Source organism: Pelmatolapia mariae, linkage group LG23 (genome assembly GCF_036321145.2).
Source record: "Pelmatolapia mariae isolate MD_Pm_ZW linkage group LG23, Pm_UMD_F_2, whole genome shotgun sequence".
In the NCBI taxonomy this organism is placed as follows: Eukaryota; Metazoa; Chordata; class Actinopteri; order Cichliformes; family Cichlidae; genus Pelmatolapia; species Pelmatolapia mariae.
The window spans coordinates 16,767,998-17,025,842 of NC_086246.1; the positions used below are offsets into that span (position 1 = coordinate 16,767,998).

The 257,845-nt window shown below is 42.2% G+C and overlaps 1 protein-coding gene across 2 annotated transcripts; it reads left to right on the forward strand.

The window, feature by feature from the left end:
* The first annotated feature begins 32,950 nt into the window (after positions 1-32,950).
* Positions 32,951-222,437, forward strand: pard3ba (par-3 family cell polarity regulator beta a). Of its 2 annotated transcripts, XM_063467318.1 has the most exons (24): positions 32,951-33,353; positions 42,550-42,651; positions 70,300-70,477; positions 81,732-81,838; positions 90,334-90,413; positions 95,651-95,734; positions 95,913-96,038; positions 97,962-98,449; positions 101,400-101,539; positions 102,705-102,833; positions 111,599-111,784; positions 115,119-115,280; positions 116,401-116,475; positions 122,607-122,739; positions 123,917-124,058; positions 126,111-126,208; positions 130,670-130,714; positions 147,428-147,643; positions 148,317-148,524; positions 169,843-169,953; positions 170,279-170,569; positions 183,899-184,010; positions 204,228-204,304; positions 221,126-222,437. In XM_063467318.1, exons 1-24 carry the CDS (start codon positions 33,237-33,239, stop codon positions 221,541-221,543), a joined length of 3,825 nt encoding a protein of 1,274 aa, XP_063323388.1. In that variant the 5' UTR covers positions 32,951-33,236; the 3' UTR covers positions 221,544-222,437. The 2 variants fall into 2 exon arrangements, with proteins under 2 accessions (XP_063323388.1, XP_063323389.1); XM_063467319.1 differs by lacking the exons at positions 32,951-33,353; positions 42,550-42,651; positions 70,300-70,477; positions 81,732-81,838 and adding an exon at positions 90,164-90,258.
* Positions 222,438-257,845: the final 35,408 nt, after the last annotated feature.

Below are 257,845 nucleotides of genomic sequence, written 5' to 3' on the forward strand. Positions count from 1 at the left end.
AGACAGCACTGCTGTGCTTGTCTCTTCACCAGAAATCAGGTATAGGAACTTGGCACTGGCTCCACCTACTCCTAATGACTTGATTGGATTCCAGCCTGGAGTATTTCAGTATTGATTGCTGCGCTCTCCATTATACCAAATCACAACAGCAGCACCTCAAGGTGCTTTACTGTAAGATAAAGATCCTACAATAAAACAAAGAACACGCCAACAATCAGATAACTCTCTATGAACAAGCAGTTGGTGAAAGTGGGAAGAAAAAACTCCCTATTAACAGGAAGTAACCTCTGGCAAAACCATCTGCCATGACAGGTTGGGATGAGGGGAGGGGGGGGGACAGCACAATAATCACAAAAACTGCTTCTTTAAAAATAATTATGTGTATATTTGTATTGTGGGAAAAAAGGCGGGGTTTGTGTTCATCTTTTTGCTTTTCTACTTCTGCTGCGCTACACAAAATTGGTTAAACGTCAGCACCAGTGACACTTTCAGCCAAATCCCAAAAGGGCAAATGCTGCCATCTGCTAAATGTCCAGCAATCACGTTGGTAATGAACAAAGACTTTTATAAACAGAAACAAGCCTGACCCCCTAACAGTAAGTGGCTTTCACGGCCCTCGTGAGGCAAATCAATCTACGCTCTCAGGGAGTTTGAGCCCCCCCCGCCATCCCTTGTGTTTTGATGCTGCATGATTTTGAATGTCAAGGCGATGCGGTCAGCAGTTAGCAGAGTTCAGCAGAGACGCTCATAAAACTGAGATTTATGATCATCCACTGAGAGATTTCACAAATGTCACCACCGCCGCTACCAAATGTATGAGTGTGTGTGCGGGTCAGCGGCGTGTATGACGCGTAACAGGAAGCAGGGGGTGTGTCTTGAGGCTGTGCCAGCAGGCATGTCAGTCTTGCAGATGCTCTGGTTTCTTCTTCACCTGTTTTCATTCGACCTGTCATAAATATCATCAATGGTTTATGGTCTGTTTAAGATCTAAAGTATGATAGATAGATAGATAGATAGATAGATAGATAGATAGATAGATAGATAGATAGATAGATAGATAGATAGATAGATAGATAGATAGATAGATAGATAGATAGGCAAGTGGATGCCTCACATCACTCACAATATTATTTGCCTTGCTCCATATCATATATGGTCCCTTTAAAATCTTTCTAAACTTGGTAATGCAATGCAAACCCAACAACTTGTTACTGTCTTTCTAATTGCCTTTTCTGTGCCTCAGAGGCATTTCCAAACCAACAAATAATATAAAGTCAAAACATTTTCAATAACAACACAACAGAAAATGTGAAGTATTTTGGAATACACCTTGAAGGATAAAATCTTCCTCAGAAAAATATGTTTTTTGCTGTGCCTGGCTGCACAGGCAGTCAGTCCATGAGTGTATTTCAGTCTATACACACCTCCAAGATGCTTGTATTTGTTCACAGAGTGGATCAGTTCTCTGGTAATGAAAGTGGGCTGGGTTGATGGTTTCCTCCTAAAATCAACTGACATTTCCTTTGTCTTTGCGGTGTTGAGGATGAGATTTGCACTCTCACACCATTTAATAAAATGTTCAGTGGCGCATGTCCTTCCTCTCCATCATATAAGAGGCTCGCTAAAGCTGGATCATCTGCATGCTTAATAAATGTCTGTTAGGAAAAGTACTTTTACAAGAGTTGGTATACAAAATAAACAAAAACGGAGATAAAACACAATCCTGAGGGCAATCAGCAGCAGCTCCTTGGAGTAGTGGTTTCAACATTCGCCTTACGTATGTGAGATCTCTGGGTCAAGAGTGGGCAGAGAGACACAAACCCAGCCTCAGGGAGTCACAAGCTAGTGTACTGCTAGTGCTGATCCCACGCACTGGGCAGTACACTATCCAGGTCCTAAGCCTAGATAAATGGGAGCGTTGAGTCATGAACTGCACCTGGTGTAAAAAGCTGTGCCAAATCAAGCATGTGGATCTGCTGTGGTGACTACCTTTAGTGGGGTTACATAGTGGTGCAGTGGCTGGCACTATCAAGAAAGTTCTAAGGGAAACTAGGAGCTATCACCTTGATGTTCTAGCATAGCCTATTCCAGATTGGGATGTTGGGAATTTTCTGCCTTTGAGTAAATGCATGGATGGAATTTAATGCTACTAAATTCCAATACCATCCCATAAGTTGGACAGATAATGTGAATGCATACAGTACATTTTAAATGTACTGTATGTACTATTAAATCGGTATTTTACTTCAAAAAATGTTGGCTAACTTCATGTATTGGGTACTAATGTTAGTGGTAGATTAACATGTACATGTAATATATCCTGGCCCCCAAACTTGCACAGGGTATCTACCCCAGTGCTAAAAGTAAGCTAGGTGCTCTTTTCATCCAAGGTGTTCCTTTTTCAGTCCAAATACAATTTCACTTGTTTCCAAAAACAAGTCTGTTTTAACCAGATGTTTTTTGCCCACTAAACCTTTCCGCAGCTTTTTTGCCGTCGTATGGGTTTTGTTTTGGGTTTTTTTTGCTTTGCCCTTCTGGCCAACAGATGTGCAGCTCTTTCAGATCATGTTTTGAGTTCCAGCGTTCTCCATAACTGACCTTTCCTAATGTAGTTTCAGACAGAAGCAAGCTGAAGACAGTGAAATATGTTGTCTGTTGGCACGGATTTCATTTTCAGATCCTCACTCGGTTTGAGGAAGGGGTTGGGATTGTCACTGTGTGACCAAAACACTAATATTTAACCTTTCGAATTATTTCAGGGTAAAGAAGTCAGTAAACGTCTTCTACAGAGTGCTGTAGGAGAGAGTGCACATGTCACATTAGTTGGGTTTTTTTTGGCTTTTTAAAGCGTATGGCATAAAAAGCAACCACCGGCACCTGTAATTTCGATATATCTGAGGAAATAAACTCTATTTATGCAAAACTATAACATTACCTCAAACAAAAACCATAATAAGATCTTCTTGGGGGAAAAATCCTGATTTAAAAGCTAAATGAGTTTAAATAGCTTCCCCTTGATACAGACACACTAATCCTTGCTGACCTACAGGAATACATTATAGCTCTTTTTCTCTCTCAGGATCTCCCTGCAGACTACCCAACAGAGAGGCTGCTATTGTCAGGAACTGGCTTTTATCTTTTGCTGATCACTGGCAAAACAAAGAGAGGTGTGTGTATGTGTGTGCTAGTTTGGGGGGGGGAGTGAAATCAGTCCATCCCTGCCAGTCAGACCCCCTCTGCCGCCGATCTCTAACTTGGTTAGCTCCCTCTAATTTGGCCCCCGGAGGGCCCTAATGTGGTTCCCTGTGGGGGTTTGTGAAAGGGCCTGGCAGCTTCTACCCCTAAACACACACACACACACACATCCACAGCTGCCACTCCCATCAGCTTCTGTTTCCAATATTCCTGATGCATTTTTGAAACAACAAGGACAGGATGATGCAGGTAAAACAGGCCGATCCTCTGCTAAGACAATAAACACACACGCGCGCGTTCTCCCACTCACTTCTACCAGATGGAAAATCGTCAAACGCGATGGCACACCGACAACACAGATGCTCAGAGAGAGCAACACGCGCACGCACACACACACACACACACACACACACACACATGCAGGAAAACACACGTGTCCCCTGTCACATTTTGCTGACAGCATAAAGTCATGGAAACAGCTCGATTTGGCCCTCGCTGCACTGCGCCATACGGATTACGGTTATGGAGGCTCATTAAAAACATGTAGTGGGAGATGGATTAGTTATAGCCTGCTGTTGTGGTGGGCGAACAGCGCTTCAAGATCAGCGGATTTCTGCGCGTTTTGTCAGCGCTCATGTGGCGGTGAATAGGTTTTGCGTGGGATAGGGGAGATATTTCTGAGGGATATTTTGCCTTCCAACATGTACTGCCATGTGCTTTTAAGACGCTGGCATCATTTATGGGGCCACTGCTTCAAACTATCTTGATAGATTGTCAGACTTTTATATATATATATATGTATATATATATATATATATATATATATATATATATATATATTTAGAAGGAAGCTAATTTGTGGATTCCTTGAGAGGTTGAAAAGGTTGAAACTGAAGGGGAAAAGAACCAAGGAAGTAAGTGTGAGAGTAAGAAGAGAAAGTGAGAAAGGCCTGGGAGTAGAAAGACCGGGGGAAGGGAGGGAGAAAGTCAAAACAAAGGAGGGAGAGGAGAAAAATGTGGCTGGGGTCAGTGAAGCTTGGGGTTAGGGATAACAGACAAGGAGCTCTGTGGGTCCCGGTGGGCGCAACATGAAATAACAGCACGCCGGGCTCTGATTCACGGCCCATCAGCGGCCATATCCAACACATCTCCACACAAGGATGCACATTCTGCTTTCACACAGTCTCGGATACAAACACGCACATAGGGTTCGTGCACAGGCACACACACACAGACATGCACGCATGCAGGGAGCTAATGGACTGTTATTAAAGACATGCATCACACTGCGTCACCTACTGACCACACGCAAAGCCCTCCACACATCTGCACATTGCTGCAATGCACACACACACACTAGTGGGATAACAATCTCCCAGCACAGCAATAACAGCTGATGTATCATTTAGCAGAGAGCTGGAAGTGACACGGTGAGGTGACAGTGACACAGACACACTCCTAACTCTGACAGCAGACACCGCTGCCCGCGCTCCACACAACCTAACCTCGTATTTTAAACACAACATCCGTGACATTTCTCATGAAGCCGGCAGCGTCTCCCTCAATGGCCTGCGAGCGGCCTTTGTCACGCTGTAAAGGTCTTCGGCGCTGGCTGATTGACAGGTGTCATCACCCCCATGCAGAGGAACAATGCGCTGACCTTAAGCCTCCACTCGGTCCTACATCACGAGTGCTGGAGTTACTCTCAGAAACTTTCCTGTTTTACGATCTGATTTGTGCACAAATGCCTTCATTAACTTTATCCAGTCTCTAATTTCACACTTTCTAATTTCACAGTTCACACTTTGAGGTGGAACACTAACCCTAATCCTGTCTACAGAAACTAGAGGAATATGAAAACTAACTTTGTTTCTTCATTTTTTACAATTAAAAACCGAATCACTAAAAGCAGCCACTTTGCGTTGTAGGGTCTTTGCCCTCCAATAAAATAGAGAATGCCCCAACAATTAAACGACTCCCTGTGAGCAAGCACTTGGAGACAGTGGGAAGGAAAAACTGCCTTTGAACAGGAAGAAACCTCCAGCAGAACCAGGCTCAGGGCAGGGTGAGCAATCTAAGGTGACTAGCCGTGTTTGAGTGGATGGAGACAGGAGAAAAGACACACTGTGGAAGAGAGCCAGAGATTAATAATAACTAATGATTAAATGCAATCACAGTGCATCGTGGGAAGTCCCTGCCACCCTAGGGTTTTTGCAGCATAACTAAAGGAGGGTTCAGGGTCACCTGATCTAACCCCAACTATAAGATTTCTTAAATATTAACGATAGATGAAGATTACCCGTCTACGTGACCTGTAAGGTTTCCTCACTTTTAAAAACAGGAGACGACAGGAAACAAATGATCTGAACATATTAACAAAACACGTGAGAAGGCTTTTAACCAAAGTGCCGTAAGAACGTGGGTGGCCCCACTGGGAATCAAACGTCGAAAGTGTTAAGAGCCCGCGGACCGTGCCGCACTCATGACCTCACCGACACCGTTTATATTCCAGTGTTTGCGCTCGCAGAACGGCTCGCAACGATCGCCGCGGCTTCTGTTGTGGAAAGGGACTTAAATGGTGCGTTTTTGAGAGAAGAAAGGGAACCTAAAAACCTGCCTTCCTTACATGGGCATATTTGTGGCGCGCACACGCTCACATAAAAGTCTCGCAGGCCCCCCCACTGCCCCCACCCCTAACTCCACTACTGTCTCCTGAATCTCTCTCTCTCTCAGCTATGCTGCAATTCAAGCCTTTTGTTTAATAAACAATTTGTCAGTGATGTATCGAACTCCGGCTCTAATTTGATTGTCTGTGAAATGTGTATGGAGGTGGCTGCCTGCTCTCTTTCTCCTCTCTCTCTCTCTCTGTCTGCAGAACCAGCCCTGATATTCTAACCCCCCCCCCCCAGCTTACAGGTCCGTGCACGTGGTGCATTTTCAGCCTGTGTCTCTTTGCGCGCAGGGATGAGGATGGAAGAGCAATCCTTAAGGGTTTGCAATTACATCTAAACGGCATAATCAGACATGATGGATGGCTGTTGCCTCTTCCACAATGTCTAGACCTCAGCTCTAGCGGTGCAACAAGGTTATAAGAGAGTGGTAGATGATGAAAGATTTAATAGTTTTGTTCTGCTTTCCTCAAACTCTGCTACCTGTTTTTTAGTTTTTATTTAACCGTTTATGTCCCCCTCTCTGGTGACCTCGCCGACATTTGAATGATTTAAGCACCGACAAATCGGTTTGTGTTTTTTTGTTAGGGGTTTTTGGGGGGGGGGGGGGGGGGGGGGACAAAATGGGCTGAATAACTTAATTCTGATATTTTGCAGTAAAATGGGACATTTAGGAAGGACATTCTTTTTGTATGGTTTAATCCTAATTAAACCTCAATTCTAACGCTTTTTTTCTTTCTTCTAAAGGAGAAATCATGGAAGGATTTAGTTATAATATTATTCAAATGCTTAAAAAATAAGCAATTCCAGCTTAAAACAACCCATTGCGCCGCTTCCTGTATGATTGCTGACCTTGTGTTGGCCAATAGGTGGCACTGTGGGACCAAAAGTTCATTTCTAAGCACCTGGTCGAGGCAGCACCGGCTCAGAGAGGAGCTGAGCACAAGCACAACCCGGTAAGTGCTGGGTGGTAGGTAAAATGGTGTTAAGGTTCTTAAAGTTGGATTCATCCTAGATCCTTACAGTCAGAATTATATGGTTCATTCCAGCCATCAGGCTTGCAAATAAATGCCTTGGAGATGCCACAATGATCAATTTAGGATCTGAGGTAAGATGTTAAATGGACAGAATAATTGGGAGACTTCACTCTGGCACTTTCTTGCAAGGTTCTTGCAATTATCTTGGACAATTGCATCCTTTGACTCGCCAGGTGCTTTAATTGAAACGAGAGCAGTTACAATATAAGACAGTGATTATGCACGAGGGAAGAAAAAAAACGCATTCATCTGCGAGAGTGTAGGTGCTAAAAGCTCGTGACTGCTCGCAGACTCGCGGACGGGACTTGTCAGTGCTGTCAACAAGCTGACTGGTAAATAAAAAGAGAGAGGTAGCTTTGTCAGCTGTAATTATCCAGATGGGCCACGTGTGTGCGTGCATGTGTGTGTGTGTGTGTGTGTGTGTGTGTGTGTGTGTGTGTGTGTGTGTGTGTGTGTGTGCAAGGAGTGAAAAGCAGCTGGTAAAGACAAGGGATTGTCATTTCCAGAAAACAGACATCTTCCTCTCAGAGAATGGTCAGGAGCTGCTGTCACTCGCATTGTTACCAAAGAAGAAGAAAAAGAAGAAGGCAAGGGGGGGAGAGAGATGTGAGAAGCGGCCTCGCTTCCTGTAAAATGAATCTTTGATTGTGCTTGTTCATTCTGTGACATCACTGGGGCGGAGGCGCCCGGCTTTCCCACGAGAGCCTCATTACCCACAATCCCAGAGGTTTCACGACGATGTTGTCATTACCTCAGTCGCTACCATCTCTCTGTCTCTCTCCCTCCGTCTCTCCCTCCATCTTCCTCCTTCTCCACCCTGCATGTCTTTCTGCTTCGATGATCAGGCTGTCGCTCGGGACCATCACACAGATGTTGGTACAAAAAAAAAACTAAACTAAACAAACAACTCAAAAATAGACATGATCCCTGTCAGAAACACACAATTCACGTCCCAGGCTGAGGCTGTTTTTGTGGCTGCTGAGAAGAGGAGAGAAGAGAAGGTGGAGGCATGTCTTGCCACAGTCCAACTCTTAATCTCCTCTGATCAACAGGCTTGTGGTGCAGCTGAGCCCACCTCACAAGACTTGAAATGAGCTCTTACCCAGCCTCTGAACCCACCACCGTATGAGTGCTTCCTACCTGCATGCTGGCCATGTTGATCACAGTCCTTTGATCAGATCTACAGCTTTCCAGACACGACTTGATTTACCCACCGTGTAGATGAGAAAGCCTCGTGCGCAGATGGGGAGAAATGCGGCCTCGCTGTCTCGTCTGTTTGTCGGTGCGTTTGTGCCTCTGCAAAGGCGCTGCAAGGAGGAACTTGTCCTCGGGCATTTGTGGCCATGTGCACCCAGATACGCTTGTTGTTACCCAGAGCTGGCCCTGATATTTGCTGCTGCGTTTTATCTTAAGGGTTCCTTTAGCATCAAAACGTGGCGGCTCCTCCTTTGCAGCGAGCTATTAAAACACCCACGCCAATTTGATCATTGGAAACGTGGCAGAAACAAACGACTTTGTAGGAATAGCCGCCGGCGGAGAAATCATTCTCGCCCTAATGTTGGCTGCTCGCAGTTCTGACAATGAAAAACAGAGCGGCGAAGGGAAGTACTTTCACCCCCACACCCTCGACTCTCCCTGTGACATTCGGGGAGATATTTACCTTGTAAAGATCTTGACATTTTGCTGTGCGCTCTAATAACACTCTGAAATATGAATAAGAGTGCAGAGAGTGGATAGGAGCCCTGCAGAGCTTTTGTTAACAGGTATTGATTGATACCGAGGGGGAAGGAAGGAAGGAGCTGAGCCATGGGAGGACCATGGGGAGCCACTTTTTACTGATCATCTGTTAACCTTGTCAAAAGACCTCGCCCGCTGCCTCACGCTGGCCAGGGGCATCCTTGGTGGTCATCACAGCCTCTGTGATTTTCTTATCAAAGCAAAAATCCAGCCTAAAGCGTAATTCTCAGCTCAGGCCGACGATATCAGAAGCCCGGTCGATGGGCGGATGTCGGTATTGCTGTGAGACGGGGAACTAGGTGACTCAAATCTTTTCAAAGAAATTTGCAGTAGTGCCCTCGTCTGCACGCGTCATCCACTCTAAAGGCCATTTGAGCCAAACAACACACGTTTTATTATTGCAGTAAGAAAAATGATTTCTTATGCTTACAGAAGTTATTGACATATACCTCCTGTGTGGTCGTTTTATGTTGCAGTTAGCGGACCAAAGCAAATATCTGCAGATCAAAATTTTTTATAGGAAATTATCTCAACAGGATTTGTTTCTGAAATGAGTTTAACTGAGATCCGGTGTATTTGTACGTTTTATGATGAAGCCTAGAAAAGAACAAATATAGTAATACCTTGAAAATACTTTTGTCATATAATATAGTGAAGACTGCAATCTTACAACAAATATGACAATAACAACAAAAAATTTTGAAATCTGTGTGGGTTTGTTAGTTTTCTACGCAATCATCAAGTGTTGTGCAACCAAACTTGGCACTTTGGTTCATCTTAGGCCTCTGAAGGTTCTTATCTATATCAGCTATTGTGATGTCATAAAGTTGTATGGTAACCGCCCAGCAACGGTCTAAAATTACCCGTTATATAGCACAATAGTTTATGAAAGGATACTATTATTTTAATTTCACGACAATAACATCCAAAGTTAAATGATATATGCTTAGCAACCACTGAAAGCAAGCTAAAATATCCCTGCAGCCCCTGTTTTGTTGTTGTTGTTGTTGTTTTTAGCTTTTCTTAACGTCCTTGCATATACCGGTTTGCTAACAGCACAAACAGATCAGATAGTGCTGTTGCAGTGGCATGTACAAATCTGTTGTAAGTCATCAGATTGCAGGCAGGCTCAAACAGCTCTGCCTGAATGTGTAACAATCAAGTAAAAAAAATTTACCAAATCCCATTAAATGTAACATTTTATATTGTACTTACAACATTACATGGACAATTTACATGTAATTAAATAATTTAAAGTCAGCAGTTTGTGCAGAATTTTATTTTTATCAGCTCACTCGACCTATAACCTCGTTGCTTTAATTGCTGGTTTCTCATTGGATTCAACATAAAGATAAAGTGAAGTGATAGCTGATAAAGTGAAGTACCCTGTTACTGTTAAGCCACTAGCACGTGAGCATGCAGATGCACGAGCATGCATCCAGTCACATTTATCCCATTCTTGTCACATCTGATTTCATAGCACCAAGATGGCAGCAGTCTTCAACACAGGACTTCACTTACCAGTGGATGAAGTCACAGTGACTGCATTCATCTTTTAGATACAGTCTATGCTCTATGTACCATGCACACAGGGCCCAGTTTTGCATTTGTGCTAAAGCACTTAACACAAAGTGCAGCTGAGTGATGTGCTAATGCAATTTTCATGATTCCCTGAGGTATCTTTTTTTTCTTCTTCTTCTTCTGTCTGTGTTTGTCTGTCACTGTTATCATTTTTAATGTCAGTCTCCATGTGTTTAGTGTTGTTATGATTCACTGCTAGTTATACTTTTTGGTTACTTCCTGTTTTACTCTGAAGGTTAGTTCTCGTGTGTCTGGTTTTGGTTTATATTACTTCCTACTTTTGTTGTTTTCCTTCCTTGTCTGTCTGACCTGCTTTCATTAGCTCTACCTGTGCTAGATTTTTCCCGCTTTAAGTGTGTCCCATCTCCAGTCTCTTTAGAGCTTGTGCCACCCAGAACAAGAAAGCTTGGACAAGTTTGCATAAAAAGTTAACTCGCCAGAAGTTTGCCCTTTGACAAAATCCATCCAACAACTTTTAAGATATTTTTGTCTGTAAACCAACAGACTGCCGTTGTCAGACCTAGAGCGATGCGGTCATTTTACCTGGTTCTGTGGAACTATTATTTTTGACAGCTTGTCTAACAAAGACATGAGTGATTGTGCAAACTTGCAAAACAGGCTGGAAGATAACTGTTCACACTGTCAAGCCTGCAAGCACAGACCTGAACATGCAAACTTTTTAAAAACAGACTTTTCCGATAAAAAGTGAAATCCTTCTGAATTTCACGGGGGTAGAGGGGAAACTATATTTTTGAGAACCTGGTGGCATAAAAAACTCAAAGAGGCCGTACTCCTGCTGATGTTTGAAGTGAGAACCACTGCTGTAAGTGCTAATCTTTATGATTGCTGCGATCAAGAAGAACCTCGGGGAATTCAGAACGAGCGCATACATTACTCGGTTTTATTCAAAACCTCCAGGAGTTCACGATGAGTGCATGCATTAATATATTTTATTTTAATGACATGTAATTTGTTGCACACAGTAGCTCTGGATAATTTCTCCTTCCATGATACTAAAAACCAGTTTAAGGTAATTAGAAGAGATTGTTTTTAATGGAAGATAAATGGCTTACTGCAGGCTGCAGCTGAATCAATACTTTACTACAGTTTGAAACAGTGCTGCATCATTTGCTGAAATTATCACCATTGATTGGTTGCTATCAGTCATTTTAATTTAATTCTGAATGACTGTAAGGATGAAAATCTGACGGGGACATTTCTTTGTTTGACAGCTTATTGCTTTTCTACCGAAGGATGTTAAGCATGTGCTATGGAAAACCGAGTAAATTTCCCCCCTGAAGCAATACTGAATAAACCCCAGTAATGAGTGAGCTTCAGCTTTGGTTTATTCACTGTAATGTAATGACCGTGGGGTTTATATTCCTGTTTTCTCTGAGATATTGCCAAGTTTGATTTGCTGCAGCGCGTGTAAAGGTGTCAAAAAGTGCCTTAATTAACAGATGAGCCTGCTCAACTGAACAATTTCTCCACAGCTCATTATCAGTCAAAAGTTCCACAATCCAGGCTAAAATCTGTGAGAGTGGGATGATCGGGTATAAGGTCAAACACTCAAGTCAAACGCTGTGCTAATGAGCTTGAATCATGCCATTGACCACCCACGCGCTGTTGACTCTCAAGCACTTATTGATTTTTTGGCTCAGACAAGCTGTTCCTCCTCTGCCCACTCAACGACCTTCCATACTCATCTTTTTCTTGATCTTTCTCTTATCTTTTAATGTTTTCACTGACCTTTTCTTTCTCTGTTTCAGCTCGAAACTTTTTCAAACATGACGGCTCTTTGATTTCTTGAATTCTACTCTCGCTGAGGACGTGACTCCCCGGAGTTAGAGAGGATATCAGATAACAAAAAAAAAAAAAAAAAGCTGCTGATTCAGTCCTTGGCAACAACGCTGCGTTCAGTCTGGGATCACCTGGAGGGCGGCCGGTCTTACCGCAGTGCTGCAGAAGTAATCAGGCATAGCACTGACTGTTCCACTCTCTGAACTCTGACCTCCAGCGAAATGTGGGAATTATGTGTCCCTTAGAGCTGTTCAGTGGACAACACTTTGCAGTTCTAAAAAGCCTGCAAAGGGCAGGATAGCTCCCTCTTTGTTGTATATGGTTACATTTTGCAGCTACGTCTCTTTAACTTCATCACTGGCACTTATATATAGCAGCTGATCACTCAGTTGAGCACTTTCAACTAAAAGTCTTGCTGAGATGGCAAAAGTAGAAGTACAGATACTTTTGTTAAAAATGAGAGGTGTGTGGATCGATCCAAATATAGATAGTGTCGATACCAACTCTGGTATTGGTATCTAATCGATACTAGCGCGACAGGATCGATACTTTGTTTCTATCCTCTAAGTTCAGCATTATCCTGAATTGTGTGAGATAAATTGTACCTCATGCATGCACAATGAAAAAACTTTTTTGTGTTGACTGTCTCATCTACTTTATTTATAGCTTATAGCACATTAACCCAACGTGCTTTAGATACCGGCACAATTACTTTCCAAGAATTGTGAAACCCAGTTTAAAAAATACACGAGAAGCTTAAAGGTGTGTTTTGTTGTGTTTAATTAATTACTGTGGAAATCATGACACACTGCTCTCTTCTGAGCTGCCTTCATAAGTTAAAAATTATTGGTATCAGTATTGGTACTGGCAATACTTGCATTGACTTGGTATCGGATCAATACCAAAACTTGCAGTATCGCACAGCACGTTTAAAAATACTCCGGTAAAAGGTGAATTTCTGATTCAGCTTCTAAAGTGAAAAAGTGCGAGCTTTGAAATGTATTTTGAGTAAGAAAGTTAAAAGTTGCTCTTTGAAGGACATTTCAAGCAGCTCTTTTGGTGCAAAGCTAAGAGAACCTCATGCTATATTAATATAATGATAAATTATTAGTATGTCAGAATACACACTTTTTTTGACTTTGCATCCACAGGTAAACAGAAGCATGAGTACAGTTAGGGGTGGAAGTAGGATTCAGCGGGTGGGGGAACCCTACGATCAGCTGTAGTGGCTCAGCTGCAGGACTCAGATCTCAGCCAGTGACGTGAAAAACGAGGTCCTCAGAAACCAGTGGTAAGGATGGGTGGACCTCAGAGGTCAGGACCTGAAAGCAGCATAGTAAAAAACAAATAGTTTATTGTAAATTTATCTCAGTATGGCAGGCTAACTTGTTTAACCTGCAAAGTGCCGAGTATTTTCATGCAACCCGCGAATAACACGAAGTTAGTATTTCTCACTTTCTTCTGCAGAGCCTTTCACAAAATGAAAAAAAAGCATGGCTTAAATGATCACACAGATGATGAATTTGTTATTCTTACAGCCTTATCCATCTCTGAGTGAAGTTATCACACTTTCTATTCTCTCTGGGAAATGCAGCAGCTGTGCCTTTAGCTAGCAGACATGCTGTGTGGCAAACTGCACGGAAACAGTTTATGTGTGTTTTACTTATGCTCATATTTGTTGAGCTGATAAAAACTTTGTATATGATATTAGCAGCCACTTAAAGAAAGAAAAGTACTGCAACCACAACTTACGCACATCTACACCCATTCTAGCCCACTTGAACCCCTGAGTATAGCTCAATTAACAATGGATACATTATATGTATTTATGTGCAATAAGTATCAATGATGCATACATCAATAGAACTTTCTTATATGCTATTGTTCCTTCCATTTAGGCTCAAATCGATTTGATGTTTAAGGGAGCGCAGTGATGAGAAACAAAAACCACAAATGCGATAAAGCTAAAGTTTGTTACTTTAGCTTTAATGCTAAGCCAGTTTTGAAAATGTAAAGAGTATAAATTATAGTAATTTGTGTAAAAATGTGGGGAAAAGTAAATACTCAAGTAAAGTACAGATACTTGAAAGCTCTACTTAATAATAGTAACAAAGTATTTGTACTTCACTACTTCTAGCTCTGCCACGTGAGCGTTCAAATTTTATGAGTGAAATTTGCTTTAAAATGGTTCTTCGATAACTAATTGAAAATTAATTGATTTAAAGTTGCACTGTTTAACCAAAAGTGTTGCTTTTGTTAATTGAAATTCTATGTGCTGTCTGAAGCTTTTAAAGAAATGTGAATGTGTGCTAATATTTGCTAACCTGGTTGTAGCAGCTAACCTCTGGGGCTAAAAAATAAAGCCATTAGGGGCAACAAAAGCAAGTCAATCTCATAAAAAATGCATACAGCAGAAGTGAGGATGTTTACAGCCTGGAACCAAAAACAGGGTGTGTGTATAGCTCAGTTCCTCCTTTGTGACAGCTATATGGGTGTGAATTCTTATATAGCTCATCCATTTATATTCGGGTTTAATTCAGGACATGCCTGCTTTGAGTGACAGGTAGGTGCGTCTCATATTCAGGCACTCCAAAGAGCCAGCTGTTCAGTTCGTCTGGTTAGCTGGAAAATATTTCAAACCTGTTCCCACAAGTAGCATTGCAGTTGTTTAAGATACACCTTGATAACCAAGTTAGCTAATGCTAATCTTAGCAGCGAACCCCCCACATCCATCTGTTCCTTTACAAGCAAATCATTTTATTATGATTTTATACTTTTAGGTGGCTTTTGTTGTACCGAAATTATCACAGTACAATTCAACTTTTTGTTAAAACACTCACACTGATTTTAGTGATTCTGAATGTGACGTGGTTGTTGGTGTCAGACAGGCTGCTTGGATCCCCACACGACCATGTCAAGGGTTTATGGTTTGAAAAAGATTATGTAGTGATCTGACAGGAAGCAGCAATAACTCAAATAACCACTCTTTACAACAACATTATGCAGAAGAGCATCTCTGAACCCATAAAACCTTGAAATTGGTAGTAGTAGAAGAGCACACCTGATGCAGGATAATCAGGCAACTACTCACACAGGTTTGCCAAAAGTGGACCATTGCCTGGTCCGATGAGTCTCACTTTCTGCTGTTACATTGAGATGAGAGGGTCAAATTGGCTGTAAACAACATGAAAGCATAGATCCATCCTTCCTTGGATCCACTATTCAGGTTGCTACTAGCATTAGCATAACGGTGTGGAGGTTATTGTCTTGGTACAATTTGCCCGCTTAGTACTCAAATGTCCTCCACAGTCACCAGTCCAATAGAGCAGCTTTGGGATGTGGTGGAACAGGGATTCACATTGTGGATGTGCTGTGTGACACTGTCATGTCAATATGAACCAAAATCTGTGAGGGATGTTTCTAGCACCTTGTTGAAACTATGTGATGAAGAATTAAGGCGGTGTTGAAGATAAAAGGAGCTCCAGCACAGAACTAGAACGGTACCAAATGTATATCAAAATAGTATCTGTTAACCTTGTGGTGTGTGTGTGTGTTTATGTGCATGTGTAGGACGAGTGTAGCTATGACAGCCCAATTTACAGCCCACTGGTGTGTTTAATGGAGCTGATGAAGCAATGATCGCTCATCCAATCCTTTCTCTCCTTATACCCTCTTCGCCTGGGCCTGATATTACCCACAATCTCTCAACACACACACACACACACACACACACACACACACACACACACACACACACACACACAACATCTATGTGATGCAAGATGGTGGTCACACACATACCCCAAAGTTTACCTACGCACACGCACGCACAAATCCCGCTTTATAGGGGATAATCCAATGACAGCCAATTTGCTGGAGGGATATACTTTTTTATTTCATTCTTTATTTATCCATTGCTTCTGCTTTTACAAGGCAATTTGTTAGGTGGCCAGCTGGAGGAGGCAAGTATTAACCTAGACTTCCATTACCATGCCCCCTCCCTCCCTCCCCAACAACCACTTCCTCTCTTACTCTCCCCCAGCCCCTGCATCCCCTTGCCCGCTCATCCTTTTAAGATTAAACCGCCCCCTTAAAAAAAAAAAAGGAAAGGGTGGGGGTCTAGTGTAATCATGAAAGTGTCACATTTCAGCTGACAGAAGAGGAAACGGTGGCTTCGGGGTCAACTCTGAAATTCTCCACTCTTCACTCTCACTTCTATTCTTTTTTTTTTCTCCCCAGTCGCTTCCACCCACCTGTGCTCTTTCCATCTCTTTATTGCCCTCCCTCTTACTCGTTTGCTTCTGTTTTCCTTATTTATTTATTTCTCTCTGCAGCCATCGTCTTTGCACTCTCTACCCCTTTCTCTCTCTTTTTGATTTTGTCCTCACTTTTTCTCTCCCCGTCTTCCTCTCCAGTCTTGTTATGCCTCCGTCTCCCCTCTCTCCCTTTCTCCTCTCTCTGACAGTGGTTCAATAAGCAGTGCCTCCAGAGTGGTCTTGCTCAGTCAGTGGCCAATTACCCAGTCACACTGCCTGTCCTCTGGGACGGACAGGATTAGCAGGATCTGTCGTCCAACCAGACACACATGCTCACTCTCGCTCGCGCGCACACTCAGCCTTGGACACCTGTCACTTAGACATGGACAGACAACCTGTGGGTTCTTTTTTGTCTGTGGAAAAAATAAATAAATCTCAGGCTCCACCATCTTTTTCTCCAACGGGCAATTTGACAGGCCAGTGAAGAGAGGCGCGGGGATGCTGTGGAGAGGAGGGAATATATGCCGTATCAAATGCATAAAAGCACAAGTACAAGCTCCAGTGGTGCAGGTAGTCAGTGTGTGGTTTGGTAGCCAGTCAAGCTGCACTGAGGGATGAGACCTCACCTGGAGCAGATTTTTTGCTTAAGGGCAGCTAGCTCAGGGCAACTCGGATTTGCAACCTGATGACCACAGCGGTGCAGCTAGTGAAAGCAGCAAGAGAAACCTAATGTCACTCACCACTTCTCCCTACGGCCCGACTTCTTCTTTGTTGTAAGCATTTCACTTCTGCAGCGCACTGCTCTCAGGGCTGAGGTGTCAGATATAGACTCTTGCAGTATTTTTTGATAAGTTGCTACAATATGACACAAAATCCATTTTTACATCATTCAGGCTAAGTTGATGATTCAACTCAGCCTGTCTCTACTAAATGACAACACCAGGTTGTGAAAATGCACATCATCTGGTGCACCCTGCACATAACTGCACTAATAAACATAACTGACCAACAAATGTATTTAAAAAACACTCTTAAAAGTATGAAAGATCATTGAGTTGGTGACAGAATTTGCCCGTGCCTTCCAAACTCACATTAGCATCATCAGATCTAGGAAAATATCATCAGGAGTTAACATAAGTGATGATCATTTATTGTCATAGTTACTATAATGAAGTGATTATTGTCTAGCATGGAGAACTTGGAAAGTGATCTTGTTAATTTCTTTAACAGGTAATGTTTTTTTAATGCTGTAAGCACTTTGAACCAATGGTACATGGGAGGATGGATCCATGCTTATATTTGTTTACACCAAATTCTGACCCTGCAACTCTGAATGTTTCGGTTCAAATTGAGACTCATCAGACCTGGCAACATTTTTACAATCTTCTGTCTGTGTGAAATGTACCATCTGTTTTTTAACTACTATTAGGGGCTCCTGGTGTGGTCTTCTGCTGGTGTTGCTCATCTGCTTTATTTCACATTCAGAGACGGTTTTCTGCATACACTGATTGTAACAAATGGTTTCCAAGTTAGCTAGTGCTAATCTTAACAGCGAACTCCCCACAAATGGTTTTTGATCCCAACAGATTCAGCAGTTTCTGAGGCTACTCAGACCAGTCCACCAGGCAGCAGCAACAATAACATGTTCAAAGTTGCTTAAATGATCTTTTTTCTCTATTCTGATGCAGAGTTTGAACGTGTTAACAAGCAGTCGAACAGCTGTATCTAATACTGTCCAGACCGTTCTGACTCCCGAGGCGTAATATACCGACGATTTGCCACGTCCCGAGGCGTTCCACAGGAACACGAAAGGTGACCTTCCGCGTTCCTATGCTACACGCCGGGTTGTGGATGAAATCCAGTAGAACGTTCCAGCCATGTATTCCAGCCCTAACCATAACCTTATCCCTAACCTTAACCACCACTTTAATGACGTTAGTGTTTTCCAAAGCGATTTAAGTAAAATAAACGTACATGTGTAGATTCATTCCAAATGGAATTTTTCTGATCTCATAATATAGGGATGTATTGGATGCCCGGAAGCATAACATACCGACGATTTGTCACCTAGCGTAAAATGTTATGCTGGGAGTGAGAACGTGTTGCAATGTTAGAATATATATTGAATACTTATTGTCCTTTGGTGGATCTGACTTTAGGCATGCTTGAGTATCAAGGGTGGTCATATTTATATACAGTTAAAGAATGATAAGTATCAGCTCCTCTTGTTCTGTAGAAAGTGCTGTATCTCTGTTTTATTGGAAGGTTGCTTCTTTGAGTAATAGTCCATGCTCCTGTGAGTGAGACAGTACCTGAACAGTTTAGCAGCAGCCCATTCTTCATCGCAGATACGATCACCGTCCTGTCTTCGGTTTGAAGCAGCGCCTTAGCCCGGTCTCACGCATTATTCATGTGCTTAAACCTTTCCCAAAAATAACTTATGTGATCATTGTAATGTTTTTGTTTCCAGCAGAGAAAATCTGCCAGCCTGGCTGTGGCTTAACCTCTTCAGCCCACACAGTTTCACCAGTGGGTGTCTTGATCAAACATATGGTGCACAGCCAAGCTTTGTTTAAACTTGCTGACCTTCATTTTGAATTCTGGTCAAGATTCTGAAGTTTCCAAAGATACCAAACACATCAGGCTGAATTACTTTGAAATGTGGGTTCAGTGATCCCCAAGGAAAGTTTTGTTTTCTCTTTTGGCGGGCATGTGTGCATTGGCCTCCAGGGTTTTGATGTTTCACTAACTTTCTTGTGATATTCAGCACATACACAATCTGTTTTTTCAAACTTTGAAAGGAGTATTTTTAATCCAAAATCAAAAACCTGTTAAGCATATCCAGACCCTGGCAAGCCTGTTTGCCGCTGGAAGCACAGCTCAGCATGGTGACTTCTTGGCTCCCGGAGGTCACGGTCAGAGTCAGATTTGTCCTTTTTGGTCTTGGCAGCCTCAGACCTGTGGGAGAACTGCTTTGGTTCCACTGGTTCTTCGACTGTCAGCACTTTCTGCTGTTACTGAGGGAGATAAATGATGACAGAGGCATGATTTGGCTTGCAGCAAGCAGAGGGGCATGATATGGGAAGAAATAAGCACTGCCTAAAATAAAATGTCTTTGTTTTAGCCAATCTGCAGCGTCTTGGGCTGAAAAATTAAGCTACCATGAAAGTGCCATAAACTGCAGTTCCTCGGCTGGCCATTTGAGGCTGTTTCAAAAGAGGGTGAGTCCCTATAGACTCTCATGTTAAAATGCACAACTTTGTAGCCAAAAACCTAAGGTCCCTTTTGGTGATTTATTCTTTTTATATCACGGATTTAAATAGCGTCAAGGACTGAAGTTATACATTCTTAGCGGTGTGGCTGCTTTGAATGTGCAGACCGCTTGACTGTGTTTGAAGTGTCGGTTCCTTTTTGAGCAATTTTAATGCAATCATCTTACAAGTAGTATGATTTTCTGTGCAGTTTATTATACCAACAGTCTGTCCAAGAAGTTTCAGTGTGTGAAATGTTAGTATTTTATTTGTATGTTACCTATAGTAATTAGCAGGTTTTAGCTAATTTCTCCTACTAGCATTAGCTGATAACCTAGCACTGTACCCACAAATATTTCTCATTTCTGCCAGAAAAAGTTCAGGGAGCATTTTGAAGACTGTTCCTGGTGTTTGCCAGCAATTCCCAGTGGTTCAAGGTTGTCAGCAAAGAACAACTAACACCCATGGACTACCAGCTAAGCTTGGGATAGGTGCTAAGCTAAAGGGTTTATATATTGTTTACCTTCTGGAAAAAATGTTAAATATTTCAAGTGTTTTCTCTGTTAATTAGCTAATGATAATTGTATGCTTAGATAAAAATACTTGGTCCTGAACTAACATTTTTAGTATAATGTAGGAACATCACACAGATCATGCATAACATGGGCGTGGCCTCAGCAAAAAAATCAAAACAAGTCCCCCCGCCCCCCCAAATTATTAATGGCAGATCCATCTTTCATACACAGTCCATGGTTTTTGCCATATTGGTGCTTAAATGTTCAGCAGATAAAAATATTAAATAAAATAGTACCAAATTAACAAGGTACATTAGCACAAAATATTGTATGATATTCATGAGTTCAGTAGTGATGTGTACCTGCTAGACTAATATGATTTTTATCACCCGCCGCTGTTCATTTTTTCTTTTTTTTCTTTTTAGCAAATGTCGCTAAGCTAAATCAAAGCTGTAAACATTCAGTTTTCCTCAATCAAGGAAACACAACGATCCAAATTTTGAAAAAAAAAACTCCTTCGCTTATCTTTCTGGCGTGCCCTCCTAGAAAGAAGAGACCGACACTTCTGAGCCACTTTCCCACAAACCTTCGAGGATTCCCCACCCACGCCACCCGATCTCAGACGGTTCACTGACACGGTGGGAAATGAGGCTGGATTCTTCCTCTGTTTTGAAAATCCCTCAATGGGTCTTTTTGAACTTGTCTGCGTCCAAGGCCGGCTTATCAAGCCACTTCAAAGACACTGCAGACTGCACATTACATCAGGGCTGTGGTGGCCATTGACGCGTTCGCTCACACGAGTGGAAACAGAGAAGAATGTCCTCTAATCTCAGTCCTGCAGAGAGGGGCTTTTAAGGTAGGCCTGGAGTTTTCCTCCTCTGGTTAGTGGTAAAAATAATACTTTTCAGCAGGTAAGTGGCACCCTGCCTGTTGTCGCCTCAAGGATCCTATCAAGTCCCTGAAGTTCACTTAAGCGCGGCGATGCTTTATATATAATTTTATCACTGCAAGGTTGCATCGAATTAACTTCCATCTTGAGCTTGTTTTCTTTAGAAATCAGGAACCTGATGTATTTTTTCTGCAAAAGCATTACCATATTCCAGGTGTAAGAGTGCGTAAATCTGTGTCGCTTTAGTTTGAATTTCATTTCCAGTGTAGCTTTTAAAACCAAATGGATGTAAAGTGAAATTGCATCCATCTTAGGTCTACACAATGGCTGAGAGATGTTGGACAGGCAGCAAGATGGGATCAATATTAGCTATTTCTGCTATTAAGGGATTTAAACTATACTTTTAGCGAAGTCCTCACTTTTAAATTACTCTTTCAGTCGGTGAAAAAGGCACAACAGACATATCTGACAACCTCTCATCCATAATGAGTTTATTGCTCACGGAGGGGGGGGGGGGGGAGCAGTGCTCCTTACAGCAGCGAATGGAAACCAAACAGCTTCAAAATTACTATCATTCCCTACCTCTCTTCCAGAAAAGCTCTTTTTGATATTGACTGAATCAAAGAGGCGTCTCTGAGTAATTAAGTAAATTATGGCTCAGCAGAATTGTAGACTTGGTTGAGAAACTACGCTCTATGGATTCCTCTCTAATTACAAAGGAGAGCCGGGCAGAAATAGCTTTTCCTTTCATCCCCAACCTTGGAGTAGTCTAGATGAAGCAGCTGTAAGCCTGGACTTAACCCAGCGATCGACCTGGAAGACGAGAGAAAGGGCCAAAAGTTTATTTCCTGACTGCGCTGCTCCATCCATATTTATAGTCTTCCTTGGGAAAGTGTAGTTGGGATTTACAGAGATGAAAAAAGCAGATACAAGACAGAATATGATTGAATTAATGGGGATACATGGGGTTGAGATTAGAGATAAATTGATAGTCGCAAGGCAAGACGTGGCCTTGGCTTTACACGAGGCGGGGCTGCACTCGGGACTTCAGGAATACTTGAAACCGGCTTTAAGCTTTGTCCAGACTGCTTGTTAAATAGTCGGATAGCTTTGGAAAACCCATGTATCAGTTTCTTTTAGATCTCAAATCGGGGGTTTGAGTGGATGACATCCTCATTCTTTTTAAATTATTTGGATTTCTCACAATTTATTAATTTATTTTTCTACTGCAATTTTATTTTCTACCAGGAATGAAACACAGTTGCAGCTTTAAATATGAGAGCCTTTACTATATTGCCAAAAGTATTCACTCACTCATCCAAATCAATGAATTCAGGTGTCCCAATCACTTTCATGGCCACAGGTGTATAAAATCAAACACCTAGGTACGCAGACTGCTTCTACATGTATTTGTGAAAGAATGGGTCGCTCTTGGGAGCTCAGTGAATTCCATCATGATACCTTGATAGGATGCTACCTGCGCAACATGTTAAGTTGTTAAATTTCCTTTATATTAAATATTCCACAGTCATTTATTAGTTGTCTGATTACAAAGTGGAAGAAGATCAGGAGCAACAGCACAACAGCCACAAGTTGGAAAGCAGATGTGTACAGATGTGGTCAACTTTCTCCAGACTAGTACAGACCTCCAAACTTTAAGTAGCTTTCAGATTATCTAATGCACAGTGTATAGAGGCTGTATCTGCATACAAGCCTTGCACCACCAAGTGCAATGCAAAGGGTTAAATGCAGTGGTTTAAAGCATGTCACCACTGGACTCTAGAGCAGTGGAGATGATTATGGTGTGGGTTGTTTTTCAGGCATTGAGCTCAGCTCCTTGGTCCCAGAGAAAGGAACTCTTAATGATTTCTGAATACCAAGATATTTTGTAGCAATTTAATACTTCCAACTTTTGTGGCAACAGTTTGGGGATGGCCCCTTCGTGTTCCAACATGACACAAAACAAGGTACACAAAGACATGGATGAGCAATTTTGGTGTGAAAGAACTTGACTGGCCTGCACAGAGTCCTGACCCCAACTCTGTTTTAGCACTCAGAGCGTCATTCACCCACTCACGCAAACAGTCTGATGGATGTATCGGGGGGAAACTCAGGGTTCAATAACTTGAGGATCTGGGGATTGATCCACCGATCTTTGAGTTAGTAGCAGTAGAGGACTATGTTCTACCCCCTGAGCCACAGCTGCCCTGCTTCTGCTTCTGCTTCTGCATGTGCATCTGCTCCTGCGTTGACAGGCTAGGTATATATTTTCAGATTTTGCAAAATCCTTCTAAACATAACAAAGAATATAAGGGGCCTCCACTTTGCCTGCACATGACATGATCCCAGAGATTTCCATATTTCTATGACTGTTTCTTATCTGTCTATGATATAGCTGACTTTTACAGAAATACACCTGTAAATTGAAATTTCTTGTGTGTATTGTGTGCAGGCTTCTTTTTGGGTTAAATAATAATTTGCCTAAAATGCTGTATGTAAGTCACCTCGCCCCCAAAAGCTTGGCGCCAATCAAATAGTGCTGTCTCCATAGAAACGGTTCTCTCAAATCAAACAGTGGAGCAGCTAGCTATGTAGCTGCTGCTGGGTGGTGTCTGTCAAACCACACAGTCATTACCTGTACCCCCATCCCTTTGTATCACAGGCAATCACAGTCTATTCACAGTCTGCAGAAAGCAGGGTGCCTTTTCTCTCCCAGAAAGTGATCGAGGCTCGATTTTGAAAGAAACCCAGCGTGGCGCTTTCCCTGTGACAAGTTCAGACCACTTTCTCCTCTTTCCACCTCCTCCTTGTCATTGATCAGGGCTCCTTTCAACCACACCGAGCGCCTCCTCCCTGCAGAATCAGGTCCAGGCTGGTCAAGTGAATAACAACCTCCAGACGCGCAATCATGCGCCGCGGAGAGTCTGCTCTGTAATGACAGAAGAGACACCCTCATCACCAAAATCTTCACTTACGGAGGAAGATTCAAATTGGGGGCATTTAGGTTAAAAGAGCTTCATCACTCCGTACTGTGCTAGCTGAAGGGATACAAAAGTAATTTCGGCACTCCCTGATCCTCCGTCCTCTTCTGAGGAACGAGCCTGTGCTAAAGTTCCAATAACCTGTGTAACAGGGTGATTGAACTCGAGTTTTCGGCCAAGACATTTTTCTCACTGCGTCATTTTTGCCTTGTTGAACTGCTCGTCTCCCCGGCTCCTTCTGTACACCCATTTCTCAGTTGCCAGCCTGACTCTCAGCCGGCATAATAGGAACATCTTGTTGATACTTAAACCCAGGGTTTTCTCCGACCCAATTCTGCATGCAAATCAAAGTTGGATCAATCTGGGATTGTCTGATGAACTAATTATGCAGTAATTGTTCTGGTCTAGACCAGTGATCCATTGTATGAGAGGGACTCTTTGTGTCTTTCCCGTGCTGATTGAGAATGATAATTAGGTTTTTTGATTGGCAGGGGGGCAATTTTGATCTCCCTCTTTTTTTCCCCTTTGGCCCGCCACACACACCCACACAAACACGCACACACACACACACACACTCTCTTTCTCTCCTCTCTTCTAACCCACCCTCTATTCATCCTCTATTGAATCCCAGAGACAAATCCATCTTGCAAGCTAAACTGTAAGATAGGGAGCCTTTAAACAGGTTGCTGAGGGTTAAGTGGTGAGGCCGGACTGTCATGCATTTGCAATTAGTGCATTTGCATAACTTAATTGAGAGTGTTTGCTGGATGTTTTGTCATTAGTTCTCCCATCACACGCAGGAGAGCTGGGTTGACGGCCACTTCGCAAACCTTTATGCCCGCAAGAAAGAACTCCACGTGCACAAACACGAGACAGCGGCTCCATGTTTCTTTTTCTCTCTCTCTGTTGCTCTGCTCCTCTGACCTAACCTCATTGTGTTCTTCTCTATATGAGCCCAGTCATAATCACCCTCGTGCAGAATTCCCACAAATTGACCAGGATCATATAACGGCAACAAAACCCAGTCACGTCCCTTTGAAGTCATGTCAGTCAAAACAAACATCTGACCTGCTGGAAAGGTAATGAAACCCCATAATGAGGCAGTGTTATTACAGTAAAGCCTCTCTCAACTTTCTGCCTTTCTGGCCTTTGACCTCAGGGGCCACAGCCAATTAGATGACCCTTCCAGCCTGTAATAGGATCCGGCTTGTTTGCATGCAGTGACTGAAGCTTGATGGGAAACGAAGGAGAGTTTGGAAAATCAGAAAAATAGACATTTTCTTTGCCTCTTGCAATATGAAGGCTTCTCTAATTACAAATCAACCAAACTGAATTCAATTTCGGGGACTTCAAGTAATTCAGCTACTCTTAAGCAAAAATACATTTAAAAAAAGTGCAGCGTAAACCCACAAAAGTAAATGCAACCCAAAAAGTAAATTAATTAATTAACCAATTGACGAAATAAATAAATAAATCAAAATTCAGCTATTTTTGATTAAAGGTTATTTTAAGTGTTCATTACCTCGTAGCCTCTTAAAAAATCTAAAAGGACAAATACTGAGGTTTTTGATTACTTCTTCAAAAATTCCATTTATTAAGTGCAAGCACACAGTCCAATCATTCATGTTTCCATTTCACAGGCACAGTGTAGGTGCAGGTAATGTCCATATATTGCTCCATTGCTATAAGAAATGGAATAAACCTTAATAAGGTAGCAAATGAAAGCATTCATCATCAGGCGTCCTAACAACACTCTGAGATTATACACTATAAACTAACAACATGTATTACATACATTTGAATTAGACAGGCCAGGAGTAGCTAGTAGGTAAGTAAAACTTTGTGATCAATATCTTGAAATGGCTATATCAATAAAGTGCTGTGCAAAAGAAAACAAAAAACATTAGACATCAGCACTTTGAAATAGTTCATTAAAAGCAATTTTAAAAAGATGAGTTTTTAGAAAATATCCCAAAACTATATTTCAGTTTCTTCAACTTCTTAAAACTTTTTAACCATCTGTTTAATTAACTTGAGCGTTTGTGGTGACACTATTTTGGTAAAGAGCCCTGGGTTTCATTTTTGATTGGATCTTTGATGCCACTCCCCTCCTATTTCTCATATTTTCTGCTCAGCCCATCTATCTCAATGAAGGCATAAAGAAAATGCCCAAAAAATGGTCCTCTAAACCAGCTTTATTCAAACCATGTGCTGTATTGTACATGTAGCAATTTGCAGTTTGAATACAGTGCAGGAATTATTGCTCTGAGGGTAGAAATTATTTATAGTAATGCATGTACATAAATTAGCTTTGCATAGATCATTTATGCATATAGATTTATGGAAATGTGCTTATCCAAAGGCTATGCAACTTAACTAGACCACATACTGCAGTCAATCCAACTGCATTTTTTCTCGTCTTTCAGTGGATGCATGTTTTACATTATGTATAGTTACATTTAATGGCAGTCGTGAGGAACAAGCAATGGTACTCTTTGGGCCAAGCTTTGGTTCACATCAATGAACAGCAGACCCAGCAAAGCTGTACTTTTGCCACGTTTAATCAGTGGAGGATTCATAAAAACTCTAAGAAATAAAGCAGAAACTGATTTTATGGCATTTTAAAAACTTTGCGTTTAATATCACAAACACATGAACTTGATACGGGTGAACGTGGAAATAACCGATGTGTGCAGGTGCTTGCTATGAGGGTTAGGGTCAAATCACCAGGCCGATCGAGCACAGGAGAAAAACCATCGTGCATGAGCCGCTCGGTGTAAGGATGACATCACCGGAACCTTTCTAAACTGCAGACGGAAAAAAACTGTGCCCTTTCAGAGCCATTAAACTATTTAAATATGTGGCCCCATCGTGCCCCCCCCCCCCCCCCCACCTTAAGCACTTAAGTCACCAGCCCCCACCCCCAGCCACATCACCCAACCTCCAACCTCACCTTTCCCTAGCACTGCTTTTGCCTTGTTTGCTTTTGTTGCCAACGTGTGCCCCCATAATTGCCCAAATCAATGCTCAACAGTCTCTCTCGCTGTGATTAGGCGGAAAATGAGGTTATGTGGCAGTTGCCATGGTTTCGAGGCAGCAAATTTCTAAAAAAGATCTCCCGCGAATCCAGAGACTGGCACGGTATAATGAACTTATATTAAAGCTACTTTTGTCTCAGTGTAGATTTTAATTACCCGGCGACTGTCTCTGACAGAAGAAACGAGGAAGGAAATGAGAAGAAAACGGCGAGAGAACAAGAGAGCGGGTGAAAGAACGGGTGAAAAACAGGGTTTATGTGCCAAAGCACTAATTCGATCCATTAAGGGATGTGTGTTTGCGGGAGAGAGTGAGCGAGAGAGAGAGAGAGTGTGTGATGTGCTACCTGCCTGGTGAATATAAAGTCCCATTCTCACCCATCAATGAGCACGGTGCAAAGGGCGAGAGTCGTGTCTTGTTAAACTCCAGGCTTCAGCTGAGAAAATTCTAATTAGCCTAATTAGGTGTGTGCAACAGTCAAAGATGGAATGACTACTCCTGTGTGGCTTCCTTGCAGAGAAAAGTGAGAAAATATGTTTCCTCTTCAGAAATTGTGTGAAAATACGCGCAGATGCGTCGGTGTAATCGACAAATCCACATCCTACCTCCGGCTGTGATCACCTGCAGCCTTGTTTCTTCCTTATACACCTGCTCTAAGGAGTTTTTGTGAGTGTGTGGGTGCGTGTTTTATGATGGAATAACTCCTGGCTTCTTGCCAATGGAGATGCTTCAAAAGTTAATGATTAACAAAAAGCCTTGCTTGACTGCTTGCATAACACCTTACAGTGAGTCAGTCACTGGCAACAGCCTCCCCGGAGTGCACTTCTTCAGATGTGTTTTACACTCGGATCACACGTTTCTGGTGTCAGCCACAAGTGCAACGTACGCTCAACCACATTTTGGGAAGTTAGCTCAGGCTAGGACTTCCTGGTTTGGTTCCACTGAAGAACAAAACAAAGCTTGAGCTACAATGACCATTCAAATCATTTCACTTGGGATGTGATTGTGTCCAACTGTACTCCACAAATGTGCGAGTTCATCTCTGGGGAGTATTTATAGAGCGGAAAACTATGAGGAAAAGTTTTCTAAGAAATCCAGCAGTCCTGCTTACAAGAAGTCTGACAGGATAAGCTTGAATGTCGATTAGCATAGTGCAACTAATACAAGAAACTGAAAACAAATGGAAGGTTTTTTTATTTATGTTTTTTAACTGGAGCTATCCACATTATCTCAGGAATTAGGAAGTACAGATGAGCCCTGTTTCCTGAAGCTTACTGAACGTAATACTTTTCTCAGTGTTTACTGTAAATAAACACAAAGAAAGCAGATTTTTTAAACAAAGTTTTAATAGTAAACAATAAAATTTGATGCGTGGTTAAAAAAAATACATATAAACGTATATATGTATTTTTTTTATATATAGCACGCTTTGAGTGCTATATATAAAAGTTAATATTAAAAAATTCCTGAACTTTTTGGACTTTCTTTATTACTGACTTTTTTTTTCCAGTGTTTGTAGTATGAATAAAGTGTTATTCGTTTCATAAATGACAGATTGTGTGAGATTATTTAATTATAATATGCTTTCCCACACACGGGTAAAACAATGCAAAATGTCATTATCTATCTCTGTTTTTAACAGTTATCATTATTTTTTCATCAGCAGTTAATATCAAATACATTTCTCCTGCAATCTGTTCATTACTACTTGTATTATTATTGTAAACTAACCATATGTCTCTGAGTATGATATCAGCGTGGAACTACTCATGCAGTGTTTGGATTGCTGGGAGGCGTGTCTCCGGACCATTTAGGCTTCTGTCTCTTTTTAATGTGCGTTTGTATCCTTTTCTTTTGCTGCGTAATATTAATATAGATCAAGAGATAAAGACTTGGACGTTTCTTCATGTTTATACCCTGTGTTTAACATGGTGGGTGACGCATGGCCCCAGACGCTCAGCTCAAATGATAGCTCGCCTGAAATCATGTTGTCTGGGTCACTTGTCCAATATGAAAGAGGTTAAAGAGATCACATCCGGCTCGCATTGGGAAAATTCCCCTGACGGTGATGAGACGTGAGAGGCTGTGACAGAAAGAACAAATACTTTTTTCTTCAATTTCCCCTCATTTGTACTTCAACGCCGTGAATACCCAAGCTGGAAGTATGGTATGTTATATATTAACTATGCCGCTTCAGGACTGAAGAATATCAAAGCCTCCAACTTCCTCTCAGATTTAAAATTCTGCAAACGTCTCATCCGGCACCTTCAGTACACACCGTACACTACACACTGTACCTGGCGGGAAGTCGGCCGCCAGCAGTGCTCCACAAAGATCCTCCCAAATTGTAAGCATATAAGCGCCAAAGTACAATATACATCTCTGTGTGTCCACAGATCACAGTGAATGGTGATAGCTTTTTTTTTTTGCTTTGAATAACTGTGATTACTCTAGACAACAATCCTGTAACACTTGTAATTCACAGGCGTGCACCTTTAGCTATTGGGCTGGAGCCTTTCAGCAGCGGCACACAAAAGAAATGCAATTTTGCATCATGAATATTATACCTGCGGTCTGAAATGAAATCCTCATCCTGAATGAAAGTCATATTTTGTGATTGCGAACACTATCTCTCATGCCCTACTTGTGCAGCTACGGCACACACACATACGCACACAATCAGAGAGCCAGAGCAGGTTTTTATGAGTAATCCTCACCAATGATTCAGGGCCTGTAATTGTAAGCAGCGCAGCAGGAAGTGAAGCAAGTCTCAACTATTGACCGGCTCCAGTCTCACACTGAGCTAAAACACAGGGGTGGTGGCACTGCCGCTGAGAACATGTCAATTTTGCTCTTTAGAAAAGGGGCACTGCTTGAAGACTGAAAGCAAATCAACACGTGTATCGACCCGAACAACCCAACCCTGTAAATTGCACTCAGAGAAACGAACAAAACAACAAAAACCATCACTTGGCTTTTATTGATGACCAGCACTCTGGCTAAGCAAGCCTTACTTCCAGATGAGGAAAAGATTGAAAAGACTAAAAAAAGAAAAAGAAAAAAAGAAAAAGGTTTGATAGAACATTCAGAGATGCTCGATATGAGCTTGTAACAGACTTTCAGCTCTTTTAAATTACTGCCTGCTTTTGGCATCTTGCTCAAAACCACTACAGGTGAGGGCGTGCTCAGAAGCTACTACTCTATTTATAGAGGAAGTGACATCACAGAGCAGAGAACTGACAGCGCTGATGCTGTGCAAACACTCCAGCGTGACATTGCTGTCAAACTCGTCTTCCTCTCAGGTCACGCTTCAGATCCTATCGTCCTCACGTGGGAATAGATCAAATTTTTTTGCAGGTTCTCACCGTCTGCTTGTTGTATTACGACACTGCATTTCTGACAATGGCATCTTGTCATCCGGTTTTTTCACATATTAGAGTGTGAGAAGGTATTTGAGGCCTCTGTAGCGTGTACACCATTTTCTTCTTCTTTATAAATATAAAGGAAGTGTGCAGAAAACAGGAACCAGTTGAACAAAGAGGGAAGCTTTTCTACGCCGTCTGTTTATAATAAGTGGGTTATGGTGGGGTTTTTTAATTTTCATTGCAGTGTCACGGTCATCCACTGTTTTTGGAACATTTTAGGGAAGAAGAACTATATTATGGTCATGTTCAAGTTCAGTTCAAGTTCAGTTGACTGGCATATGGAGCTACAAGTGTGTCTTTGTCGTCTTCGATTAGGGAAAGCGCAATAAAGCGCACTAATTAAACAATATGTGATTGTGCCTTCTTAGTAGATTTCATAGCACAGTCTCTCATTGCCACCTACAAATGCTCCATTGCACGCAGCAGTGGCCTGATATTAACTGACAGTCTAACTATAGGAAAGTCATTGTGTCACCGTGAAGTTATGTGTCTTCCTTGAACAAACTGAGAACCGTGTGAGTTGAAACAGGCCACAAAGTCAAGCTTAGCCACAATCCTGGGATAACATCTAAATGCCAGCCCATATCAGCTTTGGATCAGGTTATGCACTGCTAAACATCCAGCTCACACATATTATGTATCACACATCATCTAGGCTGCTTTAAGTCTACCTAGACTTGTAGTCAAGACCGCCTAAACCAAGACCAAGACAATACCAAGACCAGAGGGTATCGAGACCAAGACAAGACCAAGGCCAAGACAAAGTTTCTATGACACATTTCTAAGGAAAATGCATTTGTGGGTTGAGCAGCAGAGTTATGTATGCCGTTTGCGCCTATTAAAGACTTCAAAATCTTCCCTGCCAATGTCAGACGGTTTAATCTGCTACTGATTCCCGTCTGGTGTTGTTTATTAGATTGGATGTTTAGAATTAACAACCGTCTTTTTATGATAGTGGGCCAGACTGAAATGAGGATTTAAAGACAGCTAAAGCACTTACACCATACAGTTTAATCTCTCTCCGCTCTCAGTTTTTATCATTGCTGTATGGAAACACCCCTGGCCTGGATGAGGATGACTGCAGTTAGCAGTGGAACATGTGTTTTCAAGTTTCTCTGACTGGTGAGTCAGCAGCTGGGGGAACATAACCAGCATCATATACTCTCAGTACCTGTGAAAACAGAGTGTTAAACCAGGCGTGAAATTATGCTCAGCCTTGAAAATCAGAGCCCAGGGATTACGGACATGTGCAGCTATTGTGGGATTTGCTAATTGGAGATTCTCTCTTTCTTCCTGTTTTTTTTTCCAGTCTGCCTTCTATCCTTGGGCTCTCATTCTCTGGACTCCCCCTCCAAATTCACCTTGTTTACCATGGACTGAGATGAAACAAGAAGCAAAAAAAGGCTGTCACCCCTTCATTGTTCCGTTCCGTACATTTCGGATGAATTACACTGGCAGTGGAAATAATTGCTTGTCCCAATTATGAATTCATCTGCTGCCGTGGCTTTCAGACTTGATGTGGAGAAAATTCCCCAGAGCAGAACCAAACAATGCGGGGGGAATAAGGCACAGGAGCGTGTCAGTGGCCATTAATATCCATAAAGGCAATTTCACAGCACACCTAATGACATAAAATGACAGACAATAACGGTTAGGGAAAAAGTGTGTGAGTAGAGGTGAGGTGGTGTATGGGGGCTAGAGTAGGGAAGGAGCTAATGTAGTTCTCAGCAAACACACACAGAGAGTTTATGTCATAGTTTTTCTGTCTAAGCTACGTGCCAGAAAATCTGACAGGTAGGAAATAAATGTTAATGGGGTGGGCATAATATTAGGAACACTTCCTAATACAATGAAGGCCAGTACAACACCACCGCCTACAATAATCTTAATAATGATTATATTAATAATAAGGAAAAATGATCATTTGGAAATGTAAGTGTAAATGAAAGTAAGTGCAGTAAAACAATACTGAAAAAAACAAAGGTACAGATCTGCTGTGATCATTCACGACTGGATCTTTCCACCCGAGTTCTATCAGATTTTCTACTTTCTTCGAGGTATATTTGTTGTTTAGTTGCTGCTTTTAAGATGTCTGGATAAAAAAAATGTCTCTGTGACTTCACAGAGTCTGTGCTGCCACATTTTCTTTGTGCTTGCATTTCTTTTTCTGCTTCCTTTTACAGCCCAGCTGAGGTTTTAATCAGGTAATAATATATGAAGATTGATGTAAATTTACATTTACATCAATGTTACAGTTGACTCCACCCTGATGCTTTTGTTTTTGACTCTTTATTCATAATCTTTATGCAACAGCCCATGAAAAAAATGTGTGTGATTCACATTTACATACAGGTACTTCTTTTTGTGCCTGTATTAGCGTTATATGAGACATAATAACCTGTTTAACTATTGTCATGCGCATTAATGAAGCCTGTAGAAATAACCTATAAAGTGTGGGTGGTGTATGTCAGTGGGAATGTAATTCCCTGGAGTGCCAGAGTCACCGTGATTTCTTCCGGGTTCCTGTCTCGGTTTGTTTTGTTTGGGTGTATCGGCGGACAGCGCAACATGACAGAAAGTCACTCTCGGCGACTGTGATAACCGCTTTTTCTTCCACTTTTCCCACAAAATAAGATGTCTTCTGGAGTTTTACACGTCGCTGTATTTCTGTAACCTCTGATTAGTGATTTTAAGGTGATTTCATCCAGACCTGAGACACCTGTTGCGCCAGTTTCGACAGACAGGTGCCACTTTGTCCGTCTCCAACACCGGGAGAAGCTCCGGGTCGAGAGATTACCGAAACTTGGATTACTTCCTTAACTATTTTAAACTAATTATTATTTTTTTCTGAACTTGTTGCTATAATGAAAGTTACGGTAACTTTCGGGGACACCTCTGTGGTGGTTCCCTGCAAAGCTGGGTGGACAGTCCGGGATTTAATCGAACAAGCTACGCGGAGGTACCGCAGGATTTTGGAGCAGGTAAGCGCCGTCTTTGCGCTACTTCACGCTATTCTCCATGAACACAGAGCCAACATGACACAACGTTTCATTCCAGTCATTCTTCACATTTAGTGAGGGGTAGCGCTCATAACTTGGGCTGGGGTGTGGATCACGTGACACGGCTAATTTACAGGTTATGACGTCTTCACTATCGGAGCTAACGTTAGCAGCTAGCTTAAATAACACGGAGAAAAAAGCTATTTATTGCTTACAGACAATTAATTTTGCAGCTAAAATTGAGCCGAATTCACTTTATGGCACTTATTTATGCCAAGCAAGTCAAAGTGTTGTTGAAAGTTAAAAAGTTTTAAATCTATTCGAGTTTTTTTTTTAATTAAGAGAGTTTCTGTCCTGTTAATGAGTTTTACTGAAAGAATCACGCACTGTGGGATTAGTACATAATTTATTTATTTAAAAAAAAAAAGTTTTTAAGTGCACCTCTCAGCCACCACATTACATCTGGGTATCAGGTGAAGAGAGTAACAACAATGCAGTGTTTTGCTGAGACACTGTGGATGCTGGCATTCTTGTGGATGTTACTTTGACACATAGCACCCACATAAACATTGCTGCACACCATCAGAGAGAAAAGAACAGCCTGCTCCCCTATAATTAATAAATAAATATAATCACAAGAGTACATCCTCCATTAAAGCAGTTTCAAGGAAGGTATAATATAATGGCTTTTGCCCCCTTTTTTTCCAGTCTTCACCACTCTGGTCTTCAGTTTCATGAAGTTTGTGTTTTGTATTCTCATTGGCTAATAACACTGATTATGTGCCTCCTTGGCAGAGGAATATATAAAAATAAAATTTCCCTCATCACTATCCAACAGGGGTTCGCAAGCTGCTGCCAGCCCTCAGTTCTCTGTCTCAGTTGTTTCAATTTAAAGTATGTCCTCCACCCAGGAGTTTGTGGAAAGGTGGGGTTGTCTTCTTCCATTTCAGCATGATCAGCTGTAGTGAAAAGGCCTGGCCTAGTAAAGCATCCTGCAGGGCCACTCAGATTATTGCTGTCATAGGGTTCAGGGAGTCCACTGTGCTAGGCATCTCTGAAACTTTATCTAGCGATCTGCCAGTTCAGGTGGGTCAAAAATAGTCCAACCAATTTAATGCTGCTCTGTTAAAGTTTATGCACTTTTATATAATACATATAATGCTCTACTGACCCCATCACTAGGTAGCTAATGGCTAAGAATGTATTGTTTTTTTGTGACTGGAGTTTTTCTTTCCAGTGTTCACGTACACACAGCAGCGTTCTGCTCCCTGCTGCAATCACTTGAGCATTAATCATTCTGCCGAACTGACCTTTTTATTAATCAGCAGCGTGCGAGCGTGCTGTCCTTGCGTGATAGCGCACCTTATGTGTGTTTCATCTCAGCGAGGATGGGTGTGAGTGGTGCCTGCTGCAGCCGTGGCTGTCTACCTGTACAATAGCGCCCTGTTTAAGCTCTGGTATCTCAGTGGGCAGGTGGAAGTTTACTGCTTTATGTCCTCAATGTGGCCGCAGTTGGGGAGGTGCGTGGTGGACAGGAGGCTTTGTCCTGTGAGTGATTGGGGATTAGGATTGGTGACAGGCCCTGCTCTTATCGGTTCCCCCTCCTTCAGCCTTCTGCCCAGGCACCCTCCCTCCCTCTCCCCTCCTCAAGGCGAGGCAAGAGGCTGCCATGTGGGGATTCGAGGAGCCGTGGTGGCAGGGATGGAAGGACAGATTAGGTGTCTTGGATGGCTCGATGGATTGCTTCCTCTTAGTGAAGAGGTGCACACAAACATCTCCACAGCCACACGAACAGGCGGGGGAGCCCATCTCACTCAGTGTCCCCTGAGCTGTCTGCTTCACTGACAGCCACAGCCGCGCCCGCTCTGCCCAGCAGTCACGGCCGATTCTCCCAGCGGCGTGCCGCGGGTGCACAAGCTGCACCGGGTTAAAATGTGAGCCTGCTATTAAAAACATGCCTGGGCCTTGATTGCTTTTCACAAAGCATGTTAATTAGGAGCCGTTACGAGACGCTGACTTAGCGCTCTGTGGCCTTCCTCTTAATAGAGGCAGCTCATCGTGAGGACAGTCCAGCTCTGGAGCTGCCAGAGAGGGCCGAGCAGATCTGACCAGATGAGGCGGTTGCTCCTGCCAGCAGAATCCACTTAGCACCCACATTAACCGCACATTTCTCCACTCAACCGCACATTTCTCCACTTGTCCCTGCTGTCAGCGGTGTGGCCGCTGACAGCAGGGACAGTGTCAAAAACCTGAGTTTAATCACTGTTTGTGTGTTCGTGTGTGTGTGTGTGTGTGTGTGTGTGTGTTTGTTTATGACCATGTGCAGGGTAAACTGTGGAGTCTGCACAGGCCCTCTGTGCATTGCCATAATGGCATGTAGACCTCACCAATTAGCAGTTTCCAGCTGCTTTTATCTCTTACCGTGGCGAAAACGGCTAAGTCTCCTGACAAAATGTGTCTTTATAGAGAAGATTTCTGCTCATTATGCAGTGTGATCTCTAAAATTGGAGCGTGCAAAGTACCAGTATACTGATGAAACATGAAAAGTAAAGCACACAATAGTTTTCTGACTTGAATCTCAGCTATGGTGTGACTAAAACGCATGATTTGTGGGGGGGTGTTATGTAAAGATTGCAAAAATTTGATTAGATGGTTAGATGGCGTGCATCTGCACACAACAATTTTTCCATTAGGACATCTCAAGTAACATATTTTTGCATGATTGGCAGTACAAATTCAAAAAGTGGCTCGCTGGGCCGGTCACTGTCTGGGCAGTCCTCGTTATCATACAGCTCCTTCCCCAGATAAGATCTTATTCCACTGTGGGATTTTCCTCCAACTTTCCCTTTTTGAGCTCCGGCTGGCGACGGTATATCTTCCCCCTTACGATCCGTTGCGAGCTGGAGAGGTTGATTCAGTGCAGACTAAGGGCTACGGTCAAGGTGGTGAAGTTGGAGACTCACGTGAGAAGCAACTGGTTGTAATCACGAGTTATTTGTCACAAAGTATTTGGCAAATAAAATAATTTGCAGAGAAGAAATGTATAAATGGTGTGATTTAGTAGTTCAGATTGTATGTGTGTCTCCTAACGCAGCATGTGCCACACCTATGTGTCCACATACCCCAATTCACAGGCCTGACAGCCTCTAATAGAATCTGAATCTGTGGGAAATCCTGTGATCATTTATTAAAGTCATTCCTGTAAACTGTGATGATGTAAAACCCCCATAGTTGCAGGGCTGAGTAGTGTATGTGCTTTAGCCTGGGGGACCTGCATGTAGACTCCGCGTCTTGCGAATTCTCAGGGGAAAGAGCCAGGTACTGTAGCTGTCTCTCTCTGTCTCAAGCCCTGTCTGTGCAGCTTCAGTTCTGATTACAGCCCGTATACCTCGTATGTGCTGACAGCTCTCTAAGCAAGCTGAAAGCGCTCTGTCCTCCTTGTGTAAGTAAGCAGGAGGGAGAGGACTTGTCCAGTGTGGGTTGGTGTGTGCGTCAAGGCTCTGCCCTGTGTAAAATGCATTTCTTTTAAAAAGTTGCAAGCAGCTCAGGTCATTTGTGACATTGGATTTAAGCACACGCAGACTGTCAGATGCATTCATCAGACTGCTGCAATTGCGTTTTAGGGGAAATCATTCGGCGCAGCTGATCCCTGAAGGAAAACCATCCCGCCCTAGAGATGACGCTGTATTTCTCCCTTTAGGGCACTGAAGCAGGACAGGTGCAGGCTGATGCATGAGACTTTAAACTCAGATACCCCAGCCATTAAAAAGGCATTAAAAAGCAGATGTGATCCCATGACACTTGCCACTTACCGAAAGATGAAAGTGTTAAAAAAACAAAACAAGGATCAAAATGTCACAAAAAAATGAGCATTTATAAGCAATATCTAAACAAGCAAACCCAAAATTCGTTAAAAGTGGTGGTAATTTGGATGAATTTGAATGCAAGTGCCTCAGTTTTAGAAAACATGCAGGATTGAAATGGCAGAACCATTTTTTGGTAAATGGCTTGACAAAAACAAACAAGGTTTAATCTCACCGTTGTTCAGAGGTATTAAAAATAACGAAATAAAATGTGAAATCATTTAAAAAGCATCAGCTCTTCTGTAATAACCGAATTTAATGCATAATCCTTAAAAAGCCACAGACGCAGTGTTTTGTCGGTTTTGCTCCTGGATCTTCAAAACTAATGCTGGTCCAGGTTCACCTTCCCAAGTGAGCAATCACATTGTTGTGATGTCATAGTTTTGCAAGGTGGAAAGGCATCACACCCCCTGACTATAACTCCCTCCAGCTTTTCTCTCTACTCTCATGCCTTGGCGGATGCTCCTCATCGACGTGTTCATTAAAACATTTTTTTTTGGTCATGGCTAAATCCACGCCTTGCTCCTGCAGCTTTGTAATTGCACATTCTTCTGAGGATCAAAGTGTGAAATAGCCTCCCCTTCGCTCCCCCTCCACCACCGCCGCCGCCGCCTCCTCGCCGAGTTTAGCTTCACTAATCGGCCCAGTGCTTCAGCGCTCTCGAGTGGTGCCGTATTTGCTCACCAGAGTGAAGGTGGAGAAGGGGGGGAGGAGGTATCTCTTTAAATGATGGGGGGACTTAATGGTGTAATTTGCAGGGAATTTACTCTTCTAACTGTCACGGTAATTCCCCTCTGCCGTTGACTGACTGACTCCCGATTCCTTTTGTTGTTTATTTCTTGGGAAGAGTGAGTGGAATTACCAGGGATTGACAATGAGGGACTTCAGAAGAACTTCTCTTTACTGCCCTCTTTCCTCCCTAAAGATTACTTTCCCTGTGAAGTGTCATCCGTTCATCCCTTTTCATCACTGGGTAGAGAGGAAAAAGCTTCTCGGGGCCTCCCGCGTGTGCCAGGTGTGCTTAAGCTCCGCTCACTGCGATGCTCATTAACACTTGGACGTTCCCGCGCACTAATCCAGTGATTTGAATGAGTCCTTTTCCCTTAAAAACCACGCTCGCGCCTCTGATTTCACTAAGGTGTGTGCAGATGTTATGTCATCGCAAAAGCACCAATGACCGCCCTTCCCATCCTTTGCTGTTGCTGGCCTGTGCACAAACACACACACACACACAGCAGTAGAAGAATGCCGTCAGTTTTTCAGGTTCGACCGGTTTTTCTGGTGTGGCATCCTCGGTCCATACTGACGTCTTTTCTTTTTTTGTTTTGTTTTTTTGCTCGGGCTTGTGCTACCCTGTAGTAAACATTTTTTTTAAAATGATCAGATTCGTGCTTTGTATGGCGCGGTACACTTTGAGGAGTCGTCAGTTAACAGCTTGTAACCCAAGCTCACTGCTTGTTTTAACGTGTCGTGTGTATTTGCCTCTTATCTGAAAGCAATCTGACTGTGTGGGAAACCTGCGCTCACAGCTACGGACATCTCTCATGTCTGCTTGTTCTTTGTTGTGTGACTTTCCTGTCTGCTTGTAGTCACATTCCATTCATGAGCAGGTGTTCCTGAAAGCACGTTCTTCTTATTCCCTGTGAACTTCTTTTCAGATGACTCCATTTTGATTTCCCAGAGCACGTGTTCGCCGTGTCTCTGCTGTACAGTGGCACAAACGCCTGCATTCAGCTTTGTGTGCAGCCTCTGCTCCACAGCAGACCTTTACATATTGTGTAACACGTGGTACGACCATCTTTGAGAACATGTAGCTAAATAGGGAAAGTTCAGGCACTATTTAGGATCCAGTTCACTGTGTGCCAAACCACTAACTCGGGACAGACCTAAGTAAAGGCTGTGCAGCTTTTTATTTAAATCTTAGCATGTAGACGTCACCAATCTCACCAACAAACTTCTACCGGAGGTTTTTTCCTGTTAAATTGTTTTTTTTCTTTCCCACTGTCACCAAGTGCTTCCTCAACAATCAATCATTTGATTTTTGCAGTTCCCTCGTTATTATTGTAGGGTCTCTACCTTATAATATAAAGCCTTTTAAGGCGACTGTTGTTGTGATTTGGTGCCATATAAGTAAAATTGAGTTGAACTTTTAAAAACGACATAATGATAAAGATTTTGATTTTGAAAAACCGTGTGCTTGTCGTAGTTATTTTCTGCGCTTGCTTTATCTCTCAGAAGTGACACTTACTTTAATGACACTTCTGAGTAGAGAGAGGTTCTGGCGTTTATTGCTGTGATTGATATCCCAGGCTCTCCCTGCCATTTGTTTAAGAGAATAGTCTTGGCCCACTGTGAAAGGAAGACGCTCTCGTTTTGTTTTTTTTTTCTTTTTCCCCTGCGCTCCGTAATTCACATTCGAGTGCAGCCGAGCAAGAAGGAGCTCATTCACAACAGGCCACGGTGATACAGTGGAAGCCGCTCACTGGGTCTCAGCCAAACTCATTCCAGCCTCCGAGGCTTCTCGCTTATAGTCGATACTTTTGCTGGTAATGCAGTCTTGTGTTGTTTAGGACAGATTGCTTATTGGTATGGGCGCTTACTAATAAGCCATTTCCTACTCCGTGCATTGTTAGGAACGATAAGGCTCGTCAAAGACTTCTTTTCTTAGTCTACAAATTTCTTCTAATAGAAATTGTGCAAACCGAACTCCAAATATGAGCTAAATTTAACCCATCAACAAGGATGGAATTGTATAGTTTTTTAAATGTGTCCAATTTACCATCTTCCTACAGGAAAAAACAAAACAAAAACTTGGTCCAAAGCAGAACAAGACCACAGCAGGCTGTGTGCGTGTATGCAGGGTCGCAAAAAGGGGAAGATGTCATTGTTCGTGTACTTCTCCATTGATTATGTTGTGTAAATAGCAGATTGCAGATTGTGGCTTTGTGCATGCAGTTTCCTGTCTGAGGGTGTGTTCAATCTAACTTGCTCATCGGGATCGTAAAACTGGCCCGGAATGTGCCCACCGCTCCCCACGGAGCAGCAAAACTGGAAAAATGTCTTGCCCTCATCGGGCTCTCACATTCTTCTGCACAAACTGTACTGATAACACGGTGACACGTATGTACAATCATATACTTACCCAACAAACAGGAAAACCCACTGTGGAGTAGGGCTGTTCGATATAACGATATATATCGGATGACGATATAAAAACGTCTATCGTTGCATTTTACGCTATCGTTTGTTTCGTGGTGTCGCAAAATAAACTGTTTACGGCAATATTTTTTCATTATTTTGATGGTCACCGTAGTGGCTATATTAATTTCTTAAAGTTCTCTCTTTCTCTTATATTTAATATAACCACACTACAGACAGTCAAGTGCTTGTTTTACCATCGTTGTCGTTAGCAACAACGATGGTAAAACCACCGCGTGTCCGCTTGTTTATGTTCCACATAAACCTTTCACAATAAAGCTCAAGATCCTGTTGAGACTTTTCAAAATAAACTGAATCACGTGAAAGATGCAAAGTATTTACGGATGAGAAGCAAAAAAGAGCCGTCAGGTGCTAAAAAATAAACCTTAGACTCAAACGTTAGAACAGGCTTTTCCCCGCAGCACGATGTGTAATAAATACTCACAAAGAAAACGGCGGCCCTTACAACCTATGTCTAAAAATGTATAGTTTCATGCATCAGTTAAAACACTCGACTCCAGGTACGCGACGCCCAGCTGGAAACACTTCACGCAAGTCGAGCTGCCCGAGATTCACAGAATTTACAGAAAATGTTACATTTTTGTGATTTATATCGTTATCGGACGATAGATGTCTTAATATCGGGATATGAGATTTTGGTCATATCGCACAGCCCTACTGTGGAGTCCAGATTTTTGGCTACTATGTTACATTAGTTGCTAAAAACATAGCACTTATAGTAAGTTGGCCAAAACGGAGCTACAACTAACATTTTTAAAGCTAGAACTTTCAACTGAATAAAGCATGAACACATGTTTTATGAAGACAGACTGAAGGTAGTAGAGCCACGAGGGCTACATAAAGTTTAAAGGCTTGTTACAGTTTTGTAGCATAATGCAAACATTCTTACTTACAGGTATCTTGTTCTGTCTTAGCTGTGGAACTTTTTCACATGCTGCCTAAAAATACATATATATATGTGTGTGTGTGTGACAGCGTCAGAAGCACCTGACTGATACTATGTAGGTCAGTCTGATACTGCCAAAGCAGCCCTGAATTGTTGAGACATCGCCTCGGCACTGTGGACAGGTTCACTGTTAGCAGAGCGCCATGTTCTTTGCAAAGAAACAGCAACGGATCATGCTAGAAAAATCCAAAGAGCTAAAGTTAAAAGTCACACTGCTGTAGCTAAAGCAGAGGGATGAATGCCATGTGAGCTACATCATGATCATAATATTAAATAAAGAATTGTATGAATTTTGGTGTGATCTACATGTTTTGAGTGGAAAAGTAGACTAATCTATTGAAAGCTAATATACCAGCTCTCTAAGTGTTAATAGACTTCAGCATCACACCACTATTATTAAGATATTTATTAGTTTTGACCTCCTGAGCCGCAGCTGCGGTTCTGGGGGTAGAGCCAGTTGTCCTGAAGGTCAGTAGTTCGGCGTTACCGTTTAAGTATGTACTGGTTTGAAACATAGTTCAGATGGGTGGTACACGTCAAAACAACTTTCACTCGAACGCCAGGGCCCATCGTTGTTAGTCACTGCTGCTGATATTCACCTGTCATTGTTTTAAATGTTGTGGTTGATTGGGGTGTTTCTCCATCACTTTGGCGGGGAATGTTTGTTATGACTCTTCTGTAATACCGTAAATGCCAGTTTCTCATGCTTCTCATAGGCTATATAAATGGCAAATATGCTGTGGTAGTGGTAAAGCTGTTGCATAACAGTGACTATTAATTGCCTTTTAGGGTTTCCTGGCATCAGTCAGTGTAATTTGTTTGGATTTAAGACTTTGATCAGTTTTGTTGCTAATAATTAAAGTATGAGCAACGGAAAGTAAGAACTGGATTGTGAGCTAATTGGTTCTTTGTCGATGTCTGATTGGATCGGTGTTGTCTGCTTTTGGCTTAACTATGAAAGACGAAGGTGATGGATTGCAGTATGGGCTCTGTCCTAGATCTATCCATCCATCCATCATTCCTCTTCTGCTTATCCAGTTCAGGATTGGGTTGCAATTGGGTGTTAAATGTAGATCAGTGAGGGGAGTTTAATGCTGATATCTTGATTGTCTAGTAGTAATGTTTTCCAACTTGTGTCTTTTGTTTCCAGCGTGGAGAGACTGCCATGCAGACCCACCACTTGGAGTATATGGAGGGAGGCATCCTGGACATGGATGACCTGCTGAGCGATCTAGTGGAAGACAGAGACAAGGTGAGAAAGAAGCGGACAGACTCGAACTCAAGCCCTGACACTCCAGCAAAAAGATTTCTTAGTTATGTTTTTGCATTGTGTTTATCTGTCTGCTGTTTTGTGCTATCCTTTTCATCCGCTCTTCGTGACATGTGATTGACAGCAGTTTCTCACAGTTGGACAGCGAAGCATGACAAAATGAGTCTTGGCACTAATATTAAGCTGTTTCTTGATTGTTCTTACCTGCCAGGAGAGACAGTATATTACAGCAGAGAATCTGTCATTCTGAGCGCCTTGCGGAGGATTTGTTTGGACTCCCTGCTAAAGTCTCCAGCCCGGCAGGATGACAGAATGCTCAATAAACAAAGTATTTGCGAATCCACTGGTTATGAGAGTCTAAACCAGCTAAAGAAGACGTGACAAAATGAGTTTTCTGCTCTGGAGTGGATTGCGTCGTAGTTTGCTTCTGCGTGGTGTGAAAGCGAACTTTATTTCTCCTCTTCCCTGTGGTTCTTTAGCACGCTGAACATTATAGGCGTCATCTTCATTTGTACTGAAAGGGCACCATTTCAGATTTAAAGAAATCAGCCTCATGCAGAGGGAAGTTCGCCCAAACAGAGCGCTGGTTGGCAGTTGTTCTGCATTCACACACACGCACCAAAAAAAGACACACGGTGGCCCAATTTCCAACAAAGAGAAAATTTTATTCCCTCTGCTAATTTCCCATAATGCATTCCTAAATTGTGCTAATAAACCACCCAAAATCCATATTCATAAGCCCTGGGTCCAGATGAATGATGAATTACCAACACTTAGTCAGCAAAAAAGGCCAAATGAAATGGAATTGGAATATTCAGCCGACCTTTTACAGTGCAATAAGAGTTGGTGTTTTAAGCTGCGTGAACAATAGTGTGTGTGTGTGTGTGTGTGTTGGACTGCACGTTTGGCAAAGTACTCTTTGTGAAAAAGGGGGACGGAGCTAAATAATAGATGTGTAAACTCAGTGAGAACCTTTAGTGGAGGGAGAAATATTTTTTAGCAATCAGAGAACAAAAACTTCATTTTCCGGGCAGATAGAATTCCAATCATAAGATTGGCGTCTTATTTGCGCATAAGGTGAGTCATAGATTTTAATGACTCATTTTCCAACCCCGAGCCTGCCTTTTGTCAGCGTCGTCAAAGCGGCGATGAAGTGTCATAATTGAAATCTGGCGTTTGATCAAACTCTCCCAACAACACGTTAACCCCGACATCGGCGCTCTTGTTTTCCGAGCAAATGCTTCACTCGAACCTGCACTGTGCAGGAACTGTCCTATTTACCTTTGTTACTTTACGCTCCCGGCTTTCACCCAATTCTCTAAACGCCCTTCCTCCTCTCATCTCACTTCTCATTTCATCCTTTTGTTTTTTCTGGTTTTTTTTGCTGCTGATGAAAAGATAGCAGCCGGAATAGGACGAGCGTGCGTGATCTTCACAACGTGTAGTCATCCGACTTATCTCCGGGCTCCCAAGCAGCGTCGGCTCTCACAGATTAATGAGCCGTGCCTGGCATTCTTGATTAGTCTGACTTCCTTTTGTTTGTCTACATTTTTATTACCTCGCTGCAGCCGGCAGATTCTATCTTTAGTGCTTTATTATTATTTTTTTGTTCTGTTATTGTGGCCGGTGCTGTTTCACCATCAATCATACATGAGTGGACCCATTGTGAGGGCCCTCCACCGCACAGCATGGGCCCTGTGTTAGCTGCGGATGCTAATGAGAGATAATGGTTTGCTATTTGTACGCCTAGTGGTTAGCTTAGCCGCGAGTCCAGACCTCTTTATCTGTTTGAGCGCCCCTGACTATTATTCATCCACACTTTCACACACATCTCCGACGTCCCCACCGCCTGGGCCGAACCACAGGCGAACATGTAACGTAGCATGTTAGCATTTATGGGAGGAGTGCCACCGGTGGTTGATGAGGGCGGAGACGAGGGGTCGGCTGTGATTTGATTACACTCCTGCTCCCCTGCATCTGCGACATGCCCGCGCACACAAACATACAAGCATGAGAACACTCTGTGTTCATTAGCCCCCCGACTCGAGATACCGGCCACCAGCCTCCTCATTAATATTAATACCAATCTAATGAATGTGGGGAAGGCCACGGGGTGTTTGCTTAGGTGTGACCACCTATACACAGTACACACTCGCCGAGACAAAAGACCACAGTATAAAGGGGTCACGGTTCAGTCAATTATACTCTCCTCTTCTTTGACCCTTTACTGTGGTGGTGTAAAATGAAGGGGGGGGATCTGTGCCATTCAGTTCTCAGATGACAGCTGGAAGCGTGGTGGGCGGGGTTAGTCACTGACCTGTCAAATGCCCCTCTGTTTTGTTAATGTTGAGGAGAAGCTGGCAGACACAAGTCATATCTGGTCAAGCTGTTTTGGCAAAATCACTGTTTAGAAACTAGTTTGTCCCCCTTTTAACGCGTAACAGTCCACTTTTGAGTGTTTTTCAGTCATGTAGTTAAACACACACGGAGTGAGCTTGCATGTGATGTACTGAAATATACAGCGTTGGATAATGCTACATTTAAAAGTACATTAGTGCCATTAAAGACTAATGTTAAAACTATGTTATTACAGCTTTGTCTACTGAGATAAAGAACTTCTCAGTAGCATTATTACAACCAACCCATTTGCAGTTAGCTGATAGTGTGCATGTCATAAACCTCTGACTTTATGGACTTTACCTTAGCAACTTCCTATTGGTACCATTTCCTCATCGTTAGTGCTACAGCGGTTGGAGACTATCACACTAAAAAAATTGTGTGTTGCCTTTTGAAATGGTTGCTTCACAGACAGGACCAGGTCTGGGACCCCACCCAGTCAGCTGCAGTTTTCAAACCGACCTCAGTGCATCGAAACTGCGATAAAATGGCAGTAAGATGTAGGTAGTGTATGAGATTGTGGTTGAATGGGGACATGTTGGCAATTAAATGCAATCTCTTTGTGATAATATGGCCATAAACTGTGATAAATCAGCAGAAAATCCACATAAGTTGCTGTCTTCATACACAGAAAGTTACATTAACTATTTACATTCAAAGTCCAGTCAGAACTTCATAGATCTGAAACTGAAATTTAGAAATTCCTCCACAAATACCGACACGGTTGCTGTAAGATGACAATTCAAATGCTGATAACACAGATACTTGGCAACTTGTTTTTAGGAGTATAACCAGAATACAACCAGCTGGCAACCAGTTGATCCGAGTCCCCTGGTGCAAAGAAACGAGTTGCTCTCATCGGTGCAGACTGACTCAGATTGATTGAAACGTGTTGCGTGCTACATTGTAACACTAGAAATATTTCAGCATTCATAATTATGTGTACATGCTGTACTATGATTTTTCATGTGCTGACTGTGTTAAAAGCATATTTTCTTTATGTGTTATTTGGTGTTTTAAACTCTTTAACAATCTGATTTTCAGAAGCTTTTTTGTGTGTCAAACGGGCAAATACAGAAAATCAAAACTCATAAAGGATAAGATACCAAAAGCTTTCATACACCACACGACAAAAAAAGGGTTCACTGAATAGTTTGATTAGTATGAGAATGATTTTAATCATACACTGTAGCTTTGACAGTCACCAGATCTCAACCCTTTAATTTGTCACCCTCTGATGGTGAACTATACCGTGCTGTGCAGCAGTGTTGGGCACTAAAAATGGGAATCAGAATACTTCAGTCAGATGATGACTGTGCATGCAGCTTAATCAGACGCTATCAGTCTGGCTTCTAGTTGCTGTTCCCTCGCTTGCTGCAGAAAGCCAACAGAGAGAAAGATGACCTCTTCTGCGAAACGCTACCATCCATGGATTTTTCACTGGGAAATTTTGGAAAATACATTTTTAAAGGGGAATGAAAATCTCTGAGTTTTGAATTGTGGCAGTGTCGTTAACAGTGAGGTGAACTGAAGCGTGATGATTGCTGCTGTGAGAGGAGAAGAGTGTCCGATACCCTCACTGAGAAGACCTATATTAAAAAAAAAAAAGAAGCAATAACATGTATAATATAAGCTTCCCACATAAACTAAAGTCAATGAGTCTGTGCTACCTTATTAGTTTTTTGCAACAGTTTATTATCCTCGAGCTATTGAAACCAAAAATTCCTCTGTGCATGAAAGACCAGTTTTCTTTGCCTTGACTTTCGAAGTTTGGCCCCATATTGTCCCTCTATCCTTTCAAAAAGAGTTATTTGTAGACAGAATGCTTGACGGTACTACACATTTGCCCATTCATCGCTCCTGGAACTGTCTTTTTTTCCCTATTCAGTCCTTTGAGGTCCTGCATTAGTTGTGACCATTAGCCCTATATGTCTCTGTGCTGCACAGGAGCTGTCAGGCAGGCGGTCCAGTGCCAGCATGCTATTAGAGTGCAAGCTATATACAAGCTCTCATGTGTATACATGCCATTATGTGTTCATTGGTGAGATTTGTTTTATTTATTTATTTTTTTGCTGCTATGATTAGAAAGCCATCTCCAATCATTCGTCTCCTTCACCCGCAAGCAGCTCAGATATGAATGTTCGACATGTATGAACATTCTTTCTTGTCACACCGATCTCCCACAGAGTGGGAATTAAACTCAGGGAGCATAACATTTTCTCATAAGTGGACTGTCACTCCTCATTCCATGTACACACACCGACACGTTAATCCACACATGCCTCGCTTTTGAGGGAAAAACACATTGAGAAAAAAAAAATCTCTTCTTCCATTTCATGCTAGCAAATAAAAAAAATCTAATTTCATGGGAAATTTAATAAAAGGAAAAAAAGAAAAAAAACTGGAACAATTTCCTCCATCTCTCTTTAATTAGCCCATTTTAATTACTGCGCCTACAAGGCATCAGTGAACCTTCAGTACCTCTCTCTGGTTGCCTGAATGTAAATGTAAGGGTGCACATCCCAGCTGATCTCGCACTGAAATGTCAACTGCTTGATTACGGGGCCGTTTCCCATCATCCATCTCTTCTGCTTGCATGTCATCATGGAGGATCCAGAGCTAGAAAAATGACTCAGTCACATGGAAATGTGTTATGATATTTAAAGTATGTCTGTGGTGATGAGCGATGTGCTTTAAAGACAAAATGACATGTTTGAATAATGAGCTTATTTAACTGGGGACCACGTAAGGAAAGATTTATACGTGTTATTTTGGAAGTTGAACAGATGTGCACTGAAGTCCGCCAATTATGGTTTCATCTTGCTATGATAAGTCTGATATTTTTTTTTCTATCAAAAGTGTACTGAGCAATGTTTTTATAGCTGAATGTTTTTGTTTTCTCTATTACTCGATTAATTTGTTTGGCATTTAATATGCACAGCAGCATGTGTTTAAAGCAGTATGTATTCCTTTTGAGTGCTGAATAACCTTATTTAGGTGTCTCTTACAGACATATACGCTTAAAAGTGCAGCACTTTGTCCTACTGTTTGTCATTGCAGATATCTAATCAGTGCTTTAAGGCATGTAGAAATGGTCAAAATGACCCGCTGAGAATTAAACCGAGCATCAGAATGGGGAAGAAAGGTGATTTTAAGTGACTTTGAACGCAGCAAGGTTGTTTGTGCCAGACAGTGAGTGGCACTTCTTTAGGTCAAAATGCCTTGTCCATGTCAGAGGAGAGTGCTTTAAGTTTATAGGGAAGACACAGTAGCTCAGAAACCACTCGTTACAGCTAACGTGTTGCAGGAGAGCATCTGCAAACATAAAGCATGTTGAACCTTGAAGCAGATGGACTACAGCAGCACAAGACCACGCTGAGTGGCAGTTTGGTGGAGTCAGAATTTGGTGTAAACATGAAAGCATGCATCGATCCTGTAGATGGATCCCATGATATCATTAGTGACCAAAATCTCAGAAGAGTTATCCCAACCACGGAGAATTGGGGCTGTTCTGAAGGCAGAAGGTTATTAGCAAAGTGTATTTGGCACGAATACAGCTGGTGGTCCTCGTTCTAATACTTGAGCTGGGCGTATTGATCAGCTCTCCATCTGCTGCAGGTACCTGTTTAAAACGGTCCTTCAGAATACCGTCATGAAATGTGTTTAACACGATTGACCTCAGAGACACAAAAAGAACCGACAAGCAAATGCTCCAAGATCCTAGATAGTTCTTTTTTTTTTTTTTTTTTTTAAGGCCTGCAGTATGCAAATTAAAGTCAATAAAGCATCAGCGTAAAGGCTAAATGAGGACATAGAGCTGTGACCTTTGAACTTTAAAACTCAAAACTCACAATGAAATTAAATAATGCCGCTGCAGATTTGATTTGCAGGAGACCTCTCCTTGTAAATGATGTCGGGAGATTTGCCTGAAGTCATTTATTACATGTCAGATGTCAGCCCCTCTGACAGGCGACAATGAGGCTTTACTTAAAACGCGCTAACGCGCCGGAGAAAAAGTTTTAGTGAATGGGACGTGATTGCGAGGTGCAGACGTACTGATTAGCCTTTGACGCTCTGTGACATCTCGCTCCCTCACCTCCATTCCCCTCATTCACCGCCGCGGCGAGGCGCGTTTGATTGGCATCTGAATAGTCACATAACTCTGCGCACTGTGTGAATGGCCGGTGATGAACAGGAGCATGAGGTTCAAGTGCACTGATTAGAAAATGTCACATGCGTGCCTGCCTAATCATAATCTATACCCCCTCCACTTTCTAATCATGATCCACACATCCTTACCTGTGAGGATGGAGTGTGTTCAACACCATGCCTGCCTCACGCATTTGAATATTAATTAGAAGTCATGCGTGTGTAGTTGGAGTTCTCTCGTAGCCATTGTGCTCCTTGTGTTGTCTGCTTAATTGATTTTGCCTATTTTTCCAAAAAAAGAACCTTCATTTCTTAGGGTTTCCATCATGGATGGAGCCTGGGGACTCCAAATATGTTGAGCATTTTAAATTTGATTGTCTTAAACTAAATTGCATACTGGGGGGGGAAATGGGGGAAAAACTAATCATGCATTCTTTCTAAATATTATCTATCCATTTCCTGAGAATAATCACCCCAATTCATTACTTCAAAGTCACGTAACGAACTCTGTCAGAGATGCCCCTTGGATATGATGACTTCTAACTCAATTTTGACTTTGTTAACTTGTGAGTTTAGACTTGAAGAATGAGTTCTCTTGAATCCAGTATCTATCTGTGACTATAGCTTGGATAAGCCAGCCCCGAACTATTAACCAGTGTCCCCAGACTAGCCAGTGGATTCCTAGATTATATGGAATGGGACTTTATGACATTACAGTGTTTGCTTTCAACAAGACAAGCCAGCTAAAATGATTTTTTTAAAGCTTTTCTTTGTGGCTTTTGACGCTCACTCAGAGCTGCAACATTTATGCATTACCAGAGAACGTGTGCAGGTGTTAGATTGTCATTGGATTAGATAGTTTCACCCTGCTGATGATGTTTGGTGGCAATAGCAATGTTTTTTTCATTTGAGACGAATCTCAGGATCAGACATTTGATGTGTGTGCTCTGCCGAGGAGACTGAACTAGAGTTCTGGCTTAGATGTGCCAGCGTCGTGACAACGGTGCAGGCCAAAGTTAAAGTTATGTAAGAGGCTACTTTAAGAATGTTAAGTAATCTTTTTAACCGATTTAACACAATAATCAGTTCTCAAACATGCTGAAATGTTGGCCTGTATTCAGAAGGTACCAATGCAGAACTAACTCTGCAACGATGCTACTGTTCTCAAGGAAAGAGGTGTTACTTGATGACTGTGTTAAGCTTTAAGTCTTTTATCCGAATTGTACCTGATATTTAAGTAAGAAGATACTTTTGGCTGCTCCTTTGCCACCACAGCATGTTCGATTTGGCAGTTTTACACCTCCTTCCTTGATACAAACCCAAAGTGGATTTGCTCCTCTGGCTGGAATTGAACCAACAAATGTGTTAACTACTATACTATGTGTGCATATGTCTAATACTTAAAGAAATCTAAGAAATTAAGATATTATTCTTTGTCAGTATTTCTTTGAGCTGTTGACCAAAAGGCCTGGACTGCTAACAACTTTTCCCCACCTTTGTTGCATTCACTTACTCAGTAATTACACTTTAAACAGGCAGGATGAGATGCTTTCTCACTATAAGCTTTGTGAAAATAGGATTTCCTGCAGAGCTAATGAGTTCCATGGAGGGAAGATGCTTTTTTTTTTGTTTCGTTTTTTTAACTTTATCGACTGTATACTTATTATGCATTCTTGTGAACTTCAGTGATGAATTTATTTATTCGATATTCTGTAAACATGCAAAATATTGAATGACATTAGATTATCTCTGCGACAGACTGTTGCCTGCAGATCAGATCAGACATTAGCCGGGTTGCCCGACGGGATTCGGTCACTTGAGCTGATTTGATCATATCTCATCAGCCGCGACCTTGATTCAACCCTCCCATGTGAGCGCCACAACAGCTCTTCATCTGATTATATTCAATTAACAATACCCCCTACACACACACACACACACACACACACACACACACACACACACACACACACACACACACACACACGCTTTTTTACCAAAGTTGGTTTGATTGCAATTAACCACGAGGGAACTCAATGAAGGCTTAAAGAGAAATAATTCTCGCTGTGCCTGTCTGCTTTTCATTTAACTGCACGCAAGTTGCACTTTGGAATTTTAATTTCTTTAGATGATCCATAGCTCTACCTTTCGACTTTGAATAATGGCACCTCTCCAAAGTGATTTGTCAGTTCACTGAAGCGAAGCGACTGGGATTCGGCTCGGATAAGGCCCATTTCTGTTTCTTTGCATAAGTTTGTGCGACCCATCAAGAATACGCTCGGTCATCAGGAGCGTCAGATCTTTTCGTCTTTGGCTCTCCTCCTGCTCTTAATCATAAGGCTTCTACGTTGCCCTCTTATGTCACCATCACACCACCCATTAGTTTCTAATGGAGCGAGGCGATCCGACTGTAATCTGACTATCCCGTACCTTCCTGTGGTCTGGCAGGAGGCGCCTGAGGGAGCGGACTGCTTGCTGGACTTCTTTTTTTTGTCCCTAATGACACATGCATGTAATCATTGTGATTGAGGAGGTGATCTGCGCCATGATCATGTCTTTCAAATGATGCGTGTAATCCAGACCTGATATTTAAATTTCAGCTGGTACAAAATAAACAGACATGTTCAAATTCAGTCGCAGCGATGTTGTTGTGAATCTGCAGCTTGCGCCATGTTTGCTGTCAGTTATTGGCTTCACCACTTAGCGATGATTTTGGCACAGCAGCCCGCAGAGCAGCTACTCATATCCAGCTAATGATCTATTATAGATCAACTTGTTTACAGCAAATCTGCTCTCTGACCTTACCAGCCTCTCGCCATCTGTTTTCCTAGATGGCACCGCCCCAGAGCAGTGTATATTATGTGTGTATGCTGTTTGAGGGTGTGTGGAAAACGCGCCGAGTGTTTTTCCCCTAGCTCTCTCCCAACTGCTAATAACTCAAATCAGCGCAAAGTCACACTCCCGGACGTGCGTTCGTATGTCTGAGGTTGAGTGTGTGTGTGTGTGTGTGTGTGTGTGTGTGTGTGTGTGTGTGTCTACTTCCGAAGCAACTAGAGGATAAATGCTTGCAAATACTCAAATCCGGCTCATTTAGGTTAAATATTTAATGATTCATGCTTCAATTACACAGCTAAAACCACATCTGCGTCCACTGTAATGCACACAAAATCACACTTTCCTGCAAGAAACACACACTCTTATTGTTATCATTCATTTTTCCTGCCTCTCAACCTCATCACCTCACTGATTGGCCTAATGAATGGAGCTCTGCGGACTGTAATGTGCCTGAATGGGCCACTCCAATTATTAGCCCGCCTACGTCTGAGACGGGAAGGACATATGGAATGAAGGCGAGATCATTTTATGAAGATTTTGCATGCAGAATGAATCTGCTGTTATGAAAACAAAATGCCTTATAGCACTTTCAGTGCACAGTAAAAACAAAGTACTTAAAACTGCAGTTTGTTTTTGTTGTTGCTGTTGATCTCACTGACATCATCCAGAGCCAAGGGTAGGAAAAAACTACCTGAAGTCTGAGCTTTTGGTTCATATAGGTTATTTGTATGAATTCCAACCTTATATTTGAAACTCTGAGCATGTTTGACATAAGCATCCAGCATCGATGCATGACAGAAACTAAGGAAAAGCTTAGTCGTTCCTCTTTAAGTAAAAATAGCTCACAAAAAAGCCATAATACAGCTTGTGTTTGTTGTTAATGTCCGCACTCAAATAATAATCTTTCAGGAGACGCAGATGTGAAATGTAAAATACAGCTACATTTATTATAGAAGCACGTTATCAAGGAGAAAAGAAACAAGCACAGGTTACAGTAGTTGTGGTCATCCACTTCTGAAGTATATCTTTCCACAGAGAGTCTTTTTATCTGCTCGTCTGTGTCTGCTCTCACTTCCAGATAAGCGAGCACAGTAAGTTTCTGTACTATCTCTCAAATTTGATAATGAGCACTGAGAATGTCCTTGAGGCCTGCAGATACAAAATAGAGGAAGATGACAAATAGAGGAACCAGTGTCAGGTCACTGTGCTTGAGAATCTCTCCACTAATGTTACCTTTTCAGTGGATATAAATGCCCCTTAATCAGAAGGATAAGAGTCAGGAAACATAATCTTATTACCCAGGGGAAGAGTGTGGTTTAGTTGCTGTGGATAAGAACAGGTTTGAGTTATTTGAAGTCAATATGTTTACAGGCGTGCAAAATAAAGGGGGGTGTCATGGGGGGTACTTAGTTTTCACAGGATTATACAAAGTGCTGTGGGAAAGCTTAAGTACACCCCATGATTCAGTAGCTTGTAGAACCACCTTTAACTTTTTAATTGTTTTCAGTCTCTCATAAGCTTGTGGAGACATTTTTGGGCAACTCTAGTACACAACGTCGCTTTACTGTTGCTTATACTGAGGTTTGCAGGCATTTATTTGGACATGGACTGGTCCATTGCAGCACCTTGAGTAGTATCATTGTCCTGTTGCACGAGCTAATTTTATACATGCGTTTAGCTGGAGGTGGCAAAAGTACAGACTTTCATGACCATGTCTACCAAAACAACCTGAAGGAAAATGTCCAGCCGTCTCTTCGTGACCTCAAGCTGAAGCACACTCTGATTCTGCAGCAGGACAATGATCAAAAACACACTAGCAAGTCCACCTCTGAATTGCCCTGTCAAGTCCTGATTGGGATGCTGTGACATGACCTTAAAAAGTTGATTCATCCTTGAAAACCCGCCAAAGTGGCTAAATTACAACAATTCTGCAAAGATGAGTTGGCGATGATCTGAAACATTTAAGTTTGACAAACATACAAAAACATTGGGAATCAGGAAGGAGGCAAATACTTTTTTACACCACTGTAGCCCTCGGGCTTTTTGCAGTTTCTCCGAGTGTTGCATACTCTGACCTTTCAGTGAATTTGTTGGGACACACTCTGTGTCCTTGTGCTAACACACAACTGAATGCTCCAGGCCTTTAAAAGGCCAAAACTACTAGTTTTATCGAGACGCTCACACCGGTGATTAGCCACTCCTGGCTGCTACTTGCCGTCTTAATTCCGGTTTTAACAATAAGGGTGTACTTAGTTTTCCACAGGACTGCACAGAGACCTGTAAAAAACATGACTGCAGCAGTTGAAATGGTTCGACATTAGTTTTTATAAATTGCTTTCAAACTTTTTCTTTTTTTCATTGGGGTTCTGTCTGCGGGGCCAAAAAATTCTGGCATTAACAGGCATCGATAGGCAGAGAGGCGGGCTTCAGCCTCTACAAAGATAGTTTTGTGTTAATGTTTGGCCGACAACACCGTTAACAGCTGTGTGAAGTGGATTTCAGGATTTTTCTCTTCACTCGGGATAACAATGTCGGATGGTGGTAAAATCATTTAAGCCTGAGTCTTACAGGTAAGATCTACCAGATTCAAATTTGGCAACTGTGGTTTGTATACAAGCCTTGAAAGCTGTGACTGAACACAGAAAAATCAGATTACTTTATGCTGCCCAAAACATCCCATTTGTTTATAATACAAATGTGGGTACATGCATATCATAAAGTATTGCATAAACAAAGTCCTATATTCCTATGATATGAAAAGGAAGAACTGATTAAAGATGATGTAAGATTTAAATGGATAATCGAGTCATTGTTTCAGCAGTCTGTTTTGCATGGACTGTTAATTAGCAGCTCATAGGAGAGAGAGAGAGAAGTGCTGGTTTAAACACATCATGATGTCTTTTTTTGCAGTCAGTCTTGGCCGTGTAGCACGAGCCTCCTTACAGCTATATGTGGTTTGATGGGGGCTGTCAGCTGGTGTGTTGCACTTGGGATGTAATGCAGCACAAATCTCACTTTTCCTCTCCAGGCTTTGATGTTGAGTTAATAACTATCTAATAAGACCTGATGGTAGGAACACGTATGCTGATGGGTGTATAGGAAAAAACTGCAGGTGAGGCTTTCTTTCTTTTTTTTTCTCCCCCCCTCCTACCACCTTCAGGCTGTGAGCAATGTTGGCTCTCCATGGAAACGGGGAAGTGCAAAGTGTCATTAATGTGTAGTTCATTATCTGTATAAGCAAGCTCTGTGGTGAAACAGCCCCTCAACAATCCAGGGGGCAGCGATACTTTTAGGCAAATGGAAACCAAAACGAAATCCGTTTTTTATGACGTGTGTTTACAAAGCAAAGAGTGCGGATTTTCCTTTGAATCATCCCGAGCGTTTCCAAAGCTGTGCTTGCACAAGGAGGAGGGTGACGGGCAGAAAGAAAGAGGTGACGTATTGGAGGAAAGCTCAGTGTCGAGGGAGGGCAGATGGAAACGGGGGGAGGAGCAGAGAGCCACAGGTGAGAGGGCGCCAGCCTCACAGCTCAGAGTTAATCACTCCTTCTATTTCTCTGTCAGATCCCGAGAGGAAGGAGGGAGGACGGATGGGGAAGAAGAAGGAGGGGAGTTGGAGGGAGCAGCTGGCCTTGCGATGGCCACGGGGAGAAGAAAGCTGATTATTAGACTCTGGCTCTGACTGTTGGGGAAGAAAGCTGGATGTGTGATTTTTCTTCCTGCGTTTGTGTGGGAATGTGTGTTTATGAACATTTATGAGGACGGGGGGGGGGGGAACAGGGGGGTTATGAGTTTGTGTGTGTGTGTGTGTGTGTGTGTGTGTGTGTGTGTGGTTTTTTTTTTTTTTTTTTTTTTTTTTTTTTTTTTTTTTGTCAGTGTGTCGTGTCCACACATGTGAAACAGCACCAGTGTAACCACCGCTGATGTGTTTCGTGCTGCGGGAATGATGAACGAGCCGGTGTGATATTGGTGTTGCCGACATAAGAAATACGAGGCCCGGAGCTCCCTCGTCACCCACCTCCCTCGCTCTTTTGCTCCCTCATCTCCTGCTGCCGCCTTCCTCCTCCTCCCCTTCCACATCTCTCCCTCTCTCAGCCTTTCTGGCATGTGTGACATATGAAGAGTTTGCCCTGTCCCTGTGAGTGTGCTTATATAATAATGTGGCCGGCACCTCAGCGCCTCAGCTGGTGTCTCGCTCTTGTGTACGTGTGTGTTTAGCAGCGATTGCGCTCCCAGTTGGACCACACGTGCTCCATCACTATGACTGCAACAGCTGCTAGGGGAGAGAGAAAAACACTGTGGCATTATGTTTTGGTTTTTTCTAACTTCAGACTGAACACAACACCAAAATCTTCCCGTTTGACCCTCGACACTTCGTCTCAAGTCCAATAAAGCACGCTCACTGTTGATGCTGCCACACTATCCTGGTGTGGTCGTGCGTTGGCACTTTGTAAGTGCTCCGCAGAGCTTTCTAGAGCCATGCAAATGGGCACCAATGCAAGATATTAAATCCGGCGTGCCTCAGTTTTACTCAAGCTTTTCGTCAGCAATGCTGTGTGCATGTGAGTCCATTAAAAGCGGCCAATCATAAGAGGACAAGTTTTTATCTGCGCTCACAAGATGTGGCGGCTGGTTTGTGCACTTGTCTCTTGTGAGTTGTGAGTCTTGTGCCATAAGATGGAAAATATACATTTGTGAAATCGCCTGCGATTAAAGAAGTTGTGAATAAGTTTCCTCACTTGTTCTTGCTAGCGCAACATTTGTTTTACAGCTCAAGTGTCCTGACTTTCTGCCTCATTGTGATCACACCGCTCTGAGTAATCTTATATTTTCTGAAAGAGCTCAGTCAAAGCTGTTTGAGCTCTGACTAAGAGCAGAGACATTAAAATGGACTGTCGCTCTCTGCGCTGGAAGTATTAACATCACGCCCTGGAGAGAAGAAAATGACTCCACCGGCAGAGAAATTAGTTCCATGCGACAGAGTATACCCTTCAACCTGTCTGTGTGACGTTTTTCAAACAGCTACCCTCTTCTGATGATTCCTCTCCACCTTGTGCGTAAGACTGAAGAGGGAGCGATGATATAAAGCAGGAAAAGGAAAATCCCCCGCCGCGACACATTTATCATGACTTTAACCTGTTCCTTTGTTATCCTCAAGCTTTTTTTTGTTTTGCTTTTGTAGAAGGAGTTGTGTGTTTATTTGAGACAGGAGAATGATTTTGTCTTTAAAATTATCATGATTTAAATGCAGTTGTTCTGCCTCTGGAAAAATGAGTGTTTCCAAAGTTCCATAAAGGAAACCATAAATTGAGTCCCCGTAAGACAAATTGCAACTCCATCTCTCCCGCCTCGGGTTCAGGCCCCTGTTTTGTGGCGTCCCTCTGAGAGCCCGAGAGGATGAGCAGTCAGCCTGAGCCCCACATCTTAACAATCAAAGCATTTCATGCTGCCTGTGCAGGCGTATCCCTTTCTGTGTTTCCCTGCAAAGGACACCTCCATCGTCTCTGATGGGCAGTTTAAAATCATAAACACCTGTCTCCTGAAAGACTAAACATGATTCAGTTTATTGTTCTTACAGCCCGAAAACACAAACCAAAAAGTGCTAGCTAGCTTTGTGAAGGGCTCCACCCTTTGTTCCAGCTCTTCATTGGAAACGATGGCACAGTGATCCTCCTTGAAGATCATTCTTTTTATGCTCCCGTAGTTAATTCTCAAATCTTTGCATTAAAATAAAATCGTCCCACCTCATTCAGCTAAATTCAGTTCATCTCTTAGAAGAAAAATATAAATGAAAACATGTACTGAAGCTCAGCTCAGAGTGAAAGCAGCCAGGTTCTGCTTTCACCTTTACATTGTGCTGCGTTCCTGTTTGTTCATCTTTGCAGACAAAGCAGGTGTTTATTAACCCGACTTCACTCGCTGTGTGCACCAGTGAGCCTTGGCCGATCATGACCCTGTCGCTGGTTCCATACTGTTCCTTCCTTGGACCATTTCTGATAGACACTGACCACTGCAGACTGGGAACACCCCACAAGAGCTGCCTTTTTGGACCCAGTCGTATAGCCATCACAGTTTTGGCCATGTCACTTGCTCCCCTGATATATCCCACCCACTAACAGGTGGCATGATGAAGCGATAATCAGTGTTATTGACTTTCCCTGTAAGTGGTCATAATGTCTTTCGTCCAGATTAAACTTCAGACTGCACAGTGCAGGGAACAGCTGTGATTGGCACATTTAGAGAACACTTGATTTGCTTTGGTTTTGAATTCTTCTGGTGGAGCACGCACTTTCAATATTTCTTGATCATGTTTAATTGTGTGAAGCCACATTGTGATTAAAATTCCACCATCTCCACCAACAAACAGGATCCTGCCAGACGCACGCCGACCACAAATACGATAAAACACATTAGAAGAAAATAAGAAGCTTGAGGGGTTTTTGCTTCATTTTTAAACTATTCTTGCAAAGAAGAGAAGGGTTGTTATAGGAAACACATTTAATTTAAATTCTAATCTAATAAATCTTTTTTTCCCCCTCATATTTAAAGTACAGCATTTTGAAGTAGTTGGGAAAGCCCACCTAACCTGAACAACACTTCTCTGCACATTTCCTGCTGTGTCTTATAAAGAGTCCCACAATTCTTTGTGTAATATCTGGGGAACGAGGGTGACTCCTTCCTGTAAGAAATGTGTTTAATTAGTAGTTTTTAACCTGAGTTGCTTTTTTTAAAAATTCAGGGCTCACACAAAGTATTCAAAAAAACCTTGTAACCAGTACTGGAGGTGAGTCGTGTCCTCTCTAACACTGTAACGGGTTCCTGATGCCTGTTGTTTTTTGTTTCGTTTTGTTTTTTTACATTGTGGAATTGCAGTGTCTGAAGTGTGGGAACTGGGTCAGCATTTGCTAAATTTGCATGAATGCAGATGCTTAGATCGCTGCACCAACAGACGGAGGGATTTACTTTGGTGCGTTAGTATTTAGATCAGTCTGTCAGAGGCATCAAAGAGACATTATGTTTAATGTGAAAGTACTAGCTGCCATTTGGAACTGCTGGCACCTCTTCAAACAGAAACATTTAGAGGGTCAAGTAGTGATGTCTCCGTATATGATTCATTATTTTGAAGCAGTCTTTTACCACAGGCCTGACACTTTCGATTAAGCGTTTGCTCGAGCGCTTTCGTTTGTGAGTGGGAGACTGGATGCGTCACTTTGGCCGCCTTTGTGGTTTCTTTTCTAATCTTACATGCTGCTTGTGTGCGCAGTCATTTCTCACTGTGTGTGTGTGTGTGTGTGTGTGTGTGTGTCTGCAGGCCCATAGCCAGGTGTGTGTATATCTGAGTGGTAATCCCCCACATCTGGTACATGTGCTGTATAGATTGAGGCTGGAATAGAAGCAGGATTAGCTCTGCTCTCACTGGTAATACAACCAATTTTCTACTTGTTTAAATAACACAGGCTAAACATTCCTGTGATGGCCCCTGCAGTGCCCTGAAAGTCTGTGGCTGTGTGCAGGTGAAGTGTGTACGATACTTAACAGTTGGGTTAGTCTTTGGTATATGCCTGAGTGACTATCTCTGTGAGACAAGTCTGAGTGTGTGATCCCTGCTTAATGTTAGGTGTTATTTTAAGGGAAAAGCTGCACTCCACACTCTGGAAACACAGATTTATCTTATATTTAATGCACATATCGTTTGTTGTCTCGGGGTTGGTAATTCAGTGCATTACATAAAAAGCCGGCTGCAAAAGTGTTTCATCACATACAGATATTTCCAAATGGTTTCATTGGAGTTTAAATGCAATCAGTTTCCATTAGTGCTGCACAATCAAAGTACAGCATGCGTTAAACAGTAAATCTGAGACTGTATTGTTTGGGGCTATAATACAGTGGTGCGAAAAGTGCTTGCCCCCTTCCTGATTTCCAATGTTTGTCACACTTAAATGTTTCAGATCATCAAACAAGTTAAATATTACAAAGAGACACAAATTAAGGGTAAAAAACACCAAACCCACATGGCCCTCTGTGAAAACTGATGTCTCGTCAGTCCACAGAGTATTTTCCCAAAAGTCTTGGGGATCATCAAGATGTTTTCTGGCAAATGTGAGACGAGCCTTTGTTTTCTTTTTGGCCAGCAGTGGTTTTCTCCTTGAACTCTCCCATGGACGTCATTTTTGCCTGCTCTCTTTCTTATTGTTGGATCATGAACTCTGACCTTGACTGAGACATGTGAGGCCTGCGGTTCTTTAATGTTGTTCTGGGGTCTTTTGTGACCTCCTGGATGAGTCGCTGATGTGATCTTGGAGTAATTTTGGTCGGCTGGTCACTGCTGAGAAGGTTCATCACTGTTCAAAGTTTTCTCCATTTGTGTATAATGACTCTCAGCGTGGTTTGTTGGAGTCCCAAAGGTTTAGAAACGACTTTGTAACCCTTTCCCGACTGGTAGATGTCAGTGTCTTTGTTTCTCAGGTGCTTCTTTACTTTCTGTCATGATCCTTCGAGATCTTTCTTGCTTCACTTTGTGTGTTTATTGAAACTGAACTCAACTTTTCAAAAAATCTGGTTAATCACTGTTAATTCATGATTTTACAATTACTTTTTCACACAGGACCAGGTAGGTTTGGATAACTTTTCTCCCTTAATCAGTGAAATCATCATTTAAAAAAACTGTGTTTTGTATTTACAAGTTATCTTTGTCTAATCTTTAAATTTGTTTGATGATCTAAAACATACAAGTGTGATAAATAAGCAAAAGACTAAATTCGGGGGAGGCACAAACACCTTGTCACTCCACTGTATGTTAGACGGTCATGATCAGTGCTGTGGATCACCTTTTTCTTTCTCTCTCAGTCTACACACACTGATATTTTGATGTGACCTTCTTGTTTCAGACTGTCAACAGTGGTTTGTATCTTGTTGTAAACCCTCTGTATTTCCCTTCATGAAGGCGGCTCTTAATTTTAGACTTGGATAATTATATACGGCTCCTTCTTCGAGAATGTCCTTGACTTGGTTAGATGTTGTGAATTTGTTTTTCTTAACCATGGAAATGGTTCTGTCATCATCCACTTTAGTTGTCTTCTGTGGTCTTTCAGGCCTCTGCGCTGGCCAGTCCAGTCCTTCAAAAGAATGAACCAAATTGTTGACGTGGCCACTTCTATAAAGTTTTTTTCTATGTCTCTGTTAGTTTAGTTTTTAATGATGCCTCCCTCACGTACATAACGTCTTTGAGCCTCATGTTTAAAAATAAACTCAAAAGCTATAAATTACAAATTCATCACTTTGAATCAACTTCTGATATTTTGTTTTCTTCATTTGTGCATGAAGTAACAAGGGAACAAGAATTTTCCCTCATTAAATTTGAGTCTCTGAAAATGGCTCTTATTCCTGCACAGTTAATGCAGATTTACTGTAAGACCCTTTGAACTGAATCTGAAAGTCTGCACACCAATCACATCTTGGATTGCGTTATTTAAAATCCAATGCGGTGGTGTACTGAGACAACACTGCAACAGCACTCTCTTTGTCCAACAAGTCATGGACCTAATTGTATGTATGTCCTGTGTAGTCTGTATAGACAGATGAGTAACAAGCTTTAAAAAGCAAAGGCAGGTCATCTTGTTATAATGTAATGTTCTCCATGGTTTTTATACTTATATCTGACACACATCAGTCATCTAAGCATTGCAGAAGACCAGTGACACCAGCAAAAGCCATGGCCACCTCATACAGGGGAAACTGGTAGAAAATGACAAAAAGCCGGTTTTCATCTGATCTCCAGGGTGCTGTTTAAGAATCTCTGGGCTCCACCAGAACAAGCCTGAACCATTTAATGCACAGGACCCAAAGGAGTCTATCCTGTGTCTGTGCCCTGAGAGACAGATTATATACCAACAATCCATAAAAAACAAGTTATAAGATTGGGATGAAATGGAGTGAAATACATATTTGATCCTCTACAACCCAGCCAGAGTTCTGGCTCCCACCGATGGGTATTTAGATTACAATCAATCAGTCAGTCAATTACAGATACTCCTGATCTCAACTCCTTATGTGTGCACCTGTCCGCAGAAGACCATCAGCAAGAAGATTGGTGATAAATGCAGGTGTGATTATTCAGAAATGGAAGAAATGTAAAATCAGTCACCCTCAGTCTTGTGCTCCATCCAAAATAATCATGAGAAAGGTGGTGGGTTAGCCCAAAACTACACAGAACTACAGTAATCAAATGATTGGTTCCCCTGTAGAGTTAGGAAGGTGATACTAGTGTTGTACCTTAACTTTGGAATCATATTTTGACCATTTTTGTATATGTAATATGCTTCGATATTAAATACGCAGCAAAAAAACAGCCAAATTATGAAGTTTCTTGAATTTAAATGAGAAAATATGACGATGTAATCAGTGTAAAGGGTGAAATGACTTTTAATTTGCAGTTTTTAATGCACAGCCCTGCAGACAGCCAGCCTCATAAACGACTCTGCATTATCCCCCATAATCCAGCATTTCTAATAATACATACAATGCTCTTTCCCTTAAAGCTGAAGCTAATAGCTCTGCGTGAGTTCTCTGTGTTTTATTAATATGCCTCCTGGAATCAGCTGAATATGACCGATTGATAATATCCACCGGTACAGTTTGTATATCCGATTATCCAGCAGCCGCTCCAGCTTGAGCATTACCGATCTTTATAGCTAAGACTGTTACTAATTACATTCACCTGCTAGCTGATTTGAAAAAAGGGCAAATGACTTTCCACGCTTTGCTCCTGATTGATTGCCATTTCTAACGTGATGTCATGGATATGGAGAGCCAAATTTGTGCTCATTCATCCCTCCGTACCTGTGCTCTGTCAATATTCATCAGGCTTTACAGCTGTGGAGAAACTCATTCTCCACACGTGCTCTTCCGCTCTTTGATGAGCAGCCTCTAATTCATACATGGAGGCAAGATGATGGTGTTGCAAACACTTTCACACAGGGATATTCACACCTCAGCTGCTTGAAATTCAGAAACCCGAAAAACAACAGCAGATGTACAAATGCACACTTACATGTAGGAGCCATATGGAGAAAGTGTTTGTTTTTGTTCCGCCGGCTGACCGAAAACTGCAGTTTGAATACTTTCAGCTACGGCGCGATCCCAAAATGTATACACAGAGTCAGATCGTCAGGTACTGCAGGCTTTCATTTTCTGCAGTCGAGTCAAGACACTGAGCGTGGGAGGCTTATACTCTTTGATTCAGATTTAAGTGTTTTTAAAAAAAAGGGATCTCTAAAATTGTCTGTACTTTAGAGAAGAAAGTGTGTGTGTGTGTGTGTGTGTGGGGGGGGGGGGGGGGGGGGGGGGGGTATATATGTGTGTGTGTGTGTGTGTGTGAGAGAGAGAGATGATTGGGTTACCATACTACTGTCAGGATGCTGTGCACTCCTTCTGAATTATGCATCTCTCGTTCAAAGAAAGAATGAAGAATAGCGTGAGAGAGAGAAAACGGAGAAGAGGGGGGCAATCGTAAGATAAATGACAACAGCACAAAAGCATCTCAATAGACTGGTACCACACACACACACACAAATGTACACACACGCACACACAGCAGTGCTAGACAGCGATGAGAGAGGAGAAGAAAAATGGGTTGATTAGTACCAGCGGATGGAAAAGGGAAGTGTGTATGTTTGTGAGGTTTTTGTGTGCATGTGTTGGTGACGCTTATGTAAAGGTTAGTGGTATCCACATGCAGTAGCCTTTGACTAAAACAAGGTGGCACTGTTTATCCTCTAACTGTGAAGTAGTGTGTGTTTCAGATTGTGTCTACACATAGTCTAAGCCAGTTATATATATGTATATGAAGTTTTTTCTGGTGTGTATTTTTAAATGATGGCATTATGAAGTGTGTGAGCTTCTCTGCGAGTGTGTCTCTGTACTTATCATACTATCCTCTTCCCTGTCTGTTCCATAAAGCACTTGCTGCATTTGGCTAATTAATTTTTAGCACGTACATAAATTATTTAAAACACCCAACTGGTCCATCTGTGAGTTGCAACATGTAAAAATATCAGCAGGATAATTTCATATCCCGGCTGTTTAAAAATTCAGCAGTGATAAATAGGATGCACGCAGTCGTCGGAGTTAACATACAGCTTGAGTAAAAGAAATGTCAGTCATAGTAATAGTCATGATTTTTAAGTGTATTGATTCCCAATGAAGAAATCCTGTTTGTTTTGATCTCACATGTCAGGGAGGCCAAAGGTTGGGCTTGGGCATTTTAGAAAAGCAAATGGAGTGATTGTCCAAGATCAGTACCCCAGAGGGTACCTCTGCAGAAGGAAGGTAGGTCAGCTAATCTGGACACAAAAATACAATTTAATTAAACAACTGAGAACATGTTAAAGTTAACTAAATGATGACCAATAGATATAGAAAGCCCAAAGTAGTATTTAAAAAAAAAAAAAAAAAAAAAAGTGTAAAAAAATAAAATAAAATCACAAACCAATAAAATCGATACGTCCATGTGAATCTGGTCTTTAGCAGGTCTTAAAATAGTGTAAGTGCAACCTCAGATAAACAGCAATACATGTCATTATTTATTTAATTAACTACACCCTTACTACTTCCTTATTCATTAAGAAGGTGAGTAGCTGGTGATCAAATGCACTAAACTAACTGATTATGAGCACGCCCCGTGTAAAAGCAGAAGATTTGACAGTTTGCTGTACAGAAATGTTTTCAGCATGCTTTAACACAATACCAACGAGAACTAAAAAATCAGTAATGATGTATAAGGTTATAAGGCCGTTTCTAATTTGAAGTCGTCATACTACAATGAGAAAGAGGGAAAACATTCAAGATGGCTGCCACTTTTGAAGTTAAAATGAGTGAAAATGTTAGAAGATAAACAAGTTTAGCCAACGTTAGCTAACAAATTAGCTAACGAATTGTTAGCTAAACAGTGGTTAAACAGTTTGCTATCCCCAATGTTTAGTGACATTAAATGGATATGTAGAAGTGGATACGTGCTTAAATTGTAGTCTGATAGTTATAGATGCATGGAAACGGTTAGCTAACCAAAACTGGTACATTTTTAAGCTAAATGTAATCGCAAATCTTAACTATTAGGCTGAAAGTAGTCCAGATCCGAACGTATCTGAACACCAGAGGTGCGGTTTTTGACAAGGTTCTTGAGTGGACTGAACTGCGGGACTACGTCATATTTTATCAAGGTGGTGTTGAACCGTGCCCTGCTCCTAGCAAACAGCCATTTTAATGAAAAAAACTGTCTTTGAGTTCTCATACAGGTAAAACCTGCTTTGCTATGAATGCGCTTCCTGCAACTACAGTATTTTGTTGTAGTGTAATAAACAATAGATAGACCTTACAAACATCAAAAGTATTTTAATACTGAAAAGTATACACACATACCTTTTTCAAACAGCTGAAAGCAGAAAAATCACAGGTGCCTTAGAATATGACAAAGTTGATTTGAAAGTTTTATGGAGAATCTTAACTTACAGTGTTAAAAACAAACACCTAGATGCCCTAAGGCAGCCTGAGACTATGTGTGGGATCACAAACCTTTGAATTCTTAGAAATGCAATTTCTATTTTGGCTTAGTCATTTAAATCTATTCAAACGCAGCAGAGTAAGAATAATAAAGATAAATAAGTATAATAAAGTAAAATAAATACATCTTAATGTAATGGAGGATGTGTGTGGGAGGATGTACGCTGCCTATCTTTTAATTTAAAAATCCGTGTGCTTTGTCTGCTGAAGGCTTCATATATTGCAACATCTTATAACTCTGTGCCCCAGGCAGTGTGTACATACACAGACACATTATTTATCTATATCCATGCTTCACACATGGTTTTATATATGGCTTTCATGTATTTCTTGGTAATCACTTTGGCTCTGCAACACACACACACACACACAAAGCCCGTCTGGTCACGCTGGATATATACACACAGTGTTGTGATTTACAGATGATCATAACATGGCAGTATAGAGGGCTTAGTTATTCGTATTTGTCGTGAGTATCTGTGTGTGTTTGTTATGGAAATGAGACCGAGGGGTCACATTATTCAGCAGTAGTTGACATGCAGCCTCCCCAGGTCCATATCAATATCCCCCCACGGACGCAGCAGAAAAAATAAGGCAATTTGTTTCCTAGAATATTAATGACAGTCAGGAAGGACCGAGAGAAACTGGTGTTAAGTAAACGCTCTCTGAACCATACAAGGTGTTGTTCTTCATCCTGGGGCAGAGAGGCCTCCAAGGGGAAGATGTTGGTATTGTAATTGAAGGACTGAATTTCAAATCGCTGTGCTTTGGAAAAGTGAGCTTTTCCCAGGTTTATTTAAGTAGCATCCTACAATATTCATCTTTTCTATTCTACACCGTTTAAGGCCTGGATTACCCAAACAAAAAAATCCCACGCACACACATCCCACTGTGCTGAAATCAGGTTTTGTGTCTTAGATGTTCACAGCTGTCCCAGTGCAGTGGTGGTAAATGCATTTAGTTTCTGAACATGTTTTAAAAATGCATCAGCAGTTTGCCCTCTTAGAAACATATTATTGTTCCATTAATAACAGATAATCCACCGATTTAACCAGTTTCTGTGAAACTGGGCAAAGACTGAAATATCTCTGACGATCCATTTGAAACACATTCGTTGTCCGAAGAGGATGAATCATGACTGGAATTTGACATGTTGTTACAATAAAGTGTTTGTAAACTGTTTAACACATGATACTAGTATGATTTATGAATGCTTTTTAACTCCCTAGTTTCTTATCTAGAAACATTGTCTGTCCAAAAATGTTAAAATCTATGAACCACCTTCAAATAGAAATGGTTTTATTTGTCACTCGTTGTGTAATAGGGGACAGTTGTTGCTATTGGATGATCCAGGCTTTGTGGCATATGTAACCCTCTTAAACATTTGCCACCCCATCTTACACTGATATTCACTTCATTTGGTGACAATGTGGTTTTAGTTGGCGCACTTCATTTTGTGTTGCTGATGGTTACTTTGTTACAGGGATGTCAGAAGAATTGACACTTTTAATGCCAATATTCTAAAAATGAGATGTTACTTGTTTCTTTTTTCCTTTTTTTTTTCCATTTAGTGCTGTAGGTACATACTGTAGGCAACTTATGTAATGAGACTGCAGTTGTTCCAGAGCTGACAGGGGCAACATACACCTACAAATGGCTATAAGCGCTACTGTACTTTTCACACAAAGGGAAGGAAAAACTTCCAATTTAGTGAAGCACCTAAAAGGCTAACATCCAGATCTGAATCAATTATCCTTCTGATGTTACCCTAAAATTTCAATGACCATTTTGTTTGGGACAGCTGGTCTAAAATCAGGTTTTTCACTTTAGCTAAAATGTTTTCTGTTATAGAAATGCTTAAGCTAAAGTCCCGTAACTAACGTTATACCCTGTAGTAGGCTACTCAGCAGCCATCCTAATATTCAATTCAGTTTTATTTAACTAGTTCCAAGGTGCTTTATATTGTAGGGTAAAACCCTACAATGACACAGAGAAAACAGAGAAAATCACAATAATCATATGACAGTCCCACTGAGCAAGTGCAGTGGCAACAGTGAGAAGGAAAAACTCCCTTTTAACAGGCAGGAACCTACGGCAGATCCAACCAGTTGGGAGCTAGGGGAAAATATTTCAGTTTCTGCCCTGTTGTTGCTTTTATTTGCCAAAATGACATTTTTATTAAAAGTTTAGAAGGTTCTTAATAATGGATCTTTAATTACAATGGATGATCATTTTGATTTTATGTTGACCTGGGTATCAAGAATCGTGTAATTCTTTTGGTCCTCGACTGCTAAATTTCTGGTATTAGCACATCCCTACAAGTAGCAGGACCCCACTGAGATTTCCTGGTCTCTGCACACTGTGTACTTGGATTGTAATCAGCATGATTGTATTCGCAATGTGAACCTGTTAGCATGCTACTGTTAGCTTTAAGCCTACTGAGGTGCACTGTATCTTTAAACACATCAAGCAAAGGTACATTTATCTTAATTTTACTTAGGTGGTAGGAAATGCTGCTGACCCAGGGTAACCAGAACAGGCTTGATGAAAAGGTGTAACTGGCTCTTTATTGTGTATCCCTAAAGTATTTGTATGCGTAGTGTTTTTAGGTCTTCTTGGGGTGGTCTGTTCTGCTCTGAATTCAAACTGTAGCTTGTCAGCAAATGACTTGACTTTTCAACATTCTGACACACTTCTCACCCCAGTTTCACCTTCGTCAGCACCCAACAACCGTCACCTATAATGGCACCATGTTGGGATATGGCACCCTTTATGGACCTGTTCTATTTATCTGTTAATTACATTTTTTATACATAGAACCAGTTTGTCTAGGAAATTTTTTTCTTTTATTTGTAAGAAGTTTTTTCTTAACTTAATAGGATTTTTCTTGAGTTTTCGTTAAGAATACTTAATCGCACATGTAAATGCAAAGGCATCTTGAGCAGATGCTACTTGATTGGATTGGGTCAAGTTAAAGGTTACGGCTTAGCGCTGAGCATCTCGTGATCAATGGAAAGTCATTGCAGAGACTCAAAAACAGTACTTCAAAAGGTCAGTTTTTCTACATTTGTTCCAGATGCGGGGATACATGATTCATTTTGTTGATACTTTGTGTTTGATTGAGTGATGAGCAGAAGCAGTGGGGCGGCCTTCATCAGCATCACTCCCCTGCCTGTGTCAGCCATAAAAAATTAACTCCTGAAAAGCAAATCATCATCATCATCCCTCCATACATTAAAAGAAGTTGTTCTTCAAAACAAATAAATCGTTCTCGAGGGGAGCTCATCATCACTGTGTATTTGCGCGTGGTAGTTTGTGTGTGTGCGCGCGCGTGTCACGTTATGCTCGGAGACTTCTTCTTTGATTGATGCTGTCAACGAGTTTGGAGAAAGAGACGGAGGCTCGGGAGAGTTGGAGATAAGCAGAGAAAGAGGAAAGAAGATAAAGAAGAGAGAAGGAGCTCGCGAAACATCCATCAGCCAGCGCAATCAGATTGTTTTCCTGGCGATCTGTCTTTTCTTTTCTCCCTTCTTTGCATCTGCCAGCCGCTCAATCCCTCATCTCGCAGCTCACGCCAACGCTCATACGTATGCGCGCATGAATACAGTTGACGAAATCTCCTTTGCATGGCGTTGGCCAGGTGTCATGAGGATATTGAATCACGGGAGGTTGAGGTGAGAGGCGGCGTCACAGTGTGATGGATGATGCATATCTCTCCGCCTACTCCGTGCTCATTGTTTACACACACACACACACACACACACACACACACACACACACACACACACACACAGAGTCTGTTTGGTTATTGTTGTTGTTGTTAATTGACGCCCTAAACTCGTCTGTTGTTTTATTTCCTTCCCTCGTTCCATCGCGGTTATTGCTTTTCATTAAGTGGTCATTTCCCTTCGCTGCCGCCATCTAATAAGAGCGTCACGCCACCACGCGCCCATTTATCAAACCAATCCGTGCAATAGCACGGATCGCAGCGGGCACACACACACAAACACGCACTCGCTCCCCTTTCCCCCTATCTGCCATCATGTCCCTGTCTCAATTAGGATTGTTTGTCATTCTCCTGCCCTCCATCCCCTGTTCATTTGGCCGCCCCCGCCTCTTCCCGTCGTCTCATTGTGTCAGCCGTGTCATTGTGTTTGACAGCTTCTCATTCTCACGTCAGATCTCATTTGAGCGCTAATTTCATACGTGCACACCTCGCCCCGGGCCTCGCCATGTGTCAGGTCCCCCGAACTGGACGAAATGGCCGGTCAGAGTTTTTCTCCTTTGTTCACGAAATACAAAAGTCATCGTGTCGCTGCGGAGGCACCAGCCGGTGTGTTATGCAATGTAAGGGGTTTGAGAGTGAATGAGCTGTGAATCCAGCTCTGTTTGCTTTCCTCAGACACACACACACACAGTCACACACGCATCTGCATACTTGGCAGAACGAAGCAGGTTGCATCCCCACTGCTGGCAAGATAAATCACATAAAAGCCTTCCTGTGATCACGGCACAGTGGAGATGCTATATAACCTGGCTGTGTGTTTCCAGCTTGTTCATATGCCAGGACTCATTGTTTATCCTGTCACGCTTGTCTCAAGAAAAGCTTGTTTGTTTCAGATTTGTGTACATATCATGTTTAATATTTTCGAACATTTAGGATGCAGTTTTAACTTTTGTGTTTGTCTTCCAGCTGGTGGCAGTGTTTAACAAACCCCAGCATGTGAGGACGGAGAGCCCCCGAGAGAGCATGTCTAACGGCTCGTCCAGTGCTGCCCCGAGTCCAGAGCCCTTCACCTACTACCCCCACCTGCAGTACCAGGATGGAGACAGAGGAGAGATCGAAGTGAACGAGGCCGTCCTCAAAGCCAGTACGTCCCTACCTGCTGTGTAACTTTTTCGTGTGCACGTGTTAATTATGCAAGTTGAGCCTCAACTCGTGAAAATACACTTTTCCTGACACAGATGTAAGAGAAGAGTCTGCAAAAATCTCTTAAACACCTGAAGAACCGAGGCTATACTCAATCAACACATTTTTTTGTGCATGTGAGAAGGGGTATCATGGTGATACAGCTGTGTATGTGTGTGTAGGTGTGTCACTGCATGTGTGTGAGAAAGAGAGAAAGTCAGAAAGTGCATTTCTAGAACAGATGCAAGCCGAACACAGAAACTTTTTGCCTGTAACTTGATGGCGTGTGAAAACAGATGCAGCGTTGACGCAACCTGCTCTCCTGGCGTCCTCACTTAGCGTTCTTTACTTAGTCTGAGCAAAGTGTAAAAACGAGAGCCAACTGAGAGCCACCGAGGCAACAATGCAGCATTCATTTAGAAAAACAAAAAACAACTGCTGAAGATTGAGTTGCATTTTAATTTAATAAAAAACCCTAATTGGAAAATGCCCATTTACACCTCAGCCCTGTTGTTTTTGACACTGAAATTACACGTTGGGATTGGGAGGTCTGTCAAGGTACTTGACTGATAAATGTATATCATTTTCCTATCGTCCCCTGTTGTTTTGGGAGCATTAAAGTGATGGAAATGATATTATTCTGCTTCTAAAATAAGTGAAGTGCTTTGAAAAAAAAATCCAGATCTCACATTTACAGTTTTGTAGTCTGACCAAGTGAACCTGTTGCTGTTATGAAGTTAGCCAAGTTATGGCAATGATACCAACTGACAAAGAAGACAACATGAAGGTAAAGTAAAGATGTCAAAGCTTGCGGTTCCTCTACTGGCCACTTGAGGCAGGCTCTAAAAGCAAGTCCATCTCTTCAGATTCATTACAAATGGGTTTAGCTTACCTAATTTTCCCTTTGTGACATCTACACAATGTTGGTTACTTACCTGATTAAACTTTATTAACTAGAGCATGCATAACAGAAGTTTTGCGTATATAAATGAGATGTTATTGTTGTGAAATAAAAATGATATGATGCCGTTATAAGGTGTCATAAGTACATAAATGGTAAAAACAAGTCATCTTAGCAACTGCCTAGGAATAGGGCTAGGAAACATAATAACAGCATATTATCTGATCTAGATAAGAACCTTCAGGGGCTTTCTGGGTGACAAGTAGTTTTAACTTTGTCTTAGTGCAACTAAACAGTGAACAAGACAATCCAATTTAGATTACACTTTGTGTTGAGCCTGTTTTTTTCCATTATTCATATTTAGTCCTATTTAATATCATATTTAATTATGGATCCACCATGCTGATCAAGCTAACTTGGCAGTGCTAGGTTTAGATGAGAATTCTCCAGCTGTACCCATGTGATCAAAGGTGGTCACATTTGGTTTAAAGAGGTAAAACATTAAGACAGTAGTCTACATACCAATGCACAACTTCAGTATTATCTTTATATCCAGTCTGTCTTTTATACTTTTAACAACAACAACACTGTTTAGCATGTATGTTGTTTGATACAAGCTGCCTTACCATGCCTTGTGTATATAAGTAAGTGATGACAAATATATGTTAAAAATGACCAAAGCTGATCAAAGATGACAGCTGATTTAATTTTTAAAATATTCAAATAATCAGAATGGTGCCAGTAGGAGGATGTGTGGTTAACATAGTGTGAATAAAGCTACTAGAGAATTTTAAATATGCATTGCAAATATGCATGCCAACCTGCTGCACAGCTTCATTAGTTTCCTCGACTTTTATATTTATTAGTCTCTGTTTTTGGTGTTTAGCTTTAGTTTTTAGGAAAGACCGGTTTAGCTCTGTGTGCGAGCAGAGAAGTTTAAATTCCTGTGGCCTTGAGTCACATGTAGGACTTTTGCTCTGATCTGTCCTGGTCTTGTTATGTACTCCTTCAGTAGGAAATCAGACGGTGGGAATGGCTATGAAAAATGAGTCTTACCAAGGCTGTTAGAAGCTCGGTGACTCGATCAAGGGGGATTGATGCTGTTTGGTGCCGCTCATTCCACAGTCAATCTGATGCACTCATCAGTTTAATATGGAGGATGACAGATTACTATGTTTGTGAAGTGGAGCTGATATAAAAAGTAAACGTCCTTGCAGTCAGAAAATAAAGTATAGAAGTCACTGGGTCTACAGAGGGGAAACGGCATAACAAGAGTATTCAGTCAGAAGCCTGAGGGAGCCTCTGGGGAAATATCTGCTCTGTCTGGGCTGTAGGCTGCTCCGGCTATAGATACATTTTACTGTAAATAATCAGAGCAGAATTTTTCCCTCATTCTTTTCCATTCCTGTGCCTTGGATTGATTAATTTTTGAATGACAAGTGACCAAGTAAAAGATGAAAAGCAAGATAAAAGAGCCTTGATGTGATTTAATAAGGGTCTGTCTAATCACTGGGTCACCCTGCAACCCCTTTCATTCTCCTCCCTCCATCTGTTAACCGTAGAGGAACAGTGTGACACCCCCACACATACAACTGGCCTTTGCTAGCCCTCTCTGTGTGCCCACTTTCACCCCATGCCCCATCATCTGCCTTCTCGCCTCTCGACCCACTCATTTTTTTCCCTTCTCTGCTATTCAGCTTCAACCACCTGCCATCTAGCTCCACAGCCGAGGCCCTAGACCTTGACCCCCCCCCCCCCCCCCCCCCACCCCCAGGAAATCTTTTCTCTCACCCTCCCATCCAACCCCGCTTTCCCTGCGTCTGCATGGCTTCCAGCTCTAACTAGATTAGCACTGTAGCCTGTTAGCATGCCCAGGGTCCAGCCAAGCATGAATGGACTAATTCCAGCCAACCCCCCCCCCAAACCCGATATGCCTGTTCCACCCTGTCTTTAACCCAGTGGGACCTCTTCCTGCTCCCACCCCGCAACCTGCTCTCCAGCCCTGCTGAACCTTGACTAACTTAGTTATGATGTGACCCTGTGACGCCCCTCATAGGGAGCCAGACGCAATAAAGGCCACTTTTGTCATCTGGACATGCACGCGCGCACACAATGACAAAAGAATCTGCATGCAAGTTAACCAACCAATCGCACCCAAAGCGCCCATATATCTACTGCCGGGAAAGTCTTACAGGAGTGTGTCTGTGTGTGTTTGCTGTCCTTCTTGCTGTAGCGAGTTTGGTTGTTAACCGGGTGTTACATCATATCTTGCTCTGGAGTAACATCATGTCTGGAGACAAGGACAAAGCGATGGGTTGTAAACAGTCAGACCTGATAGAGAGAGGTTTAATTCACAGGATCGCATAGGCTCAGGTTATGCAGCCTATGAAATGCATGCTTGCGCAGGTTGTTAAAATTAGCCCTAGGAATCGATTGACCCATTTCTCTTATTTAAACCAGAACACAGAGATATCACAGACATACTGCAGGAATCAATATGAAGAATACCGAATGAAGTGTCAAAAGTAATGTTGTTAATTGATTGTGCATCAGTGCTTAAAGTGCAAGCAAAGATTCAGGGTGGCTTTTAATGCTGCAGATTTATCAAAAGATAAAGAAATATAGGAGTAGGAAAGCGAGCATTGGTCTATACTAACCTCATAAAAAATATAGGAACAGTGATGGCAGAAAATCTTTTCTTCTTATATAAAAATAGTAGAAACAATAGGACTTACAAAGCCCATGAAAACCACTTTTCATACTTTGCAGCATTAATACATGTTATGACAGTACTAAAGTTCACCCCTGTCTATTCATCTTGAAATATCACGCAACTTTATACAATTTTAGCCACCTTATCTCTGATTGGCAGTATGTGCTATGGGCCGTTAAAGATGCACTTACACTCTGGTATTCTTAACTCCAACCTTTTGTTGTACATGCACAATGGCAATAAAAGGCTATTCTGTTCTATTCTATTCTACTTTATGAAATAAATATTTGCTATTCTAATTGGAGCCTGACAGATTGATGGGGCTGATATATTGGTTGATATTAGCTATTTGCCAATATTTTGGTGCTGGCATTTCTAATGGCCAATATATTAATATATTATAGTATAAAAATTGTATTGCATTGATTCAAGATGGTTCGGTCTGACATCCTGATCAGTGCAAAGTAAACAGAGTGAATTGACACAGGCTATAAAATTCATATGAGAAATAATGTTAATACCCTGAAATGAGAGGTGGGTGGCTGACTTCCCCCAGTTGTTGGGTGTGATTTGGGTAATTGGCATTCAGTCTCAGTGATTGAGACTGATCATTCAGTGAGTTTATGCTAGGCTTTTTCTAAGCCTTTACCCTCTTTTTTTTATTTTTTATTTTGGTAAAATAAATCGAGCGTAGAATCGTAGAAGAGCTTCATATGGTTCAGCAGTGGTTACAGATGGCAGGATGGTCCCTTGATGGCGGCACAGAGAAGGAGCGAGAGCAGTGGGTTCAGACATTACCAGCACTGGAACCAGCAGCTACGGTCTTCCATCGTGCTAATGTCTACTTCTGGAGGGGAAAGGCCCTCCACCTCGACAGTGCAAATGCGCTTTGAGAATTTGTTTTGCTCTCCATTTTTCTCTGGCTTGGGAACATTGAGCTGGTCCTGCCGTTCATGCCCTCTCCTCAGGCCCTCCCTGATGGCTGTAAATGGCTTTAATTCCTAAACAAGTAATGCAATACTTTTATTAAACCCCTTGAATTAAAGCTGCACATTCTGCTTTTCACTTCAGTCATTTGATTTAAATCCACTGTGGTGGTTTTTGTCTAAAGGCTTCGAGACCTCACTGTGTGTAAACACTTTAACTCGATTATCTTAGTCAAACTACAAGTGAGAACATTAGCTGATAGCGGTGTTCCTGTCTCATGTACGGACCTTTCATCTTTCTATTATCCAAAAATGTTCATAGTTAACTGATGTAGAGAGCCTCGCAGCTGTGGGATAATAACATGCATCATGCAGGCTACAACACATCCTAAAGCATTTACCAACAAGTCATTGAAACGAGAGTTAGTAGGAAAATTAAGTTACCCCAAACCATGTGAATGCTTTAATCACAGAGTTACTTAAATCTTATTATTCACAATAATCTGATTATAAGAAAGCGTGTAATCGCGCTGAATGCTGGTGGACAGAACAAGAAGTAATTCAGTAATCAGTCAGGCATCAAAGTGTTTGTGTGTCAGGTTGGGCCAGTTGTTTGAACAGGGTGATTGGACTTCACGCTGCCCCAGTGGGATGATTAGACCGGCATTGATCTGCTGCTACACTGACACACGCGCGCACACACTTCTAGGAAAAGAGTCCTTATCGCATCATCCCATGAGCAGCCTGAGCTGGGCTGCTCTATCGATTGCCAGCAAAACAAGACCACACAGGCCTGTGGCATGAAAACACACGCACTCACGGATATAAATGTGCACATGAGCAAAGCGCTGTCCATAATAATAAATGTCCGTATAGCAGACGCATGCTTGCACATACAAACACAACGGCAAACAAAGGCACACAGTCATAAACACAGTCAGTCAGAAACATGATGCATCCTTGTTTTCATCTTGCCCTGGAAGTGAACTAGCAGCATTGCAGAACTTTTAGAACTGAAAACAAGAGGAAATTCTTAAAATAAACCTCTGTGTTCCCAGAATTGCATAAGCAGCCTAGTTAGGCACAGAGCTGCAGATGGAGAGTCTGAGGCAGATAAACACAGAGCTGGCAGAGTTTACAAGTTTCTCTTCAGCTCTCTCCAGTTACACAAACCTCAATGGAAAGATAAAGGGAAGAACATAAGTTGGGTGCGTTTCAGCGCGCTACCATTTTCTGGCCTTGAAGTGGGAGCTGAGATGAGTTTCATGGGTGGGGTCTGTTTTGAAGTTGGAGGTTACCTTGTGGTTGTGGGTGCACGGTCCTGTCGAATTAGCGAAGCTAAAATAAAACGTTCTACGTTTTTAGTTCTGCCACCTGGCTTCTCGAAATAGACTCCATACTAAATTCAGAAAATGTGTGTGTTCTTAAAATACATAAAAAAAGTCTGTTCACTTTGCCAAAAGGGCAAGAATGATACTCACTTCCTGTCCTGAGGGCACCATATGTCAGGCTGCTGTATTTAGACGTATTTTTAGTCTGTTTCCAAAGCCTCCTCAGTTTGTTTAAATATTATTTTTATAGCATATGCCAGGCCTGGGGTGCTTTTGCTTCACTCATGTATGGCACAAACAGAGATCTATGGTTAATTTATCTTGTTATACTTATGTCTTATACTGCTGTATATCGTCAGCTGGCAAAAACTGGTTGTTTCTAAACACCTAAAAATGGAGCGACATGGACATGTAGCAATTATGTATACATTTTTAGATTTATTTGTATTCTTTGCAAGCTATATAGAAACCTGTTTGGTCTGAAATACAATATAAAGTGCTCTGTAAACCTACGGTTACCAGATGCCAACTATTAGCTGTAACGATAATGGCTTAAAAAGCTTTTCCTGCTTCAGTGCAGCTAGCTAACAATAAAGAACTGCTTACTGCTTAAGAAACAGAGTGAAAGTGAACTGTATATACTTGTTAAGTGTTGGAGCCAGGATTGGTACAAAAGTGATCCCCTTAGACTGTTTTTTAGTTTTAGTTTTCTTTATTTTCCCCTGAGCTAGTTCTGTCACGAGTTAGCTAACATAAGCTAATGTGAGTCTGCTAGCAACAACCAACCCAGTGACATTGCATTCTTTACTGGCACAAGAGGGCACTACACACGCTCTCAAACCTTTAACTTTAAACACTTATTTATTAAATCCATTTTCACCAACAGTTTTCAAATCTATGACAGTTTTATAGAGCACGGTGTAAATTCTGGTGTAAATTACCTTCTATACATTTGATGCGTCATGTCGACCTTAAGGACTTCATTTCCAATTCTTCACTCTGTATTTAGTGGTGACTCAAAGAAAATTCTGTAATTTACACAAATGTTGGTGACCGTTTAAGTTATGTGCCAAATCAAAATAATTTGGCTATAGAATCTTTATTTTAAAAGCACATAGATGTTAATAAATGGTCATCATAGATGTTAATAATCACTGTATATGTGACGATGTTCATACAAAACCCAGCCGCTAAGGAGGAGATGGGATATATACAGACATATATGCATACATGCACTATAATCATTAAAGATTTAATCAAAGTCCTGAAACAGTTTGGTCAGCTCCTACCTTTTGACTCGTTAATATGATCTTAATAAATTATTCCTCAATTTGTGTAACCTAAATTATTCTAATGACTCAGTTTAGTTGTGATTCTGATTTCAGGGTTTCTACTAATGTATTACAAGCCTGTCAGATCAAAGTTGGGCCTAAGGATTGGCGAATTTTCTTCTGTAACATACATTTTATAACATGTGTTTCTAGATATAAGCTTCAAGTTAACTAATGAATGTTCTTAATGCATGGCCAATATTTTGTTTAAAGCAGGGATTGTTCAACACTGGTTTGTTTACATGCAGACTGCAATTGGCAATAGGAGCTCCAGATGTGCCTGTTCAGTTAGTGGAAGTTGAATGTGGTCATTGCTGCTGCTTTTTGGCCATGTAAACAGCTAAGTTGGGTATTTTTCAGTGTACTAGCTCAATATTAAAGATCCTATTGGCAGAACAGCCAGCTTTGATTAACAACTCCTCTGAGAGAGTCTTGTTTATGACCGTTCAAATAGTGACTGACCCGAGAGAGTCACAATTGTCACTCTCATCAATATTCCCGCCCCTTAGTGACACCGCTTGACCGTCCAGGGGTCACTGCAGGTCAGAGTTCAATGCTAATGAGCCTCAGGTTCCTTCACATTGCTGTGCCAAGCTCTGGGACTCTAAGTGCTTGGAGGATTGATAGAGGCAGATTTGACTCCAATAGATAAACGGAGGAGGATTTATGGGGCTGACCACTGGGCAGTGGAGCCTGACTGTGACCATGGAGCAGCCTTGGTCACTTTACAAAGTCGCATCATTGACATTGAAGCAAAGTATGACTGTGTGTGGGAGGGGGAGGCTCTTGACTGAGGTTTCACAATGATGCACCTTACTTCTCAAGCTCATTTTAGAAAATCAATTATAGCCATTTGGAAAATGGGTTAATCACTCAGTGTGTCTAATCTCAGGATCCATCTGTTATGAACATGATGTCATGTATTTTGGCACTTAAAGAACCTGTCTGTCTGTGCAGTTTGTTCCAGCGTTTTGCAGTTCATCATTCAGTAGGACTACATGTGAGTCATTACCTGCATTCACTTTCCATAAATCTAATGACAGGTTTTTACTGCATTCGATAAATGGCCCCTCTGAGCTTGGAGACCTTTACAAATGCATATGCTGATCTGGAAATGTTTAAACAGTAAACATGCCTTCTGTGGTTAAATGGAAGGAACAGGGATGCACTAATCAATGCTCGTATAAAATGTAGCAAATAAATATAGCTGTATGCGTTTTTAGAATTTATATTAGTAAGATAATGTATACAAATGGAGCAAGATAAATAAAAATGCTTTGGTTGTTCATCCAATTTATTTGCATCTAATTTAGACCGAAATACCCCAAAGGTGGAACTGAAACTCAATATTTGAGGCTGTATCAGTTATAAGTGGGGTCTCTGTCTGCGAGTTAAATTAGCTCATATGTCAGTGAAAACATGGCACTTTCATGTTGTATTCACTTTCCTAAAAGCAATGTAGTACTAACTCTAAACTGACTTGGCAGACTTGTTGCTTTTTGATGTTAAGAACCGTAGGTCTCAGTCATACAGGCCTAGAGATGGATCAGTGGATCAGTTGGAGGAAGGGAATACTGTTGATTCTTCAACTTGTTGGCAAGTGGTTGCTTGAGATTTTTGGCTTTTGCAGTGTGAAATAAATTGCAAAGATAGTGCAGGACTGAAAACCTAATTGTGATTGGTTTGGTCGCGAACAGATTGCTGCAGTTGTCTGCAGTTTGCATGGAAGATGCCAACTTGTTTGCAAACACTTGCCAACTATTCACTAAACAGATTTTCTCTGCACCATCATATGCATCTTTGCCACCAACCGTGAGTGACTTCCAGAAACCATTTGCCAACTGGTCAGAGACTTGTGGTTGTCAGGGTATCGTTGACCAGTTTCTAGGCCACTGAACTGCTTTTGAGGTCATTGTATATTCATCCCACGCAGTGAATGTAACTGTAGCAGCCATTGCATTAGTGCTGTGTGCGTCATACTTGTCTCTGTGTCTTTACAGCTCAACCTCGACCTCTTAAGTTTACAAGGAACTTCCATTCATTTCTGATTTATTCCTCCTGACCCCTCTCCATGTTTTCTTATCTTCACAAAGCCTGTGCTGGTTTTTGGTTCCTGTTGAAACTTTTCAACCTGCACTATTGACATTTCTTCCCCTCATTACCTCCATCAGACAGATTTATGTCTGAGATGCACAGAGTTGCACGTTTGCAGAGAGTTGCTGTTTCTAAAATTCACTTTGTTTTCAGTTTGAATACACTTTCACTAAAGGAGTTTTTTTTTTTTTTTCTTAAATGATGAGAAGTTTGTGCAGATAGCGTGACCTAGTTTAGACGCACACAAAATTAACAAATAGCAAGAAACAGACAAATAAAGAGAAGCGTTGATGCCGTTTGATGCGAGCTCCGAGAGATAGTGTTTTTTTTCCTCTGGATGTTTCTCTGTTAAATCAAAGCACATTTCATTATCGCAAATCATTCGGTTTCCTGTGTAGTTTAAACATTTCTACACAAAGTCTGCTTTTTGAAATTGGACCACATACATTCTGCTTTTTCCTCAACAAAGCAGGAAAAAAAGAAACTGAATGTAAGAGGGAAAAACAGAGGAAAACTTGAGTCCTAATTAAAAGAAACCAACATTTTTGAAGCTTTTCCTACTTTTCGTTCGGAACACCTTGTTTAAATTCCAGCACGTCGGTGATAGCGAGTCAGCATTGAGTCTCTTTTGACATTCAGCGTTAGCAGAGGTAGAAGGAATGTGTCAAACAGAGAGTCAGCAGAGAATAGCTGATAGTTTAGGATAAGTAATAAAAATGAACACAAACTCAGATTACTGAACGTGTGGATGAGTGTGTTTGAGCCTGAAAGAATATTTGTTTGTGTGTCTGGGACAATTGGAGTGATCGTTTTTCATCCGTCTACAATCTCTAAACACACACACACACACACACCGACCTCTGCCAGTTCCTTCTTTCCTTCTCTATTCTGACCACGTTAGACCAAGACCCTGTCGTTGACCCTCCAAAGAGAGATTGATTACATGAAAGGAGAGAATTTTGTTTGCCTTCCCTCTACAGGTTTTCACCCTGCTCTTTCTCTGTCACCATCTCTTGGCTCTCTCCTCAGCTTTTTTTTTTCCTTCTTTCTGTTTACTTCACACTCTGCCTTTTTCTTTTCCCCTTGACTTTATTTTCTCCTCTGTCGAGTTACATTTGGAAACACTCCACCGTGGGTTTTACCTCCACAAATACCCGTCTGCTCCCTTTAGGGTGGATTTTAAATGCAAGAGGCAGCACAAAAGTCCAAATTAGTTTCTTTTGAATTGTTTTATTGTGGAATCAGACCCGCTGTTGTTCCCCTCTCCCTTTCTCTGGGTTGAGGGGTTGCGGCGAGTCTGCGCATGGGGGTGTTGAGGCAACAGCTGGTCATATGTAAATGCTCTCTGCGGGTGGGTGTGAGGCTTGGGCATCTTGCTGGGGTGGCTGCATGTCCACCCTCAGGGTCTATGAGTCATTCTAAAATAAATGGGAACCCTTGAAAAGAGATCAGTGTTTGTTGTCAGGTCGTGTTTTCCAAACACTTTGTCTTTCTCATCATTTCCCGTGTCGTTTCTCTTCGCATATACATTAGCCGTGCTCAATCAGGAGTCATTTTCTCTTTGTTTTCTTTCAAAATATCTTCTTTGGGTGTCACAAGATGCTTTCAAATGAATTTTTATTCATTTCGGTCGTGCCAGCGCCTCAGGGGTCTGTGTAACCATCACAGTTTTTCCGTCTAGAAACGATGGAGGCCAAATGTTTAGCGAGGAAGACAAAAGCCAAATTGGTTTCCATTTTCTTTTCCTCCTCTGCTCTTCTGATTTCATCTCTTCTCATCACCCACAGTGGGTTTGGAGTTGAGAGAGCTAATATAATATTGATTCTTTTCAACAGCGTGCAACACGAAAGACAAACACAGATATAGCCGACGGCATCCTCTCATTATCTTTGTCTCTAACGCCCATGTCTCTCATCACAGATACACCTCTATTGGTGAGGAGCAGCAGCGACTCTGTGTTGGCCCCGCCCCTTGAGACGACAGCCACACCTCCACCTGATAAGCAAAGCAACGGATCTCTTGAACCGGTGAGTTACACAGGAAATAACTTCAAAATTAGATTTTTTTTGTTTCTCAGTGAAACTGATGTCTGCTGTTACCTTTGGCCAACTAAACGTGATGAGAGAATAAGCTGTTAGGTATTCCGATTATTTATATTAGGTATTCTTGTCTTCCTCATTTCATTGCTTTCTAAAAGGAGCAATAAAAGAGCTCCATCAGAAATTCAATGTTCACTCTCCATTGATTAAACTCCTGCAGGGTAAAACTAGTTTTTCAGTGAAAGCAAGAGAACAGTAAATAAATATGAGAGATGAACATATTGTATTTCCAGTTGCATATTTGGTCTCTGCCTTTCACTCACTGAAGACAAATGGAGAAACCCAGTGAATATCCCTCTTGTGGTCCAGCTTTCTGCCCCAGGTATTACTTTGAAAGGATCGGCTTTTCAAGCGCTCGGCCTCTTTTCGAAACGGGCCGCCATTAAGGCCGACTTTTTTGTCCTCTGTGGGTTATTGAATGTGCGTGGAGGACTAGATGGAGGCTCTGTGAGGTCACACTTGTATGTGTGTGTCAGGAAAACTCAGGTAGAGAGAGGGAGGGAGGAGAAGGAGCCCTGCTGTTTACTCCTGCTGTGTTCAACTCAGCGGTGACTAAGCAGAACACGGGCATCAGTGGGCATCGTGTAAACACAATGACAGAGCCCGTATTTTTTGTCCAAGAAATGTCGGGCTTCGTGTGCTTCAAACAGCACGCCTGGACCAAAATGAACAGGCTCATTATAGATGATTTAAAGTGTCCTTAGAACTGTTTACATAAATCCACATCTCTTTGCTGCATGACAGATGAATCCCTGCTTTCGACTGCTGCAGTCTTATTTAAACCCAGACAAAAACAAGGCTTGTAAAGATGTTGCTGCAGCGGTTTTTAAAATGTGACTCTCTTTTTAAGAGTGTTTCTTTATGTTGCTTTGTCATTTAAAGCCACACCAGTGGCTTGGCACTATGGACAGCAATGGCTGTAGGCTCTTTTCCTACCAGGAAGTCACATTTTGCCTTTTTGTAAGAAGCTCCAACCTTACAGAGAGGGTCTTTTTTTGTTGGGTATGCAGTAATATCAGATACAGGAAGCAAACAGTCTGATCTGACAGAGCATATAAGTGTGCATGGAGTCCTGTGAGAATGAGTTTTTACTGTGTAGTCCTGTAAAACAGAAGTACACCCTTACCGCTACCATAGGAATTAATAGGTTACGTAATCAAATGATCATCAGCCAGTGTGAACACCTCTATAAAAGCAGAAGTTTTGGTAGTTAGTTGGTTGTGAGAATTCAGATGGGTGTTAACAGCAATTTCACACCAAGGTCAGACGGTGCAATGCTCAGAGCCATTACAAAAAACCTGAGACCAAACCACATGACTTCTGAAACAATGTCCTTTGTCCAGATGAGACCAAATTTGAGATGCTTGGGTATAATGAGCAAGGCCACGTTTGTCCAGAAGTAAAAAAACAAACAAACCACTACTTATCAGCACAAACGCTTGATACCAACTGTAAAGCACGGTGGTGGATGAGTCATGATTTGAGCTTGCTTTGTGGGCTTTGCAGCCACAGGACGTGGGCACCATGAACTCCTTTGTATACCAAAATATTCTAGAATGAATATTAAATGTGAGGCCATCTGTCTGACGGCTGAAGCTTTAATAAAACCAGGTCATGCAACAGGACGATGATCCCAGGCACAGCTGAAAAAGAAATGAATCAAGGTGTTGCAGTGGACCATTCAAAATCCAGACCTGAACTCATTTAAAATTCTTGGTTATGACCTTAAAGGAGCTGTGCGTTTACAAGTGACCGCAAACTTCAATGAACTGAAGCAACAATGTAGAGAAGAGTGGAGCAAAACTCCTCCATGACGATGTGAGAGACTGAGAAAGTCATATAGAAAAGGGATGTACTGGGTTTTTCCCAGGACTGTGCAGAGGCAGTAGATGTGCTGGTTCTTTTTGTTTCCACTCACTGTTTAGTTAGGTGTAGGCACCTAAACCTCTATGCTAGTTTTCGTAAAAGACATTATTTGTGTGTTAAAATATGCTCCTTCACAAGTTTTTGTACAGCGTCTCATGTTTGAAGAGAAGCTTTGACGCATACGCTGCACCCCTGAACTTTTTTGGCACTTCATATAGAGTCTTAGAACTTCTCCATACCCAGTATAAAGACTGTGCTACTGTATGTGCCATTATGCTTACCTCAGAACAGAGCAGGCAACTGTTCTAACTGGATGTCATGTATCCCTTTGTGCATTCTCCGCCCAGGAAGCACCCTCACCTCAGTATTTTCCATAGTGAGAACATGTCTGATGTGGAGTTTTGGTGCTATTGTGAGAAAGGGTGACTGCAAACAGTGTCCCCACATGAACTGCCCAACTTGTCTTTTGTTTATGTGTACAAATAAGACGCTTAAGAGTAGTTGTGCTCCTGACTTTGAGGATTTTCTGGCCTGTTTTTCCAGTGCCACCACAGATTTGAGTGATTCAGAGTGAGATGACCTTTTGAATGGATTGCTATGGGACCTGCTGCAGACAGTGATGCTGCTCCCTTATGAATGAGCTGTAATAAACTGTTATCTGACAGAATACCAGCAAAACTTTCACATTACCATTAGCTATACTTTGTGTTTAGCAATATTGGTCAAATACTCTCAACTAAGATGACAATTACAAGTCATTACAAGATAAACTTTTACTCAGTATCAGTGGATCTAAGAACAGTCTGACAGAGATGACCTCTAGCTCTTGAATTAATTTCCAACATAAACCACCTTTCTTGACTGATACTGAGTGAATTTGATTATTATAGGTATCCAGCTCCAGAGAAAGGTGTTGGAAAAGGCAGCTTTTATTGTTTTTGTTTTTTTTCTCACATTTAAGTAATCATCATCTGTATCATGTTTAAGCACTTGGCCTTGAGACTGTTGGTTTACTTTTTTGGCTTACTTTGTAGGATGTTTAAGAGTAGAGGCAGAGCCTTCAGCTTTCAGGCCTCTCTTCTGTGTAACTAGTTTCCAGTTTGGATTTGGGAGACAGACACTACTCTAGTCTCTACTTTAAAGATTTGTCTTAAAGTTTTTTTTCGCCTGGATCAAGTGACCCTGAATCCTCCCTTAGTTACGCTGCAACAGGCCTATGCTGCTGGCAGCTTCCCAGGATGCACCAAGTTCTTTCTTCTCACTAGCCTTTTTTTACTTGCCGTGTTTATAAATTGAATTGAAGTCAAATTGACTTGAGTTAAGCATTGAATGGTGCTCTCCCTTTCTGATCCACGTGAACTTACTAAGATCAGAAAACTGGTTTTTCAGCTGCTCACACCGCGGAGCTTCAAGATTTTCGTTTGTGCTCTTGAGTGAGTTACCGTGAACCTTAACTCCTGCTCATTCACTCATGTGTTTCTTTAGCCATTAAAAGATTTGCATGGTAAGAATCAGGGATTAATCTTAAAGTAATTAATGATTGCTGACGGCTGCAGTAAGCAGTAATCTGATCAAGACCTGCGATCCAGCCTGTGGAATTTATGTATGATGTAGGCGACGTGTGGAGCAGGAAAGGGAGCCTTAGTGTCGTGTGTGTGTTTGTGTGAAAGCTTGTGAGGCCGTCACAGCTCTTGGGCATATTGAGTCCTCAGCCTGATGGACTCCTTAGATCAATACGCTATCACTTCATCCTCCCTCATCCACTGTACCAACTCCTCTGGAAACCCCCTTACTCTCATCCACACACTCACTCACTCAAATCAACACACATACACACTTTTGTCCCTCTCTGTCTTGAAGTAGGTATTGAAAGCTAGATAAAGTCTAATTCAGCCTGATAAGGTGATAAATATGCATCCTGCCCCTTTAATCGATTTCACTGCTTGCTATGGTGAAAGCTAAGGTTGTTCCACTTCTCTCTCTTTGACTCACATGCAGCACACACCTCTCTTAGCCTTTCCCTTTATATCTGAAGAGCTAATGAAACTTGCAAAAGGCTGAGCAGTGCTAAACATGCAGTCGGCCCTTTAATTGATCCCGACTTCCTGCTATGTTCGTAGCTAATAAATGAGACATTTAATACTACCCCGCTAACTGCAGGAGCTGCTGCTTTTTCTCTTGCTCCTCTCACCTTTTGCACTCTCCCTTCTTATAATGCTTGGATAATATTTCTTCATTCACTTTTTCTCTCTCACGTTTTTGTCTCATTATTAATATGTCGAGGTGTAGCAGTGCAGTTGAACAGTCATTCACACTTTATCGTGTTCATCTGGTGTTGACGTTTCCAAAGCTTCAGCATTTAGCGGTGCATTTGTGTGTTTTTTTTTTAAAGACAATGTGTGGGAAAGCGCACAAGCAGCGGCAGTCAGTTGATGTGATGGATATGACGAGGGTCAGGGGGCACCGGCGAGCACATCGAAACTGTGATCCCGCGGTTACACATTCCCCTACACATGCACGCACGCTATTTCTCAAACTAGGCTGCTACAGGAAATACACGGAAGAGGCACACACACCTCATTACTCATCTGTCTGACAACAACAGCTCACACACACAAATATCTCATCTCTCATATGTCTGCGCACCGCCCTGTCACTCACAGCATCGACTCTGCCTCCAAACAGAAACGTGTTTGGCGGCGTGCGGCACAATAACAGAGAAGACAACCTGTTAGTCGTGCTTAGGCAGCTTTTCAGACAGGTTTCGCAAATTATTTGAGCGTTCATCCTGGCACCACAAAGCCTGCCACATTTTAATCACTCAGAGAAGAAACTAGATTACATAATGATTTCTTAAAGAAAAACAAGTGTCAAAACTGCATTTGAAGCATCTGAAACATTTAAAGTTTTGATTTTCATCAGGTTTTTAAAAAATATATATATTCATATGGGATACCCAGAAAATAGCAGCTGAAGAGACGGTGCCGAAAGGAGCTTAAGTGATAGCACAAAGAGTAAGCATAAGCTGAAGCGTTGGAAATATTACTTAAAGCATAAGTGATAAAAGGCGCTGTCCATTTTTAAGCTAAGGCAGAAGCTGAAGTGTCAATCGGATGTGTAAGCCCAGAGGGGGTTTAGATGTTATCAGAACCAGAGCTAATACAATACTTGAGTTTTAGTGCTCATTATCTTATGCTTGTGGAAAAGGACTGTGGCTTCATATAATATTCTTCTAAAAATAGTGAAAGAAGCTGAATATGAACTTTAATCAGTCAGAAGTAAACAAAGTGTCTGCTGATGGGACATTATTGTACACTGGTGTAAAAAAGGTAAAGATAAGTGTGTACAGTTGTGTACTGTATTTATTCTTATTTTATTTTATTCTAATTGTCCTTCATAACTTTTGCACTGTCCACTTCCTGCTGTGACAAAACAAATTTCCCACGTGTGGGACTAATAAAGGTCATCTTATCTTATCTTATCTTATCTTATCTTATCTTAAAATAATGAATAGTGCTGATCACACTAAAGTCATCAGCAGGGATGTAAGAGTGTGAGGTGCAATGAAAATCTTTTACAACTCAAAAACCTGATTTTAAAATGAGCTCCCCTTCATGGGTGTCTCCTAATGCGCCGCTGGATTTCTTCCGGTGCTGTTGCTTATGTTTCATTTGCATATTATAAGGATGAAAGTGGTGCACATGGTGAGGGAAGATTATGTTATGCTACAGTCACGCATGGGGAAAACAGTGGTTAGAGACAGCAACACAACCAAACTTACTGTGACTGTTTACAATGATTGCTTCACTGATGGGGACCAGGACTGCAACCACTCGCAGTTAGTTGCCGTCTTCAAAGTGACTTTGGTGTGTCAATATGACAGTAAAAGATGCAAAATGATGCAGTTGGTTTGCTATTAGTGATCATCAGTTTGAGCTGGGAATTGTATTCGTGTTGCCTTCTACATACAAACAAGTTCACCTAAAGCAGGAATCCAAATTAACTCATTTTATTCAGAATCCGGCAGAACTTCATAGATTTAAAAATTCAGAATATCCTCCACACATAGTGACATAATTACTGCAGGACAGAAATTTAACTGAAAAACGACATAGGTACTCAGCAACCTTGCTTTTATATAGGCATACAACCAAGTCAAGTCCCTTAATGCAAAGAGATGTGCTGCACACGGGTTATAGTCAACACCACAGACTGACTCAGATTGATTGCAACATGTGTCTGTCTGTCTGTGGTTATAAATGTGCAGACCTTTGCCAGTCTGTCTCCAGGTGATTGCAGAGCCAGATCACGGTCCCATGAGTCCCCTTGTTCAATCTTGGGATTGTGGTCACTTAGAATTTGAATGTTTCACATGCTCAAATTCAGGGCAACCAGTTAATCATTGCAACTATTTGCAGTTGGTTTCATTTAAAAAATAAAATCAGTCCAATAACTGAGCAACCATCACGTTATTCTTGTCGCAAGGAGGTTGTGCGTGCCCATGAACATAATGGCAGGCGCATGTACCACAGTTCAGATAGTTTCTGCCTAACGTCTTCCCTGAGATGCCTTGGTAATTTGGAGTAGGGCGGCTCAGGAGGTAGAGCGGGTCATTTTCCAATTGGCATTTTGGTGGTTTGATCCCCAGCTACTCCAATCTGCTTCTCAGAGTACCTTTGGGCAAGATACTGAACTCAGAGTTGGCCATTATTGCAACCATCAGAGTGTGAGTAAATGTCCCATTTAACTAATTCACAGTTCATATACTACAAACCTTAGCATACACCTCTCCTGATCTGATGCATCATCTTTGAACTCGGAAAAATCCAGTTTGTTCTGAGTCATACTGGGAGACCTAGCTGTCATAATGATCCTCCATGTGAAAACTAGATCGCTTTTGTCTCAGGACAAAACTGTAAGTTACAGAAAGTGCATACAGTCGGTCCGAAGGGGACTTTCAGGGAGCGATGTTAAAATGGCAACTGCACTGGGATCAGTCCAGAGATGCACAAGGAGACGACCTTATAGCCCAGTAGCACATGGGTTAGTATGGGTATCTGTTACATAAGTACACTAATATAACAAACATCTCATCTCTAAAGGTTTTACTATTGCAAACCCAAACACTGCAGCCTTTTCACTCTCCTTAGAGAGACTGGAATGACACTAATGTTCCTCTTAAGTGTGCTGAGATATAAACACTGAGAGGGGCAAGCTGATTGGCTGAGCACAGCAGGGATTCTGCTGTTTTTACAACCACTTAAACCTGAGTGCTCCCAATCAGAGGTTGGCGCGATCCCTTAATGTTAAAGCATTAAATATATGCAGGTTTATGTGTGTGTTTATGTATCCTTGCATCTCCTATCTTATATAACGTATGTAATTTTAGAAGAAGAGGATTTTATGCTACTGTACCTAATGTGTGCGTGGTGCTGCAGTTCCTTTTCATGGTACAGTTCCTTTAAAACAGGATGTACAGCTAGGCGCGCGTGTTCACGTTACACGTGTTCACCTGCGCTCCTGCCAGCCTCGCATTCCCAAGGGCTCCATTCCTCACTCTGTGATGAGGATGTACCAAAGATGGAGAAGCATGTGTTGCGTGTGCGTTAGCTAATGGCGTTGCGGGAAGATGCACAGCAACAATGGAGCCTCCAGCTCATCTTTTCTGCCCCCGCACACATGTGCTCCATTGTAGGTGGGGGGGTAATCTCACATTGCCCAGATAAGTGGGTCACTATTTGTGCAGGCAGCATATGTGTTTGTATTCATAAACACATCATGTTTTTTTTCCACGTTTGCAGCTCTGCAGAGACGGTATGTGTAGGTAATATCTGCAGGAAGTGCGTGTGTGTGTGTGTGTGTGTGTGTGTGTGTGAGATGTAAAGCATATATTTATTCTGTACTGTGACAGAGGGTCCATAGGGGAGTTGGGTGTGGTGGTGGGGTTGCTAAGTAGTGGGCTGGTGGGCGGGGAGCTTTTCAGCCATTAGTACTGGTGACACAATGAAAGTGACAAGGCAGAAGGACCTAATTGCTCCCCTCTTGTCTTTACCGATCTGGGGCGAATTCTCAGTCCCACCCCTCGAGTGTGTTTGAGCGTCTCGCAACAGTTTGACGCTGTCGCTTTCTTTCTTTGCTCCCACATTTCTCTCTCTCCCTCTTCCTTTTTATTCGTTTGCCCCAGGGTTGCTGATTTTTTTTTTGGTTTGTTTTTTTCTTCGTAGACTTAAAAATAGAGGCTTGCCCCGACAAACAGGGCAGGGATGGATAAAGGAGGGGGTGGGAGGGCAGGGAGAAGTAGATAGATAGAAATGTACACAGAGTGAAGGAAGGACAGCGGCGTGTGGTAAGAGCTCAGCGTCCGGTGGTCATTCTCTCTTCACTGTCTCCAAAGGTGATTGATGGCGGCGTGAGATTGTTTTACTAATTGGTGGCGGGCCTCCTCGTGTTCCCTGACCGGCTGCTGTTCAGCGTGCATACAGGTCAAAAACTGTTCATTTGTCATTGCAACTATCAACGACTTAATGTTTTTGTTTGTTTGTTCATGTCTAATACAGGTTATCGGCAATGTACTGAAAGGAGCTCTGGACCGACTTGCAGAAGACCCCCCTGCCAAGATGAGCAAGATTAACTTCAGGTAAGTGTGTGTGTGCGGGTGTGTGGCACAGGGATGGAGACTAGGATTACGACTCTTTCCTTTGTTTGACAGCCCGACACTCTGACAGGATTAAACAGTTGCGTGTGTGTGTGTGTGTGTGTGTGTGTGTGTGTGTGTGTGTGTGTGTGTGCAACCCATTATGAGGTTGTGGGTGGGACAGTTATTCATCTGTTTAGGCTGCAACAGAAGTGAGTGTGGGCCTGGATTATTGCATAAATGCAAATAACAGTTCAAATTTATACTAGCAGATACACTGGTACTAATAATATTGTAGAGGAATATGAAAAGCCAAGATTAAAAGCTCATTAAAGAGTCTTTTTCAGATTTCAGATCTGATTTTAGATCTAAAAATAGCCCCAAGCTCAGTTTACAGCAGTGTTGCACAGCTGTGCTTGGAGTCTAGATGAAAAGGAAGGCTGGGGATATTAATGTTACACCTAGGGCTACTAATAATGTTTTGAATTAATACTTAATATCTTTATTTTACTTTTGATTAATCAGACTGTCAGTGTTTAGCACATTATCTGTAGATAATGTGGCTAATGTCACTGTCAGCATACTCAGTATGATTAATTCAGTTAAGTTTGATTATAACTTCTTCCTGTGTGCCGTGTGCTCCAGTCACCCCAGCAATCTGCATATCTGGTTTAGTTATAACCAACTCCAAAACCTCCAAAAACCGAATTATTGCTAAACGCGTGTTACGTCTGAGGTAATCTGGTATATCCGGGTAGGATCGCTCCTTCGATTCCTGAGAGCAACCAAGCACCGAGGCACCATTTAGTATTAGAAACCAGCGTATCTGTTGTCTCAGGTGTGATGACAGGGTGTAGCATTTAGGCAATTGTTAAAAAAAGAAGATTTCTAAAGTTGTTTGGTTTCACGTGTTAGCAGTGAGATAGCAGACAGGGTTAATTAGGCTGAGTTCAGTGCTTTCACAATTAGGTTAATTAAGTCTGACTAGATGACACGCAACGATCTGGTAAGCACTGTGGACAGCAAAGGCCGTTTAAAGTTATTTGATACATTTAAGGGTGAGAGTTATATTGTCTCAAGAGCACACAGGGGGTCAGTCAGCACCAAGTTTCCAGGATCGGCACAAACATGTAAAAAACTCCCTGAAGACACAAAACAACCAGGAAGCGTACAGACATCATTTATGGTTATTTGTGTCTCCGTCTGTGTACCTTGCAGATGTTTTGTGTCACTCAGTGGTCAGGATGCATCACTTATTGTTGCTAGGGGTTTTTTTTGTTTTTGTTTTTGTAATGATGGTTGTTTTGTGTCTGTTTATGGAGGCGTGGCCTCCATGGTGTAATAATTCTGGGATAATCTGATCATGATTGGCCAAGCACTGCTGGCTGACCTGTAAAAGTCAAATGTGTGTGAGTGTGTGTACAGGTGAGTGAATGTACAGTATTCAGGCTTGAATAGACGTCTCACCGTGGCACCATTTTTTGTTTTTTGGAGTCATCACTTGCAGACGTCCGGCTCGACGGGAGTCATATGATCATTTTTCATCTTTCTCTGAGGCTGTCAGTCACAGTAACCATGGTAACAATTAAACCCTGCACCGCAGCCCCTTCACCTGTCTCATCCAGGAAGCCCGTGACAGGAAAGCCGATGGTTGTGTGACATTGCTGTGCAGCAGCAGACCGATCCCCCCCACACCATCACCCCGATTAGAAAATAGTTCTTTTCAGAGTCGCGGGCGCTCAGAAGGGAGGACTTGGCTGGAATGACAGATGGTGATTCTTCAGCGTTTTACAGTACAGTGGTGTCTTGACAGCCCCGTGATACAATGGAGGCACGGCTCTCACAGATAGTTTGCCATGGTAACAGATGGTTGGCAGTTGAAGACACCACGGTGAGCGAGCGAGGGCACATTTTCAGGAGTCCCGGCTGCGAGTGTGTTAGACACTCGGCCTCTGTCGACGTAGAGGAAGTCAACCAAGAGTGGGAGCTCCATCTGTCTCACTCCTCGTTGCTCTTTTCATCCATCCCACTGCTCCCCCCCCAGTCCCAGCCCTCGCACCCCTCCCCAGTGGAATGACTGTGTTTGTTTGTGTTTGTGTCAGTGGGATGCTAAAATGGGTGAGCGGAGCTATTCTGCATATTAGCGTGCAGCGCTAACAAGCTACTGTTGCCTCTGATGAGCTTGTTTGTGCCACCGTTTGTTTTTTATATGAATGTAAATGGGCTAAAGCTGTGTGTGTGTGTGTCTGTGTTTGTTTGTTTGTTAACCCCCCCCAACACCGCGTGAATACATTTAGATCATGCAGGACTAGCTTTGTACCTGTGTGTTTGTATGATGCTAAACAATCCTGGCCTCATTGTGTACCCTCTCTGAAAGTAAATTCTCACGCCGTGCGTGCGTGCGTTTGTGTAATTCATGGTTTGTGCACATCTGTAATTTAGATGTAACTGTGTTCTCTAATAGATGTAAATGCGATGCATGTGTGTATCTGAATTTTCAATTTGGAGGAATGTGACTGATGGTGTTTGCGAGCGAGGGAGCGATGTAGCAATAAGAATGCAAATTGGATGTGTGTGTACAGTATGTGTGTGACCCTGGCAGAGGTTAACGAGAGCAGGGTGACAGTGACGGAGGAGTGTGTTGTAATGATCCCAGCTAGTCCTTAGGCTTGTGTACGTGCGTGAAGCACATAAACCTTGAACTTCGGTGCTTTTGTTCTCAGACTCGTTCTTGTGTTTCCTTTCAAATCCCACACACACATAATTTTTTTTTTTTTTTAAAACTCGTGACTTTTTGCCTTGTAACTTTTTTGCTATGTGGGAAACTTTTAAAGAATGCAGCTTCTGTTGCAGTCTAAACGATGGAAGACAGAATTATTATCTTGGATAATATAAAGACAAGGAGACTTCTTCTACCTCTAGATCTCCTTGAGTTTTAACACTTTCCTGGGCTCCTGTTTCATCTCACATCTGGTTTCATACTCGCCGTTATGTTCCAGGCTGTGTTCTGATGACCAGATGGCCTCATCTCACTGAGCCTGACTCTGCCAGAGGTTTCTTCCTGTTAAAAGGGAGTTTATCCTCCACACTTTTGCCAAGTGCTTGCTCATAGGGGCTGATTGTTGGGGTTTCCTCTCCATTATTGTCTTTACCTTACAATATAAAGCACCTTGAGGTGGCTGTTGTAATTTGGTGTTATATAAATAAAATTGAATTGAAATGAAAATATCCCTTGAAGTAAGGACATGAAAGAGTCTCCCTTTACCCTGCTACAGGCTGAAAACATAGCCGTGCTTTCACACAGTGATGTCGGGTAAAAAGTACCTTTACTTTACAACTAAACGATGTTTATTTGCTCGTTCGTAAAGGTTGGACGACTTCTTTCTGTGGAGGCAGAATCCACAGACTCACAGTGGACAAATGGCACACGCCTAATGAATGTAATGTAATATATTAGGCTTTGCTTCATTCTCCAGATGCCTGAAGTCATGGTTTTACGTGTACACATAACTTTTAAGAGGTATGGGGTGTTTGTGGCTCACTGTATTATTCAGAGGGCTGGCGGTTCAATTCCTGTTTGCCAAAGTATCCTTGGGAAAATACTTTCATCTCAGGATGTGTTCATCAGAGTGTGAATGTGTGTGTGAGTGGGTGAATGAGACATGAAGCTCTTTGTGTGGAGCAGAAGAGTACTACATAAGTTAGTTACAATAAATTAAGAGACTTGGTTTATAGTTACACACATTAGTAGCAATTAAGGTTTCAGTGACTTGTCTAAGTACAGTTGAGTATGCAGTTAGGAGGAAATGGAGATTTGCACACTTAGATGAGCCACCATTAGGATAAAATATTCAAAACTTTCCATTAATTAGATCTCTGTGTTTAACTGCTATTTATTTTGTAATTTTTCACAAACGATCTGGTCATGTTTTTGTGAGAAGAAAGCACACCACATCCATCCTATGTGGAGATGAGGTCAGACAGGAGTCTCCCTGGACTGTGACGTTCACAGACGACATGGTTATCTGTAGCTATAGCAGGGAGCAGGTGGAAGAGAGCCTGGAGAGGTGGAGGTATGCTCTGGAGGGAAGAGGAATCAAACTCTGTAGACGTAAGAGAAAATACACGTGTGAATGAGAGGGAGATGGATAGAAAGGTGAAGGGAGATGAGTTTAAATGCCTGAAAGCAATGGAGAGTGCCCAAGAGAGGTGAGGAACGGAGCGCAGGCAGGGTGGAGTGGGTGGAGACGAGTGTCTGGGGCGATTTGTGACCGAAGGATAGGAGCAAAGAGTGAAAGGGAAGGTTTACAAGATGGTAGCGAGACTGCTGCGATGTGTGGTTTGCATCACATCACAATGCACAACAATGAAATGACAAAAATAACAGTAACTGTCACTTGTCATCCACATGTTAAAAATATCATTGTGGGTAACCTCCACTGTGTTTAGCCTTTGCTTTTTCAAACAAAAAGGTCAAAAGTTTAATTTCCACTCTAAACCCATCTAGATAACAACTTTTTTCCACATCAGCAACAAATCTGGTGCCCAGAAGCAAAATGTATACTCAAGATTTGTCCAAAGCATACAAATAAGTTTAAAAAAAAAAGCAGTTTTAAACTTAAAGAATGCTTTTAATGTGCACGCACTAGTATATTAATTACGTACTGTATTAATTTGGTGAAGACATGATCCATAATTGTGTTTGTAAGAACAAACCTGCAGACAGAGATGGAGTTCTCTGATCTTCTCGTAGCGTGCAGGTCCCCCTCTCTCCTCTAACCAATATCAAAAGCAGCCCTCTTCTTGTTTATCTTTAGTGGTATTGTCCTTGTTTATCTGCGGCTAAAAGCCACAGTTCAAGGCTCTGCAGAGATTATTAGAGAACCTCATTCTGTTTCATCTGTATCTGCTCCTCTATCTGTCTCTTTCTTTTATCTCCTGCTCTCTTCTTTTGTCCACCGGCTAGATTGGGTAGTTGAGAAGCAGGTAGATAAGGGGTGAAGTAGCCACCTGCGTCCTCAATCGCACACACCCCACACGCAAAAACACACACACATAATTCCGATGTTTGGCAGGGCTACCTGTAAGCTCATTTGTATCCCTATCTGTGTAGCCTGGAGGAAAATGCAAATGGAAAGGTTGAGTGTGTGTAGTTTTTTTGTTTTTTTGTTTTTTTTTTTAACTGTATCTGCGTTTTCAGGATTTCACGTCCCTGATTTGTGTATTTTTTTTGACGGTAGTCTGACGAGGACAGTCGAGTTCCCTGGTGACCGTGGGCCCCTGGGTATACACGTGGTCCCGTACTGCTCCTCTCTCAATGGACGGTAAGCTCACATAAACGCTCCTTCTCCACATCCTCTCATAATCAAGCAGGCCTGCGCAAGGAAAGGCAGATGGCAATGTTGACTCATAAAAATGCAGAAGTTACTCGAGTGTTGGCATTTAGTCATGTGTGTTTACCTCAGTGATTTCATATTGACTCCATACTGTATTTGTCGCAAGACCCCTTGGCCTCCACATTAAAGGCATCGAGGAAAACAGTCGGTCCAAGAAGGAGAATCTCTTCAAGGAGGATGAGTGCATCGTCCAAATCAATGATACACCACTGCAGGACAAGACCTTTGCACAGTAAGTAGGCCAGTGTGTGTGCGTATGTGTGTGTGTGTGGGAGTGCAGTTTTTCAACACAGAAACCAAAATCAAAGCTAATATTTGATCTGAAACATGTACAGTGTATTAGATTTACTTAATAGTTTCAGCATGCAGCCTATGTTTCATGCATGAGGATATGTTCTTAATAAAATAAACAGATTAACATCTTACAGGCAACACAGCTCAACGTGTAATGGCCTGCTCAGGTTGAGTGTCTGCGGGATGGGCCACAACACGTCCAAGTCCCCATGCATCCATTCACAGAACTCAATGAGATCCTGGTGCCAGACACTAAAAGACGACCCTAGCGGGCTCATATCCATCCCCCTCAGTGTGTCAGAACTGTTCTGGTCGCATGAGGATGTTTAATGTCATGGCTGAGCTTTGAACAGACATGGGAAATGGAGAGAAGCAAGGTTGAAATGGTTTGGACATGTGCAGAGGAGGGAGAATGAATATAGTGAGCAAAGGATGTTAAATATGGAGCTGGTTGGTAGGGAGAAAAGAGGAAGACCACAGAGGAGATTCATGGATGTAGTGAAGGAGGACACGTAGAGGGGTTGGTGTGACAGGAGGATGCTTGAGGTGAGCTAGAGGCAGATGTTCTGCTGTGGTAATGGGGGGGTCGTCAGATGTCGTCTTTTTGGAGGAAAGAGTTAAAGGATTTGCATCAGCTGCTCCAGAAATGTGTGTTTTTAGCCACCTTGAAGACGTTGGTTGCCACCAGGTGGGAATTGCATTACTTGCTTAGACGGTGACAATGGTTGCTCGCGTTTGTTGATGTTGCTTATCTTTAGCTCTCCTGAGAATATCCACAGGGCTAAAGGAGATGTAATTAAACCGTGGACCCAGACTGTGGAGGATCTTAAAAGCTTACTGAGCGAGCCCCCCTTTCCCATTTCTTTCCCCTCGTCTATGTTTCCCTTTCTTTCTCCATTCTTCTTCTTCCGGACCTGGCTCCTGTGAGTTTTTTTGTTTGCTGTTTGCTTAATCCGTCCTTATGCGCTTTGGTTTTGCTGATTGTATGATTATTTTTTGTTCAAATGGCAAAAATAAGTGTTCCAGGTGATTCCATTTGGCAGAAGATTGTAACCTTGTTGCTAGGAAAAGACGAAAAGATTTGAAAATTATTTGTTAACATCATCCAAATTGGATCTGAGGCGGATCGGCTTATCCTGACACAACCCAAGACATGTGGTGTATATGTGTGCGTGTCAGGGATGTGATGAGGAACTAAAAAAGTAAAAGCAAAAAAAGTGTGTGTGTGTACTCCCACTCATCCTGTCACCACTATAACGCTGTAGAAATACCCCACCTGTCACTCACTTTGCTTCCTTTATTAACCAGACAAATCCTTCACATTCTCTGCTCTATCCTATCTCACACCACATCTGCTCTACCGATGGCGTATTTTTTTGTCTCTGTATTATTCTATTTCTTAAGTTTTCAGCGCACACACTTCAAACTCCTGTCCGTGTCCTTTCTCTGTTTTTTTTCCCCGTCCTATATCTCTTTCTGAATGGGTCAATTTAACTGCATCTCACTCTGTTCTCTGTTTTGTGTGAATGTGGTGCTGATAGTGGTCTATTAAAGCTGGAATAGGATCCTGCTTCAAGGTCTCACCATCTGATAGGGACCACAGTGTCCCAAGCCAGCTGGAGGAGTCACTGTTGTTAATCCAAACTATAATACAGCCCCTTTAGTGAAGCACAAGCCTCAATCACCCTCTCCTTCTTTGCTTTCCAATTCTGTGTTCTCTTTCTTTCTGTTCAGCCTCACTTTTGAGTTCTCTTTTGTTGGTTTACAGGTTTGTAATGTTCCACAAAGCAAAGAGAGAGCAATTAAAGTCGTCATCTTGTTTTTTTTACTTTTCCTAAATTAGCCTTGTCTCCCTCCCTAGGTCTCAGGAAGTGTTCCGCCAAGCTATGGGCTCGCCTTCAGTGCATGTGGAGGTTCTATCTGTAGCCAACAAGTCACGCTATGAGAAAAGCTTCATAGGTCAGCTTTTCACCAGCGACAGCAAAGACTCGTCTACCAAAGGCAGTCCAGTGGTGACGCGCACTAGAGCCGACCCCAAGCCAGAACTCAAACCAGAACCCAAACCAGAACCCAAAATGAACACCAGGACAGATATGAGGCGCCCAGACGCACACACGAAGACCCCAGAGCCAACTCTGGTAAACTCACAACCAGTGGAGTCTGTTCAGTCTGTGTACGGCTCTTTAGAGAGAGCGTCTCCCACTTCCACAGCCAGGGCTGCGAGCTCGTCTCCGACAACTTGGCCCCGCAGTGAGAGCCCGCTGGCCAGTAAGAGTCCTGCTGCGGCCAACATGTCTAACCTCACAGGAAGGAAGGGTGGCAAGAAGATGAAAATTGACTTGAAGAAAGGTAAATTTCTGATATATGTGTTGTATTCACTGATGATCATCATGTAGCATCAAGTGATCAGTCATGGTTAGCGTGACAGAGAGCATGTGTATTAAGTTTTTTTTCTCTCTCTCCCCCATCACCCCCAACTGGTCGTGGCAGATGGCCGCCCCTCCCTGAGCCTGGTTCTGAGGTTTCTTCCTGTTAAAAGGGAGTTTTTCCTTCCCGCTGTCACCAAAGTGCAATTTTGTTGGGTTTTTTTTTCTTTACCTGACAATATAAAGCCCTTTGAGGTGACTGTTGTTGTCAATTAGTGCTGTATGCATTGAATTGAATTAAGCTAAGGGTGTTATGTTTCTCCAAATCCATGGTGTATAAGCAACTCATTGATTATTTGAATTAAGTCCTTATTGTAAATATCTGATTGTAGTGCAGACTTTCAGCTTTAATTCAAGAGGTTTTATAAATAATTTTGCAGTAACTGTGTATGAATTATATAATTTTTATACACAGCCCTCATTTTCAGAAGCTTCAAATTAGCTGGACATTTAATTGACAAATGAAGCACATGTGAATCTTAAGTTGAATTTGTAATTTATAGCTTTCACTCTAATTTTAAATATGAGGCTCAAAGAGATGTCTGTGTATGTGAGATAGGTCACTTAACACCTGTTATCTTTGGGCTGAAACACCAAAATAAACTAGACAACCGAATCTTAGTTGACAAAATCAACTATCTGGTTCATTCTTAGAAAGGACGAATACGTCAGTTCAGCAACACTGAAATGGTGGGGAAAAAAAATCATCATCTAACCAAGTCAAGACCAAGAACGTGTCATTGTCGAGGTCTACGCTCAACTGATGCCTTCATGAATGGGAATAAAGAGGTTTTACAACCAGATTAGACTTTGCCCCAAAATTGTGAGCTGTGTATAAAAAATGGAGCTGCGGGTGGTGTAAAGAGGCAAATTATGATCTCTGTCCAACAAATTATGGACCAGACTGTTAACTATGTATTTCTCAACAAAGTTTAATGAACAGAGCAGCAGTGTCTCAGACAGCTACAGCGATTCAGCAATCCCTCCATTTCTCTGCTCCTCAATGATGTTGAGCTGTTGCAGTTCATGCGACTTGAAGTTTTCTTATCTTAAAATGGCCTTTCCACAGCTCTGTTAGCAACCTAATGAGTCCATCAGCAGTAGCAGCAAAGTTGAGAGGTAACACCCCATGGGAAGATGGATCCTTGACTGAACCGCTTCTTTTGTATTGTGGATTCAGAGCCATTGGACCCCTGTGAAAGACTCTGACTCAGTGTTTTTGTTCAGGATTTCTCAGGCTCTGAGACATTGATACTATTCATTATTTGTGAGGCCTCCATCTTTACAAGTGCAGTACAAAAATACTGGAGTTTATCCATTTATTTTGCCATTGCATTCTCCTTTTAAGGACTCTTGACTGCTCGTGCTCTTTTTTTTTTCAAGCTTTTATTCTCCAGATTTGTTAATGTCAAAGCGGCTCACTTAGTCCTGGATGTTGTTCTCACCAGTGACACAATTGATTGATTTTTATCACATTCAGACTCCAATAAAATTGCCGTCCACTGTGGTTAGCTTTAATATTTCACTATGAAAATATTTTTCATTTTTCCAATTCCTCGATAATGACTCAGAGCTGTCTAGTTATTACGCCCTTAGGTTTAAACCTAGACTGACTCAGTCTGGCATCCCAGGCACCTCATCTCGTATCCTTCAGTGCTGAAGTGTTGATAGCATGGGAATGGGTTCTTATGACTGTGAATAGGGTCTGTTCTAGCAACCTGTAGTGTTACGGGCAGTGAAAAGATAGCTGTAATTGGGCTACATGCACACACACATGCGCGCGTGTGGTATCCAGAAAAAAAGGCAAGACATCCAGATGAAAGGATAGAAGAAATTGGGCCTCACACTTTCCAGCTCAAAGCCCATTCACGACTATTTTATTGTTAGTTTCTTCGTTTTTCCGTCACACTTTTCTTCCCCATTTCTCTTCACCCTCTTTTTGTTGGATTTTTTTTTCCTTCCCCGTCTATCCCTTTCACCTGATGCAAGATCAGAGCAGAGGATATTATGGGGTTTCTAACACCCTCTCCCTCGGCAACAGGCTCCTTCTCTCCATGATTGACAGGCGGTGAGGTTTAGGTGCGCTAATGTAGGGCAGGCAGAGGCTTAGCTCGGAGACCAGATAGCATCGCTCACCGCCTTTAGTATGCCACGGTGGCTTTGCTCGCCCTACACACACACACACACACAGACACACACAGAGTGTGGCACATTTCACTCATGGCTTGGGGCTTGTGAGGCCGTGAAAAAGGGAGAGGGCGGAGGCTCTGGGGGATGATGGTTCATGCATGTGTGTGTGGGCTCAGAAAACACACACACACACACACACACACTTGTAAATGAATACACACAAAGTAAATGTAGGCTCAAAAGCACAAGGAAAATCTTTGTGGAAATCACATCGCAACCCCTGGGGAGAAAGCTAGAGAAGGGAATAATATCTCTCTGGTTTTTCCCTCCTCGTCACTCCTTTTTTTTCCTCCACCTTCGTTCCATCTTCTCCCTCTACCTCCCTTCATCAGCCACCATTCGGCCTGCTCACACGTGAAATTAAAGACAGAGTCTGTCTAATCCGGCTAGGAGAGAAGCCTGCTCCCGGGGGCTCGGAGGCTGAGCCAGGCAACTAACCCCCATAGGGAAAAAGGCACTTAAACAGTAGTTAATGGGGAGAAGATGCAGACTGCAGACAGAGTTCAGGAGAGGAAGAGAGGGGGGAAAACTTGGAGAAGGAGAAAAGTGAAAGACTGGGATGATGAGAGGAAAATTCAATTAAAATGAAATTAAAAAGTCATAAAATTTGTAATTAAGTCTCATTTTCAGGAGCAGAGACATCCCCCGTGCACAGTGTGACTCATGTTGCCTTGTTCCCACAGGCTCTGAGGGTCTGGGTTTCACCGTGGTAACAAGGGATTCATCTGTCCAAGGGCCGGGGCCCATCTTGGTGAAGAGCATTTTGTCGCGGGGTGCAGCAGTGAAGGATGGACGCCTACAGCCAGGAGACCGCATCCTGGAGGTAAAACACTGGTTTTTATGAAGATCATCCAATGTGTGCGAAGTAGAGCCGAGATCGTTATTAGCAGGAAGTTTAACTCTCGCTGGATCACACGGTGTGCGACGTGTACTCAGGGTGAGCCTGCTCTCACCTGTGGAAAACACAGGCCGCCAGTGGTGGACCTGCCAATTCTGGTATCTTATAGCAAATGCCAATTGCTGGGCAGTGAGCGCAGGGCCCATTAGGATATTTTGGTCCCTGATACTGATTGTTTGGTCAGAGACATTCACACCAGCATCCCATCCGAGGTCATTTTGTAGCTCTAGCAGTGCTCATCCTGTTCCTCCTTACACAAAGGAGCAGACACTGGTCCTGATGATGGGTTAAAGGTCTTCTACGGCCCTGTCTAGCTTTCCTAGAGTAACTGTTTGTCTCCTGGAATCTCTGTCTCCTGTGCTGGGAGAAACAGCAAGCCTTCAGGCAATGGCACATATTGATGCACCATCCTGGAGGAGTTGGTATACCTGTGTAACCTCTGCCAAATGCAAAACTAGGTTTAAAAAAAAAACAGTCAGAAAAAATGAAGAAGGAAAAAAGTCAGTGACCTCTAACTGTAAAAACCATTCCTGTTTTAGTGGTCATGCCATTGTTGTCCCTTTAGTGCACCTGCTGTTAGTTTCATTAACACCAAAGCACCTGAAACTGATGAGCAAACCCCACCTGCTACTTAACTGACCAGATCAATATCCCACAAGTTTAACTGACTTGATGCTTTTAATGTTTTTGAGCAGTGTTTACTTTTAATTAGAGCATATTTTTTTTAAAATTTCACTTGTATTTAATCCTGCTTTTCTGATAACCAAACACTTGTTTTATCGTGCAGCTAGTTTTTATGATTTATAGCAAATTATTTTGTGGACCCCATGGCTGTGTGTCACAGATGCCATTTTGAGAACCCCTAAGCTAGACCGATATAGCCAAGCTATCGCAGAGAAACACAAGAACATATGTTTTATTTTCATTTTGGAGAACCAGCCCACACACAGAAGCATCTCCATCTGATCCTCTGTTACTTTCATTCGATACGTGTTAGTGGAGCACTGCCAGTGGATAATACACTAAGCTTTAATCTACTCCTGTTTGTGTGTTTGCTTTTTTTCCCCGTCTCATGTGTGTTTGTGTGTAGGTAAATGGAGTAGACATGACAGGCCGTAGCCAGGAGGAGCTGGTGGCCATGCTGCGCAGCACCAAGCAGGGAGAGAGTGTGTTTCTGGTGGTGGCTCGGCAGGAGGACATGTTCCTGCCTAGGGAGCTGGTAAGAGAGCGTGAATACGCAAAAACACAGCATCCACACAACGTCCCTTCACTCTTCTTTATTGATCACTTGCTTTCTCTGGTGGTCCCTGCTTCATCCCTACATTGTGACATTTTCCCTTTCTTTTCCTTTCAAAGGAGCAAATCCTCTTCATCTTTATTTGCACCACAGACACACAAACGCACCCGGAGCACGAGCTCTGGCCTTCCTGTACGTCTCTGGTTTGTTGACACAGTGATGCCAGAGGAAGTCACACACACGTTCAGACACACACGCCACAGCGGGGCCCCAGAGGAAACGCGCGAGTGTGTCCATGCTTGTCGGCACGCCCCGGGTGTTAAGTGACCGTTTACCTGTTGCGGCCGGCGGGGTCAGAAGCCGGCACAATGTGACCGAGCCTCACAAGGGACATCTTATCAATAAACACACACAGAAAGCCAGCTGGCCCCTTGAAAGTCACTCGCTCTGTGTAAATGATGTTTTCGCCTGTTCTCTCCTTTCTGTCCTCTGGTTATTCTGATTATTCCCTTCCCATAACTTCAAAGCACTGTGAGAAAGACACGCGGGGGCTTTGTAGTGACTGATGCATATTCACACCTAGGCGAGCTGCGCACACATACACTCCCGAACACCTAGACCTTGATATAAAACTCGCGCTCTGTCACGCGCACACACACGCGCGCCGAACACATCACACATCCTTAAACAGCTAAGTTGCTGCTTCCGAAAATAGTTTGCCCTCATTAATGGCCCAGCAGTCTTGGCATAACAAGTGCACTTTGAAGAGACTCTACAGTCTTCATCTAACACTTGCTTGTATTTGTGCATTAGAGAGAGACTTAAAGAGTTGGGGGGGGGGAGAGGGAGAGCTCTCACTCCTGTATCTGTCGAAGCTGTTGAAGTTGCTGGTGCCCCGTGAGATCTGGCCCTTATCTCCAGCACAGTCCTCCACCTCAAAGACATTTTGATGTCCCCTAAGCACGCGCGCACACACACACACACACACACACACACACACACACACACACACTTAGAGATAGACTCACAAAGACACTACACACACCCTCTCTCTAGTGGTTCTATTGATTGACTTTAGATGTGCAGACACCTCCCCACTAAAAACAAAAAACATAAATACGCAGATGCGGAAAGAACTGCAGAGAAAAAGTTTGCAGTTAAAAGCATGCAAATGAGCAAACACACACTTAAACACACAATGCTACAGGACACACCTCCCACCTTCCTGCGCTCTCCTTAATGATACTGGATGTTTCCAAATGCTTGTACTGAATTATTGTGGAATTTCGTGCCGGTGGTCGGATATCAAGAAGATGCAGACACATTAAATGTGCCCGTCTGCCTCTTCCATCCTAAGGATGTGTTTGAGTGCCTGCCTGACTAGTGATTATTTTTCCATGCTTTAGAGGCTCTAACGTCTTGTAGAAAGCGTTCTTATGCATCCACACAGCATACATCGGTGTCTGTAGTTCAGTACAGTGGTTTTACATCCAGCAGCTGCTGAAGTTAATTAGCCGAGTCCATCGACCAGCATCATATTGCTGCTGCAGGTAATTCGTCTGCATTATGAGCTTTTGTATCTATCAAAGCCCATTTTGCTCTTGAGCAGAAACATTTTTGTTCAGCTGAAAATGCCCATCTCTACATTTATCTGTCTGTCTGCTCGGTTCAAGGATCACTTAAGGAAACCGTGTTTTCGTGCGCTTGGTCGATGATGCGATGTTATGTGAAACCTGAAAACAGGTTAAGGACTTTGTGTTGTTTGTGCTGGATTTTGCATAGATGCGGAATGGCAAACACTCGAGTATCCCTGTCAGAGCTCTACAGTGAGTTGAAAGGATAGATTAGTGCACAGATAGTGTGTCCTTGTATCCAGAGTCTGACTGAAACTGACACTGAAACAAAAGGTTCAAGGAAGCCATTTTACACTACTTGTAAAGCTCAGATATGTTTATAGTGTAAGAAAAACTGCGTGGCTCCCCTTATGACCCTGTTCTCTCTCAGTGCTTTTATGAAAAGAACCTCTTTGGAGTATGAAAGTATCTTATATCACTATTACACCCAGTCTGTGCCGTGTTTTTCTCCCGGTAGCCCGATTTCTTCGGAGCTCCCAGAGTTAGTGTCAAATGTCTGGCGTTTGAGCTCAAACTGAGTCTGAAGGAATTTGTATTACAGTATTTCTTTGTGACCTTCAGCATTCCATTCATTTCATTCACATTAGAAATCGAAAGCATTTGGAGGCCTTACAAAATGTTCATGTTGCACATTTTCAGATTTCTCTTCTCGGATTAGATTTCAGGCAGTTATTTTCTCTTGCGTGGTACGAAGACCGCTTCTAGGGGATGAAATCGACGTAAGAGAAGCTCACTGTATTTACTGTAAACGTAGAGGAGTCTGAGCATTGAGCAACTTAAAACAGGTGAAGTGTTTGCTTCTTTATCATTCTAGAAGTACATCGTAAACAGTGTATTCCCCTCCAGCTGTAATACTTGCTGCTTTTCATGCATTTTAGCACTAAAACTAATCCTAACAATATATAGCCACTGGATTGTTTAGGTTTGCTGGTTTGTGTTTACACCTATAGTGGTGCCTGATGGAATATCCAAGGTGTCAGGGTGTAAGTAGTGGAGTAGTGCACAAATCCAGATTTTGAGGTGAAGTGATTATCAGTATAGTGGAAAGGTGGTTGTTGTTTCCATCTGCAGCTAATTTATATTTGGTTTTATGGCTCAGAGTGTCAGTGACAGGTCTAATCAGAAATAGCCTGTAAAAGAGGAGCTGGGGTGGAGGTGGGTTGCAAATTGGCTTGCATGTCACAGCAGGCCTGACCAACTTAGGCCATGTCCACACTAATACGTTTTCCTTTGAAAACGCATCTTTTTCTCTCCGTTTTGGCCTTTCGTCCACACTGAAGCGGCATTTTTGGTTAAGGAAAACTGAGCTTTTTGAGAACGCTCTCCAAAGTGGATAAATTTGAAATTTAGACAGCGAAAACGGAGGCTTTTGAAAACAATGACGCATTTTAGTCATATGATGCAGTCATGTGACCAATTTAACTAAGGAGGCAGACGACATTGTACAGCAGTTGTTCTGTTTGCTCTCAATTTTTACAGCCCTGTTAAAGATTAATAACAGTACATGCTCCAGATGCTCCAGATAAACCTCGATGTTCCTCCTCGACGTTTTGCCTCGACGTGTCAAAGAGCCGGAAAGTAAACAAACGGCAGACGGAAATGACGCAGGTCGAATAGTCTTACGTTTCACGCATACGCAGTACAGGAATGTAGCGTTTTCAGTCTGGATGAAAACGATAGTGTGGACGCGGAGCGTTTTTAGACGAAAACGCCGTTTTCAAATTTATCCTGATTAGTGTAGATGTAGCCTTAAAGATTGCATCCTACATGCAGTTAGTCAGTAGAATGCTTTCAGCTGATCCATCAGTTGATGTGGGCTGACATTGAGATCAGCTGATCTATTGGTCTATCAGGCCTCACTGACCTAATGCGGTGCTCACTTTGTGCCAGAACTTCAATGTCTTAGTGAAATTTGGTAGAAAAACTATTCATTACTTTCAGGAGGCTGCATGTATGCATGCATAAAAATTAATTAAATTTAATTGAAACTAAACAAGTAAGGCCTTGACTGAGGTCAAACCAGCTGTGGAGCAGCTGATCAGGGTCCAGTGTTTTGCCAAGGGGCACTTCAGCAGAGCAGGCACTTGGTGGCACAGCAAGTTGAACCAAAGCCAACACTGCAAGTCTAGTTTTTATATTCCCCGTGCAACTGCTGCCAACCCATAAGATTCTCTCCTCCGGTGCTCATATAGTCCGTTTTATCTCCCTTGTACAAGTAAAGTAGACTTTTAGAGGAACTGGCTGAATTGCTGATTGATTAGTTTCAATGGAGGGAGGGGAGTTACTGATGTTTCATGAGCAGCGTGCGGTTCTGTGAAAGCGCTCAGCAGTGCTGGGAGGCATGCTGGTCTCTTTTAGTCAAAAGAATAACAATAAAGCGTGTGAATTAGCCTCCTTATTAGGATACAAAAAAGCTGTCGATTTTCTACCCCATCTCCTGCACCAGCGCACACTCTCTGAGTAATTAAAAAGTGATAACTTCTAATCACAGTTTCATTCCTGTCAGCATTTCTGCATCTCCTCCGCTCGGCGCGCTCATTATTTCACGGGGCCTCGTTTTGTTTCGGGGCGGAGATTAGAGAGTTGCTTTGTAATGTTTTTTCTGTTTTAAGCGGGTTTTTGTCAAGAGCGTGATATATATGTGTGCGTGAGTGAAAGTGTGTGTTTGTCATGCCAAGGACAGGATGGAGGGGTCACTCTGCACATGGCTGACCCACTCCTGCAAGCAAGCCCAGGGCCAGCTCACAGGAAAAAGGAGGTTGTGAGGAGAAAAATAACTTTGCTGTGTTGCTGTTGTCTTTTTCATCAACTTGGCCTCTTTGGCTGTCTTCTTTTTATTTGTACACATCCCGTCATTCTTCCTTCTCTTTGTATTTTCTCCGTCTGGAGCTCTTCACGCCGTTCCAGAATTATCCCCCAATCAGTCATTTTTTATTTTCCTTTCTCTTCATTGTGAGGTAAAGGTGTAAAGCGGCAAGGAGGCAAGACATTAAGGCGATTAATTGGCAGCTCCATCGTCGGCGTCAAGCGCGGCGAGATCGCATCTTAATTGAATGTCGCTCTCACCGCTAATCCCCCCGCTTTGAAACCCCCCATTTAGAAATCCTCAGCGACAAAAGGCTCTGTGTGTAATCGCCGTGTGTCACCCCTCCTCCTCCCCTCATCTCCTCTTTGCCTCCCACCCTGGGGTAAGAAAAAGCTCCTTTTTGTCTCCTCATTTGGGTGTTGAAGAGGGTGGCCTCACTCCTGACTAAAAGCTTGTTAAAGATCCATTGCTGAGGGCTAACAGCGGAGGGAAGAGGCAAGGGGCCCCACTCGCCTGGAGGACGCAATTTGCCCCCAAGAAACGGGCATTAGTGGGGATATTAGCGATGTGTGGGAGTGGGTTTGCGTGTTTGGACCACTGCTGAGAATCACTTGGTTGTGTAAATAAATATAAATAAGCAGTGAGTTAGAATAAATCAACATCGTGTTTTAATAACTTTTCAGTGTCTTTTTCTTTCTTTCTATGTCTTCGAGAGCCTGCTGTGCTCTGATGTGTCCACCTTCACCTCGTGTGTTATTGCAGTTAGATCACAGAGGTATTTAAAACCTCCCAGGTTGCCACCTGAGTCTTCTCAAGTGTCTCTCAAGCAGGAAGAAGCAGATTGTCTTTGTAATGCCTCTGGTTTTGAGTAGCAGCACTCTGAAATGCCTTGTTGATAAAAATAAGCCCCGACTGAAAATCTCAAATTATACTCGAGCAGAAAATAGATTCTGTGACTTTTGAAGGTTGGGTTTTGCTCGTTATTCGTATCGTGGAACTGATTATGAGAACCGAGTTAAAGATGTGTAACGATAAAGCTATCGTTTCATTTTTGAATGTTTTGTGCAGATTGGGGTACCTCTGTAGGCCAGAATGTAAAATGAAAACGCAGAAATGACCCTATTTCTGATTTGAAGTCTCCTCTTAACTCAAACACATTTTTACGTACTGTCATTTGAGTGCAGCCTGATTTATGTGCAGAGTTTGACACCAGCGAGCTGTTGGCCCATCAGAATGAGAAATGTTTCTAACTCACCTTAAAGTTTACTTCATGCAAGAAAATGATGTGACAAGAGTAATGCAGAAACTGGACATTTTCAGTGCACGTGCACTGAAAACAGAATTTTCCGTGAGGTAGGAGAAGGAGAGCTCTCGGCCTCACCAGGGAGATGAGGGCAATACTGGGGGAATCCATATTACTCTGAGGAGGGTCTTTAACATTTTTGAACTGAGGTTTCTTTAACCTCTGTTTTCGAGACTGGAAAATGAGGTGTGAGAGACCTGACCTGAATTAGGGACATTGCAGTTTGATAATAAGAAGTAAGTCCTTATTACTGGGGTTTGCTAATAGTTGTAGTGAGAGCACTAACAGGGACTGGAAAGACGGAGCTGTCTCATTCGTTGGCTCCCTGTAAAATCCAGAGTGGAATTTCAAATCCTTCAAATCCTTTTCCTCACATACAAAGTCCTGGATGATCGGGCCTCATTATATCTTATCATCTGGATCAGGTTATAGGCTCAGGCTGCTAAACTACCTCCACTTTCCTCTCCTGTGCATGTGCTGCTATTGTCTTCAACTTTGTCATCTCTCTGCCAAAGTTTGTGCTTTGTCTTGTTTGTTAGTCACCTCTCTGTGCTCTTCTCTCTACTCCCACTCCAGCTGGTTGCAGCAGTGAGCTGGTTCTTTATTTCCACCTACTGTTGCAGATCTCTTGCTCATACTGGATTGTTGGGTTCCTAATGTCTATATTGTTGTGGGGTTTTTGGCCTCGAGATGACTGCTGTTGTAACTTGGTGACGTACAATGAAAATGAGCTGAATAAATCCCAGTCAGCTTGCCCACCTGGTCCTCTGCAGGGGTGGGCAGTATTTACTTCATCAAGTCAAGAGTCAAGTCAGCTTCCCCCCACCATCCAAACACATGCGTGTCAAGTTAACTGGTGATTTAAGGCTGTAAGTCTGAATGTGAGTGCATCCAGAGCATACCTTTCATCCTGTGACAGTTGGGATAGACTCCAGCCCCTCTGAACTGGATAACTGGAAGAAGATGAGAAACAAATAAGGATGAAATCAAAGGCAGCCATCGTATATTCACATGGAAAAAAAATGCTGACCATTCCTTTTTCCAAAGACGACACAGGATGCAAATGCTTATTAATTCCCACCTCTGTCTAATTCTTCTTTATATATCTATTGTGATGAAACTATAAATGCTCTAGGTTTGCTGTGCTGTACAGTGCATGCCACTTTGAAACCCTCCTGTTTCTGATTTAATCAAGGGCACATCTGATGACAGGGATGCCTGCTGTATTTGGTACAGGTGTTTCTCTCAGGTTGTCCCAGAGCTATAACACTTTTAATTAAAAAAGAAGAATAACTTGATTACACCTCTTTGTAAAGCAGCCTACAAGTGAGCTGAATTTGAGCACCTGAAAATAGGTGACTGTTTTTACAGAACTGACCAAGCACAGTGTATCGGATCAGTGCTGACCCCTTTGCTACCATGCAGACGGCCTTCTAGGTTTCCCTCATTTCCCATCACTTAGTCGAGAGGTTTGACTCTCTCTCTTTGGAGCTGACTATCCCTCCAGGCCTGAAGGCTTTAACAGGCTGTTGTTTTAATTAAGCACCCAGACAAAGCAGCGCTGACAAGGGGGGAGACGGGGTTGCAGGTCTGGAGGATCACAGCGAGTCAGGAAGAGTGAATTTTTCTTTTTCTCTCACTAAAATTATACTTGAGGACATATTTGACTCCCACATCCTTCAGCACTGTGCCACGATGAGAGGGGAATGCGAACATGGATTCCTGCTTCACTGAAGAGTGAGGTGTGTGATGTAAGGCTCCCGCAATCCTGCCGTGGGTACTCAGATCTTTAAAGCTGTGACAACTGGCGTGGTGGTGATAATGTATATGCATATTCCTAACAAAATTCAATCTGACATTTACTTATCTTATGAGTCAGAGCTGACTTTAAAGCGCCTGTTGTCTCTGCCGTATTTTTTTGAAACCTCTCGCATACTTTCTGCCTCAACCCGAGCAAGAATAAAAAAAGAGAGAGAGATGTGTAGCACAAGCATATACACACAACCCCTCTTAACCTTCCATCTCTTTCTCCAAAAAAATAAAGCTCGAGAGTGAAGTGGTGTTGAGGTGACTCCCCTCCGCAGGCTCTCTTTCTTTCTTTTTTTCCCCTGGGTGTCTGAACCTGGCATTTTCTCTTTTGCTTGCTCTCCATTTTGCCGTTCTCTAATGACAGACATTTTCCTTTTCTCTCTCTTTCCATCGCCTCTTTCTCCCTTGCTTTCTCTCTCCCCCTCGTCTCATTTTCGGAGCAGTGCTGCTGTTGGTCATTTTCCTCACATCAAATGGCAGCGGACGGGTAGGGTGGGGGCGTGGGGTGGGCGGTTGTGAAAAGGTGTAGGAAAAAAAGAGCGGCAGAAAGTAGAGGAAAGAAACCGCAGGTGGAGAAGGGAGGGACGTATAGTGAGATTGAGAGATTAGGACGAAATGTAACGAGGCGGGGGGGAGGGGGGGGGATGAGAGAAGAAGTGGATATACCTCAGGGACGGGTTATTACTTTTAAATGCTCCTCTGCGCCACCATCCTCTCCCCTCTCCTTCCCCTTCCTCCCCCACAGGGCTCCAGGAGGAGGTATGAAAAGGTTATTATGTTTCCTTTAGAAATGGCTTGCTCTCCGTCTACGCCTTTCATCTCCAAATGGAATAACCTCCCTACAGTAGCGTGCTTATTTTTCTCGCTACACCTTCATCTGTCTTTCCAGTACACAACACACACTCCTGTCGTCTCCTTTTCTTTTCTCTCAGTCTTTTTTTCATTCCCCACAGCTGCCTTCCATCTCTTTAATCCATCTCTCACTCCTTTTTTTTCGTGGTGTTGAGTATAGTCGGTGCACTGTGCTGTAGGTACACGCCTTATCAGTCAGTTCAGTTGGGTATGGTGCTCCTGCCTCACTCATCAGCTATCACACTCAGCAGTTATCATGTAAAGTATGCTCTAGGTGTATGTGTGAACAGATTATAGTGTTTTACATAACATCTGAGCCTCTGTTCTTTACTCTGTTTTTCAGAAAGGGGAGGACTTGAGCAGTCGGGTGATGGAGGATGGCAGGGAGCAGCTGATGTACGAGATCCCGCTCAATGAAACGGGCTCGGCCGGCCTGGGGGTCAGCCTAAAGGGGAACAAGTCCAGGGAGACCGGAGAGGACCTGGGAATCTTCATCAAGTCAATCATTCATGGAGGGGCTGCTTATAAGGTATGAAATAGACGCATCCATGTTTTCAGGCCTTTAGATCCCACTTTTATGTAACATCCATCCATCCATCCATCTTCTTATCCAGTTCAGGGTTGCTGGGGGGGGCTAACAGACAGCTTTGTGAGCTCAGTGTAATTGTTAACAAATGGTTCCCAGCCTGTTTCAGCTGACATAACCCTCACAAACTCTTCCAACACCTTTTATATTCAGGTGACTGTATTTTAAACTGGATCTGGATAACTTTCAGTATTTCAGCCATCTATAACTATTAACTTAGTATTTCAAATATTCAACCAACCCTCTGACCTATTACTCATTTTAAAAGGCTATTCATTTTATTAGTAATTTCATTATGGAAGCCCTTGCTAACCCTAATTGAATAAGTATGGCTTGTTTGGAAGGGTTCCCAGGAGAAAGCCTCTTCTCTCTAAAAATGGCTTAGGTTTGCAAAGTTGCATCTGAGCAAACCACAAGACTCAAAGTACTGATGGAAAAAAGGAGGCAGAGAAGATCGACTGCTAATTGGAAGGTTGGTGGTTCGATCCCTGGCTCTTTCACTCTGCGTGCCGCAGTATCCTTGGGCAAAATAGTGAACCCAGCATATGTTATACCACCTGTAAGGCACGGTGGTGGAGGGGTGATGATTTGGGCTTGCAGCACTGGGCACCTTGCAGTCATTAAACTCATAACAAATTATTCTAGAAGTTGAATATGAGGCCACCTGACTGATAACTGAAGCTCAGTCATATAACAGGACAATGACCCCAAGCAGAAAAACCTACAATGAAGTGGTCTAACTCAGACCTGATTAAAGTGCTTTGGTGTGACCTTAAGAGAGCTGTGCATAAATAAATTCCCCCAAACCTCAGTGAATTGAACCAACGCTGTAAAGGAGAGCAGGCCAAAATTCACAGTGATGTGAGAGACGGAGAAAACCATCACTTCAACTTATTGCTGCTAAAGGTAGTTCTGCAAGTCACTGAATCGTGGAGTGTACTTAGTTTTTCACAGGACTCTAAGCAGTCCTGTGAAAAACTATATTTTCACGGGACAGTAACTCCATGAAGAAGACCTGTATGTTGACATGTTTCTTTAAAAAACAAAACCCATCTCACCAGAACAAAAAAGGCATTTTAATTGTCATTTGAAGCAGTGAAATGAGCTAATATTTCCCCTGTTCTAAGCAGAAACAGCTCCTGAGGGATTTACAGGTTAGGAATCGATCTGCGATTTTTTTTAAAAATCTCAGGCTTAAACTGTTCAGGCTTCTTTGATTGATCATTTTATTCAGTTTTTGTTTCTCCTAGGTACAGAGAAGAAATGTCATGGGGATTGTTCTTATTGTCTTTCTTTTTGTTTCATCTAGTTGTATTTAGTCGCTCTATTTCCCCTGTTTTCTGATGTGTTTCTCTGTCATTTCCTGTCATCTCCTCTCTCCCATTTCCTGTCATTCTCTGCTTCCAACCCCCCCCCCCCCCCCCCCCCCCCCGTTTCCCTTAACCTTTGACACCCATTGACCCCAAGTGGCCTTGTCACATAAGCACTGCAGCAGTCTTATCTATATCACTCAGTGCTCACTTCAAGTTGTGAGTGCATCAGGAAAAAAAACATCCTATTTCAGCACTTTGGAGACTCCTCTGCTTGGCCTCAATCTGTGGCCGCCAGCAAATGTCACAAGTCTTTGCGCCTCTCGTCGCTGCCCCCAGATCTGTTCTGCACAACAAGGAGGCGCAAAGACGAGTGTGCCGTTGTAGATAAATAGCTGTTCTGGGATCAGGCAGGCCAGACAGCGGCTCCCAAAAGTGCCTTCAGAAGTAGTTTTCAGACATCTGCCGATGCGGATAGCGCTCCGACAGAATGTCGTCGTAAGATCTGCGGCTGGCTGCGAAACTGGTCTCTGGGACAGAGTAGCGAGGCAGGAGAGACAGACAGCAGCGAGGAACTGAGGGAAGGAGCCTAATGAAAGAAGACAGCGGGTGAACGAGTGCAAGAAGGGAGGGAATCTGAGAAGGAAGAGATGAGCTGTATCGAACAAGAGAGCGACGCAAAGAGGCGGAATAAGAGGAGAAAAAGAAAATTGAAAAGTGTAGACACTCAGCAGGAACGCAGCGCGTAAGAGTAGATACTGTATGTGTGCGTGTGTCTCCTCCTCGACGTCGATTCATGCTAATGAAAAGCAGCTAAGGGGCCTGATGAGAGTTTGCAGCGGCAGGCCGGTGCAGAGGAGGGAACCCGGGCGTCCCCTGAGCCTGACTGACACACACACATCATCACACAGCAGGCACAGAAAAGGAGGAGATGAGGAAGAGACGTGGCGAGATCTAACCTATTTCCATTAAATAGTTTTAGGGTGGGAGGAGGGGTGTCAGGCCGGGGGCCTCAATTATATATATATACAGTATATATATATAAAAAAAGAAAGTTCTTTGACTTTACCCCTAATCCTGTCACACGATCATTTCAAAGAGTATGCTGAGAAAACAAATTAAATTTACATGTAGCGTGCTGCAGCTGCTTACATGGAGAATGAAGGAATTAATGGGGAATATCACAGACGTCTGCCGTATTTGGGATAAGCATCAATTTTTGATGACATCCTTGAATTTGATGCCAGGCCTTAAACTCTGTGTGTGCTTCTGGGTGTGCGCGTACGTGTGTGTGGTGTCATTTTTGAGGTCAGCCCAAATGGTGCCTTGTTAATGCGGTGGGGTCAAAGGGCAGCACTGACCATAATGGGATCTTCAGACTTTCTCACACACACTCCAGGAGTCTCTCCCTGTGTCATCTTGCACTTTCTTTCATTTATTGCCTTTTTGCATCACTCTCTTCATTTGATCCCCTCTCTCTCCTTCTCCCTCGCTGGATCGTTCATTGCCCTCCCTCCCTCGCTCCCTCGCTCTCCCTCCAGGGCACTATTCTGTGTTGCCTCTCTACAAGAGGCTGCTATTTAAAACACTTAGAAGTGATTTAGTGCCCACGGAGGCTATTCCATTAGCTGCTCTATGTATTTATCATGGCTCTCTCGCTCTCAGTAGATTGCTAACTCTACAATTTTCTTGCCTACCCCCTTCTTCCATTTTCTTCTTTCCCACTCGGCCTCTCTCTCACACACCCACACACACTTTATACCTCTCCAAATTTCTCTTCCGTTCCTCTCTCCCTTACTTTTTAAACTTTATCAGTACCCATTCTAGTGCGTTTTAATCTTTTTACGTTCTGCTCACTTTGATCTCATTTTATTATTTTACTTAAATTGAGTAAATAAAGTGTGACCGCAAAGGACACGTTCAGGTTTTCTCTTAAAGCACACCTAATGGTCGTCTTCTCCCAACAGGATGGCCGTTTGTGTATAAACGATCAGATGATAGCGGTGAACGGCGAATCGCTGCTCGGGCGCTCCAACAACGCCGCCATGGAGGCCCTGAGGCGGTCCATGTCGTCGGAAGGAAACACCAGAGGCACCATCCAGGTGGTTGTTCTCCGAGCGCCCAAGCAGGTACAGCAAGCTTCGTTTTTCTCATCCCAGAGCCAACTTCTGTGGCATCGTGGGATTTTATTTGAGAGCTGTATTTCAGAAAGCGAGGGCTTCATCGCCAACTAAGATGTTGCTATTAATAAAAAAAAAAACTTAACCGATGGAAAGCAGTGACGTTTTTAGGCCATGGAAGTGCTCAGGCTTAATTTTGGAGGTCTTTGGAGTCTGAAGCCTTGGAAAGAGCAGAGAGGTTCACATCAGTGGCTTGGAAGGAGCCATGATGGCTCTATCTTGATACAGTCCTGCAGAAATCAGAGTCTTTTTCGACTCTTTAATCCAGAAAATATCCAAGGCGATGAGTACGCCCGTTTATTCCAAAACTTTTGCATGTTTTTTCATGTTTCCTTATGAGCTAAATAAAAGTTTTAGATTCCCAGAGTCGGGCTGGATGAATTTGGGTACATTAGGGAATGCCTGCTGCATTATGAAATCCTCTGCACACCCTTATACGTTCAAAGATTATTCACATCATAAGCAGCTGCCACAGTTTTGACAGCAGAATCAATTAAACATATAATTCGCTTTAGGATGATTTTTTCTCTCATGTTGTCATCATTCGAGGCTTACACCAAAAAAAAGTGCTGCTTATACAGTAAACAGTAAGTGGGTTGGCAATGTGAAATCAGGCTGAAGTACTAAATCTTTTTACAAAACCCAGTTAAATTGATTGTGGAGTGACACAGATGGTGTTCTTTCTTTCTTTCCTTTTTTTTCTGTGACAAACAAAACCTTTTCCAGTATTCAGAAAGCCCCTCAGCTCAGTCATCGTAGAGAAGTGCTTCTCATAAACACATTTGGATAGAAATAATGAAAATAAAGGCTCCCCGTGCGACTGTCATGCTGTGTGATTTGTTTGGCTGTTAAGACTGCATAAGCTACATTCTCGTGACAGTTTTTTTTCCACGCAAAATAAAAAATCAACCCAGAGAAAAGGTAGCTGATTTTTACAGCTTTAAGTTTAAGTTGACACCCAAACAAGAAGCAGCAGATAACAGTGTTGTTTATTTAGGAGGCCTTTGATAAGCTTTGTGCCACTTCAGTCGCTATAAATGCGTCAAGATGAATTTATTTTGCTTTGCAGATGGGGAATGCCAACTCCACTTCAAATATCTCCACCAACCATCAACCCAACATTCAAGGCGGCTCCAGCAATCAGGTACGAACGGGTGACGGCCACCACCAATCGCAGCCATCTCCGCCTCGCCGCTCCTCGTCCTTTTTCCTCCCCTCGCTGAGGCGGCGGGCGACCGAGCCGCTGCCTCCGAGCCACAGGCAGCGTTACGCACAGAGGCCGGGGGAGACGCACACCAGATACACCTATGGATTTAGCCGCGCTCACGGGCGTAGCGGTTACACATTTGGGTTCAGACAAAGGGATAATGAGTGCAGCGATGATGACGGCGAGTATGCACAGCACCGCCAAACAGTGCGCAGCTCAAACAAGCCGACAGAGGGAAATCTAAACAGGGAAAGGTATGATTGCAGCCAAACGCTCACGGGCGCACACGCCCACGGCACGCTCGATAACGCATGCGGTCACAGCGTGGCCGACTCTCAGGGCAACACGCAGCGTCACGTGGACACACGCGGCCACGAGGGCAGGCGCACGCGTAGCCGCACGCTGGATGATCTCCACGACCACGAGAGTAACAGTTACACCGAAAACATCCGAGCGATGGCAGAGCAGATGTACGGGGACTCGCCTACGCACAGCAAGATACCCACTCGCGGTCAGAGTAACAGAAACACACACAGATCTGCAGACAGCTATGTGGACGCACACTCGCATAATTGCATTCACAATCAGTCTCTGACCAGACAATACTTTCAGCTCTGACTGAGTCTTAAGTGTGTGGATGATCTCATGCACGTGGTTAAAAAAATAATTAGATTTAACTGAAAATTAAGGAATTGAAATGAAACCAAAGCACTTTGGGAAAATATTCATTTTTATCTGTGTAACGTTATGAGCATTACCACCAATGAAATTATGGGGAGAACATTTTTTCTCTTTGTGTGACTACAGTACAGCTTTTTTAGCGATCAGTGGTTTGGAAGCAGATTCATCTATCTGAGAGCTTTCCCTTTGCCAGCACCGCTAACTGCCACACCATTTTGTTCCCCTTTTAAAAAGTGACTCATAGCTCGATGCAGTACTAAATTCATCACTGCGTCTGACTCTCCTCTCTGTCACATTGGTTTAAATCACTAAACTTAGCTCTCTTTTTCTGTTAAACCCGCTACTTTGTCTGTGTGAAGTTTTCCTTTTTTATTTTCCATGTTTTTAAGAGGATGTACTCTTGCCTTCCTGTCTCACCTGCGTGTTTCTCCTCTGTTTAAATAAAGCTAGTGTGAAGCCTCCTGCATGCCTGTTTTTCCTGTTGGGTTTTCAGCAGGTTTCTTCTTTTTGGCTCTGCTCTTATTTATTAAATTTATTGCTTCCCTCTTCCCCCTGTTTTGGGCTTGGTGTCTCTTTTCTGTCTGGGTTTTAGTCCTTGTTCCTTCATGCATAAACGAAGGTGTTTCCTCAGAATTGAGCAACTTAAAATTCCCAATATTAACATAAATTACACGACTCAACACTTTGTTTTATTACGTTTATTTATTAAAATATATGAAATATTTGATTATAAATAAAATAAATATATTTATAATAATTTTTTTAAGACATATTTTAATATACATTTTGTTTAAAGCTGTAACAATCTATATCATACAGCATATATATCATGTATATTATCAATTATTATTAAATGTTTTCCAATGTGCGCTTTATAATTTTAACTTTTAATTTCATTTTTAAAAATAAATTGACAAATTTAATCCCAGAAGACACAAATCACGTCAAGAATTAAATCTGGTGTTAAAATAAATAAATACATAAAAATCTGCCAAATCAACCATTCAGACGTGCACATACTGTATAATGATATAAATATTTCCATTTGATTTTAATTCAGTCATGTTTTTTCTGGTTTTTTTGTTTTTTTAAATATACAGTATGGCATCGCCTACTGCGATGAACCAGCAGGTCATGTTCATAGTCACTAACAAGTCATTTAATTAAATATGCAACGAAAAGATCGTTACAGTGCAACGCTTTTTAATACCAAATGGTTTTCTGTGCAGAAGAGTTTAGAGGACTTGTTTGTTGATGCAAACTAAAAGGTTCTTGAATCACACAGGATGCAAAAAGGTTATGTTCATCTTAAAAAGCAGCTCAAGTTCCTGGATCAAAAAAGCTGAACTTGACACAAATGGTTACTCCAAAAGCTTCAAAACACATTTCACAGCAGCTTGGTGAGACTGTGTGGCACAGAGGGAGACTTCATGGGTTCATTGCCATTGACCTGCACATTGTGGCATTTACATCTCATCTATGCCTTGCTCCCAGTGTGCGTGTGTGCATCTTTGTTATCAATCCAAGCCTTTGGATAAAAGCTATCAAACACAGTTCAAAGTTCAGTATTTATCTGCATAGTCCTTCTCGTCTCACCGCTTAACAGCCAGTCTGGTCTTTTGATTAAACAAACGGCTCCTAAAACGAAACGCCCTGACCCCCGTCAGCATCCCCGCCTCTGTCTGGAGCTGGCTTTGCGTGAGCACTGGATTATAGGGCCTAAACATGATAAACTGCCACATTTACCTTCTTACATCTAAGAATGGCTTTTTTGCTTTAAATACACCCAGATGTTGTATTTCATTGTTTAGGTTTAAATAATGAATAACTGGACTTCACTAGGTTCTGATTTAGTCAAACTTGTAGTCAGATGTAATTGGATGTTGTAGGTATTCTCAGCATAGATATATAGGGTTTTACATGTTTTTGACAGATGTAAGTAAACATACACAGAAGGAGATCTATAAAGCTAGTGATTTTTCTCTCTAATGCAAGCATGAGTTTGACATTTGGGGTTTTTTCTGATGTAACTTTGCATCATATTTGAGGAAGCATGTGACGACCTACCGTAACGATAGACGTATAAATCATGTGGAATGGTTTCTGTTCCTCCATTGCTCTCCATGTCTAGCCGATTGATAAGAGGTTTGGGTGGGTGACGCGGTAGGCTGAGGCAGGGCTAAGCCTCTCTGAAGCCTTTTCTATGCAGCTGTAGGTTAAGACTGTCTGCAAAGACAGATCCCCCACACCCCTGTTTACTTATTGTTGTGGGATTAAGATATCTGACTGCCTGTCTGCCAGGCAGCTTCAAAAGCCTGAGGCAAACCGCAGGCCAAGGGATGGATGGATAGACGGACGGACGGGCAGACGGGCAGCAATGATGGGATTTATGTTAGTGACAGATGCTGAAAAACTGTCACAACTTTGTGTGCACATTCATACGGCACCCATATACGAGCTCAGTGTGATTGACAGCTGTGATGTTGTGACATATTAAGATGTACGGTAGCTACTAATGATACCCCAGGGACTGCGTGACATTGTGAATGCACCCCACCCAACACTTTGATATCAGAAAGCTGCTGGAACACCTTTCATTATTGTACGCCGAGTCTTAAGCCTGTTTTTTTATTTTGCTTAAATACATGTGTGTCGGTGTCTGCTTTTGCTTGCTATGTGTGTGTGTTTGACAGCTGTAGCGCCCATCTCTTTGACCAAAGCAGGCTTCTTTCATCCGCCAGCAGCACTGATTCCCATCACCGTTGCTAGTCCCTGTCTCCAGCTGCGGGGTGAGGGTCCTTTGTAGTTCTGGATGGCTGTTCGATAATGTGCCTGTCAGCACTTTCAGGATTATCTTAATTATTGTGTTTTCAGTGTACCCATGAATGGTATCACGTGATATTCCACTGCAGTTACTCATTTTTCTAATAAGGACTCCCAGAAGTGTATCTAAATGTGTATGTTTGCTAATTTTGTTAGCAAAGCTACCATCTTCTGTATCAAAGTTAGGAAATACTTCAGCTGGAAAACATTAGCTGATAAGTGACCTGGTCACAGCTGAGTCTCCATCAGTGACATATTTCTTCCTCACTTTTGATCAGCCAGAATTCTTTTTTTTGTTTTTTAAACTCCACTGCACATCTGATCCTCAGAGGATTGTTTTAGTCTATTCACATTTCCTCCGAGCCCTGATCTAGTATTACCATCTGAGCTGAATTGTAATCCATTAGTTGCAAGAAGTGAGTGAACTGCAAGAAGATTATTGCAGATCCGCCCTTTTTGCTGTTGACTTGGACTTGACTGCAATTGCTCTTGGCTCGGGAAAATTCACATTTGATTTTTCATTTGTAGGATTTCCTTCATAAAAATTATCCCAGGCGATGTTTCCTTGCTGCTTTAGTTTTGTGCAGTTTGAAGCCACTCTTTTTTCCTATTAGTTTGTCATTTTGCTTGGAGACAGTAGCAAAACTTCAATGAAATCCCTGCTCCATTGGCAAACTGTCAAGAGATTGCATTCATGATAGATGTGTGTGTGTGTGTATGTGTGTGTGTGTGTGTGTATATGTATGTGTGTGTGTATGTGTATATATATATATATATATATATATATATATATATATATATATATATATATATATATATATATATATATATATATATATATATATATATATATATATATATATATATATATATATATACACACACACACACTAGATAGAAAAAGACAAGTTATTCAGGGGAGTGTATTTTTCTTATTCAAACAGGAGTCAAAGAAAGAGTAACTACGGTGTAATATTACAGGGTATTTAGGACATCTGAGTTTCCACATCTCTTAATGGTCACAGTATCCATTTCTTTGTGTGGATTTCGCATCAAGTTGAGAAGATTAGAAATTTAAATCGGACCAGCCGGTTTGGTCAAAAACAACGTGATGTGAGTCACTGAGCAGCCGTATTCTGAACAGCCTGCAAATGTTCCACTGAGTGTTTGCTTAGATAAGTGAACAATTAACTGCAATAATCCAGATGTGATGAAAAATGCATGAATAACAATTTCAGTTCAGAGTGTAACTCGATATGAGTTAACATGGCAATATTTCATAACTGATTAAAAGCAAGAGCAAACCTGAGATATGAACTTCCAAAGTAAAAGTGGGAAAAGATAAAGGTAAAACATTTGGCAAATATGGCAAAGCGATCGAGAGTTTCCATTACCTTAGACATAAATCTGTCAGGGGCACAAACGAGGACTTCTTCTGTTTTTTCTTTATTAAGTTGGAAAATAATGCCACCCATCCTTTTAATAGAGTCAAAGCAAGATCTCTGCAAGATCTGTAGCTTAGAAACACCTTGGGAGTTAATGGAGATATATAACTAAATGTGTAGCTGCGTATCTGTGATAACAAATGTCCTGAAAAGTTCTCAAAAAGTGCTGCAGATGGAGCAGATATAACAGAATCACTAAGGGCTTCAAAACAGAGCCTTGTGGCACACCATAGGTAAGAGAAGTGGAAAAGGACCTGTACTTATAAGCAGCCACAGAAAAGGGTTGTTCAGACAAATATGATGTAAAGCACTTAGGAGAAGACCTGAGACGCCGTACTGTCCTCACAAGACATGCCGAGGTTGAGGGTGTTGAACTCTCAACCGCGGGGTGACCAGTTGGTCACAACAGCTGTTTGCAGTTGTTAAATAAATAAATGTTTGTTGACAGTCTAGTGCTAGATTTCTCTAGCAAATATATTGACTCTGTTTCGACTTGCAGAAGGATGCAGGACAAGCTAAGGACCGCACATCAAGCACTGGTTACATATTTTCCTGGTACATACTCGTTGCACATCGGTTCTTGTTAACACCACAGAAGATTGGTGGTTACGTTCATATCAGGAAGTGGTTGGAGGGATCAGATCATTGTGCATTTTGCTGGTCGTTTGCACTTTTGTTTCACAACTGCCCCTTACGATGTGCTGAAGCTGATAAATCTGTCCTGGAGCCTGCTGTGCACCTTCCCCACATTGTGGTGACATTTAAGATTAAAGATCGACAATTTATTATTGTCCTTTTGACCGAACGAACCAGACTGCTTTACTGGTTTGACACCAGTAGACAAAAACATGTACGTCTTCAAGAGCATGCCTCCAGCATGCCAAAACACAAAGATAGTATACCTTTGAAAGCAGGATTCAGTTAACAGGCTATAAATTTGATGCATGTGTACTTTGGAATCTGGTGCTAGTATTATGTAGCAGTGATATCTAAAAATGTGGTAAAAGTGAAATAAAAGAGACTCATTCATTACTGCATAATAAAAGAAACACATTTTCTTGCATCTGAAACCTGATAACCATTTTCAGAGTTTCTCTTCTTCTCCCTCTTTGCTGACAGGACGTTCGAAGCCACGATTCATACCAGAGACCTTCAGGACCCACCAGAGCTCCGAACACCGAGTCCACCACGAATGGTGCGAGTCACACTCCAGCTACGCCGAACAACTACACACACAGCAAATCTGGAAGTGGTGAGCACACAACTGCACGCTGTTTGTCCATTTGAACTGTCAGATAGTCAACATTAGGCTTAGAGTGTTTGTGTACTCCCCTTATCTGCAGCTGAGTATGTACACACAGTATGTTTGTTTGTGTGTGTGTGTGTGTGTGTGTGTGTATTCGCGTTAGCTTATTTACGTGTGTGTGTATTTGCCATCACTGCACAGCGTGACATCCAGCCAAGGCTCCTGATACCATAGTGTTTTTTAGGTCACTGTAGCAGCCACCCTGAGCATTTTATAGCACCGCATTACAAATTTGTCACATCTTTCCCCGGCTCTGTCTTTGGATCTCTCCTCACTCTCGCCCCTGCATATTTTTAGCAGGAGAAAGGGAAGTCATTAACTGTGTTTTTCTGAACGCGCCGCTTGCTTTTCATGTGCAAAAGATCTGACCTTGGAATCATTACGCTGATGAAAAAGCTCCTGAGTGGGCCAGATTTGCATACGGGGTATTGTGCGGCATGCGTGCTGTTGTGTTAAAGAAAAGGGGAAAAAAAGGACTAACAAACTGTTTTAAATTCATTCTTTATCTCTTTCTCCCTCGTCTCCCACTCCCTCACCCCCATGGGAAGCCCGGGATGTTTTTTCTCACTGTCGGCCCTCCGTCACAGCGGAACAGTAGTGGAGTTTTACGACGAGGGTGGATTTCAACACAAAAGAGTTTACAGTGCGATAAACTCTTGGGGGTTTACAGTTTATGGAAATGCGGCAGGAAGTGTTTCAAATAAGTTACAAACGATTGTTGTGTCTGTATTTTAGTTTGCATCTATTTTTGACGTAAAGCTGAGCTCTTCATCGTCAGTATCGATCCTCAATTGAAGGACGCGCTATTTTTCATCGCGCCTGTAATTAAATATGTGACGCGCCTTGTCACCACTGATTGATAATATTTAGAAGTATACAGCTTCTAAAATTAGATCTCGGGATTGTGTGCTGCTGCTCATCGTTTATTAAGCTTTTGTTGCATTCAGGATTGATGCTGGAGTTAATTCAGGCAGGGTTATTTTTGATATTGTCGCCAGCAAAAATCAAAGTGAAAGCTATGAACAAACAACCCGAGAAAAGCTTTGATTCATCCTGATAAACAAAATCTGTGTTGTTGTTGTTGTTTTTAAAAAAATTTTTGACTTTTTTTGTTTCTGCTCAGCTCCATCTCCTGCTGCGATCGCCAATGACAGCTATGGTCACTACAGCAACGACGACGAGCAGCAAGACTTCCCCCCGCCGCCCTCCCCTGGCACTGTGGAGGAAATGAACAGAGAGTTTCTGCTAAACCCTTCATCCAACAGGTACCCCACCCCATTAAAACACACACACACTGCATAGAATACTTTATAATCAACCCTCTATTAAACTCCACACATAGGCTTACAGAGTTATTATGTTCTAATGGCACTCTTAATATGGCCCTCTGTGTTATGAGATAAAGTAGAGCCATTACATTAAATATTACATTGTGAATATGCATTATTTAGACTATACTGTCTAATTGCAGTAGCCTATTTGCATCACGCAAAACCAATTATATGCTGATAGCATAATGGAATAAATTCTGTAGGAGTTCATGGGCTCAGAAAGAGCTGTGATATTTCTGTTAGTATCCTGCTGTACACTCGGCTGACACACTGAGAACAGAAACACAGGAAATTTATGTGAAACGCCAATTTCCTACCTGCTTCATTAGGATTACCTGCTAAGGAGATGTTCTGTCAGCAGGCTGTCAGGGCCTTTGAAAAACAAAAAAGGGATTTTTCCCCCCATGCTTTTCTATATTCGGTGTTTTGATTTGACGCTCTAGACAAAGCACTCGATTGCATCTGTAGATCGCCCCTTTGTTTTGGGGCAGTGTTGAGCCTCAAATCAAATACTGATTTTTGTGTTTTGGATTAAAAAGACGTGGTCTGATCATCATATAAAAATTCCATCCAACTAAACTAAAATGAAAACCCAATGTAAAGTCGTCCAGTAGGATTTCCCCTCTCTGTAAACAGCGATCTAGAAAGTCCTACCCAGATTGCTACAGGACTTTAGCATAGCATCAGGAAGATATATGAAGCTAGACAAAGCAATGAAAGCATGGTAATGGTAATTTAAGACTCGGGTTACTCAGAGTGGATATCCTGCAAAAATCACACCGAGGTGAAGAAGAACACACACATAACAGTAAAGTACCTGCAAAAATGTACCCAACTTCCTAAAATCTTATAGTATGTAAACAATATAAGAATAACACTTAATAAAATTGAATGTAAATTGAAGGCAGTCACAATTCTCCAAAGATATTTTGTAGCCTGGATGCTTCACAGTTTTCACCATTCTTTGGACAAATGTGACAAAAAATGTCCCTGCACACTAAAAACACTAAAACGTCATGCCTACTTGAAAGCATGGATGGTGAAGGGAGCATCATGATTTGTGGAAAGAAGAATAAGAGCACAGCAAGTTTAGCTGTGTTCTGCTGACAAACAAGAATACAACCCAGGGAACGGATGTCAATGAAGAAAATGTCACGTTTTGGAGTTACCAAGTCTGAACTTAGCCCAAATAAGATGTTACAGGAACCGAGCAGTGATTACTCAATAAAAGTTTACTTATTATTAAAATTGTGTTTTTCCATAATGATCATATAATAATTTGGGCATAGTTATCAAACTATCAAACTTAGCCAGTGCTAACATTTGTTAGCACTGGCTAACAATGTGCTAACATTTGTTAGCACTGGCACATCACAGGAAAAGGTTGCTGGGTTCAAATCTAAAGCTGGCTGGCTAGCTGGGGCCTTTCTGTAATGATGATGATAATAATTATAACTTTATATGTAGAGCACTTGGCGACACACACACTGTCGCCAAGTGTTTGGTCATAGGACATCTGATTGTTGGTGTTTTCTCTTACTTACAATGTAAAGCGCCTAGAGGCAACTGTTGTGATTAGGCGCTATATAAATAGAACTGAATATAATGCACATATAAGCGTGGGAACACTGTGAATCATCACTCTCAGTGCTGCTTCATCATATGAAAGGTCAAATAAATCGAACAAATCTGTCAATCCAAGTAAATCTGGTCAGCGTGATTGTGATTCGTTGGCTCTAAAAGGTTACAGTGCATGTTTACGTTATCCCACTGAAGTGTCTGGCATCAATATAGTAATTTCCCTTTAAGTTGAATGGAGACGGGGCGTGCTGGTGTTTTATTGAATCATGCCATCTGGACTGCAGGAAATTGAATCGTCTGTTTGAGTTTGTGATTCTCAAATTTTGTTTACTACGACTCGTTGTTTTTGTGCCAGGGCACAAGCTCGAACTTGACTCGATTAATCGATTGATTGTTGTTTTGCAGTGAGATTCAGAAGGTGTCCCGCGCCGCTCAAGCTTTCTACGCAGAAAACGCCAAGGACAACGTACCTCGCAACAGAGCGTCCAAGAGCATGGACATGGGTAAGCTTTACTCCCTCACCTCCTCATCAGTGAGAAAATCTCTCGTGTTTGTACATTTTCTGAGGCAAAAACGCTGCACGAACCACATTGTTGTCCCAACCATCACAAACAGCCCAAAATCCTCTTCTAATCATGGACTCAGCCTAGAAACAGACACACGCACAATCACGGCGGCGATCACACGCGTCTTATCAGTGCATTTCTTTGTTGTGATATGTAGCCCTCTACTATTATCCTCCGCCTAAGGGGATTTGACCCCGTGAACTTATAAACCCCAGGGGCTTTCCAGCAAGCTCCATGAACACAGCTTCTGGTGTGTGCGTGTCTTTCCGTGCGTCCTTTGTATTTGTGTGTGAACGAAAGGGCCGAGGTTTCCAATCTCATAGCTTGCTGTGTGTGGAAGGCGAGAACGCAGAGGCTGATTTCCTCATATTAACCCGAGTTGACCCCTCATTCTCTCCCCTCTCTTTTCTCCATCTCTGTTTTTTTTATATTTTTCTTTACTTTTCTTGTTGTGCTTGCATCTTCTTGGATAAGATCATCTTGTTTTTTCCCCTTCCATTCCCTTCATCTTTGTTTATCTCCTTTTTCTTTTCAACACTTTGTTTCCTTACTGCAAGGCGATGAGTTCATTGCTCTCGCTCTCCTCCATGCCTCTCTCCTTTCTTCTCTGCCTCTCTCTGATTTCCAATCCCGGTTCATTAGGTTCAGTGGATTGGCTTTCTTCCTGCAGCACACGCCTCTGCCACCCAAGCTGATTGGCTTTCATTACGGACAAGGGTGGTCTGCACACACGGCCGCGCGCACTCAGACACACACGCATACACATGCACACACACGCACACTGTGCTCTATCCCACTGAGGACCCACTCCAATACCCACCTCTATCTGTCTCCGCTCTCTGGCTTCTATCTCCATCTCTGGCCATCCTCCATTTCAATCTGTTTTTTTTTCTTTTTCTGTGTTATCATTCCACGTCTATTCATCCCTTCCCTCTCCAAAGTGCTCAGGGCTGAAATAAGGTAGTTAGCAGAGCTTTGTGTGCCTCTGAGTGTGCGGCAGACCTCAGATGCCGGCCCTGTCTGTACAATTTGTTGTTAAAGAGACATTTTTCCCCCCCAGGAGAGTTTCCCACATGTCAGTCTGTATAGTCACGCGTACCTGAGCTTCAGCAGCACCTTAGAGCAGGTTAGCTTTTATTAAACACCACTTGACAGAAAGAGGTGAGCTGCTTTTATTGACCCTTGATGCCTTAGCAAATACTCTGTTGACTCAGAGCTTTCACTCACACACAGAAATCCTCAGCCTGCAAATGCTGAGATGAATTGTGGGATCGCTAACTCTATAGCTGCGCCAAACTTTGAATTTTCTGACAAGTGGTGTGGGTTTGTTCCAGTGGATCACAGAATCATGAATCAGTCTTTTTCTACTGTTCCACAAATGCCCAAAAATGCCAGAAAGAATCATTTTTGCTTTCAGCTATAAAAGGTAAAATATGTTTTTTTTTGTTTTGTTTTTTTGAGGCAAATCTGACAGTAAGTCTCTTCCAGTCAGTTTTTTTTTCTCCCACTAATGCCTTTATCAGCCTGAAAAGCTCTAGTCTGCTTTGGAAAGTAGTCTGTATGGATTGGCTTTAAGATGCTTAAAGTGCATGGAAACATCAGACCTTTTAGGACTACACCGTCTATACCGCCATTTGCAGTCTAAGTGATATCATGTGCAATGACTCTGTAAAATGTTTAAAGAAGTGTGAGTGATTTAACCAAAAGTTATCTTTCGTTAAGAGTAATCTTCCAGACCGCACCTGGGCATTGTGGGAGTATCCTGCTGAGTATCTAACCCTTTAAACCGCCCATAGCAGAAACACTGCATCGCCTACAGTATGTCTTATTGATTATGAGCACTAGCAAAAGTTGGACCTTTATCCTTAATCAATTGGTCTTTTTTTAAAGAGCTGGCAGTGTCACAGAAATTAAAGCAATGAAATAATTAGCAGGGTTTTTAATGGAAGACCATATGCATAAATGAGAAAAGGTTAAAATCAAACAAGGCACACAGAATTTTTAACTATCAGAGGCAAAAACCAAAATGAAGCTCATGCAGGAGAGCCTTTAACCCGCATTCGTCCTAATTCACAGCAAAGGTTGACTCCTCTACTTGTAAAACCAAGTCAGATTATATAGAAGTCTATGTGGAGATTACCCCAACTTTCATTAATGATCTCAGTAGATGCTTTCCTGATGTGTTAATAGTCTTAATTGCTGTTTTCAACTCTGATTTAATACAGTATGGTGGTGTTTTTGTAAATTCTGAACATATTTAGAGCCATAAATAAGAAATAAATAGAGATGCACTGTCATCCTTAGAACTGGCAGCATATACAAACAAAAAACCCACTTTTTGTAAAATGCTGTTTTATTTTTATAATAAAATTTTAAACCTTGCAATTGTCCTCAAGCTACAGTACGTCTTCCCTCCCTTAAACAATAAAGAAGTGCTGTGCTACTGGGAAGAAGTGCAAATCATTAACTGATGATGAGTTATTATCCACGCACCTTTACCTGACATATTTTACCTGACCAAGCAGATGCAGCTAGTTTATTGAATGAAATAAATGTCAGGCATTTCAGAAATTTTCTAGCATGTTTATAATTTCACCAGATAACAGAACATCAACCCTTTTCTCTTTTTTACTCATCTTCATAATTTTCCTCATAACCGCTTTGATCCTTTGCTCATACCAAGGCTGCTAGCTTGTGGCTAGCCCTGGACAGCGTTAGCTTTAGCTGCTTTGTCTTTGTTAGCTTCTTTAAAATATCCATGTAAAAGTGGGTGAGGGTCATTTGAGTGCATGATTGGATTTGTTGTTACAAATATTTTTGTAGTAGTCCCCACAGTTTACAGTTGTGCTCTTCCATGCTTAATGGTCAGTCACCGGTCCAGACTGAGATCGCTGAAAATCTGCTGATTGTGGATGATGATTGATTATTGATTGACAAACTGTCTAAAGTTTGTCAGTCAGATCCATCACTCACGTTATAAAAGCTGAGATGCTGAACTTCAGGCTTTAAAACCAGAGTCTATAAACCAATGAGTTATGGTGCATATGCTACGTCCATCATTTATATACAGCTTTTGGTTTCATCATGTCTCTCAAGTTCATTTTCTTTGTGAATCTTCTTTCCTCATTTATACATGTTTTCTTCTACACTGCTTGTTTACTTTCTCTGTTTATTTGTCCTACCGTCTGCCCCTCGCGCGCTCTTTCCTGTAATTCCTGGTTTTGCTTTCTCTTTTTCCATCTTATACTCAATCCTTCATTTACTCTCTTTCAGTCACTTTTGTCCTTTGGCTCTGCTACTCCTTTTTACATTTTCCACTGACCTACTGCACTGTCTATATCCTCAAAGTATTATTCAGTGTCAGTGTACTTTACAAGAACTACCCTTACTTTGTCTAGTAATGTTTGAGTAATAAAGTAACACAATAAGTTAGCAGAGTTGGGGTTAAATGTGAGATTTTTACGTTTTTAGCCTTCCTCTGTGGCAGTAGAGACCAACTTGGCTGCTGGCCACGCAGACTTTTATCTTTCCGGCACAGTGAAAGGGAAGCTTTTCATTATCTGCCAGGGTCATGAGGCCTGGAATATTTTTTCCCGAAACTTTGAAAGTATTTAAGTTTTATTTTATCTGGCACATGTGGACAAGAAAGGTATTTTTGCTTCTTTGTCTTGGTAGCTACAGATGTCACTTTTTTTCAATTTCCGCTTTACTTTGACTGATTGTGTGTTTGTTTGTTTTTTCTTAAGTTTTTTTTACTATTATATTTTCCCGGCACACCCAGTCTCTGCATCTGTCTTCCTCGCTCCCTGCTGTTCACTCTCCTATGTTATCCCTTGCTCTCACTCTTGCTCCCTCCCTCACCCTCATCTGTCCATTGGGAAAATTGACCTCATAAAAAATGAAAAGGATTATTTAAGAGAAATGGCAGGATAATGAAAACCTATTATTGTATCCCACGGTGCACCGGCTGCGGTGGCGACCGCCGGCCGACCGCAATCCTAGTTAGATTAGGTGTTGGTGGGCGGGGGTGGGGTGTTGGTGGGAGGGCTGCTTTTTTTGGTCTTCTTTGTCCCTTTATTATTTCTCATATTGTCTCATCTCTCTGTTCTCATTTTCTCTCACAATCACAATATCTCTCTTTCTTCTGGTTTTCTTATATTTCTGCTGCCTTTTCATTTCCTCCTTCAGTCTGTGTCATTTTGCCTCTCGCTTGTCCTCTTCCATCTTACGCCGGGAGTCATTTACAACATATGCCAGCACCAGTAGGCTCCAGTATAACCATTTATGAAGCAGCACGGGGCACTGGAATGACCTGCATGCTGTTTTGTGTTGTACTAGATATTGCTTGCATAATGTGTGATATTTACTGTGTCCCTCTGGCTCTTTCTTTTTTCCTAGTGGCTGATGAAAGCAACATGGGATCACTGGTCGGGCAGAAGAACAGTGAGTGTTTGATATATTTTTCTTTGACCCACCAATCTGCCACACTTCTCTCCCTTGTTGTGTCTTTTGGCTTAACGATTCAACAAGTCCACACAGGAAAAAAATGAACCGTATGTGTGAAGATTCTTGTTATTCTCAAATATTCTTCTTTATTCTTTATTCCCTCCGCCTCCCTTTTTTTCTTTTTTTTCTCCCCTGGCTGACAGAGTTGAGTTGTGCAGCACTTAGCGTCTGAGCTCGTGCTGCTTTATTGCCGCCCAGGTCAGCAGGCCCGCAGTGTTCAATCCTCACCCAGCTGACAGCAGCCCCTACTCCATCACAATGAATTCTGCTCCAGTTATTTGTTCGCACTCAGTTCTGCTTTGTTTTATTTGAGAAGAGTCTGGTTAAATGTAAAAGAGAAGACTTTTTTTTTCTGCTTACAGACGACACGGCGCAGTGGTGGTTCAAAGTGATGTATGTGAAGTATTCAGTGTTTGGTTTTTCTTTGGTTTTGTTTTTCTGAGAAGGAGAAGAGGATATATAATTTAGCATGTATGCTAAAACATCAATGAACTCAAAGTCACTTTGTGTCCAACTTCCAATCATTTTCACTGTCCAAGCCTTTATCAGGAAGTCAAACAGTCTGGGTGTTTGATGGCCTGCAGTTTGGTGAACAGTCTCTCGTCTGTCAGCTCTTCATATAGAAAGAGGGCGTGGTCAATTCCAAATACTGGGGTTACTAAACATGGACGTTCAGGTGGTGTCTAGTCATGGGTGGGTAATCGGTATTGCCAGTGCATGTGGCATATTTGTGTTCTCACAATATCTTTTTTTTCTTCCAATATGAGAAAGCACCCTATAGAGGACAAATAATGTGTTACAATTAATAGTGGACTCATTTTTAGAAGAGAAATCAACAAATGTGTTGGTCTGTGCCATATTTGTGCAAATCATTGTAGCAGTTGCACTTGTAGGACTTAGCCATGTTTGTAGAGTGTCTGGTTGGAGATGTCTGTGTAGCAGTTTATGCTGCAGAGTGGGAGGCCTCTTAAAACTGATTGCTCATTACATACGAGAGATCTTAGAGTAAAAAGAGACTCCTTTGGAGCTCTTTGATACTAAATGTGAAGTGTTGGTCGTAGTGAACTCCTTGTATCAGGTTTTATGTTCATCATAGATTCACCGTGGTGGTCTAGCCGGCTATAATGAGAGCTTCCTTTGTGATGGTGAAATTCCTGACTTGCTCTACATACCTTGCAGACTCATTGATCTCCTGTCTTAGTGCGGCCCTCAGGACTCCAGTTTCTAGAAGGCTTTTCTTTTGATAGTTTATGGTTTTTTATATTTCTGTCTGCAAAAGCAACAGCTTGTGCTTTTGCAATACATACCTGCAATACACTGATTGACATGCTCAATTGAATATAACGTGCAGATATAGATGTGGCACGGCAAGAGGAGCAAAATTGATATTTGAGATGCAATCAAAAGTTCATCCACAAAAATGCAAAAAGCTGCACGTGATTTTAAAAACACTTTTTTGTAGTAGTTCAGATCTTTTCAGCAAACCTGTCTGATGGCTCGCGACATTACAGTAAAACTTGGCGCTGACAGTCTGACCCCGGAGGATAAATCCAGGGTGTCCAAATGCCGTCGATGTCAAAGAAAATGATGAGGTTGCTTCCGCTCATGCTTGTTACCTAAACGCGCCTTCTTCAGCCATGGAGACCGCTGTCTGCTCTCTGGCTTGTAGCCAGAGATATTTGCTTTCTGTGCGAGTTTGAGGTCCGTGGTGAATTTGGTAAAGCACGTGAGCCAGAACATGTGGGGATCCAGAGCAGAGGCGACTGGAAATTGAAGCATGGATGACGACATCAGAGGTCTCCATTAGTGCGCCATTAAAGCACTACGTTAACACCCACAGCATGAGCCTCGAGTGGTGTTTTATTTTGAACATGGGATTTTTTTACTTCCTGGGAGTCTGTGGCATTGACAAATATAACCAAACATTCTAACATTAATGACAGTAAAGACTAGGTGTAGTATTACTGGAGCTTTTTCTGATCACTAGTGGTAAATTTCTGCTTTGTTAGATCTAACAGCTTCAGCATTTCTTCTCAGTGGCCGACTGGCAGACCCTCTGTGGTTGATCTGCACAGCTGAAGGATGAACAGAAATCAAATGTTGCTCACAGAGTGTCGTGACTCCAGCTCTGCTGCAGACGTCAGGATTTTAATTGTAGAGCTCAGCAGTGATTTGTATCTCATTTAGATTTAATGTCTTTTAATATGACAGCAAGGCCCCGTATAAGAAAATCAGCATTTAAGTTATGATGTTGGGAGACATATCTGGCCTCGTTGCTCCTTCTGTTCCTGCTCTCTCATACACGCACACACCGATCTCTAAAATCCACCTGCAACAGCCAGCTAAGCCTGTTGCCTGGCAGAATACAAATGGCCCGAGCATCGTTGCTGACCTCAAATCCCCCACACTCAGCATTCCCACAAGTGGCTTCACCTCCGCCCTCCTCTTCTTCTGTCTGATACCCACCCTACCCTGCCACCCGCTCCCCCCACCCTGTCCTCTCCTGCTCACATTTTCCAGGCATTTCTAAGCACACATGATAGATAAAGCGATCCATTTCTTCTCTGCTGCATTCCTTTCTTCTTGTGGTTTTTTTCTTCATCCCCCCTCCAGTTGACGTCTTAGCTAATGCGTATTGACAGGGCTTTTGCGTGTTTTTCATTTTTGCTGATGCAGAGTATTTTGCCCAGCTTCCTGCTCCATATCCCAACCCACCCCTCCTTCCTAAATGGCCTCGGTGTTTCTTTATGAGCTTTGACATATTTCATTAGGCGGATGGTCTTAAGAGGCCTGCCTGGCTTCTTTAATCTGGCTAAAACCCTCTTTCTCTCTGGCTGAAGCTGCCGCGAGGTGCGTGTCACTCCTCTAACTCTTTCTTTCTTCTCCCTCCGTCTTTCTCTCTGTCACTTACTCAAGCTGTCCCCTCTCTCTCTCTCTCTCTGTCTTGATTCTCCAGTCGTTCGAGTCTCAATCTTCAATAGAGCTTTAAGTCTCATTTCTTTTTTTTTTTTCCCCGCTTTCATCTTTGCAACCACTCGTCCTTTCCTACTTCTTCCCAATCGCCTTTTTCTCGCTCTTTGTCGCCAGACTCATCCCCATTTTTAGTCTGCTCTCAATCCCAAAACTTCATCTCCTTCTCTCTCTCTCTCTCTCCGCCTTTCTTTCCCTCTTTCTCTCTTCACGATCAATTTCATTCCCTTTCTCTCAACAGGCTGATCCTTTTTTTAGTAACTCGCCTTCTGTAATCTGCGGTTCTCCCTCTCCCGCTGTCTCTTTCCTCGCTCAGCTGCAGCTGTATCTGTTCCAGCTTCATGTGATTATGCTGAACATGCTTCAGTCTTGGAGTTTCCTCTACCGACTGAGACCCAGTCGTCTCAGTGTGTGTTGTGTTTGCATGTACGTGCATGTGAACACCCCACCAAGACACTCCCAGCAGTGCTGGACAGATATCGCTCCATTCATCCCTTTATTTCTCTTCCTTAGAGTGTCTCCCTGGCAGCAGGCTACTTTACCCCTTACAACACACCTGGGATCTCATCCAGCCCAGCAGCACTGCACCTCCGCTCACTTTTGCAGTAATTTTGTATGTTTTTCCTGCCTTTTCCAAGCTTCTCTAAGTGTGTATTGTTTTTGTTTTGCTTTAAACGATCACCTTGAAAACCCTCATTCAGACTCATTCGTTGTTTGGATGTTTAGAGCTAAATGGCTAACAGCTAACCCTGCAGCAGTGCCACCAGTGAGATCACTCTGTGTGCCCATTAGTCCCTGTTGTTTCTTTCCTGCACAATAAGGCATCAGAAAGCTAGCCAGCATCCTGCCAGTGCTGAAGCCTTTGCTTTTTTTCCCCCCCTGACAGTATTTGTTTGGGCGTTGTGTAATTCAGCTTTTTTTCTGCTGTTTGTGCTCTCTTTCCTTCTTTTACTTACTATATCATAAGGACTGTTTGTATGCGCTCCCGCAACTCTGCCTTTGGGGAAAAAACCAAAAACAAAACAAACTTTTCTTTCTTTTAAACTTGGCCACTATCCTCTTCAAGTTGGTCTTCATCTTCTGCACCTCAGGCCTCAGTCCATTGATCCTATTTGATTTGGATGAATTCCTGAAAGGCCGGCACATCGGTGACATGTGCTGGACGTTTTTTGGTGTAGTAAAAGGGCTACTTTTCAACTTTATTTTTGAAGACAAAAAGATCGCCAGGAGGTAAATCTAGTCAGTAGGTCAGGGCTCAGATAGTGTTTGTGTGGCCAAAAAAGGAAGGTTTAATGGTTTGTGCTGTCCTCACTTAAAGACTCCACTGGTTCAACTGAGCTGTTGCACAACCTTCAACACTTCCACAGAGCGAGCTACAGATTGGAGCCACACTGGTAGCCTTCAGGTCTAATGTGTGTCTGGTGGCCATCAAGGGCGGGGGCACTGGCGGTTTGATCCCCGGCTGGTGAGGCTGTCTATGCGGATATGGAATGTCACGTGAACTAGCGTGAGAGTATATTCGGGCTCTGGAACCAGTCTCCTGGAGACAGGATGGACTCTGTTCCAGTCTGGAGTTTCCCTCTGTGAGAGGCGGCAGGCAGGGGTGGGTGTTTTGTATCCCCTGGACTTTCTGCCTATATGTTGGGGCTTTTCCCAGTGGACGAGGGGGTTGTTTCTCTGTGTCTTTGAGTTCCGGGAAAGGGTCCGAGCTCTCCAGAGTTGTACAAAGAGCTGACCTTGAGATTGATAATGGCTCAGTTTAAATCAGGTTTGGGTTGCAGCAGCGCTGTGTTTATGTTCAATCTTGTGTCAGACTGTAAGAAATTGACATTTAAATAGAACAATATACACAAGCCCCTCCCACCCCAACACCCATGCCTTTTCCTTGATTTATTGAAGCACTTTTTGTAGCAGTTTAGCCCTTTTTTTTAAAAACTGTTTTTACAAAGTAATAGAAAAAGGCTAATAGGTACTTCCAGCTAGACTTAAATCATGGACACTGCGTTTTCTTGGTGAAGCTATTATGTCTCTTGACAACCAGGTGTGATCTGTGAAGCGTAGAAAATATTATGTTTATTGCATCCCTGTTTTCTCTGGCTGCACAAAAGGGCAACCTCCTGGCAACCTCCTGAAAACCTCCTGGAAAAAGAAGCCAGTGTTCAAGAGTCAAAAACAACAGTTCCTCTAAGCGCTAGTTAAGGCTTGCTTCCTTAGATGTTCATGTTAAAACATCCACCTTCACGAGATTAAAAAGCATATTTACACTGTGGTAGAAAATACTCTTTTGGCCTCTATAGATACTTTCCCCATAAAAATTAACTAAATAAAAGTGTTAGGGGTGTGGCCAAGTTGAGTGACGGGTGTCCCAACACAGGCAGCTAGAACCAGTTGGGATCTGCTAGACCTTTCTCCCACCCTTTAACTCCAATCTGTTGTGGCAGATGGCTGCCTGGTTCTGCCAGAGGTTTCTTCCTGTTAAAAGGGAGTTCTTCCTTCCCGCTCTCACCAAGTGTTTGCTCATAAGGGGTCGTGTGGGTTTTCTCTGTATTACTTAGTCTATTTCCCTTACAATATAAAATATGTCATTTGGCGCTTTATAAATTAAAATGAATTGAAATGAAACCACTACTTGAAATCATAAAACTGGCACTTACACTATCTGTGTTATTTTGGTGCATTTGAAGCATTTTTAGTGGATTATTACAGCTTGCTGTCCCTGAGGTTTGTGCTTCAGTTTTTAAGGTCACTTCCTGGTACTAAAAATCAACATGGGAGCAGCCAAAATGCTAACATTAAGTCCAAAACCTATGGGTGGAATCACAGTGGATATATCAATCTTTTACACCGTTTAGGGGCCCGCTGGCATAAGGCTGCCAGTGCTGGAGTTCTGTTTGTTTGTGTGTGTGTGGGTTGACTGTGTTTTGGATCTGGGTCATACACTTTACGTAGGTGTTTCATTGTTTTCAATTTAATGCCAAATTCAAGTTTTTCCACAATAATTTAAGACACTTTACAAAAAATCTTTTTGTCTTGATGATGTGTACAACATGCTCAGCGAGCTTTGTGAAAATGTAATAAAGTTTTCTGTGATTCTGAATGGTTGCAGGCTGTGATTGGTTGTCATTCGGCTTATTTAATGTGTCTCAGCTAATTCACTCAGGATCATAGTGACTGTCTTGAAGTCTGACTCCTGCATTAAGGTTAAGTGAATAGTTTGGCTGTCTGTAAAGGTCTTTATAAATCTAGCATGCTGGGTGTGTATGTTTGTGTGCATCTCAATGTATGCACCCTCTCAGTTCTGCCTCATTGCCTCAAGTATTTTAACTGGCTGCGCGTTTACAAATGGCACATGTCCCACTCCGCAGAGTTCTCCCCAGCCCTCATCCATACTCTGCCACCCCCGCTGCGTCGCAGTAATCCAGTAGAGGTAGGCAGTAATTATGAAATGGCCTTTTAAGTCCTCTCCAGTTATTAAAGCCATTCGTCTAGGTGGAGGCTAAATACAAACAGCCCATATGTCCCCTTTCCCTCATACATCTAAACAACTAAACACAATTACTGCCAGAGCAATGTTTCCATCCAGCTTCATTTTCTGCCTCTGACATAGCTGAATGCATTCAGATAGTGATGGATGGATGCTTAATGATTGAACAGGTCTTTAATTGGAGTGAGTTTTGATAGGCCATACCATGAATTGGATTTTACTTTTACTGGCTGTACAGTCGTATGAAGTCATTTGGTGGGCAGTCAGGTTTGTCAGGTGATATGAAAGTAGTTGCTGTGTCACAGTGCCATTCATTTTTAAAGGATGCAGCTGGGGATGTTTTGTATTTATCTTTCTGTCAACAAATCCCATGAAAAAAGTAGCAGGATCAGTTGATTCAAACATGTGGAAAGTTACTGTTGTTTGAATAGTGTTCTGTTATAATTGTATGTAAGTCCTGGGTTTTTGTTGGCTGAATGTCACAGATAGAGGAAAGAAAAGAGAAAAGCTAACACACTGGTATCTACTCTTCAGACCCAAGTGGCAACTTCCAGGGCCAACACAGAAGTGCTTAAACTGTAGTTCCTCGAATGGCCACTGGGGACTACCTACAAAAGCGCAAAAATCCCCAACACCGCAGCAGTAATTTCCTCACAGTTGTGTTTGTGATGGTGATTCTTTTTTTTTTTTTTAAATTTATTATTCAAGTATGTGACAAATTATATGTTTGCTATCGGGTTAATTGTACCATCAGACATCCCAAAAACTATCAGCACCAGCTTGGTGATTTTTCCAGTATTTTATTTGTTTGCACAAGACACCTGCAAGCTGCAAACAAGCTTGCTAGCCTTAGTTGAAAGCTTGGCACTCCAGTCTCATCTGAATTTGATTTTAACAAACAACAAAAGAAAAACCATGGCTGACCAAAATGCTAGCATATCACTGGGCGATGTCATTGCCATTTTTTATATACAGTTTGTATTCATACCTCTGACGTGTCATTGTGGTTTCACGCCAAAAAAGCTTTTAAAGCTCCACGTTCAGTATATCTAATCCAGTGTGAAGCGCTTCTTTCATGAGAGACTTTTGTGTGTTACTTTGTGTAGTTTAAACAGCTTAAATCTAAAAACATTCACAGAGATGAGATCGTTAAATATCTGTGGTAATTTAAGAACTTGTTGAATTTAATTGCTTTTACTAAAACTCTAAGAGTGGAAGTAATCTTTCTATGTCTTGTGACCCTGTTTTGAGTGTTTTTGTGGAATTAAATTCAAGAACCTTCACTGAACAGGGCAACATTGAGATCAGGCTTTCTTTTGCAGGTGTGTGGAGTGTATGTGTGGCGGTGAGTGCCATGTGTTTTTATAGCAGAGTGCAGGTCAGGGCTTGTTTTACTGGTCTCCAGAACAACAGCTTCAGGTTTTATTGGCTGATCCTGAGATTGGATACTAGATTGAAATGTGTGTGTGTGTGTGTGTGTGTGTGTGTGTGTGTGTGTGTGTGTGTGTGTGTGTAGCTGTGCTCTACATGTGTGTGTCTTGAAGCGTGTGTTCCCTGTACCCAATTTAAAGAACTACAGTATGGCCAGGAGCAGCAAGCCCCTTTCTTACTAAAGTGTCTCCTTGGCAACTCAGCATCACCCATCTCTCTCTCTCTCTAGTACACACACATGCATACAGATACACACACACACACACACACACAGACCATACAGCCACTGCCACCCCCAGCTGTTTTGATGGAGGGGGCGCTTTCTTGTAACCGTGGCAACCTCTTTGCCAGTCTGCTACAAAGCTGCTTGCTGTAGAGCACATTGTAGTCCAGTTGATAGGTAAGTGTTAAGATTCTGGTGAGACGCTGTGGGGGGTGTTCAGAAGTGTTCCATTGGTGTGTGTGTGTGTGTGTGTGTGTGTGTGTGTGTGTCTGTGTTGGCTCGTTTGTATGGAGTTACTAGAACAATATCTGCTTTAAGCCCCTTTCAGACATGCAGTAGTTTCCCTTAATCTGGCCAGACTGGTTCAGGCATACAGTTGTAGTATTTATGCATAACTTTAAGCACATGATTCTGTGTATTAAAAAACATGATTATTCTAGAGAATAACCAAAGTGGAAATAACATGGTAAGATGCTCAGGGTTCCTATCTCTTTTAGTCTGGGCCCAAACTACTCCAACACCTTTACACCTCTGTAAAAAGTCGTGACTTTGGGATATAAAGTCTGAGGCTACGTCCACACGTACACAGGAATTTTTAAAAACGGAGATTTTCTGTTTTCATTTTTTTTTAAAAATCCCATCCATACGTGCAGTTTTTAAAATAACATCTCCGTCCACATGTAAAAAGCAAACGCTGTCAGGGACATACCAAATTCAAACTGTGTCGAAATGTTAGCCAGTCAGAAGTCTAGAAGCCTGGGAGGGAAAGAGTAAACAGGGTTTTGTGCCCTCACAAAACCTCAAGTACTTCTGAAATGTTTTGGTGTTTTTCTGGAAAGGCAGCTAATTTTGTGTTACTTTTCAAGTGCCATTTTCAAGTACCTTCATCATTTCATATGTTAATAACTAAAGACAGTATTTTGGATTTTGTCTCACTGGCTCTCTTGGCCAGAGTTTATTCAATAAAGAAAGAAACTGAAAATTTTACATTAGTCTGAGTGATTCATAATTGTAAGTCACAGTGCTGTGAAATATGGCTGGTGTAGACCCACAACTCAGGAATGGACAAAATGCATACAGCATACTTAAATTAAATTAAACATTTTTTTTTTAATTTACTCAAAACCAACGACAACGTTGGTGTCGGGATTTGAACTTCTGTGTATAATGTAGAAGCCACGTTCGAAGTTCACTCTGACGCCTCTGTCTTTGTAAATGGAGGGACAGTAACTGCGTGTAAAAACTGCAGATAGTAAGATTAACAGCAACAGTATTTTGTCTGTATCCACCATTGTCGAAATTCATCTCATGTAAACAGTAAGGTCTTCTGTCTTCCTTCTCCCACCCCAAACAGTTGTGGCAGATGGCCCCGCCCCTCCCTGAGCTTGGTTCTGCCAGAGGTTTCTTCCTGTTAAAAGGGAGTTTTTCCTTCCCACTTTTGCCAAAATGCTTGCTCATTAGAGAGCATGTTTTTCTCTGTATGCATTATTGTAGGGGCTACCTTACAATATAAAGCGCCTTGAGGTGACTGTTGTTGTGATTTGGCGCTGTATAAATAAAACTGAATTGAATTGAATTAAGGTGGCGCACAGCATGACGTCTAAAAAGGCACACACCTTTGACGTTGCTTGACTAAATCTCAGCTTTCTTCATCCATGTGTAAACGCAAAAACTGAGTTTTCCTAAATCTCCACCCTGGCAGGAGTTTTTAAAAATCTCCGTTTTCAGTGATCCAAAACGCTGTTTACCTGTGGACGAATGGCCCAAACGCATAGAAAAAACTACGTTTTCAAAAATACCTGTGAACGTGCGGACGTGCCTGAATAGCTTATCAGCTATGTCTTCCCCATTTTAACTTTAACACCTCTCCCATACGCACAGAGCATACAAGACAAAAAAAATAGAACTTTTTGGTAAGTAGTAATGTCTGTAAAGTCGTTGTTATTTCTGTATAATGTGTATAATGTCTCAGACATTTGCAGCCTTTCAAAAGCCAGGAAGTTGCCACAACACAGTAACTTTGTTAATTAACACAAATTATCCTAGATTATTCTAGACAATGCAACACATGTGATCAGCATATAATTGTAGGTGAGTTGTCATAAAGTCGAGCAGCAGATTATCCAGTTCAGTGAGCTTTTGTACAAATCTGCATACATGCATTCCCACAACCACATATAGGATATGGTTTCTCTAATATACATATTTGTCACAATATAGCTGCTGATATGTAGCAAATACTTAAGTAAAATTACACAAATAATGCATAATGTCATCCTGGAGCTGTGGCTCGTTGTGCAGAAAAGAACATTAAAATGAAAGTAACTTTCTGTCTCAATTACTGACAGTTGTTACTTTATCACTCTGATGAAGCCAGCAGTCAACATCCACTATAATGATTTGGTGTTAGTCCTAAGAGAGTGGATTTTATAATACAGTACAGTGAAAAAGATGCCCTTCATTTCTTTATACTCATTTCTAACGAATTGGCTGCTTTTTCACTCATTTTCATTCCAGTCCTTGTACCTGACCATTTTTAGAAGATATTTTTTGTTTGCTTTTTAAGCCACTAAACACTAGCCTAACCAGTGTTGTGTCTATACATAACAGACAACAGAGCAAACAACACATTTTAAATTGTATGTTTAGACGTTTTGTTACTAGCAGCCTGTTGCAAAACGACAAAATTTGGTCCCATTTCCTCAATCTACAAAAGATAACACTGTTAGAACGGCAAAAAAGAGTATTTTTTAACCAATAAGGCAATTCCTGGATGGCTATTAACTAAAGAGCTGACACATCTTGAATGGTGTGCAATATGTCATTAAAAAATTTGAGGAAACTAGACAAAAGGAGGACAAAACAAGTGGCATGCCTTAAAAATGATCTACAGCAGATAAACAGGATCTGAAAGTCATGGAGGGATGAATCTAAATTTGATATTTTTGGGTCAAATTGTTGTCAGTATGTACAAAGGAGGTCAGGAGAGAGGTACAACAGTGAGTGTCTACAGCCTGTAAAACACAGTGGAGGCTGTGTCCTGGTTTCAGCCAGTGGTGCTGGAGATCTTGTCAAAACTGTTGGAACTCTCAGTGGAAAAAAAGTGCCATCAGATTTTGATCCACCATGTAGTACCATCTGGAAGCCATCAGATTGGTAACATCTTCATTTTCATCATGACAGTGATCCTAAACACACCCGGACATCGAAATTATTGAAGCAGTGAGGGATCATCTTGACAGAGAACAGAACAAAAGGCAGAAACATCTAAAGAAAAGCTTTGAATGTCCTTACTTTAAGAAATGAGAAGAAAGCTGCCTCACAGAGTTCAGACTGTGATGAAGAATAAAGGTGGTCACACCAAATATTGACTTTAAAGCTTGTTAGAACTGTACAAACTCTGTTTTTGCATCATATACGGCATTTCCATGTGTGTTTGCACATGATTCATTAAATCACTGCACTTATTTCCCATTTTCCTAACAAAAAATAAAGAAATGAGGGGTTTGGCACAGTGCTGTAGGTAAGACAGGGCGACAGGCTTTAGCATTGTGTGTGGAATATTCACTGCACAGCCTGTCATTTAGAAATTTTCGAGTTCATTTATTCTTGTATTCATTGAGCGAATAATTAAGAGTTTTGTGCCGACCACCTTTATTCCGAACTGATAGATTTTACCCAACTGTGTGAAAAAGCACACATTTACCTGTGTTAGGCTGCAATTAACATTTTGTATTTATTCGTACAAAACAAAAAAACTCCAAAAACCTACCTTTACTAATAATGATTTGACCTCCATGACATCAAATTTTTGAACAAACTGTATCAATATGTAATGATGGTTGCAGGTGTGTCACGCTCACTTTTAAAATACTTTTTTTTAAAGTACAAAGCAGCGTCATGGAGCAGTGTTAGTCCTTTCAGGGCCTGTCAGCACAGCGGGACCCTGAGGCTAGGTTCCAGGCAAAGTCTTCACTGCTGTCTGTTCAATACAGACACAACAGCAGTCAGCCTCTGCAGAGTCACAATATACACATCGCATTTGGATGAGTGCGGGTTAGAAATGCGCGCAGGTGGATATTTGCATGCGTGTGTTGGTGTGTAAGCACCTACAGCTTGCATGCAGGCGTGGGCTTTATGAGTGGATATTGTTTGTGGACACTTTAGAGTGTTTATGCGTTTAGGGGGGAATGCAAGCACCATTACGCAGAGGTAATTGGCAGGTTCTTTGTTTCAGCTCCTTTTTTTGTTTACTTTTTTCTTCTTTAAGGATGTTCTCGTACTGCCTTTCAAAGGAGTCACTCGTTAATCCCGAGATGAATAAGTAATGTTTACAGCAAACATTGTTGCCGCCGTAAATGACTGTTTAAAGGCTTCTTTTATAACAGTGTAATTGACATTCTTCCCCTGAAAAACATCCTGGATAATTTAATCACACTGTAGATTAGGTTTATGTTATGGTCATCAGTTTTAATGATATCAGCTTTGTTTTTCAGAAATTAGATACATTTTTTTCAACTGTTAGTTTTGTGGTTCATTTAACTGCGGTAGGCAGAAATCGTGACACATCAAATGTCAGAAATCCAACGCGAAATCATTAAAACAAACCTTTAAAAAAACAAGAAAACTTGCTGACACATCCTCTGAACCTCAAGGACTTGCAAATCGCCAGTGCCGCAAAGTGATGGGAATCGTGTGAGAGGTTCAAATTGATTCAAATGTCCTCCAGCAACAACAGCAACAGCTCGTGTTTGATTGTTGAAAGCAAAAGCACACCATTGTTTTGTTTTTTGGGCTTTTAAAAAAAAAAATCCAGTCAACTAAGTAAAGGATACGGGCTGAAATAAAAGGGAAGTGGATTGTTGTAGGCAGCGAGTTCCCAGTTCCCGCTGATCAAAGTTAAATGACTTGAATAAGAAAAGCAGCGCGCACACGTTTCTGGGAAAATTAACTGCTTTGCACACAGGCATTGGGAGGAACGATGCAAACTTTGTTGAGGCAAATTACGAAGGCCGTCGGGTTGCTTCTAGAGATGGCGGCCAGAGATTCAGACCACTTTGTTGTTCCAAAACTGTTTAAAGTCCTTTTTTTTAAGATTTGGTTCTGTTCTATTGAAGTGCAAGTTGTAAATTGCCCCCCCTCCTTTTTTTTTCTTTTTTACTGTTTTTTTTTTTTTTTTAACTTGAGTTTGTTTCTGAATAATCTAATGATGATTACTCATCCTCTGCACTGATGATCCCACCCAGGCTTTTGCTTCGCCTTCATTAAACATCATCTCTGCTGAGAAAGTTCATCGTGAAGAAAAACCAGAAGTTTGCTGCTCGCTGACAAAGTGAGCGAAAAGTGATGCCAAGCGAAGACGTGACATTACCTCTTGATCTTGGGCGGAGGGGTGCTGCAGCTGTGAAGGGCATTGACTGTCATCCTGGCCCTCTTTTTTTTTTTTTTCTCCTTTTTTTTGGCTGTTAGGCTGTTTGTCAAATGTGTGCACCAGCTTGAATCAGTGGCAATCAGGCTGACATGATGCGAACGGATCCGTGAGAGCATCTGCTGGCACAGCGGGCAGCGATATGTGATAAACGCTGATTTCACCCTCCATTGGATCGAGCTGGCGATGATAGCCACCTCTCCCCCGCTCATCCATCCTATTAAACCCTCATTATTCATTTACCTCCAGCCTCAACAGCCTGACATGCATGGAATGAGTGCAACTCGCAGCCCCACGCATGCACATATAAAAAGAAATTGTGCTCATTTCATCTGTGGCGGTCAAGGACACGCTCGCCGCTATCTCACGTAGTCAGTATCATGACTTTCTTCTTCTTCTTTTTTTTTTAAGGGTTGGAACAAAATTCTCTCATTTAGTGGTAAATACACACCCGCCCACGCGCTCAGACACACACAGTTTCCCTGCATAGTGCGGCAGTGCACTGGCAAGGAGCTTAATTCTATCAGGCTGCAAGCTGGACAGCCGTAATTACATTTGTGACACAAATCCTGCCTCTCAAATTGAGCGTTTTATTCCTGAGCGCCCCCCCACCCCCCCACCTCTCTATTTATAACCCCTTATTCCCCATAAATCCCACTTCCTCTCAGAAAGTCAATTTAGGACTTAAAAGGCAGCAACGCTCTGCTTACTTTTTTCCTCCTCCTTCGACTCCATTGCCGCTTCAGTTTCACTCCCAACACCCCCCACCCTCCCACCCCCTCCCGCTCTGCTTGGAAGCTTTGAAGCCTCTGAAATGACAAAAAATATGTCTTAAGCAGTGAGTGCCATGATGCGAGAAAGTCATCCCTACAGAAGAGTTTCAGAAAGTGAAAACGCTGCTTGCAACCTGCCTGTAACTTCTTTGAAGAGTCACTGTTCTATTGTGATACATCACCTGGGTGGGTTAGTTGCTTTTAGGGGTTGGAAGCAGGCGTCTTTTCAGCCTTCTTCTCGGTCATCTGTCCCGCAGTTTCCTGCCAGAGCCTGAATGTCACAAGCGTCTTTGACTTTATTCTCAGTGACATTTTACTCTTTTCTTCTTTTCCTTACAGCTCTGTGTTTCCTCAAATCTTCAGCATTTCCCCGCTACCACCTCCTCCTCCTCCCCCGCCTGCTCTCCGATCCCCTTGCTGAATCAGCTGTGGCCTTCATTGCACTCCTGCTCCTCCATCTAGCCCTTTCTTCCTCTCGAGTTGGAGGCCATACCCCGAGTACAGTATGATGGCAGTTCATTTATTCCCCCCTGTCTCTTGCTTATGCATGAGCCTGTCAGTTCCCATAGTACCGCTCCTCACCTGCGCCTGTACCGTTTCACCTCATTCATCGTTTCTTTTCCCCTTCTTTTATGTCGCTCATATGGGACTCCGACTTTCTCCCCATTTCTGTCAAGCCTGTTTTTCACGCTCTCCTCTCCTCTTCCTTTACCTTTCACTCTACATTTCATATACAAGACTTCATATTTCTCTCTTTAACCGTTCTCAGCTTCATTCCAAAAAGCTCTTATACGTCAACAGAAAAATGTGTGAGAGCTGATGCTGATTGATCCACGTGTATATGTGAGACTTTTACATTTTCAGGCCTTGAGCTAGGCATAGTTTCTAGACAAGAGTATGCATGTGTATGTACGGTTATGCATAATAATGTGAGAAAGTTTTAGGAGGATGATCTTTAAGGTGATGCAATTTGGACTTTAAACTGTTTGTAAGAGCAGGATTTTTTCCTTCCATAAATAATGACTTTAATGCCATGAATGAACATTTTAGTCCACATTTTCCATCTTTCATTTGATGTATTCTGGGTTTTATTCTATCAGTCGCCATTGCTGCCGTGTCATTCCTTCAATCAATCTGTTTTCCCAACTAATTTTCTTATTTAGTCGCGCTGGGCTGGAGTCTATCCCAGCTGACATTGAGTAGGCGGCAGGGTACACCCTGCACAGTCAATCTATTATATATTCCGACTTTCGTTCTCATTTTTATGCTATAAATTAAGACTTTTATTCCAGCTATTAAAATTTAATTCCGCAAATTACCATTCCTAGCATTCCTTCGATCCATCCATTTTTCTTAAACGCTTATTCAGTTCATACTTGTGGAGGGTTAGAGCCTATCTCAGCTGACATAAGGGTACACCCTAGACAGGTAGCCAGTCTGTGACACAATCAGATTTTCACTTCATAAATGATGAATTTTATTTCGAGTAGATTCAGACTCTATGGCTTTTCATGAAAAATATTATTTCTTTCTATGTATTGTTAGTTTAAGTCTATACATTCTGAGTTTCATTACATATTTACCAACTTTCATGCCATACAATGAAGTTTTATTATGTGTTAGTTGATTTGAATGTTCTCCAGGATTTACATTTAGTCTCTGATATACATAAAAAGCCTGAAGCATACCCCAAAAAGGCATTTTGTTAAGTAATGTTAAGTAGTAAGTAGTTACTGTACTGTATATGGAGGAACCATAAGGTTACTGTGGTTGTTAGTTCAATAATCTGTGATTTTAGTATAATAATAGCAAACTTAGCTTGATTATGTTTCCTGGTGATTCATAGATAATGAGCTAATTAAGTGTCAACCATTTACAAAAAACCCATTACTGTATTACCTAAATTATAACTCTGCCTGTAGAAGCAACAACACTAATGGATAAATTACAGTCTAAATCCTGGAATTTGCAGTCCCAGCCCCCGCACCAATTCTTACATAAACTGAAGTCAAATTAAATTGTAGCCAGCTCTGAGAGTTTAAAAAGTTTAATGCAGATGCTCTTTAAATAAGGAAATATTATTTGAGGAGATGGGTTCAAGTTTAATGTTTTACAAGCGGTGGGTTAGCTTATCCTAAAAGCTTGTGATCTCAATAAAGTCTTTGTGTCAATTTAGCAGTGGCTGCGTCTCTAAATTTAAGCAAAACTCCATCCATCAGCCAGGCTTCTTTTATACTCTTCATTGAATTTCCTCCTCTGTTTTATGTGCTGGAATAGTGGAAAATGGTGAAGTTAGCTTTGGGATGAATTAGTCATGGCGGAGTGTCTTTCTGTCTCGCAGAGCCTTCAGATGGAGGAGCACTTGGCCCCACCCTGGGCCTCATGAAGTCCAGCTCCCTGGAGAGCCTGCAGACGGCCATGTCTGAGGCGAAGCAGAGTCACATCCAAGACCACGTGCCCTTTCATCGCCCACGGCCGCACATGGTCCGGGGGCGGGGATGCAACCAGAGTTTCCGCATCGCCATTGACAAGTCGTATGACGGACCTTCTGAAGACGGTAAGACTCCAGGAGAAAAGCAAACATGTTGAACTGCTACTATCAAAAAAAATTTCAAAAACAAGAAGCAGACACAACAAAACTGCCCACTGTAAGGAATGTTCCCTTTTAATGCACGACTGGGATTCCTTCCTAGACACTGTACCCATTTAAATGAGAGGCTACGCTGCCAGTGCACATCCTTTAAGCTTTATAACACACTGGCACTCAAAAAAGAGCCAGAGGCCTGCCAAGGTACAGTGCTTAGCCTAAGTACCTTAATGAAATGCTACATGATTTTATCCACTCAGCAATTTGGAAAGAACAACTTTATGTCTTACAGCAGCATATTTTTAATGCTCTAAATTGTGACCACACATACGTGTGGGATGAGGGATGTGTGCGATTAACATATGAGGAAATTAAATCCTGGAGTGTGGACAAAAGTTACGATTTGAGGGTTTTTTTTAGGCACACAGTCAATGCTGCAAAAGATAAAACTAAAAAAAACCCAAAATCCTCAAATCTGTGTTCCTGGTATCTTGCTACACCTGAGGGGCTTGCATAAGAACAAAGGCTGCCTGTAATGCTCGGAGCTATATCTATGAGTACATATTCCAGTGTTGTCTGTGCATCTACTCTGACCTCTGCCCTCCAACCTATCCTGTCCGTGGGAATTGTTTTCCCTCATCAGACGACGACATGTCAGAGCACAGCTCCGGTCACGAAACGCCCGCCAGCAGCTCGTCTCGCCAGGATTTGGATGCAGACGATGGAAAGAAGAAGAAGAAGAAGGACGAAAGGAGGAAGAAGGAGAAGAAGACCAAAGGGAGGAAGAAGTCACTGGATTCTGTGGAGGACACAGAGAAGAAGACCAAAAAGAAAGGATTTGGCCTCTTAAGGTAAAGGTCCTAATTCAGGTCCTAATACTTAACATCCCGAATTGATGTTTAGCTAGTTTGTAACTTGTTGGCTTCCCCAGTTGAAAGCTCCCGTCATCAACAAAAATGACTTGACATGGACTTTCTGACAAATAGAACCTAATGAAGATGTAAACATTAGTTAAATATGTACATGAGCCCTGTTGCTGGTCACTGGCTGACTGTGTGGCTAATTAGCTTTTCGGATAACTTAGCTGTGATAGCTGACTGCAGATGGATTGAATAGCACTCACAAATTAACTTCTTTCCACTTGAGGCAATAGCTGACACTTTTAAACGAAACATTTTGTATTTCCACAATTACAGTTCCAGAGTCAAATAAGGTGCTGACATTAGCGTTATCTCTTCATGCGTGTCCTGGCAGGAGTGAAGCATGTTAATTGGCACGGTGGTAATAAGTGTCCTATAAACGACTGATGGGAACATTAATGGATCCTAGAAGCACAAACCGAGCCAGTGTAATATGCTTTTATTCTGGTTTTCCAATTTTAATTACATTTCTAAGTAATTAAACAGAGATATATTAATTTTTAATTTTTTCATTTTTATTTTATTAACCCATTGCAATCAAATTGGGGAAAGTGCTGCCTTTTGTATATTCACTGTTCAAAAAATTAAAGGAACACTTTGAAAACATATCAGATCTCAATGGAAACAAAGTCATGCTGGGTATCTGCACTGATGGATTGGGTAATGTGTCAGGAATGAAAGGATGCCACATTGTTTGATGGCAATGAAAACTATCAACCTACAGACGCCTGAATTCAAAGACACGGCAAAACTCAAAGTGAAAAGATGATGCAGCAGGCTAAGTTTCATTGCAATTTCTTTGCAGCAACTCAAAATGGTGCTCAGTAGTTTGTATGGCCTCCGCGTGCTTGTATGCGTGCCTGACAAGGGGCATGGTCCTAATGACACGGCAGATAGTGTACTGGGGGATCTCAGAGCTCCTGGACAGTCTGAGGTCGACTCTAATGGTGTCGGATGGACACAAACATGTCCCAGAGATGACTTGTGCCATGCTGGGGGAGTTGGACTATCTGTGCAACCTCTGTAGGGTCCTGTGCATCAGCTCATGGTACCAGGAGTGACACTGACCCTAGCAAAATGCAAAACTACTGAAAAAAAAATAGTCAGAAAAGATGAGGAGGGAAAATGGTCAGTGATCACCAGTTAGCATTAGCCTAACTCTATAATAATAGTATTATCATTACAGCTTTAGCTGAAACAAAGCCATTTAAAAGGCTTCGCTTTGATTTTTTAAAATTAAATATTTTCTCATTTAAAAGAAAATTGATAGCTAGAACAAACCAGATAACTACTCCTAAACCTCAAGCTATAGCATTGTCTGAAAGCATCATTACTTATATTGTTCTCTTTAAATTGAGCTGATTTTCATCTGTATTATTTTCTACTAGTCTTTTATTTTTAGGTTTGCCTGCTGGTTAAAACCAGATGTGCATTTTGTAGCTGTGAGGGAAACAGACATCAGGTGCATCCCTCCTGTAAACAGAAGAATCAATGGACAGAAGCAGCACTATGTCCTACTTTTCCTTGGTTAAGTTTCAACAAATTACCTCTGCGAGCACAGCGGGATTACGGGATCTTGGATATTGGATATGAACACAACCTTCTCAGTAATGGAGGGTATCCATTATTTCTCAATCCAAGCAAAGTCGCACAGTAGCGACCCAAACCGCTCGTCACCCCCCTTATCAACATGTCCCCATCGTGATTTGCGGTGGTCCAATCCCCCAGCTGCAATCCTTATCTATTGGCAGTGACACGGCGTGGTCAGTGTATCACTACACTTCCAACACTTGAGATTCAATTAGGCTGTGACGAGAGATAGCGCGAGCTGAGCGTTGGCCTACAGATGGCAGATAAGAATCCAATCGGCCACAGTGTCAAGGGCAGTAATGGAGGAGATGTTCACACGTTGAGCCCGGTAGGGGAGAGTCGAGCCGGGGCTGGGAAGGGCAAGATGAAGGACACACATGGAGGAGGTACATGCAAGAGCACATGTCAGCTTGTAGTTGAGTGTAAAGCTGAAATCCACTTCGCCTAGAGCTGGATTTACCCAGGGAAAGACAGTTTTGTTACCTATTCTGTGCCACACACATTGTGTTTATATGAAGCTCTACACATGTGCTGCACAAGGACTCCTCATTTTTCTGTCTGTACTTCTGCATTTGGATCCTCGCTTCTCTCTTCCTGCCTTGTGTATACTCTCCTTGTCTCTTTGCCTTTACTTGCCAATTTTCACTCTGATTATGAATGGCTTATTTTTATTTCTCACAGTTCAAGTTCAGGTGTATCAGTAAAATGCATCTGTCATTGGGCTCACACATCTCACTATATCCACGCTCTTTTTTTTCCCCCTCTTAATTTAACACAGTAGTCAGAAACAATCAAAACCAGCCTGCTGCTCGTCTCTTGCACAGACTTGGACTCTTCTACCTCAACAATAGCCTGACTATTGTAAAAGCTTCCAGATTGTCGCGCCGCACACTCGCCCCTCTCTCTCGCGCTCTCCCTGGCCTTTATCCGTCCAGCTTGATTGTTATTGAACTTGAAATATGACTTAATTAGCTGGAGTATTGCACTGTTCAATCTGATTGCAGCTCTCAAATGTTATTTTACTCCAATGGCAGCATTAGGAAAAGGGCAAATTATAAACATATGACCTCAATTTACCTCGGCAATGAAAGTGTGCACAACAACAGCTAGCACGACAAATGCTGGAAGCCGGCCCCGTCCTTCCAGTGGCCGTAAATATTTAGTTTAGCTGCTGCATTGTTTGAAGAGCAAGTTGTTTTTGGCATTGGGTAGCAAACAGCTGGATATACGGTGACCTCTGGAAATCACATATTTGTTGTGGGAACATTTATTTTTTCTAAATTCATACATGATCCTCATGGTATTGTTTCATGGCCTTGCATTTAAAAGCCTAGATGTTGTTATTTTACATGAGTGCAGCAGTTTGCCTTAAGAAACGTGTTTGTTTAAGGTAAAAAAAAAATGTAATTACATCATTTGATAAAACGGTGAATATCCTTTTGGAAAAATCCATGTAGTGTTTATTGAATCTAAATGCACACGGTGGTAAATTGGTCAGCCAAGCAGCAGCCTTTCCTGTTTAACCCATTAACACCTAGTGTATCATATTTGATACATACAGTTTTTGTGTGTTTTTGAGACGTCGACATCATCAGTGTGGTTTATTTTTCCACCATGAAGAACCAAAATAAGATGCACAATCAATTTTTAGCAGTAGATTACCAAAAATGCCAGATGTAGCAAGTATGATACCAATTAAAACTAAACTATTCAAATTAATATTGTTTTTTTTTTTTTTGTTTAATTTGTCAAAAAGTTAAATAAACACTCCATTTTCCAAAAAATTTAATTTTATTTCGAGTTTCAGGTTTTAAAGAGGGCTTAAAATTAGTTTTTGTAAGAATTGTTTCCTAGAGATGCTTTCAATGTAACATTTGACGCATTGGATTTGTTCAGCACATTAATCGAGTCACTGAGCGCGACACAGTGGGAATGCTCCTTAGCTCACCATATAATACTATCATGATATGTTACCCACGATAACGCATGATATCAAAATTAGTCTAACTTAGGATAAAAATGCACCTAAAAAGGTGAAAAACTGTAATTATGGATTCATTCACGTCATTGTGCTTTGAGTGTGTGTGTGTGTGTGTGTGTGTGTGTGTGTGTGTGTGTGTGTGTGTGTGTGTGTGTATTATTATTCAAATTTAATAGTCCAGTTATTCAATTAAGTAGGCGCTGATTTATTTCCCTCCTCTGTTTGCCAATCCCCCTGTGAATTTCTCTTTTTTTCCCCCTAAAGGTTCATTAATTTCCATTCATTTTACTGTAGACTCATTCATTTGATAAGCAACACCGTAGGGAGTTGTAAAATAGTGACTCCGTTAAGTCAGATTGGCGGGGGAATCTATTAAGCACCTGCATGTATATATTTCCACCAATTGCTGCGAAATTGGTGGAGCACATATTTTGTACCATTATTTGACAAAAAATAGTCACGATTTAGCATACGGTGGTCACAATATCCGATTTTCTCTTTATAGCTGTCATGGTAAGAGAAATTCAAGGTATTATTGTGATATTTAGAGTAGATCTGGGGAGAAAAATACCAATTATACTATTGGTTAATTTAATTTCTAACTTTATTCTTATACACTTATTGCATATTAGAAGTGCATGGCCCATGCAAGGTCTCTAACTGTACAATAGCATACAAACAGAACAATGATGCAGGTATTTTAGTAATTATTTGAGCATTATAGTCGCCACAGCAACAACAAAGGTTTTTTTGTGCGTACAGTAAGCCGGGCCCGCTCTACAAGCCGGTTGTGATTTGATTTGAATCTCAGGGACTGCTGTGAAATCGACTTTGTAATGACATTGCTTCCTGATTTCTATTTCACTGTCAAATAGTCCAAACTGATTTGGACGTTTGCCAGTTTTTTTTGATGGGTGGGGGGGTTAAAACAGAATTCCCATCGAATTAAACAAAGTGCCAAAAAAGACACATCGTCTTAAGGTTAAAGATGGAAGAGTGCGTTCTGCTCCCTGTATGTGTCCCTCCTGTTCTGGGCTCAGATGCGGTTTCTCCTCTTTTTCATCACAGTGCTCACAAAGCCCCATTCGCGTCTTGTCTCCCTGATTGCTAAATAAGCCAAGACAAATGGCAGTGCCCTTCAGACCTTCCTCAGTAGCGCTTGACTGCTCGTCTTGTCTGTATTCAGCAGACGGCAGTGAAGTCTTTGCCCAGGACGTAGCCTCGGGGGCCGTGCTGCTGACAGACCGCGGAAAGACTAACACTAGGCTGCTCTTATGTTTTCTCTCAACGTCGCCGCCATATCTGCAGAACAAGACAGGTTAGCCTGGTCAGGAGTTTCAGATGTCCTTATCAGAAAAAGGATATTTATCTTCCACTTTTGGACTGTAATAAAACCTTTGCCGACAATATTATTTTTATCTTAAAGTAGAAGCTAGAGCTCCCTCCTGCACCATTCCCAAAAGTGATGTTTTTACAAGTTTCTCAGCCTTGGAAAGTTGCTGAGGGCGTTTATTCTTGTGTGTACAGCTTGAACTGCTTGAGCTCAGACCCGGTCTTGTTTTCATGGAAGGATTAGACATGTTATGGTTTTATCCAGCACGACTTAATCAGGAGGTCAGGGTTGTGTGCAACGCTCCCTGTTTCACTCCCAAGTGACATTCGGTCTGCACTGAAATGTGGATTTGTGTTTATACACAGATTCTTGCAACTCCATCAGCTTGAGTGTTCATCACACCAGTCACCGGGTGTGTCATTGCTCAACTCCGCTGCCGGCCCTGCTGGGCACTGACACACGCCGTCTGTTTCGTGTCCCGTCAGTCACTCAGTCAGGATCAATGTGGAGCTGTCGCTATCAGCACGTCTCCTGCCGCCACCGCGCGCAAACACCCCTCAACCCATTTAAGGGACATGAAAGTCGACGCTCTGATCTGCTGTTTACAAATCCCACGTACGGCATCGTACAGTATATCCTCTCCCCCGCTCCTCTGTTTGCGGTGCAGAAGAAATCCGACAGTGACGCAAGCCAATTAGCTCCGTCCGTTCCGCTCTCATCCTATCGCGGAGCAGCAGAATGTGCGGGGTGGAAAAGGTAGTCACTGGTGGGCTGTGCTCTGCAAAACCAAAGTCTCGGTGTCAAACTGAAGGACCTCGACGCTTGATGATTTCTGATGGATTACTGCTCTTATAAGTGCGCCTCTCTTCCTCCTTCTTCTCCTCCTCCTCGTTCCTCGAGCCTTTGCTCTTCCAATTTTAGTTTCCCGATGAGCCTTCTCTCCTCAGATTGTCCTCGAATGTCCTTTCTTTGTTCTGTTTTGCTTCACTTAGCTGTCTATGGTTGAGTATCTCTTTCCCAGTTCATTTCTCTCTGTCCTTGAGTGAACTATTGATTTAACTAAGCAACATTGGATAAAATTAGCTTCCGAGTCCTCCGTGGATTCACTCGAGTTTCTAATTTTCTACTATCAAGTGTGCTAATGACTAGTGCAAGGTCCAAGAAACCTCCTGCCAGTTAAACAGAGGCAGGGCGTCTTATTCCTTTACTGTGAGGTTTCTGTGGACTGTTATTTTTTTCTGTTCCTGCTCTGGTATGAATGGTTGTCACTGCCCATCTGTTTATTTGAAAGAAACCAGGAAAGTAAGGCCGACCATCGGTGCGAAATAATAGTAATATGGAGCACAACAGTGCCGCAGTGACTTTAAACACCAAGTGACCTTAAGATCAGCAGGAAGGGAAAGGAATCTTGAATAGGCTGTACTTGTCAGCCGTGTTGGTAGGCATATCAAAATCCCTCTGACATGTTTGTGTGGGTGCCTCATAGCAGTGACTCTAAGCTGTGATGGGGTAAATCGGAGGTGCATTACCTAATCCCACCGTTGGGTTAATGCACTGCAGGTGGATTTCTTTGATCCAGCATCTCATCTGGTATTTAAGGGCTGTTAGCTGCGCTGATACAGAAAGGAGTCTGCAAGACAGTATTTATTAATGTTAGTATTCCCTTTTGTAAAATATGCATAAGGCCATATATTTTGCTCACAGGATATCTCTTGTGGATAAGCATTATCACTCCCTCTATTCATCTCTTTATCTTTCCATAAATAATGTATGCAAAACCGCAAATCACTTTCTTTGCACACTTGACAGGCATGGAACACGCAGCTATGGCTTACTAATCAGGGCTGCCTTAAATACACGTTCCTAGGGAATGTAAAGCCTTGCAGAGTATATTCTCCCTGCTGTATACTTTGAGCAAAGGTTGGCTGAATTAAAATGAGAGAGTGCAACCGTGCATAGCTGAGGGCTCGCATTATTATTAAATCCTTTATTTAAACAGGTAATCTCTTTGAAATCAGGGTGTCCTGTTTTTAAGGGAAACCTTTGCAAAGACGACATGAGAATGGACATTTTGAAATTTAGGAAAATCTTATGCAGGAGTGATGCTGATGCATAAAATCCTCAAATAAAATAAGAGAATGTAGTTTTCAAACTTTTGTAACTAATCCTATTTGTATGCAGCAAAGTATTTGAACCCAGTTGAGTAAATAAGAGGTGCAGCTAGTGTTAGAACTTCCTGTGACTTGGCATCGTAAGTACTATATTTAAATCTTAACAAGGCAGCAGAGGTAATTAGGTAATTTTTAAATTAAAGCCTTATAAACAAACATCAAGCAGCACTGCTCCCTTATGTTTGTTTAAGAGGACCATCTCAAATTTTCATATAAGATACAGTGGTTGGTAATAAAATGCAGCACCCTGTAGTAAATGGAATAAAGAATATTCAAGGTGGAGGGGGAAGCATATGTATAAATAGCGTCAAGAAAGCACTCAGATTTCTGGAGTTTGTGCCACATGGGTCTTAAAAGTGAGTAAATAATTCTGAATTATTTATAATAATCAATAGTTTTTATTTTATGACCATGAAGATTTCAAAGGAGGCAGGATACTCTTAGGTCACCTGGTGAATAGCATACCCTTATGTTTCCTTACCAGAGGCCAGAGAACAAGCATACTGCTTTGATAGGTGAACTGCAGATGCTGGAAAGATGATAGTACCTCAAATAACCATTTATTAAAGCCAAGGTATGCAGAAGAGCATCTCCACATTTCTGGATGCACAACACGTGCAACGACTACACCAGGTGTCACTCACAGCTAGACAGCTTCAGGCTGATAGGAAGGCGACCGTATTTCAATTTACCATTTGTTACAATCAAAGTATGCAGAAGAGCGTCTTTGAACGCATCCAACCTTGAAGCAGGTGGGCTACAGCAGCAGAAGACCACACTGAATGACACTCTTGTCAGCTAAGAACGGGAAATTACAATTCACACAGGCTCACCAAGTCGTCTCAAACTGGTTTCTTGAACATGGCAGTGTGGTCACAAATGGCCTCGGCAGTCACCAGATCTCAATCCGATCACAATCCAGTAGGTGATGTGGAGGAACATGGTGGATGTGCAACCACATATCTGCAGCAACTGTGTAATGCTGTCATCCCACTGCAGACCAAAATCTCTGACGGAAAACCTTTGAAAACATCTTTGAGATCTATCAGGAAGATTCTGATGGAATCATTTAATAGATTGTTTATCTAGTCAAGCATAGCATTTCCAGTGGCATAGCATAAGCTGCTAAATCAAATGCTTTGCATAGGTTGTGAGGGGCTATGCGAAGCACACATAACGCAGCTGTTATTGTGCTGTGACTTAATCAAAAGCCCAACTGCTCTGATTAAAACTGTTTGGGAATTTACCGGGGACTTAAGGATTTTTACTAGGCAGGAGAATTTTGATATGGGTTTCGAATATTTGCATTTCTGGTATTGGTACGTTTATGTTAGGGAGGTACATGCAAATCTTTGCAATTTTACCTGATGCAAGTTGTGCACTGTGATTAATTCAAAGCTGCAGTGAAGGAAAGAAAATCAGTCCTTTTATTTGCTTTGAGCTTTAGCTGTTAATGGTGAGTAGAATTTATTGTGTGTGTGTGTGTGTGTGTGTGTGTGTGTGTGTAGTATGTGGCATTAGTATTTGGATATGTTGGCCTCGTCATTTTGTTTCTTATGTGTGTTCTTATGGTGACAAATGTCCAAATTTATCATACTCAGTCCCAGATATTAAAACCAGCATGGTTCTTAAAGCTACATGCTATTACATTAAAATACTGCTAACAACAACCAGTGAATCACCCTCCATAGAGGAAAAAGCAGTCCTAAAATGACAGCTATTTCATTTTTCTTGTCATAGTTCAGAATTGTGCTCAATTTGCTTCCGGTAAGACTCCGGTCGCCCTACATATAAAAAGCTGCCAAGTACTTTTTACCGTTGTTGAAAATGAGCTTTCTCGCAGCAGAAGCAGCTTCCTGTACTTGGTACTGAGGCACAATTCTAATTTACAACTTTGCCATGGAAGCAAACAGACGCGGACGCTATCACTGTCGGCAGCCGGCGGGAAAACAAATTAACTTTTTTCCCTCCATTTCTACCCTCCATTCAGCACGATGGGCAGCTTTTCCTGAAATGATGTGCAGGTTTATTGGTGTTGATGTGAGCTGTCAGTCAAATATCAGAGGGACGGGAAATTGACAGTGGAGATGATGAGGAAATCCTCATGCATATATATCAGCTGATAAAGGGGGCAGTCGCGACGCGCCTCCGCCATTCCTTCCCGCCGTTCTCCTCGCTCCCTTTTTCTGTCGCTACAACGCTTCCCCTTGACTCGCCTTCCCCTTGAAATCTCCCCTTCTCTTCTCACACGAAAAGCTTTTTATGTTTCTTGTTTTTCATAGCCCGGCTACACCTGCCTCCAACCAGAGCGTTTTGGCTCAGAACCGCTCTCTCTCTCTCTCTCTTTTATTTACAGCTCTGGTGTTGGGCGGGTAGGGGAGGGGTGAGGCGAGGATGCCGACTCACTCCTCTGCAGCTTGACCGTGAAGGAGCTCCAGTGGAGCAGTTGAGGAATTAATTACTTTATTTATAGGCTTCTGAACAACTTGTTTACCTCCAGATTTTCCCTGGGAAGTTTGGAGGCCACTGGGTGTATACTCTTTTATTCAGATAAGTTTTTTTTTATTATTATTGTTCATTAGTAAGTTACACCCTATGTTACATAAGAAGCAATCTTCAGAGAACTAATTACTCTGTAATGTTCTCTGCAGTTCTGCCAGCCAATAGAGTTGCTGTCACTGTTTTCAAATAGCTGTGTTCTCATTAGGAGTGAAGCCCTATTTTTCTTTTTTCTTTCTTTCGACTGGTAAAGTCTGAGTGAGTCATCCGGCTCAGGAACACAATACCCACATTTGTTCAGAGAAATATTGGCCACACGGTAATTACAAAATGAGACAGTGAGACGAGGCTTCCATTTGCGTTGATCGTTTTCACGATCCATCAGTCCCCGTCGAGTTATGACATTTGAATTGACCCCGAGGGACGGGCCTTTCGAAGCACAGACGCATTCGTATCATCCAGACGGCTCAGCGGCGTTTCACCAGCTGCCCATCACTCACCGGCCAATTAAAGGTCTCAATGAGGCCACAGGAAACAGTCACGACCAATTAGCATGTGATCTTACCAACTCCTGGACGTACATGCGCTCAAAGCATCGGGCGCCAGGAAGTGATTACACCTCCACTGGCGGTTATGTCCTCTCCAGCCATGCCATGTGTGATGGATGGACTTCCTCTGTCATTTAATGTGCTAATGACAGACACATTCAAGAACACACAAGCGCACATACTCCCTCTTTACTTGAGGGTTTCCTTATTCCCCGCTACCCTGTATCTCCCACTAAAATACACACAGAGCACGACCTCTGCTTTGCACACCAAGAAGGTTAAGTGTTTCTTGTATGAGGATGTGTGGACGGCCGGAGGAGCCAGTAGTCTAACCTTTCTCAGTCTGCCAGTGGCTCTCATGTGGAGTCACGGTGACCTAACCTTTTTTTCTTTTTTTTGCTTCCAAGCCTGCAGCTGGAAAATGTGAAGAATTTCTATGAATCACAAAGTTCACAGGTGGTTTCCATGAGTATTAAAACAGATTTTTCACTTTCCTCCAGGTTTAAAGCATCCGAAACTTTTCAAAATGAGTTGAAATCTATGTATTCATGTGTTCTTCTGTTGCCTAGGCCAGTAAAAGCCAGGTTTCAGACCACTGGCCAAATCAGGCCAAATAGAGTACTTTTGCAGATATGCATCTAAATCTATCACCCTGTCAGAAGCTTTGTCTTCTTTACCCAATGTGGTGAACCTGAAATTTAAGACATACTGTTTGCTTTTGCAGTTTTAAACATTTGAAACATTCCTAAGAGATTCTGGTCCATGTTGACATCATAGCATCACACAGTTGCAGGGGTGGCACCTGGTGTGGTCTTCTGCTGCTGTAGCGTATCTGCTACAAGGTTTGATGCATTCAGAGGTGCTCTTCCACGTACCTTGGTTGCAATAGGTGGCTATTTGAGTTACATTTTCGATTTAAGTCACTTAAATCACCTTTCTTCCCCATTCTGATGCTCAGTTTGAAATACAACATCCACAGTTATGATCTTAAAAATGACTCTACCTGTTAAAATAATCCACAGAACTTTAAACCAAGAACATGAAAGGAAAAAAAACATCTCGCTAGAAAACAAAGCTAAGTGATATGGTTAGTTCTTATTTGTAGTTTGGGTGAACTGACCATCTAAACCAGTGATTCTAGTCAGATTAAGTGCAGTATTATGCAAACTAAGCAAGATAAAGGCTTTGTGATCGTGTATGCTAATGTGCCTGGCTTTCATTATCTTAATCTGTTTATATCTCATTGCATGTGTGCGTGCGTCCATGCATGCGTGTGTGTGATGTGTACAACAAAGAGTGGAGAGGTCAGTCCACTGGCTGAATGTACTGCCCAGACAATGGCCGAGTATGAAAATGAGGCATATAGCCCAGTGGTCTTGTTAAATATTAATGGTTTCTCTGACAGAAGTGGGGAGCAAAATAAAAGACAAATTGCTGGGGGGACAGATTTTATGTGGAATTGCTAAAATATGCCACATATCAGAATGCAAACAATTAAAGGGAAGCCCATATTTCACCAGACAGCCCCTGGACGGCGCAGCACTCCAGCACTTTACACTCCATCTCCTCTGTTTGCTCTCCCTTCATCCTTTTCCCTTTTACTTTTGCTTGCATCCCTTTTCACTCTTTTTTCTTTCTTTTCTTTTTCATCTTCATCTTTTTCTTGTTACAACCCTTCCTTTCTCAGTCCTTTCCTATTTCCTTCTATCCTAGCACCTTCTTCCCTCCCTCTCTTCATCACTTATTGTCAGACTGAAGCATCAGTGCTTGAAGGACCGGCCAGGCGTTGATTAAGACAAGCTTTCCATATGCTTTCTGCTCCCTTGAGAGCAACTTGCTGTGCGTTCATACCTGCCTGCCTCGATCCTCTCCTTCAGGTGTTAAATTAGTCTCATTTGAAGAGGAAATTTGGCGGCTCCTCCTCTTCTTGCGTTACAGCTTGTTGACGACACCGTAGTTTCTTTGACATTGCGAAGTCGCAAAACGTTCTCACGCAAGAGTCACTTTACTGGCTTGGTTTTGGTCTGTAGGTGCTAGTGAGCTTTTATTCTCCTTTGCTACATGCTGTGCCCTTCCTCACTCCGTGATCTTTGAATTATCTTCTGCTGTGATGCTCAGCTAAAGTACTTTAAAGAACTGAATATTAAGATAGCTTAAACCCTCTACTTGTATCTTCCTCCCTACATTATTAATGCCTTCTAAATGAAGCTGTTTTAACTACGATTAGCACTTGGGTGGATCTAGCTGCAGATTCATCCCACTCCTATCGGCGCTTGTATCCGGCATCAATGGAAGCTGATTTGGGCCAAATTGCTGGTGTACTGTGCAGGGCATATGGAGGGAAAGTCAGATAAATAGATTTAATTATGCCCGGTGGGGAAAGCTCATGGCCTGCTGGCTGTTTTCATTATCGAGCAAAGGTGGGACTCTCTTCAGAGAGGCCAGGATTGGCTGGCCTAGCTGTCTGCCAAAAGCCAGCTTCCAGCGGCCTGACGTGACCTCGTCGTTGGGCGGCAGTCCACTTGTAGCCTGATCCTCACTTCCACAAGGAAACCACACCAATTTTAAAGAGCACTTGTTGTCTATTTTTTGCCCTCAGTGCTATTCTGTCTATTGGAAGCCTGAAATATTTTCCGACGGGTCTCACTGTTAAGCAGCGCCGCGTAGCCAGAACAGGAGAAGAAGGCACCGTGTTACATCACGGCTCTCTATAGTGTTAATCTCTCCCCCTCTCTTCCCATCTCTCCTGTTTCTCTCTCTCTCCGTCAGCTTCTCAGTTTGTTTCTCTTTCACTCGCCTCATATCTTTCCCCTCCTTTACTTTCTTTACTGAAAACTCCACTGAGATATGTGCACTCTTCTCCAAATACATACAGAGCAATCTAATTACTGCGATAACATTTCTGCTTGGCTGATTAACTGTTCTCCCTGTGCCTCTGAACGCAGCTGCATTCCCTCTATATATTCCTAAGCTTCTTATTCCTCCCCAGCCGAGCTGCACTTTCACAGGAGCTTTGGCTAACACATCCATCCATCTCTCGTCTTCTCTTTCACTTTTTCTCGTCTTTCTCTCTTTCTTCTCTGCCTCCTTCTTATTCGTTTATTCTCCCAGGCAGATGGGCTATTTAGCCGGCTCTCACTTTTTCTGGTTTGCTCATTTAATTCCTCTTTTCTTACTTACTCATTGTTTTTTTTCCCTGCCTTTCTCTTGCTTTCTTTTCTCTTTTTATCAACTCTGCTTCTTTATACCTTGCTCTTATTCTCCAAGGCGAATAGGATTTGGCCAGTTTTCTCACTTGCTCTGAGCTATCTGCAGCCTCGTTATTGAAAAGGACATATCAAGCCTGTTGCAAGAAATCATTATTTTTTGTGGTAACAATCTATGAGTCAACACAGACTCTAGAAAACAATGCATGCTATGCATGTGATGTTTTTACCATCATGTATAAGTGGCATTGTTCACATACTCGCCTGTTTACAGAAGGATTTTAATAGTGTACCAGCCAGATGGCAGATCACTCCACAACACAGGATTATTGTTGTGTTAACAAAATCTTTTTCAGTCAGAAATCTTTGAGGATATTCAGATGCTAAGGTTAAAGTATGGAAGCAGTTATCGTAGAGATACACACTATGAAGAAGAACAGGGATGAGCACATGTTTACAGGATATAGGTGGCCTCATTCTGAAGTTTGTCCTCTGACAGAAAGTCTTTTCTACCCTTTATTCTTCCTTCCATGTAGCACAGCGCAGTAATATATCCTTTACTTCCCCCCCAAGACAGATAAAAGAAGCCCGACTAGCTTTGGAGCCTCAATTGATGCAATATCAAATATAATGTCAAATAAGTCCTCCCCTGTAAAGGCTCCTCCAACCTTTTTACACCTCAGAGAAAGACAGAACTAATGCAAAGAGCCTCCATCAGCTGATCTCAGTGTCAGGCGACATCAGCTGATGGCCCCGCTGAGACCCTTACAACCATCCAATCGATGTATCTCAGATAGGACTCCATTTAACTTGCTTTACATGTCTTTAATTGATGTGCTTCTGCAAGCCGCTTTGCAACCCACCTTCACCCCATAAAAGTTGCGCTGACAAAGATTTTCAGTCTCAGAATGTGCAAAGCCAACAGTCCAGAGGGATCATAGTTACATACTAACATATGTTGGTAGAGACAAAAATGCATCGCACCAGGTTTAGTGTCTTATTATTTGCTGCTAGTATTATTTAGGGTCAGTTTTAAGCCTATGCTTCTCTTGTGTCCTGATATTTCCATTGGCATGTATGTGACATCTACTTGAAGCCTCCAGCTTGATGTTTTTGGGCTGTTCCAATCTCGACTTTAAACTGGAGAGAATGCGGTTCTTGTGTTCAGGCTTCTAAGGAGCAGGAATTATTTCAATGAGGCCTCTGTTACGCAGTCATAGAGATCAGTTGGTGACCCTCTAGCAACCCTCAGTCACTAGAGAAAAATGTGCATTCCCCAGCCGGTTGGTGAGTGGTTGCTGGCTTTTGCAAGTTGAAGTTGGTTGTGGAGAGGGAGCTTCACCAAAGACATCAAATTTATTAGATTTACTCTCCGAGCTGTAGTGAATCTTAAAAATGTGCCACGCAAGCTGTAAAAGGAAATCATTTCATTTTAAGCTAAAAGTTTCACCTTTTGAAACATGTTAGTTTCAGCGGTAATGGACAACTTTTAACACCTTTTCAAGGGAAATATTCTCTGTTTTCATTTGCATCATACTCTTCATAGTCATGCAACCACTCAGCAGGTAGTTGGCAAGTGTTTGCAGAAAAGTTGCCATCTTCTTTCTTTAACTATGGGTGTTTGCTAGAAGCCAAAGCAATCGCAATGAGGTTATCAGTGCAATATTGTATACTTTCTTACGATAGATGTTATCTTGCAACAGCCAACAACGTCCTGCAGCTACTCGCCAACCAGTTGGGGAAAACTCATTTTTTCCCTAACAACCAGCCGTTACCAGGGGCCCATGTGACCAGATCCTAAGAAAAAGGATTTGCTGAAGTCGAAGCTAAAGTATTATTTGTCGAGCTATAATGATTAAACTTGTTCATTTATTTACTTGACTTTACCAGACTTGAATTTTTAATGTTTAACTTTACTCGTTTTACCCATTTTGTTCTGTTCCAGTGGGTTCTTTCATTATCAGAATGTTTCCATTTGCTTTTATCGCTGTAAATCTTGATTGTTTGTTTTTAAAGTCTTATACAGATATTGTATTAGTAGTTTTTCTTCCTTTCTTCTGGACTCATTTAGTTTTTTTATCTTCCTTGCTCCTCTTCTCTCTTTAATCTGTTTCCTCTGTTGTAGACAGAATGCTAAACCACCTTTGTCGCAGTGATGAGCCGCAGTGCTCTGCCGTTGTGTGTGATGCTTTAGCTTGTCTCTGTGTGAGTGTGTGCGCGCGCGCTTCAACTCAAATGTGGAATGGCAAGGTGTTCACAAGTATCATCAAGCCTGCAAGCGTGTGAGCACACACACACATAATGTACACATACACACGCGTCAATTAAATCCTTGTCCTCCTTGTGAAAACATGACTTCCTCCACACGGGCCCACACACACACCCACGGTGCTAGCAAACAGCATTCTCACATCCCTCGTTATGCCTGGCGATAACCAACCACCCACTGGCTCCCTGTTGCACCACGTTAGGAAAGCTTATTAAGATTACACACAACTGCACACCATCAGAGTTGTTGTCACAATTGCAGAGAACAAAGAAGCCTTAACGCTGAGAATGGAAGTAAAGAGATGATTTTATTTAAACAGAAAACGTTGAGATCTAAAGCTGCCCCCCCACCCCGAGTAATGAGATTTCTAGTTTGTTGCAGTAATTTCAGATAGATGTTAAAGAAATCCTATATAACCCTTTATCCAATGGAGCAAGCTCTTTTTGCTCCCTTTGGCCCTTTTCCTCCATCCTAGAGCTTTAATTGCACAGGTCAGGTTGGTGACATCACCACCCAGGATAGCTGTGATCCTAGTGTTACATATAGAGCCTCATTAGAGGATGGCTAACTGAGCTCTTACGCCTCTTCCCCCTCTCTTCCACAGTAATGAGAATGACAGTTGCTGTAGTAATTACAGTCACTATAGTTTCTTACCAGCTGAGATTCTGGCGCACCTAGCTGACTGCTTTTGGTCCGAATTAGGGTGTCAGTTTTGCAAAGTGCACTAGTCATCATCTGTTATGCCTGACTAAGGTTTTTCACATGAAATTTAGGGAAACCATAAGAAGTAAAAAGAGGAAAGTTTTTGGTGCATAAAAACACAATTATTTATAGGATTTCCGAATAACAAAAAGAAAATCAGCCAATATTCCCCAAAGTATTTGCCTGTCTGTCTTCACACACGTTTTAAACATGATGTCAGCCCTCCCTTTGCAGCTATAACAGCTTTAACTCTTCTGGTTTCCACAAGGCTTAGGAGTGTTTATGGGAATCTTTGGCGATTCCTACAGAAATGCATTTGTAAGGTCAGACACTGATGTTGGAGGTGAAGGCCGGACTCACAGTCTCTGCTCTAATTCATCCCAAAGCTGTTCTATCGGGTTAAGGTCAGGACTCTGTGCAGGCCAGTCAAGTTCTTCCACACCAAATGTGCTCATCCATGTCTTTACGGACCTCGCTTTGTGTACTGGTGTGCAGTCATGTCAGAACAGGAAGGGGCCATCCCCAAAATGTTCCCACAAAGTTGGGAGCATGAACTTGTCCAGTATGTCTTGCTGAACCATGAAGAGTTCATTTCACTGCAACGTTTGTCCAAATTAGGGTGCTGCAAAGTGGAGAAGAAGAAGAAAAAAGAGGAAAGGCCTTTGTGAAGCATTAGCTGTTTGTCAAAGAAAACCGGCTTTTTTAAGACAAACATTTCAAAATGACTCCATGACAAATATACCGTACTTTATATATAGTGACAAACAGGCAACATCATCTCCTCTCACCGTCCCAGGCCTGCCTAGGTGATCCCAGGGCGGCTGTGGGAGCGGCGGGTTAATAATGACAACGACATCCTAATAATGGTTCCCAGTAACTCCTGTGTCAGTGGGGAGTGTATTAAATGGGACACCAGAGCAGCCTGACTCACAAGGACCCCCTACTTTTCTCTAATGAGAGTTTGATGGAGTGGTTGTGTAGGTAGATAATGCTAAGTTAATGAGATGTCCTATTCCATGAGACTGTTTGCAGTTCCCTGCAGAGTTACTGTGTGTTCGTTACCTCTGTTGGTGTATATGGCTGTCTTCTTTAGTGTGTGCAGCCGCTTACCTGTTTTTTGTGAACAATCTGTTTATTTCTAGTTTACTGCTGTGTCTCTGTGTGTGTGTGTGTGTGTGTGTGTGTGTGTGTGTGTGTGTGTGTGTGTGTGTGTGTGTGTGTGTGTGTGTGTGTGTGTGTGTGTGTTATTTGTGCTCATAGAGTTGTTTTTGTTTTTTTGTTTTTTGTAGGTTCTCTGTCTTTAAATGTGCTGGTGCATTTTCACATTTTTATCCAGCTGCAGTCTCGCACGCAACAGGAAATTAACTGTCACATTTCAGAACGAGTGACAGAGCAAAACCGGCGCTATAAAGAGAAAGCTTAAAAAAAAACACAACAAAAAAAGAAAGTAATTAAAAAACAGAGAGAGAGAAAAGAGAGAAGCAGACATTAGTTTCATAGCAATAGGGAAACGATGGGGGGATGTTTGGCGATGAACAACGCATAAGGTGATGGGAAAGGTAGACGTCTCTAATTGGGAGTCCCACCCCTGTTCTGTGCCACTCTCTTTCTTTTTCTTTCCATCTTTTCTCAGACAATACAGTGAGAAGAAGAAGCCTTCCTAATTAATGCAGATATAATGATGGGTCCAACTGAGGACCTCTGCCCCCTCAGAATGTTGATTAAGGCGCTTTGTGAGTGTGCGTGTGTGAAGGCGGGCTGGGAGGGGTGGGGGGGGGTGAATCTAGCAAACAGCTCGGCCGACTAAACCTGGGATTTTGGATAATCATATATTTATGTGTAATATAATTATATGTCTATTGATGCATAGAAGATGAACAGCGGTGATATTTCTTTTCTGACGATGCTGATTTTTATATGGTTATCGCTGAGGTAATTGCTAGTCTGCTTTTGGCTCCTGCATAATGTGGGAGTGCTTAGAAAATCAAAATCAAAATAGTTCCAAGTAAAAAAAAAAAAATCTGTAGGGGAAAAAAAAAGATGCTGCGGCAGCGCCCACACTGTTTCTGTGGCAAGTGATCTCTAGGAAGTGAGGTGGAAAAACATTACAGCAGCAGGGGCTTAGCATCCGCGATATCGCCGAAAGAAAAATAAAAATAAAACACGGATGTTGCAGATGACAGATTTTAAACTTCCCAAAACAGCTCAAAGATCAGTGTGAAACTCTGCCAGCTTAAAGGGGAACACTACACATTTTGCACATCAGGCTCAGTTTACCCGCCACGGCTACAGCTGCTCTGCCTCTGAATACTGCAGTGTAATGCCTTCCATGACTTTTGTCGAGTCAAGGAGATAATGGGCTCTGCCCTACAGATCCTTCATAGCCACACAAGTGTTTCCACTTATTCTGGTCGATTAGACCCCTGCTCCGCTTAGGCTGAGTAGAACAACACTGAAGTTGCACGAGGTCACTCCTTTTCTTGAACTAATATAAATGACAAACATGGAATTTGTTCCAAGCTACAGGTGTGACAAATTACTGGTCCTTGAGAAGAGGTCGAGTCAGCCAAAAATCACTATTACAGATGGTGCTGAGTTTCACAGATGAAAGCGGTTTACCAAGCAGTAGTAAAACAATCCTACGTAAATTAATTCAGTTCACTTCACCTCAGGTTTATTTATGTAGTGCCAAATCCCAACAACTGTCACTTCAAGGTCCTTTACACTGCAAGTTAAAGACCCTGCAGCATTCAGTGGCTGTGAGCAACCACTAGGTGATGGTGGGAAGGAAAAACTCCCTTTTAACAGGAAGAAACCTCCACCAGAACCAGGTTTAGGGAGGGGCGGTCTTCTGGTGTGATCGGTTAAGGTGTGAGGGGAAAGAGGAAAGAATAAAGGATGTGTATGGAGATAAAACATAGAATGTGGGAGAAGGAAAACCCCTGGGGAGTGAAAAGAGGTGAGTCACAGGAAGTTCTGAGCCTGTAGCAGCATAATTATGGGATGGTTCAGAGTCAACTGATCCAGCCCCAACTGTAAGCTTTATCAAAAACTGAAAATTTTAAGTTTAATCTTAGTACTCTTTTATTAGTTTTATACAAGGTCCAATCTGAAATTCTGCACTTAAACAAATGCAAATCCTGCTTGATTAAATGTGGCCACTGGCACTTGTGCTATTTTTAGATTAGTCCCTGAAGTCTCGTTCGGATCACATGTACACTCACATCTCCACTGAGAGCTGGATCAACCCCAGCTCTCAGTGGAGATGTCAGAGTAGCCGCATTTTACCTTGAATTTCATGCTATACATGAGGAAGGTTGTCCCTCAGTTGCATCAGTATGTTACAGCACAAGTCAGTGTTGACAGTCTGACTCTGGGGAGTTGAAACGCTCATTTGGATCACTCCTCAGTATAGTGCACAATTGAAGGCCCAGTAGGATGTGTTTGCTACTGATTGGATCTCTAAATTTAAACAGAGATAATGTGAGAGTCCTGTCCAGAGACTGAATTAGTGGTGAAGGCAGGTTACGTGGACAAAAGCTGCAATATTCTGATTAAAGAGTGGCATGTTTATGTGCTAGGAATTAGCATAGCAGTGCTTATCGAGGCCATCTGTGTGTGCTGTAGGAAACAGGCTTTATGGCTGTTTAGATTAGCATCATACAAGAATGGGTGTGTTTTCCCCTGAAGAATGATAAAGCTCATAAAAAGCAAAAAAATGTTACACGAGCACAAAGAAATATCAATCGAGTTGAGTTTAAATGTCATATTAAAGTAGGTAATGAGTTTATGACTTCGTGAGTACAAACTGTGCATATCAAAAGAAAATGATTTGATTTGGCGTCTCTATTTGCATCTTTCACAGTAAAGCTCGAGCAATGTGAATATCTGACCTGCTTTTGGCAGCAGTCACCCACACAGGTACAAGTGAAGCGGGTAGATTAGCTAAAAAACAACTCTAATTGGTTTGCAGGATGGTGCCAGGCCAATGTGGCATCCCTGTCCAGGTTTCCACTTGGCCAGGCCAGCGGGTTACCATTCAGGCCACGTATCTGCCTGTAGCAGTAATGAGAAGTGCCTCGCTGTTAATGAGATAAACACAGACATTAGATTGGCTCAGCGGGAGCTCAGAGGGAAGGAGAGGGTGAGAGAGAAAAAGAGAAGCGGGTTGGCGGGTGAGACGGAGGCGGCGAGAGAAAGAGAGCGAAAAAGAGCGAGGGAGAGGGTGGCTCGGCGAGAACGATGATGTGAAAGAAGAAGGTGGAAGAATATGAAATATTTAGAGCAAAAGGCTCAGTTAATTTCTTGAAGGCGCGACGACGAGCTTCATTGTAAGTCGAAGAGAGGTGGCGACGAGTATGTTCTGCCTGCGAAAATGAGAGAATAAGACTGCAGAATGATAATGATGATGATGGTCGTAATGGCAGAGTTGATAAGGAAAGGATAACACACTGCTGCGGTGTAACAGCTATTTTATTGAACAAAATGTTAAAATATTCATGCTCCATATGCTACATGACAGCTCTGCGCCTTTTTTTTTCTCCATTTGCCCACACACACACACACACACACACACACACAAACACAAAGTGAGGATTGTCAGTTCCTGCTGTGACATTATAACCGTATCTATCATTAAGCAGTCTTTTTCCAGGCACAGCCGCTAATGAACGCACAGGAGTTACAATGAGTTTGTCTAGCAGATTTGGAAAGCTGATGCAAGGTGAAGAGTGTGTGTGTGTGTGTGTGGTGTTTTCATGTTGTGTGAGCCGGAGAGCCTCTTTCATCAACTCGTGCATGCTCTGTTGACTGAGTGAAGTGTGTTGTTTCATCATTAAAGTCTCCAAAGGGTTACTAAAGCCCATAAACCGTCCTTTCAGAATAAAAGCACCACGGTTTTATCTGCCTGAGGCTTTGAGATGATCAGATTCACCCTCTTGTCGTTTCCAGGTTTGGCAAGAAGAAGGAAGACAAGAGCAAAGATGCAGCAAAAGCTTCAAAGAGCAAACTGGAGGCACTGAGTGAGGAGGAGCTGGACAGGATCCCTGATGACAGAGATGGGTATGAATCACAAAAAACCCCCAACAACCAAAAAATTGACATTCTGTGTGTTGTTGTTGTTTTATTATTATTTCACAGTCGAGGGTGTGATAACAGAGCGGCTTACAACATGTACAGTAGAATAATAATAGACCAGCATTTGTCACAGTAGTAAAGTGCTGTGACTGGCATCTTACCTGACAGCTCTGATGCACCCACCTGCTCCTCCATAACAACTGCTCAGCCGAATGTCTGTCACAGAAGAAGAATCACAGGGAAAATGTGTAAAACATGTATTTTTTCTGCGCCTGTGCTCTTGTGTAACGCCTCTCCTCCTTGCTGACAGCTTCGACCCGCGTTACGCCGAGGTCCAATCCAGCCCCGCCACCCCTGACCCGTCCTCCCTCCCTGACGTGGAGGACGATGACAGCGACCCAAACTATGCTCGCATCAACAACTTCCGCCAGCCGCCCTCGCCCCAGTCGTACATCAGCCGCACGCCCTCCCCCGCAGTACCAGCCGGGGTGTCCGGCCCGCAGCAGGCATCCTTCGAGGACATCGACGGGCTCTACGCCAAGGTGAACAAGTCCAGAGCGCCGCCTGCTTCACAAACCCAGCAGCAGAATCAGGCAGACAGGTGAGAGAGGGACACAGTGGAAAAGTGCTAGATTTAAATAAAATGTTCTCTCTTAATTTGAGCTCGCAAGTACGATATTACACATCTCTGTGTTTTAAATGCATGTTTGGCATTTGCACCTGTGCTTCTGCACCGAGTTGCGATTTCAGTGTGCAGGTGGAGTCACACAAGGTCACTGGCCATGGTTTGATTGGCGTAAGTGAGAGAATATTTACACAAATCTACATTCACGATCTGCTAAACTGAGACATGCATAAAACATGAAGGCATGGTTACACAGTAACAGCATGCATTTCATTCTCTGTTGTCTTTTCTATAGATTTGACCTTTCATAATCTTTAAAACGTATGCAATATCATTTCTCCGTGACTGTTAGGACAGCTGGCTACAATTAATTGATACATCACCTTTTACTGCCACGGATGGTTTCAACATATTTTCCTTTTAAAATGTTTGCTAAGAGTTAAATGCGTGTCGAGATTATGCTTCTCTTTCTCCCAGCCACACTCTTATCTGTTTGGGAACTTGCTGGTTAGCCTCTGGGGAGCAACTTCCAGTAATTCTGTGAAGCCAGTGGACACCTAGGTCAAGATTTCAGTTTCCCCCCTCTGGCAGCTGTCTTTAGAAACACTTTATAATACGACAAAGGGCGTAATTCCTCGGTAATTCAGTGGAATTTCATTGTATTATATTTGAAATTACAATGTAATTATATTTACTTACAAATTCTTAAAAGGTAGATACACTAGAATAAAGCAGAAACAAGTCAGATGTTTACAGGAAACAAAAAAATGATGATAATTCAAGTAGTGATTAATTAATTTGAAGTAGTGCCTAAATTCTGGGTTTTCTACCAGAAAAGATTTCTTGGTAATTTTCCATAAAAACAGCTATTTTCCAGCTATTTTACAGGAAAGTAGACACTCCTTCCCCGTAGACTCTTTTTGAAAGTTATACATTGATTGTGAAAGGTGAAAAAAATAATAAGTTCGATTTGGTTTTATCATTACATAGTGAAAATTATGAGCATTTATGTTTTTTTCTTGTTAGTTGGTCAGAGAGAACAGTCGGTATCACATTTATATTGATACAATTAAATAATTGAACATCCATCATACACATCATCATAATGAATATTAAACAAATATGTTTTTTAAAACCCTGAAACCTAAAAAAACCCTTAATGATCTTCATTCACCCCATATGACACCACTTGCCCCAAAAAGAACAGCATATAATGTAAGATGGGAAAATATCAGTGTAATAATTTCTTTTTTCATGCCCTTAGTTGTTGGCTGTATTTTAAAGTGTTACACTGTTTCCCTATTCCTTTTTTCAGCTGCTGCGCTAAAAGGAGGCAAATAATGCCACAGTGGTTCATCTCCCTTCTAATCCTATCCCTTGCTTCCTCTGCTCCGGCTTTTCTTCAGCCAGTGCTAGCACAGTTTCCACTGGTACCCTCCAGCTCAACAGCATTGATGGCAGTCATTGTTAACCCAGACCCCAACTAATACAGTATAGCAATCTTACTCACGATCCACATGTTTGGAAAGATTCAATGCCGGATGCTCTTCCAGACTCTACCCTCTCCATTTATCTGGACTTGGAATTTGCACTAGGAGTACACTGGCTTGGGAACCAGAAAGCTTATGGTACCAAAAATCATGTCTCTTGTCTAAAAATTCAACATTATTCATATTTAGAAAGATTACATGCCTAGTGACGCGCACAAACACAGGGTCCAGGTGCAGCAGTACACTTCCCTGAAAGCATAAAGCATTGCCTCTTCTGAGCCCTCTATTCAATTTAATGTTATTTCAATTTCAAGTCACCAGCTGTATCCTTGTCTGTTCATGCTTGGCACTAAAATCATGCAATCTGGATTGGACACCTCTTGACATACATGCAAAACAAATACAACCAGAATTACTTGAGACAGTTTGAGGAGGCCATGGGTGCCATATGATGAATACTGTGATAATTCAAACACTGCAATTACGGCGATACGTGTTTTTTCTTTCTTTCTTTTAACCATTGAAGTTGACACAAGTAATGCACTGTACTTCTACTTGAAGCGTTAACTATAGGTCATAATAACAGCTTGAACATTTGATCTACAGTCTCTTGTAGACATAAGGAAACACTTGAGATCACCAAAATCAAGTCAATCTCTATAGACTCGCATGTTAAAATGTCCAACTTTACAGTGGAAAAAAGGCATGCTTACAAAAACTGTTTAAACTTGATGAATGCTTAAAGTCAGATTTATGTGGACACTAGGCGGCTGTAGCTGGTAGCTGTCTGCTGGGGCTTCACCTCTGTTAATTTGAGTCGCTGCACTGGACTTCTCGACGACGTGCCGTTTTTTCGGGGGGATTTTTAATGCAATTGTCTGGCATGTAATATGGCTAACTCTGCTTTTAATTTTATTACCAGGCCATCCAAGAAGTTGGTGCTCCCATACAGCCTATGGATGCACCTTGCATTAGCTACCACTCAACATTCTTATCCAATTGTGGTCAGATTTGGCACCAAAAATCCAAATTGGCTTGCCAAAATGCTAACACCGAGCCTTCAGAGTCAGGCTTCACAAACCAATGGCTCACGTCTCATTAGGTCTATCTAATATCTATCTCATACACTTCTACATGAGTTCAGTCAAGTTTGCCCATTAAAACCTGCCTGTCTGAAATGCTAAGCATCACTCTAACTTCACAGTCATTGAATTTTATATTATTGCAGTGCTGGAGCTTGGTTTATGTGCCAATCCAATTGATATCCTAAAACATTTTATTTTTCCAACATGAATGGATCTATATCTATGCGCAGAAATAGGAATTGTGCAAGTCGAAGTGTTTTGAGAGGCATTTAAAGTAGTTTAATAATAAAATGTACTTTAATTTGAGTAAAACGTGTCCTTTGCTGTAATATTTGGATGTCAGAGCCCCTCATTGTTAGTCTAACAAAGGGCCCATGCTTTCAGAAATGCACTGCTTATCAATGTTGTCATTCGTTCCATATTATATATTATTACTGCTGCAGTTTTGAGAACCGTAACTTTCAGCTGCTTTTTGTATTTGAGAGAGGAAAAAAAGGAGAAACTCTAAAGAGGATTCTAATGCAAATTTATCATTTCCCGTATGAAATAATACAGGCCATATTTAAAAACTTCCCTCAACTTAAACTCTCTGACAGAAAATTACGATTGACTTGCAAATCAAAAACTAAGCCCCAGACACCCAATCTCATCCAGGGAAGAAAAAAAAAGAGAGAAAGAGAAAGGGATTGGACATGGAAGGGGAGACAGATGGGAAATGGGAAGAAGGGACAGACGGAGGGAGAGAGAGACGAGAAAAAGCAGGGAAAGAGGGGAGAAAACGACGGAGCCAAAGTGGAGTGAAAAACACGCTGGGCAGAGTAAATTCGAGAGAGAAGAAGTGACAGAGGAGAGGATGCAGACAAAAGAGGAGGAGGGATAATTAGCCACAGTCTAGCAGCCTGACAGATCTGTTAGACCACTTTAGCTCTTATCCACTAGTGGTGGGTACTTCATTACCAGCCTGTTTTCTCCCTCTACTCTCTTTCTCCCTCAGTTTCTCTCACACTCTCGGTGTGTCACATATCCATTCTCGCTCCTCTGTTTTGCTCCTAATGTATATTAGACTTTAGCATTAACATGATGGATGAGAGGAGTCTTCTTTGGCTTGTTAACTCTGTGTGAGAGGGTGTCTGTAGAGACAAAAGGATACAAATAAACGTCTAATAATGTAGTTAGAGGACAGTCATACTGCACATGTTCATAATAATTCAATTAATTCATCTCCATCCTACAAGGTGAACCCCTCATTCATTTTTTCGCCTTAATTTCCATGTTATTTATTGTATTAGTGATCAGTAATAAAGAGACAATGTTGGCAAGCTGTCGTATGTCATTGTACTATTAGGGAGTCAGAATATCAAAATAAAGAATGAACTTAATAACAAGTACGGGATGAGGACTACTGGAAGTCTGGCTGCTACTCGTCTGCCCGCTGTCATAGTGCTTCATTTTTTCTCATTTATGTGACAGATAGTGACCAACAATGGCCGTTCCAGGCAATAAGGAGGATGGGAGCGGGAATGACATGCGACACAGGTCGATGGCCATCATTAATTTACCCTATGAAATGTAAATCATCTGCAGATACATTCACTCTTTGCTCCTGTTTGAGTAACTGCAGTGCTGCATGTCAAAGTTGAAGCTACAGTATATTTAAAGCCGTCTATGATACTTGGTGTGTGATGACACCCTCATCACGTTGACATCAGTGCATGATTAGAACTGCGATAAAAACTTTTAGCGTAAAATGCCCGCTTGCACTTCAATGTGTGTCACAGGGGTTATCTGATTAATTTTTTAAAGTCGCTCCTTTATGGGGGAAAAAGTGCTCGGTTTGTTTGTTTTACACACAGGACCAATAAGGAGTGTTTCCTTATTTTAACCCAGACATCACACAGAACATACAGTAAAAACAACAGACTGACTTCTCAAAAATCACAAAATACCAGCTTTGTTTTACAAAGCCCTGCTAGAGAAGCTATTACAGGCTCAAATGTTTATATAATGCAACTTTATGGTTACGTCTCTACTGTCATGATGACCGTCTGTCATCCGAGAGTGCAAAGACGGCTCACTCTCCGGGCTTTTAAGAGAACAGTATTGTTCTTTTTAAAAGTACTTTAAGAAGTTCACAGTGCAGTAAAAAGCAAGTGCGAAGTGCAGGCTTTTGTTATTAGCTCTGTTGAAACCCATATCTTTTTAGTTATATGAATATAATAACTTTTATTTCATTGTTTAATACATTTTTTAAAATAACGTTTAGTGAAAAATATCCAGTGAAAACTTTTTGATCACCAGTTTATTTTGTTTTCCCCCCAAAAAACTTGCATATGTTCAAATTTTTTTATGTTATATGGTTTTTACTGATAAATCATTGAGTTGACCTTAAGATCATGGTTGATGTAAGCTAAATGTTACTGGATTGTTATCATGACCCCAGAGATCTACAAACTTTTATCATAATCCATTCAAAACTTTTTGAGCTACCATGTTTACAGACACGCGAACACATCATGATTAAACATGCAACTATTTTGCTGGTAATAACTGAAATGAGTAAAGAAAATCAACAGCCTATTTATGCAAGATAATTCATAATTTTATTGAGGGGGTTTTATTGGGGGGGGGGGGGGGGGCATAACCCCCCTGGAAATTACGCCCCTGCGCGAACCCCACCAAAAACATAACCTCCTTGGGGAAGGTTATCAATCGATTCTGAATTATGACAAAACCTAGTAGCTATAGAGAGATCTAGCTGTTTCTTTTCAGGTTATCACATACCTGCAGCAACAGACAGTAGAAAGATTCGCAAACGTTTCCAAAGCCGATGAAAGCAGCGGGACAGAGACGGGATCAATAAGGATCTAACAGCTAATAACAAATGTGTCCGTCACTTAAGATGTGTCATTCATAATCTACAGGTTAATAATTAAACCATACCTTGTTACTGAATTCCATGAAAGCGTGAATAGATGCCTCCCCCTTAACTCCTAATAGGATGTGGCAGCTTTAATTAGCAAAGCAACTATCAATACACAGCTGCCAGGGTGAGATTGTGTGTCACATCAAGTGTTTTGTGTCTCTTCCGTGAGTGTTGTGGTAATGTTGAATGAAACAGGGACGAGCTTTAAAGTAAACGTGACCCACGTCTGGATGAAATCGTGTTTGTTACTTACAGGAGAGAACAATTAACTTTCCCAACTGGGACTGTTGTGGAGGGCCGCACCAATAAGCTGAACTGCTACTGTTAGGGCCTCGTTTTAACATCTAGCCTTAAATGTTACAAACAATGCTACGAATCTCATCTCTGTAAAGGGCTTCAGTCACCTGTGTTGTCGTTTTCAGTATGAAATAAAGAGGTATTGTGTGTTTAAGCAGTTTTCCTTTTTGTGATCTAGAGTTGTGGTAATAGACGAGAGTATGTACTGTTTTTACAGTACATACAAAAAGGCGCACATGCACTTTCATAACTGCTTTTCTTTCTCATTTTTTTGGGTAAAGTCTGTACATCTGTTAAAACACATGTTGCTGGTCATGAGGTTGGAACCTCTGTGCCTTTTATTCACACACATAAACGCACACACACAGTCAGAAATAGACGCGCACACAGCCACCCACATGTAATATTTCTGTGAGAAAGCCCAGCGTAACCTAGCAACATTTCTGTGTGTGGTCCAGTGGGTTTTATCCACACAAAGTCACAGGTGTAAGCTCGTTTATTGCGTTTGTGTTTCTGTAAGTTGAAGCGCAAACAGGCCTGCTTCTGACTTCCCCAATTTTTTCTTTTTTAGACCTTCTGCTCCTACAAAGTAGTTCCTTTTTAAGTTGTTGCATGTGAGATTCTTATTAAAACCTCTCAGTTTTAATGATACTTAAAGAAATATGAAATCCTTAGGCTAATTTATGTAATTGATTTTGGAGCTTGGTGTATATATATAAATGCTTCGTAGTCATCTGAGACATGCCGGTGCCCCCTCCCCTCAACTTCCTGTCAAGGCCCCTCAGCGGTGGACTTCCAGCACTGTCTCCCTAATTCGCTGTCGGACATTTTCATTAGACCTCCGATGGCAGGTGTGTACGCTGATGAGCGTCGCATTCGATTAGAGCTGTGCTAGAGGCTGACCTGTGGAGAAAAAAGGTTGGCTATGCTTGTCAAATTTTATTAGCCAGGAGGCAGTCTTTGTAGCTGGAGCAAGAAAGATGAGATGAAAGAGGAGTGAGAAAGAACAGGAGGCCAAAGTGCAGAGATGTGAAGGCTCGTGAGGGGTTGTGTCGTAAATTGCGACACTGTGCTAAGAACGGGGAGACGAAGCTAAGTAAACGGCACGTTGCTGCCGTGGTTGGACCAGTGGCATGAGGATTACATGCCTCTAGGTTTACTTGACACTGTGGCAAACTGGAATGCTCAAATCACTCCAGACAAGCATGAGTAATTGTTGAAATATTTTAGGAAAAGTGCTACACGCGCTGTTGGATTTAGAAATGTTACGTCTTTTTTTTTTTTTTTTTTCTTAGCAATGCCATGAATAGCACTGGTTTCTTTGCATACTCTGAATTATTTTTTTTTTATTCTGCTACAGGCGGAAGCAGCGTTAAAGAGGTGCAAAGCAGACTTTATATAATGAGACTGCTCATTAAGACAAATGCTGAAATTTACCTTTTCTGTACAGCAGAAAACAGAAGCAGAAAAATGCAACTTGTTGTGTTCTGCCGAGGATTTTAGCCGCCCAACAGCATCTGCCTGAAGTAGACTTCTAGTTGAAAACAACACGTCATTGGTGTGCACTCCATATTAAGACCTTTTAAAGTGTCTTTTTTATTTGTGATCTATCTAAGCTGTTAAAATGTTTCTTGTTTGCATTCATGCAACTTCCCGTTGCTGTTCTCTGTGGTCAGTTACATAGAGTGAGCAGCCTGTTTTACTGGAGGCTAGTTTGAGATTGTCAGTTAATCAATTTATTGTTATCATTACCACGCGCTTGTCTAACAACAGAAAACAGATGCATGGTGAGTAATGTGTTTGTTGAGCAGGATGCTGGGGGTCATCGAATTAATTTGGACTTCCGAAAACCTTTTTTTTTTTGGCAGGGGGGCATTGTTGGCTTTTGACATGTATGCATAGGCTGAGCTGTGATCAGTGTAACCAAAAGCATCTTCTTCTCCACCTTATTTAATTTTATTTGTATATTTATAAGGTCAAGATATTAAAAAAACAATAACCGGTGCTGAATTACTGGATTTTTGAAGAGCCTTCGCTCTAGACTAGACTGCCACGGCCTTTGACCTCCGCTGTCTCCATGCCTGTCCAAATAGAGGTGTCGTGGGTAAAGAATAAGATCATGGAAGCAAATTAGCTTTCTCCCAAGTGTGTCTGTGTTCCCCCTTAGGTGAGGACTTAACTCACTGGTGTGGGGCTGGGACTAAAGCAGGGTCATTTGAGCTGGTTAGGCGAACCGACTAAGATGCCTCCTGGATGCCTCATAGGTGAGATGTTTTTTGGCAGAACCAGCCCAGAGGAGACCCTGAGGCTGACCTGAAAATGCTAGCAAGATTACATCTGTATCAGAGCTATCTTCACAGAAGAGAGAGCTTTTTACTGGTGCTCAGACATCCTGGACAGTTGAAGGTGGATGGATGTAGAGATTGATTGTTAGCATCTTTCTTAGCATATCAGCTTCATTATGGGTTAAAAAAAATAAAACTACAAAAACCAGTCTGAGTTACTCTTGTATGTATTAGTACTCAGTTTCAGGTTTCAGTAAGAATCAGTGTAACTGATAGAAAATGAATGCGTTCCATTGGTTGTGGTTCTTTAGGGCAACAGTAAAAGGAGGAAAAAACTCTTTGTTTTTCCGTTGCTTTTAGTTTGGAGCGCCAACGAGTTTCTGTCTGAGTCTGTTTCCAATATTTCACCAGGAAGCCAAACATTGACCATGCACTTTGAAGTGTGCTTACCTCCAGCATGCAAGCAGCAAAGAAAACCCTGCCCGTCTGAGCTCTTTTCCCCCAGTGCGTTGTGTTAAAATCAGCTGGCCCCTGCAAGAAGAAGTCGCCAAACCAGCCGGCGGCAGTGCACACTTCCTAATTAGTCTGCCCTCACACTGGCTAACACCACAGGATAGTTGCTTTCCTCACACATTTTCTCCCGCTTGCTTTCCTATCACCAGTGCTTCTGTTCTCTTGGCCTAGTCCCCCTGTTCGTGCTTTTACTCCTTTTCCAAGTTGCCATCTCAGTCTTTATGTTGCTGTTTACTTCTGCTCTCATTCTGTCGTCTGACGCAGCTTTCATTTCCTGCTACTGTGTCTCATCTTCTCCCTCTCTACTCTCCATCTCCGTCCTCCTCCAGTTTTCCTTCTCACAGCACTGTTAGATCAGTCTGTGTAGTCAGGTACTGTGAAGTATGCATGGAATAAAGTATTTGAACGAGACGTAACTTAAATGATGTCAATTTTCTGTACTTGAGTTGATATGGCAAAATAACACTTTAGACTGCAACGAAGCAATAAATCCATAAAGTCTTTACATGTCGGTCACTTAGACTGAACATTAATGTACAAATGGCAGAAAATCACTGCAAAGCTCTGGTTCCTCACATAATGAAAACCCGTGTCTTTGTTTTAAACCAGTCATTCACCTGGTTTTATTTTTCACTGCACAATACTCGCTAATTAAAGAAACATGAGAACACAACAATAGTCTCAACCACTCAATACAACACTCTGTGTGTATTTCTCAGACAAGAGAAACCCATTTGATCCTTATTTGCACTCAGAACGTTCTGCAGAATCCCATCCATCCAACTAACCAACTTACTTCTGCCACTTTTCTGGGTGTGGGTCATAGGACCAGCAGTTTAAACAAGAATGCCCACACCTCCTTTCTCTTCCGCCACCTCCCCCACTTTTTCTAGAGACCATCAAGGTGTTCACATAATCTCTCCAGTGTATCCTGGCTCTGGTGCGGGGTCTCCAAGCAGTTGAAGCTCACCTTGGAGGCAATCAGGAGGCATTGTGATCAGGTGCCCAAACCACCACAACTGGCTTCTTATAATGTGTAGGAGTAGCAGGTCTACTGGGCCCCTTCCAAATGACAGAGCTTTCAGCCAGAAGACTCCTGTGAAGTAGATGATCATTAGCTTTTGTTACGTTACCTAGATTGAGGCCCCAAACTGGAGCCAGATCTGGGAAGAGTGCCTGGTTGCCAGGGGTAAAGTGGGCCTAGCCTGAACAAGCCACATGGACCACGACTTATGTGGATCAAGCCGCAGCCCTCGGTGGACCCATCCCCGGTTTCCAAAATTGGTTCTGCAAATGTACCTATGTAAATTTAAAGTCAACCTTAAAGTTGGCCACCATTCTTCATTTTTTGTCTGCTTATGATTTTTTGCACTGCTGCTAAGGTTCCTCGTGGATCGCTCCATGGAAGTCCCGGTTTAAACAGAGACCCTATGATTTAAATTTCAAAGAGAATGAAGGCACTGTAAGCCGAATGTTCTCTCTGGTCTTTTAGGATGTTACAGTAGAACTCCCCAGTGACAGTCTGACACTTTGAATGTCAGAAAAATGATATTCATGCTTGTTGTGCTCACAGCAGCTGTGAAATCATAAACGTGCGTGTGGTCAGATCAGGACTTCCAGGATGGGATCCAAATGTAGCAGGAGCACTGGGTGTGGAGCAGCACTTCACAAGGACTCAAGCTTAAAGGGCCAAATTTAATTTGGGAATGTTTCTTCAGTTTCCTTTCTTTCTTTCTTTGTAAGAAAAAAGGTAGTCGAAGTCATTTGAGTAATGCTAGGCAACAGTACATGATGGTGCTGTGGGCGAGGCTGAGTGACTTTTCAAATAACCACAGTTGTAGTGTTGCTTCTCTAATTAAGCCATAAATAATAGAAAAGTTCATAAAAGGTTTTCCCAGATTACTTCAAATCTGAGGAATGCCAGCCCTGTTTTCTCAACTGGAGGGTAACTCATTTCAGTGCCTTGATGTCATTAACAGTCCTGTGTCACATTAGAGAAAAACTGTGCTCACTAAGGCTTAGAACAACTGAGCTGAATGGCTCTGGCCTCGGGCCGCAGACTGCAGCAGTTATTAGCTGCTGATGACAACGGGGTAGCCTACCTGTCCGTCTCTCTTAACACACGTATATAGGACAGGACAAGCAAATGTGCGCGCGTGTACAGCCACTCATTAATCCCTCTGAACCTCTTCTTTCACTGTTTGGAAAGTAGCCTGCTCAAATTGTCAGCCCATCAAACCGCTACTTCGCAAACCTCCAGCCTCTCCTGCACCCCCCCACACACCCATCCACCCTCATCTAATGTTTTATCCAGAATCAGCGTCTGTCTTCAGCCATTAATATGATAATATTTGGCGTTGTCAGTGATGGAGGCCGCGGCATAATGAGATAATTACAGTGTTGTTTCATTTGGAGAGCGACACGCACGCTCAATCAAAATGGCAGGCCTAATTACGGGCCCAGGGATTGGCTAATGGGATCGCTAGAAGAGGGGTGGCATGAAAAGGGAAAAAAAAAGTCTTAACTTGGCCGTGTGCATTTATTCTCCACGGGTCTGTTTGTTTGTGTGTTTGCGTGATGGGCGGCAGAGGGTAAGACTACTAAAAAGCTAGCAGTAAGTGAATAAAAAGAAAAATGCAAGAGATGAAGTGTGAATATCTTAATAGCAAGGTTGTCTGTGGGACACTTGGGGGGAAACTGAGATTAGTATTGATTAACTGTGCATTGAAACCAGCCATTAAACCAATCTGAAGAAGCAACAATTAGTGCGGTACTGGGAGTAATGCCGCCTCAGATATCCATCTTCATAAAACGGAAGCATCTGCGCTGGCGTTTCATAACAGCACGGAAACTTTCGGAAAGTTCTTTTCCTCATGGCAGCAAGTTAGGATCGAGTTTTGCGCCCAAAGTGTTGACAGGGACTCGTTGGCAGACGACGCACGCGCACAGAACAACGACAACAACAGCGTGCATACCAACATACTGACACGGGAGTGTGTGTGTGTGTGTGTGGGGGGGGGGGTGTCTGTTTAGGCATCTTTGTGGGGACCAAACATTGGAATGTTACTATACTTGTGAGGACCAACGGTCACTTATGAGGACACAAGTGCCGGTCGTCACGAGTTTGAAGGCATTTTTGAGACTTAAAATGTGGTTTTAGTGTCAGTGTTACAGTTAGGTTATGGTTAATTTTATGTTGAGGGTTAGGATTAGGTATCATTTTTGATGGTTAGGGTTAGGGTAAGCGGCTAGGGAAAGCATTATGTCAATTAGATGTCCTCACTGAGATATCAAAACGAGAATGTGTGTGTGAGAGAGAGACTTAGCTTTCTCTCCCCCTTAAGTTGAAGACAAGATGTATACCCAGGCACAATCACATTGTCACTGTGTGTCCCGCATACCAAATTATGAGGATCAATCACCTGTTTGTACATTACAGATATTTGGTGTATACACACACACACACACACACACAGTCTCAGCCTGATTTTCTAATTAAAGGCAGGGTCACAAGAGAGACTTAAACACGTAAGCTATGTACTTCACTAATGAACCTCTGCCTCTCGCGCGCACTCTCTCTCTCTCCTTTGCTCCGGTTTGGTCTAATGGTCTGCCTGGAGGTCAGACCATTAGAATGTACGGCATTACGCACGTGTGATAAAGGGTGCGTGGGAGTTTTGTCGGACAAAAAGGTTGGCCTCGCGAGGCTGCTGAGGGCGTTCGAGTTTTACAGATGTGTGTGTGTGGGGGGGGGGGGGCTGGTTTTGAAGGAAAGTTGCTCTTCCTATTCTGTTTTTCCCTCCCGAGTTTGAACACCTTCTCAAGGCGTGTATCTCCCGAGGACATAGAAATGGCAAACGAACTGCATATCAGTGTCAATATTAGATACCCGTTCCCGCTGCAGCCAGTAAACACAGATAAACGACAGCACTGTGTCGCACTTTGGTAGCACATCCCGAAGGATTGTGCTCGCTCAGGCGCAAACCGTCTGTTGCCTTTGGTGTGCGCGCGCGTCCTCACGCTTGTTTGTGTGCGCCCGACTCTGTAGTGCCAGGTGTGTGAGGCTTATCTGGCATTAAGGTCCAGTGAGCATGATGATGTTTCTCTTTAAGTTTTGTCCCCATTCTGTCTCGTTCATATCTCCTTGCTGGCAGTCGCTTGCACTTTTGTGGCGCCTATGTATTCTTCTTTTTTGTTTTTTGCCTTTTGGTGACCTCTAGGTCGGGTTCGGCCTCACCTTTTGGGTGGTCGATTTGTCTGTATCTGAATCCGGGATGGCACCTCGTTGCTCTTTGTGACATCAGAGTGAAAAGACAAAAACCGTGAAATGTTTCAGCTCCGTTTCTCTCCGCTGCGGTTTTCTCTGTCAGCTGAAGAAAGTTCAATAGAGGCACTGATGTCTTCTCAGAGGCACTACTTTGTGGATATTATCTGTCTTGCCCGTCAGTCTTCCTGTGCAGTCAGGGCTTGTCATCGTGAAGCCAAAGAACATCGGCGGCTTTAACAAAAGATTAAGCTGAATATGTTCCACCTGCCTTCTTGCTTCACTTCTGAATTCCCACCTGTGTTGGATGCTCGGCTCTTCATCCTGCCAAAGAAATAAAAAAAACTATTTTTTTTTGTCTTATTTTGTTTAGTTTTTTTTGTTGCTTCTCTCCAAAATAGTGTGTGTTTGCCATTACTTACCCTTCCTGTTGTGCTCGTCTCTGCAGTGATCAGCGTCTCCATGGAATGCGCAGGGAGTACATGCAAGCCCGAGCCGCCCCGGGTTACGAGGAGCTGGACGCCGCACGGCGCCGAATCCTGGAGTATGATCCAAACCGGGTGAGTGTGCGTGCTTTTTTTGGGGGTGTTGTAGTTGTTTTAAACTGGACACCAGTTTAAAAGATGGTGAAATGAAGAGTGTATGTCTGTGTGTGCTTGTTTCCAAAGCACTCCAGCACTCCTGAGAGACCGCTGTGTTTTCCCGTGTGTCGTTCTCAGGCTGGTCTCAGCTTCTTGTTAACATTTGAGGGGGCTGTGTGCCGTCGAGGAGCTGCCCGCTTTCCTCTTCATTTGGTATATGGAGAGATCTATTAGACTGGTGACATTTCCATCCCACCTTTCTTTTAGCTCCGCTTTATCTCTTTCTTTTGTTTCCTATTGCTTTTCCTTCTCTCCACCCCTCACCCCCCTTTTCTTTTCTACAAAGGCCTGAAATCCCTGATTGTTGCCTCTCCCAACCAGACTGCACTGCTAAATGTCCCTGAACCTGTATTGATCCGGCCTGAGGAATCATTTCATTTACCTCTGTACACTCCCAAACTCGGCATACTCGCCATGGAAATCAATAGCCATTTATCAAGCATTTTAAAAAGGGATTTTTTTAATAGCGAGCCCAAAGATGCAGAAAATCGCACTTTGATCCAAATCAGAATCGCCGAATCTCGCCACGGCATTTCCACTGAGCGAGATTTGGCTTTCATTAGGTAACGCGAGGAGAGAAGCAGAGGCATCTGGGAAATATGGATTTACTGACAGCATTGCCGCAACAAAATCGCCTGATACAACCGGCCTCCCGCCGTGTTCACGTCCTCACTTATTGTAGTCTGTGTCTATTGAGCAATGAAGCCCCGTGAACCAGTCTTCATTAGGCACTCTCAGACACACGCCACAGTAGCTGTCTCTGAGGCCCGAGGGGCTTTGTCACTCATTACGCATCCCTATGCAGCATGTGTTTCTGCCTCGGATCACCGTGACTCAGTCGGTACCCAAACTCTGATGCAATTAAAGCGCAGCAAGCATGAGGTGCAACCTCTGATCAGTTTGTTATTTTTTTACCCAAAAAGAAGACAGCGGTGTCCACAGCAGAAACCAGCAGTGGCTTTCTCCCCTGAGGAGACTGATAATGAAACACTGCACTTACCAGCACACACCCTCACACACACACACGTAGTGCGAATAGACACAGGAAAACATCAAGGAAATTCTAGTGGGAACATAAAAAGAGGGGAAAAAAGATATTGGCAGGATATTTTGATTCATAACATGATGATATATAACTACATTCACAGACATCGATTAAGCTTTTATGGAGTATATTGCTTGAGTGCTTAGTTCTTATATTTCTTTCTTTCAAGTTCAGATCTATCAGAAACCCCTTCCCTCGCACTCAGACACAAGTGTACACCTGCCCTCAGACGTACGGCTGTTTGCACAGATTTCCTGCACTCTGCTTTAACCTCTCCTCCTTTGCACTGAAGTTGCTTCTGTTTGCTCATGAAACTTCTGCTCTCTGATTTTCCTCTTTTTCTTTTTGTGGCACACAGGTTATGTTTGATGGCTGAGTGGTTAGAGCGCATGTCAAACAGGTACCTCTCCCAGAGGAGCGGGTTTCTGCTTTAGTCACTGCTCTTCCCCTGCATCGCTCGTCCAATCTGTAATATAATTCAGTATCCAGTAAAGGTGAAAAACTTAACATAATACTCTTTGGTTTAATAATTAACCAAATTTCAGTACAATCACAGAGATGGTGTGTTTGGCCAATGGAAAGGTTCTGTTAGAGATGTAAGATTATCCAAAGTAGACTAAATTATCGAGTAAAGACATTAATGTATTCCCATTCGTTTATGGGACTTGATTAAATCTACTCCAGAGAACACCTCAGTAATCACTTTATAGGAGAAAATACCTTAGTTTCATTTTGTACAAATCTCTTTTATTTTAAATCTAAATCTAAATTCACTGTTTTGAGAAAACAATAAAAAAATTATCCTCCACTTTAAAATACCAGCATGAGACAAGTGTAAGACATAATTAAGCACTGTTGTGTTTGTGTTGTTCACTTTTGGGGGCTGAAAAAAGTGGATCAGCAGTGCTTATGTCATGTGATCATCGGGATATATGAAGTGGGAATCACCAGACATCTCACAATACGATGTCAGCTATTACATTTGCACTCAGCACCGTCCGGTTCTATAGTAATATTACTAAAGCCAGCTGAGTCGAGTTCTCTCGAGTTGTGCTCATCGACAAAGTCTGTATTTATAAATTTGACTGCAATTATTTTCAAACTTTGGACAACGTCTCTGAGAGTGATGGCAGTCATTCCAAGTCAGATTGCAACTGTTTGCAGAAAGGTTGCAACCTGTGCAATCACCTTGTGATCAAAAGTGTGCAACACCCTGAAAGTCTGGGCAGCCATTCAGTCACCATGAGTTGCGATTGTTCACAGAACATGAAAAAAATTACAATCACTGTCCAGCCACCAATTTAGTTTTATTTTTTTGTTTATTTCAGTAGCTGTAGGGAGCTCGCTGTCCTATCATTAGTTGTGTGACTGAGCCGTTAGCTTGCTCTGAATTAGGCGTAAGCTGTGTCAAGCTAACCGTGTCCAGCGTTGGGTAGTTTTTTGGTTGAGATGATTTAATCTAAGTTTGCACAGTTCCCGGAATAATAACTAAATAATTAATAATAAAATATCAATATTTGGTGTCCCTGTGTCGATACATTATCGCCATGCATAATATTGCAGTTCCATGCTATCTCAAAACCCCCACCCCTCCCCCTACAGGATATTGCTGCACATTCACCTTCTTACCTTACTTTCTCTCTCGATGGTATGGGACGAGCATAAATACAGACCGCTTGAGCGTGGCACTCACTCGCTTACAACGGCCTTGTTTTATCAGCCTTTTAGTTGCCACCACTTCTACCACGCCACGCTGCTCTTTTATACTCGGCCCTTTTCTGCAGCCTTGAATGGTTAAAAAGGCTTTCCGAGCTCTCCGCACAAGGCCAGGAGCACACATCTCCTTCTGTCAGCTTTGTGTGTGTTTGAAAGAGAAGATAAGTGTGTCTGTGTGAGTGTGTCTGGGTACCACACTAACCTAAACGGACATAAACAAAAGCAGGAATAAAAGACTATGGTTACAATATCTATTCGTGTCTTTGTTTATTTGATTTTTTTCCCAGCGTGCACGGTTTAGAGGTGGAGTTCATCGTGCGGGTCTGTGTCACTGGCTTTGTGTGTATATGTGAGCACGCCCATGCGGTTAAATCTGGTCTTCAAAAAGGGCTTCGTGTCGCTTTCTCATTTCTTTCCTCTAACCCTGCTTCCTCTGTGTTCCTGTCTGTCTATCTGTCTCTAATTTGACCCGTCCTCCATGTTCCCTGTCTGTGGATAGGTCACACTTGTAATTATGCCAATCACACTGTCCCCACTCTCTCTGTTTTCTCCGTATGCTAATGATAGGCTCCCTTTAATGTCTTGATGGCCAATTAAGCCACAAAAGTACACGAGAAGTTTCTTTTTTTAGACGTCTTTGTTCTGTAAGATCAGTCAGCTGTTGCAGAGACTTCTCTTGACATGGTTGTTTATTATAGTTCGATAAGCTGATATATTATTGCCTTTAACTCGCCGCGCTGCACATGGGCTTATAAATTTGTTGACTCCGCTTGTTGCTACGACACCACTGATGACATCATAATCTAATGATCTAATATTCAAGTGGATTTTGGCGTAAAGCTCTGATTGTGTTGTGTGACATTCAGTTTTGTGATGTGCTGAGACTTGAGCTTTCTAGCACGAGACTGTGAAAGTCCTACTTCAGCTTGTGTAACAACTCAGTTTAAGCAGCCTAATGTTGGATCGGATCCTCGGGTGTGTTTGGGTTGGTTTCAACACTCTTTTTGTCCCACTGATTGGATCTTTTTTTTCCAACTCGATTGTTTTAGGCTGGATGTAAATGACATGGTTGATGCACTTGTATTTTGGTCATTTTACTTTGATTATCCTCTAATTTCCTTTCTTGTTTCCTTCTTGTTTGCTCTCGTTTGTTCTTGCTCGACATTGTAATACATTGTTGAGGACTGTCACCTCACAGCATTTGGTTTCAGTATCATTCAGTTTTAGGGGTTTTATTGGTTTTACAGATGATTCCAATTTAAAATATGTTATACATTTCGCTAATAAACAAGCAACACAGCAACAAGCACGTCTGAATAATTAAAAATTTATGGAAGAAGAAGAACATTATTAAATTAGTTAAAAATGAATGCTAGATAACTGGTATGATAAGAGGGTATAAAAACAGAGCGCTCACTGCGTAGCAGTTTGAGCAGCTCGTTGCCTACATTATAAATGTAACCGCACAGTTGGCTACATCAAAATGAGAAACTCATTTTAAGAAATTCATTGTTATAAAAGTAGAACAGTGAAAGGGCATCGGTCAGCTCTAGATTTGCTCAGATTAGTTCTCCACACTCTGGACTCTCTGATTAGCTCAGCTATGGTTGTCCGTCTGTTCCACACAGCCAGCAACACGCCCGGTTTTCGTCATATCTAAATGTGCGCAGATCCTCTGCACACACTCCATAATTCACACCATGATGGATCAACCTTTTTTGACAAAAATCATGAAACATGAGATGATGGGGGTTTATTTAAAAACATTTTACAGGAAACTTTTAAAATGCCAGATGATAAAATATGAGACTCTTGGCGGTTCCAGTGTTTAAGTGTATGGAAAAGTGGTTTGTAGTCTAAAGCACTTTGAGTGTTTGAGTATAAATGCCAGTCCATGTCTAGTTCCCTCTTTTTTTCCTCACTCGTTCTCCCTTTTGGCCTATTTGTTTGCCCCCTAGTGGTTCTTTTTGGATGTCCTACAAAGTCTACAGCTGGTGCACTGACCAAGACCGCTTATTCACCTCACAGGATTGAATGTTTGAGCACACAGAGTGTCTTTTTTTCTCTCTGTCAGGTTTATTATAATGGAAATGTACATTATAGTGTATGTGACCATCCCAAAATGAATGGTAACGCAGCGTGCCAGAATCCTGTTTGCCCAGTCTAACAAAGACACACGGGCACACATACTGGAGGTGCACACACCCATACACATACGCAGGAACTCGTGCATCTTATCTTCAACTCATTACCCCGTGAATCATAAACAACAGCGGCAGCACATGTGACACCTTAATGAACACAGAAGTCCCCGAAAACCACACTCGCGACTACACACTCGGAGTCATTATGAAACACACACAGAAAAACGCTCGCACAAGTCCAGATACGACTTGTCATCCATTGCGCAGCTGCTTTTTTCTTCTTTTTTTTTTTGTACTTCTCTCTAATGTTGTGTGCACGGACATCCATCACCTTGATGATATTTTAATGTCACATCCTCAGGCTGTCTCAATCTCTCCCCCTCTCTCACTTTTCCCTCTCCCTCCCACACGTCGGCCATCACTTCATAAATAAACCCCCACATCATTAAGTAAACACGCACCAGCCTGTCACGGTGATAGATAGCGTACACACACACACTTGCGCGCGCACACACTCGTTCGTAGACGTGTGCGCACACGCATTCAGGCGCTGGTGATCTGCGAGGGCCTCTTCATGCCCACAGGCAAAAGCCCCCAGTGGTTTTTGTGCCCATAGTCCTAATGATCTTCACCAGTGAGATGATCTAAAAGCTTACTTTTAGGGGGGGAAAAAAGCACCTCGTTCTAAGAAATAAAATCAATGGCAGTTGTCAAAGTGTTGCGTTAACAGACTTGCAACTGTATCTGCAGGTCCTGTATCTGTGGGCTGATGTGTAGTTTATTTACTGGAGGCTCCCACTGTGCCTCACTGACTGTCCATCACAGCTTTCACCTGACAAGCGCGTGCTCTTACCGCACACCCTGTGCTATGAACAACTCTGGCCCGCTCTCTCACTCAGGGAGAGTGCAGGTGTAATGGATGTGCCGGCAGGCTCGTCCCGCTGTTCGCCTGCTGCTGGAGACGCTGTGATGAAGGCCTGCAGAAACCTGCTTCTAAACACACAAGGGGGAGGGAGGCCCGAGGGAGCAAATGAATGAGGGAGAGGATGTGAGAGGAGGAGGAGGAAGAGGAGAGTGGCAGCAGGGAAGTGACGGAGCAAGAGAGAACTTTTTTATTTTTATGAGAAACAGGACAAAAAGGAACTAAAACTAAGAACATGACAAAGCTGCAGAGCAGAGTCAGAGAGGCTTAAAGAAGCTCCTTAGGGGGAAAATGGGAAGGATGAAAAATAGGACATCTAATAGGAGGAGCTGGATTGGCACGACGAGGAGACAGATGGGATAGAGGAACTGACAGACACATGGAGGCATTGACATAAAAGACTAAAGAATTTGAGCTAAAGAGGAGAATGAAGAAACGATGGTTTGACGGTGTAAAATGTAGCCTGCACGGTCTTAGTTGTTAGAGATTTAAACAAGCATCCGCCCTACTGTAGTGTCCTTGAGCTTTATCTTTACTCTATCTCTAAATTTTCCATTAGGGATGCATTAATGCTCGGAAGTTCCTCTAAATTCATATTTCAGTGCGTTTTCCTGCCACAGCACACGGATTTGTTTTGGAAATGATTTTTCGTGTTCTCCTTCTGAGAGGAAAATCACTGCGTAAAGGGAAGAAATTTTAAAAAAAGTGAAGGAGAGCATATACATTTTGGCTTATGGCCAATCAAAACATTTCATTTGGAATAAAGCGGTAAACACGGTCGTTCTGTCAGGCTGATGGTGACGCTGGCTTCCAGCCGACCAACAGCCCAGAAAAAAAAACACAGAAAATTAATTTAGATTAAAAAAAACTCGTGTGAGCATTTTCTTACCAACTCCTTATTCAAAATGATCCTTAGTTTAAAAAACAAAACAAAGAAAAGGCTCTTGAATGGAGAAGTGAACCAGGAACAGTCAGTTTGGAGTTTTAATAGGGATCGTCCTGGAATTCCGACCACAGTTTTCTATGAGATCTATGAGAGCAACAAACCATTAACGTTGCACATATACAGCAAGGGATAATGTAGCTTACTATAATTAGTGAACATAGATCGACTGACATCAGTTAAGCATCAGCTGAAAGTATCACTTTTAACCTTTAAACGGTTTTTTTATATCTGGTTGTTGCCAACCTTTCCAGGCTTGCAGTTTAACTGCTATAGCCCTTGTGTTAAGAAAAAAAACTAATTTCCTGATGTCTAAGCTCATCGGGGGGTCAAATCAGGCTTTTTTTGGCCGCCAGGCTTGTAAATCACTGGTTAAAGTCCTGTCTTCTATACCGCTGCTGACAAATTGTTGTATTTCCTTGGCTTGTAACCTAAAGTATAATGTGTCTTTGCCCCCCTGCTGTCTCAGCTGTCAGTCGAACACGCACAACAGCCCGCCCACTCAGAGGTCCAGAGGCTTTTCTTCCTCTCAGTAATAATAATACACACACATATATATATAAAAACCTCATTTTCACATCCCTTTTTTAAAGCTGGACTTTAATAGAAGACTAGGAATGAAGTCTCCTTGCTCAGCAGAACAAGGGAGCGGTTGTGTAATGCACAAGGCAGTGTGGTTGTCAAAGCTTTGTTTTCATCCCATGCGTGCAGTCTCTCTGCCTCTCCTTCTTGCTCGGCTCTGTACTGGTCAGTTAATTAGAAACTTTTCAGGTAAAATGTTAAAAATGTCGGTTTGTAAAGAAAAGAGACGGTGAACGAGGCTGAGATGCTAGTTTGTGCATGTTGGAGAAGGTGAGCGAGTGAGAGCGCGAGCAGCTGGTCCGGGGGTGTTTCTCGGAAGGAGGCTGCACTAATGTTAGACTAATGTTAGTGTTAATCAGGTTAGCATATGCCCAATGCATGTGTGTGTGCGCGCATGTGTGTGAGTTTGTGCTGTTCCTGCACCTGCACTGTGAAAATGAGGAAACAGAGGAGAAGTCTGGACGCAATAAAAAATGATGTGGTCCCTCCCAGGTTTAAAATTAGGTAAATAAATTCAACCTGAATGACCAACAACACATGACATATTACAACTCATCGGTATTTATTCAGCAAAAGCTAAGCTAACAGCTTGTAGAACTACTGTTACCAGTAATAACATGGATTCATCATGTTCTGTGTGAATTCAGCAGTATCTCCCATCATATTGAGGAATTGTGGCCCCACCCCATCTGGGCATTTGTTTAAATACAGATTTTTTTTATGCTTTCAATCAAGCTGAGCTCTGGGCTTTGGGATTCGTTCCTTTTTTCAACCATTCTGTTGCAGATTTGCTTCAGTGTTTGGCTACAAAACAAGCCCAAATCATCACCCCTCCACCTCCGTGCTTGACAGTTTCTGTGAGGTGTTTATGCTGATATCACAGCCAGACATGTCCACTTTGGTCTCATCTGTTAAATGGACACTGCTCTAGAAAGCTTGTGGTCTGTTCAAATGCAGGCTTTCTCTTAGAAACACTTCCAGATAAGTGACACTTCTTACGTTTTAACATTTAACATGCTAGCTGGCACCTGGAGAGCCTGAAAAGTGTCTACTACACATCAGAACACTCCCTTACCCTGTCGGTGATGCCAAAGAAATTAATGATTCTTCAGAGTAAGCAGTACAGCATATTAGCTTAACACAAGAATCAGATTAGTACACAGTACTGGTGGATACTTGAAGGCAAAATCTCAGTGTGCAGTCAGATCGGTCCATCCCGAGCATAAACCTCCTAAACGTGTACACATTTAATCACAGTGCACTGCGCAATAATTAGTCAGGAAACAAATGCATAAACTGCACAGAAGCCAACATGCACATATGTATGAACACCCGCTCAGTCACATTTTATTATCGACTTTTAAGAGGTAACATGCCACAAACACATAAAACCCACACAGCTCACAATCAACCATGGAAAAGAAACAAGTCTAGACACGCATAAGCAGGCACACACACACACACACACACACACACACACACACACACTCACAATCATCATCAAAGGGCTGCAAACCTCAGCTTTGGCCAGACTGAAGCTGTTTTCAGAGTTCATTTCACTGCAGGAGGCTGCAGCCAAATCCAGGCTGGCAGCGAACACACAAAACTTTTTGAGGAGAATCCCATAATTCAGTAATTACAAGACATGCAGTCTCCTCATCCTGGTTTCCTTTCAACCCCCTCTGAGATCACTCTCGCACCCTTAAACGTAAAACACACTCTAGATTTTCTGCTATACACACACACGCCCGTCTTATCCTGTACAACAGTTGAGCCCTGCGCTGATTAAAGAGTGCCCGTTGGTCCCTAACTCTAACTGTGGACCAGGCTGCTATTCTGGCTCATAAAATTACACAGGCCCCACCACAAGTTAGTGTTTGGATCACGCAGCCCAGAATAACATCGAACAAGCTACTGTGCCCAGCTACTGGAAAACAGACCAAACAGGATGAAATGACAGAGGAGAAATGAGTCGGGAGGCGGGGCTTACAGGAGACTGTTCTTTGTTAATGCAGGGCTTGATGTGATAATTATAACGGGAAGGATGTGCTGCAGAGATTGCCCCTTCTTACAAGCCATTTAGTCCAGCTTTCAGCCTTGTCAGATCGTTTTATTCCTTTCCACTGAGGTGAGATAATTCACTGGTTTGCAATGCAAATGTAATTGCCGGTTGCACTTATACCATGAGCTCTTCCAGAACAAGGAATTATCGGGAAATTGTGATTCATGAATATTCTGCAAACAAGTAAAATTGAACTGTTTCCAGTTAAAAGTAATCTTTAACAGCCCCCAGAAGGCCACGGGGACATTAGGGGAGGACAGTACGTACTTGCAAAATGTTAGCATGTTAGCTTTTTGACAGAGTACATCAGCTTGAAAAAGGCTGTTGATTTTCTATTGTGATCACCTTGCAAAAGCAAAGGGGAAAAAAAGACTACTGTGGAGCAATTATCTCTCCATCCCATAGTCTGCATGTAAAAGATGAATGCTGCCAATGTTATATCACACTCTGGTTTGTGGACCACCACCTTAAAGCTTCAAGCAGGAAAAAATATGTCCAACAGCTAACACTAGCTAGATTGGTTAGCAAGGTGCATCAGTAGATATGGGTTCAATGCACAGACAGACAGGTAAATGGTAGCATACAAATGAAAAATAGGAATTTTCCTGTGAAATTACCTGCAGCAAATCATAGTTATTGCAATAAAAATGCCTCTTAAGGCACCAAGCCGAGCAAACACTTTGCAGCCTAGCCGTCACCTCTCTGTCCCTCAAAATATCCATGCCCGTGTTTGTATTAGGGCTTACCTTTAAGTCTTAATCCAAGTTAAATGAGTGGGTTATGTAATATCTCACACCCTGTATAATTATGAAAAAAAAAATTGGAAATCTTTGTGCTATTTTTCTTTGCTCTGGTTTATCCAAATTCCCATTAGGCCTCGCAGAATCGTCATGCTCATTCGGTGCTCTTTCTGAAATTTCACAGTGTCTGAGCAGGTCAGCGGGTGTTGTGTATTGTTTGACATCGTCTGCTTTCTTGGCCATTGCTTGATTGGTACACATACGAGCACTCCCTGTTCCAGCATCTCCGAAGCGCACCGACTCAGACTCGAGCACCGGCTGAACTCCTGTTCACACTCCTGGGAGACAAAGACAAGAGTTGAACAGCTCGTTCCAGCATTATGTTTCTACCTGCTGCTATTAAGAATTCTCACACACACGTATAACACCTTTCTCCCTCTTTTCTCCCTACAAAGTCACAATGAGTGATTCCATCCACGGACTCCTCCTCCTCTGTCCTTGTCTCTCCAGCTCATCCCTGAGGCTCCACGTTTCCCTCTCGCTTCTTTTTTTGTTTTAAGTCACTTCATTCCAATGCTGCACAGCAACCGGGTGATTTTTTTCTTTTCTTTTTTTCCCCTCCCTCTCTCCCGCTTCTCCATCTGGGCCAGCAAAGGCCTACAGGGACTTATTTGGTGTCTGTCTTTATCCCCACAGCTCGTCTGTGGCCTACGGGCAAACTGCAGAGTGTGATCTGTCTGCGAGCTGATAAAAATCTCCCGTTCTCCTCAGTGCTCGTGCCCACTCTCACTTCAAAGCGCTTCACCGCGCTATGTTTAGATTTAAGAAGATGGAGTTTCGACAGGGTCAGCTACGTGTTTGTGTTGTCTCCGCTGAGGTCACATTTCCGCCGTCGTTTTAAATCATGACACCATTCCTCTCAAAGGTGCCAATGTGCACAATGGGCATTTTTGTTGTAACACCTGCATTTTCAAGGTAATGTCAAGTTCTTACAGTTTTTTTTTCTTTTTATATTTCAAGCTTTTACCTCTAAAAAAGGAGGCATTAAATGCAGGCACTTGTTGTTCATAAAGTCATATTTTTATAGAGAAATCTAAAAGGATAAGCGTGATTTATTTCATCACTTAAGGCTCTGAGTGTCTTCCTAATTGACTTTTAAATCAAGTGGCTGGAACACTAAACAGGCCACTTCATCACCCCCCTTCCACCCAAAAATCTGGGGTTTTGTGCATTGTCTGTACTTCACAAAGAAAATTGCTGCCAGCAGTGAGCTGGGAGGCGAAAGGGACATCATGGGCCAAGAGGATGCAGTACTGGCAAACATCTGCAAGTACTGCACTCTGCAGAGGAAATTGCTTCTTTGCTAAATTTCCAGAGAGAGTTAGAGGGAGTTGGCTTCTAGGTAGCTTCTGCTAATGCTCCATCATACAAGGAGCAATGTTTTTTGGGGGAAAAAAACACTTTTCTGTGGATTTTTCCCATTCCCATTAATTGTTTTTGGAGCTAAAAAAAATCTGGAAAAGCCTGGACAAAGTATAAGTAAGAAAGATGCACCTAGGGATACATTGGGAAATCAGATTTTTGGGGGTCTTTTTTAAACTGACCCTTTCAAAGCACTGCAGTAATCCTCTTCTTTAAAGGTCCTGAAGTTGGCAGGGCTTGCATCAAAGCATCTGAAGGTCAAACAGATCAACCTCACGACATTTTCAGCAGGCCATTGGAGAGCATGAGTAGCTGGATGCAGTCATCAAAGACTCTGTCGCCGGTGGTGGTGTCAACCCCCACATCTACAAATCTGTGACCGGAAGGAGAAAACAACAGAGGACTGTTTAACGCGTGCTGTGGAGATGATGCCTTCTCAGAGCACAAACGCATGACTCAGCACAGCTGGACGGGGAACTGGCAGAGTGATGCTGCTGTTTTTGTTTTTTTTAAAGAAAAAAAAAAACCTGGTTTGAACTTTAAGGCTGTTTCTAGACTTGTGCACACTCTCTGGTTACATCACAGGGGGAAAAATCTGTTTCTTACATACATGAAGACATGCCTTTTGGAGGCTTCATAACCTGGAAAGAGGGGACACAAACCATCTGCACACACACACACACACACACTCACAGGGGTATTTGGATGTTATTTCAGTGAACAGTGGGAGGCTAACAGAACCGCAGAGGAACACAGGAACAGGGACACGGCACCACCCAGTAAATAAACAACACCCCATGGCCACTGCCATGGCCACACACACTAACACACATGGAACAGGTTTAGGATCCATGTTGATTGAAGATAGGTGCGACAGCAAAGCACACCAACATGTAAGTTCCCATTCTGATGTCAAAGGCTCCTTTCCAGAGGTTACTGGAACTTACTGATTTGGTTTATCATAACATCGTAATATATTGTTAATGCTACAGTCACACAAGGGGAAAGCAGTAGTTGAAGGCTGTGGCACAGCCACATTTGTTGTAATCTCATTGCCTTTGAGCTAGTTGCTTCAAAGACAGACTAGGTCCTCTTCAGAGTGACTTTTTTACATCAAGACAGCATTAAAACATCAATAAGTTAGTCTGCTATCAGCTTTAAATTGATTGGGGCTACGTTCGTAATGAATTGTTATGAATTTTCAAAAATCAGAAAGCTGTTACCGTCTGCATACGCAGAAATTCGCATTAACTACTAGCATTCAGAGTCCAATCAGGACCTCTTAGATTTGAAACAGAAATTCGGGGATAGTGCTGTACTCGCTACAGGACAGCAGTTCACCTGTAGAGTGACACCGTATAGGACTGTAACCCCAATACACCACCAAAGAAGTTGAATCCTGTGTTGCAAACAGACGTGTTGTAGATGAGTTGCATTGATCTGGGCAGGCTGACTCAGCGTGTTGGCAAACTCTGCATCTTTAAATTAGACTAGCAAGTATTTGCTAACTTGTGGTAGTTTCATAGTGATTGTTTGGAGACCAGTTGCAACCAGAAAGATTTTATACATGAGGACTAAAAATGTATAAATGAATAATACAGCAACAACCATTAGCCCACCATCATGACGGGTCTCCACTGCTGTTTTGCTGCTGTGCTGTGTGCCTGAGAGCAGCAAACAGCAGGTACTCTGACACCGAGCTGACATAAAAGTGTACATACATTATGGGACATAAATAAAGCAGCACTTAGGTATATTTTCAGTTCTTTTAGTTTGAGGAGTACCTGCTGAACTCTGCAGTCTCTACTGTGCCATCTCTCTTTCTCTTTATTTTAAATCTCTGTGAGTACGCTATGATAGAAGTATCATTATCAGGGGATGAACACGAGGCTCTCTGCAGACATCCTCATTGCCCTCCGAGGTCCGTGCAGACACTACATTACATTGCACCAACTATGCATTAGTCCTCCAGGTGGACTTGGAGGGGAGGGAAAAAAAAAAGTATAATAAGAACAGCTACTCACCTCTGATGTCTGCAGCTGTCTATATGTGCATCAGCAGGAGGGTAAAATCCCAGCCTCAGTCTCTTTATTACCCACAGAAAGGCTCAACAGTGTTAAAGAGAAAGATGCAAGCACCAATGTGTATGTGCGGTCAAACTGACTAGCAAAACATGGAAACAGCCACATCTGTGAACACCATCGCCCGGCCGTGTTTAAAATCTCATATTTGGAACCAATAATTCATCAAAAAATCCAGCTGCTTTGCACAGATGCTTTAACTTTAAAAGACAAGCCTACTTTGAATGCTGTGTCATCATTCTTGGCTGATGGCAGCTTAAACAAATCAAATCCTCTCTCACTCTCTCTGTGTGTTTGTCCACTTTTAGCCAGTAGCGTCACTGGTTTTCACAGAGATGTGCACAATGTTGTGTTGCGTATGCTTCCTCTCTCGCTTCTCTGTTGCATGTAAAACATTCAGTCTATTTGGAGTTCATGTAAACAGTTTGAAAGTTTAAACCGGAGAAAATGTATTTGGACAGATAAATTAGCTTTGCGTGCGGCTGCGGCAAAGCATACGAGTCACCAGCACCGCTCTGAACACTCTGTAGCTAATGAGACAAAATATCTGTTGGCCCCGTTTGTTTCATCCTTACATGGACCTCTAGCACACTCGTCTAGTCAGAGCCTGAACTCAACTGTAAGGAAATGTAAAGAGCCATTGGAAGGTCAGAAGCTGAGGCCTGCACAAACACTAACAATGATGACAATTACCAGCAGATTGGCCTATTACCAAACTAGACTGCATTCCAGTCTGAGTGTGTGTAACCTTTGGTCCCCGTGTGTGTGTATGTGTGTGTGTACCATCTGCTGCTAACGAGCTCTGTGTGAGCAGGGTCCAGGTGTGGGAGTGTTTAGTGTACACTGGGGGGCAAGTGAGCCTCCTGTTTGTGATCCGCACACACAGAGCCCTCCTAATTCGACATAATCTTGTGTGCCGACGGGCTCGATTCAGCTTAGCATGAAAGAGGTGCTTCGACCTTTTCGAGCATGAGCTGGTTATTAGCTGGTAACTATGCCAACAAACTGTCTCACAAGAACACTGCAAATCTAAGAATTTTGCCCGGAAAAAAACTTTCTTTTGGAAGAAGATGCTCAGCCCAGTGGCTTTGCAAAATAAAGGGAAAAAACACACGAGAATGAAAAATAGAAAAATCACTGCTTTGGACCTGACATAGTTATCAGTGGTTAATATGAGTATTAATACTCAAACTACTACTATTGTTCCTCTTATCTTGCCCTAGTCGAGCTATATGATCATGCAAGGACTTCCACAGCCAAATTTGAGGACCCTCGATGAGGATGCACATCACAGCTAAAGAAAGAAGCGGTAAAATGTTGCTGCAGATGTGGATCTCTATCTTTAAATAACTGCTAAATAAGACACTGGCTTTGGCGGAGGATGCTCTCGCAGATTAACGATGATACCTAGAGTATATCAAGCAATCCACTAATGCCGACGTTAGAAGCAACTTATCCCTAAGAACGTTAAAGCCAACGGAAAAGAAGTCATCTTAACTTTACCGTCACTCAACCCTAAATAGGATTAGAGCTTAAAAAAAGCGCACTACATTTAAAAAGCGTGGTTGAAATTTAAAGATTTGTTCACCTCAAGAAGTGCTTTTCAAAGCTTTCAGGTGAGAAAGCACCCACTCAAAGAGAACGTACAGTGTCAGATTTAGCTCTGTAGTCATTAACATTTTAAAGCCATGTTTGGATGAAACTTGTTTTTGCAGGTGTGTTGCGTGTTTGAATATATAAATATATATATATATATGGATGTGGTGGTTTGTTTATGTTTAAAACTCCAGCTGTCAGCAACTAGTGGCAGCAGTAGTTAGATACTCTTTGGCTCACAGGTTCCTGCTTTGTTTGGTGTTCTCTTCTGCATGTGCCTCATATTTACAGCTTCTTTCCCCTCTTCTGTTTTCTCTCGCTCTTATCTATTCTATCTCCTCCCACGGGGGAGTCAGCAAAATCTCATCACAGTGATTTTTAGGGAGGGTAGGGGGAGAGAGAGGATGGATATCGGGTGGGTTCCGCCTCATCGTGCCAGTCGGATGCGGGGCTCGCGGGGTGATGTTGCCAACAGGAGGTGGGCATGGGGTGCCAGGCACAGGCTCCATACTGAGGCACATGCTTAATTAGCATCCGAGATGGATGGAGGGAGGAAGAAAAGCATGGATGGATGGCAATACAGGAGGCTAATTATGCCGTTTGAAAAGAGACGGCGGAGTAAAGCGTCTTGGAAAAGGCGAATCTTAGCATCTCAGTCAGAGAATGAAAGCGCTGCTCAGGCATTGTGTCAAAGCACTTGGACTCTCATTTGAGGCTTATTGTATATATGAACATCACAAATTTCCAGCACAGCCAAAAGTGCTTCAAGAAATTCATTTCCTGAGCTCTGGCAATGCTTTCTGATGAATGCGACAGCTGCGCTGCTAGAGCTGAGTGGTGTGTGTTTTTCAATGCGTATCATCTGGCACTGTCAAGGCAAAGCTTTCTAATTTGGAAAAATGGAAAAGTGGCATTCTGCTCATTCACACTCGCGCACGTGCCAACCATTCTGTCATTGCGAGCATTTGTCAACTGGCGAACTGCGGCACGTGCGATGACTCGACACAATTATAGACTTTATATCCTCTGTTATGTTTAGGCTCATTTGCTTTCCCATGATGAGAGAGTTTAAAAAGCAGTCTCTGGATATTCTTATTGTAAGGTTTTAGCGCAAATTACACACAAATAAATGCAGATGAACACAGGAAGTGCAAGCAAGATTAAAAGGGGGGCAGATTATGCTCATTTGCCACCTTCATGTTTTTTTTCCTTGGTCTTCATTAGAGTAGCTTTGCATGATTCGTGGTTAAAGCTAATCTCCCTTCTTCTTCTTCTGAGCCTCATACTTCATCTACAGTCTGAAATAAGCTCACCTGGGTTATAACAGCTTTCCTCTGATTGGCTGGCCCTCAGAAGGTTTGAACTGCAGGTGGGTGAAGCTTCTGTGTGGGCAGTTACTTCTGATTTTTAATCTGAGCACCCACTATTGCACTAACAGTGTAAATATGACAGAAAATAAGGTAAAGCATTATTAGGTCCCCCTTTAGTTTCACCATATGGCACTACTCCCTATCATTGGTGTGCATGTGCAGAATCTGGCTTTCTTTCAGCTACCGCCTGCACATGACATTAACTTTGGCAGTGATAGCTGCACAGGCACAGCAGCAGCCATGCTGTACATACACACAGTGTTTTATATGAAGACGTCAGGTTCATCACCATGACGCGTGAGGAAAAGTGCATTTGATCCCTCTCCACCTTTCTGAAGTTCTTTTGCTCACTGACCGCCTCCTCAGAAGTCTGACTGCTGCATTTCCCCTCTTAACCGAGATGAATTTCATATTGCTGTTTTACCAGTTGCCATGGTGAGACCGAGACTTGTTTCGTGTGTTTGTTTACTTGCATGTGTGTGTCTGTGTACACCGCAGCAGTATTTCAAGGCACATCATCTGGCACTAAAGCCGGCTGTCTAATTTAGGGGGAAATGGGCTTCCGTCTGAAAAGCATCCATATGACAGGCATCCATAATGTGTGTTTGCGTGTGTGTGTGTTTGTGTGTTTGTGAGTTAATAAAGGGATCATCCAGACCTTTGGCTGCAGGCTATTATGTTAATACAATCAATGGACAAAGAATTTCACTCATTTTATCTAAACACACATTTCCTCCTCTCCTCATCATTCTCTTCCTTCTCCTCCTCCTCTTCCCCTTTTTTGTCTGTTCACAGTCAGAAGATGTATTACGGCTTGTCCAACACACAGACACACACAGAAGGTCTTCCACCTGAGTCCCAGATTCTTGCTGCTGCTAATGCCCCCTTTACCTCACATTATTATGCATCTCTTTGCATAATGGCCCCTTCTCTCACGCACACGCTGCCATCCAAAGATGGAGAGTTCACTTTCTGACATATTAAAACTGCACACAGACACACACGCGCACACAGACCTCATGACTAGCACAATATTAGCATACTATATACACACACAGGCACAAAGCCACTTCAGCGAGTCAAGTAGCAGCCTTGCCCTAGCCATGGCTCTGATGTGCTTCACTTCCTGGCTCCCATTCAGAGGCATTAGAGCTCTCTACATTACAGAGACATGCTAATGATATCTGGTAATGCGCCACTGCAGCATTGACATGCAGAATGAGTTTGAACTCATACATACATGCAAAACAGAGCAATAGACTGGTCTTGCATGAAGTCATGCGGACTCTGTCTGTGGTTTTAAATGCTGTGTACGTTTGCTGGCTTGCATCGTTTTGATAGCCTGGATCAAACGTACGGCTGTTTGCCTTTTTCAGATTTCCGGGGGAGCATCTGTCAAATTCACGATTAGCTTGTTTATGTCAGTTATTGTGCATATGGTTGCTTTTGTGTGTTTGACCAGCTTTCTAGCGCGTGCGTGTTGTGCTGCAGTGGTGGATGGCACGTTTGACCATTGAAATGTCGATTGGGTAAACAGCCTGTGTTTGTATGTGAAAACTGAGAGTCCAGAATACAGATAATTGAAACTGTGTGTTCTCCCCATGTCTCTGCCTCCACACTCCTCCCTCCTCTCATGCCCTCAGGGACGGCTTGTTTAAAACCATTTGTATTGTCGCGATCTTGGAGCACGTGCACTTGTATGCAGCTAAATTTGATGGTAAACGTTAGACTTAAGTTCCAATTAAGTTGGATGATGGTGTTTCATCCCTTGACACAGACTTAGAGCAGAGGACTTGAGCTGTTTTGGAGGCTTATGGTGCAATCACTGTGCTAAAACACCGATGCATCTCAAATTCCCCTCATTTGTACAAATCCTTAATAAAATCCAAAAATGTCTTGGATCAGGGGTGTCAAACATAAGGTCTGGGGGCTAGAATCAGCCCACCAAAGACTCCAATCTGTCCCACTTGATGTCTTAGGAAAATGTGCAGAGGGGCATAGATTTTAAACTTTTAACTTGTATATTCATGAGTTTTAGAGCTTTTCCTCCCGTTAAAGACCTCCTCATTCATAGTACACCAAAGTAAATAAATAATAGATAAACAATGAGATGACAGAAATACAGATATACTCGAGATATGTTTTTATGGTGGGTCCAAAGCATAAATTTTAATTATTACAGGACAGTCTGAGCCATTTTCTGTAATTTTACAAACCCGTTACTTACAACATGTCACACTAACAGATTTCTTCCATCTACTCCAGCAGTGTTTCAATATCATGTAGAAAAACTGACACTGCTGCATTTTTAAATGCTTTTGTCCAGCACGAGTCAATTTCCAGCTTCCAGTACAAAGGATGAAATGGTGAATATGATAAAAAATGAGAGCTTCTTAGCACACCTCCTTATTATTATTATTATTAATATATCCTTTAGTTAAACATGTAGCCTTATTGAGATCAAGGTCTTTCTTTCCAGAGAGACCTCAACCAAAAGAAACATGCAAGGATTGAAACAGCTGCATAATAAAAGGCCACATTATACATGATCACACATTCAGAAAGAAATCTACGAGAGTCCTTGCAGATAGACAAAAATCTAATATTGGGAGCAGAGTGCACCGTGCAGTGACCTGCAAGTCTGTATCGTGGTCAGGAACATAAGAAAATGAACATAGCATGTTTATTTTTTTTAATTGGCTCTCATGCCCTGTATGGAAATGTCTGTATTCATCATGGGTTTTCTACATTTATTCACATTTCCCTTCCTCTGTAAGTAATTACAAAGAGCAGGCGATAACCTTTTATCCAGGAAAACAACGGAGAGACTTGGAGAAAGAAAGGGAGGGGAAGAAATTTAGCCCATTGTTTTTCTGCTGCGGTGTTTCAGTGAGGATGAAAAGTTGACCTGAAAATGCACGTCTGTGTACCAATCCATGTGGAAACTGTCTTTGCCGATTTATCCGCCTAAGCATGTGGACGGCTTTAATCATTCGGTCACTTCCTGGTGATGGCCTCTCTGATGAGAAACATATCAACCGTCTTTTCAAATCATACTTTGAATTTCTTCTTCTTTTTTTCTTTACACATGGCTGGCATGTTTGAAAGAACTGTACACACACACACGCACACGCACATTTATCAAAGGGGTACAGCATCCACTTGGAGGCGAGTGTTTATGTTACCACATGTGGGGCATTCCACGACTCCTCGCTCTCTAATTTTTATTTATACTGAAACCTTAAGGCTGCACACGAAAGCACGTGTGCTTTGAATGCTTAATGTACATCAACAGAGTTAAATTACCACCGGACTACTGAAATATTACTGAGGTTAAACATGTAGCCTAAGGACATGTGTGGTCTGCACTGCAGGGTTTAGCTCCTTAAATAGGCCTAAAACTTTATTTATTCTTTCAGGTGACTTCCATTGAGGGCGTTGTGGGTTCGTTGTTCACTGTTTGGGCCATTTTGATTTGTTTACTTACATTGCTCGTCCTGTGTTTCCTCACAGATGGCACCCAGAGGAGCCGACTCTCGCCCTGACCACCAGTATGAAGAAATAGACCGACAGTACCTCACACAGCCCAGGTGAGACAGCTGTGTGTGTGTGTGTGTGCCTGTTTTATTCTTCAGAGCAGGAAATGAAGGGATAACTTTTTGCCACTCCCTCCCTTTGTGTCTCCCCCACTCTCACAAGCGCACACACACACACTCACACAGAGCGCAGCACAGACTAATCCTCTTTGGAGCTTATAATTAAATCTGGAGTGTTTGCCTTGGGAGTGTCTACTCATCCCAGGAATAGGACTGATCAGCTCTCCAGAGAGCAGGGCACAGGCAGAAGGATCTCTCTCCCACAGACACACAATCATGGAGGATGGTTTGCTCTCATGCAGGATGTATAACCTCTAGTGTGGGTTTAATGGAATTGCACATTCCTCCTGTTTGCTTAACTGTGCTCTTGTCAAGCTATATAGCACATATACATTTGCCCAACCACGCCAGAATATTCACTGTCTTATGCGTGTAAGCGTGTGTATGCACATGCTGAGCAAACGCCATTTTCGTGATGTTCGCGGCCCGGCAGCTAAGTGGAGCGTGGAGTGGCACTGCGCATGGAAAGCGAGAGGAGGAGAATGAGGAAAAGAGGGGACACCGGGATGGAGAGCAGGAGAGTGAGAAAAAGAGAACAGTCATTTCACGGGTTATTGCCCCTCCTGATATGACAGGCACCAGGGAGCGCAGACATCAGCACCAGCTCAGGGGGTACGAAGCGCACTGAGAATCTGAGAGAGAGAAAGCAAAGGAGAAAGAAGGACATAACCAAGCTGCGCAGGGATAGAGAGATTATCCAGCTGTAACTAGGGGGACAAACCCAAATGGAGGCAGGCTGAAGGAGATTTGAATGACCTTTGACAGACCAAAGCTTCCCTTTTATTGCACTGTGATAATCCATCAGTCAGGTTAGCAAGTAAAAGTAAAACAACTTTAAGTCATTTCAGCATCTCAGATGTGTAGATTTGAATCTCCTTGGATTTGGAGTTTCTTGTTTGGCAACACTAGAAATTTGAAGATGCTTTATTGGGAACGTGAGTTTATCGGGAAAGCAGGAACGCTGTCCCAGCCAAGGATGAAATATTCCAACAATTACTGTTTCGCAGCACATGATAGTGTTAAAAGTCTAACTCTCAGCTCATAGATGGATAAATAGATGGATAGATATCATAGACTTAAACTATTCTGGGAGATCTTGAATAATTAGTCATTCCTGAGTCACTCGGAAGTTCAAAATAATACTCGGGCAGGGAAAGCATCAGTTTATATGCCGGGATGTGGAAAATGGTGGAATGATCTCCGGCGTGGAGATGCAATAGTGAAATGTAAACTGCTTCCAGCAATATTGCTAGCACAACTTCAGCTGTTCGCAAGCAGAGACAGCATTGCACAACAAGTACTGTAACACATTACGTTTTCTGGCGAGTAATTAGTGAACATACTGGAGAAATGTGTCATACCGTACTCTCTTTTTTTTTTGAGTGAAATGCCAACACTGACCTTAACAAATCAACAACAACATTTGATTTTAGTTTGACCAATCTCCCACTCAAGACCGCCCCCTTGTGCACATCTGGACTCCTTCCAGCACAGCTGCTATTTTTAGATTGCTTTTTGTGCAATTTCACCATGAACCTCAAACTTTCTCCGAGCCCAAACATCCATTTCTGCATCAAACTGACCTGACTTTGATGTTGCCCCTTTCCTACAGTGAAATTCGAGATAAATGGCCATTGTTGTGACACTGTGGATGGGGCCCAGCAAACGTCACAAACACACAAGTCCTTGGATCGGAATGAGTTGTCCGAGGAGTGATCTGAAAATAGCTGCAGCACTGCGCAAAGGGATGAACCTACAGAGGGAAACTGGCCATATTTTAATTACACAGATGGGCTGAGTCATTATAAATTGAGTATGTGGGTTTAGATGTTGGTCAGGCAAATCAAGCAATTTAAAGATCTTCATTATGAAGTCTGGGAAATCTTACTATGTAATTTTTCTCTATTTTCGGACATTTTTATTAAGAAAAACTTAATTAACCGATGATGAAAATAATCATTTGTACCGCCTTAGTGGTCTCTTGCTCTAAAATGTTTTTCCCCATCATATAAATAACAGATGCTTTATATTAAAGTGGCCTCCATCAGATTCTCTGGCTTTCATAATTAGACACAAACACAACAAGTGAGGTTCAAATAATGTTCATTACCTCGAGAAATTTCCCTCATTGTTATTTAACTTACTTCATCTCCTCTTTGAAGTATTTTTGGGCCCAAGACCCATAGGATGTGATCCACTTGAAATGCATATGCTACAGTTAACACGCTTCTGGGGACATTTGAATCAGCAACAGAGCAAAAAGAAAAAAAAAGCCAGAGCAACAAAAGGCAGAGGAGAAGTGCCAGATAGAGTTTGAACACTATTCAGACTCACATGTTTGTGTTTTTGTTTCTGATGTTTCTGTAAAGATAAATCACGGCTCCTCGGTCCCCAAGACTCCTCTGACTCTCTCTAGCATAAATACCAAGGCAAGAGGAGGAGGGGGGCACAAATATATTCCGGAATGTGCTTTATTTTTTCTTTCCTCCTCCTCCTCCCTCTTCTTCTTCTTCTTCTTCTTCTTTTTTTTCATCGTGAGGGGGAAAAACAGGAGAAAAAGGGAGAGCAGACACAGCAGTGAATTGAATGCATTTTTCAAAGTGGAGCTGAACTTTGTGCAAAATCCCCCCGGGGGCCGCCATTATTGAAAGCCATTTCCTCTCAAAATGAGTGCGGCTCCACCATTGGCCTGGCTCTCATTAGCATACATTTGGCCTGCCTTTGTGTGGAGCCGGCTGGGGCTGCAGCTGGAGGGGTGGGAGGGAAAGAGGTGAGTGTGTGGGTGTGTGTGCACAGATAGTACAGGAGATGTATAAAAGCATCTCACAGATGGGTGGATATGGAAAGGAGAGGTAGGAGTTAGGATCGGTGATGAGGAGGCATTAAGGGCTTCAGGTAGAAATTCAAATATTTCGCTTTCAGTCATCGGTATGCGTTAACATATTACAGTTTTCCAAATGAAAGCACTTAAGTTTAGAAGATGTTTCTTAATGTTTTTTCCAATTCTTGAATGTTTGTTGGCACTTTGTGGTTATTGTGTTGGAAAATATGGGACATAGTGCTAAGGGCTACTGCATGGCAGCCAAGAAGAGAAGCTGAAGTCTGGCAAAGAGGATTTGGAAAGAGGGCTAGAAATGGCAGCATCGAGAGGTTTGCCCCAGGGGGAGGATAGTGCTGCTTTTGGCTCTTACCGCCCTCTCCACCGGCCATTAATGCTGGGGTGCAGCTCGACCTCCAGATCGCCCCCCGTGCTTTGGGAGGCACACACACACGAATGCCCAACACACACGCGACCATATGGAGAATATTAACATCATTACCAATTCAAAGCAGCGGGTCACAGGCGCGACGACCCAGCCCCGGGTTATCCAATCAGAGTGCCTTCGTGACCCGTTTCCCCAAGGTGATTGGATTAGGTTGCCAGGTTGGCGTAGCAACGTTTATCTCCAGGGCTGATAATTGGCTGATTAATGTGCAGCCGATGGCCAGAGAGTCAAGAGAGCACAGGGCTCCAGTCAGGAACCACAGTGAAGCTTCTCTCACATGTGAACAATGGAAATTATCCACTGAGAAGGACACAGAGGTTGGGCAGTATGTAAAAACTGTCCATCTGGCCACAGTAATCCCAACAATGTATTTGTGGAGGTGTGTGTGCCTCCCTTCCCTCACCAAAGGAAAACCAATAAAGGGCGCCTCATTGTCTCTTAAATGATCAAACAGGTGAGGGTAACATACGCTGCAAAATGGTCAGGGTGAACAACCTGTAACATGTGGTAGAGCTGAGCAGAAACTAGCAACAGTTGGACATAAGAATGTAGACATTCACACCAGCTTTGTTCTACACTTCTTAGTAAGTGTAGGAGGAAGACGAAATTAAATGACTAAATTCAGACAACATTCACCGGTGTCCGACATGTTGGACTCATGAAGACCTCAAGCAAGTTCATCTCTCTGCACCTGTGTTTGCACTTAGTCGTTCTAAGGAGGTCCTCGTGCTTGAATATTTGACAAGTGACTGAATCCTGTATGCTCTTAACAAGCACTCTCTGCACCTCCTTAAAAACCAGGGGCCAACTTCTTGATTGTCCTTAGCATGCTGAGTATCCGCTGCTATGTGGGAAAGTGTCCCTTAAGGACTCTCAACTGACCCTCATGAAAAGTGCACATGCTCTGTTCCTGGCTTTACAGCCTCTTGGCTTTCTCCACCATGTTTCAGCACTTTTCACTCTGGTTATGTATGCTCAGGCCCTGATGAGCTGCACTAAGGCTGGACACACCAAGCATCCCAGTTTTTTGTTGTTTTTTTTTAACAAGGTACTGCGCAAATGTCTTGTGCAAGACTTTAGTTTGTTTTGTTTTTTTTATTGTGTGTTGAAACACAAGTCCTGTAAAAATTATTTTCCTCCTTCCTGATGTCTGATTTTTGCAAGGTTTTCTCACTTGCATGAACAAAAATGTTTTTATATTAGACAAAGATAACCCTAGTAACTACAAAATGCCATCTTTTTTTATTATGATTTTCATTCATTAAGGGAAAATAAGTAATTCAAACCTACAGGTGGCCTTGTGTGAAAAAGTAATTTCCCCTTAAAACGAATGACTTGTTGGGCCATCCTTGGTAGCGACAACTGTAGCCAAGTGATTGTGATAGCTGGCAAATGAGTCTTTCACATCACTGTAGAGGAATGCTGGCCCATTCGTCTTTACAGAAGTGTTTTAATTCACCCACTGGAGGGTTTTCAGCATTAACGGCCTGTTGAAGGTCATGCCACAGCATCTTAATCAGATTTAAGTCTAGACTATAACTCCAAAAACCTGTATTTTTTATTTTTTGAGTTATTCCGAGGTGGACTTGCTGGTGTGTTTTGGATCATTGTCCTGCTTCATAACCCTTGAACTGCAGGACATGAACTCATGGCCAGACATCCACTTTCAGGATTTTCTGGTACAGAGCAGCACTAATGTTGCATCAATTACAGCGAGTCATCCCAAAGCAGCTGCAGACCATCAAACTACCACCACTATGTTTGACTGTTGGCATGATGTTCCTTTTATGAAATGTAACAGGACGCAAACCTTCCAAAAAGTCCAACTTTTGTCTCGTTAGTCCACAGAGTATTTTACTCAAAGTCTTGGGGATCACCACGATATTTTCTGGCAAAACTGAGACGAGCCTTTGTTGTCTTTTTGGTTAGCAGTGGTTTTCTCCTTGAACTCTTCCATGGACGCCATTTTTGCCCGCTCTCTTTCTTATTGTTGAATGATGAACTTTGACCTTAATTGAGACATGTGAAGCCTGCAGTTCCTTTAATGTCATTCTGGGATGTTTTGTGACCTCCTGGATGAGTCCTCGATGCACTCTTGGAGTAATTCTGGTCGGCCGGTCACTCCTAGGATGGTTCACCACTGTTCAAAGTTTTCTTCATTCATGTATAAAGGCTCTCACCGTGGTTCACTGGAGTCCCAAAGCCTTAGAAATCGCTTTACAAGCTTTTCCAGACTGATGAATTTCAGTGACTTTGTTTCTCAACAGTATCTGTGGCACGATATGTTGCTTTTTGAGATCTTTTTGGTCTACTTTACTTTGTCAGACAGGCTCTATTTAAGTTATTTCATGATTTAACAGGTCTGGCAGTATTCAGGCCTGGATGTGACTGGTAGATTTGAGCTCAGCTTTTCAAAAAAGTGGTTAATCACAGCTAATTCATCAAGAAGGAGGGCAATTGTTACTAGCAGCGTGTCACAAAACATGTTTGTTTTTTTTTGTCCAGTCTCTAAAAAAAGGCCAACGATAGACTGACAGACATAAAACTGTATCTTTGCACTCATTTCAATAAATTGCTGCATTTATTTCCCATTTCCCCTGCAAGCTATAAACAAATGAGGGCTGGCTCAAGTGCTGAGCTAAAAGTACTGTATTAAACAATTGTCACATTTAATCACTTATTTCTGCCGCACTGTTATTTCTCCAGCTGGAAATAAAACCTTCGAGTCCCGCGTCTCACACAGTCGTACTGCAAGTGTATTATCATTTTAGTGCAGTAATATTGTTAGCGCCTGAAGTTTTTGAGCTCCTGATGAATTTATACGGCCTTTTCAAGGTCAGTGGAGAAATGATATTTGTTGCTGTCCCTTCTTTATTAAACCTCAATTCAGCATCTGCCAGCTTCACGAGCGATCACCTGTGTCCCCACCCGCTGCCGTCCAGCTGTCGAATGACTCACTTTAAACTTCTCTAACTCATTTAAAGTATATTGTCTCCGTAGGTCATTTCATTCCTCGGGTTCTAGAGAGTTCTTATTTCCGCTGTGCTTTTTTTCTGCATTTGCCCCATAACAGCTGGTAATGGCTCAGTAACCGAGACGATTGGTTTAGAAGTTTGTGCGGCCCACCCCTCCCTCGCTTTATTGTTAAATAATACCAATAAATAAGCAGCCCAAGAGTATCGAAAGCAGTGTGTGTGTGTGTGTGTGTGTGTGTGAAGCACTGTGCGGGTTTATTCGACTGATTTCCCAAGAGGTGCACTGACCCTTCCCTTTTTTAGGGGGCCTTTAAGACGGAGTGGGCCCATTGGTGTGCAGAAGCAGAAATGTTTGTCCCGCTAACAGCGTTTGCGCTCAGACACAGAAAGCTGTAATGGAATCAGCAGCAGGAAATGAAGGGGCTTTAACCAGCTCTGTCGCACGCTCAGCCGAGGCACCGGCGGCTCTACCTGTTTACAATAACTCCACTTTTTCAGCTTTTTCCCCCCTGATTCCATCAATCCTTTTGTCTGCATTCTTCCGTCACTTCTGTTTATACGTCTCTCACTTCTCTTTGTTTCTCTTCTGTCTTTCCCATCCCTCTCTCAGGCCCTGCGCACGAGGGGGAGAAATGAAATCATGGCATTATAAATAAAACAAAAGATATATGCACTTTGATGCCACAGCGGTGCCTGTAAGCTCGGTGAGAAATACAAAGACTGTCATGTACGAGTCTGCGTGACATTTAGTCCGCAAATACAGACGGACAGGCGGGAGTCACCGTGAATTCAAATGCTCTCCTCTTTACTCAGAATAAAAGGGAATGCAATCCAGTGGACGCAGAGTGAACTTAGTTTCCACTGACAGGGCTAATAGAGAAATGTGCTGCAGAGGACCTAAAAGTTTCTGTGTTTAGTTAAAAAGAAATCCCACCTGCTTCTGCCATCAAGTGTTGCTTTACTGCTTTTCCCCTGCACGTCTCTGTTACCCTGCAGTACTGTCCAAGAACTAAATCCAACCTTTGACTGCCTCAGTAATAGCTTCTACTTTTGCTGCCATGGGAAATTGACTGTTTTGGGGGGTTTTCTTCTTCGTGCAGACGCTCTGGAGCAGCAGCAGCTAAATGCTTTGGATTTCAGACAAATAAATGATAGAGCCCAGAAACATGACATCACCGTCACAATGAACGGGCACCGAATGTCGCTGCGACTTTTACCAAAGCGCCTATTCTTAGTTTACATACAGCCTGTTGGGCCTGCTGCATCTCGTCTCTCCTCACCTTCTCATTGCTAACCCCAAGGTCCCGTTCTGCACCTGGACCCACCGTTACCTGTCACCGATACTGTACACACTCCTACTCCCCCCGGCCACCCATCCTCACTATATAGTAGCAGCGAGTGTAAACACGGGTCCATTTAAATGAGGCACGTGCGTGCAGGTGAGAGCCAATTTCGACCGCTGTTGTTGACATAGGCTGGTTTGATTAGCAGAGCTGCCTCAGCAGCCAGGACCAGAGTGGCTAATGGTTTCCTGTGCTGTGGGCCTGCTCTGTGTCGAACACTCAGCTCAGCACAGTGCCATTAGCGCTCCCACTCTGCGCACGTGCATGTGGACGAGGATGAATTTGGAGAATCTGGCAAATGCATCATACACTAATGAATATGTCAATCTGCTAAATATACTGTATTACATCCTTTAAATAAACAATCTTTACAATAATTGATGACCGGTCTGTTCGGACCAGAGGAAATAGTTTGGCTAAGGTCTCAACTTATCATAAAGAAACCTGAGAACGCAGGCACAGATGTCACTGACTGATTTAAAGTCATTTCGGTCTGTTTGGGGTCTTTTTTTTTCTTCTAATTCTGCTGCTACCTCTGCAAATTATAACACAATAAACATTTTTACCCAGAAAAAGTGTGCGCAGACATTCATATGAATGCCTGTGTGCGTGGGTGTGTTTGGCCGTGAGATGCAGCAGCTGGGTTGTTTTTTTTTTTTTTAACAGAGCAATTAATGTATTTTGCATGCAACTCATGCCTGTTTGTCATCATTTGACTAACAGGTGAGTGCAAAAACTGGCAGATGTGCGAGCATATGTATCTGCATGCTCCCCTCATCTTCGCTATCCGAACATTAATAGATTCAATGTGCAAATGTCAGTCAGCTGACTTTTTTGTGAGATTGTGTCTGAGAGTTTGCAGACACTAACAGCCCTGTTTTCAGGGGAGTGAGGGGTTACAGTGGCTTTTACTGCCGTGTTTTTGGTTCACGTCCCCTCAGTGAGAAGGGTCAGTGCAAAATAATCACTTGTAGTCTATGATGAATCATTCCTCAGGCAAGTCACCTGTACAGTTCTATATAGGACAGTGCACTGGGGTGATTTGGTAAAGATGTACAAATGTTAAGAAAAAAAATCAGAATTTTAAGGATTAAAGTTAAAAATTTATGACAAAACCAGCCAGCTGCACACAGTTATTTGTCCAGCTTGTATTGATGAAAACTGGCTTGTGGCTTGTTGTGAGTTGAAAGCGGCGTCCTTGGCATTCTCGTGTTGAGAATAGGAGTTTCTGAGATTCTGTGAATATCTTACCGCGTAACCCTGAAACAGAAGAGGTGCAGTTCCTTTTCCTTCTTTTTTATTACTCATAGATTTGTGGTTAAATCAAAGACCATATCGGGGGGCGGGTAAAATTGTGGGCTGTTCCATAATAATTTACAGCTTTGAATAACACAGGGCTCCTTTTATGGTATTTTATGATTATAATTTCTGAGAAAATTGCGCAATTGTGTAAATTATGCAAATCTTGTATTTCTAACTACTGTCCTTGGAGTTCACACCTTTTTGTCCTTTACATAATACAAATTTACATTGAGCCCTTAAATGTACCTTTATTATCTACATGTTTTAAAGGTTATTTGTGATTAATGCAAATGTTATTGTACACAAGAGTGCTGTTTCTCCGACTTTAATCATACTTTTTGCCTTTTGGAGTCGGAGTGCGCGCGTGTCCCATATACACACATGGCTGTTTTCCAGCTGTTTAGTGTACAGCACTTATGACAAATGAGGGAGAGCAGGATGGTGAAAGTATGGGGGGTCTAATAAGGCACTGGCAGTTGGGGGTGTTAATAATTTCCTCCTTCCGCTTCCTAGGGGCAGGTGTAGGATAACCCCCCTCACACGCCTACCCCCATACACACATTCTTCGCCATCATACGGCAGAAGCGATGCCTAAATGGCCACACTCTCTCACAGTCCCTCATGGATACTCCTGTTTTTCTTTCACTGCAGAATATGTAATCATATGCACTCCCAGCACAAATTCACATGCATAGCTATGGATGTAATATCCACTCTATCATTTTCTCTGTCTCTCTCTCTCACACACACACACTCACGCACACTCTCAGGCTCTCAGAGGGTGGTTGAGAGTGTGGTATATGGTGATGATGTTCTCAAAGTGTGAGTCAGATGTATTAGACGGCGTGTCATTACAGCTTTCCACTCCCGTGGTCCCCGTGGTTCACATCACACCTTGCACTGTTGCTCTATATAGACCTCAGAGGGACAGACGGGTGTCTCATCTGTCTCTCTGCCTGTCTCCTGCTAAACATAGCCTGCCTTTTTTTTTTTTCTTTTTTTTTTTTTCAACGCAGCCAGCCTTTTTCCACCTCACTTTACACTGTCTCCATTTTCTCAAATTGTGAATGCATCACATTTGAAGAAAGTAACATTAAAATTAGATACAGTGTTTTGCTGGATTTCTAAATGGTTTCCACTCTTGTTCAAATAGAGACAAGAGTCCTGTCCATACAGGAAGGGGGAAACAATTCATTGCTCTTGCTTTTTTTTCACTTTGTATTGCATGAATTTGCTGCCTCTTCAGTTCTGCCTACTAGCAGAAATCTGAAAAATGAATAAAAGCTGCAGTGTCGTGTTTCTTGGAATGCATTTGCAACAGGGTGAAGAACCCAGAACCATTTTTAGGCTGCCTAACTAAAAACAAACAAACCCAAAAAACAAGTCTGATGAGAGGAAGCAAATGCGGTCAGTAAAACAGGAGGCGCTATCAGCAGGAAGAGTGGGGAAACTGTGGTATCCTGACACTCAGTATACGTGTGTGTACAGCATGCAGTATGTCACTGATGTATAGAGATAGAAACATCCAAATGTCAGTTTTAGACTGCTAAAGTGCTGCAAGGTGAAAGCATTGTGACAGTGTGAAGCTTGTATATGGCTGAGATACAATTATGAGTAACATCAGGATGTTTGCAAGTGTCTCGACTAACATTAGCAGCTTGCTAATTTAGCTTTTCAAGGCTAACTAGACATAAATGAGGGTGGAGACGAGAGGTGGCACACCATACAACCAGTGGTGAAGCTCCTTAGTGGATCATGCACAGACCAAGACAACTGAGGTTTTGAAGTCACTTGACTGCTAACCATTTGACGTTACTTTTTTTGCTATTTTAGACATGGGACAGTGGAGGGTCAAGTCAGAGGTCGACAGCCCGCAGCCCTTTAGTCCCTCAGCTGTTGCTCGTGCAAGCTTTAAAAAAAAAAAACAACTAATGTGACATCCACGCCCCACACATGTGCAGCTCTTTATCTCCCCATTTTCTTTGGTAGGAGGGGCTCAAATGCCTATTTTGACACTCTTTTGGTGTTGAAGATTGCCAGCCCCTAGTTTACGTAAGAAGAAAAAATGTGTATTCCCCAACCAGTTGGCGAGTGTTCCTAAAGTTAATGTCAGTCACTCTGAGTCAGCTGCTAAAGCCTTAGTCAGATAGGCCTAGAAATTGTTCAGTGACACCCCAATAACCACCAGTCGCTAATGAAAAATGTGCATTCACTGACTGGTTGGCAAAAACCTTCTCGTGATTGTTTGGATCTCTGGGGTCACCGATAGTTTACATGAAACACACCAACTGCTCTGCTTTTTACTACCATTCGGCTAGTAGCTACAAGGTGTTTTTGTCAAGTCTGTGTCTTCCATGCAAACTACACACATGTGTATCTACTAGTGACCAAAGCACTCACAAGGAGGATTTTGATGCAGTACTCTCTTTTTGGCCAGTTTTGCCTGATAGCAGCCAGCAACCTCTAGAAACTTGTCCATGTAGGCTCTCAACCATCCAAGATATGTTAAGCTTAATTATTTGAAATGATGGCAGCTGGACTCCTTTTTGGTTCGGGAAGACGTTTGGCCTCTCATCCAAGAGGCTTCTTCAGTTCAGAAACAACTGATGGATAGTCCCAAGTATTTAACCCCATGTGGGGGTCATTTTCTTCGAAGGGGCCCTGAGGCTTGTTGACCCACTATTAAATCATGCGAGTCATCACATGAGCCGAGGTGTGAAGGCTCTGTAAGACATTGCTCTGTCCCATCATCATATGAGCAGTTGAGGTCACTTGAGGCAAATTATGAGCAACCAATGGCCAAAAAGTCTGGGAAAGCAAAAGATAAAAATAAAAATGGACTTTTAAGTTATTTGCCTCATTAAAAGTGTCGGTAGGGAGTATAATAAGTAATAAATAAGGATAAAATAATGACAAATTGTACAAATAGATCAAACGTGACTTGACACACTGCTAAATGTCATCTGTAAGTTACTGAGGCTAATGGCAGCTGTATTAATAATATCACTGCTACCACATTCAGTGGTAATAACAGCAGCCTGGCATGTACTAAATCACTCTTAAAAGTCTCCCATTCTCCTTTTTGACATTCATTCAGACCTGTTTATTTGTTCCAGTGTCGCACGTGGAACCCTCTCATTTGCATGTGATGTTTTAATTTTATTTTTTTTATTTTGACATTTCTAAAGTGTGTGTGAAACTTTCCTGACAGCTGAATGGAAACACACCTACTGTCTGCTTGTCTCTCGTTGTCATAAGCTCCTTTCAAACCAGATTAGCAGTGCTGGCAGAGCCCCTCTAATTGTCATTACCGACAGCAAACAACATTTTAATCCGGCAGGAATCTGCCATGTTTGGCATGTTTGGGTTTTTTTTTTTGCTTTGAAATAAGTCAAAAGTAAGAGCTATGGAGGAAATTTTCCCTTTGTCCTGAGTGAGCTGCAGCACAGTTATTATGCCGTTAGCATGAGACGGGTTAATCGGTACACAAGAAAATCATTTTATATCTGAGTTAATGCAAGTTGTGTCTAAAACCCAACATTTTTGGCCTCTATTCTCTGTTTTTAGGCCTCACATTTCTTTTTCCGTCTCCCCGTATTCATTTGCTACGTTGCACACAAACAGGCCCGTGAAGTGCGTTACGTAAGTTATCAAGTAAACAGGGATCTCATTCTGACGCTTGGAATGTACAAACACGACCATGCACTCTTCTCTGGCTCGCGCTCTCTCGTTCACAATATTTTATTTAGCTCCACTAAATTCAATTATAATTTATGTGAAATTCAAATGTTGCATAAATCCAAAGTTGGTTGAGGACATTTCAGGTTACCGACCACCCACAAAAACTCATACGGAGTTGAAGACGTCCACTCCCGTCCGTCTCCCAACCAGGCTGGAGCCAGCTGTGCGACCCAGGGATGAGAAATTCCCTAAGGGTCACCGAGGCCCGTAGAAGCCCTAATCCCCCAGCTGCTTGACCGGACACACACACGGATACATGCTGTCAAATGGCGGTAGACAGTCACGTCATTACTAACACATCTATGTTTGCTTACATGCAGTGCTTTCACAGTCTTGGAAGTAAAGGGTTTAACCAGTGTCCTTTACTGGTTTTGCCTGATTTCAGGTCTAATTGCCTGAAACCAGCAACTTTGTCATTATTAGGGGTTCAGTCAGTCATTGGAAAACATTGAGTCTGTCAGAATGAGCAGTACAATTTGCCAAAGCACTTATCAATAAGTTGGTTGGTGCTAACTTCTCTGGAACTGCTAATACTAGTCCTGTTCACTTCTGTGTAGATTCATAAAAAGGTAGCTCTGTAGTGTATACAGCTACCAAGCAGGGGTAGCAGGCCATCCCAGCATCCAAGAGAACTTTATCCCTCCTACTTTAACTCTTAGAAAATGGACATGGCAGAATGAGATAATTTAAATATTTAGCTTTTAGAATTTTATACAGCTATAAATATTAGCACTGAAAATAAATGGATGTCAGCAAATCCAATTTTAGTGTAGCACTAAAGGGTTACTCTGATATTTGTTTGTTCTAATACTGCTTTGGCCTTATCTTAAAGAGGACCGAGGTGATTACATTTCCTGAATTGCTACTAAGCAGAGAGATTATATAGGCGATGGAGAGACGAAGCCTAAAGGAGAAGAAGAGAAAGATGAATATGCTCGTCTGAAAGATGTGGAAATTGAAGATCGCAGAGGGAGGAAAAAATAAGGAGCGATGAAAGAAGAAAGGGGAAGCCGGCGGTGGTTCCTGTCTGTTTGGGTGGCCCTGAGCCGGATTGAGGACCCAGGTGTTCTCCCCCCTCTATCCACGTATCGCTCCATCCCTCTTTCATTCCTTCTCATCGCCTCCCCTGGTGGCCTTCGCCATTTAATCTGGATTAATGAGGAGGTTGACCTTCGGCTCGCTTCCTCTCTGTCTATCCCTTTCCATTCCTGCCTTGCAGAGCTTTCCAAGCAGGACTACGTTGTTTTTACCCACATTTTATTTCTGCTTCTCTCTCCCCCATGTCTTCATGTCATATTGTTTCTTTTTCTACTTCTCTGAATTTTCTCTTTCCTCTCTCTCTTTTCAACCCTATTTTGCTCTTTATCTCAAGCCTTGGCAGTGCAAGTCTTTGTGCATCTGCAACTCCATCTTGGCTCTACTGACTGACAAAGCAGTGCTGTTCATTGTTGGGACCACCTGTGTATCCTGTCCCACTGCTCTGTTTGGGTGGTCAAGCCTCGCAGCCCACGCCGTACTGATATACGGACACACACTTAGAGAAATTCACGTCACCGCAGTCCATGAATATCCTCATGGGAAGTCTGCAAAGGCACAAGTACAGACGCACACTCACTCACAACCAAGCTGTGCGCTACCCAATCTGTGGTGAGTGAGTCCTTCTAATTGGCCAGTCAACAGGTGCTGAGCTCGACTCATGGGAGTGGACAGAGGAGACGGAGGGATATGATTACAGAACAAGGGAAAGGCTAAGCTCAAGGCTTCTGTATAATAACTACAGCAGGAGCCAGTTTTGAAGGGTGGGAAGTAAATATCTAAATCTGTTTGGCTGTTCTTTGTTGCTGATTGATATACCACCAGAGCAATTTGAACAATAGCCAGCACTGTACTGCTCATGTGGCGGTCAGAGCAGCCTAGCTCTGCCTAGCAGTTCTTAAAGTAGCAAGTTGGAGTGTTGTCTGTTCAAGAAACATGTTTTCCATAATCAAGGAAGGAATTATGCCAGTGTTATAGTTTTCAAACTAGAGTGCATCATGTTGTGCCCACCTAGGTCCAAGTGTCATAAGTTTGTCATGTATATATTTCGTCATAGAGGCTGAACTACAGGCTTTATGGAGACATATGTGCCTGCCAGTTATGTTGTTACCCCATGGTCTTGACCGTGTAGACCAAGGGTGGGGGAACTCCAGGCCTCAAGGAACGGTGTCCTGCAGGCTTTAGATGTGTCCTTGATCCACTTGGCGTAGACACTAAACTATGAGGGCATCAAATTTGCATGCCTGCTCCAAGAACACTCTGTGCAAATTAAGACAAAGAATAACAACTACTACTTTGTTTGTGATGTCCACACAACGAAAGTATCAAATACAGCCTACTGTATCTCAGTCTGAATCAGATTATTAATTTTCTTTGGCAACACACACTACTGATCTGTGTACTGCCTCGTCTCTCTTGTCATGTCTTTGTTGAACTCACTGAGTAATTACTCACTGTGTTGGATGGAAAAGCACACGTAAAAAAGGGAGTGAACTCTGGATTTGATAACTAGTAGACTCTCTATTATCAGCAACAGCTTCAGTCAGAGTTTCCTATCAGTCTTGCACAACAATGAGGGGGAATTCTGGGTTATCAGTTTATCAGTATTTTTGGGATGTATTGATTAAAAAGCCTTTGTAAGGTCATGCCACTTCATCTAATCCAGGTAAAGGTCAGAACTCCGGTAGAACTTTCTTCTATCTCTTGGGTCATGCATCTTGTGGCTTTACACAACTTCTGTTAAAGTCTTTTCTTTTTTTCTTTTTGAGTAAAATCCCTTGGTGTAATGGTGATTCTGAAAACTTTGCAGCTTTTGTCTAATCCATCCACAGAACATGCTCCAGATCTTTGCATGATAACGTCTCCCACATGGACTGATGAACACCTAGGTCTTACCTTTAGCTGATGTAGCGTTTTTAATGCTTCTTTTAAGGTCTTGTGAAAGAAGTTGGGCTCAAGACATTGCCCAGTATTTAGTGAGAGTGCAGCTTTGTCAATAACTACCTCCTTAATGGGAACACGTGACTCTAAGTAACTTTTGAGAAGTCTTTAGCACAAAGGTCCTTATGTAATCCTGAGTACTGATTTTTAGTAAAGGCGTGTTTTGGTCTAGAAATTGTGACTTGGATGAGCCACATTTTATAAGTAATCAATGTGAAAAATCCTGGAAGTTCCAAAGGATTTTTTGCAGCATATGAACATATGGTAAAAATGTGTAGTTTAAATTAGCTCATGTAGTATATTAAATTGTCCGGAAAGCAGAGATGTTTGCCAAAATGACTTTTATATAATTTGAATGCCAAAACGTATAATTTAAGATGTTGACAGTTCTCTTGCACCTCACCACTTTTATAAATAGGAGAGTTTCCCTTACAGCTAGGCTGCTGAAGACCTGACTTTTAGATTTGCTTACTCGCTCTAGCTTGACTTGTGTGTCACTCAGCACTGGAAACAGCACATAAGACGGAAAACATTTGGGCCTGAATGAAAGGTGATCAGCCCTCCCTTTTCTTTTCTCCTGTGTGTCTCTTCTCCCCCCCCCTCGCACTTTCTCTCTAGTTCCCTCTCCAGTCTCACTTTCTCTCTCCTTCCGTCTCCCCGAGCCCCGCGGGTCGCCTTACCCTGGGGTTTAGCCCCTAATCACCCACAGCTAGTGGGGAGGGAACCGGAGACTTCCAGCTGGCTGCCTCGTTATTGCAGACCCGAGGGACACACATACACACATTCCTGCACACACGAGCTAAAAACACACACACACAACCTCATATATGCTTACCAAGGCATTTGCTGTTATCTCTTGGCATCTCTCCATCCACGGCCTCCCCCCCACAACTCGATCCTGCCAAGGCCGCAGCCTCGCCACATAAACTGAATAACAGAAGGCGGCTTACCACAAAGGAGGCCCAAATCTCTGGCACGTCCACATCTCCAAACCAGTTTAAACTAGTCTTAAATGTTGACATCTCTAGACTGTTAACCATACATCTATATTTGTATGTAAAATGCATGTGTCTGTCCTGACTGTTGGCATCTAACAATCCTGCAGCCAGGACTCTAACAGAATTCTAACACCAACCATCTTTTTCCTTTCAGGAGGGATCCATATGATTACCCCACCCACTCCAGACCTGTGCCAAGAGATTCCGGCCCCAACCACTATCAGGACGCTCCAGGTGCGAGTAACTCGGGCCGTTTGCCAGTCCCTCAGTTGAGCACCCAGCAGCCGCTCAACAATCCGCGCTACTACCCCTCTTCCCAGGCAGGACAGCAGCACCGTGCTGCCTTAAGACAGGACGTCCCTCCGTCACCCTCCGCGGGTCAAAGAGGGCGCCAGTACTACGACACCGTAGGGAGAAGAGACGGATACCGGCAAGCCAGCCCCGGCCGCTACACCAGCCCAGAGAGAAACCCTGCCGTCAAGGAGCGTTACAACAGCCCCGACCGCTATCGCTACGGCGACGAAAGACAGCCTGACCCAAGACGGAAGAATCCCATGATAGGCGCGGTTTAAAACAGTACAAATACAAGTAACATAAAGAGAGCGTGTTTGTGAAACATATCAGCTGTCACCTGGGCCGCCAGTGTGCATCAGTGAAATCTTTGCCATATTGATTCATGTAATCAGAAGCTGTAATGCAAAAAAAACAAAAAAAACAAATAGGGCTTATTTTTTTGAGAAAGGGAGATTTGTGTGTTGTGTGTTTATGTTTCCAGCTGCGTGTATATATTTGCTGGTGTGTCGTGGTGTATAAGAAGAGGACACAAGATTTTATGATGTCGAAATTAAATGAAGTTAAATAAATTATATGGAGTAAACTCCGTGCCAGATGTATACAATCAAGTATATTGAAAGCTATGAAAGCAGAGCTGACTCGCATTTTGCACATGCTGATCAAGCTGAAGGAAATTAAAGAGGGATCACCTTGACCCGTCAGACTGCTCCAGCACAGAGAGACGGGAAGCTAAAGTGGACAAACAGGAAAAGGAAGTAACACCCCCTTCTTCTTGTCCTTGATGTTTAGTCGCTTGGACTTCCTTTACATCCTGCTAACGCACTGCTTCGTCTGTTTTTTTTGTATTTTTACCTTTCCTTATCTGGACGTGGCTTACTGTGCTCATTAACTGTGTAACTGAATTTGCAAATAAGATAAGTGATATTTTTGTAGCGCTTCTAATAAAATGTATAAATCTCGATCTGCTGCAGGCTCTTGTGGTAAGCTGTGTGACTCCTTGTAACTCGTGGAAGACATTAATGAAACATTTTATCCTTTCACATATCACCGCTAAGAGTCACTGCACTGAAAACGAATTGTGTCAATGGTGGTTTGATTTAAACTTGCTGTCAAATAAGTGCACAACTTCTTTTTTTTTTTTTTTTGTTTTGTACAACTATTTTCCATTAAATATCTCGATAAATATTCTCAGGCTGTGCCACGTCATTTCATTTCATCCCATTTCTGCTTCATTTCACCTGTTAGCTAGAGTACGCGTGTATGAAACGCTCAGACTAAGACAACACCATGAGTCATCACTTTAAAAATTCATTATAATATCCAGCTTAATGTCTCTGAGCACAATCTCTAGATAAATTTGCCCTGTGAGATGACTGATAAGAGTAGCCAGCATTCCGATAATGACTAAATCATCTTCAACAATTAGAGGCAGGGAAATCTCCACTGGAAAATGATTACTGCCCAATTTGCTCTCAGAAATAAAGATGGCACTGATTGGTGAAATTAGACTTGAAATGGGGAATAATTAGTGTGGAGAAGGCTTTTTCTATCAGTTTAGGTTTAATTAGCATCGAGGCCCATAAGGACCGGGCCTCTCTGCGTTCCCCTGACCCTCTCCTGTCTGAACTGGAATAGACCTTCCAAACAAACGAGCACAGGCAGATAAAAGCTGATCAATCCTTCTCTTTAAACCAGTTTTAAGCAAATTAACTATTTCCCAAAGACAGGAAACACGTAAGACTTCAGAGGAGATGCAGCCTGTCTGACTAAGTACTAGTATAAACAAATGCTTATTTTGACACATATCATATATAGTAAGAAATGCAGTGCTTGTCACAAACTAGAATAGATGAAAGCTGGATAAACAAGCAAGGGAACCACCAGCTGTCTGCTGAGCATCCTGTGATGACAAAACTGTCAGAAATTGTCCACAGTTTCTTCCTAATAGATCTACCTTGAACTAATCAAGCACAGGCAGGGGAATCTAGTGCATCTGTAATAGCTTGTTTGATTACGCAAGCTGTTATAGAAAAGTTTTAAGTGAGTCAGAGGAAGAAATCAAGTCCTCCAGAAGTCTCTTATGTTTTATACTCATAGTCCCCATAAAGGAGACACTTCTGCAGTAGCTGAAGGCATACATGGCAAGATAAGCTCAACTCATCTTAAAAAATACAATTAAAGAACTGAGCGGACCTCTGTGATTAAAGCAGAAGGTTATAACCATTAAAAGCCACAATTAAACAGCAGACATGCAAAATTACACAACTGATTCACATATTTCTTAACTTTATGTATTTGTTTTCAATATGTGAAAACCTAATGTTAATATCTGTAGGAGTATGGCTAACAGCTAAAATCATTAGCTAGCAGTATTGATAAACATGTTAGCTAAACCTGCTCACATGCTATATATATTTAGCTCAAGGTATAGCTACAACAGTTTCAACTGCTAGCCACACTTTGGGCTAAAACAAAAGAGTCCCACTTTTTTTGGTTGCTATTTTAACATTTTTAACAGTTTACCTGTGCAAAAGTCTTGAGCCACTGGCTGAAATACTGCCCAAAATCATAGCGGACCCTCCACCATGTTCTACAGATGGCTCTAGACACTGTTGTACCGCGCTCCTAACCTCCTCCGTGTCTATCGACAATGATTTGAACGTGAAAATGTCACATTTGGATTCATCACTCCAACAGACCTGTTGCCGCTGATTTTCAGTCCAGTTTTTGTGTAATTCGGAATACATCAGCCTTTTTGTTTTGCAGTTTCCTTCCTTCAATGATTAACTAAAGTGTCAGGTGCATCTCTCAGGTCCTGTGTCAGGTCTTTGCTGGATTTTTTCCTATTTCTTTCAGATACTGTTCCTGTGCTGTGAATGCAGTTTTTGAGGCGTGCCACTTCTTTTGTCCTCGACTTGTACAGTTTCCTCAAGGACACACTGCACACCATGCCAAGATATGTCAAATCTGTGGCTGATAGCTTTTTAGGAATCACTTGTTGATGCAAAAGTAATATTTTATGTCTGTCAAACTTCATTATCTTTGGCATTTCATATATTCAACAAAAGAAATGAGAACAAATGTTTTTGTGACAGGCTGCTCGTAACAAAGTGCCTAAAGATACAAACTGGTTCTTTGCCAGGTTGTCTGTTACTTGTAGACACAACGCTGGTTTATCCATTGACTTTTGTGCCTTTTTTATGGTTGAATGACTCTTAGGTCAGTGTGAGAGACTCAACAAACTAAAACACATTTCTGTTAAAGAAGTCAGGTACAAGGGCTGGAGATAAAATGAGTGAAAAAGCAGCCAATATCCAAAGTAAAACTCTGAAAGACCTTCAGAAAGCCTGAAGAGAGAGAAACACTCTTAAAAATTATAAGAAAGTCTGGCTCCTTGAAAGCAAAATATAAAGAAATGAAGGATGGCTCAAGATTTTTGCACAGCACTATATGCTTACCTAACACTTTTATTTGTTCATTGAAGTGAAATTGATAGAATTAACAGCTTAAATAGTTCTATAAAAGACAGATGAACTTTTAAAACGGCAACAGTGAGCATGCAGTTGTGAGCTAAAAGTATGCATTAACAGAAATTAACAGGGAGCTGAAACTAGTTCAGATCTGGTTTTAAATAAGCTTAAAAGACCACACTGAATGTAAGAGGCATTGATGAAGGGATTCCTGAGTGCATGTGACAGAGCTGTGGGTATGTCAGATGAAAAAGGTTGGAAACCACTGGTTTACTTAATTAGCACTCGCATGTGTGTGTACTTATAAAGCACGTCTTTACCGTTATGAAAGGCATGCAGTTATAATTCCATGATGATAGTATGGTAATGGCACCGTGCCATGGTATTACAAGCATGAAACATTGTAAAAACCTCCCTTGGGTGGTCTGATGAGACATTCTGGTGTCTAAATTTGTCGATGGTGGAGCGTCAGCTAATGAAAATGCCTCATTTGTGGAGTGTTTTTGGTAGATTATAAAACTTAGGAGCCAAATAGAGAGAGGGCCCTCAAACATACTAAGAAGGAGATTATTTTATTAAGCGGTCACTGCTCATGGCTACGTAGGTGTGACCTGGCCAAAAAACTAGTTCGGCACACTAGTAGTGTCTCGATGGATGCTCAAGCCATCCTAGGTATGAAGGAACGCTGGATTGAGCAGGAAGTCAAGATGGACCAACTGAACTGAGGAGGGGGGCTGAGGGTACATCTTTCACTGTATTACAGTGCTGTGACTGCAGCCATTGACCAGCTCTCCATGAATGATACTCATGACCATCGATTAGCGGTCAGCCAAGACTGAAGAAGTCACCTGGATGACGCCAAGGAGCTCGTCTCCAACGCCTGCGTCCATATGAACAGAATCAACTTCCTGGTGTTTCCAAGTACGTTTGTTATAAAGCGGAGGTGGCAACAGTGAGCGCCGTGCCAAGATTTCCTGTGTCTCCTCTCATTCACACTGATGGTAACACAACTCGCGGCACTTAAGCTGGCTTCGCTGTGCTTTAAAGAATAAGTACGCTGTAAACAGGCTCCTCCGAGTGCTTGTGGTCAGCTCGCTGCTGCCAAAGATAATAAACAACAGCAACTGATTATCCGTGAATTAATTGCATTTTAAGTCCATTAAACAAAAGCTTTGGAATCGCTGTCAGGAGCACTTGGCTCTAACACCCATCTTAGTGAAATTACTCTTCCGTCCGCAGCCACAGCCTTCGAGAGTGCCTCGGCCTTTGTTCATGGTCATCCACAAGGAGTGCTTTTAGTGCAGTCACGTGACACACCCTGCCTCTGACGGGCCGCGGTCATGGCCGTTGATTCGCTGACAGACGTATTTTCACGCCTCATATCACGCCATGTAAAAAAGACGTTTTCCTCTCCCCGCTGCACGACCTCTGATTTCGAGAAAGGCCGTATCCTTCCTTAAGAGCTACTTATCTATTCTCTGCACCCGCCCCTCCTTTTGTTGGCGATTCTTTCCCGACTTTAAAAAATAAAAATTCTCTCCCATCTTTTTCTCTGTTATGTGAGAAGGGGGTGGGGGTGTTTTGCGTGAATTAATTTGACACCTCGTAAGCCCACATTTTTGTGGAACTAAAATAAAAAAATAAAAAAATGCAAACGCACACGCTGTTCCCCAGTCGATTGTCATGAACCGTGGGGTAGTGTGAGAATTCCCTGGTTATGTTCTCTTAGCATTACCTATTCTGCTGGTGCCCCTGTTGTACACCTTTGCTTGTTAGCATGTGTCAATCAAAAGGCGTGCTCTGGGGAGGGCAAAGTGGAGAGCTGAAGCAGTTATCTGTCTCCAACACAGCTCCCAAAAAAAGACAGAGCAAAGTCGGCGGGAGGGGCTGAGATGGAGGGGATGTGAGTACGAGAGATACTGGAGGACTAGTATAGAGGAGCATACACCCTCGCAACACAAGAATGAAGGTAAATGCCCGAGCTGACCTCGGCCTGCTCTCGTTGGCCCCTTTCATCCTCTTCATTAAAGGCACATTCCGCCATATTACCCCGCTGTCCTTCTGTCCTTCACCTGCTGCCATTCATTTCAATTCAGCCCTCGTTAAGGCATCACGGTCTCCGAACGGAGTGTAGTCGGAGCGGTCCGAGCGGATCCTCTCATTTAATTATACAGTTCATTAGAAAGGAGGCCCGCATCCCCACTCCACCTCCCCCCAGCTCTGAGGCAGACCATGGGAATAGCTGGTGGCTAATGTGCAGTTTAAATGGCCTAAATATGGAGATTGGTCGAGTTATGGATTACCGTTAACCGTTAGCCTGCCCTTCACCTACTTCATTCGCTTTTATGTCAGCCATGTAGCCTTTTGATGCAGTATCACTCAAGTTGGAGTGTGCTCTTTCAGCCAGCGTGTTTGTTTGATATTGTTCATGAACTGTGAAATTGAATTTCCACACTTGGGCTGATATTGGAAATAATTTCATATCCCGTGCAATATTCTTGCTCGGTTTCACCTTGCGCTGTGTTTAAGACATCCATTTTTGCTTAATGTGTCTTTCTGTGTTTTTCTCCTTCGTCTTCTTTTTTTGCAAAGTCGATTCTGCAACACCGTTAATTTGGACCATATTTACCCTGAAAGCAGTGTTGGCTCTCCTGGCTGCCTCTCTGTTCGCCCACACACCACAGCCGAGCCACCAACCACCATCTTTTACTCCAAAGCTGTCGCCATGGAAACGGGGCCGCTGCTCCTGGCACAGCAGCCCCCTTTTTTTCCAGTGCTGATGACATCGTAGTAGCAACAATGAAAGGTTTGTACATCCCATTATTAAGAGGAGCAGGATTTTTTTCCCCCCTCTTTTTCGCTTTTGGGGCAGGGTCACTGAGCACCTGAAACCTCACACAGTGTGAAATGCTTTATCAGAAACACTCAGGTCTTTTATTGTATTCTGCACCAACACTGGTACCACTTCAGGTAGAGGAACCTTGCAGGAGAAAACATAAATACAAAGCTTTTGTCAGTAAGCTACATGCAGCATTTCTTCCTCTGCGTTTTGGGGAGCTTCTGGGATATGTAAATATATTTCCTATCCTTGAAATCCAAAACACAGGCCTCAGTCAGTAAGTATGTTTCAAACCAGAAGATCCAAGATCAGCCTGAAACCACTGAATGGTTTCAACGTCTTTTTGCTGTGAGCTTGCACAAAGCAGCAACCTGTACAGCTGAGAGGTGAAGCCATGGTGCAATTCCTCAAATGGCCACTTGAGGCTGTGATCAAAATCAAGTCATTCCCAGCAGACTCTAATGTTAAAACAGCCAACTTAATAGCAAAAACTAACATGTTTACAACCAGTTAGACATTTGGCCTCTGGAACTAATTTCCCCTTCATAACATCTGCACTCAGGTTATTATTTACTTATTTGTTTGTTTTAATAAATCACCCAGTTAAATTTTCTTTGAGATTAAAGTTGGAATTAATCGGGACATGGCCCCTCGGACTCACCGGTGGGCTTCACCTCCACTAAAATGAATCTCCCGGTTTCCTTCCAAGGTACCTGTGGTCCAGTTTTCGTGAGTGACACTCACTTTTTAGGCTATCGTTGCACCTTGCTTAGCGAGTCAGCTAGTGTTAGCACGGCGCCATCGCTTCCGTTCAAAAAGGATACTTTCTGTTTAAACAACAACAAAAAAAAAACCAAGATGGCAACGCAACGAGGCGATTCCACAGACAAAAGCATGGCGGCTTTATTCATCTTTTATGTATAGTTTATTGCTCCGGCCCGAATGCAGCAGAAAAGTTTTACTCTCAGGAAAAAGCTCTGCATTGTTTATTTGCTTCTTGGCTACGTAGCCTCGGAGCTGCTGGACTCTTTAACACCAAGCCCTCCAGAACTTTCTCTTCATTCATCTCTCCCAGCCTTCTCCACTTTCCTATCGCTCCGGTGATGAAAAACACCAATGAGCCTTGTGGACTCTGGTCTTAACTTGGGGCTAGCAGTGTGGTTCGCCGGGTTGTGATGTGGCCAACAACAGCTGAAGTCCGTGACCCCTGGACCCCATCCATCAGGCTTTCATCACCAGCCCTGGCCTCTGACACACACAAAACTTCAGCCGGGGAGAGAAAGCACGCAACTGGGAAATGCATCAATGTCACTGAGACACTGGGAACAGTATTAGATTATATATATTCACTTTGTCCAGCACTCGACATGCATGCGAGTTATCATACACCAGTGCGGTTTTTCTCTTGAATATAAAGTTATAAATGTTTCCAGAAGTACTGAGTGAGGTTGCCAAACTGGTTTTATAGAGGTCCCAGACTAAGCTGTCCATCATGTGCACACTCCTCGTATATTAACCTCCTCTTCTGACACATTGTATGCTTCCACTGCTGTCTCACACACACACACACACACACCTGCTCTGGGCTCAGGCATACACACAAACTGTCGTTATGGACACACAGAGCATCCGTATCGTTTTGCCCTCACACACATGTTACCAATATGTGTGTGGCAGAGGCTCAGCTGACCGCCTGGCAGTCACTGTGAAATTGGCGCCCTTCTCATACAGATGCCAGGTGTTTTGCTTGGCAGCCAGGGGTGCCGGGGGTGAGCTTGTGTCAGGAGTGTTGGGTTGCCATGAACTGCAGGGAAAGGATGGGAGTAATATGTTATGGGTCCCTGTTAGTCCAGCCGCTCGGCTAAGATGGAGCGCTGCCAAGGCCGAGAGGAATTTACAGACCGCTTGGTTTCTGTAGGAGTTTGAAAACATATATTAAATTATGAGGTAACATTATTTTTCAATTAACCTTATTTTCTTTACTGATGCGCGTACGGGTGCCAAACATAACATCCCAGGCGTACTACTCAAGGCAGTTTTTGGCACTGAATAGCATTAACCTCCTGCACTGACATGTTTTTCTATTTTTGTTGTGCTGTAGGAATGAGAGCTCACCCCATACCATGAGCAGCGCTGCCAAAAAATTCTCATATGCTGCTCAAACACAGAGAATAAATCCAAGTTTGTAGTGAGAGCTGGAGAAAGGCAACATTTTGGCAGTTTTGACATCTTAAGATTATTTTCTCCTGATACACCAAAAGGTGGCGGCTGTGGCTCTGGAGGATGAGCGGGTCATCGACCAAACTTTAGAGGTCTGCATGTTGACGTATACTTGGGCAAGATACTGAACCCTGGGTTGCCTCCATGCATCCATTGGCGAGTGAGTGCATCTGTGAATATTAGACAGTGTGTTACAGTATAGGAAAAAAAGGTCTTGTATGATTAGGTGAATAAGTCTTGTATTTAAAAGTGCCTTGAGTGCTCAGCCTGAACAGAAAAGCATTGTATCCATTTATAATTTTACCAAGAATCAACATTTCCTGTAGTGATCTTACCTGAAACTGGTTTTGCTGTTTGCATGAAAAGATGTCATGTTGGGGCATTAAATATGAGGTTACCACTGCAAGGTAGTTAGCTAAATTAGCTTAAGGAGAAAACAAGGAACAGCAAGTGGAAGTGAAACTTACAAATGCTACTTACAGGAATTCGAAACTCAGTCTGCTTATAGAATATTTACAATGTGGACCTTTTTGTTTTTTTGTTTTTTTTTTTTGTTTTTCTGGAAACACTATAAGTGAATAGGCTAAAAGTTTTAGCTAACCAATATTAGCATCAGACTTCCCTAGCTGATTACTTACATTGGGGCAGTTATTTATTTTTTTAAGACTATTTCTTTAAATCTTAAATGTACAAATAAGGATTTTCTAGCAAAATGTGAGCAAATTTGCATTTTCCAGGACAGAAATACACTCACTGGCCACTTTATTAGTTACACTTGGTTGGACCTACTTTTGCCTTCAGAACTGCCTTAAGTCTTCATGGCACAGATTCGACAAGGTGCTGAAAACATTCCTTGGAGGTGTCGGTCCATATTGACATGATAGCATCTCACAGCTGCTGCAGATTTGCTGACTGCACACCCATGATGTGAATGAAGGTGTTTATTTGTACTGATAACTCCAGGCTAACAGACTATGGTGTTTAAATGATGTTCAGTTAGTACTAAGGGGCCAAAAGTATGCCGATTAAATATCCTTCGCACCACTACACGACCAGCAGCCGGAACTGTGAATACAAGGCAGGATGAATCCATGATTTCATGTCGGTTACACCAAATTCCGGACCTACCACTCGAACATCACACCGAAATCGAAATTCATCAGTCAAAAAAACTGAAACATCTGTTCTATTGTCCAGTTTTGATGAGCCTGTGTGAATTGTAGCCTCAGTTTCCTGTTCCTAGCTGATAGGAGTGACGCCTGGTGTGGTCGTCTGCTGCTGTAGCTCTTCTGCTTCAAGGTTTGATTTGTTGCATGATAACAGAGATGCTCTTCTGCACACCTTGTTTGTAACAAATAGTTACTTGAGTTACTGTCACCTTCCTGCCAGCTCAAAGCAGACGGGCCATTCTCTGAACTGGTTGTGCCACAACAAGAATACCAAGTTCAGTGTCACCCGGAATCACATTTTTAACCATTCTTCATGCCACAATCCAAAAATAGTCATCTTTCAACATGTTTTTAGGAATTAAAAGTCTTGTAAATGATTGATATATGAGCTAACTCCTTTGTTAAAAACCTTAAATGGAAAAATGGGGAAGGTCTGGTGGATGTAATTGTTACCAAAGCGGAGATTGCTGCCTTGGAGTGTGAATAATTTTGAGAAAGCAGCTTCTGAAGCTATGTTTTGTGAAACACCATAGAGTTTTATTAGGCTCCATTGGAGTGTGAGTGTTAGGTTAGAAGCATTTAAACACTGGGGGGAAGACGCTTGTTTGGATGTGTGGGTGAATGAGGCTTGCAGCAAGACAGTGATTTGGATGCTCAGAGTAGAAATACACTATATGAGCACCAGACCATTTATTAAAAATCAACTTACCAAGCTGATTATTTATGCTAGAACATTAATTTTGTGCTGCCAAATTGTGTTTTTTTTTCCTAATGTGTATTTATATATACAAATGCAAATACTAATAGACAGCGCAGGAAACTGTATGTCCTGATCTGAACAAAGACACTTTATATCAGCAAAATAGCTCAAAATCTCATAACTAAACAGTGTGAAAAATGCTTACACGGATGATATTAAAGGACTTGTTGACCTGTTTCCAGCTGAACTGAGGGTTAAGACTCCAGCCATGAACTGCAGCCTCGCTGGTTTACGTCTCTATGTCACTCGTGTGCTGCCATCTCCAAAATCAAGCCGTGTTGACATTACCCCAAGTATTCATAAACTCATCCAGACTATACAGAACATGTAAACAACAGGCAAACCTTTCCCTGCTATGACTGCCCAAACTGGCTTTGATGCAGGGGGTTGTGCTTCTTTTCTATTCTCCATCGCCACGGCATGCAAAAACGATGAGCCTTTTGTATGTTTCATGCTAACCAAATGTTTATTCCTGTTCTATTCTGCGTCGCATTGGCTCTTTATGTTGGCCATCACCCTGTTTCCGTTTGAATCACTTCATTTTTACCAAGTTTAATCTTTCACATCACGTGTCAGCTCACGCAGCTCTAAGAAGCAGGCAGGTCATTTGATTTCCGGCCTCATCCTCATTTCGCAGAGATGGTCATTCCAGCGTGGATTAGATAAGGGTGAAGACAAAGTGGAGCCTCATTGGAAAGTCACTGTAGCAGCCAGCAGTGTAATCCATCCACGCATTCCTTCCAGAGAATGCCAAACAGCTCGCTGAAAATGAGCTGCCGACCTGACTCCATTAGATCTCTGCTCTGTCTCTCCACTTTCTATCTTTCAAAAACACACACACACCTTGCACTGCAAAGAGTGACACACACACACACTCTCGCTCTCTGCGCCTGCCACCGGCTTCATTAGCACTAAGAAATGTCCTGCTCATTAAGGCGAGGCAATTAGTGGCTAATTGAGAAGCTTTTTGCAGTGAAGACAAACTTGCTTCCTTCTCTTGTTCCAGCATGTGTGTGTGTGTGTGTGTGTGTGTGTGTGTGTGTGTGTTTGTGTGTGTGTGTGTGTGTGTGTGTGTGTGTGTGTGTGTGTGTGTGTGTGTGTCTGTGTCTGTGTCTGTGTGTGTGTGCATTTCGACCAGTTTTTACATCTGGATTCCACCTCCAGCTCATTTTCTTGAGGCGGTTGTTCACCACAGAGCTGCTGCCTGAAGGAGATAAGGAGCAAAACACTGGGAGAAGTTTTTTGATGCAAGACTATGTTTATTTCAGGAAAGAATTTCCCATGGATGAGCAAAACATGACACATAATTTTTTTTGTATAATTGTCTATTTACTGCAAGTGTTTTGCAGTTTGCTGAGACAGTTTAGAGCTTCTGTTTTGCAGAGTTGTGTCATGCGATCGAGAGAGAAAAGGCTTAATGGGGAGTTTTCCTGGCTCGTTTGAATGCGCCTTACCCCCCTTCATTATGCCTCCTTTCTAGACATAACAGCCCAAGTGCCACAACTGCACTGTGCACTCACATAAAAACACAAGTTACCAACTGCCTGCCCTTCTCACTCCGCAGTTTGACTTTCCATCCCTCCATCTCTCTGTTTCTCTCCTCCGTCTCCTCTTTCCATTCTGTCACTTCTCTCCTCCAATTCTTTGCAGTCCAGAGATAAGCTCTGTGATAGGGAGGAAATGACAGTAACACACATACACCCACACGCACGCACACACACACTGTCTGCCAATCACGTTCACTCGTTTCTCAGATAAAATCTCCTCTGGAGATAAAGTTGATTATGATATCTTTTATTTTTCTATTTTCTTTATGCGTGCTAATCCCCGTCCTTTCCGTACTTTGCCCTACAGGGGGCACAATCCGTATTACCTCATTGCACTTTGCAGCCATGTGACCTCTTCCCCGATTTAAATACGCATTCCCTGGCACCGCCGCGCACTCACACTGCACCATCGCCTCAAGTGATATACAATCTTTCTCCAACAAATGGAGATAAAAATGATGACCATCCAGCCCTAAATAAACTACTCACACACACACACACAGGCGCACACATATACACAGCCTGTCTCCTTGTACCCTTTCACATCATGGTTTTACCCTGTAAACAACGCAGATATGTGACCTGCCCTCTCTGACCACCCCCTGAGTGAGTGTGTTTTTGTAACATGCCTTATCTCAGCCCACCCCACTTCAGAGGGAGAAGGACGGGAGAGGGGAGGGCGAGCCGGGTCGGGGATTCCCTGTGTGTTTTGCTTAATTCCCAGCTAGTACACACACGCACACATTCATGCACGTACACAAACGCTTTATAGAGGAATAAAGTTGCCATTGTGGCATGAATGTTTCCGTGTTAGAAGTCACACAGACTCCAGAGGTGATGGTCTGGCCACATGAAAGCCTGGGGCTGACTTGACTCATGAAGGACACACACACACACACACACACACACACACACACATACACGCGCGCTACATGAATAGTAGAGATGCCCCGCAGGGGTGAAGGCCTGTGGGTGTCCATGAGGGGCAAGTCACATCCTATTCCTCCTCTCAAACAAAGAGTAAAGTGAGCAGCAGCCTTGTTTTCTTGTGTGTTTTTGTGTGTTTCATGTTTCTGTAGGCCCATTTGTAACAGAGTAAAAAAAATTATGTGTTGTAAATTGATGTTTTTTTTTCTTAAACATGGTTTAACAAACAAGTGTAACTCTACTACTATGTTGTTTGAATATCCATGTATACTTGGGTAGACTTTGCAGAAGGAGTTCATTTATATAAGAGCTGGCAATTCTGGACCTGTGTGGGACTCTAAATGCACCTGAATAACACACAGACCTGCCACAGCTCTTACTAGTTTTAAACACAGAGTGTAATGTATGAAGAGGATCCCAGTGTTGAACCCACTGCCTGGCTGGGGCTTTTCTATGTGGACTTTTATGTTCACCCTGTGCCTGAGTGGGTTTACTCCAGCTACCAGCTGGCTTCCACCCACAGTCCAAAACACATGCATGTTAGGTTCACTGGTGATTCTAAACTGCCCATAGGTGTAAATGGATGTCTGTTTGTCTGTGATAACCCTGTGATAGACTGGCAACCTGTCCAGGGTCTACTCCCATCCCACACCCTATGACAGCTGGGATAGGCTCCAGCCCCACGATCCTGAACTGGAAAAGCAGAAAAGGATGGATGGATGGATGGATGGATGGATGTTACTACCTTGAACCGTTGCATATTTGACTTAAGTGTTCTGAAATGCCGAGGCTCTACCACAGCGGTCCACTACCTTTTTTGGGCCACGGACCGCTTTATGTCAGATAATATTTTCACGGACCGGCCTTTAAGGTGTCGGGGATAAATACAACAAATTAAACCAGTACCCTAAAAAAAGGAGATTTATTCTTAACAAACGGGAAATGACCCAGGCAAACCGAGTTAACGATAAAAATGATTAAAAAATAATGATAAAAGCCAATAAAAACCCTGAAAACCATAAATGTCACTGAGCCTCAACTCTCGCGGACGGTACCACACCGTCCACGGACCGGTACCGTGGTCCGGGGGTTGGGGACCGCTGCTCTACCAGACAGACTGAGAGTAATGCTAATGTTACTTCCAACATGGGCTTGTTTCCTTGTTTTTACCATCATGGTGTTCTTAAGGCGATCACATCACAGCAGCTGTTAAGAATCCTCACTGCTTGTAAAGCACAGCATTCATACCGGATGTTCAGTGTCACTAAAAAAAATTCAGACTCAGTAAAATTTAAGTTGCAGCCTCTACATCAACTTTTACTGTGATTTACTGTAAGTGAATCTGAATTCTGTGAAACGACATACAAAAAAAAGGTAACACTTAATAATATAGCCCATGACTATGGATGATCATTCCCCTGTAATTAAATTGAATTTCAGTGTGTTTTATTTAAAATACAATGTAATTATATTCACCTTGGATTATTTTAAGGTATTCTAGAATTAAGAGGTTAAATATAGTTATTCATTTGTTTATTGTAAAAATCTGATGTTGTTACCTCATTATTGTAGTGTACCTACCTTAAGTATCCCTTAAGTATCTGTGAGTGAATATAATTACATTGTAGTTTAAAATAAAATACATATTCAATACTGTTTAATTACAGTAGAATTTTGCCCTCAGTCCCAGGCTGTATTATTGAGTTACCAAAAGATAAACAAACACAAGTATATGATGTTTCTTTAATAGTGTGTGTCCACTGTGATCATGCAGGTGCTCTCCAGAAGCATCCCGACCTTCCTTCTCCTCCTTTCACCCTCAGCTGAAGCATATTGATGCCGTGTGAGGAGGTTAAGCCTTTGGTTTAGTGTCCGGGCGGCCGTGACATTCTTCCTCCCCAGCCTGTAATTGACTCATCGGTGTGTGTATCAGTTAAACCTCAGCTCACCGGCTCTGCGGGTGTCGAGGGGGTCATGATTGACAAGCTTCTCTAATGCCCCGGCTCAGCAATTTGGAGCGTGGTTAGGGTTTGTCTGCTCTGTTTTTCCCTGCAGGTACTCTTTTTTTTTTTCCTACATTTGATTTTTTTTCCTCTCCTGGCATTTCTCACACTTGTTTTGTTTTCATCTGTCTGCCACGGCGTCTGTTTGCTTGTCAATCACTCTCTCTACCTCTCTCCATCTTTATCTCTGTTTTCATTCAGTCCTCAGGACCTGCACGGACTTCCCTCCTCCTGGATCTACAGCGTGGGTTTATGTTAGTGAAGAGTAGTAGCGTTAAGGCTGTACTGCTCTGCAGAGACCAGCTGGGGGTCTGTGTTTCTCTGGAAAGTTTGCTGCTCACACTGCAGGCATGCCTTTCTGCCTCTGGCTTGATTTCAGCTGTCTATTCCTGTATATGTACACACACACACACACACACGCACATACGCATGCATAAAATCATTCAACCTCTCTTTCTCTCTCTCTCTCTCACTCACACACAAACACACACTCTCATGGACCATATGTTGAGCCTCCCCAGTGACCGGACCCAGTAAGGGGACATTATCTATTTAAGGCCCTAACTCTGCGGATTAGATCAAGATTCAGCCCTGCAATGGCCAGACTGGCACAGCACCCTACTTCAATTAAGGTCACAACACACAGACAGACACAGTCACAATAATGTGATCAGTCTCGCACCCAGATGTGATCACACGTGACTACACAGTCAGAAAAGGCACAGCTTTAAAACTTTGACTGCAATTCTGTTTTTACAGTTTTCCCAACTGACGTCATTTTGGAAAAAATCTATACCTCCTCGTATAAGACGACCGCTGGCAAGAAAGTAAAGCAGATTACAGGTCATCAGTGACATTATGAGACATATTAACACGTTTCATTTAAAAGAAGCCATGCTTTAAATGTTAGAACCAAAGATTTTTTTAAAACTAGCTCATAATAAGCTCCCTGAGTGACATCTGGATTTGCACCCGAGCTGAGTTTTTATTTTTTTGGACACTTTTCCAAGGCTGTAAATCTAAAAATAGCACTTTAGTGCACAGGAAAATGGAGCTTCTGGAAAACAATAATATACAGCAAGCCTGCTCACTCATATTCAGATGCTAAGCAATAATAAAGATGAACGCCTTCTTCATCCCGCTCTCTGTGATCTCTCGTCTTAAATGCCAGCACGGCTGATCGCATAATGCAGGGACCAGATGTGTAAACGGAGCATGTGCCGGGAAAAAAAGAAGAAAAATAAAGATTTGCTGTTTATAAAACTGAATTTATAGTGAGAATAGACTTATCTCTCACAAGTTTCATTTTCAATAGAAATCCAGAGTTACAGATAAGGTGGAGGTGGAAATGTGCACATTTAATATTGTGTATAAACATTTTTTGGCTTAAAGAGAAATTTGTGTCTTTCTATGACACTCAAACTGTGGCTCTTCGCCATTTCCACATGTACTAAAGATTTTGCGTGGACATCATCTTAGACCTCTGGCATGAATGGCTCAAAGAGGATCACGCATACACGCACACGGGGAAGCTTTTTCAATTACTAGCAAACATTGGAGCTAACTGTCTTTACTTATGATCGAGCTGGTAAAGATAGTGTAAACCCACCGCCCAACACACAAACACACCATCGTCCCATAATAATAATTCAGGTCCATTTGCTATTCTGGGCCCCCGTATTTATTTGTTTATATCATGAAAGCCATTCTGTGGAGTAGTTAGAGTTGGGAATGTTAGAATAATGAGGCAGGCCTGTAAATAATGAAACAAAGGATGTAGTGCATCAATTAAGAGCCATTTACTGCCTCGAATCCATCTCATCTCCATGCATATGTGTGTGTGTTTGTTGCTGTGTGTGACTTCAAGCGTGTTTTGGGGTTTTTGCAAACTACCTCCCTGTGCGTTGCACACGTCCTCCTGAAAACACATTAATCAAATTGCGAGACATTGCGTTCTCCTCTGATATGAAAATGAGCCGTCCGGAAAAACACTGAGAACATTGTCACTGTAATTGCTCTTTGACAGATACACACACATGCACACACACTCATATAATCTTTAATTGCCTCCAAAATGTTTATGTCAAGATGGCGTTGCGAAGATAATGGCCGGGGACTGCGTGGCCCACACTAATGGCATCCCCGTATTTAGCGCTTCACATCAGCTGAGGAATCGGCAGAGCCCATCAGATATTTAGTGGAGTGCAATGGCTGCTATTGTTGGAGTAATATTGTGCTGCTGGATGCAAGCCAATTCATTACAAAAAAAAAAAAAAAAAGCTTATCACACCAGAAGGAAATCTAGAGCACAGTGAGGCATATCAGGAAGATTTTAATAAATAAAGCTAATATGACATTTTTAATACTGCGCTTCACTGTTTACATGCTGGAATTTTATTCTTCATGTTGCTTTAGAGCCGAGTTGTTTGCTAGTGTTTGCTCTCTTATATTTGTTACTTTCGCTGCAGAGTTCATTAAATCCAGACTTCTTTTTATGATCATTACAAAGGCGATGGTAAAAAATTAAAGAGTGCTATTTGTTATTCATGAGGTGGGCTGCAGAAGAAAACACTTGTGGGTATATCGCTGAAAATAACACCTTATCATATCCAAGATGTGTAAATTCATTACTAGAAAGAGACAGAGGAGGCAAATTGTGACAAAAGAGTGGAAAGACTGTGGAAAAAGGTAATAAAATATCCCACCTTACCGTTCTGTGTAAATATATTGTAATGTGAATTGGTATACTTTTTAAATGTCCTACATGTGTGTTAAAATATAACAAAATATGTAAACAAATCAATGCGCTATTATTTATAACCATTATATTTGTGTGTGTATATTATATTATATTATATTATATTATATTATATTATATTATATTTTTCTGTTTTGTCACCACTTTAAACTACAAAAAAAAGAAATCCTCTGCCAATGACTTCTGCTTCTACTATAGACTGTAAGTAAAAGATGGCCTTCACCCATTGGGTGTTTTAGGACTGTTTTGTGTATTTTGGCCATGACAGTCTTGCTTTTTTAAAACCAGACATTACAAGTGAGGTGTAGGTCTTACTGAGAACCCAAACACGCTGGATGCCCATATAGAAGAAAATTATCAACCATAATATATACACAGCAAATTCAAAAGTGTCAAATGTTTTGGTGTTAGTAGACTTCTTGCAAAAGTAGAGTTAATTTTACTCTAAGTAGAGTCACATTCTTTTAATGTAACTCCGAGGTGTAAAATGATAGTAGTTAAAATCGAGTGTTAAAAATTAGTGTTTCTATGTCAAATCTGGAGGTGTTACAATGGAAACATTAACTCTTGACCTCTTAACTCCGAACTCCTAGAGGGGGTATGACACTAATGGAGTAAATTCACAGACTCCACCCCCAGCACCACAGATTCCGATCCAAGCTGAAGTGAAGCCGTTTCAGAACATTTTGCTCTACATATTTCTGAGTTGTTTGCCATGCTTGGTAAGTCATTTTTTTGTGAGATTGTTTCAATTATTATTATTAGCTTTTACTTCTGTGGCTTTTTGGAGTTGAGACAAAGCTGTGTGAAAGGCATTAGCCACGTTGCTCAGTGATAGCATAATAATCTGTTTTAGCTAGCTGAAATGTATTGTCTGCGGGCAAATACTACAGCCTTGAAAAAAGCTTGCATATGAATTTTCAGTCAAGTTTTTGGTTAACTTAAATACACCTAAAACAATGTCTATATTGTGAAATGTTGGTATAATGGTGCTACTTCAAGCCTGAAAACGATCTCCCACAAAAAGAACGAGCAAACAGCAGCAGCAGATGTCCTGACTGGGTTGTACGTTTAGATCCCTCCAGAGTTTTGCACACACGGTTTAGGTAAAAATGAAAAAGATTGAGTTTTTAAATTTAGTTCAACATTAACTGTTGTCTGTGTTCTTCAGTTGTTTGAGAGAGCACCATTTTAACAAATATGTTCGGGTAGAATATTGCCTTTAAATATGGTCATTGGATCTGGAATCTTTTGGGAAAATACAAGTTATAGCTCAAAAATGATTCTTTTTTTTCTTTCTTTCTTTTTTTTACTGTGCTGCAATTGATTACCAGATTATTTGTGCAATTAATTAGTGCACAACAAATTTTTATTGAATCTCCACACAGGATATGCTTGTGAAGGTGGAATATGGGGGGGAGCAGAAGTGATGAATGGAGGACATGCATATTGTATTGAAGAAAAGAACAATGAGCATGCTGTTGCATTTATCTATGTCAGACCGTTTGATAAACAATATTCTAATGAAAGTGAGAACATGTACATTGCTCCATATTGTTACATGTTTCAGAAAATGTTTTGAAATTGTACAGTTCAAAATAAATGTTTTTCAAAAACCATTGCCTCTTTGTAATAAATGTTTATTTCCAAAGGAATTTCTAGAAGTTCAGAAGAGTAAAATTCAAACTTTTTAGAATTAATTAGAAGATAACTCTTATGTAGTTAAAAAATGGTAAAAATGGTAAATGGCCTGTATTTATATAGCGCTTTACTAGTCCCTAAGGACCCCAAAGCGCTTTACATATCCAGTCATCCACCCATTCACGCACACATTCACACACTGGTGATGGCAAGCTACATTGTAGTCACAGCCACCCTGGGGTGCACTGACAGAGGCGAGGCTGCCGGACACTGGCGCCACCGGGCCCTCTGACCACCACCAGTAGGCAACGGGTGAAGTGTCTTGCCCAAGGACACAACAACCGAGACTGTCCAAGCCGGGGCTCGAACCGGCAACCTTCCGATTACAAGATTAAAACTAGAATACTCTGTGAGAGTTAGTATATAAACTCTTAACACCTAGTTAGCATTAATAAGTGTTAAATTATCAACTCCAGACAGATTTGGCTCTTAACACTAAATCAGAGTTAACGTACCAACTCTCCAATAAGAGTTAAATTAACTCTCTCTGGTGTGGACCCATATAGACACTTTAAAAGAGTTGAAATCAAATCTGACAGTGTTAATTTGGACATGCTGGATTTGCTGTGTAGTCATGTCCTGAAATATTCTTTATTGGCCTTGTTTACTTTAAATGTGACCAATATCATTGGGTATAAACTAACTTGTGACCATAAAGAAATCAGGGAAGTGTTTACTAAGATCATAAATTAAGTAATAACTATGGTCATTTACTCATAAACGTCTATAAATTCTGATTTCCTTTGGCTTCTACAGGTTTTAGAGCTGAAATAAATGTAATAATAATTTTAATGAATGTTATTATTATTGTTATTATTATCAGTGACAAACAAACTATTTACCTTGTTTTGTTTGTTGTTTTGGTTTTGAAGCCTATATAGCAGGTAGATGTTTTCAGTAAGCATCTTCCCCTTACAGTACCTGGTCAGCACTAACATCACATAGCATAACACAGATAGTGAGCTAAAAGAGCTAAAAGTAAAAATTGGTTGCCAACCATGTTTGGGTTTTTTTGCATTTCGAGACCAGTTGCAAATAATTGTGGTGGGCATCCACTTTTGATCGCAAGGTGAAGTTAAACTGTCATTCTGTAGCAACTACGCCCCTATTTGTGGGGACATTTCTGAATTTTTGTTTAACATTCACCAAATGATCACAGTTAATCACCACAATCACAAACAGATTGCATTTAATTGCCAATTTAACCCAATTCAGAGACTGATTCTGTCATGGTGCTGGGTCGGTGACCCAGTGTTTTGAGTTTTGTATCATTATTGAATTTTGATTTTGTCATAGTCTATCTTTTCTAGTCTTTCGGTTCCTGTGTTCTATGGTCTGCTGTATTCCCTAGTCAAGTCTGCGTCTGTTGTGTTTCCTGTTTTACTTTGGAAGTCTGTGTCCAATGTCGGTGTCTTTAGTTTCACTTCCCCTGTCCCGTCTTTAGGTTCATGTGTGTCAGCTGTGTTCCCATGTGTGGCCACTTCCCTTGATCATCCCTTATGTGTATTTAGTCTCTGTGTTTCATTCAGTCTGTGTCACGTCGTCTGTGTTCCACGCCCTATGTCATGTCAGGTTTCAAGTCTCTGTGCAGGTCATGGCTCATGATGCTTATTCTTATATTTTACAGTTCCCTCATGTTCTGGCACAGTCTTGTTCATAGTCTCACTGTTATTAGTTTCTTCCCAGTTTAGGTTCCTGTTTAGTTGTTGTCCCTGTTCAGTTCTCGTTTAGTTTAGTTCATGTACTCCAGCCTCAAATAAAGGCTCGCCTTTTGTTTAAAGTTAATTTGGTCTGCTTATCTGTGTCCGCACCTGGGTCCTCCAAACACTCTCCATACGGTCTGCCCTCGCAGACCGTGACAGATTCCTTCTTATTGCCATCTTATTGCTGTCTTGGCAGACTAAAAACTGAAGATGACAACTGATTGCAAATGGTTGTGGATAAGGTCCCCATCTTCAAAGTAACTATTTCAAAAGCAATGAGACCACCAGTCCATTGCACGTGGTCACAATCATTTTAGTTGGGTTGTGGTCTCCAACCACTCAACAGTTGGAGACCACAACAATCGCATGATTGTAGATCTTTTAAGAGCCACAGCCAGATCAACCTCACGGGTGTTTGTGAAAACCAAAATAGAGCTAAAAGAGTTGCTCCCTGTATCACACAGCATTGTCAGATCGTTACACACCTTATCCATCTTTGGTGGAGTGAGACATCCGTCAGTAAACATTGGACAAACTGCTTTTTCAACATAGAAATCTGAGTGAGGCAGGACAAAGTTTTGCATATTGACTAATGGACTTCCATTTATCTGCTGGACGTAAATGTGATCTCAGTTTAATCGTAATGTTGCTCCACTGCTTCCTCAATTAGTGAAGCTTTAAGCAATGAGCCTCAGTGTAGCATTATGCCTCCTGCAAGAACATCATTTTCCTTTAATTATAATACAAAAAATTTTGCTTTCCATATTGTTTTTGTGTCACCTGAAACCACAACTGCACACTTTATAGAAATAGGCACCTATGGTTGGCTCACTAAGGTCTTTTGGCCCATTTTAAACGAGTACACTTAGGCTACGTTCACACTGCAGGCGAAAGCGCATCAAATCCGATTTTTTTGACCCTATGCGACCCATATCCGATCATGGTATGACAGTGTGAACAGCACAAATCCGATATTTTCAAATCCGATCTGGGTCACTTTTGTATGTGGTACTGAATCCGATACATATCCGATGTTTTAGAAAGCGACTGCTGTTTGAGCGGTCATGTTGCATTAAATCCGTCTTTTACGTCACTGACACGAGACAGACGCCAATTATCGGCGCCGGAGAAGCGCCCGAGAAGACATCGTGAACGCTTCCTGGCCATCCAGTGTAGATGTTAGTGAAACTGTTGGGAAGACGACATTAGAGAAACGTGAACATTTTATTTGTACTGTAGAATCTGCAGATTCTGACAGAAATCTGCAACTATCCTATGAAGCACCGCTCCTCTAAAACAGCAATAAGGATAATTATTAGGTTATCTACATTATTATGTAAATAACAAAATAACTTAAAGCAAAAATTGGGAAACGTAAAGTCCGAAGTCTTTATATTAAGGGCCATCAGTCAAACAATATTGTTTGCTCTGGGTCTAAACAGAGCGCGTTGTGTGTGACATCTTCTTTTGCGCATGCGGGCCGCTTTGAGCGTTCACACTGGAGAGCGTTTGCTGTCGCATTTTATTTGTAGTGTGAACAAGCAGACAAAAAAATCGGATTTGATCAAAAAATCGGAATTGAGCATTAAGACCTGCAGTGTGAACGTAGCCTTATTCTCAGTATTAAGAACATGACTGACTGCATTAAATTTCACTCTCACACTGTTAGTTTTCTTAGGGCTGAGTAACCTACACCTTGAATTTTCATATCGTTACAGTTTGTTAGTTCTTCAGATAGCTTCGCCCAGCTCAACCTGAGGAGAGCTATAATCAAACAGAAGAAATGAAAACACCTGGTGGCTATACTGGACCTTTAAACGGGCAGCTAATCTACATTGAAAATGTACAGGAGTCTCACTTTGCATGTATTTCTTTTCACTGCAGGAAAAAAAAATGTGTTAGGAGTTGACTTGCGGGGGTCAGAGTCTCCATCATTCCAGGAAAAAAACACCTGAATAACAACAGCTGCACTATCTGCCAGTATCTGAGTTCACAGGTACAGTGTGTTCCTCTGTTTATGCACACGTCTCTCCATTTTCTCTGTTTCACACCCCACTCGCACACCAGCCAGATTTCCAAGTATTTATTTGCACATCATGAAGTGTCTGCACTAGAAACGCTGCATTGAAAAGAAGAAATTGATCTCCAAATTCCTGCTCGAGTCTGTTTTTCATTTTGTAAGTGAGGAGTTTAAGCTTTAAATGGACGAGTTACAGATAAGCAACATGAGCTGTTTTGGCTGTGATCCCAGATATTCTCGTAACAAGTCTCCAGACAACATGAAAAACATGGCAACGTGAAAAAGGGAAGGCATCTGAACAACTTTTTTCTCTTGCGTAGACGGTTCTTTTAGTCGTTTCTTCAGTGTTGCTCACAGTAGTTTCCCATTTTCAAACTGAGCGGCCACCTTATTAGGCAGCTAAATGCAACAATGCATTACCGCCGTCAACATAACTCACCCAGGATTTTCTAAGATTTTTTTTTACGTAACGCTTAATTTGCATTACATTAAGGGAAGTTAGAAAAGTTCTCTTTAAAAAAACAAAGTTTACCTAATGGATGAAAATGTAGCTGCACTCGCTCACACACTTGCCAGCTCTCTCCTTGACTCGCATGCATCACACACACGCTCTCGAACTCTCAGTTGCGATCAAGCTGCAGCAGTAGTGACCTTGCTATCGTTTACAGCAGCTGCCAGTCCATTGTGTACTGTGGTTCAGCTCAGTTACTCCCCCCTCCTCTCCACCACAACATTCACTCGCACACACAAACACTGCAAATGGCATCCCAGTTTTAGCCATGCCTCTCTAGCCTCTGCCTAATTATCATGGCACTGAAGCTGTCATAAAAAGCCTATTGTGGCCACGCTGAAGCAAGTCTCTTCACAAAACTCAGAGAGATTGACATTTATTAAGACGGAAACCTGCTCTGGGACTTTCTATCACAGTCACCGAGAGCAGAGAAAACGGATATAATGTGGGGAAGAAGACTGTAGACTGCGATGCATTTGTCTATTCAAAATCTAGGTTGCAGAATAACAAGTAAATGATTTATGAAGGCGAGCACTTTTCCACAGCGGCTGAGGATTTGAAGTCGAAGTGAAATGACAACAGGCTCAGGCAGATTGTTGTATTTACTCAGCAGGAATTCTGAGTGTAAACCCAAACTATGCAAAGTGATGACAGATTGGTTGTTGTCATTTATTTCTCCATAGCTTGCATATTAAAAACCTTGCAATCACAATCAGTTACTAAGTACAATAACTCTGCATGGGTTTATCTTGGTTACACTGGCACAAAAAGACTGACAGCCAACTTAGTATGACAGTATTTACCCATAGTGTTGTATGATTACAAGCTAAGCCTGATGTTAAACATTTTAATTGTAAGTTATTAGGAACAAAAAAAAAAAAAAAAAAACCCAAACTGTTAAACTTTGTATACTTGGCTTAGCTAGGTTTTGAACAATGTTAGTCTAGAAACTGTTTTAAGCCAAATTTCCAAGTCCTCTTTGAACTATCTGCTACTGTTGGCACTAAAAATCCAAAACAGTTGGACTGTGTAACTGAGATCTAAATCACCAAACATCCAAACAAACAAGTACGAACAGTGGAGTTCCACAAGGCCCTATTCTGGGTCCTCTTCTAATCTGACTTCTAATTTGATTTGAAGTTTGGCACGTCTGTATTGCAGTGTTAATGTTTGTTTTCAAATTCCTAGTTTTACAGTGTTGTGACTGTTAAGGTGTCCTCATGTCCTGATGAGCAACTCCAAGTCATTGTTGCTGAAATTTTTTACAAAACCAGTGTTCCTGTGCAGTGTATGGGGAATACAAATAGGACCAAAACCAGAAGCACTGTCTGCTAACACTTGTTATAAATACATACCAATAAGTACTCATGACTAGGATAAAATTAGCTGAGATTGTATAAATCAAATTTAAAAAGAAAGTAAGTAGAACTTTTATATCTTTGGTCTATTATATTAAGTCTATGTGCCTTATTCTCCTTAAATGTTGCACACTAATTATAAACAAATTAATACAACCTGCTCTTTTTAACTTGACACCACTTAATTTGTAAAGAGACCCTAAAATGTGAAATTTTAATGTTAGGGTTAGGGTTACTTTATTAGACTGTTGTTTTTTCTACAAATGTATACCACATTTAGTAACATACAAAACTAAACATGCAGGAACCCTGGATTGCCTGTACGTGGAAGTAGAATACATTTTCACAAAATAGAAATCATTTCTCATTTATTTTAAATGAGTTTTCTTGGTTTTAATGCCTCATGCTGCATTTCTTAATTTGAGTCTTGTATTTATTATAAAAGCATTTCGGATTGCCTTTGTGTATGCTATGTCCTTTATAAATAAACTTGCTTCGGCTTGCCTATAAATAAATGTTCATTATGCACCTGTCTATCACAGATTAGTGGCTCAGTCTTTATCCTCCATAATACCTTGTGTCTGACTCGTGGCTATTTTCTTGGGAGGTCCTTTGGCACAAGAGATGCATTTTAGATTACATAGAAGAACTAGCTCGTTAGCATCATTAGTTATATTCATCGAAGCTGACAAGGCTGAGAAAAGTGAAAAACACCTATGAAAAAAAATACACAAAACAGTTTGTCACTAAGAAATAAATAGTGCTGCTGACTGACAGGGGATCTGCATGAAGTGTGGGAAGCAGAAGCACATCGTTTAGTCCAAAAAGACTCAGAGTCAAAGATGAATCCGTTTAGATATAGTTGTATAGTCCAAGCTGTACTGCGGCCATTAGGCTCAACACATCCATCATACTGTTGCTGTGTGGGTTTTTTAGCAGCATGCCAACCAGCCTGCTCCCAAACCATCTTCGCTTTTCTGAAGCTCGACTTGATCAAATTGAAAGAACATTGACCTCGAGTGGGGCGTGACTTCTTGCGACACTGTGGCCATTTTTAATAATGAGCAATGCATGGAAAGTGCTGGATGTGACGTTTGGACAAACAGGTTTGTCACCCCTCCCGAAAAGACTTGAAAGCTATTGTCATGACCTTTAGATGGTAACCACCATAGGAGCGTGGGATTAGAAATAATGAGTCCAGCTGCAGTCATTACCCGAAGGGAAGGGTTGTGTGCATGTGGACTGCTGTCCGGGAACAATTCGATCACAAATACAAGCCCTGTATGTAAGTATACTGTAAATTTAAGTCTGTCAAATCCTAAAATTTACATCGTATTACGTTCTCTCTAACTGGACTAATGTCAGTCTTCTTAATGTAATAATATGTTTCTTTGCCTCTTTGGATCATCCCATTCAAATTCAGTCATTCTGACAGCCTCGTCTAAGTTGACAACAAACAACACCCATGCAACAGTCAAAAAGATCAACGTCTTTCATTCTGTTTCTGTTTCCTCATAGACGCATACCCTTCCCTGTCACACTTTTCCCCCTGTCTCTCCCGGTTAAGGTGTTTACAGTGTGTTTGCCATCCACAGAGCAGGCTAGTAAGCTTTGTTGCTCCTCTCTGGTCCCCTTCCTCATTTGCCTTTGACAACACTGATAATCCCACAACAAGATCCCCCCATTCAAACCTCCATCTCCACACACACACCGCTCACACATTCGTGTGCGCAAGCCCCTCGCACACAAACGCAATCGTGCACACGTACGCTAGGTGCCAACCATCGCCATGGCAACTCCAATCAGCAAAAGCTCTCTTTCCCCTATTACAGCGAAGATATGACAGTTTCCCTCTCCTTCCTTCTGCCCTCCTTGGAATATGATTGTTTCTTCTCTTTCCCCCCCTCTTTTCCTTCCTCCCTCAGTCGCTCTGTCTTTTTCTTTATTTCCTATCACACACACCACTCTGTGTCTCTTCTTCCAGGCCGCCGCTCGTGCTCAGTGATACTAATCATCACCACAGTGCAAGAGGATAATATATATATTCAATTCTGATTTTTTTTAATCAGAAAAAAGGTGGGTGCTCGTCTCGGGAGAGTTCAGTTCAAGCCCAAATATTGGCAAGTAAAAGACACTTTTTCTTTCTTGACTGATCCCAATTTAAATCCTCATGTTCCAGTATTAGTTTTGGCCAAAGTCCTATCACATCCAAGGAACACACGATGGAGAAAAAAGTAGGATAGGTTAGGATCTCTTGAATGTCAGAACCTCTTGGTCTAAATGACTCATCAGATCCCACTCTATGTGCTCCAGATACGGTGATACGCTATCCTACATACATATCTCTGTTTTTTGTGCAGTCATATGATTGACAGCTTATTTGGTTTTTATTGAGAGCTCTTTGCTTGGGGTGATTTTAACATCATCTGCCAAATACAAGCCACAAGTTGGCACCAGGGAAATTAAATTTAATGGGAAAACAAGAGTTAAGGGTGTGTAGTTGGGGTATTTACCATGTAGCAATCAAAAAGTGTCAGATGAACACTCCCCTCATAAAATTACATAAATTTAACTATCTTGACTGTCTTGCTGTACTTATTAATGATAGATACTGCTCTTAAGAGCTGGTGTTATAAGACACTAAACCATAGCACATTTCCAATTAAAATATATGGCTGTGCAGTGTTTTGCTGTAGGTGCTACTGGGTTAAAATAGGTGGAACAACCTGTAATGTGGGAAGCATTTTTGCCCTGCCATAGAGAGGACAGAAGTCCTATTATACTATGAACGTCCTTACAGTGAAGTGAAACAGACCATTAAAAACTATGAAATCTGTCCACCCCACTCTCCGGTTCTCATGCATACTTTTTTTTTTTATCTTCATAACAAACTCCACCGTTTCTCTCTTCCCTATTCAAGCCAACTTCTCAGCCATTCAGCAGTCCTACCTACAGATAACATCATCGCCGTTGGGCTATGCACCGTTGAGTTTTCGTAGTATGGCACATTAGCACGTCCTCACTGGATCCACGTGCATGATTTGCGTAGGCAAAGGTGACACAAGCGCACACCAAAGTAGGACCATAAATCCCACACATGGAGTTGGAGAATGGATTGAAACAAGGTTGTGCTTCATTACAGCTACTAAAATCCTCACTTCTCCCTCCCCCCCACTGCTGGCTGTGGCTGGTGAAAGACCAATTTAGGCTCCATTCACATCAAAGACCCCTTAAGACACTTCATGGTACCATTGTTGTTTTGTCTTTGAAAGAGTCAGAGGCGAAAGACAAAGGAGGAGAAAGTATAAGGAAGATAATGTTCAGTTGTTTGACATAGTCACCCCCTCATACTGCCTCTCACAGACACAAGTACACTGTCAGACAAACGTTTCCAGTCCATTTCTTCTCGTATTGACTCCTCTGATTGTATTTAAAGCAGTAAAAATGTTCTGTAAATTTGGTGATCCTTCCTGTGGATGTGAATCAAATCTTCACTCCAGCAAGATTATCTTATTTAAAGATGGCTGCTTGGTTAGCAGCCACTAAACCACATCTGACTCTCGACTGGGCTCGACACCATAAAGCCCTGCACACTGTTCGCTTACAGATGGTGCGCGCACATCGGAGCCAGCGAAACCCAGCCAAACCCAGCCAAACCATCAGAGACGATTCCAATTCACTGCTCTGATACAGAATTAATCTCAAAAGTATGCAAAGTGAACACTGACACATTTCAGACTCCTCTTGCTGGAGTTAAAGTGTATATTTAGCAGCTTTTTACTAATAAGGATGCTAATGGGCAACTGTCTGTGATGCCGGAGCATCACAGCATTCAGACAGGAGGTGTTCGGAAAGTTATTTCCGATTTGCATCTCTTTATGTAAGAAAAAAGTGTTCGGCTTGAACACAGCTTTGAATAGTTTTAATGCACTGACTCAAATGGAGCTGCATGGTAGTCAAAAGCGGCTATGGAGCTGACTAAGAGGTGTTTCCTATCAAAAGAGAATTGGGAAAAGCTTTTATCAGAGTGTTTCGTTCAGAAAATAAGAACTGTGATGACTAAGGGGAGAAGCTGTGAAATTACACCTTTTCAATATGCAGCGACAGTAAATAGCAGTAATAGAAATAAATTCACATTAAGCATTCAACCTTGACAGTTTGTGAGTTTCCAGCAGAAATCTCAACTTTTTACAATCCACATACTGGATATTAGGTCAGTTAATCAGTGAAAGCTGCCTGAGGAGGCTCCTTAAATGACTAATTATTGGATCATTCATCAAGAATAAATACTATTGTTTCACTAGACTTTTGACCTTGGGGTAGATTCCCATTATGTCAGTTTTGCACTATAGATGTCCTACTTAAGTGTCTCCCTCTTCACATTCAGCTTAGCTCCAGAGTCACTGAGCTCTACTGCGATGACATTTGTGACCCTGTTAAAAGTCACCACTCGTGTTTGGATTTCCTCACTGTCCAAGTTATTTACACCAAAAGGTTTTTAGAAAAAACAAGGACAGTGAGTCTGGTCAACCAGCAGGGTTATTTAGTAAAAGCTAGCCAAGAAAATAAAAGGTTGCAAGAACTAATAGACGTACACAGTGATGTGAAAAAAGTAATTGCCCCCTAAAACTAATAACTGGTTGTGCCACCGTTGGCAGCAAGAGCTGCAATCAAGTGTTTATGATCACTGACAATGAGTCTTTCACATCACTGTGGAGGAATTTTGACCCACTCTTTGGAAAAAATGTTTAATTCAGCCACACTGGATGGTTTTCCAGCATGAATGGCCTGTTTAAGGTCACACCAAAGCACCTCTGTCAGATTTTGGTCCAGATTTTGACTAGGCCAATCCAAAACCTTCATTTTGGTTTGTTTTTGTGCCATTCAGAGGTGTGTTACAGATCATTGTCCTGTTGCATAACCCAAGTGGTCTACTTTCTTTTATTATTATTACAATGTGAACAGTACATAGTGAAACAAAATGCTACCATCAATACAAAAACTCATAGCAGGAACACAGCAGAACCTCCATCCTGTTCACTTCTACAGCCCTGCTGATGCCCTTCTACAATAAGCAGGTCATATTTTTAAAAATGTGTTTAATTGGGTATGTTAAATACTCTTTTTAATGACTAAAAAGCTCGTGACATATCGGTCTTATTTATCTTCCAAGGTCAGCAACATTTTCTGCTGGTTTTCTTGTTGAGAACTGTGCGACATATAGAGTCGAAGAAAACGTTTAAATGTTAAGCCAAGATACTAAAACGCCATTAGACCTTAAAGTAGTCGCTCGTCGGGTGGAGAAAAATGAGTGCATCTGATAATGACTCTATTTGATATTTCATAATGCACTGATAATGACATTACAATGGAAATATTCCTGATAATTACAACAATTAAAAACACATCTGTCTATTAACCTTCATTTAGATGGGATTTATCCACCATTTCAAGAAAGAATGAAAAATGAGAGAGTTGAGCGCTCTTAATTATGGTCCATATAATTAAAGGCCTTGGAGACATAATATTAAGACAAAAGAGAAGTCTGATAATCTTATAACAAAGAGGCTTTACATATTAATCTTTTCTTATTACTTATCAAAAGCCCACTTTAGAAATACAAGTCTGACTCTTTCTTTCAGTTGAAACAAGTTAAACACACTAAATCAGGAATTAAAATGAGGACTTCGCTTTTAATATACACTTTAATAAGCACCTACACTTTCACTGACTCTTGATATTTATTTCAATTGCGAGGTCCCTGAGAGACACTGGGACATTTCCAATATACATCTCAGTGAGCACAGCAGAGGCAGACACGAACACGAATACTTCCCCCCCTGAAAACCACCAGCCTGTATCCGTTGCTTCAGACAGAAATTTAAACTACGCATCACCAAACGTTGCCTTATCTAGGTCAGAACCGACATGACTCGAGTCTGATTTGGCAGTGGCAGCAGTCACATGTTTCATTCATCATCGTGGTGGTAAACCCTCGACAGTTTCACTTCACTGTAATTAATATAAAGCCATAACGATGTAGCCCGTAGTGAGCACACGAGGTCCTTTCATTCAGCATGAGGCACCAAGCCAGGTTTGGCTAGATATCTTCCACTCCTCTAGCCAGTCTGTCAGTGTCACATTTTTAAGAGACATGAGGATAATTTGTAATATTTTGTTGAGGTGCACTCCACATAGTTGTGGTGAATTGGCATCAGTCCTAACGTGGGTGGTGAATTAGGAAGTTGGCGGAAAGATGTCTTCTGTCTATGCCAACTGTAAATTTTTATGTCCTATCATTTTCCACTTGTAAAAGCAAACTCAGTTTTTCCTGGAAGGCAAAATGAGTTTGCATATTGGTCTGTGGTCAGATCAAAATTCTGAGCGCAACCTTTAAGGAAGGAGTGCTCAGCGGAGATGGAGTTTAAATGTGGAGAAAGTCCAAGGCAAAAAAACCAAAAAGAAAGCCTTACTGATATGATCAAATACTGTTTGTCGTAGAAACACATTTACTTAACACGTCTAACCCAACAGACCTTAAAAGCACCCACCTGCATCATTTATTACCTTAAGAGGTAATGAACAGCGTAGGTGGGCTGGAGACACGGCTCTATTTAACCGAGCAGTTGATTAATTGTAAAGTTTCCAGTTAATAACTACTTGTCAGTCAAATCTGAACTCACCTTGGCCTAGACCTGTAGCTCGGAGGTTAGTGCATTGTATAGAAATTATACTACAAGCGGATTTTAATTTTGCAGCATTGTATTCAGATAGTTGTTGGTCTTCGATTATATCACATTTGCTGTGACCAGAATAACTCAGATCCAGTAGACTTACATGCTGTGAAGGTAAGAAGACCTTTAATTATGCCGGCTAGCTCAACGGTCCCCAACCTTTTTGCGCCACGGACCGGTTTATGCCTGACAATATTTTCACGGACCGGCTTTTAAGGTGTCACGGATAAATACAACAAAATAAAACTAGTACCGGTACAGAAAAAAATAAGATTTATTCATAACACACGTGAAAAGACCCAGAAAAACCGAGTTAACGATAAAAACGATAACAAAATAACGCTGAAAACCAATAAAAACCCTGAAAACCATACATTTCACACCCAAGCCTCAACTCTCGCGGCCCGCTACCAAACGACTCACAGACCGGTACTGGTCCGTGGCCCGGGGTTTGGCGACCGCTGGGCTAGCTTGTTTGTGCTAAGTGCACTGCTGCTGTTGTGACTTAGTCAGCCAACTGTTTGCTAATTAGTGGCAATGCAATTTAAATACAGGCACAGCAACTGTACCTTTTACCACTTAGCTGTTGATAACACCGTAGCATGGGATGCAGTGGCAACGGGCTAGCTAACCCAGATTTCTTGTTCACTTTTGGTAGCTTACACTTGTTGTGGTGCAATGTTAGCATTCCTCTAAAATCAGTTTTAGGGTCTACTCACACTAGACATGGTTACTTTGTCTTTTGCTCCTGGGCCTAACTTGCACACTAGTCACATAAACTTCACTTTACTGGTCAGTTATGCTCAGGTGCAGCACAGTCACCAGATCTGTTACTTATGATAGCTTTTGATATAAAAATTATTTTTCAGTAGCTAGGTATCATAGGCAGCATAAGTGCAGAGGCTGCTGTTCTTCTGGCGCTGACTTGTGCAGTATATGCCTACTGGGACATAACCAGTATATCTCAGTAAGCTTTCCACTAGCATTGGAAAAACTATACGTGGTGCAGTTGCTGCGATAGCTCCAGCCTGACTCACTGATAAGAAAGGCAGTAAGAGTTGGGTATGGATGTACTTTGCATTAAGAGCTACTTTTGCTGTGCCGTTATTCACAAGGGTTCTTGCAGCACATAGCTCCACTGGTTTGATTTGGCAGATTTTTTTAATACCAGATACCCTTCCTGACAACACCCCAGGGGGAACTGTGTCTTCTCCAAGAGTCAAACGATACAAGTGAATGAATGATAAATGTATTAACCACTATGCTATGAAGCCACTACGGCTAGCATTGCTGTTGTGCAGCTATGCTCCACAGGCTGAAGTGCTTGAAACGACTAATGTTACACAAATACTGACGCTAACATAATGTAACTAATATTATAGCTTGCATTGATGTTAACAGGCTACTCAGCAACCTTCCTAACATTTCAAGTCATGTCAACAAAACATAATGTTAACATTTCAAAAACATCACTAGGTCAGTGACTTAAAACCAGTTGTGTAATTCAACTTTTCTTGGTACCGACCACTAAATTTCTGCTACTAAGTGGGTACTAGTAAGTATACCCTCAGTTTAGATGCCTAGCAGGCAGCTGATAAGGATGATTTTTTTAGTCTGATTAGATCAGTCATTACAAACATCCTCTATAGCACAAAATGCTGTAGTTAATGTTCCTTAATCCAAGATAGTTGTCCACACTGTCAAACTCGGTGTAGAAAAGCTGAATAAGTTCTGACATAAGCGAGCACTTAGACTAAGTTTGTTCTGATTTGCCACTCTTCTTTTTCTTTGAGTAGGTCAAGTTATCCAGCAGCTCATCATCAAGCTGGGATTTTTGGGGAGTTTCTTGTATTGTTCGAATCTCTCATACTCCAGACCTGCACGTCTACTTAGCATTAGGGTAAGTTAGGCACATCCGGATCGGCTTTTCTGATTTGTTCAACCTGAGCTGACCAAAGACCCAGATTATGAAATATCCTGTTTTTACTGGTTCAACAGCTTGAGAATGAGGATCAGGCTGCTGAACCTGTAAAAACAGGCTTCCTCAGTTCCAAAGCCAATGTTAGCCACAAGCCCTTTGATCTGTGTTTGCATGTGTGTTTTGTGATGTGTAGTAAAGTGAGGGACATTGATTAAACATTATTTGCATCCAGTGCTCCCAGACCAGTTAAATGAATAAGGGAGAATGGATATCAATAATGTTAAAGATAAACTGAGTTAATTTCTTTAGAAGATGTCTAACACTGAAGGACAAACAGATTGATTAAAATCGACAAGTGAAAGGAAAAACCAGCCTGAAGTGTATTTAAGGTATTGCATCACAACATGTTGTCGGAACAGCTAAATTGCCCTTTGACATCGATTCTACGTGTCTCACCGAGAGACATTCAAAAAGATATTCAGTTTTTTTGTGCTTTGATTGTGGAGGAGACTCTGCTGTCCCTCCGAGGCCTGGGAACATGATCGCAAACAGCACAGCAGACCTACCGACTCCCCTCGCTGCAGGGGTCGAGGGTTCAGGTTTTTCCTTTAATCTGTCACTGATCTGTATCTTGTTTGTCATGAAGGATGGAGACGACTTACTCGTATTCCACCCGATAAACTTGTTTGTTGTGTTTTGCCTTGTCAGACACAAATCATCATCTATCTTCGCTTTGGTCGAGGTTGGCTTCACCTGAGGTCAGGGCACACTTGATAACACCTTGATATCTCCTTCTTATCGGCTATCTAAATTACAACCGCCCGGGACCACCGTGGGGAGCTACACGAGCGCATACCAAACATACCGGTGTCACCCTTCCCTCCGTCCTTGCAGTGTGACTTGAAGCTCAGCCAAGCTTGATAAACACTGACAGTTGAAGCGAGGTATTTCCATGACTGACGGTTATTGACTCAGCGATATGGTGATTTGTTTCTGCGCTGCGGCGCAATTGATTAGCCATAAGGAAACTCAGGAGACGTTATTGGATTGCTATTCAGAAAGATTGAGTGTCAGTCTCCATCGGATTCCAAATCTCATCCATCTCCTTTTTTCACTTTCTGGGTTTCTCTCTTCAGAATATATTAGTCATTTTCAATAATAACAGCCTGATATGGAGGCGTCTCCTGTCCTCCATTTGATATTCTATATCCATGGCTAAATAATGATGGATCCACGGGCTTGTCTTGTTCACCTGTCACACTGTTCCTTCCTTCTCCATCTTTGCGCGTCAATGCCTTGCGGGTGCCTCGCCTGTCTCGCTTTCTGTCTGTCTGTCTGCTGCCTCCATGCTCTGACATTAAGGAACCACTCCACAAACTTTACACCTGACGACCAGTTAACTTGTGAGAGGTGGACTTCCAGAAGTAGACTGTAAAATTACATTTCTGTCCCTACAGGTACACTCTACACATAGGTACGCCCTGGGGCCTCCAGGTAATTATGTGTACCTTTTCAAGGCCTACAAATGTACATATACTGTATCGCCCTAAGCAGCAAATGGTCCAGATGCATTTTTAAGGGTGCACTTTTTATGTAAGTTAAATGAAAATTATGCATTTTGACAAGTTTTATTCTGTATCTCTTTTGTATACCGAGCACACAGTTGGTGCAGAGAATAGCAACGTTGCCTCACAGCAAGAAGGTTCTGGCTTAAATTGGACTCAAAGTACAAAGTCTGTGTAGTGTCTGATGGCACTTCTGTGAGAAAAGGTACTTGCCTGGTGAATCCACAGCAAGTGAGTGGGTATCATGTGTTCTGCCTGCATGGCTCTATTCAGGCACACTAAGCCTAAACCAAGGATTTCTAGTAGTGAGAACATACCTTAAGCAGACTATTTTCTGCTATGTTACAGTGATTGAGCTGAAAAAGGTGAGACAGAAATTTGTCAGTTTTGAACCTTGTATTTCTTCTGTTCATCAATCATCGTCATCCATCACTTTTTATTTACATGATCAGTGCAAACATCTGAAAGCTACTTTGCAAAATCAGGAATAACATACTGGCAAAATAACTTTAAAGGGACGTAGTCTGCTGTTTTCTAACTGCATGTTTCCATTCTTTTACACTGCAATACTTCCATTTGAAGTCAATGATTACTTTTCTAATACTGGGTTTTTATTCTGCCCCTCACTTCCTCCTCTGTCTTTTCTCCTATCCCTGTAAGGCCAACCTGATTCTTAAGCCAACTTTCTTTCTGATTGCCTCTCACAAATCGAAGGGTTGACTAGCAAGTGGGTGGAGCTTCTGTGTCCACAGCCACAGCTGTGCGAAAGTTACCACATCAAGGCTATCTCCTCTCGTTGACATCATACAAGTCCAAAACCGAGTGTTTGTAGAGCAGTCTGAAGCCTTATAGCTTTTGGTTCACAGCGATCAGTTCAACATATGCTAACCTCATTATTTGAAACATCGGTTCTGTTTAGTATCAGGATTCACTAGCATTATATGTGGTGTAGAATAAATAAAAGCATTTTAACAGATCTGTGTGGACTGAAATAACATTATATCTATTATGACAACAGTTTATAACCAGTTTATAATCCATTGTGATCCATTAAATGAAGCTCTGGTTTCTCAGGCTCCTGCATTGGCTCGACCAGCGTGGTAATTTTCCCAAAGTGCTTGAACTTCCTGATTTTCTGTGGTTGCATTAATAACAGATTAGAATGATCCTCCCTAATAATTTCTATAGTTAGTCTTCATTCATAGTTTATCCTTCTGTGTGGTTTAACACAAGCATAAACCAATCATCACACTTTATAATTCCACTCTTAGCTGTTAACTGGTGACTCATACATGTCGTGATTAGTCTTTTTTTTTTTTTTCACAACGTGTCCATTACCTAATAGCATTTTAGATTTTATTTTCTTGATTTGTA

Excerpts from the sequence above, each read along its gene's own strand:
- pard3ba (XM_063467318.1), top strand. The coding sequence starts at position 33,237 with ATGAAAGTTACGGTAACTTTCGGGGACACCTCTGTGGTGGTTCCCTGC. Across the intron at positions 33,354-42,549 it reads ACCGCAGGATTTTGGAGCAG|CGTGGAGAGACTGCCATGCA; the intron begins GTAAGCGCCGTC and ends TTTTGTTTCCAG. Across the intron at positions 101,540-102,704 it reads CAGGAGACCGCATCCTGGAG|GTAAATGGAGTAGACATGAC; the intron begins GTAAAACACTGG and ends GTTTGTGTGTAG.